The sequence below is a fragment of the Caretta caretta genome, chromosome 2 (genome assembly GCF_965140235.1).
Source record: "Caretta caretta isolate rCarCar2 chromosome 2, rCarCar1.hap1, whole genome shotgun sequence".
Lineage (NCBI taxonomy): Eukaryota > Metazoa > Chordata > Testudines > Cheloniidae > Caretta > Caretta caretta.
The window spans coordinates 122,489,999-122,700,668 of NC_134207.1; the positions used below are offsets into that span (position 1 = coordinate 122,489,999).

A 210,670-nucleotide genomic window follows, 5' to 3' on the forward strand; every position below is an offset into this window, starting at 1 on the left:
GTACTGCTATCACCAGAAAGAGGCCATCGTGAGAAAAGCTGGAGAACCAACTAAAGTCTCTTTTTTTCTAGGAAGCAATATAAATTTATAAAAATCTCTCTGCCTACACCCTCGGTACTTTGAGGTAGTTTAAATAAAAAGGGTCTTGAAAGGTTCCATGATCCTTTACTGCTGGGAATTTCATTCTAGCCTTTCAGATACTATCTTATATTTAGGGAGAAAAATCCTGAAATTGATACCAAGCTCTAGCATAAGACTAGGACATAGGATAGCAAGAAGCAACAATGAAGCATTGGCAGCTGGTGAAACCGAACAAATAAGGACAAAAAGCTCCACAATGCCAAGACACTGAAGAATTGGGTAGAATGAGCTGAGACCACATCTTTGTATTTTGTTGGTAGGGAAATTCCCTTGTTGTTTTTAAACCTTTAAAGTTCTAATTGTGAAGCTCCTTCTATGTTGCCATAGTGGGCACTGATTAAAACAATGAATAGTCAGTACGTAATTATTTGTTTTTATGTACATAGAAATTCCAGGAGTAGAGCTGAGGATAATATGGGCTTATAATACTGGTGTTAGGGTTAATATTGAAATATGCTAATTCCCAAAATAAATTAGTGAGGATTATATCAAATGGAAAAGACTTAATAGCATTAATGAGAGTAAGACCTGAATGAATTTAAGATATCTGCTCTTGATAACTTGTCCATAACAGAGATGTATGCTGATGTTACAAGAAATCTGGAAGAACTGGTTAAACAAGGCATATGTTCTTCATGGCCCTCTAACCAAAAGGGAGTTTCTAATAGCTACGCATCCCCTTTGTTTTAGAGAGAACTGAAACATAAAATATCATTCTTTTTACTTAAAAGAACATGTGGGGTAAGACTAGAAGTGAGATTACACTGAGCTCATTGTATGCCAAAATCTAGGGCAAAATTTATATTTTTATGCAACTTTTTGAGATTTATTAAACCCTACACTACGATAACGTATGAAAAAATATACATTGTAAGGAGAGTGATCACTTAAGATGAGCTATTACCAGCAGGAGAGTGGAGTGGGGGGAGAGAAAACCTTTTGAAGTGATAATCAAGGTGGGCCATTTCCAGTACGTTTCCAAATGTATATTTTTTCATGGTCTGTGTATATATAAAATCTCCTCACTGTACTTTCCACTTTCTGCATCCGATGAAGTGAGCTGTAGCTCACGAAAGCTTATGCTCAAATAAATTGGGTTAGTCTCTAAGGTGCCACAAGTCCTCCTTTTCTTTTTGCGGATACAGACTAACACGGCTGCTACTCTGAAACCTGTCCATATGTAGGCAGTATTACACTAGCTCTGCTCACATGCAAGATTGTGGCCAAAACTTTCAACCTTGCCTGTTTGAAGTTAGATTCTTAACTCCATATCTAGGCATTTAAATCTATGGCCTGACTTGAAGCCCTGCACATCCATGAATTCCTCTGTAGTCCTAGGCAATGCGGATACTCATCACCTTTGAAAATCAGCCTATGTATATTCAAGAGCCTAACTTTAGGCAGCCAGGTTTGAAATTGTTGGTTTGTGTGGCCCATTAAATGAACTGGAGCGTTTAATTTCTTGATGCAAGAACCCTAAGTGGTGATTAAGTATTGATCTATTTCCTTTTCAATATTCAAGTGTTTCAGGATAGCAGCAGCAGTAAGGGGAGTATTAATAAATTTGACTTCTAGATTGTCAAAACACACACGAAAAAAAAAACCGCACAAAACTCATAGCAATTACCAAAATAACTTGGTAGGTATAAAAATATAAAAAATATTTTAAAACATAAATAAAATTGATGCCACTTGATTTTGTCTCGTATCAAGAAAACTCTCCACTTCCACCATAGTTTCCCATTATTGTTGGTACAGTGGTACAATGGGCATATGTGTACTGGTATAATCAATCCTCCATCGTTCAATCCTTCCAGAGTGAGCGGTTGGGCAGCACTTTTGAACTCTGTTGCACAGGTCTCACAGGGAGCGGTAGTCCACCTCCTTTAATGCCCAGCCTGGTCTTCACAACCACATCAGTTCCTGTTACCTGCTACATTTTTGCTGCAAACATGGCTCCTTACTCTTGTGCTGCTTCCTAGTCTGGAACAGTGTTTGTTTTCCTTGTACAGGTGAGGGGAGAGAAGTGTGTCCAGGCCCAACTAGGGTATTCCCTGAGATATAAGAATATAGCAACTAGAAGGAGATGGCAGAACCCTGATACCCCAGCGAGGAAGCCCAAGATGGCATGAACGGAACTGAAACACGGGCACCAAAAGGTGAGGGAGAATGATGAGTTTGAGAGTCACCTACATCTTTTATACCAAGTTCAATGTTATATGAACAATGCAGCAGGGACCCAACCACCATCTCTGTAATTACTCTGTACACAGTATATCTGAAGGGGAGGAAGGCACTCTTCTTCCCCAGTGAGGTGGATGAGGAGGAAGTGTTTGGCATAGGATGCAGCTGGATCCCTGCCTCTCATTGTGAATGCCTCATGTTAGCACATGTTATCCCTAGAGGAGAGAGACTTTGGTAGGTGGAAGTGATCATTAATGCCCCTTAAATAAACCATGTTGTAAGCCCAAACTCTTGGCAAATATACTTCTGTATGTTGGCTTTGCTGTGGGAGAGGTGGTATCTACCACTATCCTCTTTCTCCCCAATAAGTCGGAACATACTCTGTGATGCGTGCTCTCACATCACACACCCACGTCAACCTGTCCCCTGTTGACATTAGGAGGCAAGCGTGAACCCAGGTCTCGTACCCACCTTATACTAAAACCTTCCTTTCCCCCATCCTGTTGTCTGTGCAGGGAAAAAAAAAATTTAAACAGCTGCTTTTTTTTTTTTATTGCAGAGGCCCTAACTGCATCAGTATTAGCACTAAGCAAGTGCATAGCAACTCAACTGAGGCAACACTAATAATTGGTTTAATGCAGTTGACATCATAGGGGAACACACGTATGTGCTTACATGGTTGTTTAATAGCGGTGCTTTTAAGGCACTACATGTAGCTTGGCAAGACACCATAAATCATGAATAGAAACGTGCTACACTTCAGTTTACAAATTCAAGATCACACAATAAACATTTCCTTCTACAGGTTTCAGAGGAACAGCCGTGTTAGTCTGTATTCGCAAAAAGAAAAGGAGTACTTGTGGCACCTTAAATTGGTTAGTCTCCAAGGTGCCACAAGTACTTCATTTCCTTCTACAGTTACTGTAGCATTGCAATCACTGAGCCAGAGGCATTGTATTGACTTTGAAAAGACAGCATGTACTGTGCACTCACATAGCATGCGTGTGGGTTACAGCTGGCACAGAAAGGAGACACATTGAATGTTAAAAATCATGGTGCAGCATGGGTGGGGACAACACAGAGCCAAGCAAACACCACTAGGCACAATCACCAAAATGCACTTATGGTGCCATGGGCTACTGGCAGAACAGCCTGTTAACTTTTAAGCACAATTTTCCAGTTTGTAGGCACCCTGTCACAATTATTTCAGCAAGTAATATTGAAGCTTTGGATGGACACTGAGTCAGAGATGTGTAGGCCAGACCACCATGGTAAGACACATTCCCATGACCCCCTGTCAGGACCTCTGGGGCCATCACGTTCAGGCTGTTTGAATTGAGCAGAGAGCCTGTCCACCTCACACATCCATCCTAAAAACGGGCTCACTCTTGGTCTCACAGATACTACATTGCAAGGAAGGTTTTCCTCACTGAGGTTGTGATCTTACAGAACGCTCCACCTGCCCTCCAGTCTCCCAATGGCCCACTCCATGGTCATTCTGCAATTGCTCCAGGCGGTACTTAAGCAGCACAGAAGCATGGAAAGGTCTACCAGTGTGTGAGCCAGGAAAATAAAGGCTAGGCAGTGTCACCAAGAACCACAATGGGGTTTCTATGCATGTGAACTAAAAGGAGGGGGAGCGTGCTTTCAGCTTGGGAAGTAATGCAGCCTTTCTAAAAACGCATGTAGTGTGGACTTTTCCAGAGCAGACAGTATTGGTCAGGTATGGAACCATAGTGATATACAAAAAGGCCAACATAACTATCAGGAAGTACCCCAGAGTCTGGGGATGGAGGAGTACACAGAATGGGGACATTCTGTATTACTATAGTGCATAGAAACCCAATAGATCAGGAGCCCATTGTGCTATTGCCACAGCACAGTTTGGGAAGTCCAGCTCACTGAATCTATTGATTATTGTCATGCTCTTCTGTACCAGATATGGACCAGTCACAGCACTGGCTTATACATACCAGCTGTGTTCATCATCTGATGCTCTGCCAACTATGGCTGAGGTTCATTTAAATAAGGTATTTTACACACAGTGCCACATCATGGCTGAACAGTGTAATACAGATTAACGTTCCATTACAACTATTTCCTGCACATTGCCTAGCCTGATTAATCTGAGCAGCAGGACACGCTACTGCTTTGCATACCTTGCTGATGACTGACCCGACTTGATTTTTCCAACATTATATTGATTTCCTACCATTCAATAACAGTCTGAGTTGCATGCTTCCATATGCAATTGCCACGGCTTCTGCACTGCAAGGAAAACTCATTTTGTTGTTTTTGTGCTACAAGGCTTGCTATTGCCTGTCCTTACAATAGAGAACAGAGCTATGTTCCTCTGTGCCACATCTATGGTTGCAGCAGACAGTTCATAAATGGTGTGCAACAGCAGCTGAGAGAATAGAAGGAAATGTGGACTCTTCACCCCATGCACCCACAATTCCTGAGAGGCCCACAACACACAATGACAATTTCTAACAAAGCAGCGCATCTGAAGGTAATGTGGAGGACACTGTAATGCCTACGAACAGTGGAAAATGCTTTTCATTAATGCGTTTTGGTGGCATGTGGACACAATGCATCAGCACAAGCAGTCAAGCGTGAATGCGCTCCACCAAAATACTTTTGTTGCTAGCATTATACTGACAGAACTTCTGCCGGTACAACTTTCTTAATTTTTTCACTCTTCACATAAGAATTTGTCATTCTCCTTGCCTGTCACTGAACCCCCGCTCTCTCTCTCTCTCTCTCTCTCTCTCTCTATATATATATATATATATCTTAGATGGATTCACCAGAACTGAATATGATATTCTAGATGCTAGATGAGATTGCTGATTTATATAATAGTATATATTCTCTATTATTCTATATATGTATCCTAAAATTCAGTTTGCTTTCTTGACATTGCCGCACACTGAGCAGAAGTCTTCAGTGTGCAAACAAAGCCCAGATCTCTTTCCTGAGTTGATAGTTAATTTAGAATCCAGTAAGGTGTATGAGTAATTCAATTCCAATTATGGTTTCATATAAACAATTGAAAGGTAGGCAACAGCTATCTCAATCTTATACAAGAAAAGAAGAGACCACCCTCTCTCCCAGCTTTATTATACTTTCAGGTGTGTCATCTGACATGACTAGTAAATTGGATGCATTGAAGTTAAGATGAGTATTGGCCTCAAAGACAGCAACCAGAGTGCGCTGATGGGGGACTGAATGTAGTCGCGTGGATACCAAAGTAGTAGAGACCCTCTAATATCTACAGTTATTCATTTAAAAGAGTGACTCTAGAGATCTCCCATAAGGTTTCAAACAGACCTTCTTCATGTCCATCCCCATTGTCCTCAGTTGTGGGTAATCCAGAATTCTGTGGGACTTAAAAGACTGAGATGTGTCCAGAATCAGGCCAATGAACCAATTGCTTGGCGGTGAAAGTATCATGTCTTATGTGGAGGTCAAAACTAAATATTATTTCCCTTCCCTTATGTTCCCCCCATCAATATCTGCAATTACAATGCTCTGTGACAGAATCACTAAGATTAATAGACAGTGAAATAAGGATTAATGTCTAACCATAGGGAATAGTAATTGAAACTGATGTGAGGGAATACCCACATTTCATCAGTAGATGGAATAAAGATACTAATGGGGGAAAATGCCACCAAGAGTGCCTGCAAATATGGAACAGAGACACGTCCTGCAATTTGCAATGCCAGTAGGTGAAGCTGCTTAGAAAGCCTATATCCAACTCAGCTTGGTGATGTTTGTGTTTTAACAGATAATGCTGATTACTATTGGCTCCCACACACTTCACTTCCAGTCAGCAACCAGTATTCTCATGAACTCCTAGAGCTAGAATATTAAAAAGTCTAGAAGCCTCATACACTCCAACTAACCACCTTGGGCTGGCTGAATTTGCTAACCAATGGACAGAATCATTTATTACATTCCACCACTTAAAGAGATATCATGGAATGAATGATAAACAGGATTCTTGTCAGAACAAACTTTCAGTAAGTCTGTCCTATAAAGCAGAATTGAGGTTTTTTTAAAAAAATCAAAACTAATAGTGCCATATTTAAATTACGTTTTAGTCCAATTTAAGGGTAAAGTGTAACCCAAAGTAATCAAGTTCCAAGTCTTTCCACTTAAGCAATCTGTGCCTACCACTGAATACTTGCACTACCTCTCATTTGTCAGCATTTACCATAAATCCTGCTCATTCCCCAAGTGTATTGACCTCTACTGTATATTGCACTGAACCTCCTTCATCCTTCAGGGCAGCTGTGTCAAACACCTGGCTCATGCATGTACCTGTATTTTCTCTGATGTATTTATGTAGTCTGCTTGCTATAGTCACATTTTCCAAAACCCAGTGTGATTAAAACAAAATTTGGCCCTCATCATTGCAAAGAAAATCTTCTAAATGTGAAGTGTGAATTAATACAGTGATATTTCCCTGAGTCTGCAGATGAAACATGCCTACAAGAGGTATGAACTCCCATACTTCGTGTTTCATTCATCTCATTGGGGTAAGGGTAATAATTGTAAAACATAATAAAGACAGAGACTTTAGATGTTAGCATTACCTGTCTCACTGCTGATAGGAGGTGGGAAAAAACACTGTAGTGGGTGGAAACTGAAAATTGCAAGGATTAGAAACAGGGATGGGGGAAAGAAACAGAGAAAGAAGGATGGAAAAAGCAGATACAAAAGGGCAGTATTATCAGTGGTTGGAAAGGGGAATCTATGTTCACACCCTGTGATGCTGAGGGGGGCAAAATGCTGCTGAACAAATGTTAATTAAAAGTTAATAAAGGCCCTTACCCTCACTCTTTGTGCAGATCCACTGTGGGTCAAAGTTGGCATGTCTTAAATTTATTCCCTAGCTCATCAACCATAATTAAAACTCCTCAAAATAAATTTAACAGACCTGCCTTTTGGTCTATATGCCTCACTGAGTTTGACATTTTCATTGCCTTGGTGTTCACTTAGTGTCAAAGCCCAAGTCTCAGGAACAAGAGACTTCTCTGAAACTATGTAATTTTTATATACGTGTAGGTGCTCTGTATCTTTACCCTAATTTATAAATGCCAAAGTCCAATTTTTCAATATAACGATAAGATCATTTGATGTTTACAATACCTGATAATTTCCCTTCTATATAAAGTTTTTGCTTATGTGTTCCTGTCATACTGTATCTGACAACCTTTACATGGTAAATACCCTTACAACTAATACCCTTACCTATCGAAGCAATCTTGTGAGATGCTAATGAAGGACTTTATCAGAAAAGATGCTAATTCCATAACCAGTGGCCATTGTGGTGAGGATCTGATGTCAGATACACAAAATGCATTGCTCACTCCCATCAAAGGAAAATGCCCATGTGGGTAGAGAGACTGTCAGCTTGCTTTCTGTGTGAAAAGAAGCTATAAGTACTGATTCAAAGAGAGATCCTGTATCTCTAGACTGTTTGGATTCTGACAGGGTGGAATGACTAAACAAGAAGATGGAGATCCCCAGAGTTATTCTGGGTAGTCCTGAAAAACTTTTGTGAAACTGGCAGATTACCACATCTCTGCTACCATTTTGGACTTACAGACTTTTACTCACCTGTTAATGTATTTTATCTGCTTTTACCTCTTTAATTCTCATTTCTTTTTCTTAGCTAATAAACCTTTAGTTAATGTACTAAAGAAATGGCTGCAAGTGTTGTTTTTGGTGTGAGATCCAGAGTACCAATTCACCTGAGGGTAAGTGGCTGGTCCTTTGGGACTGGGGGCAACCTGATGTAGTGTGATTTTTGATGTATGTGACCATTATCACTAAATTCAGTTTTTCTGGATGGCAAGATAGACTTGGGAGTCTAAGGGGACTGTCTGTGACTCCATGGTAAGACTGGTATAGTGATCCAGGAGTTCACATTTGTTACTGGCTTGGCGAAATCTCAGTATAGAATACACCACCAGTTTGAGCTGTCTGCCCTGTTTTCTGATAGTCTGCCATAAGATAGACACTCACAGTTTTGAGCCACTCCAGACAGCATGACAGCATCTAGTTAATTGGCAGAGGAAAGTGATCCGACAACGGCAAGAGTACTCTCGTAGATATTAATTGTGGGAACAGTTTGTCAAAAATCTTTTCAACCTTTATACACAACTACACCTTTTGAACTGCTGAATAGCTTACTAATACCCACATTTTCAAAAGTAGGCAGTGACTTTCAGAAGTGCTGAGAACCCACAACTTCCATTGAAATCAATGGGAACCACGGTGTTCAGCACTTCTGGAAATGAGGCTCAAACTGGGCACCCAGAAGAAAACCACTTACAGTGGCCATTTTAAAAAAAACTGAAAAAAACCTGTTCACCAATTCAGTCTGTGCCACATATAAATTTCAAGTCAACTTTCACATTTTTTTCTTTAAAGTTCTGCTTTTTCCCCCAGGTCTCAGGAATCATTTTATGTAAATCAATATTTCATACCTATTTGAAGTCTCCCCCTAAAATTAGGAGATACTGAAATTCATTATAAACCCAGTAACATTATAAACACAGTAACAAGTCAACTGATTGTACTGAGTTACTTCTGCTTCTTTTCCTGGCTGCCAAATCAGACACACCCTATTTTCTGCTCCATAACTTTGTCTGCTTGCTAACTAGTGTCTCTTCGAGAATGGCCCTGTATATAATGCTTTAACCTTCCACTTGGATGTTCCAATTTCTCTTGATGTTCCCTAATTAAGTCCCATTCCTGCCTACTAGTAACTTTGCTCACATGATTAGCTCAATTAATTTCAATGGGACAATTCACATGCATAAAATTAAATGTCTGTAGAAGTGTTGCAGAACTTGTAACTTGTAGAAGACAGACATCACAATGCTACCTAGAAGAGCTACAGCAATAAACTTCTTATTAGGGTTTATTAATTACTCCTACATTCCATGATAAATCCTAAACTCTTAGAAGTCTATCTGCCACTGTGTTATCTTGCATTCCTCAAAACCATACAGTTCTTGTTCTGGAAACCTTTTTTTACTCCTGTTTTATCCAACCTCACGGCTACTGTTGCAACCTCTTCTTTCCCTCTCTCCCCAAATCCCTACCTCCCAAACAGCAACCAAGAAACATGATTTAAAAACAATATAGAGTACAAACTTGTGAAACTTCAGCTGACTTAATAGTTGTCGCCCTCTTGTGTAACTTTATAATCGTATTAAAATGCCACTCCCTCACACTGCAGTGTTAAAAGTGCCTTTGACACAAAGTAACCTACCATGTCAAGTTGAGAAAAAAAAAAAAAACCTTAAACACACTCAGTTTAGGTTTAGAGGGTTTGTTGGTTTTTAAACAGAGAGTCCAATTTGTTGGTCTTCAACTTGTGACTTATTCCTTATATTGCTTTAAACAAATATTATCTGGATTTTCCAGATTTTAATTAATCTTGTTTTTTATATTGCTCTCAATTTAAGTTCTATCTCAGTTGTTTCCAGTATTAAGATGCCTTCTTTTCAACCTCTAATTAAACAACATTTTCCTTTTAAAATTCAAAAACATTTTTAAAGGAATGCCCCACGTGGCTCCTATATTTTTCTGTGGTGGGACTCTGAGTCTAGATCCTGACTTAAAATGTCATTATCACTGTTAATCCATTCCACTCCGAAGAGAACAATTCTCATGCAGCTTTGTAGTATCTGTTCCTATTTGAAGTTAGTTATGAACATTATAGCTGTTCTGTTATTTATTCTGTTAACTTGTTTATATTCCCTCAGTATATTCTGTTCATTTAGCTTGGTCTTTTTAAACTCCTCACACAAAATATACTGATGAAGTGAGCTGTAGCTCACAAAAGCTCATGCTCAAATAAATTGGTTAGTCTCTAAGGTGCCACAAGTACTCCTTTTCTTTTTGCGAATACAGACTAACACGGCTGTTACTCTGAAACCTGAAATACTCTGAACAAATTAAATTAAATTTCCATCTCTGATTTTCTTCCCTCCCAGGATTCCACCAATTTTACATTTTCTCCAATCTCTATTTTCTGGATCAGCATCTCACTACTAACTTACCTCCTGTTGGACTATAAATCTCATCCTACAGTGAATCTCAGCCATATCTTTATGCTCTTTACCCATGTTTTCTCCAATCTCTGAGATATTTTCTCATCTGTTTTATATCACTTAACCTCTGTGATGGCTTGTAGTTGGGCCACTTCTATATTTTACTGTTGCAAAAAAATCAGTTTGTTTGCAAGAAAATGTCAGGGTATTTTGTGTCACCACTATTTTTCTCTCTGTCAGGACAAGATTTTTTAGATTTTTATAGATTTTTATAGATTTTTTTTCTATCTATTCACTCTCAATTTTTTTCTTGTCTTATCATAGTGATAAAGGAAAATACCCTGGGATATTGGAGAGGACATCGTACATATGTAGTCCCCATTCCTGAAAACATCTACATAATGTCCATAAATTTACTCCCTTGACTAGTTCCCTTGACTTCAATAGGACTACTTATGTGAGTGAAGTTATGTATGTGTCAGAGTTTACAGAACTGAGACCTTTAGACTGCAATTTCACTGTCAGAAATGGGACCTATGATTCATCACTAATGCAACTCCACAGTTGGTGGTTTCATTTAGATGGGGATCAGATGTGTTTACCTCTTTGGCATCAAACCCTACTGGGAGTTGTTCATACCATAAGCGGAGCTGCACTGTTAGCAAATTATGAGTCCCTTTTTGACAGCGTACACAATACCATGAAGGAGCAGGGTTTCATTTTATAATCCAACAGCAGTCACTCCTTTCTGCATTGTCATTGTCCACTTGGCTTCAGTTCACTTGACGTACTACATGCTCTGCTTCCTTTTAAAATTCCTTCAGCTAATAAACACAACATACTTCTCATCCTAAAAGGAATTAGCAGATTTACTCATCCTATGACTTTCCAGCAGTCATCCAACTTCTCTATTGAACAGGATTTGAATCCATATCAATGGGATGCTTAACTATACTAGACCGCTATTACACTTTAGCTACCATTTTAGGATGTAGGGCTCTCAAGTTTTGTTGCTAATTAAGAATTATAAAAACACAACTGATTGTCTCTCCTAAATAATAATATTTCTTCCTAGACTCTTATTTTGAAAAACACTAATATCAAAGGGATGCAACAGCTTAAAAACCACCAGCAGTCTAACTTGTTTAACCTACTATTTTAAAATGTAATAAATATTTTAAAAATGAGTTTAAAGAAAACAAAATTTCTATATTTTCCCCGTTTGTTTACTTTGTATATTTGACCACACTTTGTGCATAATCAGTGTCACTGTCCCTCTTATATCGTCAGTTCCAGAGAGAATAAATGAAAATGTTATTGTAGAACCCCAAAACTTAGCAGGGGTGCTCAGGGGCATGGCTGGTACCTGAAACCAGATTCTTCAAAACATCTTAAGTGAGCAGCAGCCACTAGGTGGCAACAAGTGGTAAGAAAACTTTTTTTCATAAGTGAATTTAAAGCGGATTACAGAGTAACAGCCGTGTTAGTCTGTATTCACAAAACAAAAAGGAATACTTGTGGCACCTTAGAGACTAACCTGGATTTGTGCTGGAAATGGCCCACCTTGATTATCATACACATTGTAAAGAGAGTGGTCACTTTGGATGGGCTATTACCAGCAGGAGAGTGAGTTTGTGTGTGTGGGGGCGGAGGGTGAGAAAACCTGGATTTGTGCTGGAAATGGCCCAACTTGATTATCATACACATTGTAAGGAGAGTGATCACTTTAGATAAACTATTACCAGCAGGAGAGTGGGGTGGGAGGAGGTATTGTTTCATGGTCTCTGTGTATATAATGTCTTCTGCAGTTTCCACAGTATGCATCCGATGGAGCGAGCAGTGGCTCACGAAAGCTTATGCTCAAATAAATTGGTTAGTCTCTAAGGTGCCACAAGTACTCCTTTTCTTTTTAAAGTGGATGAGTAGAACAATGTGAGTGAACATTTTTCTCAAAGCGATCGCTCTATATTTGACCCATCAGTCCTCATCCTCAAAGGAAAACTGGACAACACTTTCAAAAGACAAGCCTGGGAGCTTAAATTCATAACACTGGTAAACACTAAAAATCATGGACAGAACAGAGACACTGGATTTATGGCTTATTACAACAAGCTATAACCCATTAACAACCTCCCTCTCACCCTCCCCCCCCGCATCATCCCCCACCAGCTGCCTTCCCCTCTCCTTTTCATTCCCAGGACTGGAAGGGTATTAACCAGCCATTTCACCTTGAATGGTCCCTTGAAATATGTGTTAACTACCTATGCTAAACAATCTGTTCCACCTTGTATTTAGCTGTGACACTCTGAGTATGTTTCTCAGTCCTGAAGACAAGCTCTGTGCAAACTCAAAAGCTTGTCTCTCTCATCAATAGAGAGTTGGTCCAATAAAAGATATTACCTCATCCACTTTGTCTCTCTGAAAGATTATCTAGTTTCTTTTACTTTATCAACTGACAGAACTGAATCCAGCTGCATGATGCTGTTCTGTAACTTTCTACAGAAGCTCCTCAGTGCATTATAACATAATTATCCATGCACAATCTATTGCAAAAAATAAGCTAAATCAGTGCACATTACTAACACACAGGTGTGCACAATGAAAGAAATTATCTGCTCTGACACTGGCAGTTCCTACACTTAGGGGAGTGAAATATTTCTCTTCTCAATCGTGTGATATTGTGAGTATGTAAGAGAAGCATGCTTTGAATACAAAACAATGGAATTTACAGGTGAGTTTTAAAGAATCATAGTGTATTGATTCAGAAACTAATAGAAGGCAAAAGTCATAAAAATCCTCCCCTAATTTTAAAAGAATTATGTGTACTCTGGCTTTGTTTTTGCCCTGGAATTTAGGTAAACATTTATGAGCAGCCTTGCATTTCAGTTCCTCATAGTGACTAAAGCATTAATGAACTTTCTACTCCCCATCCATGAGAATACTCTCAAATTCTCATCTTAAGTTTAAAATATTTTCCCCTCTAGATTCACAGTGGATAATGTTCCAGTTTCAGGGGGTAGCCGTGTTAGTCTGTATCCACAAAAACAAGGAGTCCGGTGGCATCTTAAAGACTAACAGATTTATTTGGGCATAAGCTTTCATGGGTAAAAAACCACTTCTTCAGATGCATCAAATGTTCCAGTTAACACCTTGCATTTAATTCTTCAGGATTTACAAAGATTTTGCATTCAGACACAGGAAAATCCTTTAAAGTGACATTTTATAAATTCTAGCAATCTGTTTCTGTCCTTTGATGCTAACAGCTTGATACTGAGAGATGCTGAGTACCTTCAACCCTGATTTAACTTGGGCCTTGTCAACACTGGGAATTTATCCTAATTTCAACCATCGGTGTCCAGCCATCAGTGTAGCTGCACTGGTGTAGACAAGGAAAAATAGTAGTGTTGATTTTTCACTGGTGCATCTTACCCCATTTTCCAGCAGGATTCCTGTAGCCTTTAGTGTGTGTTGGATCAATCTCTAGATTAATTTACTCTCAAAAAATTGTATATCCCTTGCCCCTCAATCTAAGAATCTAGGTTGTGTACAAACTAAGGCCCCACGTGCAATGGTTTATGGATGTATTAAACTTTATATATGTGAGTAGTCCCACAGACCTCAGTGGAGCTATTCACATGCACAAAATTAAGCATGTGTGTAAATCTCTGCAGGATCAGGATCTACGGGCTTTAGCTGACATTTCACTATAGGGCATGATGCTAACTGTGATGGTAGGTGCATTAAACCAGACTATCAGAGTAGTAAGCACAACATCCAGGACTAAGGATTTGCATATCAGGGGCCTAAAATTAGATGTGATAACCCCCAAAATATTTCCAAAGGAGCAATAAAGGAAAATCATACAGGCCAGTGAAAAGGGAGGTCAAAAAGGTCATAAGTACCATCAATACAATGAACAGTTTCAGAGTAGCAGCCGTGTTAGTCTGTATTTGCAAAAAGAAAAGGAGTACTTGTGGCACCTTAGAGACTAACACATTTATCTGAGCATAAGCTTTCGTGAGCTACAGCTCACTTCATCGCATGCAAATACAATGAACATTTCAATAATCTGAAAGGTCTTCTTTATGTGACAAAGTGTTTTTGCAATAAAATGTTTCCCATGTTGCTATCTCTCCCGGTTTGTTAGTGGCGCCTTGAGTCTTTGCCACTCTGCTGACGTTAATCCTGATGAGTGGGCACCATGAGCAAAAATGAACACAGGATTCCCTACGCCACCTGGCAGGGCTTTTCCCTCCAAAGGAGGGTTTCAGAAATGCATTTCCCCTACAATCCTAGTGCAAGTGGAAAGCGCAAAAATCAGTGAGGGAAGAAATGTCCAGTGCTTAATTTGTGCCAGGGCTGAGCCTCTACGCCTGGGAGTTCATCGCCCTGCACCTCTGGGCTTGCTGTCTGTGTCAGTTATGAAAATAAAAAAATTGCTTGAGCCCCAGCACCTCTCTCTTTCATTACAAATGAAGCACTAGAAGCGTCTACCCCAGAACTAATCACAGGGCTAGCCTGGGATTTGGGGTAGGGTTGGGGCTGTTAAATAACAAACTGGCCTCTTCTCAGCTCTACCGGCACCACAACTTTGGAACTGGTTCGGATGATTATTATTTTTGTACCTATTTTATTTAAACCTCTCTCAAAGCAAGTCGGCCGCCTTTGTCTTCACGGCGGAGCTCAGCGCGGCGCCCCGGGCTGCGCAGGAAGCAGCCCCTACCAAAGCCCCCCAGGAGCCAGGCGGGACAGCGGGGCCCATCTGCTCCAGCGGCCGCTTCCTCCCCTCCCCTCCCGCCCTCCCGCCTGCGGGCGCGGGGAAAGCCGCAGCTGCCTGCGCGCAAGCAGCTGGCCTGCGTCTTCCCTCCGTCCCCGCCTCGGCCGGCCTCAGGGGAGGAGAAGCTGGGAAGGCGCGAGCGGCCCGCGGGCCGGACTTTGCACTCACAGCGGGGGAGCCGCCCGGCTGCAGGGGCCGCGGTGCGGGAGCAGGCCCGGGGAGGGCGCGGAGCATCGGTCTGCCCCGACGTTACCCCAGGCATGAATCTGCCCCAGGGCCAGGAGGGCCCCGCCGCAAGGAGCCACCCGGGGCGTTTCTCCCCCCAGCCCCTTCCCAGCCGAGCCGCCTCCTCGCCAGCGTCTGCCTGGCGGGCGGGCGGCCCCCGGCCACGCACGGGGCAGCTGGCCCGCCCTGCCAAGGCTACATCGGTGGCTCCGGTGGCGAGCGGGTTCTCCTTCCTCTCCCCGGTTTCTTGAATGAACAGCGAGGTGGAGCTCTAGGGAACCCGCCCCTCTTGTGCGGGCCTCTCCCGGCCACCCTCCTCCCCGCCACTGGCTCCGCTCCTCCTCCGCCCCCTCCCTCCTGCTCTTGCACCCGCGCTATTGACTCTGCTTCCCCGGCCGCCACAGCTACACGGAGCGGACTGGCGCTTCAGCAGCACCACTGCAGAAAGACCAGGGGGCTGCTCTGCCTGGGGGGCTTGCAGGGCTGTCTGCACTGGGGGGGGGGCGGGCGGGTCGTGGGGGAACAGCTTCCTAGCAGCGGTCCTAATTTGTATGAATAATATTCCACACACGCCCCCATCCTCTTCCCTGCACTCTGGGGGCGGGGGGGTGTTTCTTGCTTTTTATACAAACAAAGCTGCTTTGGAAATGCATTTGCTCCCCGGAGTTTAGGCAAAAGTCAAAATTTTGATGCTCCCTTTTGGTGGGTGTGGGTGTGTGAGGGAAGGGGGGAGAGCGTTGGGCTCTGCCTAGAGATCAGTGTCTGAATGAAACTACATGTATTTAATTGCATGTGTCTGTACGTTGCACTGGAGGGGAAAGCACAGCACTTCTGCAAGAGCTTGGAGCCAAAGGTGTGTTTCATCTGCTCTTCATAATTTTGCTTCTGTTTTGGGTTGTTCTCCTTCCTGGGCTCTGAGGCGGGATATTCTGATCTCTGACATGTCTTTGGAGATGTCTGATTAACGGAAGTCGGGGAAATAAATTTTAAAATCCATAGGTTTTGGGGTTTGTTTGTTTTTTTATTTTTTGGTCCCTTTTCTGTCCCGTTGGTGATTTGATCTTGTGAAGCATCAAAGCAACCAGAACTTAACGTGTCTGAAGACTTGTTTTTTTTAAAAAGGAAACTTGACAGAGGAACGTATTTATAGTCCAAGTAAGTACTTTACACAGGAAATTTACTTTGTGTAATTAAAAAACAAAAAAGAAAGAGTTTTGAGATTTTTAGTTTAAAGTGCATTGGATTAACGTTCATCCAAGGCTGTTGAGCAAATCATTTTGAATTGCAGTTTTTACAGTGTATGTTCTTCAGCTCCTTCATTCACATGTGTTAGTTCAGCACCTAGGGGAAATATGCACTTGGTTTTGACTAAGTATGAGATTTTTAAAAAATATATGTTTCAGCATCAAGAAGAAAATGTTTCTAAAATAAATATATAATAAATAATGTGCTTCTGGAAATAAAATACTTACAGCATTTTAAATCTATTTATACTGTGCATCTCAAACCGAGAAGACGAAAGTACCTCTGAGACCTGAGAGCTCCTCATACCATCATGAATGAAACCACATCCAATACAATAACTGGATTATAATTTTTTGGTGGTATTATTATTATTATTGGCTGCTTTACTTTTTTGGGTTCATCCTGCTCCTCTTCTTCCTCTCTCCCTCCTCCTTGCTGCTCCCTGTTGGAAATTATGGCTCATCCTGGGAGAAGAGGCTATGATAACCGGGAGATAGTGCTGAAGTACATCCATTACAAACTGTCACAGAGGGGATATGATTGGGCTGCCAATGAAAACAGAGGACCAGTTTCTCCAAATCTCTCTCCTCCTACTGCTGCTGGGACCTCATCTGACCATGCTGGGCTGGTGTCTCTGCCTCCTGAGCCCCCTGGCTCGGCTGCTGCTAGTAACGTGCCCCTTGGTGATGGGCTGCGCCCAGCACCGCAGGCTGTTCACTTAACTCTGTGCCAAGCTGGAGATGAATTTTCCCGCCGCTACCACAGAGATTTTGCCCAGATGTCTGGCCAGCTGCACTTGACCCCATTCACAGCGAGGGGACGCTTTGTGGCAGTGGTGGAGGAGCTGTTCCGAGATGGGGTAAACTGGGGAAGGATCGTGGCCTTCTTTGAATTCGGTGGCGTGATGTGCGTGGAGAGCGTCAATCGGGAGATGTCGCCCCTTGTGGACAGCATTGCTGTGTGGATGACTGAGTACCTGAATAGACACCTACACAACTGGATCCAGGACAACGGAGGCTGGGTATGTGTCCAGTATTTCTTTCTCTTTAAATTACAGTAAAATCTGCATCAACGGAATCACATACTATAGTGATGCAAGCAGTATAGGAACCTATATAGAACAGCATATGAAAATCATAGTATACTTTATCCCAATGAAAGTACGGCAGTAGTTTGGTTTGTGTTACTGTAGTGTTTATCAACATGTCTGTTGTTGGTATGGGCCTTCTGAAATGTCATGTCATGCAGGAGTTAAAGTTTGGGTGTGGGAGTGTTCTCAGTTACCCAAGCTTTTAGCAGAGGATGGGGAAGCGGCGCACACACGCACACACACACTTTCTTGTTGGCTGGTGCAGTGAGAGTTCTCCCTTCTGTTTCAATGTATTTTAACCATTGAAATCATACATACATGTGTCTTTATGGTAGAATGGGGTCACAGAGCAGGGTGGGAAAGGAAAGTAATGACATTATGTCCAGGAATGATGCTATAGACATGCATGACATGTGCTGCCTAATGCTTTAATGAGGTTGCAGGTAGTAGGGGAAAGAAAAATGTGTGTCTTGTGTATATGCTCTTGTTAGGAACAACATTCTAGTCAGAAATGCTATAAGCAGGAGAACCCTATATTAAGGATAATAGTTTTGACACTGCTCCATTCGGAGTATCATCTCATGTTTATAACACCAAAGATTTAGAATGAGATTTTACTGCATACACTAAAAGTAATAATTTTAAAATTCTCTTTCTAGTGCTTGTCTTGAATCATTTTTAGGGATAGAAGGAATAAAGCCCTTCTAGGAGACCTGGGGAGGAACTTTCTGTGACAGTTTTCTGGAGAGTACATGATATTTGTTGTAGCCTGGTGTATTGCAAAGGCAAGAAGTATTTTATGAGTCCCAAGGATAAAAAAATCTCTGGCTGAGGTGATCTTAGATGGGGATAAATTCAGCCATAGGCAAGGAAAATCTACTATTTTCATCCTTACAATCAAACGTCATCTCTTTCTCTCTCAAATAATAGTTTTATCAATTGAAAGTTGTTTTCTCTTTATTTTCTGTATTAAAATTGTGTTCCCATGCACCTGATCTCAATTCATTCCTGCAATGTGGATAAAACCAATCTTGTATGATTTGCCTGTAATATATTTCTGAATCGGAGGAGTGTAATTGAGCAAGAGACACATTGCAACAGAAAACTTAACATATGAGTCAGGAGGCTGCCATAAGTCATTGTAAGGGAGAAAGTATAATAGTTCTGGGGAGCTATAGGTCCTAGTTCTTTCTGCTATGAGGTTAGGGTGACGAGACAGCAAGTGTGAAAAATCAGGACAGGGACTGGGGGGTAATAGGCACCTATATAAGAAAAAGCCCCAAATATCGAGACTGTCCCTATAAAATCGGGACATCTGGTCACCCTATATGAGGTACATTTATAGAGCAAAATCTATTATATAACACAATTTTTAATGCATTTTGTTTATACATGTTTTTAAAAATGAGTTTAATAAACTGTTACTGTACTTAGTTTTCAGCATCCATCGTTTTCATTAGGTAGTGTTATATTCTGAAGTATGCTATAGCTTGTTTTGGACGTTATAAATATGGTATAAAAAGTTGCAATGGGGACCTGAAAGATAGCCTTTGAAGATGACATTTCTCTAAATGAGTCTTTAGCATTCCTTGGGACAGCTGTTTCTGCTGTGCATAGGAGAGCAGAATGTTTAGAGTTTTTTAGATCTTAAAAATTAGGCCAAACATTAAGGGAATGACTTCCATTGACTTCAGTGGGCTTTGGATCAAGCCCTAATGCTATACTGTGTGCATATTATCTTCTATTTAAAAAATATACATAATGAATACAAATGAAAACTGGAATGAAAAATCTTGTCCAGATGACGCAAACATACTAATGTGATTTCTCGACATTTAGAAATACAATAATCTAGTACTCTAATGGTAACAGCCTTTAAAAGGAAAGATGATTCTTAATGATACTGTGATGTTTATTGAAGTTTCATGTAGTGACTACTGATTTTTTTCAATGCATGTGACACCATTTATTGTGTATATATTGGTTAGTATACATATGTAAAAAGATATGCAAGTTATCACCACACCATAGACTTTCATTTGTATCTCTGTAAAATAGGTTGCACCAGTTAAGTCCTATGATTATTAACAACATAGGTAGAAATTTCTAGGCTCAAATGCAGCTGTTGGGATCCTCATTTCAGATGGAGGAAATCCAAGGTGGCACTTCTCATAGAATTTGTTTTTCAAAATGTGTAAAAGGAAAAACATGCTTCATGGCATAATTTATAGTGTGATGACACTTGCCAGGTGCTGGAAGCACTCTATTCAACCTGGCATTTACAACATACCCAACATATACCCTTATTACAGTATAATGAATGTCTCTTTATAACTAATTACTCACATGCAGACATATTAACACTTTATGTGGTCTAAGCATAACTGTATATCACATCTCTATACTACATGGGTACCTGGTACAACTATATGAAATGCATATTTTTACAGCCTTCTGCTTTACAGTGTCATGGTCCAATATGTAGTATTATGATCGTTTGTGGTAGGATGTGATACTACAATGTATTGTTTATGAAGACTGTCACAAACTGTAAGGGTCAAATGATCAGTCACAAGTTATGCAGCAAACAAGTTGCTCAGCTTCCATTTACTCCATTTTGTGAGTGTACCTCTGGTAACCAGGTCTGAAAGTTTTTGGCTGCAAATGTCTTTAAAAACAAACAAACAAACAGCTATTATACACCAGGAAATATCTTCAAAAGGACCTACATGTATTATTTCATAAGGAAAACAAAGAGAGAAACCCAGACAAACATAGGAGTCAGGAAGGGATATAACTTGTGGACTACAAATTTTAATGATTGTTAGATGTCTTAATGTTTAGGTTGTTTAATGGCTTTGATACTCAAGACTTAAAAACACAAGTCAACCAAACTGCCTACATTAGGCTGTATTTTTACCTTGCTATTCTGGTGGCACAGAAATATGACTAATAGATTTGAACACTGGTCAGGATGCTACAGTATTGTACAGTGACTTGATAAAAACATCTTAATCATATTACAAAAGAAATAAGAGAACCAGGTCATCTCTAGAATTTCATGGTATTAAGTATAATATATATTTTCTGATTGCCCAATATATGGCTTTATTTTATTTTATTTTATTTTTAATATCTGCTATTCTCACTGTGGAATATTGATGAGCACAGCTTGTTACTTATGAATCTGATTTAGGGAATATTAAATGTGATGTACCTTTGGGAAATAACCATATTTGTTTTGGAATAATGAATTCCTAGTAGGCTAGTATGGAGCCCAAAGACTAAATTACAGATCAGCAGTGCTCAACCCTGAGCTTTTTTATAGCCCAGCAGGTGACTCTCTTCTTGGGTTTGAGGTTTTTTTGGAAAGAAGGAATTAAAAACAAAGAACAGAGGGTCATGGAATGAGAGAGGCACTCTCACATACATATATTATAGAGTGCTGGGGGCAGGAGAGAGAGATTAATCCTTATTTGTGCTAATGGTTAGTTCAGGTAAGTGGGGAAAATGTTACTTTGATGATTTACTTAAAACAAAAAATGCTGTACCTGAAAGTAATTTATTTAGGGTCAGATTTTGATATTCTTACTTTGTTGAGTTGTCCTTTAGAAGTCCCGTTGGTTTCAGTGAGACAATTTGCAACATAAGGTCTTATGTGGTAAGGGCATCAAAATCTGTCCCTTTTTTGTTTTGATGAGTGCATTAGCTGTTGCTCAATTTATGATATTCTTTTTTTTGAAATATTAATATATGAGTTCTTCTGAGCCTCATGTTGACTCCATTTAATGACTAAGTCACTATTTGACTGTTAAAGGGACACTGTCAGTTTGAAATCTGATCTGCTTAAAAAAATGAATTAATAGTAGTTTCAGGTACAAAACCTTCTGAGTCCGTTGCCAGGTCTTGTGGTTTTACAATGAAATTTTCTTATTTATCATAATATTTTTCTCAATGCTCTTGCTGAAGAAGCAACTAATCTTGTTAACGCCTGTGTAACAGAAGAAATTAATTCTAAGAGAAACAGTGAAACTGACTATATGCAAGCTGTTGTCAAATGCAAAAAGTAAACAAAGTGAAAAAACAGAGGAAATACAGAATTTTCTCTAATCTCTTTCATGTATAGTAATTATAGCTATACTTATAACAATGTTAGGTAAAATATTTTCTGAAATAAGTGGTCGGTTTTTAACTTGACCATGTCTTTTTAAAGGTTGAGTACTACTGTTCTAGGAAATGGCTATACTGCCAATTGTAGCTAATTGCTTTCATATGGCAAAGTAATGTGATGTTCAAACAGCTGGTTTATAGGATGGGTTTATTCTTAGTTACAATATTGAGAACTATTTTTTCTGTGTTTGCTAATACAGAAAATTCTGTGTTAATTAATACACTAATACATGTGTCCTGGGAGATGCTGTGTTTTCAGTGGTGAGCTAAAAATATCTAGTTTAAGATTGGTGGGTTTTTAGTATGTGGACTGACACTACAATTTGCTAATCCACAAATGCATGGTAGATCCAATCAAATTGCTTTGCCAACCTACTGCAGTGTAAATGCACTGATTCAGCGGAAGAGTCACAGGACCCATTCAGTGATGTGTGAAATTGTGTCGAGCAGGAGCATTTTCCCAGCAGCCAAACGTCAGGGCCCAGATTTTCCAGTGTGGCACAGCCTGTTTGCGCTGCATCAGTGGTGGAATCTGACCCGAAAGGGGATTTTAAACTCTCCAAGAAGAACTACCTCAACATAAAGTGGATCATTTTGGTGGTGCAGGGCTGGGATAACTGGGAAAAAGGGATACAATCAGAGAAAAGGGGGAGCCATGCCTGGATTAATGCTTTAACCCTCTGTGTTGGTTTTGGCCTCTTGTGGTTGCTTGATGCTGGTATAAATTATAGCAAATCTTGGGATCCTATGGTGCAAAAGAGGGAATGGCTCGGATGAGGAAAGTGCAAAGGGGTGTGTGTGTGAGTGTGTGAGCAATGCCTAGTGAATGTGGCACTGGGCTGGAAGTTAGGAGACCTGGTTTCTATTCATTAACCTGCTGTGTGACCTTGGTCAAATCAGTTCCTCTCCATTGCCTCTGTTTTCTCTCCCTCCTTTAGTTTGACTTGTCTGTTTAGACCAGGGGTTCTCACAATAAATTTTTTGGTGGCCTCAGAGTGCGGCCACCAACTCTGTTTTTTTCTTAAAATTTTTCTTAAAATACTTAATTAACGTTAGGGAAAATAAGTAAATATGCACATAGACATGTCCAAATCATTATTTTTATTAGTGAGTCTGGAAAAAAAAACCTACATAAATAAATTATAATGTACAGTTCTCTATTCTTTACTGGACCTGAATAGATACACAAATAAGGTGCTTTGCACATTCTGGTCTTTTGTTTTTGGTTGCCTTTTTTAAAAAAAGGCATGCTAGCTAATAAGTCTGCTGCTGCGAAAAGTCATATTTTATGTTTGCTAATATCACTTTTCATAGCAGATTTACTAGCTAGCTGGGAGGCTGTGAAAAGTGATATTAACTACTATACAAATATGAATTTTCACAGCAGACTTACTCAGCCCTGGAAAGCTAGGGGACAAATTTAAGCCCTGGATGGGCAGGTGGGTAGCGAGACAATGGGGGCCGGGGACAATGTGTGGAGAGGTGATCCCAGGGTCCAGAGGAGGCTACAGAGGATCAAGAACAATGGGGGTGAGCCGAGAGCCAGCACCCACCCCTGTGTGGCTGGGATCCAGGGCTGGAGCCCAAAGTCCCACAACTGGAGCCCGCCACCCCAGGGCTGAAGCCCGATCGGGCCTCACCATGCCCAGGAAGGTGGGGAACTCACTGGCTTCCTGCTCCTCCGGCGTTTGTGGCTCCAGAGGGCCCAATCCCTTCTGGTGGCCCTGGGGAAGAGGCACTGCTTTGCGCGCTCCCCCTCATCCTGCAGTCACTGCCCAGGAGGCTGTGGTCACAAGAAAAGCCCCATAGTGGCCACACTTGAGAAATGCTGGTTTAGGCTATAAGATTTTCAGGACTGTCTTTCACCATTGTGTAGGTAAAATGCTGAGTTTTGTGGGGCCCAATCGTTGGACCTCTAGATGTTACAGTAATGAACTGTTGCTACTACTCCTACTAATGTACTACTAGTACATTAATCTTTTGCCTGTGCTTTGTGCAGATAAGGCATAGCTGCCTAAACTTAGTCAATGGCTGTAGCAATAAAAAAACAATAATCAAAAACAGTGTGAGAAATCTGATTAAATAACACATCTTTAGCAAAGTGGATTTTTTTATTTTCTATTTTCATCCATTTTAGTAATTCAGTTTACAGGGAAAATGTAAAGCTGCATATTGATAAAAGTATCCATTTTGTCAAGTGTTGGAGCAATTTATTATTAGTGATAGCTTTGTATTTTGATTGGATGATTTTGTTCTGCTTTTAGTAGATTGTATTTTCTCTTCTTTATTTCTGATTGACTACTTACTCATCAGAGTCTCCAGATTTCTGTAGTGATTTATAGTTACACTTTCTAGTAATTGTTTCTTAAACAGATGCAGTTCCAGTCTCTTAAATGTCAACAGTCACAAAGTAGCAGGAGCCCCAGAAAAGCCACAGCCATAACCTTCCTGTCTCCCCCCCCCCCCCCTTTAGTCTTTCCCATCTAAGTTCATACGGCTTGACAGCTCTATGATGACCCCTTCAGAAACAGTGTGTGTGAGTGGAGCATATTTAGAGGTTTTTACCTCTCAGTACATCCACAGAACCATTCCTAAATATGTGAATCATTTTGTAGCTGTAGTTTAGCAACTGTAAACAAAGAAACAACAAAAGGACACTGCAGATAGAAAACAGAACTGTCTTAATATTAAATGTTTTGGAAGATTTTTTCAGATATGTAGTGTATTTTGAAATTCAAAGGTTTAGCTAGAGAATCTAATTGTATGGCATTCTCATGGAACGTGATCTAATGTTCTTGGAAGTTGATGGGAACATTTCCACTGACTTCAGTGGTCATTGGACCAGGTCCATGGAGTGCTAAACTCTGGGGTCCTATTTTCCGTTCACAATGGTATAAATTAAGAGTAACTGCATTTGTTACGTTATGTTGGTCACCAGTTTTACACCAATCTGACTTTTGGTTTATTCATTATGCAATAACAAACAAAGACAGCCAGAAAATTAGCTTTTACTAATTCACTTGGCACTTATGGCCTGACTCAGTGCCCATTGAGGTAAATGGAAAAACTCCAGTTGACAGCAGTGGGCCCTGGATCAGGCTCTTAATCTTTTCTCTATTATTTTCCATCACTGGAAAACCATTAATTTGGTTATTAATTTATTAATTAATTTATTAATGTTATTATAATTTATTTGGTTATTAATTTATTAATGGTTTAATAAATAAACCATTCATTTTCTCTCTGAAGTGGGTGCTAGTCCCTTATCAAATAGTAATAAATATCGTAACTGAAAAGGCAGTTGTTACTCAGTGACAACAAAATACAATTATTTTTGATGGCAGTACTGGGATGGTGTTTCTCATTCCATGCACACTAATAGGATAAATGAAGGTGTGTGGTGCTATAAATCTGTTCCACAGCAGGGTAACATCCAGACCTTCTTGGCACGCACGCACGCACACACACACACACACACACACACACACTGATGACCAGTTTGGAGAATTTTTATTCTGCTCTGGCTTTTGGTTTCATAAATGATCAGATTTTTATTTGGCTTGTAAAAGAGCATGAAGCTTGATAACTTTTCCAAGTGCACCCAGGAATCTAGCATTCCTTCTTCTTTTCCTGTTGGGGGTTCTGCAGTATGCTATGTCCAAGTTGTAGCTGGTTTTTACCAATGCTGTTATTTTGCATCTTGAATTATATGCAGAAAAATCTTGCTCATTCACACTGACTGGGAAGCTCCCTACAATTGCCTGTATTTTACAGATTAGTAAGTATCAAACAAATATGATTTGAAGAAGAAGAAAAAATACATTGCTTAATGCACCTGTTCATTTAGGGCCCAATCCTGCTTCAAATGAAGTCACTGAGAGTTTTCCATTGACTTCAGTGGGAGCATGAGTAGACCTTATTTAGGCAATTGTTAAATTTTACCTGTTTCCGATACAGTAAAATTTAACCATTTACTTTAACCAAATACTTTTTATACAACACATAATTAACCACTGGTGCTTGGATTAGAAAACATGCCTTATAAAGAGATACCCAAGGAGCTCAATTTATTTACCTTAACTGAGAGATGGTTAAGGGGTGACTTGATCACCGCCTGTAAGTACCTACATGGGAAACAGAAATTTGATAATAGAGGGTTTCTTCAATCTACCCGGCAGAGGCATAACAAGACCCAATAGCTGGAAGTTGAAGCTAGACAAATTTACTAGAAATAAGGGATGCATTTTTAACAGTATAGGTAATTAATCATTGCAACAACTAACCAGGGAAATTTCCATCACTTGAAATTTCTAAATCAGGATTGGATGTTTTTCTAAAAGATATGCTCTAATTCAACCACAGCTATTGGACTTGAAGCAGGAATTAATTCCAGAAAGTCTTATGACCTGTGTTTATGCAGAAGGTCAGACTAGAAGATCACAATGGTCCCTTCTGGCTTTAAAATGTATGGATCCATTACACAAGATATCCCTGTGTTTAAGAGCTTAGTTGGATTCAGTAAAGATTTATATGGATAATGAGAACATCGACATTTACATTAGACAGGATATGCTTATAAGGGATATGAACCCATATGAATCGGGATAAATCACACAATAACTGATGAAAAGTTTGGAAAAAACTTCTTCTATTGGTAGTTTAGTCCATCATTATTCATTATGTGGTTTTTTGTACATTCCTCTGAAGTAACTGGTACTAGTCACTGTCAGAGACAAAAAGAACGAGGAGTACTTGTGGCACCTTAGAAACTAACAAATTTATTTGGGCATAAGTTTTCGTGGGCTAAAACCCACTTCATCGGATGCATGCAGTGGAAAATACAATAGGAAGATATATATACACAGAACATGAAAAAATGGGTGTTGCCATACCGACTCTAACAAGACTAATCAATTAAGGTGGGCTATTATCAGCAGGAGAAAAAAAAACTTTTGGAGTGATAATCAGGATGGCCCATTTCAAACAGTTGACAAGAAGGTGTGAGTAACAGTAGGGGAAAAATTAGCATGGGGAAATAGTTTTACTTTGTGTAATGACTCATCCACTCCCAGTCTTTATTCAAGCCTAATTTAATGGTGTCCAGTTTGCAAATTAATTCCAGTTCTGCAGTTTCTTGTTGGAGTCTGTTTTTGAAGTTTTTTTGTTGAAGAATTGCGACTTTTAGGTCTGTAATTGAGTGACCAGGGAGGTTGAAGTGTTCTCCAACTGGAACCATCAGAGGCTCATTCCCCTGCACATCTACCAATGTGATATATGCCATCATATGCCAGCAATGCCCCTCTGCCGTGTACATTGGCCAAACCGGACAGTCTCTACGCAAAGAATAAATGGACACAAATCAGACGTCAAGAATTATAACATTCAAAAACCAGTCGGTGAACACTTCAACCTCCCTAGTCACTCAATTACAGACCTAAAAGTTGCAATTCTTCAACAAGTACTCCTTGTTCTTTTTGCTGATATAGACTAATATGGCTACCACTCTGAAACCTGTCAGAGACAAGATGCTGGACTAGATAGACCACTGGTATGGTGTGGGAATGCCTACGATTACTTCACAGTTTACTCAAATATAGAATAATGTATTTTTTGTAAAAGTAATGAAATCTCTAAGTATGTGGCCTTGCTATAGCAACTCTTCTATTAAAACTATGTTGAGAAGTGGGAATGAGTCTGTGGCTTCTTTTCAGGAGTGTTGTATTTGTGGGCTATTGAATTAGATATTGATGAGATTTTTACTGGCATTAGAAGATAATTTTATTAAAATAGTAATTTTAAAGGCATTTTCTTTTGTAAGAGCATCTACACTATTGAATTCACCGTTGTACTCACACATGTATTTATGATTTAGTTTAATTAATTTAATAGGAATAGTCATACGTTAAAAGAATGCTATCATTCTATGCTAGAAATAAAATGAGTGAAGAGATGGTTACCATGCTTTGTTAATAAGAAAAGATACCTCATCACCACTATGTATGAGTGGGTTTCACTCTGTTAATATGTATGATTTTATGTACTGAAATCATATGTAATTAAGGGAAACAATCCCCTTTCCCCGCAAAGAGATATTAAAGCACTGTGGCCTAGTTATTACAGAAGGGGGCTGGGAGCCAGAACTCCTTAGTTTATTTCTTGGTTCTACTACTGATTGGGTGTGTGATATTGAGCCAGTCATTTAATCTCTCTCTCTGTCTCAGTTTACCCAACCATGAAATGGATACTTGATATGCCTTCCTCATAACAATGTTGAGAAGCACAGGCTACCAAGCAGTTTAGGTCTACTTGTTTTTTTTTAATTAAAAAGAAAAGATTTTACAAGACCTAATATTAACTGAATGGTTTTCATGTCAGTTTTGAGTTTGGAGTTAAACAATATTCTATAGTGCTTACATTCATCATTGCTGTAGTTGGCTGGTAGGTGCAACCAGAAGGTAATTAGACAGATTAGAAAGTGACTATTGGCCAAGTTTAGCTCAGTGAACTGCAGAAAAATAAAAGCTTAACTGTTTCAATATAAATTATATTTAAATGCTTTCAGTTTTAATAATGTGTTTAGCAAAGCAGGTAGAGGAAATTACCAATGAATGGAAAAACAAGTTATTTTGGTCAATTTGGAGGTTGGTTCGCTGTTTGTAGATTTTTATTTGGAACCATGGAAAATTTTCAGTGCTATAGTTTGCAGCTTTAGGCCTTTCCCTTGTGCATGAGTAGGCCTTTCCTGGTAAACATTTAACAAAGGAAACTCTCCTTCCTTTTAGTTCGCCTTATACACATGTATAAAACTAATTACATTATTTTAGCAGTACACACACAATACATCTGTATGCATGCACACACATACTCCTCCACTAATGCAAACCTGCTTCCTAAATAAGTAAATCTCAGGTACAGTTAGATAAAATATGAAGACCTATTCACTCAAATAAGATATGCCTAATTACCAAATCAGTGGAGCTATTCATGAGCTTAAAATTAGGCACATGCTTCAGTACCTTGCTGAATTGGGGCCTGTCTGTAGCAGGGACAGACAAAACTCCTATTTAATCCTTTGGGACTTTTGCCTGTGTGATTACATAAGCATTGGGTCCTATGGCTGTAGTCCAATGAATTTTTACAGCAATATATTGTACATTGCAAAGCTTGTATTGTGTTACTGCAGTTAAATAATTTTTTTTTAAATCAATTTCATACTAGAGGAAGTTGTCATTTTCCTTAGGAGAACCTGTGAAACCGATTCCAAGAAAGAAAGTAAGTAAAGGAGAAACAGAGTTCAGGAACAGGTTTGCTGAGTTGGAAAATGAAGAAGGGGCACAGCAGGAAAAATGAAGTAGGAAGGGTAAGGAAGAAAAGACAAGTGGCTAATCCTGTAAGAAGAGGGGAAGAGCCAATGGAGATACCCAGAGTACAGAGCCCCAAGAGGATACAGGATGACTTGCAGAAGATTGCAAGGGAGAATAAAAGACAAGAGGACTTGCAGCCAGAAAGAACAGGCGGAAGGCCGGAGAATCACACCATCACCAGGAAAAGGCAGGTTTATGTGACTGGGGGCTCCCTACTAAGAAAAAGATACAGGCCTGTCACCGGAGCTGATCTGGAGAACAGAAGAGTGTGCTGTCTGCCGGGAGCTAAGATACAGGATGTGGACCTAAGGCTGAAGAGGATCCTAATGGGAGCTGGAAATAATCCACTGATTGTCCTTTATGTGGGAACAGATGATACAGCTAGATTCTCGGTGGAACATATCAAGGGAGATTATGCCAGGCTGGGGAAGATGCTTAATGAAATGGAGGCTCAGGTATCTCCAGTGGGATTCTGCCTGTCCCTAGAGGAGGAGAATGAAGGTGAGACAAGATTATGACGATCAACAGATAGTTCAGGCAATGGTGCTATAAGGAGGGTTTTGGAATGTTCGACCACTGGGAGGCATTCGTGGACAGAGGACTGTTCTCCTGGGATGGACTCCTCCTGAGTAAGGAGGGAAATAGACTTCTGGGATGGAAGTTGGCACAACTCATTAAAGGAGTTTTAAATTAGGAACTTCGAGGAGATGGTTGGGAGATGCTCGTATGATCTCCACACCTGAATTTAACATTGAGAGGGAGAAAAATCAAGTAAGAAAGGATACAGCAATGGAGAAAGGAACAGCAGTGGGTAGGAGAATGGACATTACCAGGAAAGATAGTGCTGATACCAGTCAGGCGATACTGGCAGTAGAATGACTGACTGTACCCAATCGGGCGAGGAATGTGGGTGTAGCCAAGCAGCAACAATGAAGATGATTTGTAGATCAATGCAAGGAGCCTGGGCAACAAAATGGAGGAACTAGAACTAGTGGTGCAGGAAGTGAAACCAGGGATTGGGATAACAGAAATATGGTGGAATAGTAGTCATGACTAGAGTACAGGTTTTGAAGAGTACGTGCTGTTCAGGGAAGACAGAAATAAAGGCCAAAGGTGGTAGAGTAGCATTGTATATTAATGATGAGGTAGACTGTGTAAAGAAATTAGAAGTGTTGGAATATATAAGACCAAGTCTGTTTTGGGCCAAAATTACTTTGGGGAAGAAAGCTACTAGAGGGTCCCCAGGCCAGTGCTCCGGGTGTGCTACAGACTGCTCCCCACCCCCTGGATCAGATTTGGCTATGGATAGAGACCTCTAATGTTTTTAATGAAATAAGTGCTACTGGGAAATGTGTGATTACGGGAGACTTTAACTTCCCAGATATAGATTGGAGGAAAAAATGCTACTACTAATATTAGGGCTCAGATTTTCGTGCATGTGATAGCTGACAGATTTCTTCACCAAATAGTAGCTGAACCAGCAAGAGATTTGGTATTGGTGAGTAGTGAGGACTTTTATAAAAGAACTGGTTGTAGGGAGCAACTTTGGTTTGAGTGATCATGAGGTCATTCAGTTTAAATTAAGTGGAAGGATAAACAAAAATAGATCTGCAACTACTGTCCTTGATTACAAAAGGGCAAACTTAAAAAAATTAAGGGAATTAGGGACGTGGACAGGACTGAAGAACTCAAGGATCTGAATGTGGAGGAGGTTTGGAATTACTTTGAAAGTTGCAGAAGCTATCTGAAGCCTGCATCCCAAGCAAGGGGGAAAATTTGTAGGGAAGGGCTGCAGACTAAGCTGGATGAGCAAGCATCCCAAATGGGTGATTAAGAAAAAAGCAGACAGCCTACAAGGAATGGAAGATAGGAGGAATCAGCAAGGAAAGCTACCTCTTGGAGGTCAGAAAATGTAGAGATAAAGTGAGAACTGCCAAAAGCCAAGCAGAGTTAGACCTTGCAAAGGGGATAAAAACCAATAGTAAAAGGTCCTATAACCGTACAAATAAGATGGAAAGAAGTGGGACTGCTAAATACTAAGGATGGGGTGGAGATTAAAAATAGTCTAGGCCCAGCCCAGCACCAAAACTGATACTTTGCCTCGGTTTTTAATGAGGCTAATGAAGAGTTTAGGGGTAGTGGCAGGGTGGCGAATGAGGATATGGAGGTAGAAATTACCCCATCCAAGGTAGAAGTCAAACTCAAACAGCTTAATGGGACTAAATTGAGGAGGCTGGATAATCTCCATCCAAGAATATTAAAGGAACTGATTTATGAAATTGCAAGCCCAATAGCAAGGACTTTTAATAAATCTGTAAACTCGGGGGTTGTATCCTATGACTGGAGAATTGCTAATATAGTTCCTATTTTTCAGAAAGGGAACAAAGTGATCTGGGAAACTACAGGCCTGTTAGTTTGATCTCAACAGTATGCAAGGTCTTGGAACAAATTTTGAAAGAGAAAGTAGTTAAGGACAGAGAAGTTAATGGTAATTGGGATAAAACACAGCATGGTTTTACAAAAGATAGATTGTGCCAGACCAACCCAATCTCCTTCTTTGAGAAGATAACTGACTTTTTAGACCAAGGAAATGCAGTAGATCTAATCTACTTGCATTTCAGTAAGGCATTTGTTACAGTTCCCACATGGGAAATTATTAGTTAAATCAGAGAAGATGGGGATTAATATGAGAATTAAAAGGTGGATAAGGAACTGGTTAAAGGGGAGACTACAACGGGTCATACTGAAAGTTGAACTGTCAGTCTGGAGGGAGGTTACTAGTGGAGTTCCTCAGGGATCGGTCTTGGGACCAATCTTATTTAACATTTTTATTACTGACAAAGTGGAGTGTGCTAATAAAATTTACAGATTACACAAAATTGGGAGATATTGCCTATACAGAGGAGGACTGGAATATCTTATAAGAAGATCTGGATCACCCTGTAAACAGGAGTAATAGAAATGGGATGACATTTAATAGTGCAAGGTCATGCATTTAGGGACTAACAACAAGAATTTTCGCTATAACCTGGGGATGTATCAGTTGGACGTGACAGAGAAGGAGTGAGACCTGCATGTATTGGTTGATCACAGGATGACTAAGCGCCAGTGTGATGTGTCCATGAAAAAGGCTAATGCAGGCAAGGTATTTACAGTAGAGACAGGGAAGTGTTAGTACCATTATACAAGGCACTGGTGACACCTCATCTGGAATACTGTGTGCAATTCTGATTTCCCATGTTTAAGACAGATGAATTCAAACTGGAACAGGTGTAGAGAAGGGCCACTAGGATGTTCTAATGAATGGAAAACCTACCTTATTCACAGGAGACTCAAAAAGAGTGTGGCTTGTTTAGCCTAACCAAAAGAAGGCAGTTGGGAGGTATGATTGCCCTCTATAAATACATCAGAGGGATAAATACCAGTGAGGGAGAGGCGTTATTAAAGTTAAGCACCAATGTGGACACAAGAACAAGAGGATATAAACTGGCCATCAACAAGTTTTAGGTTTGAAATTAGGCAAAGGTTTCTAACCATCAAAGGAGAGAAGTTATGGAACAGTCTTCCAAGGGGAGTAGTGGGGGCAAAAAATCTAACTGGTTTCAAGACTGAGCTTGATAAGTTTATGGAGTGAAAGGTATGATGAGACTGCCAACAATGCCATGTAGCTGAACTGCAACTGCTAGCGGCAGATATCTCCAATGGCCAGTGATGGGACGCTAAATGGGGAGTGCCCGAGTTACTACAGAGAATTCTTTTCAAGGGTCTGGCTGATGGGTTCTACCCATGTGCTCAGGATCTAACTGATCACCATATTTGGGGTCGCGAAGGGATTTCCCCCCAGGTCAGATTGGCAGAGACCCTGGGGGTTTTTCACCTTCCTCTGCAGCATGGGACATGGATCACCTGCAGCTTTAAACTAGTGTAAATGGTGGATTCTCTGTAATTTGAAGTCTTTAAACCATGATTTGTGCACTTCAGTAATTCAGCCAGTGGTTAGGGGTCTATTACAGGAGCGGGTGGGTGAGGTTCTGTGACCTGTGATGTGCAGGAGGTCAGACTAGGTGACCATGATGGTCCCTTTTGTCCTTAAAGCCTATGAGAATACTTAGAGACTGCAATGCAGAATGTGGGAGAGTGCGTTATATCTTATTTTAAAAAAAACTAAAGGATTATTTCCTTAAAAAACAACTTCTACAAGTCATTTTATTCTTGATTTATTTATTTTTTTAAAATAAAATGTACCCAGTTAGAAAAACATCTCAGGTTGGATATACAGAATTAAATTCAATTAATGACATTTAAAAACAAAATTAAAAACACCCCAAGGCACTCTACTGCCAAATTCTGAATAAAAATAAGCAGTGGACTGTGTCCTCAAGAATCTGCAAATGTAAGTTAGGTCAGACACGGTCAAGAACTATCCACTGAAATCACCTGGGAACTGTTCACCTCTGACATTCAGTGTAGGGATTATTGCAGTGGTGGGCAACCTGCGGCCCATCAGGGTAATCTGATTGTGGGCTGTGAAACATTTTTCTGACATTGTCTGTCTGCAGGCATTGCCCCCCCCGCAGCTTCCAGTGGCCGTGGTTCTCTGTTCCTGGCCAATGGGAGCTGTGGGAAGCGGCAGCCAGCATGTCCCTATGGCCTGCTGCTTCCTACAGCTGCCATTGGCTGGGAACGGCAAACTGCGCCCATTGGGAGCTGCGGGGGGGGCCGTGCCTGCGGACCGTCAATGTCAGCAAAATGTCTCGCAGCCTGCAATCTGATTACCCTGATAGGCCGCAGGTTGCCCACCACTGTTGGCTCAGTTGCCTCAGCTGATCTCTGTTGCAGTGGTATATTTGTAGTCCATAGGCAGTCTTTGAGATAACCAGGACTCAAGCCATATAACACTTCATAGATCAAAATCAAAAACCTGAATTGCACTTGGAAATGAATAGGAAGCCAGTAAAGTATAAAAGTCATTTACTCCAACTTTATGGCCCCTGTATACTACCGGGGCAGATCTTCAATTGGTATATATTGTCAGGAGCTGTGAGATTTTATACTAGCTATGGATCTGATCTCTTCCCTGAATGGTGTAAAGGGTCCTTAGAGTAACTGAGAATCAGCACTAGTGTGTCCATCATTTTCAAACTATTGTTCGACCTGTCCCATTTCTTTATTGTCCCAAATATACTTCTCTGTAGTGTCAAATAGTAATATTATTTTACATTTTATAGGAGAGAACTAATTTGCTCATCTCTTAAATTCATTTGCTTCTAGAATGGAAGGTGGTAATCCTTCAGCAGTACACAGCATCACTGAACAGCAGTTTAGGACAGGACATGAAAATTATTGTGTTCATTTGAAACTTCACATGGCAGGCAGAATGTAAATAAATGACGCACCCTGGAATTCCATCAGAATGCTGTAGTAATTCATCATTGGCTTCAGAGCAGCTTCAGTAGAGGATTCTACCATTCTATTTTAGACTAGGGTATCAAATCCTGGACCCGTTGAAGTTAGTGGCAAAACTCCTATTGATTTCAGTGGGTTCAGGATTTCACCCTAGGATTCTAAGACTATTGGTAGCTACAGTTAAACAGGGAGCACTAAAAGCATCCTGAATTGTTTAGCTGTGGAACATAGCATTGCTATGAAGAAGTGGCAGGCAACATTGGAGGTTCTAAAATTTTGGCCTAAGCGTGCATGTTCAGTGACAGGTTTCACCGTGTTAGTCTGTATCAGCAAAAACAATGAGGAGTCCTTGTGGCACCTTAGAGACTAACTAAGGTGCCACAAGGACTCCTCGTTGTTTTTTCATGTTCAGTGAGTCACTTACAGCAGCTATCAGACAGGTGCATTCAACAGTGACCATTTGCATGAAAGTTGGGAGGTTTCTTAGTTGTTTTAGAATTTTTGTGGTTCCACTATGTCTCTTATTTAGTTTAAAGATTCCAGCTGTTAAAGCCATGTTTCATCCTCAGTGAATAATCAGCAGATGAAATCTTTGGTGCTTTATTGTTGTGAGTCAGAAGCTCATGACTGCTCTTCACTCTGCTTTTCATTATGCGCTTGCAAACAACGGGAGAACCTGTCAAGTCCTCCCCTTTTACCTTTTTCTAATCTTCCAAGGATGATTGCTTCCACTAAGAGAAATCTATCCTTTTCAGGAGCCATGGGATGGGTTCGTGGTTTGGCTGGAGAAAATTTGTTCTTTATTTTATTTTATCTATATTTCCTTATACAGACTATATGTTTATCCTTTGCTCAAACCAGTCTATTAATTTTAATAAGTGTCCTAGAGATAAAACTGACAAGGGGAGGCAGGCTCTTTGGTTTGCAGCCTCTAATAGCTGGAATGCAATAAATAAACACCAGCTATCACTGTCGAGAATAGACCTGAGGTTCCTTTCTGAGTAACTCCCCTGGGATCAATTCACCAGCCAGTCCGGTGTTTGTTTTATAACAACATACCTTGGGCTCGATGACCTATCTTGGAGATGAACCATTATTTGTTAATCAAATATTAAATAATGCCATAATGCTTAATTTTGCCTTCATACCCATAAGAAGATCTTGCTTTTCCAGCTTCCTGCTCAGAAAGAAATGGCAGTAGACTTCCCCCACTACTTTTTTTTTGCCGCCAGTGCCATTAGTCAAGACTCAAGTTATCTTTAGTGTTGTCCCAAAATAATACTATGCTATTCTTGAGGGCTAGTAACATTATATGCTATTGCATGCAAGCCCTAGGTGTGAAAATAACAGGTGGCCATTGTGTAGAATGTATTTAATTCTCTTTATCAAAAAAAGAAGTAAAACACATGCTACAATCCAATCTCTTGCACTATTCTGGTGGCACAAAAGGGCTGGAAAGCAGCCAGCAGAGTTGGCATAGCTGGCTCCTATGTCTCTTTCCCTGCAGCAGCATCTGGTATAAGGGGTGTGTCAATGGCATAGCCAGCATATATAAAGCTCTTGCAGTCCATAGCTGGCAGATGCCTCTTGCGAACTGTTACCATTCAGAATACTGTAGAGTAGTCCAAAGATTCTAAAGTGTGCGAGGGCTGGCATAGAACAGGCTCCTTTGTGGTTTACCCTTCCTTGGGTGCACCTGAGAGTCTCTAGCACATGGACTTGATAAAATGAGGTTTTAGCATTTAATTTTTTTAACATTGAAATCCATGATCCAAATTGATTATCTGTGTATCTGTATGCCCAAATGAATTGTGACTACCTTCTGACTTTTGTCTTTGAATTGCTAAGTTTTCTTTTCTTCTTTTTGTCATTATGGTGTTATTGTCAACTATGCTGTTGGGGATTCAAGTTGAGCTTTTCGTAATTATGAGAATTTTATAATTCTTGCCTATTTGACTTTTTGTTATAGATCTATTACTGTAACTTTATTAAAGGGTGAATAAAATATAATACAAAAATGCATGAATTTATATATCCAGTAACATTTGAAATACTTTCCTGTGTGTGTGTGTATATATATAGGTTACAGTATATGAATCTTAATTATTTTATTCCCACTGGCAAAGGTTTCAAACCTTTAACACTTATAGGAAATGCTTTTAAAGTAACTATTTTTTAAAGAAAAAAAATTAAGACCTTTAGTTATTCAAACACGTGTAGCCTTGAAATTACAAACAGATACATTTTCACAGTAAGATGAAAGAGTTGTTTTCTTAAACAAACAAATACAACAAATAAATAAGAAAACCCAGCCTGTCAAGGCCTGAGTTCAGCGTTCTGTGTTTCTCCTAGGGGAATTGCTGACACCAGATTACCCTTACAGCAGAGCAGGAATCTGCGTTCCCTATGCTTTCAGTGTTAGTGATGTCAAGTCCTTGCAGAGGAAACATAATACCTGGTGGATAAACGAACCGGAAATATTTTTCAAACTTTGTATTTCAAAATGTATTGACAGTATATATAACTTTAAATTCAACCCCTGAATTATGTTAGGCCCCAATCCTGCAAATACACATACTTACCTTTGTGCACACAACTAGACCCTTTGAAGTCAGTGACTTCTGTGAGAACAGGATTGGGCAGTTGAACCAGAAAGTGAAACTGGCTAGAAACAAAAATTCAGCAGAGTATTGTTTTTTCATTTTCCAAACTGAGCATGACGCAAAACATAAACAACTGATAATATTGGCTAGTATAGGCATTCGTATTGTACTGGCACTAGGGCCTGATGTAAAGCCCTTTGAAATCAATGGAAAGACTCCCACAGACTTAGTGGGCTTTGCATCAGACCCACAGCAACACAGGCAAGGACATTTGCTTTGACAAAAAAAAAACCAAAAAAAAAAAAAAAACCCTAAAAACAAAACTTGTTTTAATCTGACAGTGTCACTTAAAAAAAAAAAAAAAAAAAAAAAAGTGGAAAATTCTCCAGTTTTACCTCCTACATGTTTCTATTATCAAACAGTCACTGGTCTTATTTTAGCCATGACCTTAGTGTTCTTTCCACAGTACACAGGCTGAATGATATGTTGTTCAACTTCTTCTACAATATTATGATGTATCTGTTTTTATATTCTCTGTAACTTTTACTCTCCATGTAAACAAGCCCACCTAGTGCAATCACCTCCTATCCAGGGAGAGTATTTCCATTCCCCTTGGTTTAATTTCGACAGATTTGGCACAGAACACTGTAGTATTTCCATAATAACATTTGAAACAGGATGCCTGCTGTGTTGACATGTGGGTCTAAAAGTGAGTTTTACCATGTGCCAGGAAATTGCATTCTTAAGGAAAATCTAGACATAAATTTTGAACAATCAACACTTAAATTTTGAAAAGTCTGGCAGTAAGCTGTTATATGCCTCATGGGTTTTCAGTTTACTAGTCTTTACTTGATATAAGTAATACCCTTTCTGCATTCTGATCCTCTGGTCCAGCTCAACTGAGCTCACTACAGGACTCAAGAGAGGAGAGGGAGTAAAGGTGGCTGTATGCCACTTTTGTTCCCCTGTTACTTTATATTGCTGGAGATTGGTTTGGGCCCATCTTAAATTAGAGCAGCCTCTGGGTTGCTTAAAATTATACCAGCTTGTACTAGCTCTATAAAGGCTGTTACACCAGCAAGAGATTGCTGGAGCTTACTGCAATCCTGCCATGCCTCCTCCCACCCCAGAATTCTCACTAAGCCAGATGGGGGATGGAAAGGGGTGGAGCAGAGTTGGATATACCAGCTCTAAACTAGCTAGGGATTCCCTAGGGGTAGTCCACTTGGGAGTGATGCATAGAGATCTGGCTCATAGGGTGCTGTTATTAGTATTATTATTTATTATTTGAATTATTATGATGCCTAAGAGCCCTACTCATAGACCAGGACCCTCTTGTGTTAGATGCTGTATAAACAGAACAAATCCATGGCCCCAAATCTGTGAGTTAATGAGTGTCTCACCTTGTGAGAAGAACAGGAGTACTTGTGGCACCTTAGAGACTAACAAATTTATTTGAGCATAAGCTTTCGTGTGCTAAAACCCACTTCATCGGATGCATGCAGTGTAAAATATGGTAGGAAGATATATATATATACACACACACACAGAGAACATGAAACAATGGGTGTTATCATACACACTATAACAAGAGTGATCAGTTAAGGTGAGCTATTAACAGCAGGAGAGAAAAAAAACCTTTTGTAGTGATAATGAAGATGGGCCATTTCCAGCAGTTGACAAGAATGTGTGAGGAACAGTAGGGGAGAAAAAAACATGGGGAAATAATTTTACTTTGTGTAATGACCCATCCACTCCCAGTCTTTATTCAAGCCTAATTTAATGGTGTCCAGTTTGCAAATTAATTCCAATTCAGCAGTCTCTCCTTGGAGTCTGTTTCCGAAGTTTTTTTTGTTGAAGAATTGCAACTTTTAGGTCTGTAATCGAGTGACCAAAGAGATTAAGTGTTCTCCGACTGGTTTTTGAATGTCATAATTCTTGACATCTGATTTGTGTCCATTTATTCTTTTACGTAGAGACTGTCCAGTTTGACCAATGTACATGGCAGAGGGGCATTGCTGGCACATGATGGCATATATCACATTGGTGGATGTGCAGGTGAATGAGCCTCTGATAGTGTGGCTGATGTTATTCGGCCCTGTGATGGTGTCCCCTGAATAGATATGTGGGCACAGTTGGCAACGGGCTTTGTTGCAAGGATAGGTTCCCGGGTTAGTGTTTTTGTTGTGTGGCGTGTGGTTGCTGGTGAGTATTTGTTTCAGGTCGGGGGTCTGTCTGTAAGCAAGGGCTGGCCTGTCTCCCAAGATCTGTGAGAGTGATGGGTCATCCTTCAGGATAGGTTGTAGATCCTTGATGATGCGCTGGACAGGTTTTAGTTGGGGACTGAAGGTGACGGCTAGTGGCGTTCTGTTATTTTCTTTGTTGGGCCTGTCCTGTAGTAGGTGACTTCTGGATACTCTTCTGGCTCTGTCAGTCTGTTTCTTCACTTCAGCAGGTGGGTATTGTAGTTGTAAGAACGCTTGATAGAGATTTTGCAGGTGTTTGTCTCTGTCTGAGGGGTTGGAGAAAATACGGTTGTATTGTAGAGCTTGGCTGTAGACAATGGATTGTGTGGTGTGGTCTGGATGAAAGCTGGAGGCATGTTAGTAAGTATAGTGGTCAGTAGGTTTCCGGTATAGGGTGGTGTTTATGTGACCATCACTTATTAGCACTGTAGTATCCAGGAAGTGGATCTCTTGTGTGGACTGGTCCAGGCTGAGGTTGATGGTGGGTTGATGAGGTCCTTAAGCGCTTTCATTTCCTATGAACTTCCTGAGATCTGAGTACAATCAGCACCTCACAGAAGGCACTCAGCATCTCACAGCATCGGGTCCATAGACATTGATGTGTATTTAACTAGGAAGGTTAGGTGACTAGTGCTATTTACAAATTTTATTGGAATTTGTATTTGCCTAACTATGGCCCCAACAGTATAACTAGCTGCACTTTGTGAGAAGTTTTCACCGATCCTTTTCAAAGCGTGTCGAACCTCACAGACAGCAAAAAGAGGGCATTTAGTGAAAGATTTCACCCGAACCAGTCTGATTTGTATTGCTAGGGGATTGTTACAAAACCGGCAAAATTCACCAATCTCTTTGCAAAACTCACAGGATTTGTTGATGAGTTCAGTAATGTAAACCAGCCAGTTTAATCAGTGATATGCTGAGCTGGATTTTTTGAGAGGTGTGGTAAGAATAATAGGGTGTTACACAACCATGGAACTCAAAGCAAAGCTAAGGGATATGAAACCATGCAAACTTAATCTATCAGGAGAGTTTTTTGTCAACATTTGTGCCAATGAAAATCATACAGCTCTATAAATAGGTATATTTAATTTGTATGTGAGTTTGTGTGCATGCATATGTACATGCATAGGGTCATGATGATTATGAAAAAAAAATACAGTTCTTAACATTTTAAAGACACTTTTTCCTAGAGACAGTACATTTAGGTTCTCTCCTTAAGGCCAAAGACATGTACTCTCTGTCATGAGGAAGCTTACAGAAAAAGGAAGGGAAAGTATTATGCAGCATAGTGGGACTATAGTAACCCTTTATCAGAGATACATGGCCAAACAAAGACTGCAATAGAAAATTGAAAATGTATTAGGAGCGGAAAAGATGATGTGTGAAATGTTTCCTTTTCCCTCTATATGTTTATGACAACCAGGCAAACAAGAGATTTTCATGGACTGTAACTTTAACCTTTTACATTTTACAATAGGATGGTACTAAAGTACTGGGTGTAGCTTGTGGGATAGCAGTTAGGGGACAAACCATTCTTACTAGTTCTGTTCCTGTAATACCTCCATTTAATCTATGGTGTGTTAGAATACCATACTTGCTCACAAATTGAATGGAAAAGTAGCTGAATGCTTTGGAGAGGAGGGTTCTAACATAGTAGAAATGGGTCCTACCCTAAGTGGCAGCTAATTTAGAGTATTAAATGTTTATTAATTATATCTAAATAGTTTGTGATTTAGGGGCTGACTTTCCATTGACTTTTATGGAGTTTGGATCAGGCCTATAATGATTTTCAAATTATGAATTAACTTGATCTTTATGAACAACAATCTTTTTAGCAGGATTTAGAAAACAAACAAAAGTACCTACATAATTAGTTGTTACACTTTTGTTTCAGGGCAGAGTGGAGTTCTGGGTACATTCAACTCCTAAAGCCTAGGAATAAAAAATGCATTGATCTTCCTTCCCCTATTCATTTCAGTGATTATGATAACATTAATACCCTAGTAAATGATGCAATGGGAATTAAATCAGGATGACAAGCACAGACCTCTAATTGTACATGTTAATATTTGATGTAGCATGCTAGGACCCAATCCTGCAGTCTACATCCATACAGTCAATCTGTGGGAGTCAAAGTCACTATAGTCTGCAGAACTTGCACTTAATAGGATGTACATTGTATATGATGTGCCACCAGTGAATAATGTGCATGATCATGTTTATAGTTTGGTTCATGACCTCTTTTAATGATTGAAAAAAATTCCAATAACTATTTACTGGGGTAAAATTCCCCCCTTTGCAGAGGTCAAGCACAAGATCAAGACACCATTTAAATATATATATGTTGATATTTAGGCCTGGTGCTGGCCCTCTGTGTGTGTGTGTGCGTGCGTGCGTGTGCGAGCTTTACACCCCAATCTGATGATGATCTGGATAGTCACTTAAAATGACAGTAGTAGAAAATATTAGTTCAACAAAGTAAGAGTTAAATCTGTAGTTGCTTGTGCCATTAACATTAAAGCAGGCATTCTTGATAGCCATATTATATTGATTTTATTTTTGTTTTAAATCGTCTTGACCCCATGTTTTTAAATGGGTCTGCCATTTCCTGCAACTAAAGCAGCTGCTATGTTAGTGTTAGTTCTTCGCTAGCCTCCTGTTTTTTAAGAAGAGAGTTATATTGTCTAACACAGACCTGTGTGTGGGTCATCAAATATATATATCCCCTAATAGAAATTCATAGGAAGAATATGACCAAAAATAGTGTTGTAGAAGGGATACAGAACTGAGTTAACTCTATCCAAAGTGTGAGCCATACTTTGCCTGAAAAGCACAATTTATTCCACAACTTTTGTGAAGGAGTGATGTTTGGGTATGACAAGTTGTGCTGGCCTGTGCAAAGGGGCTTGTTACTTTTGGCTTCTCTTTAGATGCTCTCATAGACAACAGCACTCGACTTGCATAGTCCTTGTGTTTCCTGAGCATAAGGACTGTGGTTGGGGCCTAGGCTTTACTCAGGGGTATGAGGGAGGAAGACTCCTCTTCTTCACCTCATAAGCATGTAGAGCCAGCCACACTCAAGTCGCTTTTTCCCGCTTTATACATTTTAGTCACCTTTGCCCTGGTCTAGACTAGGAGTTGAGGTCGAATTTAGCAGCGTTAAATCGATTTAACCCTGCACCCGTCCACACGACGAAGCCCTTTTTTTCGACTTAAAGGGCTCTTAAAATTGATTTCTTTACTCCACCCCCGATAAGGGGATTAGTGCTGAAATCGGCCTTGTCAGGTCAAATTTGGGGTACTGTGGACGCAATTAGACGGTATTGGCCTCCTGGAGCTATCCCAGAGTGCTCCACTGTGACCGCTGTGGACAGCACTCTCAACTCAGATGCACTGGCCAGGTAGACAGGAAAAGAACCGCAAACTTATGAATTTCATTTCCTGTTTGGCCAGCGTGGCAAGCTGCAGGTGAGTGCAGAGCTCATCAGCAGAGGTGACCATGATGGAGTCCCAGAATCGCAAAAGAGCTCCAGCATGGACCGAACGGGAGGTACGGGATCTGATCACTGTATGGGGAGAGGAATCTGTGCTATCAGAACTCCGTTCCAGTTTTCGAAATGCGAAAACATTTGTCAAAATCTCCCAGGGCATGAAGGACAGAGGCCATAATAGGGACCTGAAGCAGTGCCGCATGAAACTTAAGGAGCTGAGGCAAGCCTACCAGAAAACCAGAGAGGCAAACGGCCACTCTGGGTCAGAGCCCCAAACATGCTGCTTCTATGATGAGCTGCATGCCATTTTAGGGGGCTCAGCCACCACTACCCCAACCGTGTTGTGTGACTCCTTCAATGGAGATGGAGGCAACACGGAAGCAGGTTTTGGGGACAAGGAAGATAGCTCACAGCAAGCACATAGAGAAACCGGTTTTCCCGACAGCCAGGAACTGTTTCTCACCCTGGACCTGGAGCCAGTACCCCCTGAATACACCGAAGGCTGCCTCCTGGACCTACCAGGCGAAGAAGGGACCTCTGGTGAGTGTACCTTTTTAAATAGTATACATGGTTTAAAAGCAAGCGTGTTTAATGATTAATTTTCCCTGGCATTCGCAGCCAGTATAGCTACTGGAAAAGTCTGTTAATGTGTCTGGGGATGGAGCGGAAATCCTCTAGGGACATCTCCATAAAGCTCTCCTGGATGTACTCCCAAAGCCTGTGCAAAAGGTTTCTAGGGAGGGCAGCCTTATTCCGTCCACCATGGAAGGACACTTTATCATGCCAGGCCAGTAGCACGTAGCCGGGAATCATTGCAGAACAAAGCATTGCACTGTATGTTTGCTGGCGTTCAAACAACATCCATTCTTTATCTCTCTGTGTTATCCTCAGGAGAGTGATATCATTCGTGGTCACCTAGTTGAAATAGGGTGCTTTTCTTAAGGGGACATTCAGAGGTGCCCGTTCCTGCTGGGCGGTTTGCGTGTGGCTGAACAGAAATGTTCCGTGCTGTTAATCACGCGGTGGGGGGAGGCAAAATGCGACCTTGTAACGAAAGCACATGTGCTATGTATGTAATGTTAACAGCAAGGTTTACCGTGAAAGAGTGTACCCGTTGTTTTATAAAATGTGTCTTTTTAAATACCACTGTCCCTTTTTTTTTCTCCACCAGCTGCATGTGTTTCAAGGATCACAGGATCTTCTCCTTCCCAGAGGCTAGCGAAGATTAGAAGGCGAAAAAAATACACTTGCAATGAAATGTTCTCTGACCTCATGCTGTCCTCCCACACTGACAGAGCACAGACGAATGCGTGGAGGCAGACAATGTCAGAGTGCAGGAAAGCACAAAATGACTGGGAGGAGAGGTGGCGGGCTGAAGAGAGTAAGTGATGGGCTGAAGAGAGGGCTGAAGCTGAAGGTGGCGGCAGCGTGATGAGAGGAGGCAGGATTCAATGCTGAGGCTGCTGGAGGATCAAACTAATATGCTCCAGCATATGGTTGAGTTGCAGGAAAGGCAGCAGGAGCACAGACCGCCACTACAGCCCCTGTGTAACCAACCGCCCTCCTCCCCAAGTTCCATAGCCTCCTCACCCAGCCGCCCAAGAACGTGGTGGGGGGCCTCCGGCCACCCAGCCATTCCACCCCAGAGGATTGCCCAAGCAACAGAAGGCTGGCATTCAATAAGTTTTAAAGTTTTAAACTTTTAAAGTGCTGTGTGGCCTTGTCCTTCCCTCCTCCACCACCCCTTCCAGGCTACCTTGGCAGTTATCCCCCTATTTGTGTGATGAATTAATAAAGAATGCTTGAATGTGAAGCAACAATGACTTTATTGCCTCTGCAAGCGGTGATCAAAGAGAAGTGGGGAAGGTGGTTAGCTTACAGGGAAGTAGAGTGAATCAAGGGCCGGGGGGCTTCATCAAGGAGAAACAAACAGAACTTTCACACTGTAGTCTGGCCAGTCATGAAACTGGTTTTCAGAGCTTCTCTGATGCACACCACGCCCTCCTGTGCTTTTCTAACTGCCCTGGTGTCTGGCTGCGCGTAACCAGTGGCCAGGCGATTTGCCTCAACCTCCCACCCCGCTATAAACGTCTCCCCCATACTCTCACAGATATTGTGGAGCGCACAGCAAGCAGTAATAACAGTGGGAATATTAGTTTCGCTGAGGTCTAACCGAGTCAGTAAACTGCGCCAGCGCGCTTTTAAATGTCCAAATGCACGTTCTACCACCATTCTGCACTTGCTCAGCCTGTAGTTGAACAGCTCCTGACTACTGTCCAGGCTGCCTGTGTATGGCTTCATGAGCCATGGCATTAAGGGGTAGGCTGGGTCCCCAAGGATAACTATAGGCATTTCAACATCCCCAACAGTTATTTTCTGGTCTGGGAATAAAGCCCCTTCCTGCAGCTTTTGAAACTGACCAGTGTTTCTGAAGGTGTGAGCGTCATGTACCTTTCCCGGCCATCCCACGTTGATGTTGGTGAAATGACCCTTGTGATCCACCAGTGCTTGCAGCACTATTGAAAAGTACCCCTTGCAGTTTATGTACTTGCTGGCTTGGTCTCCGGTGCCAAGATAGGGATATGGGTTCCGTCTATGGCCCCACCACAGTTAAGGAATCCCATTGCAGCAAAGCCATCCGCTATTACCTGCACATTTCCCAGGGTCACTACCCTTGATATCAGCAGATCTTTGATTGTGTTGGCTACTTGCATCACAGCAGCCCCCACAGTAGTGTCCATGTCCTCATCGCTCTCATCACCACGCTGACGTCGCCTACTCACCCGGTTTCGCTTTGCCAGGTTCTGGTGCTGCCTATACCGCTGGATAATGCGCGTGGTGTTTAATGTGCTCCTAATTGCCAAAGTGATCTGAGCGGGCTCCATGCTTGCTGTGGTATAGCGTCTGCACAGAAAAAAGGCGTGGAACGATTGTCTGCCGTTGTTATGACGGAGGGAGGGGCGACTGATGACATGGCTTACAGGATTGGCTTACAGGGAATTAAAATCAACAAAGGGGGTGGCTTTACATCAAGGAGAAACAAAAACAACTGTCACGCAGAATGGCCCCCTCAAGGATTGAACTCAAAATCCTGGGTTTAGCAGGCCAATGCTCAACCCAATGCTCAGTCCACTGAGCTATCCCTCCCCCCGGTATTTCAGGCAGGACTGAATCTCCATTAAACTTTTCAAGGTGCCCCTGATAGACCTCACCAAAATGATTGTCGGCCATTGATTTCACGGAGGGAGGAAGGGAGGGGGGAGCAAATGAATACAAAACAAAATCTGGTGTATTTCTTGTTTTGATCCACTCCATCTATCTTTTACATCTTTGGCTGGCAGAAGATGGTGCAGTAGGACTGCTAGCCATCCTCATTTCCTGGCTGCTCGGCAGAAGACGGTGCAATAGGACTGCCAGCAGGACTAAAGAGAATGACCTGGTCCAGTAACTTCTATTTTAGTCCCTGCGCCCATGTCTGCCCAGGTCCGACCTTACCGAGGCAGCCAGGAGCATCTCGGACATGATGACGATGTTTATCAGTCCTATTGCACCGTCTGCTGCCACAAGGCAATGGGCTGCTCCTGTGTAGCAATGCAGAACCACGTCTGCCAGCACCAGGAGACGTACGGTGACAGTGAGCTGAGTGGGCTCCATGCTTGCCGTGGTATGGCGTCTGCACAGGTAACTCAGGAAAAAAGGCGCGAAACGATTGTCTGCCGTTGCTTTTGCAGAGGGAGAGAGGGAGGGAAGGAGGGTCTGACGACATGTACCCAGAACCACCCGCGACAATGTTTTTGCCCCATTAGGTATTGGGATCTCAACCCAGAATTCCAATGGGTGGCAGAGACTGGGAACTGTGGGATAGCTACCCACAGTGCAACGCTCTGGAAGTCGACGCTAGCCTCGGTACGGTGGAAGCACTCCGCCGAGTTAATGCACTTAATGCACTTAGAGCATTTTGTGTGGGGACACACACACTCGAATATATAAAAACGATTTCTAAAAAAACGACTTCTATAAATTCGACCTAATTTCGTAGTGTAGACATACCCTTTGTAAATGGCAGCAGTAAAAACTGAGGTTATGTACCTGGATCTCTCATCCGTTAACTGGCCTAAAAAAAGAGAGAAAAGCCCTACTCCTAGTGAGAGCTAATGGTAATTATGCTTTAAAGTTCAAGTGGTAGAGATGAGTGGCTTTTTTGGTGTAAAAAATTGTGAGTTCTGTTCCGCATGCGATATGCAAGCAGTTGGTTAAAGACTGTGCTATACACGTGTGTATGTATATATGACCAACGATCATTGCAATTTAAACAGGTTTTCCTGTTTATAGGTTAGATTCAGTAAAAATCTATTGTCATACACTTTGTACTTTGGTCGATATAAGGAGTGCTATGCTGAGGAAAAGGGGACAAAGATATATTTTTTTTCCCATGCCAACTGTAATCGACCATTTAAAGACACTGTTCATTAGTTATTCACTTCAACAGGAAAAAAGTTGTTAGTCCTGCATAAATATTTGAAATTGCAGAACTCAGGTGTTTTGTTTTTGTCACATGACTTTTCAGAAAAGTATCTTGTATTTTATTATGGCTATAATCCAGATCCTGTTTTCAGTCAGAAGAAATACTAGTTAGAAATCATTTGAAGGTTGTGTTTTGGAAATGAAATGCAAAACTAACAGGAAAGCAATTTGGTTTTTATTTTAAATGTGTGTGAGTATCTTTTTGAAGAGACACTATCAACTTAAAATTATCATAAGTAATCTGAACCAGTGGTCCTCAAACCAGGTCTATGTGTACCCCTGGGGGTACTCAACTCATCTAGATGAGTATTTCTCAACCTGGGGGTTGCAGCCCTGTCATAAATATAAAGGGAAGGGTAAACCCCTTTGAAATCCCTCCTGGCCAGGGGAAAGCTCCTCTCACCTGTAAAGTGTTAAGAAGCTAAAGGTAACCTCGCTGGCACCTGACCAAAATGACCAATGAGGAGACAAGATACTTTAAAAAGCTGGGAGGAGGGAGAGAAACAAAGGGTCTGTGTCTGTCTGTATGCTGCTTTTGCCAGGGACAGAACAGGAATGGAGTCTTAGAACTTTTAGTAAGTAATCTAGCTAGGCATGTGTTAGATTATGATTTCTTTAAATGGCTGAGAAAAGAATTGTGCTGAATAGAATAACTATTTCTGTCTATGTATCTTTTTTGTAACTTAAGGTTTTGCCTAGAGGGGTTCTCTATGTTTTTGAATCTAATTACCCTGTAAGATATCTACCATCCTGATTTTACAGGGGGGGATTTCTTTATTTCTATTTACTTCTATTTTTTATTAAAAGTCTTCTTGTAAAAAACTGAATGCTTTTTCATTGTTCTCACATCCAAGGGTTTGGGTCTGTGGTCACCTATGCAAATTGGTGAGGCTTTTTTTATCCAACATTTCCCAGGAAAGGGGGGGTGCAAGTGTTGGGAGGATTGTTCATTATTCTTAAGATCCAAGGGTCTGGGTCTGTAGTCACCTAGGCAAATTGGTGAGGCTTTTTACCAAACCTTGTCCAGGAAGTGGGGTGCAAGGTTTTGGGAAGTATTTTGGGGGGAAGGACGCGTCCAAACAGCTCTTCCCCAGTAACCAGTATTAGTTTGGTGGTGGTAGCGGCCAGTCCAAGGACAACGGGTGGAATATTTTGTATCTTGGGGAAGTTTTGACCTAAGCTGGTAAAGATAAGCTTAGGAGGTTTTTCATGCAGGTCCCCACATCTATACCCTAGAGTTCAGAGTGGGGGAGGAACCTTGACAAGCCCCCAAGGGGGTTGTGAGATGGGCTTGGGGTGGGGGCGAGGTTGCAAGTGCAGGGCTGGCATTAGAGGGTGGCAAGCAGGGCAATTGCCTGGGGCCTTGTGAACCTAAGTTACATGCTTCAGCCCCAGGCGGCAGGGCTTTGGCTTCAGACAAGGCTCATGAGTGAAAAACAGGCTCAAGTATTACACTGAAATGTATGTACACTATATTCCAGTCGATTTATTTTATAATTAATGGTAAAAATGAGAGAGCCAGCAATTTTTCAGTAATAGTGTGTTGTGACACTTGTACTTTTATGTCAGATTTTGTAAGTTTTTAAGTGAGGTGAAACTTGGGAAACGTAAGACAAATCACATTCTTGAAGGGGGTACAGTAGTCTAGAAAGGTTGAGAACCACTGGTCTAAAATGTTTCAATCACGGGTGTCATACGTAACACCTAAAACTATTATAATGGAAAAAGATAAGGAAAATATTTTTCTCTTTTTGCCCCACTTTGCTTACTTTGTGTATTTGATAGTACTCTGTATAAAATTGGGAGAATTTGATTGTAAAATCACAACAGGTGTATTTTTATTTCAAAATGATTTGTTTTCATGTAGAGAAAGTCTGTGTATCTTCTCCATTCAGTCCAGTTTGTCAGAGGGTGAAAGTCACAACTGTGCAGAGAGCCAGCACAATGTCTATGTACATCTTAATTCCAATTTAGGCTCTCAAAATACGGCTTACGTAAACCTTAAGCCCTACATAGGCCTCATGCTGGCCCTCTGTACAGCAGTGAATTTCTCAAGTGCTCTTTTACTATGCAGACACCTTGTAATGCCAATTTTTCTCTCCTCAGGAATGTGAGTTAAAATGTTTTTTCCTTTGAATTTTAAAGTTAGCAGATGAATTTAAGAAAAATGTAACAATGTAAATAAGAAATGTGATTTTTTTTATTTATTTTTTTTGCATTTTAACTTCATTTATTTGTGACCTCCCAAAACAAGATAGAAGTACTACATTAATTAAATTACATTAATTACTACATTACATTACTAAATTACTACATTAATTAAATTACATTACATTACTACATTACATTAATTTAGGGACTCTTTAATTTCCCCCCTTCCTCTTGGCCCAGTGTTTTCTTGCCATTGTTTACATGTCTTGCTAGTCTTTCCATGCTATTCTTTACTTAGTCCCCATTGCAGCATCTGTGAGAGACCTCCACTATTTTCAGCTGAATGTTGGGATGCACTGTACAGACATGAGAGACCATATTCTATTTTACAGGATGTTTGGTCTACATCTTAAGATAGTTGAGATGTTAATCAAATTCTTTGTAATTGTAACTTTAAAAAAATGAAAGAGTGCAAACCAGTGTGGTTGTATGATACTTCCAGAACGATAAGGGAATCTTCTTAGTGTCAGCAAGTGAACATAATCAATATAAGTAGCAATTCCAAAAGGACAATGTCATTATGGATTTTTACAGCTTGTGATGGATCTTGTAACCTGAAAAAAGTGTACAGCAGCCAGGGCTTTTACTTCCTACTTCCCTTCCTTTCTTTTGTGTGGTCAGATAACAACCACCATGAAAGGAAATGAATGCCCTGGGCTAGCATCTTCCTGTTAATAAATTATACTACAAATTGTGAACTGAAATCAGTTGGAATTGATTTTGCACAATGAAAGATTCTAATTTCTGTCTTCTGGTTTTTCTCTTGTTTCTTACTTTGCAAGTGCTACTGAAAGCCTGTGTGGTGAGAAACAAGTTGTGCTTCATATTCTAGAGCAGTGGTCTCCAACCTTTTTATGCCCAAGATCACTTTTTGAATCTAAGGGCAACCCAGGATCTACCCCACCCCTTACCTAGTGGCCCACCCTGCTCACTCCATGCCCCTCCCTCTCCGTCACTTGCTCTCCCCCACCCTGACTCACTTTCACCGGGCTGGGGTAGGCAGTTGGGGTTCGGGGCTGGGGCTGAGGGGTTCGCAGCGGGGGAGGGGGCTCTGGGCTGAGCCTGGGGCAGGGAGTTGGCGTGGAAGAGGGGTAAGGGGGTGCAAGCTCTGGGGGGAGTTTGGTGCAGGAGGGGCCCTAGGCTGGGGCAGAGTGTTAGGGTACAGGAGGGGGTACAGGGTGCTGGCTCTGGGAGTGGGGGGTCAGGGCTGGGGCAGGGGGTTGGGTTCAGGAGGAGGTACGGGGTGCTGGCTCTTGCAGGGAGGTCAGGTTGGGGCTTGGGGTGCAGGAGGGGGTATGGGGTGCTGGCTGGGGGAGGGGGCTCGGGGCTGGGGGTTGGGGTGCAGCCTCCCATCGGGCGCACTTCCTTTCAGCAGCTCCCGGTCGGCAGCAGGTGCAGCAAGGCTAAGGCAGGCTCCCTGCCTACCCCGGCCCCACACAACTCCTGGAAGAGGCCAATGCACCCCTGGGAAGGAAGGGAGCACATGGCTCTGTGCGTTGCCCTTCTCTGCAAGCACCGCCCCCAGAGCTCTCCTGGCCAATGGGAGCTTCGAGGGCGGTGCTTGCAGGCAGGAACAGCGTGCAGAGGGAGACTCCTGGGCCTCGCCGTGGGGCATGCTGGCCGCTTCTGGGAGCGGCGTGGGGCTGGGGTACGGAGTCTGCCTTGGCGGCAGCCATGCTACACCACCAGAGATTGCGATCGACTGGGAGATCCTCTAGGATCGACCAGTCAATCCTGACCGACTGGTTGGTGACCACTGTCTCCAAATGCTGTCCTCAAATGAATGGAATGTTATTGTCAAATTTATTCAACGGTGTGGATGCAACCTACAGAGCATTTAAGCATGAAAGAAGAGAATGATGGAGGAGACATAAAGAAGAGGAAAGAGAACAAGCTGATTTGCTGTGTTCAATGGACTCAGGAATATTTTAAATGGAAAGATTAGTAAATTCACTCAAATGTATTAGGAGGCCCTTGGATATAAAAGCATTTAATTTGCTGTTCACCTATGTAATATGAGTTGGATTCAAATGTATGGCTGGATTTAAATTTCAAGTGTATAGGGAAGTGAACAGCAATATGCCCCCAAAGCTTGATTGGGATGGCCAATCCACATGCAAGAGAGAACCTACCAATAGGGGCTTCAGGAGTTTTGGCCTGATAGTCGCTCCACTTCTTTTTATGAAAAAGGAGCAGGATACTGACACTTTGGCTGGTGGCAGTTGCCTGCATGTATGTAAATAGATAGCCAATAGATATGGTACCAGTAGATGGTGCAGAAGAATATGAAGCATAGTTCTTGGGTTTTGTAGTACTGATAAACGTGTTGGGCATTGTAGATGGCTTCTTCTGTGCTGTTCTTTACATGGAGCTCATAACATCAGTTGAGTAGGCCATGGGACCTGAAGTTATGCAGTCTTGGGGCAACGAGAATATCGCAACTGCAATGGTCACTGTTATAATTCTGACACTTTTTGTTTGTTTGTTTTAAAGTAATTAGTGTTGTTGCCATAATATACCCAGTACTAAGCCTACACAGAAACTTCTTACTCTGAAATTCTTATTACTTACACAATAAACAGAAATATTTTAATGGCCCTAACTGCTACGCATAGTTAGAGAAATATCCGTGTCTGTTACCCGCTATGGGGACTAGCTTCCTCATGCTCTTCTGTAAAGTACTTATTTTGTTTTAGTGACTTTGCAGTTGTTATGGGCTTGATCCAACTTCCATAAGACTCCGATGACTTCAGTGCATTTTGGGTCCTAAGCTACCGTGTCCCGCTTGCTATGCTCTTGAAAGTATTCAAGTGTACAAGGGTTTATATGTGTTCATTACATCACTGACAAAGTTAGTTGCCTTTTGAGGAAGGAAAACTTCTACACATGTAGAAAATGGTGTAACTTGAAATTGTTTCTTTAAAATAGATCCAGTGTTTTAGTAAAATTACACGTTTAGCAGTAAGGTATCCATCCATATTTAGTTGTATGTGTTTTAATGGTCAATCTAAATTAGGCCACAGGGAAAGGGTGATTATACTCTTTCTATTTGTGTATTTACTAAGACCTGCTAGCATAAATAGGGATATTTGAGAGGAAAGCATAATTAACATAAGTACATAATTAACTCCGGTGAACTAGGGGAGATCTTTGAAGGAAGAAAGTAGAAAAACAGTGACTATTATGCTAAAATGTAGGAATTGTTCTTTCTAAATTGGAATATTTGGCATATATTCTTGTTATATTTTATACAATCTACTTCTAGAATTAAATTTTGAGAACATGGCCTCCAGTCATGCATGCACATAGTCACTTGTAGACACAAACAGAATTTTACATGCAATGTCCCTCTCCCCTCATTTTCATTTGGTTTACACACAAACATAGAATTTTTTGCATGTAAAATGTACTATTTGTGTGCAGAGTGGCAGTGTACAAAAATCACATGTGCAAGTGATTTTGTTGTTGTTGTTGTTGTGTGCAGGTAGAGGCTGGATTGAAATTCCTTTGAAAATTTGGGACCAAATTCTGTGTTGGCAGGACTCCAGCAGTGGCATTCTGCCAGCAGAGAATTTATCCTTTGGTCCTTAAGGTACTTCTAGCTGATGTTCTACTTCTGATTTATTAGCAGCTTTTGATACAATTGACAGGATATTTATTTAACATCTGTCCTCCACATTTGTTACCTAAGGATTTGCGCTCACATGGCTGACTCATACCTCACTAGTCAATTGTTTCAAGTTCTTGGTGATAAGAAGTTCTTTGTTCTTCCAATTAGCACAGTGATGTTCTGCAGGACTTGGGAGTTGGGCCAAGTGCGGTTTTATTTACACTGACTGCCAGTTGGTGCTTTGATTACATTTTTCTGAAGACTGTCTACACATTTCATGATATTCATGACTGGAATCTTAGAATATTTTTTCTGAAAAGTAAACTAGAAATACATTTTTTAAACTAAATAAATATAGAAAGGTGTTTTGATGTCACCAATCATCAACAAAATATATATATTGATTTTTAAATTAATAATTCAGGTTTTAAGCAACATATTTTAAAGTTATTTCCTGCTTTACTTGCCTGCCAGTGCACGACTAGAGAGACTCAAATTTCTCAGGGGAATGAAATGGTCGCTAATTTATAGCTGTGACTTGTTAGGCTCAGTTTGCTTAGGGCAACGCTGCCACTACATTTGGCACAGCAGAGGCCTGTATTTCCCCTAGAAAGAGTTACTAAAATCACCAACGCCTAAAGCAGTGTATGACATGGGCAGCTACTGGCACTGTTTGGATGTTAAAGACCCCATCAGCACTTGCAAGAGAGATTCAGTTCCCTGAACTCAAGTATTAGCAATTTAAAAGGTTTTCAGTCCACCTTAAAACATGGACTAAACTGATATTTTTATTTGATTCTTTTCTTGTTTTAGGTGTTTCTCTTCCCCTCCCCAACCCCCCCCCCCCCCCCAGCAGTTTACCAGCATGATTTCTATTTATGCAGTGAGAAACTCAGTGAGAAACTTGTTAAATAAGATTTATTATTTCCTTTTTATGGGTCAGATTCTGATACCTTATTCTACAACTAGTGATGATCTTGATAGTCTCCTTGATTTTGAGGAGTATGTTGACAATCATAGTTTGTACTAATGGGGCTTCACATGACTCCATACACCAATTCAGGAAGCACAACATTTAGTGCACTGGCCACAGAACCATGTGCTACTTTGTGCTGATTGAGCTGCGCATTGTTTCCATGCCTGGCTCTGTTTTTCTAGTTGCTCAACGCTATTCTTCTCAAAGTCATGGGCATCTACCCTTACAGTGTGGTGCCATGCACTACGATCAATTGCCAGTTGCTCAAATTCGAGTCAGAAATGTTGATTCTGTGCAGATTTTTGTTTCAGGGTGTCTTTGAAGCATTTCATCTGTCCCGCATGTTTATGATTGCTGGAGCTTACTTTGGAATATGACTTGTTTTGATAAACGGATCTCAGGCATATGAATTACATAGTCAGGCTATCTCAGTTAGGTGCAGATCAAATGAGCCTTGATGCCGACCGAACCAGCTTTCACCAAGACTTCTGTATTGGAAGCCCATTCCTGCCATTTGATGCCCAGCAATCATCATATTTGTCGCAAATAGAAACTGTCAAGCTTTTTAATGTGCTGTTGATAACAGGACCATGTTTCACACCCGTAGAGCAATGTTGTGAGGACGACTACATTACAGACTTTGATATTTGCCTGCAGATAGAGTCCATGTTGCTTCCAGATTCAGTGATGGAGAAGACCATATTCGGTGCTGGCTTTCTTAATTTATGCATCCACTTCATAGTTGATTATTGCTTCATTGTTCAACATGCTGCCAAGATAAGTAAACTGTTTGATACCTTGGAATGTGGTACTTTCCAAGCGTATTGACGGGTCTTGGTAAGGTTGTTGAGAAGCTGTCTGGTACATAACCTTTGTTTTCATTTGCTGATGGTGAGGCCAAAGTTATGAGCCGCTGCAGCAAAGCTGTTTGTGAGGTCTTATACCGCTGCTTCAGAGCGCACCATCAGGGCACAGTGATTTGGACCTCTTCAGCAAGTTTCATCTCACTCTAGCACCACAATGTCAATACGATATCTTTCAAGCTCTTGAGCAACCAGAGCAGTCCACCTGGCAGGCAGATCAGTTTCGTTTGGATGATCAAGGATTGTAAGAACATTCCACATTACAATACAGAGATAAAAATAAACTTTTCAAGACTTGTTTGAATTTGACCACGTGATGGGATGGCCACGGTAAGCTGGTCAGGGCTTCTTAGGATGAGCTTCTTGGGATTTGGGGGATTTTTAGGGTACCTTGTTTAGCCCCCTCCTTGGATTGAGGTCAGCTGTACTGTTCCTGAATACAGCAGCCTAGCTGATCAAGATGCAGAGCAACCAAAATCATGACCTGCCCGCTCGCAGGTTCACAACTATGACTCCCAGCAGTGTCCATCGCCTGTCACTTTCACCATTTCCCCCCACTGCTGTGGCACTTCTTGGCTTGTCGAAGACTGCCTGAGAATTTGCTTAAACTAGACCAGCAGTTGCGCACCAACTTTCACACGCTTTTGGCCAACAAGGCCATTTCCAGTAGCAAGGTGAACTGAGACAACTGAAAGACTTGCTGGCTCCAGGTTTATTTTTGGAGTGACCTTCTCATAGACTAGTTGCCCAGGCTAATGAGCCTGGTCCGCCTGGCCAGAGCCCTGTTAGCCACAGGGTGTTTCAGGGTAAGTAGTATTCCTGGAGTTGATTGTGTTGTTTGAAGAATAACTACTCTGCCTGAGTAAAAGTATCTGAATCTGGCCCTATATTTCCAAAATAATTTTTATCTGTCTACTGCAAATACTCTAGATGGCCGCCTCAGTAGGCTTATTGCTTCTTTTCTCTTTGATTTGCAAGCTATTCAGATTAGGTTACTTGCCTGTTTATTATTGACTCTATCACTTTCACTTGACTTTTCATTCAGGAGTTTACACCATATACCTCGGCTGACTTACACTGATGAGGTGAGTTGACCACAGGAATGGAAACTGTGCAATCCTGTCCCAACACTGACTTACTGTTTGACCTTAGGCAAGTTACTTACCGCTTTTCCCTCAGTTTCTTCTTCTGCTCCATGGGAGTAATAGTTACCTCCCTCCCTCACCTGCATGTTAGGATGATTGATTAATTAGTGTTTGGAAAGCTCTTTGAAACGTTAAAAATGAGAAGTATGAAGAATTATTATCCCCAAGTAAAATTTTCAAAAGCATCTCAGTGTCTCATTTTCAAAAGTGATTTTAGGTGTCTGTCTCACTGACTTTTAATGTGTGAGGCTCCTGATAGCTTAAGTCACTTTTGAAAATGGGACACTCAGCTGCTTTTGGAAATTTTATCCACGGATGATAATTCTTGTCATGTTCAATATTTCAAACACTAATTAATCATCGTACATCCATGTGAGGCAGGAGGGTGGTAACGGTTACTGTACAGAAGAGGAAACTGAGGAACTGACAAACAGACAAACCAAAATAAAACAATTCAAAAATTTCAAGTCAAAATGTTTCATTTCAGTCTAAAATGCTAAAACAAAATGTTTTGCCGTTTCCAAATTCAAAGTTTTCAAAATGTTTTGTTCTGCAATAATAATTCAACTTTTTGTCCCAATTCAAGACAAAAACAAATGTTGGCATATCAGAATTTAGAATAAATGTTTGTTTGGCATGAATCATGGTGCTTTTTCCTCAAATTTCCAGCATATAACCTAAGGAGAAATACTGAATATTACGGGGATTTTCAGATCGATCTGGTACTTAGTATACAAATTAAAATTAATTTAAAATGAGACCTTTAAGGAAAAACACTTGCTTTGTCTGTTACCTGTTTCCTGATCCTTCTTGATAACAAATGGCTGCTTTGTTATCCTTCACACTCTCCACAGAGTTAAAATTCATTGTAAGTGAGTGATTGACATAGATTTGAATAAAACTTGATCTGGTACAAAACTTGATACAAAAACTTGATCTGGTACAAAACTTGATCTGGCTGTTTCCCTTCTTACCTCCTTTGTGAATTCAGTATGATATTATATTTGCAATCTTTCATATATTTCTGTAAATAAATAAATAACCCTGAGCCAAGAACTTGGCATTCACGTGTATCTATAGGGGGGGCAAAACGAATGATCAGTGAGTGTACGGACTTCTAGATACTTGACAAAACTACCCCTTTAAATTTCACCTACCAGTAATATACAGCCAAAACACTAGTTGTGAAATATATTGATAGAAACAACAAAAACAAGGCAATCCATTCTTGCAACCAACAAAAACAAGGCAATCCATTCTCTAAAAGGGTCCTAGCTGTTACAATTAACATTTATATTAAATGTACTATGAAACATTTTAAAAGCTGGAAAATAAAGTGCATTTAGTAAGTAGTAATTTCTCCTGGAGTTTGGTTCAACAGTATGGAATAAACACAATTCCATTGAAATGAATGAATTTTTGATCAAAATTAATTATGCATAATGTACAGGGAGGTTCATTTGAATGTTGGAAGAATAGAAAACATGTACTGTTAGGGCCAGATTCACTACTGGTGTATACAGAGCGTCTAGTGCAAAGACACACCAATCTCTGCTAAAATTTCTAGGCACTTCTGTAATGCAAATAATAATAATAATAATGGATTTTTGACTTAAGTGGAGTTATTGCTGCTTTTACTGGTCATGAAGTTGGCCTTTGTGCTTTGCGTGAAATTTGGAGTGAAGTCAAAGGTGATCAACGTGCTGTTTAACATCATGGTGACAAAACAGCTGGAGACAGCAGGGCACCTTTTCAGGGATTTTTTTTTTTTTGGGCTTGTGATTTTTAGAATGCTGAAGTGTCATTTATTTTGACACCTGGAGTTTTTCAGGCCATGATTGTGTGCTTTGTGGGAAAAGCATTAAAATGTGTTAAAGGCATAAGAGTGCGGTGTCTGAAGTTTTATTAGGAAGCTGTAGTTTATTATAAGTTATCCCAAGATTGTAAATATGTGAATTTAGAAATTCTGACCATAAAATTTTGGTGCATTTTTAAAAGCTTCACTGAGCTCAAAATGGAATTTAAAGGTAGTATTTAATTTGCAGTTTACAGGAATGCTGTTGAGTCCACTAGTCCTGAATTTAGAAGTCCTAGAAACAAAAGAAATAGCTAAATATTCTTGCCGAAATTAAGGTAACAGTTTCAGCAGTAATACCTGATGCCTACAGCAAAATTACAGAGCTGCTAAATGTTATTAAATCATAGGAATTGTGGCTGATTTAAATCCCAACCCATGTGGAGGTGCCTCCTGACTCTGACAGAACTCTGCAGGGGGCACAAGGGTTCACATTAACAGCTCCCAGTGCAGCTGGGCCTTTAGTACACATCAAGGTTTATTTTTCTCTATAAATGGCCAAAAAGTCAATATGATTCTTGCCTTTTAAAAATTATGTAGATGCTCAATAAAGACAACACAATAAAAACAATGGGAATGAGTGGACCTTTAGGACCTATACTTTTCCAGTAAATAAAGAATGTAAAGTGGCCTGAATAGTATTTTGCACTGATTGACTTATGAAATGATGTAACCACTACCAAATTTTAAAACCATGAATTGAGTTTAATAAAACCGAGTGCATCTCAAGCTTGTACAAGTTTGCCAGTTTAAAACCTTACTTTTTCACCCGGTTCTTCCTGTGTTCCCCTCACTTGCGTATATACCCTAACTCACCATTATTATTACTTATTATTTATGGTTCTCCAGTGCAGTGGTTTACAAACCATGGGTCGTGACCCAGAACTGGGTCGCGGAATGGAAGGGACTGGGTCATGGCGGTTCTGGTCAGCATCGCTACTTATGCACCTCTGCCCAGGAGCTGGATCTAATGCTGGCCGCTTCCGGGGCGCAGCATGGTCCGCTGTGCCAGGACAGGTAGGAAGCCTGCCTCTGCACCCCAGTTGCACCGCTGACCGGGAGGTAAGCCTGCGCCCCAATCCCCTGCCCCAGCCTTGAGTCCCCCACCCAAACCTGGAGCCCCTTCCTGCACCCCAAACCCCTCATCCCTGGCCCCACCCCGATCCTGCGTACCCAGCCCAGAGCCCTGACCCCCTCCTGCACACCAACCTCCTGCCCCAGCCCAGAGCCCCCTCCCACATCCTGAACCACTCATTCCCGGCCCCACCCCGAAGCCCTCACCCCTGAACCCCAACCCTCTGCCCTAGCCCTGAGCCCCTCATACACCCCAAACCCCTCATCCCCAGTTCCGTTGTGTCGTGGGCATCAACTATTTTCTTCAACTGGGTTGCCAGAAAAAAAGTTTGAAAACCACTGCTCTAATGCAGTGGTCCCCAAACTGTGGGGAGTGCCCCCATGGGGCCGCAGAGAAACGGGGGGTGGGGAGGGAGCGCCACTCAGCACCGCTCTGCCCCAGCCTAGTTCCGCCCCCAGCTGCAGTTCCCCCTCTACCCCCTGCTCCAGCAACAGCTCCATTCGGCCCCCTGCTCCGCCTCCAGCCCAGTGCTGCCCTCTTTTCCTCCCCCCCCCCAGGCCAGCTCTGCCTCTAGCCCCAGCTCCTGCCCTATCCCCAGTTCTGCCCCTAGCTCCACGGTCAGCACAAGCTCCTCTGCTGAGCCAACTGTGCAGTAATGGAGGGGGGCACAAGGTTACTGGTAAGGGGGCATGTAACAGGAAACGTTTGTGTACCACTGCTCTAGTGTATACAGTCCCCGGTCAAGATTGGTAGCCTATTGTATTAAGTACCATAAAAACATACAGGTAGAGACAGTCCCTGCCCTGAAGAGCTTAATGTTTATGTCTATGCTAGAAATTTTTGCTGATATAGTAGTATCACTCAGGGGTGGTTTTTTCTTTTTTTATACTGGCAAAACTCTTAGTGTAGATGCTGTTATACTGGGGGAAAATGCTTTTGAGGATATAGCTCATTTCACTTGGGAAACTGGTAGTATAAGCTATATCAGCAAAAGGATATAACCTGCATCTACGCTAGGAAGCTTTGCTGGTATAGCTCTGCTAGCAAACTTTTTCTAGTAATGAGCTGGCCTCAGCCTGAGCTGCTAAAAACACAAGATACGTTACAGATTAGAGGGCATACAGCTGAATAGTAGCATTGGTGTACCAGGCCCCAGCACAGAGGTTTATTGTTAAGATAGAGAGGGAACTTAGAGTGCTAGTCTCAAAAGCCTACAACAGTACCAAAAGGAGGGACTGGGAATGATTATGTGAAAAGATGTCAGTATTCAGATATTGGTTGAGGCCTCTAGGTGTTGGCTCAATCCAATAATTAATTATAATTTAAATTTTCTCCGTAACATTATATTTAGCAGACTGGTAAAGAATTGTTTTACAATACAACCAACTTCTCTTGCCCATTCCCTGCTTTATGCTGAAAATGAGTCAACAGAAGTGGTAGGAGTTGTTCTGTAATTAGGTCCGTATCTGCGTACTGGACTGATGAAGTTGTGTTTGTAATAATATGAAGTTATTTTGTTAGCAGACTTTACTTTCCAAGTCTTTTCCCCCTTCCAGCACCCCAAAGTACAGCTTTACTGGATCAGTTACCATCTGCTCCAGTGTTTGCATTTAGCCTGCAGGGCCTGTGATCTCAGAAATGTTTCCTGTAAATGGAATCTCTCATGCCAGGCCTGTCACACAATAGATATATAATTGGATAAATCCTAAACTGGAAACTACAAACAATAATAATAATAAGAAAACATATTGTACTGTATGTGATCCATGAATCTCTCCAAAATGAAATGTTTGTTTATGTATGAAACTTAAGTATATTTTTCTTTTCTGTTTTTTAACAATAATGAAATTAATTTAATAGCTAAACTCAGTGGTGCATTTTTTCCATTCAGCATCTAAGCTAAGCAGTTTGCTGTGTTTTAGTGGAACAGTATATTATAGCGCAGACAAATTTACCTCACATTAGGTCTCAGTTCTACTCTTAGATACACAGATGGACATCTGTTTGGAGCTTGTGCATCTATCTACTAAGCTTGAACACACATGTCCTGCCATGATTTTTAGAAGATACCAGACTAGATAGTGTGATGTGAGCATGATTGAGCCTGAGGAAAAGAAAATGGGAAAAATCCAGGTTGCCCTTGTACTATTCAACAAAAAATCTGCTTCATTTTTTAAAAAAATGACAAACTATATGTTTGGTGGTTTGGTTTTAAAAAATGAAGTGATTTTTAGTCCTTATTAAATGTGACAGATTGATAACCCTGGAGATTGAAGCCCTCTGTTTTTTATCCACAGAACGTATACAGCAGGGCAGTGGCATTACAAACTTTTCCACACTGTCCCATTAATGGACCTCGCCCCTAGATGGGACTGTGAGGGTAATTCAGATTTCATGCTGATCTTTAGATTCTCTCCTAAGACTGCCAGCAAAGTGCTAATTGGTTTGAACTGTGGACATGTCCTCTTTGACCTGAACTGAGACCACTTATGCAGTGAGACGTGCACCGTTTTACAAAAGAGATTATCCCAATTCCATGTTGTATACCGTCCTCCCTTACTAACAGCTTTAGTGTTCATCTCTGCTAAGGCTCATAGTTTTCCCAAGCAGAGTGAAACTGATCTGATTCTTGTCAGTCTTTCTGATTCCCAGGGAATTTTTAATGGCAGTGGGAAAATGACCAGTCTTAGTGATTTCAGTCTGCTGCTGCTGCTGCTGCTTCAAAAAGTTATAAACCATGGCAGCAGCACTAGTGTAATTTGTTTGCAGACTCAGAAAGACAGCGTTTCATTGGTTCACATTATCAAGGCAGTGTCACAGCTGGAAACTTAAAACAATGGAAACTTAAATACGACAGAAATTGATAGTTTAGATTTAGCCCTCCCGATTAACCAGGCAATTTTTTTCACTTTGCTACTGGATGAGTGAATTATTAAGACTGTCCTCATGCTATTATTCCAGTAGTAACCAGTTTACAAATATATTTTCTCTTTTGTTTGAGTGAGTGAAAATACTGTGCACTAGTCATAATTTGAAGGCACTACTCTGAGATGCACAACAGAGCATCAAAACAGAAATTGAATTTACCTTCAGTGAAGGAGAGTAATTGGTTTTTATACCTTTAAAAAATCCCCAACCAGAAGGCTCATCTGTCTCTGACAGATAAAGGAATTGAGTTAGAATCTGAGCACCCTAATTGAAAGTAATAATAAAGGGACTGCTCTGTATATTTTTCCAAACAGCCTGTCATTTATGTATTATTCTAGGCTTATTTGTGATAAATGTTGATCAAAGCACAGACAGAATAAACCATGGAATCCTTTTAAAATCCAGGATAAAAGGATTAAATTTTATCAATGTAGCTCATCCGCCTAGCTGTCTATCTGCTTTTTTTCTTGCATGGTTTTTTTGGAACTTAAAAAGCCTCTTATTTTGGATTTTATGTTCAGCATGGCCAACATTGTCAAAGCTGAGGGTGAAATCCTGTCTTGATTGAAGTCAATAGCAATTTTCCTGCTGACTTCAGTGGTGCCAGTATTTTACCCACAATGCCTTTTAGACTCCTAACTCCATATTCAGTGGCCTGATCGTCAGAGGTGTTTTTCACCTGCAGCTTCCATTGACTTCAGTCTGCATTGCACGTCAATACTGTCCTAAACTGTCTAAAAAAACACCTAAAGCAACCAAAATTTGATGCCATTTAAAAAAAATTGGGGCCTTAATACTTTGTGTAAAAATAGGGACAATACTTTCTCAGAGGTGCTGTATGGGGGTCAGTGTTTGTACCATACTTTAAAGATGTGAACTGTTGTGTAAGTTACAATGTCATTGGAGACTTTGATTGTAGTATCCTTATTAGTTTCTGTTAAACTTTTTATGCAGTACTGATATCCCTTAGGAGCATAGTTTTTCTTCCTTTCTCTGTGTGTTTGTATATTTTTTTTAAAGGCAGATAGGTACATAATAGGCAACCTTGGGTTTTATATAAATGTGATTGTCTTTTCATGCTAATGCACAAATAGGATATACTGTATTAGTAGATTTAACATTGTGTATTAAAATTTAAAAACATTTTAACCCCAAATAAAATTGAAATATAGTTTTGCTTTATCTGAAGAGGTATCATTGATTGTCTTAGAGAATTCAGTGCAAGCTTTTGTCTCTCAAGTCACTTTTACAGGCCTCATTACAGTAGTATCTGAGCACCTCATATACAAAGAATTTAGCCTGACAACACCTCTGTGAGGTAGGGAAGATAACAGAAATGTTATCTCCTTTTTACAGATGGAGGGCCAGAGCCTTATCTCCAGCTTTGGCTACTTGGTGCTGTTTCAGCTGCACAAAGCAGCTGTAAAGCAGCCCTAAAGGAGTACCTGAGCATTCCTTATGGCAGAGGGCAATCCTCAGATGGGTTAGACTGAATCTGTGCCACTCGCTTCCCTGTCCCCTTCATTATGGGTCAGAGGGGATGGGACAGAGCATACCTAGTGTTATTTACAGTAGTCCCTTAAGCTGCTCTATGTTACTCTGGGGGCCATTTAGGCCCCTGATCAGTCCAGGATTGGGGTAGCACCCCAATGACCACTCTGCTTAACTGCTCTGAGTGTAAACATAGTATATTTGAGGATGTGGTGCAGAAAATGGAGATACAGAAAAATTAAGGCCCCAATCCTTCCACATCATGCTTAACTTGACTTTAGTGGAACTACTCACATGCATAAATCTTAGAGTAACAAAAGTGACTTACCCAAGATCACATAGAAAGTAGGTGGCAGAGCCCGGAACTCAACCCACATCTTCTAAGATCTAGACCAATGTCTTAACCACAAGACTATCCTACCTTTACCCCCAAAAAACAAAACAAAACAAAATCCAATATCCCTCAACCATTTTTATGTGTTTATTTCTTGTATCTTATGTGACAAATTCTGCCCTGGTTTACATCTCATATAACTGATTAAAATCAATGGAGTTACACAGGATACTAGTCATGGTACAATCTTTCTCTTTGAGTTCACTGTCAACCTGTATAATTCTATTGCTAGGACTCCTCGTAAAACATCTCGCTGTGTTAATTAACACATTTATCTCTATTTAAAAGGCACTTGCCTAGAGAGAGAACTGAGGACAGATTTATGTCCCTTTAATTAGTTTGCTTCAAAACAAAAGCTACTCTTGACTTACTGGTTCATAACGGGGCTTGCATTCTTACTCCACATAGCTTTGGTAGTCTGTACTCTCTCATTCTAGTTAACATATCTCTTTATGTCATCAGTTTGGTCATTTCAGTGTCTGCTTTGACTAATAATATGGATTAGCACTGCAGTATTTGTTGACCACAAATGAGCAATCAAAAGTTGTGGACTAATACTTGCAGTTGGATATACCCAAGTATGAATTTCCAACCCTGAAATACATAGTAAGTGTTTGCTGTTCTCTCATTTTATCCCCAGCTACTTAATACATTTGGCGTAGTTTCTAGTCAGTTATATTTGTAATTTATATATGCATGTGTGATTACTGGTACAGAAAGCTTGGAAAGTACCTATTGCTAGTACTTCACATGGTTACTAAACAACAATGTGATTGCTTAAACTCCTACTTGATTGAGAAACTCCAGTAATAAGGGACTAAATAGTGACTTGAGCTACATGCTTGCACAGGGGAGTGAGAACGAGGCTCTGGGCACACAGGAGTAAATAGGGGCTGCTATCCATCTCCCCAGAATAAGGATGTGGAGAGCAGGCAGGGCAAGGAATGGGCAAAGACTCTGCATTTCTCGTGCTTGCCAGTATATCCGAAATAGCAGGAGGGGAGCTGTAACTTGCTGTTAGCATAGGTCAGTAGCAAAATTACTGCCCTTTATTACTCCCCCTCAATGGAGCAAAGGGAAGTAGGGAAGGAGTTGTGTCTCAGCCAGCGTAATGCTTTCCAGTGCTGCTGCTAGTTGGGTGCAGCGTATGTACCACCTATTGCTCAAGGCACAGTCCAGCCTCAATTGAATTGGAATTTGGAGCCACATCCTGCTCCTACTGAAGTGAATGGGTGTTTTGTCACTGGCTTTGTTGGAAGCAGAATCGAGCCTCTAAGCTGTGGAAATATTGTAAATTTTATGCTTTTACTTACTATAAATTAGCCTCTGTAATAAGTGAAAAGTTCAGGAATAAAGGGATATAAATACTTGCAATTGTGAGCAGTATCATTTTCAAGAGACATTTAAGTGAGGATTTTAGCCTTCAGATTAAAATTACCACTTATGTCATCCTTCTGGTTATTTTCACTGCCCTTCTAACTTGGAGATAAAAATTCCTTAATGGTTTTTTTTTCTGTGTTTTATTTCTTTTTCCATGATAATCAGATCTATTTTGACTGAAAATGAAGCCAATTATCAAGAACAATAAATAAAAATAATTGCATATTGCTTTCTTCCCACTGGAAGAAAAAGGAATATGTTGATACAGAGCAAAGTTGGTTGCCAAGTATAAAGTACCAAAGGCAATGAGGAAGAACACAGGCCCCATCCTAACTGAAGAGCTCTAAGCACAATGAAAACACGCCATACTGATGTCATACATTAAAATATTTATAATTGCACAAAAAGAATTACAATGGATTGAAAATGTTTATAGAATATGCCAATCCTGTGAGTTAAAGAGAAATGGAAGCAAGAAAAGCATTTTGTGCTCAATCATTGTCAGTGGAAGTTTTGTAATTAATGTCTCTTACATAAGGTCCAATCCTGCATTATGATGAATATTTCTGATGTTGTATTCAGTTCCTTTAACTCTGAGGTCAGTGGGGGTGGAAATCGTTTAGCACTTTGTAGGAGTATTCCTACAAATAATAATTCCATGACCTAAAATTTAGACAAGGACCAAAGCAATGCTATGTAATTGGAGATGCACTAGAATTTGTTAACAAGGATAAACTCCGTGTGACCAGTCCAAAGGCTTGGCTGGTGTTTATGCAAAATGGTATTGTCTAGGAGACCTGGATTTGGGAGTTCTTTTAGCATTTCGTTATCTCTGACCAGCTAAAACTAAGAGCATCATAGACAACATACTTTGAAGAAAGTATCAGTCATGAATCTCCATTTCTACCCAATTTGCTTCCACAATCCACTGGCTGTGGAACCATTATAGTTCTTAGGAAGTAATTAATTTAGTGAGAGGACTTTGTATTGGTCCATATTCAGCATACATAACTATTGGAGGAGGAGAAAGGGTTATTAAGAGAATGAAAATGGCAGTTTAGAAAAATAGATGTGGGTTAAAACCCTGTGATCTTTTCTTGGATAGATCGGCCCTCTACAAGATTTAGTAGATTAGAAGAAACCCTTTAGCATTTTTACTTGGGTGAGACATTGGAAAAACCTGTTATCTATCACAAATCCCCTTCAGCAAAAAGAGTAAGAGAATAATAAAGAACCAGATCTTTGACATAGTCCTATGAAAAGTGATTTTGAAATGTCTAAATATAATACTGGACCTATTTTTTAAAGCTGTACTCAGTGCATGGGTACCCTGCATTTTGTATCTTCTGTATGCCTCACAGCCAGCTGCCTAAATAGGAATGTACTTGCATGCATATGGTATCCAGGCCTCCCAAATATATGGGCACAAGCTTTTATCTAATATGCACATTTTAATACCAGTTTGTGGTGTAAAAACAGATTATTTTTTGTCCGCTTTTCACATTTTGCATGGCTTGCTCATTGTGTGAGCCATGAAAATGTAGCCCATTATACCTTCTTCATTTTGTTTCTATTTATATATCTGGATATGAATTTCCATGTTATTTATTGCCTGAAGTGCTAGTGAGATCAATAAGAAAACAAATACATCAGAAAACAAAATATAACAAAGCCTTTCTAAGCGTATTTTTGGTATGAAAAGCTCTGTGGCTGTTCTTGAGCTGAATATGAGGTGTGTCATGATCTTAAATAACAGGCTAACATTTCTTTGAAACAAGATCCAAATTTATGCAAATTTCCTCTAGATCGGTGTATCAACAACTGTAAATGGGTACTCCGTGTCATACAGAAACTTTAGTGAATGGAATTTTAATTGTTCATTGATTTCCCCCCTCCCTTCCTGTAAGCTCAACATTTCTGATGGTTTTATCCCTAAAAATGTTGGAGTTACTATGTCCTTGTGTTTGACTGAAATTTGTTAACCAAATGGAAACAAAGCACTTGAATCTTAAAAAAGGTGGCTTAGCTGTCAGTGGCGAAAGACCGCTACAAATGTACTTTTTGTGCCTATTGCCAGTCTCAAATGATCTGATGTATCGATTGTGTACATTACTAATGGGTTTTGCAAGTGTACATTTGATCATGTGAGTGGGCAGGTGATGGCATCTCTTACTTGTGTGCACATAGGTGACACTGTACGAAAAGTGCATCGGCAAAGTTGCACATGTACATGTGGAAGTTTGGTTAAGGTCTCATTGAAAATCAGGCCCAATACGTATGTATTTTAGGGAAAGCTATCAGTTGTCATATTTGCTTTAGTGACTTTTATACTGGTGAAAGTTGCTGGCTTCATACCTTTTCAGATTGAATTACTCTATTTATTCACAAAGCATGTACAACGCAGGCAGCAATAATTCAGACACCCCCCCATACTTACCTTCCACTGGTCCTGAACCTGGACATGAAAGGACCATTTCCAGGGCTAGTGACAGCTTAATTTGTATCTGTGTTTAGCCCTTGGCATCTTCATGAACTGTGGTGATGGTTTTGTGATGAGGACCCCTATCTCCTTAGAAATCAACTGAGACCACCAATTTGTATCAAAAGGCCAGCAGCAAGTAACATTTGATCTGTGCTGATCCAGGCCAGACTTGAATTAGGACCCTGGAAGTGAATAGTCCCACAACACACTCCCTGAGCTATCGTGGTCCCCCTTATCATATCAATTACTAATTACAGAAATATGTACTTTGTGTTTTTTCCCATTCATATAACCAGTACTTATACTCGTTTCTTTTAATTTGTATACCACACATGAATAAAAAGCCCTACACCATTTTTTAAAAAAAAAGATGGAGTCTTTTACAACATTGCACTACACTTGTGCAAAGAAGAAGAGAAAGAGGAGCATTTATTAGCTGTTATATTCATTTTATTTATATAGCACCAGAAGTGTAGAGATATAGAGTGAGACACACTCCCAGGTTTGAAGTACTAAAGGAGTACCTTATCCACATGCAGTGTAAATGAATATTTTGCCACCCACATTATTTAAACATGAAATTAGAAATTAATTTGTCATCAGATGATGGAAAAAAAGAGCCAATATAGTTTGGGATGCTTATGTAGAGGCACGAAAGGCAATAATTTCTTCCTATAAAGATTCTAGTGCAATTGCACTTGGAAAATTTCATTCACTTCCTGGCACTTCACGATCAGAAATATATAAAGCAAAGGAATTATTTAAGGTGGTTGCAGGAAGTTCAACTAGCCGTGATGAGATAAAATTAAGATAGCAAAATTTAGGCTGAAAACAGGAAAATCTTCACTCTTTGGCTGAGATCTCTTAGGCTGTGAAATTGTCTCTCCAGGGAAGTGATGTATATCACAGCGTTTGGGATATTTAAAACTAGATACAAATGTCTTGGTCCATGACTGGGGCTCCAAGCTAATACAAACAAACAAACAAATAAATAGATTGGACTTTTAAAACTATAGTAAATGTAGCATAGGGAAAAATCCTGCAATGGAGATAGATGGATTATTATTTTAGTGTCTCGATCTTGATCCCTTTCCTATCCCTTAGCCTAACTGCATGCAAATATAAAGACTCCACCTTCCCTTTTTTCAACCACTGTCCCTAATAGAATCATTGCTTTCAAGGAGAGCAATGCTGAACCATTGTGTAGCTATGTTAGTTGGTGTGGGGGAAGCCCAACACAAAGAGAGAGTTCAAGAAGCAAGAACCATCTATCAACCTTAGCTACTTAGATTCCCCCATTACTATAGAATCTGCATACCTCACAATCTTTAATGTATTTATCCTTACAATAACCCTGTTAGGTAAAGAAATACTATTAACCCCATTTTACGGATAAGGAATCCTCTAAGATCTTGAACGGTATTTGGGCATATAACTCCATAAGGAAGTTTTAGCAGAACTCCTGAGATCTCCTGAATCACAGGTTAGCACCCTGACTACTGGGCCATGCTTCCTGTCCTTACCTATAAGTGGCAAATGGGGCAAGCAAAACTCTGAAGCATTATAGGGACAATTTAAAATGTTGGCATTATTATTTCACTGCTAATCATGTTATCAGCAACAGTATCCAGCTATTCTTGGATAGCTGGTGGAATTTAAGTAGGGCATCACCATGTTTTCATCCCCCGAAGTCAAGCTTCTCAGGTCAATATTTTTAGTCAAGACTTCAGCTCTGGACAGATATAGCTAGTTTAATATAGGGTGAATGCATTTGTGTGATTAGTTTTATTATAGGATGAACACATTTCTACAGTACAGTATTTAGTGATTGGAGTGTAGTGTGAATATAGATTGACTACATGGGAAAATGCACTTATCCTCTAATAATTTGAGACCTGATTAGTTGACAGATTACAGAACAGGTTTTAAAGTAGACATGAAAAGAATGCCAATTTTATCTTTGCTGGCAATAATTGCTGTGGAATGAAGTTGGCAGAGAGCAGTTAGAACTAGTGGCAAAAGAAAAATTCTAATGACTGGTTTCTCTAATTATGTAAAATGAATGTTTTATGACCATTTAATTTGCTAGTCTTAGCATTTCACATTTTGTCAATCGCAACATTCTGCGAGCCATTCTGGGATATTGTGGCTGCATGCACTAGCCTATCAAATCATAGAATATCAGGGTTGGAAGGGACCTCAGGAGGTCATCTAGTCCAACCCTCTGCTCAAAGCAGGAGCAATCCCCAACTAAATCATCCCAGCCAGGGCTTTGTCAAGTCTGACCTTAAAAACCTCTAAGGAAGGAGATTCCACCACCTCCCTAGGTAACCCATTCCAGGGTTTCACTACCCTTCTCACTCCAACACTATTGGGGTAGGGGGAACATAACATGTGTGGGGTTTTTTGTCCCCAGTTCAACGTTATGTCCATGTAGAAAGTTTTTATTGTTGAAGGTTAAAGGTACCCTATATTTGACAGGGAGGAGGTTAAGTTGTTTATTTGAAAAGGCTCAAATTTAAGGAGAGCAATCATTCATTTTTAACAAACTCCTTTGTGCATCATAGTAAATAATCTATGATTTCAGAGGGTAGTGACTTTAAAAAGGGCTTTCATCATGGTTTATATCATTTTTCTCTCTTAATCTTAAAATTTTCCTAGAGGTCAATATCAGTTCTTCTATACTTATGCCTAATTTGCACGGTTAAATTAGCTTATTTACAGAAAAATTCAGTTGCACTATCGTTGACATTAAATCTGCAATTTAATTTATTTTATAATCTTCTCTTTTATCAATCAATGCTCTGTAGAAAATAATTATGTCTTAGTAATGCTTTGTGACAGGAACAAACTAGCATTTGTATTTGTGCTTCACCCCAGTGGTATACTACAATGTTTGCAGCTATGCAAAGTAGCATCTGCCCTACATTTCTCCCAGTGGTTTGATTATTAAATTATTTGATTCTTAAAGTTTATTAAATGATGAGGTACATTGGGAAACCCAGTTTCAAAAGGAATGGCACAGACCATGTACAACACTGCTCCTACTTCTAGCTCCTCCCTCAGCCCATCAGAGGAGCTAGAAGTAGGAACAGCTAGTATATCTCTCAAGAGAATAATATGCCGTATCTAAGACCACTCTGCCATCACAAGCTTCAGCCTCGCTCTGTAAGTTCACTCCAGAAATTAAAATAATTTACAAGCAGAGCAATACGCTGCTTTTCCTATTCAGCTTTCACTTACAACTCTTAGATGGGGTACTTCCTTACCATCAAGAAAACTTGGAATGGTAACATGCAAATTCTGGCCTGAACTAATGAGTAGTACCTTTACTGGTCAATCAGCACTTTGGTAAGGGAAGTATCTTGAATGAGAATGCAGTTCTTCTGCCCTGGGCCTTAATGTTCCTATGTTCATTTCTACTGCATTGAATCATCCCATGTATTTTTAAATCCCAGTGGTTTGATTATTAAATAATAGGGTACATTAGAAATATTTCTGATCACTTCTGTTTATTTTTGCCGTCTCTTATATTAATCCTAATTCCCGCCATGTACAAGCTTTTCATGTTGAAGTTTGGCCCTGCTCACTCATGTCCATTTATACTTTTCTTTACTGCCTTTCCTGATACCTGCTGTTAGTCAGACTCAAAAAATGGTTGAGATTCTGCACTAGAAATCCTGCCAATGTCTATCGCTGAATCTGTGAAGTGCCTAAGACCCTGACACAAATACACAGTAATTAATCCTTGTCACCTGCTCTGAGGAATCAAAAATAGGACCGTTTTATATGTTCACCTTAGTAATAACTCTCTCAGTTGTAGGCAATACATCAGCTCAGTACCTATGTCTTTTATTTCCTTTCTTTTGTGCCACACTCCTTTTAGAAATACCTGAAACTTTGTCACCCAAAATGTTTTGTCCTACACGAAGGCCCGTACATCTTTATCAGTCTTTGTGGTTCATCACTATATGTATATAATGCCCAATCTAATTTCCATTAAAGTCAATGGAAGCTTTATCATTATCTTCAACTGGAGCAGGATTAAGCCTTTATAGTAAAAACCTTAAGATCTACTCTTGAAAGCTTTGCAGAAAGTCTGAATTTACAGATTGTTCAGTATAAAAATGCCTCACTCCATAGTATGGCAACTGGTAAAACTTCCTTTATTAAAATTAAGATTTTGACAAAATTAGAACCTTATATTGCTAAGTGCTGAGAACTGTTAATCCCATTGACTTCAGCTGGAGTTAAGGATGCTTAGTACTTGCTGCAAACACTGAGCACCATTTAGGGTCAGACTTTCAATCATGTACTGCTTTCAGTCATGCAGCCTGTTAAGCAGTTTATGTAATAAACGTGAACCTTGCAGATCCAAAGTTTATTTTAATGTTTCTGGTTATGTTGCTAGGAAACTACGTTGTACCTTAGATTATGTCTGTTCAAGTGAAACATGGCTCTTGGACAAATTGTGTGCTGTAAATATACACACACATTAAAATAAGAACATACCATCAGTTACACCTCACACAATCCTATAACTCTAGCACTGTTGCATAACTAATTGTGAGCAAAACTGTATATAGTTTCTATTGTAGACACTTTAAAATCAGAGAATTTAAATTGGCGTTATTGATTTTAGAACAAATTAGGGGAAATATACAAGCAACTTCAAAGCATAACTGATAACTAATGTCTTTATCTTAGAGCATCTGAAGCCTGAGCTTTTGATCTTCGTCATCATGTATCCAAAGGTGAAGTAGGGAAGGGGGGAAAAAAGAAGGTATCCTGTGAGAAAAGGTAACTATAACAAAGCAGATGTGTGGGAGTCAGTGTAGCTGTAAGTGAATCCAGATGCTCTTTTGTATGTAGGGACATGAAGGGAATGTTCCAATAAAATTCACATAATAAAAATCTGAGCCCTTTTTTTTTCTTGGTTAAACTTGGATTCACATGTGTAGGATTCTTATGGACTTTGATGTGGCTTGACATTAGCACCATACAAAAGTGTATAGGGAGAAAGATTTTTAACAGACTTGGGGTTCTGGAAGGCAAATGATCTTTGGAAATCTACAACTTTTGAATAGGAAAAACACTTGCTCAGTCTAGACTTCAGAGAACCAGATATCTTAATGGTGTGATCACTCCAGTGCTGTAAGTGTACTGCTCTAGGAAACAGGATAGAGTAGAATGAAAATTTAATTTTTCTCTTGTCCACGGCTGTAGTTGAGATTACTGTATATTGAATCCATTTACTCCTGGTAATTTCGGTTGCATAGTAAAATATCACACCTTTTGTTTTTGTCACATGCAGTCTGTAGTGCAAGCTACACTCTATAATTTCTTTTATTCTAGCTATTTTTCAGGTACGTCTACTCCACTTGCACTAGAGTAGACACTTAATACAGGGACAGAAGGGGTTTTTACATTATTGTAGTTAATCCACCTTCTTGACAGGCAGTAGCTAAATTGATGGAAGAATTATTCTGTCAGTTTAGCTGGGTCTGTATTGGGGGTTAGGTCTAGATAATTGCATCGCACAGGGTGTAGAATTTTTCACAGCCTTGAGCAATGTAGTTAAGTCGACCTAAGTTTTAGATGTAGACCACACCACTGTGAAACCAAACACTGCCTCTCGTCTGCCTTAGGGCAGCTTAATCCTCTGTGTGTACAAATGAGTTTCTCTTTCCTAGGATATATTGGGAACACTGATGCATTGTCCCAAGGAGCCATCTGTAGTGTTTGCTTGTTCCTTCACATTATGTTCTTACTCATTCATCAATAAGCCCCTTCTCAGACACGCTGTAGAGGACAACAACATTTTACCACAGAACATTTCTGGCTGTTTCTAATCAATGTGGTTATTATTCCTGAAGTGTTCAGTGGGCACCAGGCTTATTAAGGCTGTGTAAATTGCAAATCATGCTATAAGCCGAGGAAACCTCATTCAGTATCTGTTCAGAATATGCATATTCTAATAAGGCAGGATGAGTGTATTTGATGAGACACGATATAACTCAAATAAGGCTCTTTTATGAGTCCATCTCTGACATTAGACTGTTTAATTACTCAAAACGCCATCAAACAGCATTTTGCATAGCCATTTTACAATAGCATGTTTACTGAACTGCATGGCTGATTTAGAGAAAACGGTAAGTTCTTTAGGGCAGTGGCTCTGTCTGTCCTATATTCTGTGAAGCACTGTGTACATTTTCAGACCTAGATAAAGGTTTGTTAATAAATTGTGTTGTTAAATAATAATTTTTAAGCTTATGAAGGCCCTGTTCTATAACTGTCTGTTTTTAGTGGGAGGCAGGAGCCTGATGGAAGGATGATTATTTGTATTATCTTATGTATGCAGGTCTCAAAATTGCTATCCACCACTCAATAGCCCTGTGAGAGATGAGTAAGACTCGCCATTTTCCATATGGGGAAAATAAGAGACAGAGAAGAAAAGACCAACATTTTCAAAAGTGTCCACTAGTTTTGAGTGCTCAGTTTGAGATACATGAGGCCTGATTTCTCTGTGGATCCTGAGCACTCATTTGCCTCAGTTAGAGTTGCAAGTGCTTCGTGCCTCTTTCAGCTAGACCATAGGTATCTCATTTTGGGCAGCCAAAAACTGAGGCATTCAAATTTAGTGGACATGTTGACAATTTTGGCCTTTTTGTTTAGCCTGGGCTAGAACTCAGATCCCTTTTCTTTGTACTTCAGCTATAAAATTGTCCTTCTGCGCTTTAGGAAGTTCTGACTTTTTTTATATTTTAATAGATCCATCCTAAAGACACCAGTGAAAAGTTAGTAAATTTGTTTTCTAAAAATGTAGCTGCTTGGGGAGGCAGCCATTGCAGGACCTTATCCAGCTAATGATGATGGCATGGATAGTGGACGGTATTTCCCACCTATCTTGCAATTCAGCAAGCCTCTTAAGCACATGCCTAACTTTTAAGCATGTGAGTAATCCCATTAAACTTCAAAAGATTTAAGGCACATGCTTAAGTATCTGGCTGAATTAGGGCCCAAGTCATTTCACACTCACTTTGTGCAAGTGTAAATGACTACGCAAGAGATGAGACAGTGGAGAAGCAGGCCCAGTGTCCGTGTATATGTCTCTTTTGGTTTATTGTTGGTGACATTAGTATCTATACAATTTTACAGATGGGGAAATGCAAGCAGGGAGGTTAAGGCAAAATCCAACTTAAGATCAGCCATTCCCCTTGAGGTGTGAAGCCTCAGCCTTTCAAAAAATCAGGCCCAATGACTCTCAGGTTGGGCACCCAAAATTAGAGGAGTCATTTGAAAATTTGGGACTAAGTATCTATCAAGGCTACAGCCCTCAGCTAATTCTCCTCGACCATCCTGCCCTTCAGTCATGCCATGATGGAAGTATAACTCTTGACTGCTGTACAGTTTGTGGGAGAGTTTCTCAGGTAATTCCTATTAATGCTGAAGAGTGTTCTGCACATAACTTCCCCATGTATCAAATAGGGAATGGGTCTCTAAACATTTTGTCTCGTAGATCCTATCTATCTATCTATCTATCTATCTATCTGTTTTTTTTTATACTGGTGACCATCACACAGTATCTGAGTGCCTGTCACATAAAATTAATAGCAATAGAGAACTCCCTAGTGGACTTCATGGACTCAGGCACACTCCCCTTTCAGGGTCCAAACTCTACTTGGAGTAGGGGATTTTGCGGGGAGGGGGAGAGAACAGTGGGGTTTGTAGGAGTTTGGGAATAAAAGGGACTTTCAAACTGTGAGAATCATTTATGGTGGCCCTGCAACATTTCCTGAAGCTGGTTAGACTTTGGATTTGCCTGATCTCTGCTGGGAGCTTATTCTCTAGCCAGATCCCCTCAGCAAGGAATCCTTTGTCTCAAGCTCTTGGTTTCTCCTGGACTTGCCCCAGGGGAGCACAATGACATGGAGGTTGAGGGATTGAAATTTGGTCTTTGATGTAACTGGGGCTTTATTTATTAATTTCTTTGAAAATTAGGACCAAAGCTTTAAACTGGCATCAAAAGATGACTGGGCGCTGGCAGGCCTGGTGTGCTCATGGGGGCCTGAGCCATGGAGAAGTGGGGCAGCCACATTCTGTACTAGCTGGAGGCTATGCATCGATTTCATGTTTGGTTTCAGAAACAGCGAGATGTATAGTTGAGTTTAATCAGCCTATTGTTGGAAGCTGCAGCCATGGTGTGTGTGTGTCTGTTTGTCTCTCAGTAGTCTCATGTAGATATTGAAGAGAAGTGAGGATAGTATGGATCCCTACAGGCCCCCACAGATAAGGGCCTTCGGAGAGAAGGAACAGTTAGCCATCACCATTCTCTGATGCAGGGGAACGAATGGAACCACTGTAATGCTAGTCTGTTTTCTGCTGTGTTGTGTAGGTATGGTAGTATTGCCTTGTGGTCCACTGTGTCAAAGGCTGCAGAGAGATCCAGCATAGAGATCTCACCTGTGTATGTGGCCATGAGGAGGTCATCTTTTAATACCACTAGAGCTGTCTCTGTGCTGCATCTTGATCTGACCCTGGCTGGTGAATCATTTGTAGAAAAGACCAAGGATATTCAAGAACAAGTTATAGAACTTATTTTGTTCTCTATATGATCTAGAAAAAGAAAAGTAGTATTTTATTAGGCAAAAGAGGAAAACTAGGCTATTGAAATCTAACCTGCATAGAAGCTATTTAATAAAAATGACGTTATTTTTAATAGCCACTGTGACTAATTAAAGAGGATAATGAAGGTGTAAATATTTATACACTTCCTTGTCTTAAAAAAAGAAACTCTGACCTTTCTGTACAGGAAAGGATAGGAGAAAGAAAGAGAAAAAAAAGAAAAGGAAAGAAAAGTGGGAAGTTAGTCCCAAGAAACTAAATAGAAGACATGTCTAGTACAATTGCTTCATGTTTTTAAGCAACAATAAGCCCCGACAATTTTTTTTTTTTGGTTAGTGTTCATAGCCACAAATATGTGTATTATTTCCTTTTTGCCCACACTGTACTAAGAATCATCTTTCCAATGCAGAAGTTAATCCCGAATAATCTCATCACTCAGAACAGTGAAAATACAATGTTTTACCAGTGTTTTATTCACTTTGTACTGTTGTTCATATTTTAATAGAATGTACAAGTTTTATAATTTTAGAACTATTCACCATCCACACTACCCTACTGTCCTATGTAAACTATTTGCTTTCATGATTATTCACATTTTTGCATTTTACGTCCTTTTGCTAATTATTGCAGTATATGTCATAAACCAGACATCAAAATGCATATAATAAAATAATTAATTACATGACAAAGGAAAACAGTTACTCTCTCTATAACATAATGTTTTCCATCAAGCTTAGTGTTTAAATAGATAAAGGTTTAAGAGCCTCCACATTTTCATTGCTTACATACAAAGATAAAATTACTGATGATGTGGGGGGAAAGTGGTCATACTCTACAAACAATCTCTAACTCCACACTACAATTAAAAAGATTAGCAGTGAAATAATTAACAGTGTTATTTAAATTGTCATCAGATTCACACAGGAGCTGTCTTAATCTGTCTGGCTGTAGTTTCAGTATCATATCAGGCTGCAGCCAGAGATTTGTTTTGTAATCCTAAAGTTTAGAAACTTAATTTTTAAAACAATGAAATCTTAAACTTTGAGACCAGCAGAGAAGAGCTGCTGTTGAAAACCACTGCATTCCTGCTCAATTCAAATTCTGATTATATATTTTACAGTGAGGTTTTAAAGATTTTGTTGTTTTTCAGTACAGATTGGGAAAAACCTCAATTCCTTCTTCTTGTGAAATCAAAGAACTAACAAGTAAGGGAGCATAGATTGATACAGGGTGCTTGCAATTTGCCATTTGCAGTATGAAGGTCATTTTCATTTACCAACTGCTAATCCTAAAATCTAAAATGTTCTACTTGAAATTAAGGCAGAGCAATGTCATACAGGGACATACAACACCTTTGCTTTCAGTTTTAGTAATTGTGTTTTACCAACTTTATAATACTTAAAGAAGAACTTATCTGACTTTATAATACTTAAAGAAGAACTGCAAGCTACACAACCTCCCAACCAACTATTGTAAACTATTTGTTATTAAACACAGAGACTTGTACATTGGGAATTACCCAGAAGAGTAAAATCAGTGATAAAATAAATATGAAATAGTCTGGATTTTGATAGTCTCTTTGTTGACTTTCTGGTTTAAGGCACCTGTCATAGAATCATAAAAGATTAGGGTTGGAAGAGACCTCAGGAGGTCATCTAGTCCAACCCCCTGCTCAACGTAGGACCAACCCCAACTAAATCATCCCAGCCAGGGCTTTGTCAAGCTGGGCCTTAAAAACCTCTAAGGCTGGAGATTCCACCACCTCCCTAGGTAACCCATTCCAGTGCTTAACTACCCTCCTAGTGAAATAGTGTTTCCTAATATCCAGCCCTCTGCAACTTGAGACCATTGCTCCTTGTTCTGTCATCTGCCACCACTGAGAACAGCCGAGTTCCATCCTCTTGGGAACCTTCAGGTAGTTGAAGGCTGCTCTCCCCCCCCCCCCCCCCCCGAGTCTTCTCTTCTTCAGACTAAACAAGTCCAGTTCCCTCAGCCTCTCCTCATAAGTCATGTGCCCCAGGACCCTGATCATTTTCATTACCTCCACTGGACTCTCTCCAATTTGTCTATATCCCTTCTGTAGTGGGGGACCCAAAACTGGACACAATACTCTGGGTGTGGCCTCATCAGTGCCAAATAGAGGGGAATAATCACTTCCCTCGATCTGCTGGCAGTGCTCCTACTAATGCAGCCCAGTATGCCGTTAGCCTTCTTGGCAAGGGCACACTGCTGACTCATATCCAGCTTCTCATCCACTGTAATCCTCAGGTCCTTTTCTGCAGAACTGCTCTTAGCCAGTTGGTCCCCAGCCTGTAGCGGTGAATGGGATTCTTCCGTCCTAAGTGCAGGACCCTGTACTTGTCCTTGTTGAACCTCATCAGATTTCTTTTGGCCCAATCCTCCAATTTGTCTAGGTCACTCTGGACCCTATCCCTACCCTCCAGCGTATCTACCTCTCCCTTCATCTTAGTGTAATCTGCGAACTTGCTGAGGGTGCAATCCATCCCATCATCCAGATCATTAATAAAGATGTTGAACAAAACTGGCCCCAAGACTGACACCTGGGGCACTCCACTTGATACTGCCTGCCAACGAGACATCGAACCGTTGATCCCCACCCGTTGAGCCTGACAATCTAGCCAGCTTTCTATCCACCTCATAGTCCATTCATCCAATCCATGCTTTTTTAACGTGCTGGCAAGAATACTGTGGGAGACCATATCAAAAGCTTTGCTAAAGTCAAGATATATTATGTCCACTAGTTTCCCCATATCCACAGAGCCAGTTATCTCCTCATAGAAGGCAATCAGGTTGGTCAGGCATGGCTTGCCCTTGGTGAATCCATGTTGACTGTTCCTGATCACCTTCCTCTCCTCCAAATGCTTCAAAATGGTTTCCTTGAAGACCTGCTCCATGATTTTTCCAGGGACTGAGATGAGGCTGACGGGTCTGTAGTTTCCTGCGTTCTCCTTCTTCCCTTTTTTAAAGATGGGCACTATATTTGCCTGTCACTGTGGAATCAGAGAGACTTATTGACAAGTGTTGCCAACTCTTGTGATGTTTATTGTAAGTTTTGTGGTATCTGATAGTTTTTTTTTTTTTTAAAGCCTTAGCTCTTGGAGTCATGATTCTGTGAGAATCCCAACTTTTTTTTTTTTAAAGAAAGTTTCTAGCCCTCATGCTTGCAGAGAAAAGCTTGAGAACGTGACCCCAGTGCAACCTCTAATGACTCAAAAACCAAAAGACAAAGAAAAAAAATTATTTTTAAGCCAAACTCATGATTTTGGGGGCCTGACATAATTTTTGAATGCCTGGGGTTGGCAATACTGCATTAAACATCTAATTGTGTGAGATTCTGTCTAATGTGGTTTAAAACTCAGAGCGTGATCCTTAATGCTCACACAGGTGTTCAGTGTGGCTCTAGGAGGGTGGTTTCCAGGATAACTCCTCCAGAAACCTTTCCAAATGACACAGAGTGTCAACACTCTGAAGCCCCTGTCTTACTACTGGGTCTGGATGGAGCCTCTTTGTAGTCAATACAGTCACACCAGTCCAGGGTTTGCACCAGCAGATCCAATTGCAGGAAGGAGGGTCTAAATATCCCATGTAGATAAAAACCTTGACGTATTTTATAAATAGATGACCAGGCTTTCATAGAATCATAGAAATGTAGGACTGGAAGGGAACTTGGGAAGTCATCAAGTCCAGCCCTCTGCGCTGAGGCAGGACCAAATAAACCTAGAGCATTCCACAACCTCCCTTGGAAGCTTGTTCCAGAGCATACCTACCTTTGCAGTTAGAAACTTTTTTCCTAATATCTCTGTTGCTGCATGTTAAGACCATAACTTCTTGTCCTACCTTCAGTTTGGTTGCTCATATAAAGGATTTGCCAGTGTTGATGTAGGCCAGTGTTGATGTAGGCAGAATCAAATCTTCTAGCAACTCATGGTCAATCCATCACAAAAGAAAATAAATGGAAAAGTACAGATTTCAGACAACTAGAACTACAGAAGAAGGCTGGTTTCTGCTGTATTGTTGTTTTTGTCTGTTTTTCTTCTCCCTTCATGTTGCTTTAGTGGTTAATTAAATTTAAATTTAAATTGCTGTGTACTGTACATGATAAAGTAAAGCTTAATTTTTTCCTAATAATTTTCTGTTAACATCTGGTGACGGTTTGTGTCCTTGTTATGGAGACTATTTAAGAAAAATTACGGATTAGAAATTGAGTATTGTTGATAATCTGCTGTCAACAAATACAGTACCGAATGTTACAGTATAATCCCTATATAATCAGATGGAGCTGATATAAAGGGTCCTCTTGTTTTAAGGCTGGGGTAATTCAATTTCTACACTAACTTAGTCCTGTGATTCTTTAGACTCTTTCTCTGAGTGACATTGTATCCTACTAGTTAGAGCAGGAAACAGGGAATGAGAACTCTGCCGTGGACTATGCCTTGTGACTTTGAGTCAGTCTATGAGCCTGTATGTATACTCAACTGTAAAATGGGTCTAATAATATATACCATCTTCCAAGATCATTGTGTTGCATAATTTACCAAGATTTGTAAAGCACTTTCAGGTCCTTAGGGGAAAGATGCTAAATAAATGCAAAGAACTAGTGTCAGTGACTTTGGAGTATAGCCAGCTAAGGGTGGGAAAATAATTACAATTATGTATTTTTCATATGATTTAGCATCTTGGGAAGAAAAATATCAGCAAGATTTTCCACTGTAGGCTAGGCCTGTCTTATCTCGCTTTCTGCTGCAGCAGTCAAGAAAGATTAAACCAGTTCCAGCCCATGTACGATGTAATACAAGTATTCAGAGGTGGGCTTTTAGTTTCATAGTTCCAGCTGGTTGGCCTGTTGGTCCGTTTATTTGATTAATCTTTGCTTACTGGCTGAAATAGATAATTGCTCCTCTTCCCCTTCAAAATGTACTTCCGATTTTTTTTTCCAGATATGAAGGGTGTTGAATTGTGTATATTTTTAAATGTGACTACATTGTAGAATAGATTTATGTCCTTGAACACTATTCAGACCTCATATAGAAGTGGAAAATGGATTAAAACAAGAGTACTAGACAAGAAAATCCAGGCCTTATCCAGTGAGCTATGAGTCCTTTAATCCTCTCTTCTTGAAATGACAGTAGTTTCTCCTTTCTTTTTATTGTGATTTCATATTCTTTGCTAAATACTATGCCTCAATGAGAATCCATAGCTTTCTTAATTCTGCCTATGATTATGGAGCTACACCAGTTTAGGCTTGTTGAAGATCTGGCCCTATGTTTCTAAAGAACCACTTGCATTGTATCTTCATGGAATGGAGCCTTTTTCAGTCCTTAACTCAAAATGGACAGGGACTGAAGATTTTAGTAGTCTGAGCTCTTGCACTTGCTATATTCAGACCTGGACCAGTGCCAACAATGCAATGCTAGAGCAAAGAAACAGTGACAGTTTTAAGGTTTAGTATCTCATAAATCACTAAGGCTAGAAACAAATGCATTATATTGTTGGAATGCTGAGTCGGTCGTGTTACTGTTCCAGTAGTGTAAGGCATTTGTTTCTACTACTGCTATATCACAAGATACTGAACCTTAAAATATATATATTGATAATGATTGTTAATTCAGATTGCAACATGATTATGAGGATCACTGTGTCAAGAACTGTTAAATATATCTACCAGTTCTTCATACTATCTGAAAGTTTGCATCCTTAGCTTTCGGGTGGCACAAAGGAATATACTCTCATAGTCTAATGAACCTTTAGCTACTGGCTGCTAAAATCATACTTTAAATGGTGGTGGTAATCCAAGATATTACTCAGTATTGAATGTGACTAATGCTCATTATTTTTGGCAATACCAAGACTTTCAGGACTAGTTAAATATCCCAGAACATTGTTTAAACAAAAATAAATAGTGAATCCCTGAACTGATGTATACACCTTTTTCTAGACATCTTTGGTTTTCAGTGGCTTCTTTTAGATTCTTACTACTGTATTTTTAAGGAGTTAACAAAAGAGAATGGGGCTTTCAGGTAAAAAAAGCATCTTTCTACCAATGCATTGTGCAGTAATTCATGTAAGTAAGATTGCTTTTATTAATTTTTCCACAAGTTTTATCTTTTCACAGTTGTGTGTAGGCAACAAACTTTCTGAACTCATGTGGTCAAACTCTATCAATTTCACCTATTCAGACCTATTCAAATAAATGGGATTGGATTGATTTATGGTCCCCAGTTTTAGAATATATATCATTAACTTTGATAGATATTGTAAAATGAACCCAGGACTGGGTGAAACTTTTATGAAAGTGTATGTTGCTCAGATAACCATTCAGTCTTAAATCTGCTCACACATTTTGCTCCGGTTCTATAAAATCAGAATGTCGCATCTGAGTACTACATATTTCTTTAAGTAGTACAGTTTGGTGTCAATTTTCTTGATGTTTCACAACTTTTAGGCAGCTCAATTACATTTTGCTTATATATTTGCAGTTCTAGAAGCATTTATTTGACCTTTCAGAGTAGCAGCCGTGTTAGTCTCTATTCACAAAAAGAAAAGGAGTACTTGTGGCACCTTAGAGACTAACAAATTTATTTGAGCATAAGCTTTCGTGAGCTACAGCTCACTTCATCAGATGCATTCAGTGGAAAATACAATGGGGAGATTTATATACACAGAGAACATGAAACAATGGGTGTTACCATATACACTGTAAAGAGAGTGATCACTTATGATGAGCTATTACAAGCAGGAGAGCGGGGGGGGGGGGAGAGGGAGGAAACCTTTTGTACCAGTAATCAAGGTGGGCCATTTCCAGCAGTTGACAAGAACGTCTGAGGAACAGTGGGGGGGTGGGGGGAATAAACATGAGGAAATAGTTTTACTTCGTGTAATGACCGATCCACTCCCAGTCTCTATTCAAGCCTAAGTTAATTGTATCCAGTTTGCAAATTAATTCCAATTCAGCAGTCTCTCCTTGGAGTCTGTTTTTGAAGTTTTTTTGTTGAAGAATTGCCACTTTTAGGTCTGAGATCGAGTGATCAGAGAGATTGAAGTGTTCTCCGACTGGTTTTTGAATGTTATAATTTTTGACGTCTGATTTGTGTCCATTTATTCTTTTACGTAGAGACTGTCCAGTTTGACCAATGTATATGCCATCATGTGCCAGGAATGTCCCTCTGCCATGTACATTGGTCAAACTGGACAGTCTCTACGTAAAAGAATAAATGGACACAAATCAGACGTCAAGAATTATAACATTCAAAAACCAGTCGGAGAACACTTCAATCTCTCTGGTCACTCGATCTCAGACCTAAAAGTGGCAATTCTTCAACAAAAAAACTTCAAAAACAGACTCCAACGAGAGACTGCTGAATTGGAATTAATTTGCAAACTGGATACAATTAATTTAGGCTTGAATAGAGACTGGGAGCGGATCGGTCATTACACAAAGTAAAACTATTTCCCCATGTTTATTCCCCCTCCCCCCGCCCCTCACTGTTCCTCAGACGTTCTTGTCAACTGCTGGAAATGGCCCACCTTGATTATCACTACAAAAGGTTTCCTCCCCCTCCCCTTCCCCCCCCCCCCCCCCGCTGGTAAAAGCTCATCATAAGTGATCACTTTCCTTACAGTTTTCAGAGGAACAGCCGTGTTAGTCTGTATTCGCAAAAAGAAAAGGAGTACTTGTGGCACCTTAGAGACTAACCAATTTATTTGAGCATGAGCTTTCGTGAGCTACAGCTCACTTCTGTGTATGGTAACACCCATTGTTTCATGTTCTCTGTATATATAAATCTCCCCATTGTATTTTCCACTGAATGCATCCGATGAAGTGAGCTGTAGCTCACGAAAGTTTATGCTCAAATAAATTTGTTAGTCTCTAAGGTGCCACAAGTACTCCTTTTATTTGACCTTGTTTTTGTAAACAACAAAATCTATGAAAAGCATGATGTGTCTGACATAGGCCTTGGTACAGATTGATTTTATAGGTCTGTTGCCCTCAGCATACTTCCACTCATATTTCTCACAAACATTCAGTTGCATTTCTCTTGCTGCACTTAATTCCTGTACCCTGATACTTTTAGCTCAGAAAATAAAAAGCAAAAATTAATTTCAGAAACACGCGTTTTGAGAAAAAGAGTTCAACTGAACTATTTCCACAAAAGATTAAGGACACTATTATCATCCACAATGTGTAGATAAAATATACACAACAAATAATGAAGTACATCAGTTCCAATACATTTAATAGTATAGATTGTCTTAAGCTTTATACTCTTTTGTGGTAAGGCTTTATCACTTAATACGAAGAGAGATCATAATCCAAAATTTAATATGGTGATGATCTGGTTTTATCTGTCTGTGAAGAAGATTACATTCCAGATGGTGGAAGTTATAATCCAAGCCTGTTATGGTGCTCAAAATGTACCAAATAACTGAATAGAAATAAAACTATTTTTATTTATTTATTTATTTACCAGAGTTATTTATTCAGGAACATAGCTGATGCAGTTGTCATAAAACATTCAAAATGTCAGAGTATATTAAAAGGGATTCGGATAATCATGACTGGAGTACACAGAGAACAGGTCGAGGAGTAGCGGAGGAGTAAGTAGACTGCAAAGTGATGCAGGCCATTTTCCTATGTCATAATCTCAAACTAGCTTTTGCATCACCTTGTTATTGTCTATAAACCATACTCCTTTACTCTCACAAGTCAGCAGGGAGGAATGGCTATGAAAAAGTACACTGAAAGAGGCAAGCCAAGTAGTAACAGCATGCTTTGCCAACTGTATTGTGGGACTCTACAGGGAACATGGGCAAAAAAAAAAAGGAAGGCAAACTTTGTAGCTAGGCCGTTGGAGAGACTGCAGAACCTTATGTCCTATTCCACAGATCACCTTCAGGTGACTAAGGCTTCAGCCTCACCGAAGTATAGACTACACTATTTCCAGGCCTTTATTTAATATCCAGTCAGGATCAGGGCCCCATTATGCTAGGTCCTGTACAAACTCATTCAAAGATGCAGTTCTTGTCCTAAAGGCCTTGCAATCTAATGTAGATTGGTGCATACGCTTTCAGCATTTACCTACACTAAAGGTTTAGTGAAACCTGGTTTATACAGTAGTTTATGCAATGCTGCTTAATAAAAATAGGCTGTGACATCCCCTTTGAATCACACAGGTTTATACTAAAAGATCAGCTGCTCTCTTGATATGAATTTACAATAAACATAAGAGCCGATTCATGCTGAATTTATTACTTTAATAGTGGCATCTGAAATGACTAGCTTGAAGTATTCCTTTGCTACTAGTCAGAAAGAGATTGCAGTTAACGTAATACAGAAATGACATTTCAGAAAGCATTGATTTAAGTGCTGCAGATAAAACTCGCACATATGCAAAATATGTGATCATTACTAAGATCTCAAAGCACTGAAAAACGCAAGTGTGTCATTATTTCCATTTTTCAGAAGGGGAAATTGAGTCACATAATAGTTAAAGGACCTACCAAAAGAGACATTTTATCTCACTTTGACGGGACATGGAATCTGGGAACAGAACCCAGGTCTCCTCATTCCAAGTCTTATGTCCTAGCCTTCTCAGCCCCTCCAGTCATTCCATTATGTTCCTTCTCACTCAGCTGCAGAGATTACCACTAAACAGTTACTTCGGATAGTCACATGACAGATGCCTAAAGGATTTTTTTTTTTTAAGTATGAATTAATAATAATCACTTTTGGTTATTTTGAAGGAGTAGCTGTGCTTAGGTGAGGTTAAACCAGTAATTATTCTAAAGTTCTGTTTTCAGTGCATTCTCTCTGGATGGTTGCTGATTTTGTTCCATTTAAAGCGTTTTGTGGCATGAACTCACTTTGTTTCTACCCACATCACTGCATTCCTGGGATGTTTTTCACAGGCCTTAGCAAGATCATCTGACAGCAACCAGTGAGGTCAATAAACTTTATACACAGCTAAATGCTTGAAGCTAGGAGAATTAATTATTATTTTCTGTACAAAGTTAAGAAAGAATACTCAGTATGTTACAGTGTTATGGAGTAAATGTTGTTTGTTGTAACTGAACTAGTTTCACATGATAATGCTGAACAGAGAAAGAAAATGTCTGCATCCTTTACATGGGCCTCACAGAACAGTCACCACCCACACTGTTTATTCAGACTCGGAGCTCTGCCATTCACTGTGTAAGCCAGGGGAGGAGGGAAAAAAAAAAAAAACCTTCATGAACAGTACACACTTGAAGCCATGTATTCTCTGTGCAAAGTGGAGTTTTTTAAAAAAATCCAAATAAGGGATTTTCAGATGCAATAGTTTCAAGATGTAATTTTCTCTGAACATCCAGCTACATAGATTCAGCCCACTATTCCAATTCCCAAACCATCTCCTCTTTAACTTTCTGAGAATTTGATGCTGCCACTAAAATTCCCCTCACAATATTCCCCTCTTCTGATAGCTGAAAAAGAGTTAAAGGTATTTAGGAACCAAACAGATGATACAGTTTATTGAAAAGGTGCAGAATGTTAAGATCTGGGTCTTGTACTCAGGCTCTTGACCAGTGACAGTTTTATAGTCCTCTATTTTCCTAAGTCCTAGCTATCCATTGGTATAAAGTATTTGGATCTGATTCTCCACTCCATTACACCTACCAATCTATTATTACAAGGAGGGTTATTATAAGGAGTGGGAATTGCTGTATTAGATCATCTTAAGTCCGCTCTACACCAGTTCAGTAATATTTTAGATTTTCCAAATGACAGGGATTCAAACCTCTTTCTATGGCTATTAGAACTTTTCACGAAAATTTTCATGATATTCCATTAATATTTTCCTTTTTTAATTTCATCCCACATTTCCTATTTAATACCCCCTTTTATTATGGTTAGTAATTCCTCTCCCTCTGGCATTTATATTTAAAGTATTTACAGATTTAAGTCACCTTCAGTTGTTGCTTAGACAAGCTCATGTATTTGGCTTGTTTAGAAATTTGTAAATCTATCTTTGGCTGTATTTGAAGTCCATAAAAATGCCAATAAAATATCATTATTTGTTCTGAAGACTGCAACCAAAAAAAAGTCCACACTGGAAGCAGTAATTAAACTTTTCCTCTAAGGTACCAGAGAGTCAAAATGGTAAGCACCAACTGGTTAATCCAGAACTGAGACTGCTCTCAGAAGCCACTCATTCCCCCAACAAGCACTATTCAACATATTTTTAGTTCTAAGCTAAAGATTGTGTTCTTCCGCCCACCCCCATTTTTCCTTAATTGTTTATTCTGAATGAACTGAGCCAGTGGATTCCCTCAGAGAAACAAACACTCAGCACAAAGATAAGTAATTTTTATGATTACTATAACACTTTACTTAAAATTTGCTAAGTTATAAATCTATCTACCCGTATAGTAGTACTTTAAAACATTTCAGGCTAGACCCTCAACTGGTGTAAATCAGTGTAGCTCAATTTATTTAAGTGACCGTATGCCAAACTATACCAGCTGAGGATATGGTCTCTCTCATTTGTCTGCATTCCCAGTAAAAACAACAAGATAAATAATAGATAGATGTACTTGCTTTTGTTTTTCCTCCATGCAAACTATTATTTCTGAAATTCTAAGCACAGTTCTGCTAGTCTAAACCTGAAGATTCTACTCTTTGTTCTCTAAGTTCCCCTTTTTTATATTTAGGCCTTGTAGTGATTACTTAGTAGATTTTTCAGTAACCAAATTACTAAATATGTGTATTTATATACCTATTAATTATATTTAAACCCTATGGCCAAAATTCTCTTTGGACTTCAGTGGGAGCAGAACGTGCAACACAAGGGGTAAACTTTGGCCCAATGACTGGAGTAGGAAGTTTTAAAGCACATAACATAACATAAAGACCGTTTAACTCATTCATTCCTTCTTATTTAAAACATTTACCAAATGCTTTTTATATGTAGCAGGCCTTGTTTATGCAGTATTTGTACTGCGAGAACAGCATTACTTTCTTGAGACCGTCCCTTAGTTTCTCTCTGTCTCTTAAATATATGATGAGAGCATTGCTTTTCACCCACCAACTAATTATTGGTGTCCTCCTGCCAAGTGGTAACTAGGTGCTAGGATTATTATACGCTTCATTTCCACACTAGTTTAATTTGCTACTGCTTTAAAAACTTTGAACACAAACTTTTTATCTGCAATCTCTCCTTTTCTCAGCAATTTGCCATTCTGATATTTGGAACCGTGTCTTATTTGATCTTGATCATCATTCTTAACCTCCCATTCCATCCTTTTTCCCCACTCCAGATGTATTTGTCCTGGCTTTGAATATCAAGCTAATACCAGACTGAATTAGCAGTGATGACAGGAAGAAAAATCTTCCCTTAGCTTGTAAACTGAGCAAACTGATATGGAACTCAGTAAAAGAATAAATATCAGATTTGCTCAGTTTATGAGTCAAAGGATGATTTTTTTCTTCCTGCCACCCCTGGAGTCTGAATACTAAAACTGTCTTCTTTCTGCCTCACTCTCAGATTACCATCAGCCATAAAGATTTGGGGTGAAATCCTGGTCCCTTGGAAGTCAGTGGGAGTTTTGCCATTGACTTCTCTGGGGCCAGGATTTTATGCTTAATAATTAAAATTTAGCTGTCACTCTTGTAGATGATATATGAAACAGAGTAGAATCCGACTTGCCCCTCCATAGCTATATGGAGTAGGTAGTGCTTACATTTATTTTTGTCAATATAGTAATCTCATGTAACTCCAACACATGAGCAGATATGATGAGTTAGAAAGTGCCATTTTGACATGGTCACTTTTCTGTGCATAGCTGTACTTAGTAAATTCTCCTCTGTTTGGTCATGGGTCTTTAAAGCAAACATTTCCCAACTGTATAAACTCAGAGACATTATCTTTGGCTAAACTGATTACCACCCTGTTGTGTAAAAAGCATCGTTTTATTGTCAAGGTAGGGAACAATTCTGCTGGGCTCATTGCTAAATCCTGACAGCAAAATAGCAGCAGAGACCAGAAACACCTTTCTTCCACCTTCAGCTAGACTTCTTTGTTTTAGATATGGACTTGTCATGCTAATCTGTGGTTTTGTCACCTCTGAGCTAGCTGCAACCTTGGATTGACTGGGAAGGCCATTCAGAAGTTTCCTCCATTACAACAGGCAGCAGCCTAGCTTCTTAGAAAGAGAGTCACCAAAGGCAAAACATACTGTTGCTCTGCATTGCACACTTCCCTCCCCCCCCCCCGCCCACCGTCACCACCCCACCATACAATACAAAATATGTTTAATCTCCATGACAATCTCTCTGCACTCCTAGGGCTTTTGTACACTTAAAATGCTGCAGCGATGCTGCTGCCTACGCTGATAGGAGGGGTTCTCCTGTCAGCGTAGGTAATTGACCTCCCCAAGAGGGAGTACCTACGTTGACGGGAGAATTCTCCCATTGACATAATGCTGTCTATGCCAGGGTTTAGGTCGGTTTAACTGCATTGCTCAGGGGTATGGATTTTTTATCCCATGTCTGTAAAGTTATACCGACCTAACTTCCTAGTGTAGACCAGGCCCTATTAAAATGCTGTGATCAACAGGGAAGTTACTGCTGATGGAGCCCCAGGGGAATCTCTCAGGGGCTGGAATCAGGACATTTTTAACTGAGGACCCTCAGCTATGGAATTCCATGTCACTGGAGATTAGGCTGAGTGTGAGTTCTGCCAATTCAGAGCACAGTGCTTAAAAGTTGCCTGTTGTTGTTCTCTTGATGTCAAAAATAAAGAAGATGGGATATAATCAGATTGGCCGGATAACTCCAATTCATTAATTCTGCATTGTTAAGAGTCTACGCCCAATTCAGAAAAATAAGGATAAAAGTTCAGGTTAATTCATTCAGTTAAGCATAAAAAGAAATCTCTAAATTTCTACCTTTCCCCTGCTTTTGAAGCTCCTAATTCAAGATTCTCTGCTATAGAAGCTCTTAACTCAATATCCGTGGAACTTCTCAGTTAGTGAAATGTCTAAACAACACAGACTGATTGGGCCCAATTTCAGACTCTACTTCATCCATGTTTCTCCTCTGAAAAAGCGTTAGCAGATTCTGAGATGGCCTCACCAGGTTAGAGTATGTAACAGCAGAACAGAATGAAGCAGCCACTGCTCCTGCCTAATTAAGATTTGGCCCAGTCACAGAGTTCAGTGGGACTATACAACTTCAGTGGGAAATAAGCCCATGCTTAGAGCTTAAGTTGCTTTTCTGAATAGGGAGGCTTTCCTGCACTGTAGGCTCTGTGACTGATTTCCTCTTTTATAAATTGGGGATAATTGTAACACTGTTGTATTAATTTAAATGGAATAAATGGGCTGAAGATGTTAACATAACCCAGTCACTAGTAACCAATAATTAGTGTTAAAAAGGATCAGAGTTTGGTACACAGAGACCTCAGCCTGCATAGTATTATGGCAAATGCATCATTAAAAATCTTTTAAACCTTTTATTAAAGATAAAGAAAAGAAGGATTAAACAGTTAAAGAATTTGAAATGTAAAGTATTAAGTTGGGTTTTCATTTTAGCAACATCCCTTGTTCCCTTTTCCCTTAGCTGGAGAGAAATTTTACAAGCAACCCCATTGTTTGACAGTCTCTCTGATGGTATTAAAGATGATAATAATTGTCCTTTTTGGAGAAGTTAGTTGAATTGGGCTGGAGATGTCGTCGTTAATGTCCAATCCCATTTCATCCCAGGCAATGTTAGGGATTTAGCTTGAGCCAATAGAGGAGGAAGTGTTGTCTGGGTCCCTCTCTCTGGCCTGGTAGGGTCTGGACATTTCTCAAGATCAGGACAGTGAAGGTGCTGGGTCCCAGGAGAGGATGGGGGTGGCAGCCATGATGGTGAAGCTCTGTCCAGTAGCCAGTTTTTCTCCCCCAAGTCTCTTTAAGGACCCACAAAGGGCGTGGTAGGCGGACTAGCCCATCCTCTGATTATTTTGTTCACCAATTAGGCCTAGTTTCCAACATACCAATTTTGGTTTACTGATTTTTGGGTCCACACTTTTCTTGTTTAGCAAGCATGATCGTAACACAGTCCTTGAGATATGCCAGTAGGCCTTTTTGTTTGGACTAATGTAGTCCTGTATCCCTGTTTTACCTTTTCCCATTAACATTTGCTGTTATATTGTGGCATCTTATGAACATACTCACTTTTTACAGTTGGACTCACAATTAGGATAAATCTGTATGCCCAATTATCACAACACTTTCTTTTACTCATCCTTTGTCTGTCTTGTCTATTTAGACTATAGCTCTTTGGGGCAAGGACTCTTACCTTATTACTGAGTTTGTACAACAGGGCCTCTAGACATACTCTTACCCAAAATCCAATAATAATAAATGGTGGGGACATTGCAGATTCTTTCAATTAAATAGACACATGAAGAAAGAACTCACATCCCACGTGAGCAGGGCTGGGACACTGAGGCCCAGTGGGGTGAGTTACGAGATTGAGTTCCAGACTTAAATCTGAGAATCCTTAGTTTTAGGGAGTTGAAGACCCTTAAAAATATACAAACATAGTTTTTTGTGGTTTAATTTGTACAACAGTCTGAACAAGGTGACACATAGTTCTGTGGTTTACTGAGAACTATGCTTTTCTAAGAAAATGGTCTCTTCCTGGTGCATATCTAAGCCAGGGCCTTTTCTCTGTAGGATACAGTTCAAAATAACTGTTTGGTAGTAATAAGGCTAAACATTTGCCCAATTCACACCACAGGTGACTTCAACAGAAATCATATTGACTAAAGCAGTATTAAGCATATGACACCAGCATTACAGTTGAACATTTGCCAAGAAAAACCTAAAGGTGGCTGAAACTGGCTGCAAGGACAAGGGATTAGCCTGTACTTCTAGGTCTGTAAATAAGGTTCTCAGACGCACTTTTCGTTTGAGAACATGAACGCAGTCTGTTTACGGTAAAAGAAAATAAAAATCCCCCTGCCTGCATAAAGTCAGCACAAATCTATATACCTGCTATTCACATGCCCTGCTTCAAATATGTGGGTTGTTTGGAGTTCTGTGCAGATCAGGAGTGCAGCTTCTCTTCAAACAGTGAAAGAGCACAAGGATTTTAATTCCAGCACTATTTGCATGCTGTTTTTTTGTAATAAAACATACCCTAAGATAAACTGACTGATCTAAACCACAGAATAAATGAAATTTTTAAAAAATTCCCTCCCCAAAAATTTCCTTTTACTCATGTTCAAAATGTAAAATTTTCTTAAGAGACAACATGACACATTTTCTTTTAAACTGCAAACCAGTGGCTCTTGTAATTAAATAGATTTTTGGTAAAGTCTAGACTCAACTAAGGAAATAAAGGGTGTATACTATGTGATGTCATATGATTTAAGAGAAACAAGTTTGGGTTGCCAGAATATTTTGGTTTCAGTGTTAGTAGAGTAGCTGAAGAGTTTATAGCATAGTCTGTTATGACCACATCAGCAATGCAGAAATACATATGACTGCCAAACCTAAATAATATCATTTGGTATCTTTAATGCTGAGGGAAAAAAATCATATGTTGACAATCCATTCTATGCATTTAGTAAAGGTCTAAAACCTGCTTCACAACTGAGTTGCTCTACTTTTAAGCTGCTGCAATTCCACTGAAATCCATCCGTACAAGGGATTGTCAATATATGATTCTTTTTATACATTTTGTTATTTACAGTTTTTACAGTGACGTGCTTGCTTGTTTTGAAATCAGTGGAGTTACACTGATGTAAAACTGGAATGACCTTGCAGGCTTGCATTTCCACACTGTCCAATCAGAGCTCAGACAGGATTGGGGGAGTAGGAGCGAGCTGGTTGTGGTTCACTGATTCAGAGCTGCGCAGCTGCATGGGTAGCCTTAACTTCTGCCCCTGGCATAAGGTTTGCCAGGGTTCTAACGCCTGTGGAGTATCTGACATGCTAACGCTCTGCTCCACATGCCCCCTTAGGTTGAGAAAGTTCTTCGTTTGTTATCTCCAGCCACCTTTAATTAGTGCTGTGAAGTACTGGATGCCCTTGGTTCACACTGGGTGAAATTCAACCCTGTGTAGAGACCCAATACAAAACCTGTGTACCACTTAAGGACCACATAATTCATATTGTGAGGTCTTAATAAGAATTTAAATGGTGTATAGACCTGGGCTGGCCTCTTGGGCTGGGATGAATTACAACATTAGGACCCAATCCTGCAGTCCTGTGAATCCAGCCTGCTCACTTAAAGAGTTGTGGGCCCAATCCTGCTTCCATTGACTCCAGTGGTGCAAGATCAGACCTACTGTGAACACAGATTCATAGATATTAAGGTCAGAAGGGACCACTATGATCATCTAGTCTGACCTCCTGCACAATGCAGGCCACCGAATCACACCCACCCACTCCTGCAAAAAACCTCTCCCCTATGTTTGATCTACTGAAGTCCTCAAATCATGGTTTAAAGACTTCAAGGTGCAGAGAATCCTCCAGCAAGTGACCCATGCCCCATGCTGCAGAGGAAGGCGAAAACCCCCCAGGGCGTCTTCCAATCTGCCCTGGAGGAAAATTCCTTTCTGACCCCAAATATGGTGATCAGCTGAACCCTGAGCATGTGGGCAAGATTCACCAGCCAGATACCCAGGAAAGAATTCTCTGTAGTAACTCAGATCTCACCCATCTAAGATTCCATCACAGGTCATTGGGCCTATTTACCATGAATAGTTAACATGATTTTGGCAATTAATTGATCTTTATCCCATCATACCATCTCTTCCATAAACTTATTTAGATTAATCTTGAAGCCAGATAGGTCTTTTTCTCCCACTGCTTCCCTTGGAAGGCTGTTCCAGAACTTCACTCCTCTGATGGTTAGAAACCTTCATCTAATTTCAAGTCTAAACTTCCCATTGGCCAGTTTATATCCATTTGTTCTTGTGTCCACATTGGTACTGAGCTTAAATAATTCCTCTCCCTCTCCAGTATTTATCCCTCTGATATATTTATAGAGAGCAATCATATCTCCCCTCAGCCTTCTTTTGGTTAGGCTAAACAAGCCAGGCTCCCTGAGTCTCCTTTCATAAGACAGGTTTTCCGTGCCTCAGATCATCCTAGTAGCCCTTCTCTGTACCTGTTCCAGTTTGAATTCATCCTTCTTAAACATAGGAGACCAGAACTGCACACAGTATTCCAGATGAGGTCTCACCAGTGCCTTGTATAATGGTACTAACACCTCCTTTTCTCTACTGGAAATACCTCGCCTGATGCATCCCAAGACCGCATTAGCTTTTTTCACGGCTGTATCACATTGGTGGCTCATAGTCATCCTGTGGTCAACCAATACTCCAAGGTCCTTCTCCTCCTCCATTACTTCTACTTGATGTGTCCCCAGCTTATAACTAAAATTCTTGTTATTAATCCCTAAATGCATGAGCTTACACTTCTCACTATTAAATTTCATTCTATTACTATTACTCCAGTTTACAAGGTCATCCAGATCCTCCTGTATGATATCCTGGTCCTTCTCTAAATTGGCAATACCTCCCAGCTTCGTATAATCCGCAAACTTTATTAGCACACTCCCACTTTTTGTGCCAAGGTCAGTAATAAAAAGATTAAATAAGATTGGTCCCTGAGGAACTCCACTGGTAACCTCCCTCCAGCCTGACAGTTCACCTTTCAGTATGACCCACTGTAGTCTCCCCTTTTAACCGTTTCCTTATCCACCTTTCAATTTTCATATTGATCCCCATATTTTCCAATTTAACTAATAATTCCCCATGTGGCACCGTATCAAATGCCTTACTGAACTCTAGGTAAATTAGATCCACAGCATTTCCTTTGGCTAAAAAATCTGTTACTTTCTCAAAGAAGGAGATCAGGTTGGTTTGGCACGATCTACCTTTTGTAAAACCACGTTGTTTTTATGTCCCATTTACCATTGACCTCAATGTTCTTAACTACTTTCTCCTTCAAAAATTGTCAAGACCTTGCATACTACAGATGTCAAACTATCAGGCCTTTAGTTACCTGGATCACATTTTTTTCCTTTCTTAAAAATAGGAACTATGTTAGCAATTCTCCAGTCATACGGTACAACCCCTGAGTTTACAGATTCATTAAAAATTCTTGCTAACGGGTTTGCAATTTCATGCGCCAACTCCTTTAATATTCTTGGATGAAGATTATCTGGGCCCCCAGATTTAGTCCCATTAAGCTGTTCGAGTTTCACTTCTACCTCAGATATGGTAATATCTACGTCCATATCCCCATTCCCATTCGTCATGCTACCATTATCCCTAAGCTCCTCATTAGCCTCATTAAAGACTGAGGCAAAGTATTTGTTTAGATATTGGGCCATGCCTAGATTATCCTTAACCTCCACTCCATCCTCAGTGTTTAGCGGTCCCACTTCTTCTTTCTTTGTTTTCTTCTTATTTATATGGCTATAGAACCTTTTACTGTTGGTTTTAATTCCCTTTGCAAGGTCCAACTCTACTTGACTTTTAGCCTTTCTAACTTTATCCCTACATGTTCTGACCTCAATAAGGTAGCCTTCCTTGCTGATCCCTCCCATCTTCCACTCCCTGTATGCTTTCTGCTTTTTCTTAATCACCTCTCTGAGATGCTTGCTCATCCAGCTTGGTCTACAACTCCTGCCTATGAATTTTTTCCACTTTCTTGGGATGCAGGCTTCCGATAGCTTCTGCAGCTTTGACTTGAAGTAATCCCAGGCCTCCTCTGCCTTTAGATCCATAAGTTCATCAGTCCAATCCACTTTCCTAACTAATGTCCTTAATTTTTGAAAGTCAGCCCCTTTGAAATCAAAAACCCTAGTCGCAGATTTATTTTTGTTTACCTTACATTCAGTTTGAACTGAATTAGCTCATGATCACTTGAACCAAGGTTGTCCCCTACAACCATTTCTTCTGTGAGGTCCTCACTACTCACCAAAACCAAATCTAAAATGGCATCCCCTCTTGTCGGTTCAGCAACTACTTGATGAAGGAATCCATCAGCTATCGCATCTAGGAAAATCTGAATCCTATTATTATTACTAGCACTTGTCCTCCAGTCTATATCTGGGAAGTTAAAGTCTCCCATGATCACGCAGTTTCCATTAGTATTTACTTCATTAAAAACATTAAAGAGGGCTCTATCCATATCCAAATTAGATCCCGGCGGTCTATAGCACACCCCAAGCACTATCACAGGGGAGGCTCTAGTAGTTTTCTTCCCCAATGTGATTTTTACCCAGACGGACTCTGTCTTATCCATTCCATCACTTCTTATTTCTTTATATTCTACCTCATCATTGATATACAATGCTACTCCACCACCTTTGCCTTTATTTCTGTCTTTCCTGAACAGCACATACCCTTCAGTACCCGTAGTCCAGTCATGACTACTATTCCACCATGTTTCTGTTATCCCTAGAATATCTGGTTTCATTTCTTGCACCAGTAGCTCTAGTTCCTCTATTTTGTTACCTAGGCTCCTCGCATTGGTGTACAGACATCTTAATTTTTGCTGTTTGGCCTCGCTCACATTCTTTACCCAATTAGGCACGGTCATTCTACACCCAGTATGACCTATTAGACTGGTATCCACACTGCCCTTCCTCCTTATATCCATTCTCCTACCCATGGCTGTATCCTTTCTTACTTTGTTTTCTTCCCTCTCAATGTTAAAATCTGGCGTGGAGATTACCTGGACATCTCCCAGACATCTCCCTCAAATTTCTAGTTTAAAGGTCTCTTAATCAGTTGTGCCAGCCTCCATCCTAGAAGTCTATTTCCTTCCCTACTCAGATGAAGTCCATCCCGAGAGAACTGTCCTCTGTCCGTGAATGCCTCCCAGTGGCCATGCATCCCAAAGCCCTCCTTATAGCACCACTGCCTGAGCCATCTGTTGATAGTCATAATCTTGTCACACCTTTGTTGCCTTCTCTAGGAACAGGCAGAATCCCACTGAAGATCACCTGAGCCTCGATTTCCTTAAGCGTCTTCCCCAGCCTGGCATAGTCTCCCTTGGTACGTTCCAGTGAGAATCCACCGGTATCATTTGTTCCCACATGAAGGACGATCAGTGGATTCTTTCCCGCTCCCTTTAGGATCCTCTTCAACCTCAGGTCCACATCCCGTATCTTAGCACCTGGAAGACAGCACACCCTTCTATTCTCTTGATCAGTTCTGGTTACAGGCCTGTCCATCCTTCTCAGTGAGGAGTCCCCAATCACGTAGACCTGCCTTTTTCTGGTGATGGTGCGATTCTCCGGTCTATCCCCTGTTCCCTCTGGCTGCAAGTTCTTTCCATTCCTATTCTCCCTTGTAATCCTCTTCAACCCATCCTGTATACTCCTGGGGATCATATTTGGTGTAGTCTCCATTGACTCTTCCCCTTTTCCTATAGGACTAGCCGCTCTTCTCTTCTTCCTTGCCCTTCCACCTTCAGTGACCACCTGCTGAGCCCCTTCTTCATTTTCCAATTCTGCAAACCTGTTGTTGAGCTCTATTTCTCCTTCACTAGCCCGTCTTTTCCTCTGCCTGGTTCTCTTAGTCACATGCTTCCACTGTCCATTTTCTTCACCCAGCAGTCTCCCCTCAGAGTTCTTCGGTCCTGCTTCCATCTGCAAGTCTGAGCTTTTCCCTTCAGCCGCCTCATGTCTTTGCTCCATAATCCGCTCAAACCTCCTTCTAAACTCAAGCAGACTTTCCACCTGCATCTCCAATCCTCGGATCTTTTCTTCCGTCAGCTCTATCAGACGGCACTTCATGCAGACGAAACTCTTTCCAGGTACCCCCTCCAGGATCATGTACATACTGCAGCTTCCACATCCAGTCATTTTCATTGTATCTTCCACTACCTGGGTCACTCCCACTGCTGACTCTGTATCTGTCATAGCCTTTCCACCTAAGTCCTGTTAATCTGGGAAACACAAACCACACCAAAACACCAGTACCCACAGCAAAAACAAACCCCAAACCAGCACTGCAGTACAAACTCCCCTTACAAACTCAGTGCTTTCCTGCTAAGAAAATAACATTCCTTTGCTTTCTCATCTTTTCGCTCCTATCTGTTTATAAAATTGTGAATTTCATAGTGAAAACAGGCACTTAGGTTCTAGTTTGTCCAACCCCATAGAAACACCTAATAGAGACCTGGGTTCTATTCCCATCTCTGCCACTGACCTGTTGGGTGTCCTGGGGTAAGTCACTTCCCTTCTCTATCCCTCAGTTTCCCCATCTATAAATCATGGATAATGATACTGACCTCCTTTGTAAAGCACTTTGAGAGCTACAGATAAAAAAGCATAATATAAGAGCTAGGCATTCTTATTCTTATTATTTGAGAGGAAGATTAGACAGAGGCAACCCAGATAAAACATATGTGCATGCTGGGATGAGTACATGATGGCAGTTGGAGTGATTCACCAATGTTGGGGGTGCTCTCCGCACTGTTAAATACATGATTTCGGTTCAGAAGGTGGTTCTGACACCTGATGGGCAGGAAAAAAAATTATGTATTTAAAAAAACCAGAAACCACAACAGTGCCATGAGGAACTCTGCCTATTTTTGATACATGTAAGAGAAGAGACTGCTCCTCCCTGAGAGGTTGCTGCTTTACAAATGTGATAGTGGAATGGGTTGCAAGCTGCCCTTCCACCCCCCAACGCATTCTCCACATAATCTGCATATCCAAATGGGAAGGGTGTCAAGCACCAGCAGCGTTTCCTCAGAGGTCTTAATTGCAGCAGAGCTTGTTATTTCACACCCAGAAAAAAAATCTTTCCATTATAAATGGAGTTTCACTGTAACAAGAGTGCAAAATAGCCCATCTGCTTCACACTGGGAACCTGTCTTTACTTCACCTCCTGCCGTTGCATTGGGAACTGGCAGCTACCTTAGGATTTCTGGGAATTGCCATTTTCACTTCTGATGGGAAATAGTGACTGGTATAGTAAGTCTCTTCCCTCCGCACTGCAGGCAGCTGAGCAAAGTCAGGGACCAGAAGGTCTTCACCACACAAGGTAGTGGCAGCTTCCAGATGGTAATCTCCTGGGAATGTGCCCAGTGTTTAACACCTTGGTGCTGGATATCCCCAAAGGGATTAGCACAGTGGAACCAAACTGGAGTAAAGATAATATTTATAGTCCATTGAATACACTGAAGCACCTTGGGACTTTCACTCCATCACACTAAAAACAGAGTTGCACCTTTACTGAATGCACTGCAAGCAGGTTCCATGGTTTGTTGCTAACCTATGAAAACAGTATATTGACAAATGCAGAGTTATCTATAGATCTCTGTCTGATCTATTTGGTTTCCCGTTTCTCTCTAAGAAAAGTACGTAATAGCTAAAAGTTAGGGATTCCAGTGAAACTGTGAGTTCCATTGTACTATATTTGCTCAGTGAGGTTGTCGAGCCCTAACTCTAAGAATACCGGTAGTGGTATATATCTACATTCTAAGAATTCAGGGAGGTGAGGTTTGTACAGAATTAAATCATCCTGTCACATCTAAGAGGCTTCCTGCAGCAAAAGGAAAATGTCTGATACAGAAATAATTGCACGTGTTTCACCAACGACATCATTTCTGAACCATAGCTTGATAGCACAGCAGGGTAGTTAGTGTAGAGAGCTTGGATCTCTGTGTCATTGCTCAAAGATAGGGCTCTAACAAATTCACAGCCATGAAAAATGTGTCACTGACCATGAAATCTGGTCTCCCCCCATGAAAACTAGGCTTTTGTGTACTTTTACCCTATACTATACAGATTTCATGGGGGAAACCAGCGTTTCTCAAACTGGAGGTCCTGAACCAAAAGAGGGTTTTGCGGGGGAATTACAAGGTTATTGTAGGGGGTCATGGTATTTCCAGCCTTACTGCTGCGCTTCCTTCAGAGCTGGGTGGCCAGAGAGCGACCGCTGCTGGCTGGGAGGCCAGGTCTGAAGGCAGCGCCCCACCAGCAGTAGCACAGAAGTAGGGGTGGCAACACCATACCATGCCACCCTTGCTTCTGTGCTGCTGCTGCCGGCGGTGTTGCCTTCAGAGCTGGGCTCCTGGCCAGCAGCCATACCACGAACCCCCCTTACAATAGCCTTGTGGGCCCCCTTCCCACAACTGCTTTTGGGTTGGAACCCTCATAGTTACATCACTGAAATTTCAGATTTAAATATCTGAAATTGTGAAATTTATTATTTTTAAAGTCCTATGACTGTGAAATTGACCCAAATGGAGTCCTACTCATAGAATCAGCTCTCTATTACAGAAAATAATACATGCCATTCAGCATACCTCTAAAAGGGGTGGCATGGAGGAGAGCACAGACAAGAGAAATAAGATTTCCCCACCCCTATTTAGTGTTACTTTTACAGTAACCAGCATGTGCTAGGTGATTTACAATACGTATAGAAGGACATAGTCCCTGCCCCAAAGAGTTTACAATCTGGTTTGAGATATGATGTGAAAAGTTGGCAGTTTTACTCCCACCCAACATGAATTCATTTTCTATGAATAGTTCTCTTTCCTACTTCTTGGCTGCATTGGCTGCATGCTCCGCATTATATGTTTATGTGCATTTTAAAAGAAGCAGTTCATGCACACACAACTTCTTACTGTGGTGAATCTGTTCTTACGTATGTGTGTATCTTTTAAGTGGCCTGTATTTAAACTGGACTTCATTTTAGTGTAGCACCCCCTGGGAGAGAAGAGACAGAGGGAAGGAAGTGTATAGAGAAACAAAGAGGACATGTTCTCTGCTGTAATGTTTTGAAAATATTACTTAAGAAGCTGGGATGGCTCAGGTAATAGGATGCAGAACCTTTCAAATCTAAGTCACTGGTTTGTGTCTTGCCCAGTTCTTAGTGATCTAAACTTATTACAATCTGAGTGAGCGATCCTTGTGAACTGAATTGATGGCCTTAGTCAAGTTCCATATGGCTAGCTGTCCATATCACAGAGAGCTACACAGCATACTTTGTGTCTATCTTAACACAGAGGCTAAGAACCAAATGGGCATGAAGACTGACCTGCCCCTGTCACTCCTTATAAATATTCCCTCTAAATAAAGATTGAGGCTCATTGGCAGGGCAGTGGGGGGAAGCTGGGACTGTCAGTGCTTGACCTGATTGGTGAATAAAAGACTTCAGTTTCCAGGACTGTTAATCTAGCCCCTGCATAAGAATTAAATAAACTCCATCTGTATAAGTGTTGCCAGTATTTTCCATATGTTTATCATAGCATGTATTCCCTTAGTGAATATAATGCTAATCTAGGGACCTAGATAGACAGCCCAGGGCACTGACATCTTGTTATCCTAAAAACAGGTACAGCCTTAGTGGGGGCAGGGCTCCCAACACTGCTCACCCAGTATGTCTGATTGGCTGACATGGCCTCTTCTGAAACTGCTAGAGCAGGGCACCAGTTATGGTGTAGACATTTGGCAGCTCAGAACTGGATTGAACCGGCCCAGCTTATTTCACACAGGACAGCCATCTGATGGTTAAAAGCATGAGGTTAGTACTGACCATGGCCAGATTTGAACAGATGACCTTTATGTCAAAGACTCTATAACCCAGTTCATCCTGTCTGCCACTTCTTCCTCTCACCTCTGCCCTGCTCCTCAGAGGGAGGAGTCTAACTCACAACTGCTCTGTGAGTTATTGTGCGCTGCCTCTTTAGGTATGTCTACACTGTGGTTAGGTGCCCATGCCAGCTGACTCAGGTTCATAGGCCTGGGGCTTAGGGGCTGTTTAACTGCAGTGTAGACATTCGGCCTCAGGCTAAAGCCTGGGATCTAGGACCCTGTGAAGTGGGAGGGTCCCCTTAGTCTGAGCCCAGCAAGCCCAAGTCAGCTGGCATGGGCCAGCCGTGGGTGTCTAACTGTAGTACCGACATACCAATAGTCCATGTAACCGGGAGGCTGGTGATGGGAGTGCTCCTTGAGTGCACTCCTATGCACTAACTCAAGGCCAGATCACCATTTAGCCTTACTGGCATGTTCTCTGTGGAACTACAAGGAGGTCTATAAATTGATATTAAACTCTGTGGGCTGTGTCTGGCTCTGTGAAGCACAGCATTTATCAATGTAGATCTTGGAAAATTCACTGTTGTGATTCCATGTACATTTACAATAGCTAACTTTAAAAAAGATATAACATCTAGTGTTGAAGGACAGGATCAAGGCTTAAAGGTGTAATTATATTATTCCAAGTTTCTGATATAGGTGCCAGTGGTTCACACTTTTAAACCTGTAAATTGCTTGTTTGGATTGTAGTTTTATGGAGCAAAGTCACAGTTATTCAGGTTGTGGCCCATTGGGAACTAGAATTGCAATTTCTGTTCTCTTGAGACAGACCTATTTCCCGTCAGCAAGGCTCTGCTCAATCAGAAGTAGTTGCATGTTTAAGCGAAACTAGAAGAATGGTACATGTTACATTGTGGTATATTGTGTTATTTACAAAAAGAATGTGCTTCATTGACCTCAAAATTGCAGTCAGCAGAAGGTGGGAGATTCAGTTAATTTATACAATAAGTAGTAATTTTATACAAAAAGGCATAAAATTCAGCTCAGGAGGAACTGACACTGCGGGAAGCTACAGTGAGAGGATCCAATAGTTTTTTTTTTTCTAATGAGAGGCTGGTGGGGAGTTTCCAGGTCACAGACAAGACCAGTCACAGGGAAACTCTCACTGCAGTTAGACACCAGCAAAACATTACTATCAAAAACAGGCCAGGAATCAATGGGAAACTCTTTAAGTTTAAAAGGCGTAGGCAAAGTTTTTAGTATTGGGGAAAGCATATACTGGTAGAAAACAATGGTTAAATGGGGTGTCACTTTTAAAGTTGACTCCAGAGGGAACAGAACCAGCCCCTTTGCGCTTTGACTAGGACAACCTCTTCTGTTTATGCTTCTCTGCTAAGCACCTCTTTCCTTTTCAAGCTACCCACAGCAGTTGCGCCTCTTGTCCTGTAACAAATTCAGGTTCCACCTGTGTTCAATTAGATATTGGATAACCTGGATTATTGTATTAAGCACATCTAGGGCAATGGTCTAGGAAAGCTAATCAACCTTTAAGTCAAAGTTCATGTCATTCCAGTTTTAAACCAAGGGAAGCAATAATACACATGGAGCATGAAAATTAACTTATATCCAGAGCATTTGAATAAAAAGTTAAAAAAAAAACTATTCATACCCATTGGTTCATAACATATGTCTGTGATTATAAGAAAAAAAAAAGTAAGTTCTCAGAAACATGTTTAAAAGATTAATTCTGCATCAAGTTTTCAGCTTATTTATATTTTTTTATTTTAGTTTTGCCATGTTTGTTATCATCACACATGTTTAAGGACCAAGACCATGTATTTTGTCTATACCAACCTTTAGGCATGCAAGATATTTCATATTTGGAAAAGCATATGATAAATTGACTTTTTAAGGCCTTTACAGCTTCATGACTACTTTTACAGTATGGAAATGAGATGAAGACAAAACGTTTTTAATTATTTGGGCCTATCCTGCACATATCTTTATCTTAACAACTCCAATTTAAATTATAGCTGGCTCTTCAGATAAGCTTTATTTGCATAAGGAGGAAAAACAAAAAGGAGTAAAGCAACAGTGAGAACAGAGCTCTGTGACTGACAACACATAAACAGGGTGATTTTTACACTTTTAATGTCCGTCGAGCTAGTTTTATATCTGGCCAGCATTTGAATGCGCTAATGTTCTGTAGTTTCCTGTGTGTAATACAACATGGGTATGTGTATATACTATATATACCGCCAAAGGATTCCTAATGGGATATGGTTTTTATCACCTTTATCTTTACTTATAAGATTTGAGATTGAGAGGTTGGATGCGACAAAGGGCCAGAACTTCTCAATGCAATAAGCCTAGAAGCCTCTGCTGTGGGTCCCTGTTCTTAAGAGTACAGAGAAGAGATTTAGGCTAGATGCAAGGAAGCTGCCAAGTCAAAAGACCTCCATGCTCCAGGACTCCATCCCTGTACCAGCATGAGGTTATTAAAGAACAGTAGCAGGCCCAGGCCCACGCAATATTCACAGCTGCCAAACCTTCACCTCAGTTACAAAACCCCCTTCACTTCCCTAGCTCTCAACTGCCAAAACGTATGACTTTCCCTGCCCCCTGAAAATTAACCCAGCTTCTTCCTCCCACAGCGTCTGCCAAACACTGCCTACTCACAGAAACCCCGCTCTTGTCACTGGTTGCCAAAACTCTCCCTAGCTCATATTTTCCTTGGTGACAGCAGCCCCAATCCCAGTTATGGAAACTCTGATAGTAACTAGCACCCAAGTGCGTCCCTCACAAACACTTCTCCTAGTAAGTACTCTAGCAACTGGACTGTTGGGTAAAAGGGCACCTCATCTTCCTCCTCCTCCAGCTGTGTTTTGTATGGGGCCTGATCTGGTAAATATGCTCTATGGCAGCCTCTGAGCACATCTTCCCAATCAGGCCCCACAGGTGACATAGGTGAGGAACTTATTTTGTGAATTGTGCTGGGGGTTAGGCATGAGATACGTGCTGAACTGCTCAGAGATGTCAGGACTGAGACAGCTGTGTGTACCCAGTGGTAAAAATTCAGGTGCCATGGGTACTCTGCTAGTAGAAACCCAAGTGCCTAGGGAGTTGAGAGAAAGTTTTTTTGAGAATCTATCATTTAGATTTAAATGCCCATGTCCCCCTTCTGAATCCCACCTCCAGTGGCTAAACCCTCCTTTCTCTACAGCATACTGTGTGAGTAAGTCTGTTTGAGGGCTCACTTATCTTCACACAGAACCTTGTAAAAACAAAGCAAGCTCTATTTGAATGTGCTGTATTGTTAATATCAGTTTCATTCACACCTTCAGGTGTGTGTGTGTGCGTACTTCCGAGTCCCCTCTTCAAATTAGGTCCTCGGCAGTACCTTGGAAACCCCATTGTCTTCAAATTAGTCCTGGAGAGATACCTGTCCAACTCCATTGCCATCAAATTCTGCCTTTAGTAAAACCCATGCAATCACTGCATTGACTTCAGTGGGTTTGCACACGTGTAACTAATTGGAACTTGGTTAACAGTTATGGTGTGAAACATAAAATGGAATAGAATTCTCTGCGTTGCTACGCTTGCTTTGCAGTGCTGATAGGATTGAGAAGCTGTTGATATTGATTTTAGTTACTAAATTCAATAGCTCTGACTTGGAAAATGCAAGGGTCCAGATTCTCAGCAGATGTAAATTGGCATAGCTCCAATGGTAATCAATGGAGCTAAACGAATTTATGACAGCTGAGAATCTGGCCTGATTAGCAGATGTCTAAAAAATTTTTGCTCTCCTTACAGTCACTTTTGGAGCAGAACTGCATGCTACAGGCTGGAGGGAAGAGGGTATGGGCTGACCTATAAAATACCCTGTAATCATGATAGTCAGCAGTTCAACACTGCTGATGGTTTTGAAATGCATAGGGCCCTGGAAGCCAAAATAATAATACAGCTTTGCTGCCAAAGAAGTAAAAGATTGTTTTGCAACAGTTTTCACCTGTAACAATCAAAAGTTTAAACAAACAAACAACAAAAATCTAAAAAAAAATCCTAGACTGAAATCCTGTGCTGATCCAAATCTGAAATGAACTCAGTGTGAAACTGTGGAAAAATGCAGCTGTATGTTTTGAGACTCCATGGTGGGGCTTTGAACAGTCAGATGAGTGTTAGGAAAAAAAATCTCAGTAGTTTAAAAATAACAGATCTACTGCACGGCAGCCATAAAAGGAAATTTTAGGGAAAGGAATAGAAAATCATGCCAGACTAGCACATTAGGAACAGCAGTTGTTACACCATATACAAATAGCAGAAAGTGCATGGTCAAATGAAACATATGATGACTTTACACTTTCACCTTTTTTTAATGTTGCAAATATATTATTAATAGTATTCTCCAAATCTTGTAATTATTATAAGCCATTGCCAAATCTTGTTGCTGTTTCTCATCTCTCCAACCAAATCTACAACATGGGTCAAGGTTTTAGCAATTCTAAATTAAATAAACTCAAGAGATTCCCTTCCATCTAAACAACTGCATTCTTCATAAGGGCATCTGTGATGGGAAGAGCTTGAATGGTGAACATTTGACAATCAGTGTTCTCCTCTTCTTTTGTTCAGTCTTCATATATCTATTGTATATATTAAGCTACTTAATTTATTTTAATAGATTGTTGTCGTCCCCTTGCCCTCCCCGTCCCCCCTGTATATCTCCTTAGTCAGAGCTCCATTTCTGCTTAGTTTATTGCTCTGGATCAGGACTTCCACCACAGGTGGTTAAACCAAGATCATTTATATTTTACTCTCTGTTTTGTACTTGCCTCAATTTAGCCAAATATATTCCCAAGCTGCTAGCACATGCGATTCCCAAAAGCACAAGATCTCCAGCAGGTTGACTTGTTCTGCAAAATGTTCAACCTGCCATAAAAGCCCCCCGAACCCCCGCAAAAAAACCCAGCCCATCTTAAATCATTGTTCACCAGTTGTCCAGATACTAGGTTTCTTTGTACAGTGAACATATACTTAGGGGGACCATATTTCCCTAAAGTGAAAACAGGACACTGGGAAATGGTGTTGCTGCTCACCCAACCCCTGCCACACAGGGCCGCCCCGAGCTGACATCATGGACGTCACAACCCTTTTGGCAAAACTGGGCATTTGTCCCATTTTCTCTTACCCGATATTCCTTCGCACGCCCCTAGGGCAAGAGCAAATGGGACAAATGCCCAGCTTTCTCCAAAAAGTCGTGACCTCTGGGACAGAGCTTAAAAAGGGGACTGTCCTTGCCAAAACCTACATATAGTACTGCAGCTCTAGGCTGCAGCTGCATAGATCTGATCATCCACACTGCCTTACAGCTTGGGGAGTCATTCTTGTCTTTTTTATCATTAAAAAATTAGTGTATATTCTTTTAAAGGATAGGGAATCACATCCTTTAACTGTATAACTGTATACAATAACTGTATAAAGGGCAGCCTTCCCAGGCTATGTGTGACTTTAGTGACAGCTCTTAACAAGAGAGGCTGAGTGAGGTATATGCATGGTAGAACAGCTGTTTCTAGGAGCCCTGGTAAGTAAGAGTGGCTGGGTAATTTGGGAAACATTTTGTTTTTTCTATATGTGCAAGGATTTTATTTTAATTGCTCGTCTTTCTTCAAGTTGACCTTTAAAGGGATCTTCCTTGCCCCAGATGTGAAATCTACCTGCATGAGTACAACTGGGACAGTCTCTGGAAAGTTTTGCCCAAGCCAATGATGTGGAGCCCTTCAGAGCAAGTTTACAGACTGTCTAATCAAACTGCATGTTCAGATTCCCAGCTACATCCCTCAGAGGATTTCCCCTCACTCCAGCTCTGAGAATCTCAATTAGTCTCTGTCATTGTGGAGCACAGGACCGCTGCCGAGCTACTACAGGCAATCTGCCACATTGGCTTATTTTTGCCTGGAGAAGGTCATTTCTTTCCCAAATTGAGCAAAACTTTAATTTTGGCCTAATCAGCCAGCCATTGCCAGATGAGTAGAGAACTGTTTCATTTTTATATCTACAGGGAAAAAATACTAAATTATTTTGAGTGGAGTCCCTTATGGAAATGCTTAAATGAAAGATTTTGATCATTCAGTGCAGTAGCAAACGAAGCATTTTCAAAGAATGTAATCAGCCAGATCCTCGGTTGGTGTAAATTGGCATAGCCCTAGTGAAGTCAATGAAGCGCTGCTGATTTACACCAGCAGAGGATATGGCCTGTTATTTAATTTGAAATGCATGCAAGAGTTATCACAGTGCAGATTAGTAATTTCCACCCAGTGTAAGAATCATTGCTTTGCATTGTGACAAGCAGTTGTTTACAGAGATTCATGTTGCTCAGAAAAATCTTTTAAAGCTTTTCTTTTTGAGCATTTATTTTGCTATAAATGAAAATTAAAATGGAATTTTGGTGCTGTTGCTTTTGTCTGATGCATTATATCACTCATTTTGGAGGCAGAATGTGATAGCTCAGGAAAATAACTTCCATTTAGTCAGGGCCAATCTGTCACATTCAATGATTTTTTTTTCCCCTTCACAATGTTGAGATAAAAAACATTTCCTATCTTGTCTTATATATGCAAGGCACGTCAAAGCCGAAAGCTTTTTTCCAAAAGGACTAGAGAGGTACTTGTGTCACGGAAAAAAACATAGTATCTGGATATGTATGAAATAAAGAGGGGAGATGCAGTGGATCATACTTAATTGAACACTTAACTGGTTCAGACTAGCCTAAGCTTACGTTAATTGAACCACCGAGCCCATCCATGCTGAACAAATGTCGAGCATGTTGGGTGTGCAGTTAAATACACGTAAGCATAGTGTTCTTTACTTTGTAAGCAATAACACGGACTGCTTATGCATTGAGAGTTACACGCACACCATAGATACTCTAAGAAGTAACTATATTAAGTGTTATTTGGAAGAAGACATCCCCTAGTCTCTAATACGTTGACTAGAAAATAAATGTTTGGCTGGCCCTCAGCCTCTAAATATAGTCAAAGATGATCATGGGCATTCTTCTTTCAATTCAGGTGTTTGTACTGACACTCAGGTTTTTGAGGGATTTCTCAGGCTGTCAGGATTTCAGCCATATGCTTCTTCCTTTTATGGAATCCAAATGCTGATATTTGAATTAACTTCAATACTATTTCCTGCAATCCAGAGACCTAATCTTGACCAGCACTGCGGTCCAGATCCTTAAAGGTGTTTAGGTGCCTCAACTCCCCTTGGACATAAATGGGAATTTCAAGTTCTCAGCACTTAGCGAGTTCAGCTCCTTAGTTTGCAGTGTGTAGGTCCGACTTATTAAAATCAGGATGATTGACAGTCTTAGCCTGAAGCAAAGTTTGAGCTCCACAAGCTCAGGCTGAAGTTAACAGTTTATAATCCTAGCTGAAATTTGCAGCCTGACGATTGGGCCTGATTCTCTTCTCACTTACACCAGAAGAGATCAGCAGTAACTCTACTTCTGTTACTAGAGATGCGTCGGTGCAAGATTGGTAGTGAGAAGAGAATAAAGCCCATTATGTTTATATTAAATAAAAACGATTTCGTTTTAAAAAAATAATTTTGCAGACATTTCCCTGGCTCTTTTAAAATTATTTTTTTCTCATGGGCATAGGGACAGTGCTTGTGATAGGGTGTGCCCATAACACAATAACAGTCAGTACAGTTAATGTATACACAAGCTGGAATTGTCCTGAAATTATGCTGATCCTTTATGTTTCATCAGACTTGTAGGGTTAACTATGGTAATTTTTAGTGTATCCAATGCAATTTTGCCTGAAATTTTGATACTTGTGACAAAAACAGTGAAATTAGCAAGAAAAAGTTGGATATGGAGGGCAAAAATATTGTTATTTATTACATTTATTTTGATAGGGTACAAACCAAGAACAACTTTCCATTATATTGTGTGGAAATTTGGTCCCTGATCTTGCACTGTAATCTGTGAGGTGTACTGCTGCACCTGAATGAAGTCCAACTGAGTTCAGTGGGGCTCATCACAGGTGCAGCAGCCCACAGGTATGAATCAGAAAGCAGGATTGGGGTCTTCGATTGTTTAAATTCATAATCTCTTGCTGTGACAGTCATCAGAGAGGGAGACATAGCCTCATAGCAATCAGGCAGGTTGCATTTGAGCATTATGTCCTGTGTACTTCGTATACATTTCACCAGCACCAAGGACAGTTGGCTAATAAAAGACATGAACCTGCAAGAGGCTAAACACCTCTAAAGAACACCCACAACTCCCACTGAATTCAATTTCGCCAACAAACTGAAGTGAAATTATTTTTGAAGGCAATGGAGGGGCAGGTTTGGGGTTACTCTGCATTTCTCAAAAGGTTTGGGCACAATGTGAGAGGTATTTAATGTTGGACAATACAGTGTATACACTAAACAGTATATGATCATGGATATAAGGAGACAATGTGGTATTGAGGTGTATGAGACATAAATTAGTGTCATTTTTCTGTAAGCAGATTTATATTATGTACAACTTGGTGGGTACCAGCTCTTTTGGAGTTTGCATCTGGTGGTTGCCCCATTGTAAACATGTCCATGCAAACATGTACTGTATAAAGAAGTGTATCAGGTTTTTATAGTAAGCACAGATAAGTTTAGTTCTTTCATGTCCATTTACAGTGAGTAAACCCCAGCCCTCCAAAATGGAACAGCTCTCAAAATACTCTTCTTCAGGCTTGATTTTTGTACAGTATTCCACCAAATTATTACATAATATAGACAAGGGAAAGATTTTTAGCTTTGCTAAGAAAAACAGACAAGTGAAGCTAACTTATATAGAATATTCAGTAGAGTCTAATTTCCAGTTTGTACTAAAAACAGATTCTCTTTTTCCATTATTTAAAATTACTCAGCTGCTGTCTGAAAGAAAACAGAGGAGGCAATTGAACACAGCCTTGGTAATGGAACTAGCTCTGTTATCAAAGGCTGTTTCATACTAAATGTTGTCCTAGTTTTCCTGTACTAATTCCTACAAAGATCCCATTCACAGTTAATGGAATTCCAACTAATAAGGGTTGGAGTGGGAGGGGAGGCAGGCAAAGGAGCAACACATTAGTTTCCTGTTAGTCGTAATACATGAGTATTTGCATAAATTTTTATGTTTTCTTGAATGTAACAAACCTATAGTTTTATGCTTTTTATCTGCATTTGGCCATTCCCAATTTGACAGTTTGATTGGGTTATTTTTAAAACTTCTGACTACTTCTCTGTAAACACACTGTGAGTAAGAGTGTGTGTGGGCAAACTGAAGTTCAAAGGGTTCATTTACTGAAGAGAAGGTTTAGCCTAGTTACTCCAGATGTACACAAGTGTAACTGAGAGAATAATTTGGCCTGAAGTCTCTAATATAGAGGAGATTTTTTCTCCCTTAAATCTTTAATCTTCCAAGCACAGACAAAGGCACAGGTTGCTAGGTATTCTTATTACACCTTATCTAAACATATTGATCAGTTCCTCCAAACTCTTATCTGTTTGCTCAGCAATGAGTCAGTTTCATTCACACTATGATTGTACAGTAGCTGAATGGATACTACAATATGAATTGTATCAATGGGCCATTAAAAACCTTATGACACCTTGATTGAATCCTCTTTTATTTTTCTAAGAGGCTAAAAAGCTATGTGTTTGATATTAGCAGCCTTTTTAATCCATTAAGTCAGTGTGACGGCAGAACATGAAAAAAGTAATCTGTATGCTGTAGGGCAGCATAATCTATAAATATAATAAACGTATGCTGTGATCATTGTGTGTGCGTATACACAAGTAAAATGCAGACTGGAAAATTTATGATACAAAAGAGAAATCTTAAAAACAGTCAGAAGATGCTTTCAATTCTGAAACTCAAATTTGATTCTCCCATCACCTAATTTTTCCAAAGAAACAGAATATTTTCAAAGATAAAATACCCTAAAGTAGTGTCTCTTGGTGGAGTCTTATAATGGGCTGATATCTATAGTTAAAATACTATTTGTCATGCATAACAGTGCATTTGAGAATTACTGCATTTTCACCATTTTTACACTGGTGGAACTGATTGTCCCTGATCTTGTGCCGTTAACACTGCCTGACTGATGCAAAGCAGCCTTGAAATCAGTCTATTCAGTCATGTAGTATTACTGTGTGGCATACAACTGGCATAGTGGTCCCTTTTCCTTCCACATGCTCCCTGTGGTGGGTATATGGGATGTGGCTGGGAAAAAGCATGGCCCGGGCTCCCCTAAGTCACTGAGATCAGCAGTGGCCATCACAGTGTTTGGGGACCAGACCAGCATACAGTGGCCCCATGATCTGGTGAGCGCAAAGTTCTTTTTAATTCCATCTTTGTCACACACACCCCCCCCCCATACTATGCACTCCTCCCCCATTTTAGGATTAGGACCATTGATTTTAGTGGAATTACTTCTGATTTACACTGTTGTGAAATTAGAATCAGGGGCATTGTTTTGAATCAAGCCAAAATTAGGACAGACTTACTTATGCATTGAGCAGCATGTGCTGACTGGAAATATTTAATCTTTGTAAACACTACTCTGTACTAAACATTGATCAGAGAAGACCTGAGTGCACGTTAAGCTTGTGGTATACAGCAAAAGCCTCATTTTGGAGAATCAGTATGATGTTCTTTATCCTACTTTATATCAGGAACTAGTTCGAAAGAATTCTTTTTTGTGTTTAAGGGCTGGATTCAATTAAAAGTTCTGGAGCAAGTTACACAGCCTTCCACAATGTAAAATGTTGGGCAGACTTTTTTTTTTTTTTTTAATTGAGTCCAGCTGAGTGGCTTTAAGATGGTTAACAATGATACTTCCTCCCCTCAACATAATATAGCATTTTAAGTAGCTAAAATGCATGTGGGTCCAATATAATCTTGTCCCATCCTCATTCCTGCTGGGTGGGTTTCCCCTTTTATAACACAATGTGCTATATAAGTAGCAAACAATTGTGAATATAAATATTGTTTGTTACTTGCTTACATGACCTATGTAAGCCTTACAGGAGGTTAAATGGTATTTGTTTCTAGCTTAATTGATTTTTATTGTTGTTCTTTTTTAATTCAGTGCTCACGAAAGATGTCAGATTTGCAACCCTGACCAGGTGACAGGGGAAGGGACACGATGAGTCTCTAAAAAGAGGGCATTAACCTCACATATCTTTAGGGCTCCCAGATGAAGTGGAAGTCTGATGGTGACAGGCGGACAATAGTGAGAACCAGAAAGTAAGGCATGAGGACTGGCCATACTAAGGGCCAGTCTACACTAGAAATGTTACAGCGGCTCAGCCGCACTGGCGCAGCTGCGCTGCAATACCGCATCTGGTGAGGATGCTCTAAACTGGCAGGAGAGAGCTCTCCTGTCGATTTAATTACTCTACTTCCGCGAGAAGCAGTAGCTATGTCGGTGGGAGAAGCTCTCCAGCTGACCTAGCGCTGTCTACCCTGGCGCTTAGGTCAGTGTAACTTACGTCGCTCACAGGGGTGGATTGTTCGTGCCCCTGAGCAACATAAGTTATGTCGAAATAAGTGGCAGTGTAGACGAGCCCTTAGATGCTTGGGCAGGCACAAGCCATCAAAACTAGGGAAATGGTAATGATCACAAATGGTAATGTCTGCTGGCTAAAACAGGAGGCTGAGAGTCAGGGCTGCATGGTTCTATTTCAAATTTTGCCACTGAATTACTGGGTGACCTTGGGCAAGTCACTTAACCAACCTCTTTGGGCCACTGTCTCCCTGTCAGTAAAATGAGTAAATAATACTTCCCATACCTGCCTGGGGTGTTGTGAAGACTAAATAATTCATCTTTACCAAGCATATTAGTATTCCTAGATGAAAAGTGCTAGGAAATTATTTGTAAGGACACAGTTAAGACCCACTTTGGAGTGGTTTCTTTCTTATGTCTAAGTGCTTTCATGCTATTCTGTTCAAATTCTTCTCAATGCAGCAAGGACATTTAGTTGTAAGGTAGTCGGTTTTTGTTACTTACTAATCCTCAATCAGGGCCGGATCCAGAGTGCACTGAAATTAGTGGGAGTCTTCCATTGACTTCAATGGGTTTTGGTGCTCGCCAACATTACATTGTTTTTCTGTGGTCTTCGTTCAGTGGTTTCAAATGTGTTACGTCCGTATTACTAATATTAAAGTTTATCAGCTGTTCTTTTCCTCCGCCTTTATTTCTCTATTGTTGGATGCTTTCTTGGTTTCCCCCCCCCAAACACACATTCTGCAGAACTGGCCATCTACATACACTAATCTATATCCTCCTCCTCTCATTTTGAAGTCAAATTTAACCAACAATATTAGGGCAGGAAAATGGGTGCGGTGAGAAATGTTTTTATTTACAAATCTAGAGTTATGATCACTCCGTACCAGTACGTACCAATACAACACTAGCGGAGCTGAGAATGAGTCATTTTTTTTAACATTGCTCATACAACATAAAAGTCTTAGAAAATACCCACATAATTTGCTTACACTTTAAGTGCAGCTCCCGGAAGCGGGAGGGCAACTTATGCGATGTACAGGTTGCAGATGTTGTCCACATGACAACTGGAAAGCACAAGAGTCCACATCAGAGGAAATATGCAAAAACTCAAGGACAAAAACATGGGGCCCAATCTTGCTAACACTTACTACACATGCTGCCGCACAGATTGTTTTCTTGACTTATCCATGATAGTTAGCACTAAGCTCAGTGGTAAGTGATTGCAGGATCAAGCTCAGTGGATATAATAGTTTTTCACGCATGCAATAATAGGTCAGATTAACATCTTGTCATGTACTAGTGGTTATCTGCATATTGATATAGTTGATGACTTTGTTTAGAAGAAGCAGAAAATGTGTCCAAGATGTGAATCTCAAAATACCCATAATCCCTCTGTCTCTCTCTCCATCAATGTGACATAACCCACATGTTATGAACAACAACAACGACAGAGCAAAGGAACCTTGAGTGATTTAGCAGTGCAGGATGGAATAATATTTTGCTTTAGAGAAACACAGTGACTATATTTACAAGGTAAGTATTGCCAAGGGAGTCCAAGGCTGTGCTTGCTTACTAAATTGGGTCCAACTCAGGGATTTCACCAAATGCAAATGAACAATGAACAATATGTATGACTCAATATATCCGCTATACTTTGTGCTCTTAGAAGGGTGGTATAGCTGACCTTTTAAAGTGATACTTTAAAAACCACATTGTTATGATCATCAGAAGACCTTGTGTTCGTTTTAGAATACAATATTTGGACTCAATCCCATTGAATAGTCTCAAATATTGTTTTAAGACACTGTTCTCAACTATTTTAACATACAGCTCCCAATCAGATAGTAGGAATGCTGTACTTCTATTTATATAAGCATAGGGTGAGACAGTAGTGTGTCCTCATTTCTCTAAAGCCTGTTGCACACCGCACGCCTCTGGAATACTGAAAACTAAGAATTATGTGAAATTGACCAAAATAGGTATTATCAGTTTTTGTGAATCCTTCCTGAGTGCCAGAAATAGTCTCCAAGAACAAAAGAAGAAGATACATATGTATTACTCTTTAACTTCAACTTCCACCATCTAAAAGCTAATTTGCTCTCAGTTACACCTGCTTAAATCCATAGTAACTCTATTGACTTCAGCGGAGTTACATCAGATTTACAGTACTGTAACAGAGCATAGTCTGGTGTCAGATTTGTACAATCGGTTGCATAAAAGACAATGCAGAAGACTTGAACATATTAACTTACAGTTATATTCTACTATGATGATAACAACACTGATACAGATAACACTAACATAATTTATAGGATATCTCAAATTGTGTCCATAAGACAGTAAGATTATCCAGAGACAGCCCTCTAATGATAATGAGATAGGTGATTGTTCTAGGCAGACATTTCCTCCTCATCCCCTATCAGTTAAGCCAAAAACAAATGGAAAAAAAGTTAAAGGAAATTATGCAATGTAGCTTCATAAAAAGTTCTCATTAGGTGAACCATTAAAAATGAATACCCAGGGCATGATTCTCCCCTGCTTTGCACACTGGCATAGAAATGTCTCCTGTGCAAAGTGGGTGTACAAAAAGCTACCATTCTGATCACGTAGTGTTTACATTCACCTTGAACAGGTGTAAATGGCTACATAAGGGGCAAGGCAAGGCTAAATAAAACTGTCTTTTGCTCTAACCAGGACTATTATAGTTTGGGCCAAACAAAAGTTAAAGTAAAACTTTAATCATCATTAATACTGAGGTTTAGAAATAGGGAAAGGGGGAAAGAGTTATGCTTAACATCATAAAATAATTCTGTCTCAGGTCTGTTGCTTCTTTGGATGCATGTCAGACGTGCAGGCGTGGGAATTCCCCAGGTTGGTTGGTGTCAGTTTGCAAATTTGCTCAGTTTCATTTTTCTGACAAATCAGCCTTTTTATAATCATCCCATCTTGAAACTAGAGGGGAAGGGAATGTAGAGGTGAATTGCTAATATCAGTGACTTCTGGAAATTCCCCTTCTACGGTGTCTCATATTTAGTAACTGTACTTTTTCTGTTGTTTTCTTTGTGTTAAAAAAAAGTTATTTGACAATAAAATAACTTGGTCTATTCTGGTAAAACTGGCTTCACTTACAGTAAGTTTGAGAGAGTCACTATTAAACGGTGCTGGTATTTTTGACCTACCCTTATGAAAAAAATACAAATTTTACATCTAACATATAAGCAACGTCAGATATGTTGGCATGGTAAAAGGTAAAATATTTTTTCTTTTTCTTTAAGATATGGTAACCTGGTTTCAAGTATTACTTAAAAGTACTATGTAATAATAGTGAGATGTTTTATTGTAAACAATGTTATGAAACTAGTTTTAAAATCTTTTTAATAAATATATTGCCTTGCCATGTATGAATTTAAATCACATCCATCTGGATATGTTTACCAAAATTAAAAATAATCCATGTCTATTATAAGCCATTTGCTGCCATTACCACCCACTGGCCCTTGACAAATACCCACCCAGTTACTGACCCAGATCAACAAATATCCAGATTAAACAGCTGCATCTTGCTACATATCCAGTTCCTTCCTATATGGTACATTGTTTATAATGCAAAATCTGGGAAGCTTTATATGATTTTAGTTACTAATTTTGTATTAAAGCTTAAAAGGGCTATATTAAAAGAAAAAAGCAAGGGTTAAAAACAAACAAAAAAGCTTAAAAAAGAAAATAAGCATGTTTTAGAAACAACAAATAATGGTAAATAGGAAAAAAAGGAAAAGAAAAAGAATTGTATAAGCTTCCCATTCTTATGTTGCCTGTTTATATTTGGAACAGAATCTCCCTTCTTACGTGTCTAGGAAGTACCTGGAACACTTTTGGCATTATATAAGTAAATAATAAAAAATCAAATTTCTGACAAGAGGATGTTATTTTCTTATATAATCAGCAATAGTGAATTTTGTAGGATTTTGATGAGAGTTGAGTCAAATCATTGAAATGCCCACTGGGTCAGTTGAAACTATTGATATTAATAAGCCAATTAGCAAGTAGGCATTTAGCCAATGGGTATTAGATAGGTTGAGGTATGCAAACTACTTATGTTTGCTCCTTTTCACTGGTGTAACAAAACCCCAGAAAACCCTGGTGCAAGAATAGGTAAGGGCTGGAGTCCCCTTCCCAATTCTGCCCCAACCCCTCACCCCAAACAACTTTCCCCTAGCCCTTCAGCCACCACCCCGGGGCCTTCCTGGTCACTCCCTGGAGCACTTCCAGCTCAGCTCTCCACTCCCATCCTAGCTATGGTGGCTCCTCCTGAACCCAGTGGCTCTGCTTGTTCCCACTTTCACACAGCATGGACCAAATCTGAGTGATGAGTGGCATTACAACCTGGTGCATGGAGTAACAGTCCCACTCAGGTCTGGCCCAGCCGCTCCGCCATCATGGGGTAGAGGTGGCCGGGCCAATCCTGAGTAGCAATCCCTGTGTGACAAGTTTCAATTCCACTCAGAGTTGGCAGGGATGAATGGCATTCTGATCCCTGGGAGGAGTGGTAGATACGCTGGAGGGGAGGGATAGGATACAGAAGGACCTAGACAAATTGGAGGATTGGGCCAAAAGAAATCTGATGAGGTTCAATAAGGATAAGTACAGGGTCCTGCACTTAGGACGGAAGAACCCAATGCACAGCTACAGACTAGGGACCGAATGGCTAGGCAGCAGTTCTGCGGAAAAGGACCTAGGGGTGACAGTGGACGAGAAGCTGGCTATGAGTCAGCAGTGTGTCCTTGTTGCCAAGAAGGCCAATGGCATTTTGGGATGTATAAGTAGGGGCATAGCGAGCAGATCGAGGGACGTGATCGTTCCCCTCTATTTGACATTGGTGAGGCCTCATCTGGAGTACTGTGTCCAGTTTTGGGCCCCACACTTCAAGAAGGATGTGGATAAATTGGAGAGAGTCCAGCGAAGGGCAACAAAAATGATTAGGGGTCTGGAACACATGAGTTATGAGGAGAGGCTGAGGGAGCTGGGATTGTTTAGCCTGCAGAAGAGAAGAATGAGGGGGGATTTGATAGCTGCTTTCAACTACCTGAAAGGGGGTTCCAAAGAGGATGGCTCTAGACTGTTCTCAATGGTATCAGATGACAGAACGACGAGTAATGGTCTCAAGTTGCAGTGGAGGAGGTTTAGGTTGGATATTAGGAAAAACTTTTTCACTAAGAGGGTGGTGAAACACTGGAATGCGTTACCTAGGGAGGTGGTAGAATCTCCTTCCTTAGAGGTTTTTAAGGTCAGGCTTGACAAAGCCCTGGCTGGGATGATTTAACTGGGAATTGGTCCTGCTTCGAGCAGGGGGTTGGACTAGATGACCTTCTGGGGTCCCTTCCAACCCTTATATTCTATGATTCTATGATCCCATGCGCCAAGTGAAATGCTGAAGCACCACTCCATCTCATTGGGCCTCTGTAACCTCATGGACTCTGGCATGACTACATCACTCACACTATTGGAACTACACCACTGCTCCTTTTCCCAAAGCAGCATGTAAAGAAATGTTGTAGCTATGGCAACTGAAACAAGCAGTAGTTTGGGGAGTGAATTAACAACAAGCTCCCGCACTCCATGCCCACCCCATCTTTAACATACCTGTAAAAATAAATGTGTTTTTAGATGGAAATGCTAACATACAAAAGTTTGGTAGTTCACTCTCAGCTCATCTCTACTTTAACCCTGTCAGTGATTGTACAGATGTGTGGCATTCTGTATTTGATCAAATATATTACAATTAAGTGTCTTTTTGTTAGTCCACTTTATTGATAATTATAGGGCTTGATTATCCTTTGAGTTACACAGGCTTTAAACTGGCATAACTCCAGTGCCTTCAGTAGAGTTGCTCTTAATTTGTACCATAGTGTGCGAAAAGTACCCGGGGACCCACAGAGTTTTGTTTTATCCGTCTCTCTGTACCTATAGGTGCACAGTATACTGTACTACAGTATAAATGGTGACATAGCCTTCCTTGTAAATGGTTAATCGTAGTCAAAGAAAGCCAACAATGTTTTGTTCTCTGCACCACTGCTGATGGGGAAGGAGGAGAAAGCCTTAGTAAAACAAATACATCTTTTGTTTTAAATTCTTTGGAACAATTCTTCCTGGCAGACCTTCCACCCTCCCGCCGTTCAGTTTTTCTTTGTTATTTCCCTAATTAAAATTCTGCAGTGCCCCCATCAAATTGTTGTCCATTTGAGGTCATAAATAGCGTCTGTTCTAATGAAATAGGAATTGCGTTAGTTAATTGAATTGTATAGTTAATATATGTTGTGAGGGTACTGACTCTACTTTGATTCTTAATATACAGCATTTTATCAGGCTTGGGAATGTGTGAACACACAAAATGTTGTTGATCATTCTTTGCCATACAGTAGGGTGATTTGATTAAAAACTGAAGATTTTAGGAAGCATTTATTAAATACAAGAATTGCATAATCTAACAAGGGCAACTTCTACTGGACCTGAGCTCAGATCTTTAATGGTTTAGGGCCAAGTCAGGGTCCCATGTAAAGCCCAAGTAAACTGGTTTTATGCATGGGAATGGTACAAGCTTTGAAAAGGTAGGAATGCTCTAGGAACTATACAGAATGCCTGCAAAGCCCCCTCCAGGGTCAGCGTTACAGCCTGCTATCCATGTGTTATTGGCCAGTTGGTCCTCAGAATTGCACACCCACTGCCCATGGGCTGGATTCACAAAGAAATTAGGCATGGTGATGGCATCTAGAAAAGCACTGTGATTCACAAAGCCTAGGTTAGGTGCCTAGGTTCCCTACAGAATGGATGGGAGGAGACAGTCACCTCAGAATGGGATTCAAAAAGGGCAAGCACCTGAGGCAGCTCCTCACCTAATCTAGCCAGTGGGAGATGCCCGTTCACTCTCTCCTGTTGAAACTGTTTCACTGTGGCTACATAAGGGGGAAATTGTTGGGTGGTGGAGGAAGGGGGAAAGAGAGAGAATGACTGAATGCAAGCGGGAGGATGATGCTGTAATGTGGTGGGTAGAGCATGCAGGAGCTGAGAGCCCCAGGATCCAGTCCCCCTGTGCCAAAGACCTTTTTTTTTTTTTAAATAAGCCCGTGGAACAGCTTCAAAGAGTGGAAACTGAGAGCGCCCCACCTCAGAATATCCGATAGCCCAGCGATTGGAGCTCTCACCTGAGACATGACAGATCCCTGTCAAATCCTTTCTCCTGCTCAGGTGGAGGAGGGACTTGAATGCATGTCCCTAGAGGGGCCCAAGCTGGTAGTTGAGCTGTGAGCACCAGACTGGGCCCTGCATGCACATTAGGTGGAGGAACACCTGCTCTTCCCCAGCTTGTGTATCTCACTGGGGCCCAAGCGTCCACATGCCTGGCGTGGGGTACAGCGCACATGCTCGGAGGCAGAAACATAGGGAACTTTTACTGCAAAAGTTAAGGCGTTTAGGCACCTGCATGGCTCAGGGGCAGCTGAGCAGAGGTTTTGTGCATCCCAGTGGGGCCTGATTCTGGGATCCAGATATCTAAAATGGCAATTAGGCACCTAACACCTTTTGTAAATCTAGCCCCATGTGCCTATGAAGCCCCATTCAGAGTTGCGCTGGAGAGGCTGCTCTACCTCGCCTCGTCAGCAGTGGCTTATTAAGGGCCTGACCCAAAGCTTACTGAGACAATAGGAATCTTCCACTGACATCAATGGAGTTTAGATCAGGCCCTTGATGAAAAATACAGACCCTCGCAATGTACAGGATGGATATAGCACAAGTCCAGCTGGTGACCAGTGGGATCTGCTGATTAGTTAAATAATTTCTAGTGGATAGTCACCAACGGGCAAAAAAAGTCACTAGGAACTGAATTTTATTTCTTTGTAATGTTCCTGATGTCTGGTCTGCCTCCTACTACACTGATATTTAGTGTTTTTTAGTTTTGCCTCTGGGTTTTGTTTACAGAAAAACTTTTGGGTACTGTGCAAAAGCTGATTTATATTCTAAATCAGACTATAATACTCCCTAGTCATTCTGTCAGGTGGCAGGTGTTGACAAGCATCTATTGTTCTGTCAATAAATGGTGTATAGATGGCTTGAAAAGATAAAATAAGTCATTTAGGACTAGGCCACAAGAACAGTCCTGTAACATTCCAGTGAATTCACCAGATACCTAAGAGATTGAAGAATATTTGAGAAAAGTAATGACAATTTTTTTCTCATTATTTTGTTTATTCTTTGAATCTGAAGGAAGATAATACACAAATGTGGGTCAGACTTATTTTCCTATCGTAACCAAGTGCAGGAATATAAAGCTAGATAAAGTAAAAGACAAGCTAAAACTGATTTGCTGTGAGCAACCTATCTCTGTAGTGACGATCGAAGGAAGAATACTCACCCCAGATCTGAGCATGGATGAATCTCAACCCGCTTGTGCAGGGGTGTAATGAACTTCCCCAGGTTGCATTCTGGAATTGGGGTACTGGTGAGCCCTCTGTCTCACAAGCCTGGGGTGCCCTCTGTCACTGTGATGCTGTGACAAGCTGCAGACCTCTCTCAGTCTTGCACTCACATTAACATTTACAGGCATGGACGCACCCAGCTGAGGTCCATGAGGCCACATCTCCTGACAATAGGATTTCCAGTCGAGTGCCGTCATCACTCTCTTTGCATCTTCTGACCTGAGAATCTCAGACTGAACATTGACTAAAGTCCCTATCTGCATCAGTCTGAGATTCTCAGGTCAGAAGATGCAAAGAGAGTGATGACTGCACCTATTGTCAGGAGATGTGGCATATGTTCCTGGTGTTACATGTCTCTGAGTTTCTGTGTGAGTTTGTGTCAAGTCCTTAGGCCCAGATCCTCAAAGGGTATTTAGAGACTAAATATCGCAGAGAATCTGGGCCTTACTTACCACAACCCTAGGGCTTGTCAAGTGGGATTTGTTAACCCTTTCCCCACTCCCCTGTGACATTCTGTACCCAAAAGCAACACCCTGGCACCCCCATATTTACCACAGTAATATGATTATCATATGATTTATATGAAGTATGTCATGTAAGGTATCAATGGAAAAGTTATAATTTGCTGAATATGATTATCCTATTTGTATGCACGTATACTTTTTGTATCTAAAGTTATGAATATTGACTATGTACCAGTATTTCCCTATAACTCTCCAATCTATTCTTTGAGTCTTCCAATCTATTCTTGACCTCAGCAGCCTATGCCAGTGAATCCTAAAGCCTGATTATGTGTTGTGTGAAAAAATATTTCCTTTTATCAGTTTTGAATTTGCCACTTTTTGATTTTATTAAAGGTCCCTTTTTTCTTGTGTTATGAGACAGGGAGCTTCAATTTTCCCTATTTAACCTAAATATCATTATTTTATCAACTTGTTGTCATGTCCCCTCTTATTCAGCTCCATTCTAAGATAACAGCCCCAGACTTTTCCATTTCTGTTCATATGAGAGTGTTTTTGCCATGCTGTGAGTCATTCTTGTTGCTTTTCTCAGAACCCCCTCAAATTCTTCAGTGTAGCAGAAAATTCAACTCTGAGTAAATAGATTTCTTCAGAATTTACAAATAAGTCACATTTAAGCAAAAACCAAGCAAATTTTAGCCCAAGTGATCATAGTTTTAGAAAGTGATATGGCCAAGATTTTCAAAAATGGGAGCGTAAAGTTAGGTTGCCCTGTCCTCATCTATACTGTAATTTTGTAACGTATTACTTCACCCAAGATTTCCAAACATGCCTAATGGCAAAATTAGGCACCTAAATAAGTGGCCTGATTTTCCCAGCAGCTCCCAATGAAGTCCTTTTTTGAAAGTGCTAGAGAGGACTCTGTGGTCATGTTACATCTTGGTACCAGAGATGCAGGAGAAAGGTCCTGGAAGTTAAATTTAGACTACTAGGTCCAAGGCCTCAGAGGTAGCTTTCTCTGAAATACTTCCAGTCTCTTATGCAGGTCCAGTGAACAGAGGGACCTTCAGGGTCTCAATGCTTGGTAGAGAAAACAGTGCAAAGAAGATGGTGTCGGTTTATTAGGCATCAGGAAACATTTTGAGGAAGGGGGACCCTATACAGAGGGGATCAAAATGAAACCAACAACTGCCATGTAAAACAAACAAGGTTTTAGAGGACTGATTAAGAGTGGGACAGGAGCCAGCAGGAACAAGAAGCACATAGTCAGATAGAAACGTCTGTTAAAGACGTTCGTAATACAACAATATCTGTGTATCCAACCAAGGATAGGATGCAAATTACAACTGAACTTGAACAGGAACAGGATAAAAACACAGGTAAATGCTATAAAACCAGCAGCATGTCAGATTAGAGTTAAATAAAAAAAGGTACCTACACAATAATAAACATCTATTAATATCTAAAGAATAATAAACATCTATTAATATCTATACATATATGTGAAGTTTAAAAATAAAAAAACATTAATTTGAATGCCTTGCAAAGGATGAGGACCTTCATATAATAAACATTATGGAAGCGTGGTAGAATGACAAAAACCAATGGGATACTGCAATGCCTAATTACACCTATACAAGAAAAACAGGCTAGTCCAAAAAGGTAGAGTACCACCATTGTAACTAAAGGATTAGATAGACTCTAGTGAGAGAAAAAATTCTGAGTGGAAAGGGCCACATCATTGAATCGCCAAATACAAAGATACAAATCCCAAGCTATAAGAATCTAAATATATTAGTAAGGCTATACTACCAACCTTGTGATCAAGAAAAGGAAATTGAGTGCACAACATTGAGAGAAATCAAAGAGGCAGCAAACTCGAACAAAATGATAATGTAAGACACACATATAAACTGGTTAAATGGCACAACAGGACAAAATTTAAACAAACAATTTCTTGACACTTTATATGATTGCATCTTGGAACAGCTAGTTCTAGAGCACCTGAAGGGAGGGCAGCTATTCTTGACTTTGTCTGAACTAACAAACAGAAGTTAATTGAAGAAGTGATAGTAGCTGAGCCACTGAGTAATAATGCCTAGATGGACCATGGGTCTGATCCAGTACGGCAGTTCCTGTGTTCAAAATATTAGATTCTGTATCTACGTGAGGTGACATTATTTTACTTGTATCCAAAGAGATTTGATAAGAGACACATGTAAGAAATTAAATAGAGAGGATCAGTCCCGTATTAATTTTTTTTTTAGAAACGGAATTTTTTCTGCTTCCATTTGGTGGGAAAGGCTTAACAAAACTTTTTTGAGAGGGATTTTTTTCTTATCTAAAGGGTGAGTGGAAAGATAACTGCAATCTTCTTAAAATGCTGAACAATTTATTTTCTGGTAGCCAGATACACAGGTGAGGAGAAAGATGCCAAATATATCCTCAAGAGCATGTCCTCCTGTAGACATGTCAGTCTCAGAGCCTTCAGAGAACTTCTCATGCAGCCCAGCTGCTAATATCTCTTTGACCATTGAGGAGACTGCAGAATGGAAGGAAAAACCTCTCTTCAGGCAACAAGACAAATGCTCTTAGCTAAAATTTGAGCCACATGGATAGGGTGACCATACCTTCCATTTCTGCTGTCATGATTTTGTGTTGGCTTCACAGCATTTCATATAACTGTATTGAAACCAATGTTTTAACCCAATCACAGTTTCAATGGGGATGTAAACTATATCAGGAAAGCACATATAATACAAGTTTCCCCCCATGCTTCTGGCTTCTCCAATAACCTTGAGTTTCAATTTTGAGCATGCATTACACATTTTATAAACCAGTTTATACTTTCTTCACAGAGCCACATGTGGGGCTTGACTTCACAATAAAATTTGTTAAAACATGACCTTGAAGAGTCTCATTAACACAATGCTACTCAAAACTTTGCATTTGGTACAGATAAATTATGTCCAGCATTGTGTCAGCTGGTCATGGTTGAAACCTACTGGGACTAGGGTTTTACAATGATTAGCTAATGTGATGCTAAACATGTCTTTGTCCTTTTCTACATTCACTGCAATTTGTGGTTGGGAGTAGCCAATTTATGAGTAGAGGAGAGGCATAACTAGTGCCTTGCAGAAATTTCCCAGGGTAGCACTGGGAGGGAGAAGGTAAAGGGGGGGGGGAAGGGAAGGGAGGTTAAAGATCTGAAAGAAATGTACAAGAACAAAATATAGACAAAGTATACAAAAAAGAAAATTAGACTAAATAGAAGGAGTAAGGTGCAAGCAATGAGAATTTGAGTGAGAGAATAAAGCCTAAAATGAAATGAGAAAATATAGGAAAGAGGCGGGGCAGACACAGGGGGAATAATAACGTCTCCCACATTTTTATTATAAAATTATGGTCCCAAAATGTATGGAGAAAAGAGCCAGGCAAGATGGAAACAGTGCAGCAGAGTATTCTTTTTTCCCAGTCAGATGCTCTCTTTATTATCTCCCCAATATCCGGGGGACTCACAGGGAAATGAAGTTAATGATCCAATAGGTCTGTTCCCTCTCTTAACTACTCTGATCCTACAATCCTGTGGCTTGTAAAAAATACTCTCCTTTCAGGTCAAACAGATTCAGGAAATAAAATATAAAAAAATACTAACGACTCTGTGGGGAACATTTAAAATAAAGTGTTTCTCAAATAACCAAATTAACGTAGTGTTGCAGTCACGGACTTGGTTCAGTTTGCTTTCCAGAAACAAATCAACAAATCTAACTTTAATGTTATGGGATTAAGTAGTAGGGGAGAGGAAAAGGGTCTTTGGTGTGGTGGTTTTTTGTTTTTGTTTTATCTGCTTTCATGAAAGATCTGTAAGATCTTTTAAAGAACAAATTATAATAAATCAGTAGCCTGCAAATGATTCCTCCACCCTTGCTCCCTCACCCCCTCCTCTTGGCTTACTAGGTCCAGGTCTGCCCCAGAAAAGTGATATTGGTATAACTACGTCATTTAGGGGTGTGATTTTTTTTTTTTTTTTTTACGGATTATTTATACTAGTATAAGCCCTAGCCTTTGGCTACACTAACACTTTTTTGTTGCTGAGGGATGTGAAAAAAACACACCCCAACTGACAAATTTCACCGACAAAAGCACCGGTGTGGACAGCACTATGTCGGCGGGAGACGCTCTCCTGCTGACATAGCTACGGCTGCTAGTGGGGGGTGGTTTAATTATTCATTCAGGAAAGCTCTCTCTCTCCAGCAGGGCTGGGCCACAACATTTTGGCACCTGACGCGGGGAACTCAAATGATGCCCCCATGCCCTCTCGCTTGGGCCAAAATTTTGAAAGGTCTCAATTCTGCCTTCTTCCTGTTCTACTTCTCTCATGGTACTGCTCTGCTACCTACCCCAGTAAAGGAGAACTAACAACTTCAAATGCCTTGTTCAAAAATTTTAAGTAACACTTAACTTTCAAACGCCTGAACAGCAAATGTAACTTTTCTTGTCTGCATAATAAACACTGGCATTTTTATCTGTTTGAAAAATCAAAGTGGTGCTTTCCATGCCATCTTGGTTGCAAAGATTTGAACTGCTTCCTGCTGAAGGTCCACACTCTGGGCCAGCTCATGCTCTATTGAGATGGTTGCAAGGCCGACCAGCCTCTCCTGTGTCATTGTGGAGCATAGATGTGTTTTTATTAACTTCAACTTGGAGAAGCTGCATGCTCCACTGACAACCGTTACAGAAAGTGTTAGAAGTATGCGCAGAGCAACAAAAGCTTTTGGAAAGAGGGTGGTCCTCTTATTTATGTACATATATTCCAGAACAGCCTTTGGAGTTGATCCTGCTGAAATGTATCTTGAAAGGGCTTTCAGTTCATCACCTAATTCACTTGTGTCAATATCGCGCATGTCATCATCTGTCAACACTGTTTCTAGTGCCCTGCATTGCTGGTGTAGGTCTTCTTCAGGTATAGTGGGGAGTTTTGGAATATCATACATCCCAAATATACTGCTGTGTTCCTTGAGCTGCATGAAACGTTCTTCAACTGACTGTATTGCACAATCTAGCACCTGATTAAAGAATTCAACTTTGAATTGTTGTTTGGGGTCTCTTATGGGATTATCCTGTGCCTCATAATCAAAATGTCATCTTCTTTGGTGACTGTTGTATTCTTGAATGGGTGGGAAAATAGCTTCAGTGTGAAGTTCCTCTGCCAACTTCTGTGCACTCTTCAGAACATGTTGAAATCCCTCATCTGACCGGTAAGACTGTAGGTATGACTTTGCTTTGTCCAGTTGTTCCATTGCTCCAGATATATCAAGGTCAACACCTTGGAGTCTCTTGCTTACAACATTTATTTCAAACAGTATATCATGCCACAACACTAAGCCACACAGAAATTTGAAGTTATGTATGTTTCTGGTGATTCCATTTCCCTCTGCCACTGTTCTCCCACGAACAGTTCCTATCATAGCATTATCCTCCATAATGGCAACTACAGCATCATCTATATTCCCAATTTGGTGTTTGAAAGGCTTGAACGCCTCCAGTCAACTTTCCCATCGTGTGGCACTCAATGGTTTCAGTGTCAGAGAGGATGTTCCCAGATGTTGCTTCAAAATTTGCCATTGATGAGTTGATGCAGAGAAAAATAAATAGATGCTTTGAATTACATTTAAAAATTCAGCAGTGTCACTAGAAGCTGATGCTGGGTCACTGACCACCAAGTTCAATGAATGAGAACTGCATGGGAACATGAAGTTTTTCACTTGCTGTGGCCCATGCAGTACAAGGAAGTCCCTCAGGCTACTGCTCAAGTTGGTCCACAGTCCTGGATCATCTAGACTTAAGGAACTAAACTCAGTAGCAGCTGTTTCTTGCGCTTCCACCACGCTCTTCTCTGATCTACACTTTTCTTCAGGAATGTGCATGGTTACATCCATATGAGATGGAGATATGGATGCTGCAGTAGCTGCCAGGTCACCTGCACTCTGACTAACTGGAAGATCAGGCATCTCCTCACCACTCACATCCTCACTGGGGCCTGAAGGCTCCCCGTGAACATTTGTGTCTATGTATCTCAGGAGAGCTCCTGCCTGCTTAGATAGAAAAGTTTCCTTTGCTTTCTTTCTTTTTCTGAATGCTGGCCCAGAGGGACGTTTTCTTCTTTCACTCATGACTGCTGTTCTGTGCCAGCTATAGTGGCTCTCAACACTCAGTTGAAGGGGACAAATATGCAGGCTGGTAGCAGAGCCTGAGTGAGGGAAGAGATCAGCGTCTTAAGGGCCTAACTGACTCCTACTACTTCAGTTGACTGCCTGTTCTCCTCAAGTGGGTTCAGGGAAGCAGCAGGAAACAGGAAGCTCCCTGAGAAGCTGGTATTCATCAGTCCAGGCTCCTGGGCATGCTAGAGAGCTACGTAAGAGGCTCCTCCTCCTCTCTCCCTGCAGCTCCTGCTGCTTTCTGTTATTCCCTCTCACCTTTTCTTCTGCCTGCCTGTTACATCTCTTGTGCCCTCCTTCCTCCAGCACAGCACTCCACCATCTCTGTGCATCTCGAGCAGAGAGAATACATATGCACCAGCAGCAGACACAATTTTCTACACTCTGGGTCCTAGTGGTGCCCCCCCATAACCTGGCACCTGAGGTGGCCGTCTCAGTTCACCTCATAGTAAGGCCAGCCCTGCTCACCAGCACAGAGCGGCTACAAAGGAGACCTTACAGTGGCAAAGCTGTAAGGTCCATAGTGCAGACATAGCCCCAGTGTGCACACACTTATACCACTATAAGGATGCCTTATATCAGTATAGATTATTTTGCTTCATATACCATTATAATCAGGCCCACTCTAGGGGTTGCCACTTTAACTATACTGGGATATTTAAAGCAGCAAAATTTCTAGCGTAGACAAGCCCTCCATTTTTCTCTTCCCTTAAGCAAATCAGACCTCCAGTTTAACATAGAGTATTTTTGAACAGTATTTAGTACAATTTAATCTTCCCCAACCTTCAGTCCCTCTCTATCTTCTTGTCTTGACTCGTATGATAATCAGAAGAAGGGGCATTTAAAACTGCTCTTTCAGGGAATGATCCTGTTCCTACTGACAATCAGAGCAGGATCAAGCCTTAAGTATCCACAAAATCTGAAGGCCGATTCCAACTTTTGAAACGAAGAAATGATTTGTAATTGTTTGTGACTTTTTTATTTACTATGAATTAAAGAAGCAGTGATGCTCCTGGCCTCTGATGGATGAGCCTCTTACGGTATGTCTACACTTGCAGCTGGGAGTGAGAGTCCCACTTGAGAAGACACATCCACATGGCACAAGTGGTGGAAGGAGCTACCCACCCCATGTACATGCCTGACGTCTCCAATGGGTATGCACTCAGGGCGGCTAGCCAATTTCGCCACCATGCTGCTGTGGCTACACTCTACTTGATGTGTAGACATATTCCCCACACAGACAGATACAAAGAAAATCAAGTTCAAAGTAAAATCTTGATGCAGTGACCTTGTTGGGAATGATACAGTAGCATTTTGGCAGGCTGGTATGTTCCATTGGCTCTCAGACCTGCAGCACTTTGAATTTCTGTTTTGGTTCCGCATGATGCTTGGCAAGTTTCCCGTTCTATGTTCTTGCGTTATCTGGGAACATAACTGAGCAGAAGGCCTGCTAAGTTTGGGAACTTTTGAGGCAGCTTCACTAGAGCTGGTTTCTGGCAAACAGCTGTCAGTATTTAGGAGCAATAGGATATTGGGTTGCAACTTCCACTGTCAGCTTGCAGAAGGTCTAACTAAATTGCATCCATCTATCACTAGATGCTCAGATTCCACAGCAATGTGTGTGGTATAAGAACCTAGACAGCATATCAGACAAAAATTTATTTCCTGAGACAGGCTAAAATGTAACAGTTAATTAGAGATGGTCCTAAAGCCATATCATTGGTGGTTATGTCACTTCTTCATTGGATTACAGCTGTGAATAGCCAACAGACAATGTTCTTTGCAGAGGTGAACTACCCATGGGCATAACGCGAACAGAGATAGCTCCTGCGCCAACCCACCTCTGATGGTGGGGGCAGAGGCACACTAGGGATGGGAGGTTTGGGGGCATGGGGCAAAGTGGGGGTGTGGCAGAGCTTGAGGGCAGGGGAGACTTGAGACCTTGATCATCTTCTCAACTGAGGCAGCCCTAGCAGGTGGCTGCCAGCAGGAGGCTGCCAGCAGGAGTCATCCTGTGTGCAGTGCTATGGCCGGCTGTTGTGATTCATTGCTGCATCTGGTTCCTCTCTCTATACCAGATGTGGATCCCAAGGATCCTGTATTTATTTTCCTCTGTGCCTAGCTATCCTCTATGTGGATAGCATTTTAATAAATTCTTGTAGATACTTGAAGTGGCCACTTTAGACAGGGATTTGCCCTCCAGTGGTGGTTGCTAGTGCAGAAATCACTGTGTGTGGGATGTATACAGAGAAGAGGATATTTTGGGTTCTCTCCATATAGAAGAATCTGTAATATTTGCAGTGATGACTTTTGAACACCTAGTTATTAAAATTAATTAGAATTAAATGAATAGATTTTAGGAAGCACACAGTACACTTCTCTTCTTCTCACCCCAGAGCATCTTTGCCGACAGAGGGAGCAGTTACTGCATTGCCATTCATTCCTGTCCTTGGCTTGTTCCTCCATTAAGCCCAGCCTGGCCGTGCCTGTGCACACGCTGTTTTGCTGCCTAGTTGGTGGTGGGCCCATCGGTCTGAGGGACCTCAGTTGTGGTTGCATTATTTTATCATCTGTTTGTCTTCTGCAGTTCCCCATCACTGTAATCTTTTTGATTGCAGCCAATGGCGTACCCTGATTTCACATCCTGCTCTCCTTCTTTCTAACCTCTTCATTTTGTATTAAAATCATTCCACTTGCCCCTTTTCCAAGGAACTCTCATCTCGACTGCTTCCAGACTGTTGATGTCCATTTCATTTAATGCAGCTGCTTCCAGATCATGGCGTAATGCTGGTAGTACACTGGTTTGATACAATTTCACTTTGGTACCACACAGTGTTTTTATCAGTCCCTGATTTCATCAACTTCTATGCAGCACTTGTAGCTAAAGCACATTCCCTTTTAACCTCACTCTGGATGGACCCATTGGCACTGACCTAGCTTCCTAGGTAGACAGAAGATTTACTTGTGCTACATACAGTACACTTTACTTGCTCTACTATACACTTACGTCATGCCAATTTTGGTTGACAGTTATCAATTTTTGAAGTAATAGTTACTTCAGAAATAGAGTAATGCCTTCCAGCACAATTTGGATGTATATTTAATTATATTTAATTTTTATTGCTGTCTCGGATGGTGTTCCTGTTTTTGCATCCTACTCTTCTTTTGATTATCTGAAATTTTGTGTGAATTTCCTATTCATTGTAGTAAAAGCCAGACAAATAAATAAATGAAGCGTTTTCCTGTCGGGATCACGGCCCTCTCCTTCCTAGTGCTGTGAACTCTAGATCACTGTGACAGGCTTAAGCATTCTGTGAACTTGAATCTGATTTGTTTTTCTCAGAAACTGTACACTAAGGGCCTGGTTTGTGAGAGGTGCTGGACAGCCACAACTCCAATGGAAGACAAATGGAAGTATGCTTGCTCAGCCCTTTTGAAGCTCAGGCCTTAATAGTGTCCAAGATTACAAAAAAAAAATGGTTAACCAAATAATGTTCCTTTTAGTTTCTATTGTGACTAACAATAGGAATTCAGTGTGCTGTGGCTATGCTTTACTTCAGCTGTTCCCAAAGACTTGTGTGTACAGTTTGCCAACAGCGGTACGTCAGGCTTCAGTGGTACTTTGTTACTGGGACTCATTATTATTATTATTATTTATTATTTGTATTGTGATTGTGCCTAGGAGCTCTGGTCGAGACCCCCATAGTGCTAGATGCTATACGATTACAGAACAAAGACATGCTTCCTGCCCCAAAGGGCTTGCACTCTAAGCTTTCACTCTACCGAATGGCTCAGTCTAGAAAGATTCTGTGCACCCTGCATGAGCCATTGATAAATTGCAATAGGCAGCATGTCACCATGTGATCAGCTGTGTACACCCTAGCAATGTTTATGTCTGGTAAACTGGTAGAATTGCATGAAAAATGTTGGAACTTACTGGGCTTGTACTGGGGTTTGATTTGCAAGAGAGACTGAGCATTCACAACTTTAGCTGGAGCTGCAGGTGCTCAGCTACCCATAAAATCCTATCCTAAGTTTATGGTATAGTCAGTGTGTTAGGAAACTTATTGGTTCTCAAGGTGCATTTCATTTGCAGTGAGAATTATTTAGCCTGCTAGGAAGAGTGTAGTATAAATTAATGCACAGACTAACAAAGAGATCAGTGCTTAACATTTAGTTAAAATGAATGATGGTTTGATTTTGAAAATAAAAGATTTTTTTTCTTATTCTCCTTTAACATCAGTTCAGTTTTGTGACTACAGGTATATCAACACTGCAGTTAAAAACCTGCAGCTGGCCCATGCCAGGTCACTCAGGCTCACGCTGACAGGTTGTTTAATTGCTGTGTAGATGTTTGGGCTCCTGGGACTCTCCCACCTCACGCTGTCCTAGAGCCTGGGCTCCAGCCGGAATGGCGACACTGCAGTTAAACAGCCCCTTAGCCCAAGCCCCTTGAGCCTGAGTCAGCTGGCACAGGCCACCGGCGGGTTTTTAATTGCAGTATAGGAATACCTTTTAAAACATGGACCTTCTGCCTTTGCTTCTATCACTAGCAGACTATTTTTGTACAGAAAAACATGTATGATAAGAAAAGTGTTGCTCTCTCAAACATCCCAGCAGGAATTGTCTTTTTTGAGGGAGTTTCAGCTATTTTTCACTTTGGTGCCTCTTGTTTTTAAGTCTTCGGGTTTTTTTTGTTTTCTGTGCTGTGGTACTTGAACAAGCCTAACTGTCGTAGTTAATGGATTACAACTATCTATGCAAATGAACTTTGAAGGAGCTGATTTGAATAACAAAATGCAGTCTCTCAATCTGTATATTAATCATATTCTTACACACTGACCTGGCCCTGGATTTTCATATTGTCCATGCTAGCTCTTACCTGCTAAGATTTAACAAGGGCTTAATTGCGTGAACAAAAGGAATGTAGTTGTATCTGCCAAAGTCTATCGTATTAGCTCTCATGCAACCCCAATGAAGTCAGTAGGGCGGAGCGGGTGTGTGACGCTGTATGGAATCTGGAGGATGCTTTAGGACATTATGAATACGAGCAGAGTTTGGTTCATTGTGGCAGGAAGAAGTTTTAATTTGTCCCATTAAATCCGTTTTCATGACAACCCTCCCATGTGCCTAATTTCACAGGAGACTCATGATTTTTCTTTACACTGCTGTGCAGGTGCATGAGCCAGCTGAGTCTCCCTTTGTTCATCTCCTGGCTCCTCCAGTTGTGTGAGTCATTTATATCATGAAAAGAACAGGAGCTGGGAGCAGAGGGGAGGCACTAGGACAAAGAAAATCTACCTTCCAACCAGCTGCAGATGAGGAAACCTCCCCATCTCATTTCCCCTTATTGCTTGGGAAGAGGGGAAGATAAAGTCATGAAGTAGGACTTCTGGAGGCCACTACACTGAATAGCATAAAATCTGCAGTAATGAAGAGGAGACTTTGCAAACCGATGCCTTCATTCTTCCCATTATTGCGTGCTGAGTAGTCATCACGAGAGCTTACATTGCTCTACCATGCTTCCCCAATGTAATGTCAGCACTGCTTCTGTTTCCTGTATCTCCTGCCTTAACGTGTGCTATAGGAAGAGATTGACTTGTGGGGGGGCAAGGGAGAGGAATTGCCAAAAACCAAAGCCCTGCTGCTACTCCTTTTCCTTATATCAAGTCTTTCCAAGTAAACGAAAACGGCTTGGGTTATCAGTAAACATGTAGTTGCCAAAGAACACACATGCACAAGTTCATATCATTTTTCCAAGGTGGTGGTGGAGGCGGTGTACTTGTCCAATAAAGTCTCCTGGGCTGTTTATTTGGCTCAAGCATTCTTACTCTGGTTGCAGCCTTTTCATTACAAATGTGAGTTCTTTCTGTAAGTCACTTGACAATCACAAGATTATTTTTTTTTAGGAGTCTGCTTTAGGCCATGTGAGGCATTTGTGGCATTTCTGAAGAAGGTGCCAGTGGCACTGCATGAACTTTTAACATCAGGCGCTGGACTAGAACCCCATGAGTTCAAATGCAGTCCTGGGTAGCTATTGCTCAAGGGTGAGGGCAGGTCAGTAAAGCCAAAGGTGTTTGGATCAAAACTTAATGTCTAGTTTAAACGAGAAGGATCACATATTTTCCTAAGGTGTTAAAAAGCAAAAGCCAGAGAGAATGCATGACTGGACCCTCGTGGTGTTCAGCTGATGATGCAGCCTGCTCAGACTAGTTCCATTCGCCCTCTTCATGCTGCCTTGGCTAATGCTGAGATCACTCTGAGCAAGTTCCTTTTAGGAAACTAATCTTCCTTGTGTGTGTATTTTTTAACCTCAGTAAGCACCTGCCGATTAAAACAAGCAAGGTTCAAACCCATGATCCAGTGTAACTGAACAGCTGTAATAAAACACCAGGCCCTCCACCATGGATGCAGTGTGTTGATGACAACTTGAACAGGCAACAAGCAGCTACTTTCGGTTCCCATTTCTCACACTTACATGAATTAACTCTTTTGCAGCAGTTTTTAATAGGTACTGGCAGCTGGAACACACAGGGATTGTAATGGCACATGTGCTAATATTTTTGTGTATTACTACAGCACTGAAGGGGAACCCAGTTTGTAAACGTGGGCTCCTGAGTTACATGGTCTAGTGCCAAATTGACAGTCAGGCATCTAACATGAGAACTGCATTTCAGTGCTTAAGTGCAGAATTAAGCACCCTAACTTCAGGGGTGCTGGAACAATTTTTGTATAGTATGGGGGGTGGAGGGTACTGATGATGGAAACCGTGTATTTGGTGTTTGTTTTTACTACTTCAAGCTAGCGGGTGCAGCAGCACCCCTAGTTCCAGCACCCCTGCCTTGTTTAGGCCTCAACCCAGTAAACTGTGATGGGACTACTCACAGTAGTAAAGTGTTTGAAGGCTTGAACCCTTACATACTCAAGTTTGAAATGTGGGCCCAGGCTGACTTTTTCACACTCATTTTATCACTTTTATTTCTATTTGTAAAGTGATTTTTAAAGAGGTGAGAATGTAATAACCTATAATGCATCCAACTTCTCCACTTTGAAGGGTATGGCCCTTTTCAGCCTGACATTTCAGGGTCCTAGGGATGTTCTGGTTGGAAGTAGAAATCAGTGGAGTCTAGTATTCTCTTTGTATATTCCTTGAAAGAAAACAAGATTGCATCAAAGTCCTGCTTTGCCAAACACAGGAGGAACCAACAACAAGAAGGAGCAGTTTCTTATTTTACAGCCCCAAGCCTCTTTAAGCCAATAAACCCAAAAGATCTCTATCTAGCTTTTCCTAGGGTCACGCTGTGCTCACAGGCTACTTGGCTTTATTCATTTTTGCCTCTCTCTCAGTTCTTTATCTGTTCTGAGTTTCTATATGTTCTGCCCGCTGTCACCCACAGCTGGCCACATTACCCTCTAGAACCCCTCCACCCACATGGTGCTAGTTTCTGGGCAGATTCTATTTGGTCTTGTTTTGAGTTGGGCCCCTTTAAGTGTTTCTTACAACTATCATAAGTGAAAGGCACAGTCACACATCAGTTTGATTCACCCCGTAACAAGATTTTACCCAGCTTCTAATGGTAAAAAATGTACTCTTACCAATATAATATTTTACTTAATTTATGTAATGTGAAATTTCAGTTAGCAGTTACATGAAGTTTATTTCCTCCTCACAGTTGGAACAATAGAAAAATGTTGACACACATATTCACCTAGACTATCATGCTACGTGCAATTTAAATGCCTCAAAACTAATTTTATAACCTAGTTTGGCTTGAACAGGAAGATGGGCCTAAAATTGAATTATTCTTTGTGGAATTGAGATGCTTGGTCATACAGATCTCCTTCCCTCAGACCCCCCCCCCCATGCACTCTCTGCTCATTTTCCAATAAATATTGCTCCCTAAGAAGAGGTGTCACATCATCAGATACCACTGATTGGGTAATGCTGTTGCAATGATATTCCAGCTGGTATCCCAGTGCCAGAAGTATCTCATTTTCCAGGAATGAAAGCAAAACAAGGCAGCCTCCACTGGGTCTGGGGTTTTTGGGGGGAATTGCAGAACCATGCGTAACTTAGTGAGCTGAAAACACTAAGATTCATTGCTTAAACATTTCACATACTGACTTGGTTTAACAAGCATGCAGCCGAGATTGAACACTGTGTAGATTTCTGTGGAAGTTGACTTACCACTACCTTACCAATCATGTGGTTAACCAAACTGAATTAATCACTCTCCCTAACCAAGGTTTATTTACCGGTCTCTCAGAACAGTGGGTGAAATATCCCTTTTCTCATAGGCTCAGCCTCCAGAAGAGAGAACACCACCACTCATGCGTTACTTATTAGAATACTTACTATAATTATCAATATAGCTCTTTAAGTATATTCAGCACTTTACAGGGGCTGGCCTGCACAAATCAAAACTGTTTCATAGATCTTGTAGTCTGAGGGCCATATTTTGCAGTCTTTATTCTGGCAATATTTCCATTGACTTTATTCACATTATTCTTAAATGGAAGTGTTGCCAGAATAAGAACCGCACGATTTGCCCCTGAGATTGTGGGGTTGTTAAGGCAGGTATTTGCACTAACAGGTAGTACCGATAAGGAACAGTTTAGCAAGGCCACCATTGTGAGAGATACTTTGTCTAACTGGGTTGAAAAGTGTTAGGCCTCAGGTTAACCTTTTGGGAAAGGTAAGACTCAAATCCAGTCCAGTTCCACTGCTGGAAAATAGATGACTGGAAAATAATGCAGTGCTTTGACGTATTGCACAGTGGGTTGCCCAGATGTGCAAAGTAGGGTATAAAAACCCTATCATCACAATGATGAACATAATGAACCAAGCCCATTCCTGGATGCTTCCCTGGTGGTGTTCAACACAGATTTTATTACAGTACAATTCTGCTCCTTTGCAGTAAGATTTGAAAAGCACAGCCTGCTGGACTGCTAACATTTCAGCATTCCAAGCGTAAACCTAGTGGCCTCTGTAAAAGTCAGGCTCTTGAAACACCAAAACCAGGCACAACGTACTGTAGATCTGAGCTGCTCTTATTTGCATACGTACTCAGTCTGTATTTACATAAAATACCAATGAACTCTTCAGGAAAAACAGCAAGACATTTGTCTGTTTTTTTCATGTTCCAGGAGCATTCTTGTTACTTGCAGGATGACGTTTTAATGAGGTTTTATTTTATAAGACGGCTGATTTAGTCAATTCTCTATCCTTCTCCTAAAGCTAGAGATTTATGAAAATTTAAGCTTTATATATCAAGGCAAGGGAGAAGTGAGGAGTCATTCATCCACTCACTCTCTGCATCAGCAGTTATGTCATTCTCTGTAAAGCTGTGTCATGAAAGTTTCTTCAAAAGCCTAGAATTAGTGTTGGTTGTTTGTTTATTTTGGAGTCACAGAGAGGGCAGCATAAAATAGCTACAAGGCAATTCCCGTTCAGTGAAATGGAAGTCTCATAGGCACTTCATTCAATACAATGTGGCTCAAGAGGATATCCTGTCAACCAATGATAACAAGGGAAATAAAGTCACTTCCTCACCAGCTGTTTGATTCAGGTAGAAAAAGGAAGTCTTTACTTCCTCATGTTTGCTCTGCCCACCACCCCCTTACTAATAAATGCAGCGTGTGGCACTTAAGCTGGTTTTTCCCTTTATATTTTCAATGAAGAAAACTCACATTGTTAATGCATCACTGGGCTCAGCATATGGGAAATATTGAGTTCTACACAGCCTAAAAAAGCTGGCCCCAGCCTGAACTGAACGAGAGAGAGGTAGATTATGTAGCAATGATACTGAGCCTTTATGAATTTGCAGTGATATTACCCTTAAATAATGACAGGGTGGCTAACTGGAGATGACTGGTTATTGGGGGGAGCAGATCCCCTCTCCAACTCCTGTGGGTGGGTGTGGTGGAGCAGAACTGTCATGGGGTGCCCTCACAGGCTGGCCATGTAGAACATCATGGCCAAGACCTCCATGCAGCTTGGGCAGTTTGGTAATGACACTCAGCTCCATAGATCTACCAGCCAGTCCTTTTCGGACTGTAGAAGAGAATGCAGCAGGTACATGAGGATTCCATTCCTCCCTCACCACCCTCTTCCCTTAAAGTTCAACATAATTTAAACAGATTAAAGGAAAAGGGAGGGTTTTGTTGTAATAGGAGTGTAGTAGGGTTCTACAGAAATTACTTTCAAAAACCTATAGTTTCATAGAGAAGGAAATCCTTTCTGTAGGGTTTTTGAACTGTCCTAGAGAATTCTATAGGAGGGGCATAACTTTCTGTGAAGTTCAAAAGAAAACGAAAAACTACAAGAGTTACCATTCTCTCAAAATCTACAAGCCTTTTCAGTAAGCATGGCAGCTCTGCAGAGGCCCATCAAACTGTACACAGGATTCAGGCTCTGAGCCTCCATGTGGGTGCAAAGCATTTTCACTTAGGGAGAGTATTTCTCAGAGGACTTCAAACGCTTCAGGCAGTTTGTATCAAGTCGTGTGTGGGGGGGTATTTTTGTTTTTGTTTTTTTTTAATACAGGCACTCATTTTAATCAGATAAATTTAGATTACAAAAATCCAATTACAAGTACTAATGTACATAGAAAGAGACCTAACTTATGGAACATTCTGTATACAGTTTAGAGTTCTCTTGGCATTAAAAGCAGTTTTCACTAGGGAGAGGGGGTAGGCCCCCCTCTTCTGTTGTTTTAATACATAAAATGGGCATGTGTTTATTTAAAACAGGTTTGAAACTTAAACAAATAGTGACAGGCTGTTCAAACAGGCTTCGGAAATAAGCCTAATCAGGATGTTTGAGAAGGCAAAAGCGCAATAAAAAGGCACCCATAAAGTAGCTACTTGTAATATATAGTACAGAAACCATAAGGTTGGGTTCATCTTGTTATTATAATAGTCTCAATAACAAAAACTATTTCATGCTTAACGTTTTGTGCTGACATTCCTTTTCTTGAGCCCTAAGTCAAGGCTTTTGCATTGTGTTAATGCATCCCTCTCATCTACTTTCATGCCAGGCACCAAGAGCTCTCTCTCCTGGATTCCTAACAATCGTTTTTGTAATAAATTGGGCTGAGCATCCGCTAAACCTGGGTGAGGGGGCGGGGTTGATATAGGACATGTTTCTACTCCCATTGGTGTAATGGAAGTAGGATCAAGACTGTAGAAAGAGCGTCACTGAAGTTTAACATTAAAAATTTTTCATGTGACTTGCATTTTCTCAATCCTTTTTTTGTCTCATAACCGTAAGGAGGAGGAGTAAAAGGTGTTTTTTGAAAAACAGCACAGCAAATGTGTTTTACAACCCAACATTAACACAACAAAACATTAAGAACGGCATTATTAACCTTGGCAAAGTGTCCTGTGGCACCTTATAGACTAACAGACGTATTGGGGCATAAGCTTTCGTGGACTAGCGTGGCTACCCCTCTGATTATTAAACCCCCTTGTGTTTCTGAAGTTAGGTATGCAAATAAAAGTGACCTGATTTTCTCAGAGTTTCCATGGAAGCATAATTGAATATCAGACTTTTATTTAGGTGCCTATGTATGAATTTAAGTACCTACCTTCAGAAACACAAATTTGAAAATATTGGCCTAAAGGAACAAAATGTCTAAAAATGATACGAAGAGATGCATTTTCTGCACACAGTCATTCTATGGGCCAACCCGCACAGCCCCTAACTCAGGCAATACACCCACTGAAATCAACAGGAGTTTTGCCTCAGTAAGGGGTGCCGGATTTGGCCAGTATCACTTATTATAAAGAGAAATTGTGGAAGTAGATACAATTTCTCCATTTAAGTACATTTCCCTCAGAGCCGAACTTCTATTGAACTGGATTTGAATAGCAAAATGTAAAAAACGTACATGCCCTCTTGTGGCAAAAACTAACCTTTCCATTCTGACCTACAATAGCTAGTAATATCAGATGACAAAGGACAGCGTAAAGTACTATAATATGTCCATATCTTATGAAAAACACACAGCATGGTTGAAAGGTTTATTGTTATTTCATGTAATTCAGGCTTTTCCCCCCTCTGTTGCTGTAATTCATGAATGAACTCGTGTATTTTAGGAGTTAATTTAGGAGGCTATTCGCCTTGTATAAAATGTAACATTATAGATGGCCGAAGACATTTTACAGAACGTGCAATTGAAAAAAAGGAATGTTTATTTTCTACAACAAATTGAAAGCCTGCCACTAAAACCTTTAAAAGCAATGGTAGGAGTTAGCTATATTATATTATATTATATATATACACACACACACACCCCCAGATACTGATATATCTATATCTATCTATCAGTATCTTGGTAGCAGAGCATAGGAATTACAACAGGAAACTGGGAACCACAACTCTATTCCAAACTCTACTACCAATTTAATTTGAGACATTTTGAAAGTCCTTTCACCTCTCTCTTCATTTAACTACCCTCAGGGATAGTAGAAGACTTAATATTTGTAAGGAGCTCTGAGCTCCTTGGAAGAAAGACACTATGTAAGTGCAAAGCATTATTAGTATGATTACTAATCCTTTTAATGGCATAAATCTTATTGCATTAATAATTCACACACAACTTCAGAAAGTTTTCATCTTTTCCCCCAGCGTCTAGACGTTTTTGACACCTTTCATTAAAAAGGTTAGTTTTCTTGTCTGTAAAACAGTTTTCTATGCACGTGAGAGACTACACATATAAAACAAGAAAATGTAAAGCTCAGCATGGTCACAAAATAAAAGCCATTTTTTCATTGAAAAGAAACCTGGCTGCCTAAAGTTAGGTTCCTAGATCCATATTTAGGAAACTACGCAAAAGTGGCCTCATTTTCAGAAGTTCTGAGCACCCACAGATACCAGTGACATCAATAGGAGCTGAAGGTGCTCAGATTTATTTTATTATTATTTATTATTATTTGCACTATAGTAGCACGAGGAGCCCATTGTGTTAGGTGCTGTACAAAAATACGATTCCTGACCTAAAGAACTTAAAATTGTAGTCATAGTTTGTATGCTAAAATGATTCCGGAGTTACCTGCATGTATGAAAGAGCTCACTCTTGTGCTTTTCTTAGTTTTTCTGAATAATTTGTGTTTATCATTATTATATTATTATCATTATTACCATTATTAATGGTAGCTTTAATGAATAAATGTCTTTTGTTCCTGTCTGCATATCATATTACTCTGGAATCTCACATTCCTATTTCCCTTCCTCCCAACCCAGGATGCCTTTGTGGAATTGTACGGCAGCAACATGAGACCTTTGTTTGATTTCTCCTGGATCTCTTTGAAGACTATCCTAAGTCTAGCTCTGGTGGGAGCTTGCATCACCCTTGGCGCTTATCTGGGACATAAGTGAAGTCACCCATCTAACCATGGATTACAAAAGTCTTACGAAACAATAAAATAATATGTTTTTTCTAGTAGCACAATGATATTAGTTTTATGAGCAGAAGTTCCTGGCTAAATATAAATCAGCTATTACTGCCAAAGGGAGGTATCATTTATTTTTTACATTGCAGGAAACAAAGTTATTTATTAAAGATATTTACATTTAACAATTTATATCTGAGTATCACATAATATTGTTATGAATTGTAATGAGTCCCAAATACCTTGAGCTTTTTAAAAAAAAAAAAAAAATTAATGCAGCTGGATGGATTAAATATACTGACAAAGACCTACCTGCTTTCTCTTGGGGGAGCAGTTACTTGGGCTGCTTCAGGCTGTGTAATTGAATTGATTTTACTTACAATTTCTCACAGATCCAAGGAGATGGGATCCTAAAAAAGTCAGAGGGAGTGAAGTTAGAATTATTTCCAGCTGGCAAGTACTGACATTAGTATACAATTCAATATGGTACATACTTGGTGTCAGAATAGCAACTTCTCGAAGGACAGCCATCTATAGGAGTCTCCTGGAAGGACAACAATTTGAAATACGATTGCATATATTTTATGAAAGTATTTTTAAGCTACCAAATTGTGTCAATACATCATAATCATAACAGTATCGTCTGATACCTTAAAACGATATGTCAATTCAGATACACTTTATGAGCGCATGAAATGAAATCCTTTGAACATGCAAGAAATTACTGTTTCAATGATTTCCTCAGCAGTAAAATGTCTTTTACAGCTACACACACACAAACCATGAGACTTTAAGTGCCTGCCTCTACAGAGCACAGCTGGAGTCCTGACTTGTGTCCCATTTTAGTGGGCTCATATCTGCAACTGATCCTGTTTACTTGCTGAGCTCCTCTAGGGTTTTGAAACCAATTAAGTTTGGCCTCTAAATCCCTGAAAGTCGAAAAAGGTTTAATTTAGTTGGCAAGAAACAGACCTCATCTGAGTTCCAGATTAGCTCGAACTATACTTGTTTATCAAACTGGGCACCAAAATCACATTCATTTTCATAACAAAGAAGTCAGATGACCTGTATTCTTTCCCCCATCTCACACCCACACCCAAAGTATTTCATGCTAATAATTTCTTAAGACTTTCTACAGAAATAAAGAAGATGAAGAAATTGTCCTAATCCTCAAGCTGGACAGAGACTCACTGACATCCAGATTCCTTAGGTGCCTATTGTCATTTCAGGGGAGAATAAGAAGGGGGAAAGGATGGACTGAGTCGGCTTCTCGAACAATAAATGCAGTTTAAATAAGATTAATTCAGAATACTTAATATACAGCTTTATAACAACTGCATAAATCCTGGAACCACATATCTTAGACATGTCAACAACTTTAAAGTGGGCTTTAACAAGCTTTTGGCTTCTGTGAATTCCACCTTAAAAATCTCTATAAGTCAAGTGTTTTTATTTTATTTTTTTTTTACGATGAAATTGTCAAAATATGAAATTTATGGCTAAATGTACATCCAGGGACAAGTTAGAAAGCTCTGGATAAAAGGACAGGAATAACATACAAGTACTTTCAGAGTGAAAACAATACAATGAAAAACTGCAGAGTCAACCTTGAGATTTCAATAATCTAACTTTGTGGCATTATTTGCAAAATAGCTGCAGTAATTTAGGAATGTGATGTGTTCATTGTTAAGGCTGTAATTGATGGGATTTCTTCAAAGCTGCTTTTTTTAGATTTGTGCATCTCAGCATTTTTATTGCTATTTAGTCCGTGGCACCTACATTTTCTATGGGCAAAGATGGAGCGAGCGTTGGATTTTAAATTTGAAATGGGTTTAAAGTTACAGAAACATTTAATGGAACTAATGTTTCTAAAGCAAATGTGATCCATTTGTAAACTCTGCTGAGTAAACACACCTGAAATGTCAAAACTGTATGCATTTGTGCAAGGCACTTACGAAAAATATTTAAAAAGCATAGGGAACCAGGTATTAGGAATTGAATGTGGGCTTGGTTTTTCCACCTAGCAGGTTTAATTTATGGAAAGCCAGGTACAAAGATGAACTAGAATTGGCACTGTACTAACGTTTCAATCCACATTTCACAATCTAGTCTTCATTTTCAGTTTGTGCCCATTAACCCTCATTAGAGATAATGAATGATTTGACCTTGAACTTTTTCAATGTTGAATTGTTTATTGACGGTTTACATGATCAAAAAATATAAAAAGAGTAACTATATACAAATTCCTGTGCTGCTATACTACCAAGATAATTTGGAGAGAGTTTGTTTTGGACTGTCCTCCAGTAGCAAGATTTTTCAAAGCTGCTTTAGAAGTAATATGAAGTAGTCACATTACAGAGATGATTATGTAGATGCTGCCAATTTGTGTTCTGTTGTATCTATTCACTGGGATTCCCAGCTTATTAGTTAATAAGTTAACAAAGTCAAGGCAACTGTTAATGGTTATTTTATTAAACAGATAATGGAGCTTTCCAATTCTGACTGCAGAATTGTACAATATTGTGGCTGCATTAGCTGTAAGGATAGTTGATGATGCATTTATTATTAATCACCATACTAGAAACATTGAATGTATATAAAAGCTTGAACGTGTTTAAAAAATCTCCCCCTCAACCCTCTTGCTTTCGCAATGATTCCTGTCCCTTCCATTTTCTTTGTTACCGTATGAAACAGAACTTTCCCTACAAAATGCAAGGCCTTATAGTCACACTCCAAAACTACATTTCAGTTAAAAATCACTTCTTCTCTCACCACGATCAGTCCTGGTGGCAATCTATAAAAAGAAGCTAAGAATCTAAATAGTTGCACTTCTAAAGTTACTTGGCTGTGGAGAACTAAGGGACAACATGGGAAGAGGTGTTAAGAAGTGTTGAGAGGAGATATATCATTGAAATAACTCCATGACTGAGGATAAAAGCATCTGAGAAATTTGGCCACCTTTCATCTAGATGAAAAGAAAAAGAATTTTAGGCAGTGAAGATAAACAGAGCAAAAGGTTACAAAAATTCCCCCCAAAGTATTTAAGTAAAGCCTTGTTAATTCTAGCAGCAATCATCTGCAAACCAGATCAGATATTTGATTTTATTGTACCACAATTTTTTTTTGTCCTTTAATTCTTTTGGGCTTTGTTTTTCAATAAAATAATAAAGAAAAAGTCTTGTTTTTTTAAACAAAGGAAAACTTCATAAGATCATCTAAGATTTGTTATAGTTCCACAATGTACCGATAAGCCCCTTTGTTTTCAGTTTTAACCAATTTTTACTGAAAATTTCCTGGACTTTACAAAAAGTATTAATCTACTGAATACTTTTCCCCCTTACCCCATCTTTCCATCCACCAAAATAAACCCCAATATTTACCCAGAAAAACTAATAGTTTCTTTGCACTGATTTTCTGGTTGTGTTTATAAACATTGATAAATTCCCAGGGAAAATTAAATAAAATAAAAACTGAAAACAAAGGGCTGTATGTACAGAGTAAATAAGAGTTCTAAAACAAGGGGAAGGAGCCTAAAACTAAGTATTAGACGAGAAACAGAGGATAGTTCTTGGTAGTTCAGACATTGGCTCTGACAATGGAACAACATGTCTGTTGTGGTAATTGAAGCTACAGAGAGAAGTGGGATCGTGAGGGCTGAAAGACGATTAGAGTGGGGTTCGTACACACAGTCTTGTATGATGCAGAAGCTTGGCCACAATGGTCCAAGTAGTAGATTTCAATCATAACCATCTACATGTTTGTGCATCAACCCATAATTACAATTAATATATTTTCTGAGTTTCCTGTTGTGATATGTGAAATCATGGGATGCTTTAATAAAGCACACAGCTAGAGACTGGAATAATTCCTTTAGAAACAGACTTTTGCGTGTGAAGGTCAATATGGGATGATATAAGGTGCAGGTTATGGGCCCAAAACTTCTTGTCCTTGCATACACAAACCTCCCATTCACCTCAGTGGGAGTTCTGCATGGTGATGCGGTTGGCCATGCATCTGCACTAATTTCATATCAAAACATCTTTTTAAATGTTGATGAAAAGTGATGAAGTTGCATGTGCAAAGAGCCTGGATTTCTAATTTTTTTTTTTAAACAAGATAGCATATGGATTCATTCACATTATTTGTTAATGACTCCTAATACCATGTATGATAAGTTAATTTTTTTTGGATTTTGTGTAAATATCCTCTGAAACCAGAAAAATTCAGTTTTATTTTGCATTCCTATATATCTTTAAAACAAAACTAAGCAATAACAGACAAGGAATCAATTTAATCTAAATTGGTTTTAAAATGTGCTCCTGTGCTAAAAGTTAATGCAGATTCATCCTGGAGTGAAATCTTTACAACCAAGTTATAGAGCATTAAGAATGCCCATCACACACAAAAAATCATGTATATTTTTATTATTTAAATAGCATTGTTTCTTTTTCTTTTGAATATTTGACTTTTAAATATCACCAGCATCATTGTATATAAGCAGATATTGTTTATGCATTATCTTGGATGATGTATGTAAGGTAAAGTAGTTTGCCAGTTTATTATTGTTTAACATGATTACATTGTTCTTTGTGTTTAAACTGTTACATGTTGCCATTAAACTTTCTATGTCTGTCTAGTTAATATTGTGAAGAAATAATAAAGTACACTGTGAGTTACTTGTTATAAATTTAAATGGTTAGTAACATTTTACTTTTCCCTCTATTGGCAAACATCTTATGAGTGTGATCCTGTAAATGCTAGAGTTTAGAGTTTACTACTTAATAGTTCTGTTGACACACTGGGCTGCATATAAAACCATCATCCTGCAATGAGCTCTGTGGAAGCAGTGCCAACTCACCTGATTTTAATTGCAAATCTCTTAACATTTGTTTTTTTTCCTAAAGCCCTAGATACCAGAGTCATGTGAATTGGATTTTTGGCCTTCATGGTTGCAGAGAGAAACCTGAAAGGTTCAAAGCCAGACGGCAAATAAACAGAACTTCAAATGTGTGTTTTTAAAAATCTTGTGATTTTTTCAAGCCAATGTCCTGACTTTTTGGGGATCCAACTTCTGATTTTTAAACACCTGAGATTGACAGTACTGAGGTGGACTCCTGCACCCACTCCAAGCACCTTGTTAAGTCAGGTGTCTGCCTAGACAGAGATTATTGCAGAATTGTGGTCTAAGTGCTTCCAGGACTGGACCCTAGATAAGATTATTCAAAGGGTATGGCCTAGTGATCTGAGCTTTAATTTTATCATACCTAGGCCTTTTGGAATTATGGGCTTGGGTCCCAGCAAGCAAGTCAGTTCAGGTTTCATCCTTCCAAAGTAGATAAATCAAGTACCACGCAGCTTGGGAATCTTCCAGAGGAGACCTAGAAAACAGCCATGTCAAAATGGAACCATACAAGCTAAGATCCAGTGTTGTCAACAGCAGAATCCTGCTTTTGGGCATATTAACATGACAAGACTTGCTCCTAGAAAAAGAATGAAATATAAGAATTTTCCATAAGTATGATAAAAAGTGTGTTGGCAGCTCATAAACAATGGCATTTAACTTCCATTCAAACACTTTACATTTTTTACCCAAATTCTCTCTTTTCTGGAGCCCAAACCTGAGTCACTGCAGCTAAGGTACCCTGGTGATAGGCACAATATCGAGAACCAGAACTGAACAGAATTTGTCAAAAGAGAAGGACGTTTGGTCAAGGTCATATTTTAGAGAGTCTGGATTGTCAGAATTTTCCTGCAAGGGCCCCAAACATCAAGCTATAACATCCAGTGTTTGATGGGCCAACACATTATGAAATATCGGAGGCAGATGCACCTCACATTTTGGAAACCCTAGGCCATGACTGCATTTTGGCTCTATCATTTATCTAGTTGTCTGCTGTAACTAACTGATTATTTATACTAGAGTAAAAAGTTGCTCAGCAAAGACATTGAGAAATTATAATAGCAAGATTAACCAACACTAAGAATAAGAAAGATTATGTTTCTGTTATTCTTACAGGTTTGCTGCCATTATCATCAGCGCCCATGAGTATTGAGATATTTTACATCTTAAGGGCTTAGTTTAATTGGCCCTAATTGGCCCTTAGTTTAATTGGGTAGGAGGGGAGTTAGGGAGGCGCCTCTTTTTTAGAATGACATCTGAAGTGTGGAGAGGTGATCGTGTAAGTTTCTCCACGAGAGAGGCAAAATATATGTAAACAATCCCAGTGCATGCCCATTCCACAGACTCTCCTTTCCCTTTTGTCACTGGGTGCAAGCGCTGGTTCTTTTCTGAATGGTTGAGAGATGAGCATCTGTAATGGCACTAGTGACCTGGGCAGAAGTGCAGTAAGATGATGAGGAGAACAAGATGAAGGGGAAGTAAGTTTGGCTTGAGTCAGAATGTGTTTCAGACCTGACAACCAAAACGTGCACTAGATTCCGTGGTGAGAGTCCCCTCAGAAAAACCTTGACTAGACAGAAAATAACAAGCTACATTTACAAAAAGAGATCTCTAATTTTGCCTCCCCTAAATTTTCCCATGAATGCACATGAAGGAGCAGCTCCCTTACACCCAGCTCCTCAACAAAGTTTGTAATGATCCTAGAGTATTGCAAACCCATTGACTCACTGGATTTTCTCCTTCCATCCATTTTTCCAAAGTGCTTTTTAACCTTGTCAGTACCCACAGTTATGATCCTTAAGGCTAAATCCCTGTATTGTCCTTTAAACTTGTGCCTTCATTAATCAATAGACTAACAATCATACTGGGTGAAATTTACCCCTGCTCAGAGAAGCAAAACAAGGGTTATGTACCACTGTGTCTCATTTAAGCCCTAAATGGTACATCTACATCCTGAGGGTAGCTATGCCAACAGAACCCCCAGAGTAGACACAGCTAGGTCACTGGAAGGCTGTTTCTGTGGACCTAGCTACCATCATTTTCAGGGAGACAGAGTTCCTACAGTAAAGGAAAAACCCTTTCTGTTGCTATAATCTGCCTCTATGCTACAGGGTTATAATGGTATAGTCACAGCACTTCAGCTGTGCGACTATTATGCCCGTAGAGGAGCTATGTATTGGCCTTCTTCACAGGAGTGAATTCCACCTTTACATGCTAGCGAGAATTTCTTCTAGAAAGGTGTTACCTAGCCTTACTGGTAGGGTGATCAGACCTCCCGATATTTGGGGCTTTGTCTGATACAGGCAACTATTACCTCCCTCTCCCAATTTTTCACACTTGGTATCTTGTCACCCTACTTACTGATAAGACAAGTGAAAGAAGTTCGTTTAGCAAGCTGGGTAGACAACAAAGATCAAATTAACTCTTTGAACATCTGATCCTCGTTGTCAATGAGCTGATTGAAACACCTGAGTGGAAGAAGTCGATAGTAAAAGCAGATATAAAATGGCCCTCTTAAAAAAGGAAGAGTGTGTGCATGTGTGTGTCCTCCCTCCCTGCTAATCAAATTAAAAAGCTACATAGTTCCCACTGCAGTAATAATGCAAAACAATCCATAAAAAAAAAAACCCACAAAAATGTAAACACTGACCATTACCTGAACAATTAAAAATACCTCACCAATATCTTAACATAAAAAGCTTGCTGGTCTCCATAAGGGCTCACACTTAAAGGTGGTGTGTGCCTGCAAACTCCTATTGACATCTGTGGCAGTAGAATGCACTCAGCAGTCACCACCCCCACACGAGTGCACAGAACCCTGGAGGACTGAGAAGCAGAATGTGGCACCGGCCTTGGGAATCTGAATAAAATTTTGATAAAATCCCAAAATTATCAGGCTGTCGAGGTGATGAAAATCTCTCAGGATGAAGTCAAGTTTTCGTGTGATATTTGGGCAATCTGGAAAAAAAAATGGCAGGGTGCAGGGGGAGTCTGAAGATCTAATTACAGACCAAGATAATTTTTATATCTGACAAGGAAATATGAATTATCCTTCCTTGAAAATGTATCATTGATCCCTGCTAAAACTCCATATCTAATAATATATATAGAAGCTCACTGTGACAACTTTTGTACCTTGCACTGTAATAAGGAAAGCCAAATTCATTACAGTTAAACACACTCTTTCAGAGGGTTTTCTAATGTTTTCTGATTTGTTCAGCTGTTAGCCACACCCTGATTAGTCTTTCATCCAACAAAGAAGCAACCCAGCACCTGAATCTAATAATGCAAAACCCTCTAAATAACCTGAATGACAATTGTGGCAAACCAATTTTTATAAAACACAGATGCTGGTATCTGTAGTCCCGACAGCCAGTGGAGAAGGGACAGTACCTGGCTGTAATGAATACTGTGACGGGGCAAGGCCAGATGGCTATAGAAAAGTAGTGTGAGATAGATATATTAGCTCCAGGCTAAACAAATCCCTGGTACCAGGTTAAGTGAAATGGAAGCTGCTCCTGGTCAATCAAGGCACCTGGGGCCAATTAAGAACTTTCCAGAAGGCAGGGAGAATGCTAGGTTGATTGGGACACCTGAAGCCAATCAGGGACTGGCTGAAACTAGTTAAAAGCCTCCCAGTTAGTCAGGTGGGTGTGCATGTCAGCAGCTGTGGGAGGAAGTTGTGCTGTTGGAGAGGCTGAGTAGTAACACCATATCAGGCACACGGAAGGAGGCCCTGAGGTAAGGGTGAAGTGGAGCTTGAGGAAGTAAGGGCTGCTGTGGGGGAAGTAGCCCAGGGAATTGTACATGTCATGTTTCTAAAAGGTCAGCTACCATAGCTGATACTATTAGGGTCCCTGGACTGGAGTACCCGGGCTCCCCACCACCACCACCTTTGCCCCCTGATTAATCACTAAGACTGGGAGACAACAAAGACTGTGCAAGGAAGGATAACTTCTCCTCACTTCCCTCGCTGGCTTATGATGAAAATGGCTCAGTAGACTGTGACCCTTGTCTCTAGAGAGAGAATGGTTACGTGGAGGGTCACAGTGATCCTCTGAGGCTAGCGAAATCCGCCAGGAAACGCAGGACCCATGGAGGCAAGGACAGAGCTTTTTCACAATATATGGGGAATCTTTTCACTGAGGACTCTGAACACAGACAAATCTGTTTGTCTCTCCCAGCCAGCTAACAGGCTGTGCTGTCTAATTTCACCTCACAAATATGTGGCCCAAGTTCTGGCCTGGAACGGATTGCTGACTATGTTAGAGTCCTCGTATAATGTGCTTTTAGCTAGGACTGGCAGAAAACCAAGGTGCTCACTCATTAGGCTGTAAATTAACGTTGCCGAGGGATATTGGCTGGAAGCTCACATGGTTCAGAGTTTGTTCGCCATCTGGAGTCTAATTTTGAATTCCCTCTACACCTAGGGATAAAGCAGGTGAGGTGTTTGGATCCTCTTCTCATTACTTTCACAACAGTTCCCCATTCCCCCCCTCCCTTAAATGCTCCAGGTTTTTTGCACTCACAAAAGCAGCTGTTATTTCTCTAAAGTAATATGTAAATTCTGCAAGCATGTCTCTCATTTTGAAATTCAACCTCTGTTAACACAAATGCTTCTCTGACAAGCAGCTCTAAGAAAAATGGTTCTTGTATTTTATACTTTAAAACATGGGTGAGCGTTAGGCACAGATTCATTTTAAACTAATGTACTTACTTTTAACTCCTTTTGACCCTTAAGTAACATTTATGTTCTCTGTATAGGTTTTTTGTATCAAGCCCAACACCTTATCTGATCACTTAAGATATCATTGCTTAAAACGTAAAACAAAACCCAGTGTAACCTCTCTCTCTAATTTAAATCAATCTTCATCCACAGACTGGAAGCACTGATGCCAGTTAAACTGAGTCACCAGCGCCAGTTGTCGGTCTAGGTCACAAGCCTGGTGTTTCTGTCAAGAGGAAAATGAGACAGACCAATCACAAAGGAAATCCCTGAAACATGGAAAGGAAAGAATAATTTGGGGGGCCACCTCAGAATATTTGGGGTAGTACCTGTGGTCCAGAAAAAAGTTCCATTTTTTTCTTAAGACATATCACAAACTTGGGGCCTGTTCCCACTGAATTCTATTGCACAACTCCCATTGACCTCAGTAGGAGCAGGGGCAGATCCTTTATTTTCGTATCCGGTAACGGAAATATTTACGGTCACAAAATAGCTCTAATAGCTAGCTGTGTGTGTTCTAACAGCAGCTAGGGAAATTCTAGGTCTACTCAAATCTCTCCTGTTTTTAGCAAAGATTGACCATGACTGGGGTTTTCTAACTAGAGGAACATCAAGGCTGATCCCAGCCCCTATGAATCCCTGGTCACAATTACAGAACAGATGCCCCTTCTGGCTACTTGCCAGCTCCACCCTACCCCTGTGGCTGCCACTGGCTCCTCCACCATGCAGCAGATAGCCTTAAATCTCCCTGCAGGTTAAGTTGGCAGAGTTAATGCTGCAGTTGGACCAGCATCAACATCCATGACAAACTGATGTAGATATTAGGGAAAAGGAACATGCCGTGTAAGTGTGTACACATTCCTCCCCTCACTTACCAAGATATTTCTATTTTCTCACTTAGTTCTTGGATGATCTTTAACCTCAAACTTTCCTAAATATTTGCATAACTACTGTCTTTTCTATATCAATCTGTTTAAAATTTCATCACAACAACAGGAAATGTTAGTGGAAGGAAAAGATTTTGAAAATCTTTTATTCCTTTTTATTTTCTTCTTTTTTTATTGTGGCATATTTTTTTAAAAAAATGGAAGCTGAAACATTGTCAATTGTTATTTAAAATGGTCTTGAAAGAATAATTAAAAGAAATTTCACTTTTTTCTGAGGAAGCCTTATAAAAGAACTATCTGATGTCTCGTTTTAATTCTTGCAGCTGCTTGTTGTCCAAATTATAGTTGTCTTTGGTTATAACTGGCATTTTCCAGCATTCTCTAGTGGTGAAGACTGCACAGAATGACACACATTCATGGCAGTGAGATGCATGAAAGACTTCACACTTCTATGAATTAATAGTTGTCAACATTGCTTCATTAACGTATCTTGTTTTTTCTCCTTCCAAACACAAAAACAAAATTAACAAATATTAAGAAGCAAATGTGTTTCTGTCATGACATCCTTCAACTGCCACCCCAACTCAAAAGTTAGTGAAAGAACTCACTATTTTTTCTTAATCTCATCCAAAGAAAAGCAGTCCATGAGCTCAGTACCACATACGAAAAAGCTTTCTTTTCATTCCCAGAACACCATATCTGTTTGTCACATTGACCAATCAAATTAAATAGTATGAGTCATCAAAGACTGCGGGACAAACATATTCATATCACAAATTCTGTCAAAACATAATAAAAATGGACAACACAGAGAAGCAAGCATTGCCATTTTCATGATGTGCCATAGCTAAGTATGCCGGTAGAAAAAAATGCTTTAGCATTAAGTGAACTCATCTATAAACCAATATTTCTGATAATCAAATATATTTGTGCATTTAGAAGACCCAGTATGGTAGAGGTCAGATATAAGAATTACCTTTATTGTTGAGGACTCCTCGAGACCTAACACTTGTCTAACTTATAATGACCTCAGACAGTCTTCTCATTTTATGTACATAGTCAGGGTCAGCTTTTCTAAAATGGTCAGCACCCACCCATGAAAACAATGAGGGCTGCTGTGTGAGGAGCTCTTGACAATTTCACCATTTCACTTAGTTGCCTAAATGGGAGTTGTGGCTGCTGAAGTCTTTTGAAAATCTGGAGACAGGCACAACTGTGCTAAGTCAGAGAGATGTACAGGTTTAATTCTTCCGCCTAGGACAATAGATCATTCAAAACTATTTTTGGATCAGACTCAGCTCTGCAGCTTGACTTTTTTCCAATATAAGACAACCTATCAAGTGTATACATCATCATTAAAAAGAATGAGTAATCAATCCGCAAAATGAGCTTTGCTATAAAAATATTTCCTTATCACAATCAACAGAAGAAATCAGTTATAGTGCTTCTCAGTTTTCATAATCTAATACAACATGCAACTCCAGTATCTTCTTATATCTATTTGGAGAAGAGGGGGGAATTTATAGTACGACCAAAAAGGGTATGTGCACATAAGATACAGACATTACCTCTCCCCTCCCTCCCACACCCTCCACTGTCTTGTCACCCAGGGGCTCAATCCTGTGAGGTTCTGAGCTCCTGGCAACTTCCACTGAAGCCAGAACCTTGAAGCATCAAGCCCTTATGAGCTAAGGACTCAGACAAAAAAGCACAACAACCCACAGAATATAGACACTAGGCAGCATAAGTGTTGGATGGAGGAGCATCTGACATAGACCATGGGATTAATACAAAGATGTTCATGAAAAATATCTTAATGTCTTATGGATGGAAGACCTCCAAGAACTATTGTCACACCCTTATTCTGTGAGCCTCTTCCTTCTGTAAGAAGTTTGTGAAGAGGCTGCAGATTTCACAATCTAATTTGCCACTGTGTATGATTGTTTTTTTCAAATGAAACTGCTCCTGTGCAGTTATTGTCTGTATACAAAAATAACTAAAGGGTAGATGAACATTTTATTATTGTTGCAGTAAAATCATTCAATTTGTTTTAAGTACAAATAAACGTATGATTTTCTTTAAACATGCAACTGAAAAATGTTAGTTGCCCATTAATAAATATTGAAGCAGTCTCCTTTTTTTCTGAATTATTAAAGGTCATTTACATTATTGATCTATTGATCTATTATCTGAAATGTATTAGTACCACCACAGGCATAATTTAAAATAGTTTAATTACTTTTCTGATAGGGTTAAAATCCTTCCTAGCAACTATCATTAAGATTGTGAAATGTAGTATGATTTCAAAATTAATGACAGGTTTCAGAGTAACAGCCGTGTTAGTCTGTATTCGCAAAAAAAAAAAAAAAAAGGGAGTACTTGTGGCACCTTAGAGACTAACCAATTTATTTGAGCATGAGCTTTTGTGAGCTACAGCTCACTTCATCGGATGCATACTGCATACATTCCACAGTATGCATCCGATGACGTGAGCTGTAGCTCACGAAAGCTTATGCTCAAATAAATTGGTTAGTCTCTAAGGTGCCACAAGTACTCCTTTTTTTTTTCAAAATTAATGGGAACCTTTTAACAACATACACTACTAACAACATATATAATAACTATTACGCAATTTGATATTTCACATTTCATCAAGGAACGCTGTTCAGCGTCTAGAAGATAAACCTCACCATCTGTAACTTTATGAATGCCAGAATTAAAAATCCACGAAAACTCCTACCAAAATACCTCTGATCAGGACCCTCCCACACTTATTTCTCCTGCTGGCCTTTGTCAGAGGTAGATTTTCATCACTTTGGGACTTTTGTCATGTAGGTAGCCTCTGTGAACCTACCCATAAAACTGTTCCACTCCCCATATTTCCATTCCCCACCACCACCATTTTTCCACTGCCATCTAATACTGCTCTCATGCACCTTCTCTGGTTTGTAAGACCAAGTCTCCCTGACAGTGAATTACAGGTGATTCACTGGCAAGGGAAAGTGCCCTAAGGACAGGAGCTAATGGATCTTCCTGAAAGACAACTTCAGCTCCAACTCCCCATCTCCATTCAGCTTCCTTCTCCTGGTCTGGTAGGAAAATGGAACATGGCAAAGGGAAGGAAGAGAGGGAGACTTGTCCCTGAAGTAATTTGTACAGCCAATATACAGCTGTTGGCTAGAGGAAGTCTCTTGCAAAGCTCTGGAAATTCTCTGGCAAAACTTGGCATAGTTCCCAGCTATGGCGGGGTGGGGGGGGAGAGAGATCTATAAAAGATATCAAATCATTTAAAATATGGATACATCTGTACTGCAGATGGGGCTGCTGTGTGGTACCTTAGTAAATGTGAAATGAATCCATGCAGGAAATAAAGTGACACCAACCCAAAGTTTAAAAACGGAGATTTTTTGAATATATTTATGTTAGTAAGAAATTAAAACTCCAAAGCAGACCTTGAAAAGGTCAGAAACTTCAGAACTATTACATTACACTGTTGGATTAAAATATTCATTCTGACCAAGAGAAAGGCTTTTAAAGTCCAGTTAAATGCAAAAGCTTAATGCAATCTTAACTATGGAGTCACTGTTTCACCTTCATAATCAGAGGCCCATCAGTAGGATGACCAGATAGCAAGTGTGAAAAATCGGGACACTGTGGGGGGGGATTTATAATAAATATATAAGATAAAGTCCTTAATATCGGGACATCTGGTCACCCTACCCATCTGTGACAATTTCCGTAATTCTGGAATTGACAGTTTATCCCCCAATGCTGAAATACAAAATATAAATCAGCACTGCGTGTGTCATGGAAGTGAGTAATTGCTTTAAAATTTTTCTTCTTTGAAAGTGCCTTGTAAACACTCTGGTTTCAAAAGAGACACAAGACCCCAATGTAATTTGTATACTTGATAATTAGCAAGAAAATCCCAAATCAAAAAATAAAAAAGGGTGGGGGACAAGTGAAAGGCGAGAAGATTTGGACATGTTTCAACTACCAACAAAGGGGCCTAAGTTCAGACACATAAGAGAAAACAGAGTGGTTATTAACTTCAGACTAGTCTTCACTGATGCTGTCGTTATAAACTTTAAGTACAGCTGCATTTAATGAGTTTGGGCAAAAGCAGACATCATCCAAATTGAAGAAAGTAGGAGCTTCATCCAATTAGATAACAAATTTGGCTGCCAGCCTCCAATGAATCTAAAAGCTCTTCCAACTTTTGAGACAAGAGCTAATTATAAATGTATTTCTGTGTGTGCATGCGCAGTTACTAAATTACTAAGAAATATTGTCTTGTCAAAAATTCATGCCGTATGCATGGATTTCATTCTTACAAATAAAATAGTTTCTGGGGTGGGGTGGGGAGATTGAAGCAATGAGGCTTGACAACAGATTGAGCAGTCTCCTGCAGTCGAACTTCCAAATGGTTTCTCTTTTTAAGTTTCTCCAAAGATAGGTTTTTGTTATTTTTTTTTTAAAAACAGTTTTTGATGGACTTTTTGGCTGAAAGATCCAAGGAAAGATTACAGACCTAGATGACTTAATTAAATGTGACTAATGGGAAAAGTAAGAGCTCCTCTCCAAATGTCGATCCCTGACTGAACGGAATCATTTGCAGAGGAAAGAGGGAGCCCTTCTGTAGAGGTTGGCCAGACATGAAAGTCATCCTCCCCGCACAAAGAATATTTTTGGGAGCACATTATTTGGTGCAATCTTCAAAAGCATAGTTATGAGCTGGGGCCAAATTGGTAGCAATGGGTCACACCATCGGTATTTAAAAACTAAATAGTTTTAGCACCATCCAGAGTGATGGCTTAACTCAGGGGTCGGCACACCACTTCTACAAGGTTGCCGAGTCTTCATTTATTCACTTTAATTTAAGGTTTCGCGTGCTAATAATACATTTTAACGTTTTTTAGAAGGTCTCTCGCTATAAGTCTATATATTATATAACTAAATTATTGTCATATGTAAACAAGGTTTTCAAAATGTTTAAGAAGCTTCATTTAAAATTAAATTAAAATGCTGATCTTACACTGCCGGCTCGCTCAGCCCGTTGCCGGCCTGGGGTTCCATTCACCTAGGCTGGCAGCGGGCTGAGCGGGGCCTGCGGCCGGGACCCCGGCTGGCAAGGGGCCGGCAGCCAGAACCCCAGACCGGCAGCAGGCTGAGTGGGGCCGGTGGCCGGGACTCCAGACCAGCAGTAGGCTGAGCGGCTCAGCCTGCAGCCGGTCTGGGGGGGTCCGGCTGCCGGCTCCTGCCAGTCAGGGTCCCGGCTGCTGGCCTGGCTCAGCCCCGCTGCCAGTCTGGGATCCCAGCCCTGTCCACATAGAGTAGGCACCTACCTTCTCCCTGGTTCTAGCTACTGAGATGAGGATGGGAGTGCACTGAGTACAGGGCTGGGGGTGAAGGAGCAGGCTGGGGATTGGGGTGCAGGGTCTGGCCAGGAGCTAGAATGAGGGGGGGGGCTCAGGAGGTTTGGGTGTGGAGCGCTTACCTTGGCAGTGTCCATTTGGTGTGAGGGGTGCAGGTAGGAATGTAGGGCTGTTTGTGCAGGAGCTCCTGTTTGGTGCTCAGGGTGAGGGTGGGGATATGTGGGGTGCAAGAGTCAGGGCATGGGGGGCTGGGGATGTGTGGGGGGTGCAGGAGTCAGGGCAGAGGGCTGGGGGTGTGTGAGCAGGGTGCAGGAGTCAGGGCGGGGGGGGGGGGGGGGCTGGGTATTCGTGGGGGGTGCCGGAGTCAGGACTGGGGTTGTGGGGGGGAGGTGCAGGGGTCAGGGCAGAGGGCTGGGATCGTGGGGGTGCTCCTAGCTGATTGATGGCAGGGTGCTGGAGGGGATATGCCGATTCCACCCCCTTCCCCAAGGTCCCCGGAGCAGAGAGCGTGCTGTGGCTCCGCTTTTCCCTCTCCCCCTCTGTAGCAAGGACCGCCAGCTGATCGGCTGCAGGGAGGGAGAGAAGGAGGGGCAGGAACCCAGCACGCCAGGGGAAGAGGCGGGGGAGGGGGGGGGAAGCTTGCCTGCCCTGCAAGAGGAGAGCGGCTGCTGCCCCTGCTGGTGGTGCTGCCCCTGCTGAGGAGAAGAAAGAGGAAGAAAAGAAAGAAGAATCTGAGGAATCTGATGATGACATAGGTTTTGGTCTCTTTGACTAAACTGACTTTTTGTACCATCTGTAATAATAAAAAAACACTTTAAAAAAAAAAAGAGGAGGAGAGCAGTAGGCCGGGGGTGGAGGAGAGGGGGCCAGGCCAGGCAGCATTTTTAGTGGCACGCTGCTGTCTGCTGTACCCGGCAGACAGCAGCGTGCCATTAAAAATTGGCTCGCGTGCTGTCTTTGGCACACGTGCCATAGGTTGCCGACCCCTGGCTTAACTATTAGAGAAAGAGGGGAATTTCTTGACGTTCCCCTCACAACTTGCTGCTGCACAAATTCACAAGTTGCAATATAACTTAACAGGCTTGGCCTGCACAGCTTTCCTGGCTGGGTCGTTCCATTAGATAGCTCCTGGCACTGCTGCTCATCAAGCTAGAATTTATGAGAAACAAAAGACACCTTATGTAGGGAATGAAACATGACAAAGGATGTGCTTATTTTGAGACAAATGCATGACCCGGATGCATAGTGAAATTAGAGAATAAAATTACTCAAGTGCAGGCAAAATATGATTATCGAACAGCTTCATACCCTGGAGTGTTATTTCACCTAGGAAATGGCACTTTTGAATGAGAAGAGCTTATTAACACTGACAGGTACTGCAGTAATTTCCTGTAGCTCAAGGGGGAAGGTCTCAGGTTGTATCCTTAATGGCAGCTTGTGGTGGATGGGCATTACATATCCATAAAGTGTAGGTTGTTTTCCCTTTTTGGAGAACTGGTGCAGCCAGTTAAATAGCCACTAAGATAATGGTAAGAAAACAGAACAGAACAAAGAGAGAGCATGAAAGCAGACTGAGATCACAAATGGGAGAACAGTTGATAAGAATGAAAAAGAGTTTACCTATATGACCACTCAAAATCAAAGTAAGAAAGGCCCAACAATTTCAGGTATGGAGTCACAGAATCATATAAGTGTAGGACTGGAAGGGACCTCAGTAGGTCATTGTAGTGAAGCGGTGTGGTTTCCTGCCTCCTGGAGAGAGACGAGCCCCTCCGGACACCAGAGTGGGCAGAGCCAGGGAGCTCTGAGCCCGCCCCCCAGAGTGTCAGGTGTTGCCCTGGAAGTATAAAGGCCTGACCTCAGGGCTCACTGGGTAAGCAGCCGCCGGGGAGGCCAGATACCTCTGACCTAGCTCACGAGTGGGAAAGCCCAGCAGCCTGCAGAAGACCTGAGGACTGGCACGACCTGCCCTGCACCAGCTACCTGGAGGAGTTGCTGAGCCTGCCCTGCGCCAGCTACCAGAAGGAGTTGCTGAGTCTACCCTGCGCCAGCTATCCCGAGGAACCCATGGTGCTGGACCCCCCTGAGGATACCACCCTGACCCAGGTACCTCTAGAGGAGGAGTCAGGAAGATAAGCCCTGGGGCAGCCGACCCTAGTTTGGCTGCAGCACTGCCAGAACCCATGTCAGTGTGTTGCGGCCAGGATCCCCACTGATGCAGCAGTGGGTCTTCTGCTGCTGCTAGGGCCCCAGGGTGGGACGCAATGGACTGGGAGGGCCTGCGTCCCCCTGCCACCCAACTCGCAGTTGGCTGTCTCCCCCTCTCCCAGGCCCTTCGGAACCTAGGGCCTGGGCCTACTCTTATTAAATACTGATATCGCTCAGCCCCTGCCTGAGGGCCTGAGCACCTGACTCGCCAGTGCCCCGCCCTGACCCAGGGCCTGGGCTCACTGTGTTTATTTGTACCTTCACTAAGGCCGTAGAGGAAGACTCCTGCGACTGGACTAATTCCCTGCAAGAGCTATTCCCAAAGGGAGTGAGGCGGTGTGGTTCCCTGCCACGCCGGAGAGAGAAGAGCCCCGGCTAGCCTCTCTACAGTCATCTAGTCCAGTCCCCTCCAATCAAGGCAGAATTATGTAATAACTAGTCCATTCCTGACAGGTATTTGTCTAACCCTGGGGTGGGCAAACTATGGCCCGCCAGCCATTTTAAGCCATCCCTCGAGCTCCCGTTGGGGAGCGAGGTCTGGGACTTGCCCCACTCCGTTGCTCCAGCTGTGGTGCTGGCTTTAGGGCCACTCCACACAGCTCCCGGAAGCAGCAGCATAGCCTCCCTCCGGCTCCTACGTGTAGGAACAGTCAGGGGGCTCCACTCTGCATGCTGCCCCTGCCCCAAGCTCTGCCCCCGCAGCTCCCACTGGCTGGGAACCACAGCCAATGGGAGCTGCAGGGGTGGTGCCTGTGGACAGACCAGTATGCAGAACTGCCTGGCCGCGCCTCCCCATAGGACCCGGAGAGGGACATGCCACTGCTTCTGGGAGCCACTTGAGGTAAGCACCGCCTGGAGCCTGCACCCCTGAGCCTCTCCCCATGCCCCAACACCTTGCCCCTGCCCTGAGCCCCCTCCTGCCCTCCGAACCCCTCAGTCCCAGCCCAGAACCCCCTCCTACACCCCAAACTCCTCATCCCCAGCCCTACCTGAGCCCACACCCTCAGCCAGAGCCTGCACCCCTTCCCACCCCTGCACCCCACTCCCCAGCCCAGAGCCCCCTCCCGCACTCTGAACTCCTCATTTCTGGCCCCATCCCAGAGCCCTCACCCCCTCCCACACCCTAACCCCAATTTTGTGAGCATTCATGGCCCACCATACAATTTCTATTCCCATATGTGGCCCTTGGGTCAAAAAGTTTGCCAACTCTTGGTCTATCCTGTTCTTAGAAACCTCCAATGACGGAGATTCCACAACCTCCATTGGCAATCTGTTCCAGTGCTTAACCACCCTGACAGTTAGGAAATTTTTCCTAATGTCCAATCTAAACCGCCCTGGTTGCAATTTAAGCCCATTGCTTCTTGTCCTATCCTCAGAGGTTAACAAGAACAATTTTTCACCCTCCTCCTTGTAACAACCTTTTGTGTACTTCTCTTCTCCAGACTAAACAAACCTAAGTTTTTTTCAGTCTTCCCTCATAGGTCATGTTTTCCAGACCTTTAATAAGTTTTGTTGCTCTTCTCTGGACTTTCTCCAATTTGTCCACATCTTTCCTGAAATGTGGCACCCAGAACTGGACACAATGCTCCAGCTGAGACCTTAAATGTGCGGAAGAATTACTTGTGTCTTGCTTACAACTCTCCCAGTGATACATCCCAGAATGATGTTTGGTTGGTTTTTTTTTTTTTTTTTTGCAACAGTGTTATGCTCTTGACTCATATTTAACGTGAGATCTACTGTGAGCCCTAGATCCCGTCTCACAGTACTTCTTCCTAAGCAGTCATTTCCCATTTTGTATGTGTGCAATTGATCCCTCCTCAGTGGAGTACTTTGCATTTGTCATTATTGAATTCCATCCTATTTACTTTGGACCATTTCTCTAGTTTGTCCAGATCCTTTTGAATTTTAATCCTATCCTCCAAAGCATTTGCAACCCCTACCATTTTGGGATTGTCCACAAACTTTATAAGTGTACTCTCTATACCATTACCTACTCATTGATGAAGATACTGAACAGAACCAGAACCAGACCCAGAACTGATCCCTGCAGGACCCCACTCGTTATGCCCTTCCAGCTTGGCTGAGTACCAATGATAACTACTCTCTGGAAATGGTTTTCCAACCAGTTATGCAGCCACCATATAGTAGCTCCATCTAGGTTGTATTTCCATAGTTTGTTTATGAGAAGGTCATACTAGACAGTATCAAAGCCTTACTAAAATCAAGATATACCACATCTTCTCCTTCCCTCCTATCTACAAGACTTGTTACCCCGTCAAAGAAAGCTATTAGGTTGGTTTCACATGATTTGTTCTTGACAAATCCGGACTCACTGTTACTTATCACCTTATCTTCTAGATGTTTGCAAATTGATTGCTTGATTATTTCCTTCATTATCATTCCAAGTACTAAAGTTAAGCTGAGTGGTCTAATTCCCCAGGTTGTCCTTATTACCTTTTTATCGATCAGCACTATACTTGCCCTCTTCTAGTCCTCTGGAATCTCTAGTCTTCCATGAGTTTTCAAAGATAATCACGAATGGCTCAGATATCTCCTCAGTCAGCTCCTTGAGTATTCCAGGCTGGATTTCATCAGGCCCTTCCAATTTGAAGACATCTAACTTGTCTAAGTAATTTTTAACTTGTTCTTTTCCTATTTTAACCTTGGATCCTACCTCATTTTCACTGGCATTCTCTACACCAGATGTCTGATTGCTAGTAATCTTTTTGGTGAAAATTGAAACAAAAAGGCATTTAGCACTTCTGCCATTTCCACATTTTCTGTTATTGTCTTTCTCTTGCTTCTAATGCAGGGGTGGGCAAACTACGCCCTTCAGACATTTTAATCTGGCCCTTGAGCTCCCGCCGGGGAGCAGAGTCCGGGACTTGCCCTACTCTGCACAGCTCCCAGAAGCAGCGGTGTGTTCCCCCCTCTGGCTCCTACACATAGGGGCAGCCAGGGGGATCTATATGTTGCCCCTGCCCCATGTGCCAGCTCTGCAGCTCCCATTGACCGGGAACAGTAGCCAATGGGAGCTGCAGAGGTGGTGCCTGCGGACGGGACAGCACACAGCCGCATGGCCGCACCTCCACCTAGAAGCCGGGGGGACATGCCTCCGAGAGCTGCTTGAGGTAAGCGCCACCCAGAGCCTGCACCCCTGACCCTCTCCTGTGCCCCAACCCTGATCCCCCTCCTGCTCTGAGCCCCTTGGTCCCAGACCAGAGAACTGTCCTGCACCTCAACCCCTCATCTCCAACTTCACCCCAGAGCCCGCACCCCCCCCGTGCCCCAACCCCGTGCCCCAGTCCGGAGCCCCCTCCCACACCCTGACCTCATTTCTGGCCCCACCCCAGAGCCCTCACCCTCTCCCATACCCCCAACCCCCAATTTTGTGAGCATTCATAGCCCTCCATACAATTTCCATACCTAGATGTGGCCTCAGGCCAAAAAGTTTGCCCACCCCTGTTCTAATGTATTTGTAGAATGTTTTCTTGTTACCTTTTATGTGTCTAGGAAATTTAATCTCATTTTGTGCCTTGGCCTTTCTAATTTTGTCCCTACATGCTTATGTTGTTTTTATATTCTTCCTTCGTATTATGATCTAGTTTCCACTTTTTTTGAGTTTCAGATAATTGAAGATCTCCTGGTAAGCCAGGGCGGTCTCTTGCCCTACTTCCCATCTTTCCTACGCAGTGGGATAGATTGCTCCTGTGCCCATAATAACATCTCTTTGAAAAATTGCCAAATCTCTCAAACTGGTTTTCCCGTTAGACTTGCTTCCCATGGGATCTTACCTACCAACTCCCTGAGTTTCCTAATGTCTGCCTTCTTGAAATCCTCTCTTTCTTTTGCTGTTCTCCCTCCTACCCTCCCTTAGAATCACGAACTCTACCATTTCACGATCACTTTCACCCAAGCTGCTTTCCATTTTCAAATTCTCAACTGTTCCTTCCTGTTTGTCAAAATTAAATCTAGAACATCCTCTCACCTGGGTGATTTCTCCACCTTCTGAAATAAAAAATGGTCTTCCATGCATTTCAAGAACTTATTTAATAATCTGTGCCCTTCTGTATTATTTTCCCAACAGACATCTGGGTAGTTTACGTAGCCCATCACGACCAAGTCCTGTGCTTTGGATGATTTTGTTACTTATTTTAAAAAAGCCTCACCTCCTGTGGCATTATATGATTAAAGTATTACCATTGTTGCTACCACTGTTGTATAATAGCAACAAATCTTGTGACAAAGTATGTCATGTAAGGTGTCAATGGAAAAGTTATGGTTTGCTGAATATGATTATCCTATTTGTATGCATGTATCATTTTTGTATCCGAGGTTAGGAATATCGTCTAGGTACCTGTATTTTAAATGTGTTTGCTCCTGTGGTAACACACACAAGGTAGTTTGCATCCAATCTAGCCAACACATTGTAAATGAACTATTCTAGGTGATGACCCATCAACAAACACAATGGGCCATGGAAGAAGCTTATCTCACCTGATGGATTTTCCTATGGATGTTCTAGCTAGAATATGGGTAATGGCTCTGCTATGACTCAGAGCATTCAAGGCATGTGACTAGATCATGTCGTATTGAACTCCATCTTATGCCTGTACTTTTCCACAAACTGTGCTGAGGGCTTTGCTTGGGACAATGAAGTTCCCTCCACATGGCAGAAGCTATAAAAGGCCCTGGAAACATCTCCATTTTGCCTCTTTCCTGCTCTGATCTCTGGACTATGGACTTGAGAGCATTTCTCAGCAAGGGCCTGAGGACGTTCCAATCATTTGGAAGCAACCAGAGACTCAAGCCAGCAGTTTATTCCATGACTGCTTCAAGCCTGATCCAAGAACTTTGTAATTATTGTATGTATTTGATTCCTTTAACCAATTTTAACTCTCACCTTTCTTTTCTCTTTAGATATTAAAGGATTGGCAACAGCTTGATTATTGGGTAAGATCTGAGTTATACATTGGCCTGGGTACGTGGCTGGTCCTTTCGGATCAGAAGAACCCTTTGGTTGATGAAATTGGTTTCGTAACACTACTCATCATTAAGTCTAGTGTCTGGATGTTGCAAGGACACGAATACCTAAGGAGGCTGCATTTCTGACTTCTTGCTAGCCAGTGTGGTGAGACAGCAGTTTACTTTTGTGGCTGGTTTGGTATATTTTATGGAAGAACCACCACCAGTTTTGGGGTGTGTCTGCTCTAGTTCTAAGCAGTTTGTCCTGAATTTGGTATTCTCAGTTGTGACCCACTGAGGTATAGTGACACCCACCTCTTCCAGGTTAGGTGTTCTTTTGTAGATCCCTACCCATAACATTGCCCTTGTTTTTTTAAGCCCATTTATCCCTACCCAGAGATTTTCAATAAGTTTGTCTCCTATTTCCATCTCAACCTCCAGGCAAGTGTATATATCTTTGATATACAAAGCAACACCTCCTCCCTTTTTTCCCTGCCTGTCCTTCCTGAGCAAGATGTTTCCCTCTATACTAATATGCCAATAATGTGTATTACCCCACCAAGTCTCTGTGATGCCAGCTATGTCATAGTTGTGATTATTCACTAGTATTTCTAGTTCTTCCTGTTTATTCCCTCTACTTCTTGCATTAATATACAGACATCTAAGATACTGATTTGATTTCACCTCTGTGGTCCCTCTTGTCTCTTTTGTCCCTGCTATAATTGCCCACACTCCCGCCAGATTACCCAGGTCTGTTTTTGATTTACCTCAGGGTCTTTGTTTCCTGCCACCATCACACCTAGTTTAAATCCTGACCCACTAGGTTGGCCAGAATGTATCCAAATAGGCTCTTCCCTGCCTCGATAAGTGGACCCCATCTCGGCTCAGTCTTTCTAGGAAGAGCATCCTGAGGTCAAGAAGGCCAAAACCCTCCTGGTGACATCATCTGCACAGCCATGCAATCATTCACCTCCAGGATGCCTCTGTCTCTGCCTAGGCCCCTTCGCTTGACCAGAAGGACTGAAGAGATGACCACCCTGCCCTCCCAGAGCCCGGTAGTCACTTCTGATCCACTCAGGCTCATACCTCACAGTATCACTAATGCCCATATGGATGAGTAGGATGGAGTAGTATCAGAGGGCCTTATGTTCCTTGACAATTCCTCTGTAACATCTTGTATATGGGTCCCTAGTAAGCAGCATACCTCCCAAGATGCCATGTCAGGCCTGCAGATGGGTTCTTGGGAGTGGTGGCTGCAGTCCTCCAGCCTTAAGGGTACAGAGCTTCTCCTCCACCACCTTTGGGGGCAAATCCTCATCTCTCGTTGCCAGGGCTGCATAATGGTTCTTCATTATTATGATTGGTCGATTGGGAGTAGGGGTGGAGCACAGCCTGCTGCCAGAAGTAACCAGGGGCTAGTATCCTCCCTGTGGCAGAGCCATATCTATCTCCCCCGGGGGCATGAAAGCAGTCCTCTAGCTGGATATCTTCCTCAGCCTTGGAGGTCTCCATATGAATATTTTTGATGAATTCCTCGTGCGCATAGATGCTCCTCAGCCTCGCCACCTCCTCCTGTAGCTCTTCCACCTGCTTCCTGAGAGACTCCACGAGCAGACACATTTCACACTGGATGCCACCCCCAGCCTGGCTTTTTGTGACTGGGCAATGCAGGCCACAGTCTCTGCAAATCCACAACAGGTGCGGAAGTATCCCTGGTCAGATTCTCTGTCTGGATTCAGGTGCAGGTGGAGGAGACAAGAGCAGCATTGGCACTGGCCATGCGGCCTTCCCTAATCATAATAGGTTTCCCTCCCACAAACTCCCTTTTGCTGTCCCCTAGATCACTTGGCCTCTGGCTTTTAAGTCCTTCTCCTCCTAAGTCAGCCCTATCCCCTCATTAATCACACACAGTGGGAGGGTGATCACAAGGATGATCCAGGGAACAAAGGCTCAAACAGTTCCCAAACTCCATCGCAACAGATACTGTAACTTTAACCTGAAGGAGAAAAAACCAAACAAGCTCACTCACCCCAAACTTAGCAACTGCACCTTGTTCAGCAGGGGGATCTCCTTTTCACCCTCTCGAATTCCCATGGTTGCTGTCTCCTGTTCATTTCACCTACATGCTGTAATAGGCATTTTATTAATATTTTAATTCTATTTTTCCAAAAGTAAATAAGCCAACTAGACCAGACACATATCAACAGTGACATAAAATAGCAATTAGCATCTCAATTAATTTAAAATAATTTATCCACCGGTAAACTAAGGATGGTGGGCAACTGTACCTATGTATGGGCTGATATAGCAAGCAAATAGGGATTTGGATATTACATGTAGATCTCACATGTACATTAATTTTAAAACCTAATGCAACATGGGTCTTATTAAAATAAAAGCAAATCACTAGACCATCAGCTCTCTATGATCAGCTGAACTGCTGCATTATACTTGCATGCAATATCCAGCAGCTTTGTCCAAGTTGTGGAAAACGGATCAGTTTTGCTTAGTGAATGTGACCGCCAAGCTTTCCCATTGTAATGTTTTCAATAGAAGCTCAAATCAGTTTGACAGGGTGGAGGGAAAGAGGTTGCTCTGACCCACTTCTCCATGTTGCACAGTAATTTGGCAATGCTGTGGTGTGTTGTGTGTGTGTGACAATATTGTTTATAGCACAGCTTCTCTTTTCTAATTTTTCCTTTCATTCTTGCTCACTGCTTTGTTTAAATAATCCACAGCTATTCTCATGGCTTCAGGAATGGGCTTAATGATCATGAAGGCTATTTCTCATACCCATTCAGCTGGTGGTGTCTTTGACAGAGGCCTTTTCTGCACTCTAAGAAGAAAATCTGCCTAAGGAAGCATTCTGCTTTTTTGGTCTCAGGTCCATTTCGGAAGTACAGTTTGAGTTTCTCTCTGATGCTTTTGCCCAAGAATCTCCTCATGACCTAGGAGAAACTTTTTGAAAGGTTAGACCCTCAATGGAACCTAAGGTAACTTAGAAGACGCTTTCAGCCAGTGCTCATGCTCCCTGCTACTTCTCTACATCACATCACTTAGTGTCCAGAAGAGAGATTTTGTGCTTTACAAGAAGAATGAACAGAATGACAATATGCCAAACAGGGAGAGTAGCACCATGATTGACCAGCAGACACAGACTGAAAGGAAGTCAGACAGAGGTGGCAACAGGAGAGACTGAGGGAGCCCCACATCAGAATATCCCATAGTGGCGACAGCACGTTCCTGAGAGGCGTGGGAGACTTCTCTTCAAATCCTCTCCCCTCCTCAGGCAGAGGGGGAAACTGAAACCAGGTCCTCTACATTCCAGCTGAGTGCTTTAAGCACGGGGCTCAAAGTTAAAGTGGGCACCATCACCCCCTCGCCTGCCCTGTGTTTTGTGGAGAGCGATGTATGTGCCTAACTCCTCCCTCATAAGAAATGACTTGGGTGTCTATGCTACCTTCTTCCAGTAGAGGGGGACCCAGTTGTGGATCGCTAGCAGAGTTAAGCACCGCCCTGCACCCTGGATTTAGGCACCTATCTTGACAAGAGCGGCAGGGCTTAGGACCCTCTCATCAGCAACTTCCATTGGCTAGTTTAGGCTTCACCTGGTATTCCGGCTATTGTAGATTGTATTCCAAGGTGCTTCTCTCTCTCCCCATTCAGTGCATAAGGTGCCTAGGGGCCTAATTCAGGCTTTGTGGATTCCAGTGTGGTTCCTGCGGTTTTCTAGACATTGCAACGCATAAGCCTCTTTGTGGATCCAGGCCTCCCTCCCTTGGAAAATCAGGGACTGACATGGGTGTGGCAGGGCAGGTGAGAAATGCACTTCTGTGCAAGCGCTACAGTAGTCCAGTCCCAGCAAATACAGACATTGAGAGATTTGTGACAAATTACTGCTAGAAGTAACCACGCTACCAGGTATCTGTACTGGAAGGAAGCAGACCACAAAAAAAAGAGGAGGGCTAAAAACTGAGAAAATTGAAAGAGATGATTAAGGGGAAAAAATTAAAAAGATGGCAGATCAAACTAAAAATAGCCCTTTTGACAGTTAAAGGAAATTCATTTGACAGGGTACCGTTTCTTTCTTCAAGAGTGGTTTGTTATGCAACAGATGATACTGAAACCAGCTCCTCTTATCTGAGCTGTCAGTTTAACTGACAAAAAGGAGCTTGTTTTAACATTACTGCAGCTCCAATAAGTTTAAACGTTTGTTTTTCAAGCATGTTTATTTCAGGGGGCAGCCCAGTAATTGAATGGACAAGAGATTAAGGTTCATGTTCTGCAAAACATTTGCTTTCATAAGCATTCCTTAAACTTTTATCTCTTTATTAAGATGTTAAGCCCCTATTCTCTATCCCTGTCAGACTCTCCCAGGAAGGGGACTGCTGTGACTGTAATGTGCAACAGAAAACTTGACACCCACAAGAAATTCGGTGTATGGAGAGTAGGAAACCACTCTGACCACTGAAGTCTGCTTTTCACCCATTAAGGCAGAATCACGTGAAATATAGATGAACCTTAAATGTAATATCCTTCTGGACACTGGTGAAAATGAAAGAATAGTCCAAGTCACTTTATTTTGTACTTGTGGAGGTTAGTCCCATTAGAACGCAGTACAAAATAGGTTTAATATGAACACAGTCACCTTGACAAGTCCATATTTTTTCCAGCCTTATCTTTGCTTATTTTAGTTGTAATTGTTGGAGAAGTGGGGGGGAGAGGATTGGATAGCTCAGGTGAATGATAATGGATATGCAGAAGCTTTCACCTCTAGGTCTAATGTAGACGGGATCAGAGGGGAAGGATAGGCTTTGAAAGACCCCATCTCTTGCTTTTTCCTCTTAAAAAGAGGGTTGTGGGGGATTAGGCTACTAAAAGGCCTGTCATCAACCCCCTTGTAAAGATGATTGAGGCAGCTCACCTTGATCTCCACTGAGGGTGAATTCCACAGCCATTCACCACTCTTCCCCTGGTCCGCACAGGCTGTGTCTTGCAAACCCTTCATAGAATCGTAGGACTGGAAGGGACCTCAAGAGGTCATCTAGTCCAGTCCCCTGCACTCATGGCAGGACTAAGTATTATCAGACCACCCCCGAAAGGCGTTTATCTTGCTCTTAAAAATCTCCAATGATGGAGATTCCACAACCTCCCTAGGCAATTTATTCCAGTGCTTAACTACCCTGACAGTTAGGAAGTTTTCCCTCACGTCCAACCTAAACCACCCATGGTGCAATTTAACCCTCAGAGACTAACAAGAACAATCTTTCTCCCTCTTCTTGTAACAACCTTTTGTGCACTTGAAAACTATTATGTCCCCTCTCAGTCTTCTCTTCGCCAGATTAAACAAACCCAGTTTTTTCAATCTTCCCTTGTAGGTCATGTTTTTTTAGACCTTTTTGTTGCTCTTCTCTGGACTTTCTCCAATTTGTCCACATCTATCCTGAAATCTAGCACTCAGAACTTGTCACAATACTCCAGTTGAGGCCTAAAGAATCCCTATTGATCACAGTTGTTGATGTATGCTGTAGAGGAGATGACTGGCTGTTTTTAAGATAGTTAGACCAATGCCCATTCAGGGATTTAAAGGTAAAGACCAGGACGTTGAAACAACTTTGAAAGTGGACAGAGAGCTGGAGTGCATTGCAGAAATCAAGTATGATCCGTTTCTATTGGTCAGCCATTCACTGAAGTTTCAAGTGACTTTCACTATTAGTCCCAGGTAGAGTGTGTTGTAGTAGTTCAGTGTGGAGAGATGAATCTCCATGGCTGAGAATGTATCTGAGAGGAAAGGGCACAGTTTCACTGCTAGTCAGTGATGAAAGAAGACATTTCTAGCCACTGTTGCTATTTGAGCATCCAGAGCTGTGATAATCCCTTAAGATTCCAAGATTGTGCATTCTTTTGGACACTAAAAGGCAGATAGTTACCTTCAGTGCACAAGAGCTCTCAGCTCACTAATTCCTCAGAATGTTTCCTTCTTTCTATGGCCACTCTCTTACCCGTATCACCTCTGTTGAGGCAGCTGTCTGTTATCTTTGTGCCAAAGCAGCCCAAGACAGCTGAGGGCGGGGGTGGGATCTGACTTGTAATCTTTAATTACATAATCATAGATTCTCAGCAAGATTCCTGCCTCATTCAGTACATAGGTGAATGCCGCACAGTGAACTATATAGGTCAGCCATATTTATTTATATACTTGCCATTCAATCAATCAGCGCACACCAAACAAGTTGTAAATTAGGCAGGGGTCCTGTAAACGTCTGCTTCATTCATTACTTTATTATCATGTACACCAAGGTCTCATATGATTTTCAACAGGTCACATTTGCTCTTGAAAGAGCTTGGTGCATACAAAAGCTTAATTTAGACAACCCACTGTGTAGCTAGGATGTGGCATTACAAGAACATGCAAGCTATATAGTTATCAATATTTTCCTATCTCCCATATCTTAAAACTGACTGGTTCAAACATCATCACATTTAGTAAAGTATTTTTATACTGGCCACAAGCCGCATACTGAGGGAATGTCTACACCACAAAATTAAGTCAACCTAATTTAGGTCAGCATATAGCTGCCATGGTAATTACATCACTTGTGCGTGTCTACACTTTGCTCCTCGTGTTGGCCATGTGTGTCCTCACCAGGAGTGCTTGTATCGATTGCACTGTTGTTTGAAGGGCTAAAACAGGCTTATAATGGTAAGCAAGACTCAACTTTAAGGTTCAGTTACTGCTACCCCATAATAAGACTACTCAGGAACCTTTTTCCTACATTAAAACCTGTATTAATGGCACAGCAGCACCACTATAGTGAAGGTTGCATCCTGACTTCTGTGGACAGGTTGATCTTTTTAAGTCCTGTAAAATTGACATGCATAATTAGATTCCTTTGAAATTTCGTTTCCCTCCAGAGGGTACTGTGTAGGGGTATTGAACCAAATTTGGGGTCATTTGAGCTAACGGTTGCAAAGATATAAGCCCTGACAAAACTAGCCATTTTCAAAAAGAGATAATGTGGGTCAAAATGGTCTCAATTTGTGAAGTTTTACCGAAGGTAGTGCATGACACCCATTAAAGCTTTTAGGGACCCAAACTGAGAATAGTATTTAAGAAAATGTACATTTTAAAAAACTTTTTATTAAGGCAAAGCTACAATAAAACACTAATTTACTACATCGTACATTACTTATTCAGGATCAGATTAATATTCAAAGAACCTGGCTAAAGATTCTGGCTTGCTGGCTGGGAAGCCCTCGTCCTCTGATTATGCTTAAAAGGGTAACCAAATTTCTAAATACCTATCCTCTTTTTGGCTTTTCTCTTGTGTGTGGACTTGGTGTGAAAGCTTTTGCGTTATGAGGACAGTCCATATTTTACTATACCACAATTACACAGAACTCACATTTTTCCAGTAATATGAAATACAAAGTCTTGCTAACTAACAATAAAAATAAATTAATTTATTGTTCTGTTTAAAATGCAGATCTTTTACTAGAGCATTAAGTAACCAGGTCAGGGGATCCCTAGGAAGCTGACATAAGATGAATCTCTAATAATTTCCTCCCAAAACGGTCTAATTCCTGGACACAACTACCACATGTGCAAGTATGTTCCCCTTTCCACCCATCCGTTCCAACACAGCATCCCCCCAGTAGCAAAAAATATGATGGATCTTAACTGGAGTTAAATGCCATCTATACAGTAATTTCCCCTAGAGAGAGAGAGAGTCATCAAGATCAATTTCTTTGTCCAAATCTGTCTGCTATCTTTTCATATGAGTTGTTTTCTTATCTTTTTCTTCAATCAAATTGTCTACATCTTAGAAATTAAATCTTTTCTCCTCAAATGTGGTTAAAGGTCTAGATAGACCTGCTTTCTATCCAGATTTCACAATGAAGTGTTTGACCTATACATATTGAAAATATGGAACCTTTATATTATTACATATTTCTTGACATGATTTCAAATTAGGATCCAGAAACAGCTGTCCAAATCAAGTAACCTCATCTCTTACCCATGATAAATAGTTACCCACGATACAGTACTGCCTTTGGATAAATTCCTGATTATTAATGAAAGTAGTTAAGGGAGAGGGCCTTGGCAACAGGAATTCAAAAAAAATTGTCCGAAGTGGTTCTGGATGAATGGATGATTTTTATTTATTTTTTTTGGTGACCTAAATGTCTTTTTAACCCAACTATTACTATGAATAACTATATTTGGGCACCAGGATTGTTCGAGTTTTATCCAGTTTGCATGGTCTATTGTTATCCTAGTTGATTACAGCTTAATCATAGAACCATAGAATATCAGGGTTGGAAGAGACCTCAGGAGGCCATCTAGTCCAACCCTCTGCTCAAAACAGGACCAATCCCCAACTAAATCATCCCAGCCAGGGCTTCGTCAAGCCTGACCTTAAAAATATCTAAGGAAGGAGATTCCACCACCTCCCTAGGTAACACATTCCAGTGTTTCACCACGCTCCTAGTGAAAAAGTTTTTCCTAATATCCAACCTAAACCTCCTCCACTGCAACTTGAGACCATTACTCCTTGTTCTGTCATCAGCTACCACTGAGAACAATCTAGATCCATCCTCTTTGGAACCCCCTTTCAGGTAGTTGAAAGCAGCTATCAAATCCCTCCTCATTCTTCTCTTCCGCAGACTAAACAATCCCAGTTCCCTCAGCCTCTCCTCATAAATTATGTGTTCCAGTCCCCTAATCATTTTTGTTGCCCTCCGCTGGACTCTTCCCAATTTTTCCACATCCTTCTTGTGGTATGGGGCCCAAAACTGGACATAGTACTCCAGATGAGGCCTCACCAATGTCAAATAGAGGGGAACGATCACATCCCTCGATCTGCTGGCAATGCCCCTACATATACATCCCAAAATGCCATTGGCCTTCTTGGCAACAAGGGCACACTGTTGACTCATATCCAGCTTCTCGTCCACTGTAACCCCTAGGTCCTTTTCTGCAGAACTGCTGCCGATCCATTCGGTCCCTACTCTGTAGCAGTGCATGGGATTCTTTCGTCCTAAGTGCAGGACTCTGCACTTGTCCTTGTTGAACTTCATCAGATTTCTTTTGGCCCAATCCTCTAATTTGTCTAGGTCCCTTTGTAATGAGCCAACTCCTTTCATAACTTATTAACAGTCATCCACAGGATTCCATCCAACACTAATAAAGGACAAACAGGTAAGAAAATAAGAAGAAAAAAGGTTGCCCATGCCACCTTCCCTCTACTCTTTTCAAGCAATGACTTAATATCCACATACTCACACTGGCCCTTAGCAGTTTTTGATTCAGGAGATTCTAGATCTTGACATACATTCACACTCTTAGCCAACTCCCCAGAAAGAATACCACACGTGTACAATTTAACAACCACTTCACAGACTTTTACAACTGCCATACACTTACTCAGAGGACAGTCTCTCAACCTTAGGTGTGCATTTCCTGGTTTTTAGAAGTTTGAGTTTTGCTAAACTCAATGTTCTGCAAGGGGACAACCTATCACCAAGCAACCTTAACACTGTTTTTTGTCACTGAATCTTACATACAACCTGTGAGAACACTCCTGTATCAGTCTTACTCCGGATCACCAAATCAAGTATCTGATGTAATATTTTTTGTTTTCTGTTAGAACAAATCATCGGAGAGAAGATAAGTAAAAGGCATGATGCTTCAGGTAATTGTATTTGTGAGTTTGCTGTCGGATATCCAGGCTGTATAATGATAAAGATACCAAAGACCAGGCACAGACCCTCCTGGCACAGTTAACATGATTAAAGTTTGTGAAACTCTGTAGAGCCACTTGCTTTTTAGGGTGCTGGAGTACTGGCAGCACAAACACAGTATATGCTGTGTGGTTCTTGAAAGCGTTAAAGAAATCAAAAGTGAAAGTGAAATAAACTGATGGAAGCCCTGAGATTTGTACTGTGTGTGGAGAAGATTTAATAAAAAAAAGTTCCCCGAAATAACTCAAATTTCTTACCATTCCACAAAGAAAGAAAGATTGACTCTGCTCTAGAAAATAGACACACCTGCCATTAACAATACAGACCACAGGATGGCGCTGTTTCTTTTATTTTTCTGTAGGTCAAAATAAATGAAGGAAAAAAACTTAGTCATATGACAGGTTTCAGAGTAGCAGCCGTGTTAGTCTGTATCTGCAAAAAGAAAAGGAGTACTTGTGGCACCTTAGAGACTAACCAATTTATTTGAGCGTAAACTTTCGTGAGCGTAAATCCATCCTCATCATCGTATCCACTCATTATACTCCACACCTGAACATAGCCATTATATAACAACATACCCTTATGTCTCTATGTCTGTACTTTGACCAGTTAACCTTTTACCCCTAATCGGGGATATTGCAAATTATGTATTCCTTATGCCATCCGATCCTAAACCGAACTTTGCACCCCTGGATAATCTGATAATCTGTACCTTATTCCCTGACAACCAGAAACTTCTACGCTTAAACTCTGTAGCTCACGAAAGCTTATACTCAAATAAATTTGTTAGTCTCCAAGGTGCCACAAGTCCTCCTGTTCTTTTTATTCATATGAATGAATTTTTGTTTGTATTACACTAGCAATACAACTGCAGACAATACCTGATGTGAAAAGCTCAGTATCACAGTACAAAATGTCTGCCAGAAATAAAATGTTTGGGTACCTATAGCCATTGTTTATGTGCACACAATTTCCCATGCACTCTGGTCCCAAACCAATGCCCACTGAAGTAAATAGGGGTCTGCTCATTGACTGCCACGGGTACTGGCTCTGGTAGTTGTGAATGCAAAAGAAAGAACAAATACCTTCTGGTGGGTTTTACTTGTTTCCAGCTCAGAGATGGAGAATACAGGGAAGATGGAACAAAATGAAGAGCCGAAGTAGCTTGTGTGATTAACTCTTGAAAAAGCACACAGCATCTAGCACACTAAAGGCAGCTAAAAATCCATATTTTCCTAATATAACTTTTCCATGTAAGCAGTCTAGGATGTAACGTGCTCACCAATGGGAGGGAAAGTGGTTTACGCAACTGTGTGGGAGAAGATTTCTATGTTATGCTGTGGTCTATCTTATGAACAAAAGGTTGAGAACACCTGCCTTAGGACCTTAGGCCCCAGTACTGCAATGAGCTCCATCCAGGCAAAATCAAGGCTGTATATCTGTAAGGAGCTCATTCCTGAATTGGGGCCAGAGATTTTGAAAAAAAATCAAAGACTCTGAAGATCCAAACTGATTCTAGATATCTTTGAACAAGTGTCAAAATATCACATTACATTTTATATTCAGCTTATTTTGAAATACTAGGCTTATATATAAAGTGCTAAGTATTTTTTTAAAAGACCTTAAATATGGAATTGGCACTATCAAGTTTGAGACTTTTACTGTGAAAATACTTTCCCCTAACATTGGTACAATAGCAGGGTGCTGGTAAGAAATGGGACACAGTTTCTCAGCTTTCAAAAGTAGAAAAATGTATACATGTTTCCTTTTGTCACTTTTGAAAGGGAAAAACATATGCTTTCAGCCTAAAATAACTCATTTTCAGATTCAGGAAAACAGAAACAAGAATGGATGAAAATGTTTTAACACCTGCTAAATAGTCAATAACAACAGTTCTGAAGAAGGTCAACACGAGAGTGGAAAATTGTGGTGGTAAAGATGTTATTGAGGTTGCAGTTGGGGTTGCACAGTTAAAGTTCAATTATATATGAATTATAGGAATAAGATTTCTGAAGGGACATGCTGAGAACTGAAATCCAAAGCCCACTGAAGTCTATGGAAATACTCTTATTGCCTTCAACGGGTTTTGGATCACTCCCTAAACCAAGATATTCCATAGTCTAGGATTTGGATTCATGATCTGAGCAGATTCCTCTCCCTACAAAGATCTATTGGGGAAAGAGAATGTGTTTTTTGTTGCTCAGGAGAAGGTGGAAGAACTTAGCTTTGGAAAGTGGGTGGGCAGAAAAATACAACAAAAATAAGGTGTCTAAGGATGATTCTATTTTTTTTTTTTTTTAAGAAATGAAGTGTGTACGTGTAACATCCCAAAGCAAAGATACAGTATTAATAAAAACTTGTGATTGTTACTTCCTTTGCCGAGGCAGTATCCAGTGTGATTATATTTATTTTTCGCTAGAACAGAAAGTTGACTGAGACATAACCGATTACTTGGTTCCAAAACTCAATTTACATCCTACTCTACAAGACTGGATCTTTTAAAATCTGTTAAAAAAAACAAAAACAAAACAAAAACAAAAAACCACACAGAAAAGCACAAGAAAACACCACCCCCAAAGCAAATTAATTCTTCTGCTGGTACTAGTCACTTGTTCATAACTAAGATTAAGTTTTAGTCATGGGTATTTTTAGTAAAGGTCATGGACAGGGTCATGGGCAGTAAACAAAAATTCCAGGCCCATGACCTGTCCATGACTTGCACTATATACCCCGACTAAATCTTGGGGAGGGGGAAAGCCTGGAGGTGCTGTGGGTGATCGTGGGGGGTAGGGGGGTGGCACTCAGCCCAGGACCCCCACTGGTGCTGGGGCGCAGGGGCTGGCAGGCTCCCTACCCAGTTCTGCGCATCCCTGGAAGCTGCAACATCCCTCAGCTCCTAGGTGGAGGCGCAGCCAGGCAGCTCTGTGTGCTGCCTCCTCCCTGAAGACCAGCTTCACAGCTCCCATTGGCCAGGAACCACAGCCAGTGGGAGCTGCAGGGGCTGTGCCTGAAAGCAGAGGCAATGCACAGAGCTCCCTGGCCATGCCTCCCCCTAGGAGCCGAGAGATGTCACCGCTCCCAGGGAACCGCCTCCACCTCCCCCTCCCCCCCCGAAGTAAGCACTACCCAGAGCCCTCACCCCCTCCTGTGCCCCAACCCCCAGCTCTGAGCCCCCCACCCAAACTCCTGCTGCTGCTGGGGGGCGGTGGTCCACGACTGCCCCAGCAGTAGCCGGTGCAGCTGGCTGAGGGGCCGCCCGAGCTGCTCAGGTGGCCCTCGGGCCAGCCACATCAGCCACTGCAGAATTCACAGAGGTGATAGTGTGTGACTTCCATGACAAACTCGCAGCCTTTTTATAATTATTAATCTTAGAGATTCCAGTTATAAGAAGAGAAAAAAAATGTCTCAGTGTAAATGTTAGTCATGTTGACCTTAGGAGGGTAGTGTTCCGGCTAGAAAAAACTAAGATGCATCTTCAACCTCAGTTCTGCAAATGGATCCACATGGACAGACCTCTGCAGCTGTATGGAACCCCATAGACTTCAATGAGGCTCTGAATGGATGGAGAACTCTCTCCAGTTGCAGGATCAGCACCTACTGCCCTGGCTATACTAGATAGTTTTAGCTATGCTGGTGAAAACTTCCAGTATGAACGAACTGCACTGGTATAAAATACTGACAAGACCTTTCCCAGTAAGTTGGTCTGGTATTTGCCCTATTTTGCACTTTTGTAGTGCCTACAATAGAGTTACATTGGGTCAAAGTGTTTAAGTGAGTTAGGCTCCTGAGCGCCTACATCACTTTTGAAAATGGGATTTAGGCACTTTTGAAACTTTTACTCCAAGTCTAGACAAGCCCTAAGATGCCTATAGGCTAGTGGTACTCACCCTTCCACAGCTGGAAAGTCACCTTTTATGCAGACAGCCACCAAATATTTTTAAATAGCTGGAACAGTTTGTAGTACCATAAAAGATTATTTTATGCTAAAGCACTATCTTTAAAGCTAAAAGATCACAGAAGTTTCCACTCACCTTACTTAGCTTCTAGAACAAATATAGAGTCAGCCCATCTAGGGTGTGCATGTGGGGGGGTGGGTGTCTATTTTTTAAATTGCCATTTTCCCTAAGACATGCTCGTGGGGGAGAGGGGGAATTTGCTTTATGCCTTGTTCAGACATACAAAGAGTCTGATATGCAGCTCTACGAAGAGTGGAAGACTGAGGTCATGTCTATACTACAAACTTTGATTGATGCATGTTCTGTCAGCATAAAACCGCTGTAGTTAGTAAATTGCTTGTGTGCGTGTGTTCTCACTAAGAGTGCTCGTGTTGCTGTGCAGGGCGATGCACCATGGGGAGGTATCCCAGTGTGCAACCCACAGCCATCCAGCGCACTCTCTTTTGGGAAGTTTTGGCAATGCATGGTGGAACAGAAAGGAGTCACACAGGGTGACTAGGAGTATGGGGTCAGCTTCCCAGCAACTGTCTCCATCCCATAATATCAACACCCCACAATTTTCACACCTTTTAAAAAAAAATCCCACAAATCCACACAGCCCTCCTAGCTGTCTGTCATCTCTGGACAGACACACAGGGGGCTGGAACAATTTGTGCAGCGGGGGTGCTAAGAGCCACTAAAACAAACTGTAAACCCTGTATATAATTGAAACCACTTCCAGCCAGGGGTTGCGGCAGCACCTGCCACACCCGCAGTTCTAGTACCTGAGCAGATGCATGGAGCTGCACAGCTCTGCACTATTGTCAGAAGAATTGCAAGGAGAGGACGCACAATGCTCTGATATATGCAGAGTTGTGAGAACATGACTATTTCTTGGAGGACAGATTGCTGTGGGACGCTGTCTTTAGTCTTGATAGGTCAAGACATCCATATTTTTACCTTACTTGCTGTATTATACTTATCCACCCTAGACTATTGTGTGTGTTGATTCAGGGATCTCCGGGACATTCTTTATTCAATCTTTCTTAGGTGGCTGCTGAAAAAAATCAAATTTTGTTTGACAGCCCTGGATATGAAATGTCTTGTGGGAAGCAATGCATTATTCTCTCCTAAACTAAAATGGTAAATTCTCATTCCCTGATGTTATTTGCTAATAAGACAGTTATCAAAGACTTGTCTTGCGGGTCTCTGTGATTCCAGGCATACATTTTAAGGGACCAGAGTCTCAAGATCACAAAGCATTGGCATGCCTGGGATTAGAAGCAAGAATTCCCAGTCCTATACTCAATCAACCAGACCAAGTACTTTTATAAATAATGCAAAGAAATTAGAAGGCTATTAATACAAATGGGCAATTAACACTATTTTATATCAAATTAAAGTTTAATGTATTTCCCTCTTGACTTAGACCACTCTTTTTTCCCCTTTATTAATCTTTAAATCCCCCACTCCTACCTTTCCAGTTCCTGAGCCCAGATCTCTCCTCTTTTACTCTGTCTTCTTTGGGTTTCTGTTCTTCAGGGATTTCAAGCTACAGAATTGCCAACCCTAAATATTCAAAATACATGAGATTATCTTAAAATACAGTAACAACTTTAGGGGCTTTTTATCTGCCTTCTGGTGTTTGAGCCTTCAGGAGTCCATTTACCAGCTTTTCTTGGCAATCAGCAGGGCTAGAACTTAGTTTTTAATAAATGAAAGATTCTCACATAGTTAGTTACACAGTTCTAGGAGCTCTGGGTTATCAGCAAAACACCAAATGTTGCCGGGCCCATGGTCAAATCGTGAGAGTTGGGAGCAATAAGTTTATGCAGTCATTTATGCCCTTGTTTCTTTTTCTTCCATTTAATTTTTTCCTCTATCTCCTGACACCTGGACCAATCCATATGCTACAGGCTGCAGTCCAACTGCTTAAGATATTATCTCACCAACTTGATATATATTCTGCTAACTGTATTTTTCACTCCATGCATCTGATGAAGTGGGTTTTAGCCCACGAAAGCTTATGCCCAAATAAATTTGTTAGTCTCTAAGGTGCCACAAGGACTACTCACTGTTTTTGTTCTCACCCACTTTGAGTCTCATGCAGATGTCAGAGAGGATTTATGTTGGCAGTACTGCCTATCAGGCTGCACCATCCCTTTGTCCCAGGGTCTGCATCAGTATCTCACTACTCAATCTCTCTCCCTCCTGTTTACTATTTTATTCCACTCAGCCTTCACTTTTAAGGGGACAGGGCACTGGCTAATTGTGTGGCTATAATTCAGTGGTTCTTAAACTTTTGTACCAGTGACCCCTTTCACACAGCAAGCTTCTGAGTGCAACCCTCCCTTATAAATTAAAAACACTTTTTTATATATTTAACACCATTATAAATGCTGGAGGCAAAGCTGGGGTTGGGGTGGACGCTGACAGCTTGTGACCCCCCACATAATAACCTTGTGACCCCCTGAGGGGTCACGACCCCAGTTTCAGAACCCGTGCTGTCATTGGTTGTGCCTTTGTCTCACTTATCTGTTCCCCTGCTCTGCTTAGAAATCCAAAGCAGTGGCTTTTCTTAACCTTTCAGATTACTGTACCCCTTTCAGGAGTGTGATTGGTCTTGCGTACCCCCAAGTTTCACTTCACTTAAAAACTACTTGCTTGCAAAATCAGACATAAGAATACAAAGTAGTTACAGCACACTGTTACTGAAAAATCACTTACTTTCTTTTTTTCACCATATAGGTATAAAGTAAACCAATTGGAATATAAATATTGTACTTACATGTCAATGTATAATATATAGAGCGGTATAAATAAGTCACTGTATGAAATTTTAGTTTGTATTGACTCGCTGGTGCTTTTTATGTAGCATGTTGCAAAACTAAGCAAATATCTAAATGAGTTGCTGTACCCCCTGAAAGACCTCTGCGTACCCCTAGGGCAGGGGTGGCCAACCTGAGCCTGAGAAGGAGCCAGAATTTACCAATGTACATTGCCAAAGGGCCACAGTAATACGTTAGCAGCCCCTCATCAGCTCCTGCCCACCGGCAGCCGTGCCAATCAGGGCTTCCCCCTCCCTCCCCGCACCTCCCGATCGGCTCTTTCATGGCATGGCATGCAGGAGGCTCTGAGGGGCAGCAAGGGGGCAGGGCCTGTGGCAGAGCCAGGGGTTGAGCAGCGAGCACCCCCCTGGCACATTGGAAAGTTGGCGCCTGTAGCTCCAGCCCCAGAGTCAGTGCCTATTACAAGGAGCCGCATATTAACTTCTGAAGAGCCGCATGTGGCTCCGGAGCCACAGGGTGGCCACCCCTGCCCTAGGGGTACATGTACCCCTGGTTGAGACCCCACTGCCCCCAAAAGATACTGTTTAAATGTGCAAAACAGTAGGGGCTGGAGCTGGGGGTAAAAACAGGGAATTAATTGCTGCCGGCTCTGAGGCCTGCCATGTTGTCATGTCCTGTCCAGCCCCCCCCAATAGTTACTGCTGAGAAAATAAAGGAACATCCCCACCTACTTGGCATAAATATCACTACACAGCAACAGCCCCAAAACGCTGCACACATATTAGAGAGCGAAAGTATAAATATCAATTCAGGCGGCGCTACACCCTAATTAAGCAGCCGGGTTACAGCCACGTGTGTCCCAATTACTGGGTCGCAGCACATTGCACGGGTAGGGTGCTGTTTGACTCCTGCTTTCCCGGGGAGATTAACAACGTCCCCCGCCCGCCCGCCCGCCCGATCTCAGGTTGCCTGGTCTCCCCCTCACTACCCACCCTTTGGCCTCCGCAGCGAGCTCCCCGGCTGCAGAGCCGCGCGTCGCCGGCACCTCGCCCAGGCCACGAAGCCAGCGTGGTGTGAAGCGAAACTCCCCCGCTCAGCAAGCTCCAGCCTTGGTGAGAGCGGGGAGCCGCGGGGAGGGGCGGTGACCTGTCCTCCACCTGTGAGACTCGTCCTCCCCCTCCCCCTGCCTCGCACACACAAGGAAATGCAGCTCCACTGGCTTGGAGTGGAAAACAGGGAGACCCGGGGGAGCAGCCAGGGGGGAAACTTCAGCTAAAACCTCTCGCTCACAGGCCCTGGGTGCTGCCGCCGCCGCCGCCGCACAAGTGAGGAGCTTTAAAGACTTTTTTAAAGAGGGGAATGGGAGAGAGATCGTGGGGAGGGTCGGGAAAAGTGCATGGGGCGCGGTCTGGATTTTCTCGGGGAAGGAGACTGTGCAGCCAGGGATCTAGAGGCTGGGTTTTTGTGGACTAGAGCATGGCCGGGGTCTTACATGGTGGGGATTTGGGGGGGGGGGGGGGGCGTCATGCCAGAGGAGCTGGGGCTGGGTTGGACTCTCTCCGAGAGTGGCCCCTGCTGGTTGGGGAAGAGATAGGTGTGACCCTTTCTAAGTCCTGCACCTGCTGTTTTTGTGTTTTTTGTTTACTAAGCACTTGATTTTCCCAGAGGACCGAGCTAAAGGGTGTGGGGCATTTTCCTCTTCAGAGGGGGCTCATGGGGTTGAAATTTTAGACTAGGAATCCAGACTGGTAGATGTGAAAATCAGTCTATCCCTTTTGCAGGTAAGGAAATTAAAGAGCTGAGAAATATAAGTCAACTGTCCCCAGATCACACGGTCAGAAATGGGCAGAGCTGGGAACTAGGGCACGTTAGGATAGTAGGGTACTGTAGTTCCACAGCTAAGGATTCAGGCACGGTATATGCGCCCCAAAACTACAGCACTGAGGCGGAGTACAGAATGAATATTCTGAGCCTGTACACGTACACAAGTTAATTAGTTGGACAAAACTAATTTTAAAGTGAGAACTTTAAATTTATCATTCTGTGTCTCTGAGTGTGTACACAGAGCCTGCGTAATCTTAATGGACAAATGAAAACTTTTCATAATTAAAAGTCATTGAAATCTCATGTATTGGCTACATTAGAAGAAACTGTGGTCATTTTTTGCCACTTTATAACTGTCTCCTTCAGCAAAGAATTTCACAAAGGGCCCATCTTTCAAATTAGCTGCAATCTCCTTTTGTTCTCAATGAAAGTGAGGCCACAAGCTGCTCTCAGGAAAGACAGTGGCCCACTGTCAAAATGGTCATAGCATTCCTTTGAGAAAAATGGAAGTGAAGCCGTTCCCTGCCTTCAGGGAAGATGGTGGTTCCCCATTTGTCAGCCATACAACCTTAACTCCTCCCTTCACTGTCACCACCAGGGGAAAAATGAGGAGGGGAGGATGGAGGGGATGTTTTTACAAATCAGTTACATCTAATTTGGGTCTAGAAATATTTATGCATTAATCACAATTGTTTGGTTGTTACATGGTATCCCTACACAGCTGAGTTGAGGCATGGAACTATGTGGTTATTACATGTAAACAACCTTAACACCTTGGGATTCCTTTTAAGGTTAACCTTACATTTGAATTTCCTAAATTTATAACATTGATTGTTGGAGGATAATTACAACACCTCTGTCAGGGTTCCTTCCCCACTATGAATGCTAGGGTACAGGTATGGGGACCCACATGAAAGACCCTCTAAGCTTATTTCTACCAGCTTAGGTTAAAACTTCCCCAAGGCACAAAGTGTTTGCCCTTGGATTAGGTAAATGCTGCCACCACCAAGCAATTTAACAAATAATCAGGGAAAGGACCACTTGGAGTTCTTATTTCCTCAAAATATCCCCCCAAATCCTTACACCCCCTTTCCTGGGGAGGCTTGAGAATAAAGAAGATGAGCACAGACCAACCTCGGGTTTTTAGGAATGCTAAAAACCCCAATCAGATTCTTAAAAAAAGATAAAAGAACAACTCTGTAAGATTAGAATGGAAGATAATCTCACAGGCAGTCAAATTTAAAACATAGAAAATCTCTCTAGGCAAAACCTTAAGTTACAAAAAGACACAAAAACAAGAATACACATTTCCTCCAGCACAGCGAAATTCACAAGCCAAAACAAAGAAAACCTAAAGCATTTTCTAGTTAGATTACTTACTAACTTTATAGGAGTTGGAGGGCTTGCTTCCTGATCTGTTCCCGGCAAAGGTATCACACAGACAGACAAAAGCCTTTTCCCTCCCTCCAGATTTGAAAGTATCTTGTCCCCTCATTGGTCATTTTGGGTCAGGTGCCAGCCACGTTACTTGAGCTTCTTAACCCCTTACAGGTAAAAGGACTTTGCCTCTGGCCAGGAGGGATTTTATAGCATTGTATACAGAAAGGTGGTTACCCTTCCCTTTATATTTATGACAACCTCTAATGTATTTTACCCTAAATAACTGAGGATAATGTACTCTCAATCTTATCCCATGTTAATAGTTTAGTTTTTTTGGGAGGGGGGGCACGCGTGTCTGGGCACATAGCCTAGGTTGAAGCACAAGCTATAGACCAGGGTGGGCAAACTGCGGCCCAGGGGCCACATCTGGCCCTTCAGATGTTTTAATCTGGTCCTTGAGCTCCCGCCAGGGATCAGGGTCTGGGGCTTGCCACATGGCTCCTGGAAGCAGTGGCGTGTCCCCCCTCCAGCTCCTACGCTTAGGGGCAGCCAGGGGGCTCCGTATGTTGCCCCCGCCCCAAGCGCTGGCTCTGCAGCTCCCATTGGCCAGGAACAGCAGCCAATGGGAGTTGCAGAGGTGGCACCTGCGGATGGGGCAGCGCACAGAGCTACCTGGCCACATCTCCACATAGGAGCCGGAGAGGGGACATGCCACTGCTTCTGGGAGCTGCTTGAGGTAAGTGCCACTCGGAGCCTGCACCCCTGAACCCCTCCTGTGCCCCAACCCCAGCCCTGATCCCCCTCCTGCCCTCTGAGCCCCTTGGTCCCAGACCAGAGAACCGTTCTGCACCCCAACCCCTCATCTCCAGCTTCACCCCAGAGCCCGCACACCACCACCCCCCCCGTGTCCCAACCCCCCCCCAGTCCGGAGCCCCCTTCCACACCCTGAACTCGTTCTTGGCCCCACCCCAGAGCCCTCACCCTCTCCCACACCCCAACCCCAATTTTGTGAGCATTCATGGCCCGCCATACAGTTTCTATACCTAGACGTGGTCTCGGGCCAAAAAGTTTGCCCACCCGTGCTATAGACAGAACTATAATCCTCCCTTTAAAGGGCATTTGTGTTCTCTCCTTAAACATACTAGCAGGGATAAATTTTGCTCTCAGATGTACATGGCTCCTAGTAAAGTCAGGGAGAACCACATATGCACACAATGCAGACCTAAATAGGTAGGTGTGCATTTCCTATGCTTAATGTCTTATACAAAGACACCATTACAGGAGTCTTGAGATATGCTTTATATAAGAACACAGGAGGACGATATGCATTGTCCTTGTACTCAGGCTAGGAGAGAAGAAAAATCTGTTTAAATACCTGTACTGTTGAACGCAGAAAAGTCAAAGTTACTTGGCAATGGAAAAGTAAAAGGAAGGGAACTTACTTCCTTGTTGAGAAGCTACATCTTACTCATGGACTAAGGACAGCTTCCTTACCCTCCCCTCCCTTCCCCAACACTGTACTTCTCAATCACTTTACTGAAATCCTAACTAATTCAGAGGTGATCATTTTGTGTAAATGCTGGTCAATGAGTAATTAGAACTATAAACTGAATTGGTTTTATCTCTCTAGCTCAGAAGAGTTCAGCAAGAAGAAATACATGTGAAAAACAAGATGGCTGATGCTGAGACACCTCACCTCAATAAGCAGCACCAATATTATGAGAGCCACAGATCTGACAGACACCATGAGGAGAGAAGAGCTAAAAAGCCATACCCATTCAATGGAAGGTATGTCTCCTTTGTCCCTCACTATGGGGTGCGGAGCTTGTTTGTTTTACATTCATGTTGTGGTTATTACAAATACCAGGAAAGACATATTCAGCTTTGAAATTCAGAAATGTGAATATGCCACATTCAGAACTGTGACGGAATTATTTTGCTGTTGGAAGTTTTAAGGAGTCTAATTAAACATTCTTTGACTAAAGAACTATGTTGAGGGAGAACTAGGTCATGTGGGCTGGCAGGAAAGGAAGGCGGTGAGGCTGAGTCATGGAGGTGGAGAAGGAAGATGGGAAGAGCTGAGTTGTGGGCATGAGAAGATGTGGCTGGGTCATATGACCAAGGAGGGGGGTCATGGCCTGGTCTTCCCAGAGGTTACAATTGGAGCAGGCTTGTCTACAGGCAGAGTTGCACTGGTTTAACTGAAGATGCTGTTTAATTGAACAGATGCTAAGGCTGAGTGAACACTTTTTTCAACTAGGAACAGGTTTAAGCTAAACCAAAATAAACTACTGTAAACATGTGTAGTCACTCTTTAGTAAACCAGTGTTAGTGTGTCAGCAAGGCCTCAATGTCTGCGGTAGATGTGGTGCAACATGTGAAGCAGCTAATGGTAGGGTTGCCAACTTTCTGACTGCAGAAAACTGAACACCCTTGCCCCCTGCTGACTCCATCCCCCACTCCCTCCATCGCTCGCTCTCCCCAACCCTTGCTCACTTACTCATTTTCACCAGGCTGCGGCACTGGGTTGGGGTGCAGGCTCCTGCTGGGGATGCGGCCAGAAATGAGGGGTTCAGGGTGTGGGCTCCGGCTGGGGGCGGGTGGGCTCTGGGATGGGACTAGGGATGAGGGGTGCAGGAGGGTGCTCCAGGCTGGGGCAGGGGGTTGGGGTGTGGGAGGGGGTGAGGGCTCCAGCTGGGAGTGCGAGCTCTGGGGTGAGGCCAGGGATGAGGGCTCCAGCTGGGAGTGCGAGCTCTGGGGTGAGGCCAGGGATGAGGGCTCCAGCTGGGAGTGCGAGCTCTGGGGTGAGGCCAGGGATGAGGGGTTTGGGATGCAGGAGGGGGTGAGGGCTGCAGGCACATCTCTGCAGCTCCTAGGCAGAGGGACGGTTAGGGGGCTCTGTGAACTGCCCTCACCTGCAAGCACCACCCTCACAGCTCCCATTGGCCTTGGTTCCCAGCCAATGGTAGCTGTGGAGCCGGCACTTGGGGTGGGGGCAGTGTGCGAAGCCTCCCCAGCCACCCCTGCACCTAGGGGCCACAGGGACATGTTGGCCACTTCCAGGAGCCGTATGGAGCCAGGGCAGGCAGGGAGTCTGCCTTAGCCCCGCTGTGCTGCCACCTGGACTTTTAATGGCCTGGTCAGTGATGCTGACCAGCATCGCCAGGGTCCCTTTTTGATCCGGCATTCCGGTCAAAAACCAGATGCCTGGCAACCCTAGCTAATCTAGAAGTTTGGGGTGGCTTCAGAAACTGGCATGTTTTGCGCTCTCCCTGTCCAGCCCTTCCAGCCTAGACCATACTGGGGTGCAGCCTGGCTTATTCTTCTGCATTTGACAGAGGAAGAGACTATGAATTTTCAGGACCATTAATAAAATAAAAAGGGGAGGATGCAGGGGAGCAGAATGATTGTAATTATGGTTTAAAAAGGCTGAAATACTGAAGTCTTTAAAATCTATATTTAACAGGGAGGAAAAAAAATATTCCAACAAGACAATCCCTGTAACTGATGGTAAAGAGGAGAGGGAATAAAATAGGTAAAGAATATAGGTTTCAGGGTAGCAGCCATCTTTAAAATAATCACCCGGTCCAGCTGATGTGAATTTTAAGATATTAAGAAAATTTGCTGATGAACTTACTGTACCACTGACAATTTTTGAAAGGATGTGGAAAATTGGGAAGGAAACGGTTTTCATCTGAAAAGCAAAATACTTTGATACAAAATGACATTTCAGTGCATTAGGGGAGTGTAGTTGTGATGCCTAGTGATCCCACTCTTCTCTGTGGGTTTAGCTTTCTGGCCAGGCTATATTTCCCATGATGCCCCATGGCCATAGAGTCCTATAATAAACACACCACCTCCCCTCACCAAGATGGGAGAAAGTGTTGCATCATTGGACATGTAGTCCAGACTGAGAGTCCAACCCACAGAGAAGAATGGGAGCACAGTGGACAGGAAAAGAAACTGCTAGAAAATTACAAAAGTATCAGAAAAAGGCTATATTTCGTTTGGAACTTGTATCACTCTCTCTTTTTGAATATCAACGTTCCTGGCAAGTAGCACAGTATCAGAAGTATTAAAGGGATTGCTTTCGAGTTAGCTGAGAGATTTTATAAACAGTTTAGTTTGTCAGGCAGCTCCTCAAGATCCAGGACAAAAGTCAGAAAATTTTTGATTAAAGTTAAAGAACTAGAGTGAAAAATCACTTAATTCTCTAGAGAGTGAAGATGCTTTTGCTTACACATCCAGGTTAACTGATATTTGTGGATTACGTTAAATTCATGGAGTTTTAGGAGGACAGAGAAATGTAAAAGAACCTAGAGATCAGAAAATGAAACTAAATTCAGTTGAGGAAAAATGCAGGCTAATAGACCTGTGGATAAGTAATCTCAGACAGATGTTCAGTTGGAAGGAGAAATTTTGACGCAATAATGCTGAAGGGAATCTAAGAGTAATAAGACACCATATTAGACATGTTCTGTTCTATACAGTTTTTTATTCCATCCTCATAACTTATAGTGGTGGAGAGCCTTTCAGTAGTGCATTGAAATATGTGCAATATCGGTCACATGAAGTCCATTCTCTCATCCTCCTTGAGGGAGGACTGTGTTTTAGTTGTAGGGAAGCATTGTGTTTTGGTTTGATAGGGCTTATGTTCACGCTCCTACGTCTGTACATTAGAGAACACAGGTCAGAGAAGCATGCTTTCCACTTAGAGCAGAAGGTGTGAGGCTTGTGATAATCCTTACTTCCCTTGGGAATTCTTGTGATGATCCTTAGTTCCTGCAGGGATTTGTTCTACAGTTTCAAACCTGCCCCCAAGAAAGCTGTCTCCTGCACAGATTCTATCACAAAGGGGGGGGGGGGGGGGGGGAATGTAAGTTCTGTTGTGACAGAGGGGTGGAGTTGTTGACCACTGTCCTCATACCAGAGCTTCAGGAAATCTTTTAGCTCTCCTGGGTCCAAGCCATTTTGATCCTTGAAGATAAAGGACTAAGACCTGGAACTTGCTATTCTATGGGAAAAGTGGCAGACAGGTGTATTAATAATAGCTTAGGTTACTGAGGAGATGTACTGCACTAGCTGGACTAAACTAAGGACTAATAGTTTCGTGCCCCAGCGTACTGCATTGCTGTAGTCCAGCTGAGGAAATGAATGAAGTCAGGCCAATATCTGCCAGGATGGGGTATAGTTTCCTAGTCCACCATAAATGGTAGAAAAGCATTATTCATAGATGAGTTTACAGTATGATAAGGCAACAAAATGGCCAGCGCCATTTTGGATACGCAAGCAGAAAGGCGGTAATCATACGCATTGACACTGGTGCTACCACAGCTGGAATATTGCATTCATTGCTGTAGTACAGGAAGATATTCTTAAATTGGAAAGGAGTTCAGAGAAAGGGGGAGAGACTAGATCCTACCAGATCTTGTAAAATTGTAAAAAGGAGAATGTGAGTAGATACAATGTTACTGTCATGAAATATTTTATATTCTGGTTTTAATGCCATGCTTTTGTATTCTTGTAAAAGAATCATTGTGAAATGCAGTAAATTGCAAATATGCATGAGATACATTGCTTATCCACAAATTGGTGGTGCTTATTTACAGATTTGTTTGTTACGTGCAAATGTTACAGAAAACTTTAGCCTCTGGTTTGTCCATGGGCTGGTAATTGAGTATTTGCTTGTCATGACAGATGAGTGATCACTGGTATTTAGAAACAGAGTTCCACCCACTTCCTCTTTTCTTTTTGCAAATTACACAAAAGCATTAGCAATAGTTGAATGGACTTACGAAGTGAATAATTAAAGTTTTTCAAAATCGCTGAAATATTCACAAAACATTGTGAATATTTATTTGTGCAAGCAGGTGATACATTTCACGAACACTCTTGCAAACAGATCTCATTTGATCAAATGTCTGTAAACAAAAGGGATCACTCATAGCAGTGAAGCAAGTCAGTTAGCAAAAATTCCAGAAACTAAAACTAATACTCTTTTGATGCACTTGTCCAAAAATATTAGACTGTGCTGTCTCCTATAGATAATCCTTTACTCCTATCCCATTTGCAGATCAACACAAGGGATTCCTGGCAACCAACACTCGAGACCTTCTACTGCTAATTCAGACCTGTACCAAAAAAACACACTATCAACTCATGAATATATCGATTCACCATCACATTATAATCCTGAGAAAGAGACCTTTTCAGAGAAATGTAATAACCTATGCTCAAAGAGAGGTATGTGGATTTTTATTTTGGCTTACCTTCCATGTGTCTCTTCACAGATTTATGTCCTTGTTTCAATCAGACATCCTGATTCATAAACACAACAAACTCAGGCTGAGGGACAAAAGAGGGAGGGGACTGAATAACAACGTCCAGGGAGACTAATTCATGAATGGCATAGCTGCCATTCAGTTATTGGTCCTATTAAATGTCTATGGGCCAGATTTACAAAGATGTGCCTGAAGATGCAAATAGGCCCCTAGTCAGATTCACAAAAGTACCTGAGTTTGGCACCAAACTCCCACTGACTTTCAATGGGAGTTAGGCCTCTAGGCTGCTTAGATGCTTTTGTAAATTGCTCAAGGCACCTATTTGCATTTTTAGGCCCCTAAGCCTTTATATGCCACCTTAAAACATGGAATTTTGCGTTAAGGAATCACTCTGAATCATTGGGCCCAAGATAGAGAGCCAGAGCAAGTATGAGTGACGGTACAGCCTGGTAAGTAGAGTACCCAGGGGCCAGTCCTCCTGCTCCAATGACTTAAGTATTTATCCACAGTGGAACAGCTTCAACAGGAGAGCTTGTTGTATAGGGAGCCTAGGAGCTAAACTTGGGTTTTGTGAATCCAGTGATTTTCTGGGCACCTAAGTCTCCTGATGAATCTAGCCATATACGGATTTAATGATAAATATACGCAGCTTGGTTGGTCTGGAATAAGCCTCATCGCTCCTGTTCTCGTCAGACAAGCAGAACTGGCATCTTTCTGTTTTACGATAGTCTGTTTCTCTCTGGGGGTGTTGCTGCTCCCTTTAGACATTTTCTGTGGAATATCTAGAAACTGAGGTATCCTTACCACATGAATTATCTCCACCATCACATGTTCAGACTCAGGAAATTAGCACCACACAGCTGAACACTCTTTTCCCCGATTCTGAAATAAGCGCTGCTCAGACCAGAACAGGGAGCCAAATAACATCTTCTCCACGGCTGTTTCCTGAGCAACACCTAATGCAGGGATCTCAAACTCAGTTCACAACAAGGGCCACATGAGGACTAGTACATTGGCCCGAGGGTCACATCACTGACACCTTTTCATACAAAGTTACAAAAGCCCCTCCTGCTCCCAGCCCTGCCCCCACTCCACCCCTTCCATGAGGCCCTGCCCTGCTCCACCCCCATCCCAACCCCTTCCCCAACTCCTCCCCTGAGTGCCTTGTGTCCCTGCTTCTCCCCCCTGGAAAGTCCTAAGTGCAGCCAAACAGCTGTTTGGTGGCGGGAAGTGCTGGGAGGTAGGTGGAAGAACGGGGACACGGCGCGCTTGGGGGGGGGTTGAAGGGAGCTATGGCCGGCCACAGGAAATAACTCTGTGGGCCGCATGCAGGCCACGTGTTTGAGTCCCCTGACCTAATGTGTGAATTGAGAGCTCCTGCTATCCTATTGTTTTACTTTCTACTCTCACCTTATTCCTCTGTCTTCTATTTTGTTTAGCCATCCATGACCAGGCTAATCCTTGCACACTTGGCTTGCCAAACTAGTCACAGCAAAAAGATTCCCAAATGACCAGATCTCTCAAGATCTTTGCCTTGCTCAGACCAGAGAGATTTTTTCCCCCTCAGAGCTATGGTTGCCAATCCTCCAGGATTGTCCTGGAGTCTCCAGGAATTAAAGATGAATCTTTAATTAAAGATAATGTCAGGTGACAAAACCGCCAGGAATTCAGTCAGTCAAAGTTGGCAGCCTACTCAGAGGCAGGGGATTAAAATGGGGGCCTAGAAGAGGCCAATTGGTTTGTGCTATGGCCTTCCAAAAACTGAACTCCAAGCACTAGAGAAAGGAACTGCATTTTTCCATCTCTTGCTGTTCTCTCTCCTCCTTTTGTGTTCATTGTTTAAAAAAAAAAAAACAACCCAGTACTGGAGTCAATAAAAGAAAGCTACCACCTAAAACTGACTTTTCCCCGAACATTTGATGCCACTTAAGTTTTCAGTTTTTTCTCTTTAAAGCAGTGTGTGGAGGGAGACAGAAGAAATAAGAATAGTAGTTAAAATATCCTTACATTCTATTTCTAACATGTAGGTAGGAGCAAGGCACACAAGAGGATCCTCTTAAAGAAATTTAATTTTTCTTTCACCTGGTTTTTCTTTTTCTTTTTCTTTTTTTTTTTTGCAGGATGGGGCTCTTCCTTTCCTTAAACTTTTGTTTTTGGAAACACAAGCCTTTTCCTATTACATTTTTATCTTTCACCCCCTAGATATCACACATTTTCAAGACTTATGGTTTGCAGTCACAATAATTTTCCTGAACTATATCATCCCTTTGACCTTTTCAAGCCACCTTTATCCGTTCGCCTCTTTCCAGCTGTCAAATGAAAAATATTGTGCAAAACAAATGGATCTAATTCCAAAAGTTTCTTAAAATTCAGAAATTATAAAAATTATTGCAGAGAAATACTGTTTCTTGTGATGCTAAAATGGTCCATACAGATATTGCATTATGTATCAAGACAAAACCATGCCCCTCTTACTTTATTAAAATATAAAACCTATCAGAGCAATGTATCTGTATCAAGATCTGTTTCATATTGCTTTTATTATTCTGTCAAGTACAATAGTCAAAATGTGAATTAATACAATTATGTGAACAAACTATGGTAGCTAACTATATTAATACTGAGTAAGGCAAGATCTGTTATTACCTGTGAATCCCATTCTTCCAATCACATTTACCTGCCTCAATTTTAGATATCATTGGTATTCAAACTAGCACCGCCTGTGAGAGGATGGTACTGCTCTAGGAACTAATGACTAATTACTCCCAGTGTAATTTTTGGGGAAAAGCGTTGAAGGCTTGACAAACCAATGGATTCGATGCAGCAAAAAACTATATAATAGAATTAGCCACTGACAAATTATTTTACAATATTGGTATTTGATGACAATATACATTAAACAATCAATTAATAAATGCTCAGCTAAAGTGCAAAATAATCAACCTAACAATGTAAAAAAAGCTGTTTCAAAAAGACAAAATCCTTTATATATTAATTTATACTGACTTGAGATATTATCAACTTTATTTAAAAAAAATCAGATATCTGATTTTTTTTTTATCTGGTGTTGTTACAAGTAACATGTAATGCCACTATAACTGGAAGAGTCTGTACTCTTCACTACTTTTCTGTTATAAATCTTGTGCACTTAATAGCAGTGTGTGTATATAACTTTACTGTCCTCCCCTGTATAGTCAGTTTCCCCCATTTGCAAGGATCTTTCAGAGAAGGAGAGAAAACCATTGAAAAAATAGGAAAGTGAGATTATCCCACAAGGATTGGTAGGGGATCTTGGGGGACTAGTGTTAACACCAAAAATTATTCACCTTGAGATGTATTTTAACTGACTAGATTTCAAGGTAATGGTGCCTCTAAAAATCCCATATTTGATATGGGGATATGAAAGAAAAATTTACAATGATGGTGACACTTAAATGAAGACTTACTGTAAATTAAGGAACTACTTTTTGCAATAGTTACTTACAATTTACCTAATACACAGCATTTGTAACTACTTTTGAAATTTCTCTTAATTTCATTAAATGATAAAAAGCTCAAAATCAAAACAAAAGTGTTTTGTTTTGGGTTGAATGAAACTATTTGATCTGAAACTAAATCTCTTTTTAATATTTTGGAACTGCCAGAGAACTGAAAAATCAGCTCTTTGCACAGCTTGATGTTCAAAACACAGTATCAGCACAAATTATTGATCTTCCAAGGGTGTGCTGGGTATTGCCTCCATTTTCAGAGATGGGAAAACTGAGGCTAAGAGCTGAAGTGACTTTCCTGCTGTGGCCTTGGGTGACAGTAGCAAAGCGGGTATGATCTACTAGGTAGACATTTGATACTACTCCATGATGTCACTAATTTATACAACCTCTAAAAGGAAAAAAGAATGACACTGTCCATTATGCTTGATGGACCAAACTAGAATGGATCGGTTAAGTTCACAACTTTTATTATGCCCATTTAGGAGTATCTTGTTTTTTATGATCATGTCAGGCTGAGATTCCCCACACTTGAGCCAAACTCCTAACAATTAGAATAAAAATAATTATTTCCTTTAACAAATATAATCACGCTCAGAGGTAATCACCCCAACAGACTAGTACTGTTCCCAGTCAGCTTACTTATGTATTTATTAAGTTTAGCTATAACATTTTTCCTGAGAAGAGGATAAACTAATGAAAGAAAGAGAAAGAAAGAAAAAGAAAAAGAAAGAAAGAAAGAAAAAGAAAGAAAGAAAGCATATTGTGTAACAGGGTCCACTGTCGCTGCTGTGGCATTGGTTCTACAACCTAGGTTTTCCTGATTTAACAAGATGTCCCAGCATACAGGTTCCCCTGGCCTGCCCCAACTTCTGCCAGGGATGCTAATTCAAAAGCAGTAACTATCAGAATATCTTCTAGTTACTAAGGACCGTTTAATAAAGTTCATTTAGGAGGAGCGATCGTAAAAAGAGCTGGGGAAAGGTGCCTCTCTCATGCCAACTCAGCATATTTGTTCCAGCACCAGGGAGATATTTACTTGACACCTTCTAGAAAGAGCTCTGGGTGAAAAATCTCAGTACTTGAAACACACAACAGGAAGTGCTATTGCAAGTGCCCAGTGCTAGTTAAAATAACTGTAGGCCTCTCTGTGACCTTCTCCTCATCTGCTTCAACTTCAATGCAAAATTCGTCCCTGAAGCAGTCATAGAAGCAGCAAATAGGGAAAGTGTTCAGAAGCCGTTCCCACTTTTGTAGGAAGTATCAGGGAAAATAGTGGATGGAGAGAGTAAGTAGAAGGCAGGACCTGGAATAAGCTCAGGCAAGAACCATGAAAAAGGTTAGGATGTCCTGATCCCCCAAGTGGCCTGAAGTTATTTGCCATGTTGCTCTCAGTCCATATGATGCAGCTACTGCTTAGCGCTATGTGGTACTGGAGCATGAAGTTAATATCATGCTAGCACTCCATCACTTAGGGACCAGTATTGCCTGGACAGTCCTGCAAGTCCCAAGTATGCCACAGATGCAGTACAGGCATGAGTTTCAAACTGTAGGACTTGGAGTAAGTTCTTGGCAGTATGGGAAAACTGTTCCTATGGGAGAAAATGGTCTCTGGGGCAGGGCGGATGTGGGGAATAGAACAATCCCTGCATATGAACTTGAGAATTACCAGGATATCAGGAGGAGTCACTTGAGGCTTCTAAGCAAGATTGTTATCTTCACTAACAAGGGACATTTTACAAAGATTAAAAGGATAGTGCTATTGCTTCTCTTCTGACTAGAGCGGATACATCAAATTTTGTAATTTTCCAAATTTTGACTAATTTTTCTCTGTCAGGAGTTAGGCATCTGGATGCCATTTGAATTCAGTGGTATTTAGGTACCTAACTCCCTTAGGCTCCCTTGAACTTCCCAGGCTCAGTTATTAATTTTTGTCATTACATTGCCTCCTGGAACCTGAGTGCTTTTTAAGTATTACCCCATTAGAGATGTTTTAGCAAGATCCATAGAAAGAAGAGCACCACTGGAAAGGGAACATCTGAACTGCAGGGTGGGTGGTTTTTTACATAGTATGTTTTCTATTGGTCTGATCCTGCACCATTAGAGACAGCGGGACTTTTGCTGTTGATGTCAATAGCAGCAGGATCACACCTCATGCATATGTACACGTAAGGTGTACAACACAAAAACACACTCACGTGAACATGCAACTTTATTGCAATATGGAGGCATCCAGCTTTATTAAATTATTTTTAGAATGTTACCTTTCTAGGTCTGCTGCTTTCTTTTCCTTCGTTACCTCCCACCCCGTCCCATTTTTATAATGGCCTCCTCTCCTCTGTCTGCCCTTTCATTCTGTTCCTCTTCATCCTCCTCACCTGTTTTTGCTTTCACTGACGTGTCCCTTCTTTCCCTTGGTGTTTTTAAAAATCTCTCCTTTCTTCTGTCAGATTTTCTTAACTTTCCATCTCCCCCGTCCTCTCTCAATCCAGCTGCTGCAGCACAGAGGCGACTGTAAAGCCTCAAGCCTCAGCAGTAACTTTACTCTGTGGAGTGCAACCTGTTTATTGGCAAGAGTGGTTCTACATCCGGAGTCCTTTGTAGAACTGTTTGACTCCTGCTTCTGCAATTGCATTTATGTTATCAGAATACGGGCCTTTTTAAAAAGTTACGTTTAAAAACCAAAAGCCAGCCTCCTTTTTTTAAAATCTCTGTTTCAAATGAGAGAGACTCTCTGGCTCAGGGAATTTAAAATGGGCTGTTGAGCTATTTAACCCTTGAGCTGACCAATTCACATCTGACCTCTCTCTCTTCCCTGCTTTTATAACAGCCCCTAATGGAGCCTGCCACAGGAACAGCTCATGTGCACAGGGCTGCAGATTTATGCAGTAGCTCACTGGCCCAAGTTTTCACATTCAGTTCAGCCACCACATATATAGCGTGGCACTTACGGGGCCACCAGTGAATACTGCCCAACCCAAATACAGTAGTACACACTGTTCAGGTGAGGGTCAGAGTAGGCAGACAAGTAGGGAAAGAGGAGCAAAACACAAAGTTTTAAAAAAAATTCACAGAAGTGAAAAACAGGAGGAGGAAAAAAGAACCAAGAAGAGGCCGGGGGAGGGGAGGAAGTGACAAGTATTCCGGGACATGATGTAAGGGATGAGGTTAGGTGGAGTAGTAACTAGAGTTCAGTTTCAGGTACAGGGGAGCTATAGACTTACCTGGTCTGGGTGTGGTCAAGATTTCATGAGGATTTATGAAAAAGTCCTACCAACTTTCATAAGGAAAATCTATCAGGGTTCAACAGAAATTGAATATCCATCTGCAGAAACTACTCTAAAATCTATATAATAGTGATACACCTTCTACACAAATTTTGCATCATGCATAAATAGTGCCATTAAAATATAGAACAGTTACATTATTAAATTCTACAGAACTTTTCAATAAGGGTACTATTAAAAGATACACTGTTTGATCCTTGCAACACAAGGGAGAGTCTGTTGACTTCCATGGGCTTTGGCTTAGACCCTGTGTATTTTTTAGCTTTCATGATGAATGTTATCTTATTTTTTTTTAAAAATTCAATACCATTAGTTGAGATAGTCCAAGATTATTCTGAAGTTAAAAAAGGGTCATTTTCCTTTAAGGCTTTCAGAATGGTCTTCACATTCTACACCACAGACTGCAACAATACATCTTCGTTTAACCTACCACAGAGGTGGGCAAACTGTGGCCCATGGGACCTTCCTGTCCAGCCCTTGAGCTCCCGGCTGGGGAGGCTAGCTCCCGGTCCCTCCCCAGCTGTCCTTCCTCCCCTGCAGCCTCAGCTCGCCATGCCGCCAGCACTCAGGGCGGCAGGGCCATGAGCTTCTGCCGGGCAGCGCGGCTGCGAGAGCCGCCGGCCTGCCCCGGTGCTCAAGACTGCGCAGCAGCGTGGCTGCCGGTCCTGGTTCTCTCAGCGGCATGGTAAGGGGGTGGGGAGTGGGGGACTTGGATAAGGGGCAGGGAGTCCCGGGGGGCAGTCAGGGGATGGGGAACAGAGGGTGTTGGACAGGCGTGGGAGTCCCGTCAGGGGGCGGGGATGTGGATAGGGGTCGGGGCAGTCAGGGGACAGGGAGAAGGAGGGGGTTGAATGGGGGGGGGAGGTCCCAGGGGGGCAGTCAGTGGACAAGGAGCAGGGCTGTTGGATGGGTCAGGAGTTTTGAGGGGGCAGATAGACAGCAGGGGCCAGGCTGTTTGGGAAGGCACAGCCTTTCCTACCCTGCCCTCCATACAATTTCAGAATCCTGATGTGGCCCTCAGGCCAAAAGGTTCTCCCACCCCTGACCTACCAGGTTCATAGACTCATAGATATTAAGGTCAGAAGGGACCATTATGACCATCTAGTTTGACCTTCTGCACAATGCAGGCCACAGAATCTCACCCACCCACTCCTGCAATAAACCTCTCGCCTATGTCTGAGCTATTGAAGTCCTCAAATCATGGTTTAAAGACTTCAAGGTGCAGAGAATCCTCCAGCTAGTGACCCAGGCCCCCCATACTGCAGAGGAAGGTGAAAAACCCCCAGGGCCTCTTCCAATCTGCCCTGGAGGAAAATTCCTTCCTGACCCCAAATATGGCGATCAGCTGAACCCTGAGCATGTGGGCAAGATTCAGCAGCCAGATACCCAGGAAAGAATTCTCTGTAGTAACTCAGATCCCACCCCATCTAACATTCAAGCTCAGAAGTTTCTCATTGGAGTCTGTTTTGGAAGCTTCAATTAATATGCGAACTTGATACTAATAACTTGGGTTTGAATAGAGACTGGGAGTGGCTGGGTCATTACACATATTGAATCTATTTCCCTATGTTAAGTATCCTCACACCTTCTTGTCAACTGTCTAAATGGGCCATCTTGATTATCACTACAAAAGTTTTCTTCTCCTGCTGATAACAGCTCATCTTAATTAATTAACCTCTTACAGTTTGTAGGGCAACTTCCACCTTCTCTGTGTGTGTATATATATCTTCTTACTATATGTTCCATTCTATGCATCCGAAGAAGTGGGCTGTAGCCCACGAAAGCTTATGCTCTAATAAATTTGTTAGTCTCTAAGGTGCCACAAGTACTCCCGTTCTCTTTGCGGATACAGACTAACACGGCTGCTACTCTGAAACCTGAAAGTAGACTAGGCAGCATAGACTTTAACACACGGTAAAGTGGAATGTCAAAGCCACATAGGCTTTAACTCACCATCTTAGCACGAGTTAAACTCTGCTTTGTTTACACTAGACTATTAGAAGGAGTTAGCTAGCATGTCTTAACAGCACACCTGTAAATCCTACTCTAGGCAAAACCTGAGACCTTGCTGCTTGACGTGGAAATACTCAAGCTGCACCACATGCTTAGACTTTAAGGCCAAAAGGGATGACCATGATCACCTAGTCTGACCTCCCGCATATCACAGTATACAGAACCTCACCCACCCACTCCTGTGGTAGACCCAGAACATCTGGCTGAGATACTGAAGTCCTCAAATCTTGATTTAAAGACTTCAAGTTACAGAGAATCCACCACTTGCACTAATTCAGACCAACAAATGACTTGTGTCCCATGCTGCAGAGAAAGGCAAAACCCCCCATTCCCTCTCCCCCACACCCCTTCCTCCCAGGTTTCTGCCAATGTGACCTGGGGGACAATTCCTTCCTGACCATCTATATGGTGATCAGTTAGAGCCTGAGCACGGGGGGCAAGACCCACTAAATTGGCATGTTTAGTGCTCATTCCTCAGCAACAGTATCAGGGCTTGCATCTACACCAGGAGTGGGCAAACTTTTTCGCCTGAGGGCTACATTGGGTTTCCAAAATTGTATGGAGGGTTGGTTAGGGGAAGCTGTGTTGCCCCAAACAGCCAGGTGTGGTCCAGCCCCCGCCTCCTATCTGACCCGCCCCCCCACTGCTTCTCGCCCCCTGCCCCATCCAACCCCCCCATCCCCTGATGGCCCCCCAGGACTCCTACCCCATCCACCACTTCCTGCTCCCTGTCCCCTCATCCAACCCCCCTCTCATTCCTGATTTGCCCCCTGGAACCCCTGCCCCATCCAACCCTCATCTCCTTCCTGACTACCCCCCCCACCCCCGTTCCCCACCCTCTGGCCGCCCCGACCACTATCTACACCCCCCTGCCCTGACCACCTTCCCCAACCCCCCCACCCTCTATCCAACCCCCCCTGCTCCCTACCCCCTTACTGTGATGCCTGGAGCACTGGTGGCTGCAGCACTGCGTGCTGAGGCTGTGGGGGAGGGACCGGGGGCGAGCCTCCCGGGCCAGGAGCTCAGGGGCCCGGCAAGAGGGGCCCGCGGGCTGTAGTTTCCCCACCTCTGATCTACACCCTTGCTTGTACTGGTGCTGAAAGTTGGAGACTAGGTTTAAACGAGCAAACACCAAGCCTTGTGTACATAGGGGATTTTTTGTAATATTTTCTTATTGTTCAGAATAGTGTAGCTCTGCAAGTATTGGTGATATTGCAAGCTCTTGTTCGGACAAGGTGCATCAGCTGGTATTCTCACCACAGGGCCATGGACTCCTGCGCAGTGTAACCGACGTGGGGTGTTGAAACCGACAGTAGGCTGAGCACACTAGAGCGCCCATCGCACAGGCACCTGCGTGGCTGCCATGGGAAAATTTTACAAAATGTACCTCACATAAGCAAACTCCTACCTGGGTGGAACTGGAGGGCAGTGGCAGGAGCAGCAGCTTGGGAGTTTCTCTTGGAGGCAGCAATAAATGAGATCAGAGAAGGAACAAGAGGGGCTGAGAAACCGTGCAGGGCTTGGATAGAGTACTCTGATCAATGTAGTATGTATACTTTGAGGGAAGTCAGACTGAGAAGGGCTCTTAATCCAGAGTTCTAATCTCCATTTGCCCCTCAGGTTTGCTTTAGCTGTTTATTACGTAGACAAAACCTAGCCCTGTAATTCACAGCTGCCTGTTCTGCCCTGGAGCAGAATATTTTTTTTTCTTTTATTTAGGAGAGCTGTGGATATTTGGCCATTTTACAGTCAGTCTGAATATATTGCAAGTAACTGGGTCACTGGAAGACTGCGTGTGTTGTTGACTCAAGTACAGTGAACTTGGTTCCATGAAGCCGAGCCCAGATTCCTCAGAAAGTCAGCATTGTGGGAGTTCAGTGTTAAAATCGTACAGACACACAAACCTGTCTAACCTGAATTTCTTGCCTTTGTGGAAATAGAATTCACAACCTGCCATAAAGCAACTCCTGTTACTGTCAGAGATGGTTACACATGTAGTGACCTCAATCCATGACCTCTCCTGCTGGACAAGGGCCAGATCTGCTACCCTTACTCATACTGTAGTACCTTACTCCAGGAGGAGTCCCACTGAAATCAGTGGGTCAGAATCAGGCCCATTGCAATTACATAGTAAGCTATAGGCACCGCAACATTGTAGATTGGGTTCAGTAATTTTCATGCTGTTGTACAGCTCAATGAAAAGGTCTGGAAAACCCTGGAAGAGCCCAGTTGGTTCTGCACCAGGAAATCCCGAAGTGCAACAAAGGTTTCTAGAACAACACAGCCTAGCAAGAGGAAGGATGTTCCATAGTCTAATCCTTGTTGTGCTGCTTCATTCCTTTCTTTGCAAGCTAATACAGATCTGACAGCAACAGAGAGCAGCTGGCTAGATAACAGCAGGGAAATGCAACACAGATGAATTTGGCAGCATAAAGTGAAAGTCTGTAGGCTTCTTGCGATTTGTGTCCCACTTTGTAATGGCCAGTAAATGCAGGACCATTTTGGCAAGCTTCTTACATTTAGCCTGTATTCACTTATTGCTGCAAAGAATTGTGGGTGGGGGTAAGAAGAGCCTTAGAGACTCAGTAATTACATTCAGAAGTTAGGAGGTGCAGCATGTTTGCTACACTACGGGTTTGGCCTCCTGAAGCTTCAAATTTAACTGCAATAAAAGGTTTACTAAGCTTAGTCTGCCCTCTAGTGGTTAATGAGCTGATCATTACTACTACATACATATTGAAGGACTAGCTCTGCACAGCACAGAAGCAGACACACTATGTTAAAGTATTTAATATTTTTCAAATTCTACATTATAATTATTTACTTAGACCCATGAAAAATTCTTCACAACTTCACATTTACCATCCTGGAGATTTTAAAATATGCAGTAAGATCTAAAATACCACCTACATCACACACTAAATAAAACAGTGGTATTACATGCATCACTGGCTCGAACCAGCACTTTACAAGACCTTGAATTCATTGTTTAAGGTGATGTCATCACATAAGATTAACACTTAAATTCTGTACGGTCTCTTCCTCTAAGACTATTTACATTTTAGGAGGCTCAGTGCTTGAAGTGAGCAGGATCCAAACTACAGCATTTTTTCAGAAAAAATAAACAGTCCTTTTTAATGGAGTACGACAAAACAGTAAAGACTGAATTAGTAAGTAGAAAAAATGTAGATTTAATAAAAACAGGCCATTTTATTTGGTCAGGCCTGTTTTATCCATGTTTTGAGAGGTGGGAGAGTATCTAAACAAAGACAGAAATACCTGAATTCCCTAGAGGTACTGGTTCAATGCCTGACATACAGTTCAACATTGCAAGATAGATAAACTGAGTTCTATGCAGTCTTGTGTATGGGTGTTAACCTTTGATATGAAAGCTGTCTTCCCTGGATGGACATTAAAAATCCTATTACACTTCCTTGTACAGCAAGGTTTTGCCTTGGTGATCTTGAGCAAAATTCTCTCTCCTCCCAAACTGTTCTCATTTTCCAAACACCAGGATGAAGGTATTTGTTGTGCTGTGTGGATATATTTTGTAAGCCACTTTAAGATGAGCTACATGTTATATTTATGACTTATCTTGCATTGGGGAGCAACCAGCTGATTAAAATGCCCTTTTGAAATGCCAGGATTCAGTTGGATTGCATACACTTAACATGCAGTTATGCTCCAGGAAGTGATATCCGATGGACAGCCATCAACCCCTATAGCCTTGCTATGGAAAAGTTACATGTAGTTCTGATTTTTAAAACACTTTTAGAATACAGATATATGGCCCACTACTAGAAGCAGGGGTCTGGGAATCCTTTCTACAAAAAGGTCCTTTTCCTGTTAGCTTGGTGATGGATTAGAAGATAAACGTTAAATGGTATCTCTTCATAAAATTGCCATTGCAACGGTGGATGGTTTGAAATTGAAGAACTTCAGCTTTACTTTTGTTACTTTGTGACAGACAAACAAGAGTCAAATTATCCAAATGCTGTTCCTTTAAAGTCCATGCCATTATTTATTTATTTATTTTTAAACAAGAGGAGGAAGATGGTCAGCCTAGAAGAACTTTTTCATACAGTTTTAGCTTTTGAAAGTGGGAGTTAAGTAAGACAAGCCAAGAATCATAGGATTTACTTCCCTTTAAAAGGAGGTCAGTTGAAGCACACGGGTTGAACAAGTGTCTCCTTAAATATGATTTTAAAAACCCTGTTTGATTTAGATTAGATCCAGCAAATAAGAGGCCAAACATTTTTAAAAACAGGCTCCTTAAGTAAGGTTGCTAAATGCATGCTTAGGGATCCAGTAAATGGCCTGATTTTTTCAAAAAAGTCACTAAGAGCTTGGAGATTTTTAAAAAAATCTTGTTCACAGTTTTGTTCAGATGGACAGCTCCAATTCTGTGTGGTTGTGTGTCAAGCAGCTAGAGTACCAAATACAACCTGTTGGTGCTGTTACCTTTTCTTCATCACAGCACAAGCAACACTGTAAAAATCTTCATGAATTTTTCTTGCATGATCCACTTATCAAGTGCACTATCAAATTACAGAAAAAGAAGAAGAAAAAGCCATCTTGCTCAGGCTCTGAAATACATTAATTAAAGTGAAAGGAGGGCTTTTTCTGTAGCCTCCCCGAGGAGAAAAGCTCAATATGATCTCTCTGTAGTTTAAAATGTCTTGGTTCCCTTCCCCCCCACCCCCGCCATTTACACAAATACAATATTTAATTCATTCACCCTTTTCTTCCTGCAGGTATTTTGAAGTTCGTTGAAATTACCGTCAACATTCTAGTGCTGATCTGTGTTGGAGCCTCCCAGGCAGCTATTGCAGGCTTCACTTCTATGGGAGGTTTGGGAGTGGGCTCTTTCAACATTGGTTCATTTTACAGCCCATTTGAAGGAACCGAGTTCCAGGAAGTGAGAGACCTGGACATGCATTTCAGCCAGATGAGAGCCCCTTGTGTGTATGGGGGAGTAGCCTTCAGCCTGACATTAGCAGCATTTACACTCCTGTTCCTTGTCGTTGGGGCAAAACCCATTGATCGCCTCTCTGTGAAGATGCTTGTGGCAGAATGTGCCTTTGACATGCTGGCTTGTATGGGGTATATTGCAGCTGTTGGCCTTTACTTACACTTTATCATCCAGGTGAACTCCACAGACACATGCAAGAAGAGGGAAAGACTGTATGCACGCCGTGGGTACACCTGGATGAACTGCGAGGTTCAGGGGGGTGATGCAGCTGTCAGCCTGTTTGGCATTGTTGCTGCTTGTTTGTACTTCCCAAGTTCTGTGATCTGTGCACTCACCATTCGAAATGTACGGGCCTTTCGGAGCCAGATGACCAGGACTCAGTACAGCCTTGAGAACAGCTACAGAGAGAGAGAATACCAAAAGGACTACAGAAGCCCCAAAAGCACTCACAATGCACAGACCTTAGCAACACTGGTGTAGAATCTGTCATGGAACTCAGTGCAGTGCCAGGGAGCATAAACTCCAGTGATGGGCAGACACCAGATCTGATATTTTTAGGGGTTTTTTTAGTACAGACCATCTGTATCATACTGAGCATAATGTACACATGTACAGCATTAATTGTTGATTTTATGATGGACTAAAAAGTCCTGAATGTAATAAAATGTATACTTTGTCACAATAAATTTTATTTTTAGATGGTTGCACCGATTACTTCAGTCTATTTTCAGTGTAAAAATATATACTGTTTCAATAGTTCAACCCTGCTCAGAGCCGATCCAACTGACTCTAGTAAACACCAGCAGCATGTTAACACTGGGGGAGCTGAACTAGTTAATGGTGGTGGGAATTATTTTTGTTAAAGTTTCCTTTGTATAGATGTAACCCCAACTAGGAGGGTGGGAATTTCATTTCTTCTTCCCCTCCAGCTGCCAGCCCATATAAGAGGTTAATAATCTATCAGCGCTTCCAGCTAATAGATTTAGGCCCCTATTCAGAAAGGTACTTAAGCCTAACTAAGTTTGTGAGTAAGTCCTGTTGACTTCAGTGAGGTCTACTAACAAAGATAAGAATGTTTTTAAGTATCACACTGAATCAGGGCCTAAATTGCTACTTGACTCCCTTGCCTGGGCTGCTACCATGCTACTAATCTAGGGAAAGGCTTTCAACTCCCACTATCTATCCAAAGTGACCCCCATTTACACACCCTGATTACACTGCTCCCTGAGGAATTTTGCAGACAGGAGTTAACTACAGTTCCAAACGCAATGGTTTTTTATGTCCACATAACTGACCCTAGTGGAGTTAATCTGAATTTACAGTGAAACATCAGAACTGGGCCCAATAGGTCTGAGTCAGTATTCCCCTGAACGAAGGGCAGTTTGCAAACTTCAAAACACAGGAATGAGGGGATGAATGCTAGACAAATACATACATACACTTGAACATACTGACTCCCTTTGGGTATTAAAATCAGGTTTTTTCCCCAGAGAAAAGCTGTAACCGAGTGACATATGCACATGCCCCTCCAACATCTTTGCATGAAAAACTCTGAAGCACAGCAGTAATTAAACACTCCCTGGGTCAAAAAAATTATCATTTAAGAAAACATCTTCAAGAGTCCTCTGTCTGCAGAGCAAACAGATCACTGTACAGCAAAGATGAAAGGGAAAGCAAAAGCGTTGTTGAATCACATCATGATTATGTCAACATGTGGAAAAGGCTATTATCCTAGCTGTGCTCTTTCATCCAGGCAAAGCTGAAAGCAGAGTCATTATTCAGATGAAGCCCTCTTTTCATACTGGAATAGTTTGATATGCAGCCACATATATTACAATAATTATTGTGATGTTTGATGTATAATCCATACAAACAAAATGTTAATATTAAGTTCTGGACTGTGCAGATGTGTCTGAATGGACTTAGCAATAATATTTAGTGTTTGTATAAAGCTGTATGTGTTCAAAGTACTGAACAGATGTTAAATTAAACCTCAGAATACCCCTATAAGGTGGATAAATGTAATCCCCATTTTACAGATTGGGGAAAACAGGTGAAGTGACTTAACCAAACTCCTCAATAAATCGGTCAGTGGCAGAAGGATGATTAGAACTCAGGATCTCTTAACTTCCAACCCTGTGCTTATTGCTCCAGACCAGAATGCCTTCCACTGGGCATAACGGTCTACCACTGGCAAATCTATTACTAGGAATAATACCCATCGCAACTCAATTTTGCACTTGAATCAGGAGATTCCAAATTTAAGGCTGCACAAGCGCTCTCAAGTCTGCTGCCCCATTGTGCATATAAATTGTGGTACAGACTGTAGTTACATGATCATATTCTATACCTTTTAAAATTACACACAAAAAATACGTTAAGAAAACATTAAGGTTGCACTTATCAAGCACTGGCAAGTTAGGAAATGCCACAATTAAGGTTGCCTGTGCAACCTTAATTTGATTTTGCTCTGTATATGTACAATGACAGTGTCTTTAATCACATACTTTTTTGTCTGCAAAACCTCTGCCTTATTCAGTACATAGAATGGACAGTGCTCACTGAAGAAGCAGCTATTCAATAGCTTGTTTTCTCTTCATGCAAACCTATGGCTTCATGGGTTATTTACTGCACACTCATAATTTTGTCTTCAGAGCAGGCATTAAATAATTTCTCCATCAGCTTTTGTATGGTGCTTATCACTGCAGTATTAGAGTGCTTCACAAACAATTTATTTTCACAATGCCCCTGACATGAGGTGGTATTATTCCCATTTTACAGATAGCAAACTGAGGTACAAAGAGCTCAAGGTCAAAAAGTATCCACTAATTTAGAGATGCCTAGGACCTGTTTTTTCCAGAGTACTTTATATAGCACTTTATATGTTCCAAGCACAGTTCACATTGACCTCACTTGAAGCTGTGAGCACTTAGCACTTCTGCAAACCAGATCCCAGGGTCTCAAGTCTGGCACCCAGAAAATGAGGAACACAGAAAGAGAGACCACCTGTGAAAAGTTTGGTTTAAGCAACTTACCCAGCATCACATAGGAACTCTGTGGCAGAGGCAGGGATAGAACCCAATTTTCCAGGGCAGCATTCAACTGGCTTAACCATGAGACCATCCCTTCTCTTCCTGCAACCCTTTATGCTACACATCTTCAGCTTCTGAAATAAATGAAGCAGGGGTCCTACAGACAACCATCTCCTTCATTACACAACACTGATTCATCCCCAGAGCAGGTCCACCTGTGCACTGAATGAAGGGATCCTGTGGGGGCGGGGAATACAATAATTAATTAGGACTATCATAATGCATAATCACAAGGGAGTCGAGTTAAGATTGCACAGGCAACCTTAAATGTGGTATTTCCTAACTTTTGACAGCTTGACTTTGCAACCTTATTATTTTAATGGATTTTTGTATGTAATCTAGGATTTTTTAAAAAAAAATCAGAACAGCAAATTCCATCATGTGGCATCATATTGATACTTACATGGGTCACCAGCAGTGCTGGAACCCTTAGATCTGCCACACAGACCTCTATCACTTGCATCAATGGAGTAAATTATGGCAGCAGTAGGCAGTCATTCTCTGCATGGACCAACACTAGCAGGGACTGGGACACTTTGCTCTCAGCAAACAGCTGTGAAAACCACTGGCAGAGGAATGGTGAGACTCCAATGAGGGTTTCATTCCAGGCTATGGAGGAGTGTGCGCTCTTAGTGGGCCTATTCCCCCACCTCCCCCGAGCATGAACTTTCTTCTTTGTCCCCTTTTGTGTATTCAAGTGCTTTCTCTTCCCCACTCCAAGCTCGTTGTCCCAGACCCATTCTCACCTAGCCAGTCCCCTCATGCCCAGCCGCTCCTAATCTTTCTTCTCGCTCCTTACCTGATCCATCTCTCCCAAGCGCTATCCTCCAGTCATCTCACCCACTTCCAGATTTCCTATCCCCACTGGCTCGCAGTCCCAATCTCCCTCCCTGGTCTGCTCATGCAATCTCAGTATCCCCCCTTGCCTGGCTACTTGTCCCCCTCTCTTTGCCCATGCACGTCAGCTCCTCACCAGATCTAGCTCCTCTCACGTCCTGCCCTCTGCCAAACTAGTTCTCAGCCCCAGTCTCCTTGCCCAGCTAGTATATTGTTTTCCTTTTTTATATTGATGTCACTGTCCTACTTGTCCTTTTTAGCAACAGACATTTTTAATTAAACACATTCATTGTGCTAAGGTCCACAGATACATTACAATGGATACATCAGACTGCTTGCAGCTTTGGGGCAGAATGAGACCTGTCAGTCACTCCCCAGTGCCTGGCGACTCAGGCAGGCCTCCCTGGTGCAGAGCTTTCCTGAGAGAGAAACTCCAAACTTTTTCAGAAGTTTAGACTAACAGTTTGGCTCAGTGTTTCTGTCTAATTCCCAGCTGTATTTGATTTTTTGGGGTGATTGGCTCCTCAGCTCTGTTCCTCCTTCTGAGGTACTTGTGCAATGGCTGGTGGCCATGCATGCTTCACGGAGAAGCCAGACAGAGAAAAAAGAAACAAAAGGGAAGGGCCTGCATCTCCTACACCAGGGAGCTTGGGTGGCTCTGGGGGCAGAGTGCAGTTCTCTCCTTCAGCTTATGCCAGGTGGGTTGCCTCAGTCCATCCTCCTTCCCCAGCAGGAAAGAAGCCAGACAGGATTAGAAGAGAACTGGCTCCAGGGCAAGCAGCCCCCCACTCCTGCATCTCCTTGAGGGGAGTGAAGGCTCAAGTCCCTACGGCTTGCATCAGCAGGCACATGCCTCTATGTAGCTCAGCTGCTTCCCCCCACCCTTTGCTTTCTGGCCAATCGCAGTTGGAGGACATGAATGGATGCTGCCAACTTTGGAGAGTGCAGTCTGGGTTATTTAGGCCCAGCTCTCTTCACCACTGAGTCGGAACCCTTTCTGCACTGTTAGAGGTCACCGAGGGCACAAACAAGGCCCTGCCATCCCTGCCTATCCTGGGCCACTATGTCTCCTACCTACCATCCCATAAGTTTTCCCTCTTATGGAATTCTTTCACAGGGTCCCTTTTGGGTATTACTCCATCTGCCCAATAGCATGCCTGCCATGCAGATGCTCTGGCTTCATTCTTACCTCACTTCCCAAATATTTCCATGGTCTTTTTCAGATAAGAGGTTAACTGACTTATCTCAGCACTGGTTATAAATTCATTCCATTCAATATCTAGCATTTTCCTGAGGCATTTGCTTTCAAAGGTATGGATATACGCGGCCATACCTTCAGTTGATTTCCAGCTTTCACATCCATAAGTTAAGATGGAAATAACATGAGTTCAAGATTCGTCATTTGGTCTAAATTGAAGATAATTAATGATCAAATCTTGTTTAAGCTGATGAATGCATCTCCCCTGCTGACACCGCCAACATTTCACCACCGCCACTGCCCCAGTGGAATACCATACAATAGATGGGGTAAAACTTCTTGGAGACCATTGCTGAGACCCAGGCCAACATTCCCAGAAGAGGCCTGTCTGGGGAAGATGAGACAAATTCAGTCTCTAGGAGGACAGGGAGATCGCTAGCCACTGGAAATATTTTTGGAGCAGTCTCTGAGCCCCGCTTCCCTCCCCTCTCTGAAGCAGGATTATGGGGACAAACTCCTAAAGAGGGAAATAAATATCAGTGCTGTTTTCCCA

At 41.4% G+C, this 210,670-nt stretch overlaps 2 protein-coding genes and 1 long non-coding RNA gene across 5 annotated transcripts; 2 read left to right on the forward strand and 1 right to left on the reverse strand.

The window, feature by feature from the left end:
• Window positions 1–15,920: 15,920 nt before the first annotated feature.
• Window positions 15,921–146,903, forward strand: BCL2 (BCL2 apoptosis regulator). 3 transcript variants are annotated; one of them, XM_048839726.2, is made up of 3 exons: window positions 15,921–16,560; window positions 16,921–17,671; window positions 142,068–146,903. In XM_048839726.2, exons 2-3 carry the CDS (start codon window positions 17,105–17,107, stop codon window positions 142,200–142,202), a joined length of 702 nt encoding a protein of 233 aa, XP_048695683.1. In that variant the 5' UTR covers window positions 15,921–16,560; window positions 16,921–17,104; the 3' UTR covers window positions 142,203–146,903. The 3 variants fall into 3 exon arrangements, with proteins under 3 accessions (XP_048695683.1, XP_048695684.1, XP_048695682.1); XM_048839727.2 differs by having other exon boundaries at window positions 15,921–16,258; XM_048839725.2 differs by having other exon boundaries at window positions 15,921–16,258; window positions 17,125–17,671.
• On the reverse strand, window positions 144,668–182,822 carry LOC125632073 (uncharacterized). Its single transcript, XR_012667047.1, has 5 exons — window positions 182,738–182,822; window positions 180,433–180,525; window positions 167,307–167,403; window positions 147,481–147,594; window positions 144,668–145,181 (listed from the first exon to the last, which is right to left on the reverse strand). It is a non-coding gene; the product is annotated as an uncharacterized LOC125632073 (long non-coding RNA).
• An 11-nt stretch (window positions 182,823–182,833) lies between these two features.
• Window positions 182,834–205,694, forward strand: LOC125632068 (MARVEL domain-containing protein 3-like). The gene is made up of 4 exons (XM_048839724.2): window positions 182,834–183,070; window positions 186,580–186,737; window positions 191,023–191,192; window positions 204,773–205,694. Exons 2-4 carry the CDS (start codon window positions 186,622–186,624, stop codon window positions 205,468–205,470), a joined length of 984 nt encoding a protein of 327 aa, XP_048695681.1. The 5' UTR covers window positions 182,834–183,070; window positions 186,580–186,621; the 3' UTR covers window positions 205,471–205,694.
• The last annotated feature ends 4,976 nt before the right edge of the window (window positions 205,695–210,670 follow it).

What these genes read in the sequence shown, in the direction of transcription:
- LOC125632068 (XM_048839724.2), top strand. Translation starts at nt 186,622, where the DNA reads ATGGCTGATGCTGAGACACCTCACCTCAATAAGCAGCACCAATATTAT. An exon ending in CCATACCCATTCAATGGAAG is followed by an intron (nt 186,738 to 191,022) that starts GTATGTCTCCTT and finishes TCCCATTTGCAG; the next exon opens with ATCAACACAAGGGATTCCTG. An exon ending in TAACCTATGCTCAAAGAGAG is followed by an intron (nt 191,193 to 204,772) that starts GTATGTGGATTT and finishes TTCTTCCTGCAG; the next exon opens with GTATTTTGAAGTTCGTTGAA.
- BCL2 (XM_048839725.2), top strand. Translation starts at nt 16,182, where the DNA reads ATGTATTTAATTGCATGTGTCTGTACGTTGCACTGGAGGGGAAAGCAC. An exon ending in GCAAGAGCTTGGAGCCAAAG is followed by an intron (nt 16,259 to 17,124) that starts GTGTGTTTCATC and finishes TCCTGGGAGAAG; the next exon opens with AGGCTATGATAACCGGGAGA. An exon ending in TCCAGGACAACGGAGGCTGG is followed by an intron (nt 17,672 to 142,067) that starts GTATGTGTCCAG and finishes CTCCCAACCCAG; the next exon opens with GATGCCTTTGTGGAATTGTA.